This window comes from Chroicocephalus ridibundus, chromosome 2 (assembly GCF_963924245.1).
Source record: "Chroicocephalus ridibundus chromosome 2, bChrRid1.1, whole genome shotgun sequence".
NCBI classification, from domain to species: Eukaryota; Metazoa; Chordata; class Aves; order Charadriiformes; family Laridae; genus Chroicocephalus; species Chroicocephalus ridibundus.
Window position 1 is genome coordinate 25076288 of NC_086285.1, and position 243793 is coordinate 25320080.

Here is a 243793-nt window from a genome sequence, read left to right on the forward strand (position 1 = left end):
GCTCCAGCCTCAGAAATTACAGACCAGAAAGGCTGCTTGTTTCTTAAGAAGTCTTTCAAAACCAAGCCATTTCCAAGGAACATGCTGACTAACGAATGGGACATTCCCAGTAAAAAAAAGCTTTTATATGAAAGATATGCCTGACAGCTTTAACTGTAGCTCTGCCAACGCCATTTTTTGAGGAAAGTTTTTTCTACAGAAATAAGCTGGAATTTTCAGGGCAGGAAAAGAAGCTACAACCTCATGCATCCTCCACTGGTTCCCATTTTGAAAGGCCGCACAATTCCTAGCTCAGCAGCACAGGCAGAGCCGTGTTGCTGAACATAAGCATGGATTCAGCTTTGCCATGCAGTGCACATAGACTTCCACCAGCCTGATTCCAACACTTCTCCAAACTGTCGCTTTCACATGCAAGGAAATAATTTGCATACATATTTATGGTTTCTTGCGGTCACACGTAAGCTCATTGAGCTCCAGACTGAGATAATGTTGTGTATGCACACTAGTGCAGATCTCACTATAGACAAACAAATGCAGCTTTCCAGTGTAGTATATCTCCAGATTCAGTGTCATCTAACATATTTACACAGCTCTTCCATCTCATAGCAGGGGTAAAATGAATTCACATCCACCTGGAGGAGAGCAAAAGCAGAACTGTATATGCTTACAGTATCCTGTGTAAATATATCCCAGTCATCATGAATACATAAGAAGTGGTTTTTAAGTACGAGATCGGTCTGCTTAAAACCTAATGTGTTATTTGAAGAGGCTAATTGAGAACTTTCTTTTGCAGAAAGATACACTCAGGACATCTGGATATTTCTTCATTACAAATAAAAAAAAACGCACCCAAATCTCCCTATAAAACATGCACGGTGCAGTGGCAGAACTGCACCTTTCAACTGCTTTAATAAATACTAGCTCCACGTTTGCTGCTCCTATTTCAGATTGGAAATCTTTTCTGTTCTTTTCCAGGTGGATCAGCTGGCTTAATTAAAGATACTGCTTTGTTCATACCCTTGACAATCACAATTAACACAACACTGTTATTATAAATATTATGCTGCCTGATGGTTTTCATACACCTTTCAGACGTCAGCAAATTTGCAACGAAGTCATGCATAGAGATACGAGAAGACAGCTCTTTAAAGCCAAATGATTCTACAGTAAAAGATACTTACGCTCCTTCACTCTCCACTCAAGGTAATGCACTGTGTACATTCTTAATCTTTCTGCTTCTCGTGCTAGTTAACAATGACCTGCTGTCTCTGTGCATAAAGATTAAAACTTGAATTAAAACATTACTTGGGGGACTTCAATTACCCACTATGGATTTGCTGCCCCTGGACTTGACCCACTCCCCCAGCAAAAAATACTTACAGTGGAAAAAAAAATATCAAGCTGGGACAGGGCTGCCCATTTGGTCCTTAATACCATCTGGGAACATAATGACTCAATTCATTTTGCCCTCAGATTAATGGAGCAAGCTCAAGTATTATAAGAAGCACTTTAATTCCCTCTGATGTTTTCATTATGAATTCCTTTGTGGCAGAACTCATTTGCAATAATGCATATGTAATTTTGGAAACCAAAAGGAAATCCTGTAGCCTTCAGGACATTATTAACCTGCAGAAATGCTGAGGCACACGTAAAACTCAAATATGCTAGCACCAGCAACCTCTTGGAACATTTTAAGAATAAAATTGGTAAGTAAAACTGCATCTTGCTGCTTGGAAGTTAAAATGGCTGGATTAATAACTATTAAAACCCTAATGGTATTAGTGACACTTAAGCTGTCTGTTCAGATCGTTTCTAAGGATTCCAAGATATACACTGGAATAGTCTAAAAAAGTTCCACGAGTTTATTATCTACAGATATTTGGAAGCGAATCACCTGCACCAGCTATAGACTTCCCTTTTCTCTCTTTTATATTCATAGTCCATCATGTGTTTATTTATATAACAGTGTTCATCAGACAGAGATAGGCGAGCTGATATTTTGACAAAACAAAAAATTCAGTCTCATTTGACTTACGCTTCTTTTAACAACTAGAGACACATTACTGTATTTTGAAGCCAGCATTGTCTCATTTGATGCAATGGGTCCAAGGCTATTGTCTGCAGTAGTTTCTGGAGTTATATAAGGTAGTCAATGTCAGATTTCACTTTGAGGTCGTGGCATAACTCTTACATTGACTTCTTTAATTCTCTGTAACAGAATAAAAGATTTTTCTGTATAAAATTCACAGTAAACGTAGCCAGGGTCACCTGCTAACCAGTGGCTGCAACCCCCATCTGCTGTGTCGCAGGTTGGGAAATAGCAGGGACCACAAGAAAGCAGTAGCATCACTAAGGAGTTTATTTCAGTACGCTTATATCAACTATTTTTGTAGTAAAGATCAATGCATATACCATTTGTTGTTTTGAACCCATAAGTTTGTAGAGAGAAAGGTCTCAATTGTCCTTTGGGATCAGACTCAGAATAGGAACGTAAGAATTCCTGCTGTTCAGAGCAAGAATCCATCTAGCTGATGGACATAGCTAGGGAAGTGTAAAATCAAGGAAAGCACATAACTTTCTTTCCTAATGTTCTCATAGGCTCAAACTACTTTCATTCAGGGCATTCCTAAGCCTGACAGTGTGTCTGTTTGGTAAATCACAATGAATCTCTTAGAGAAGTACTTTTCCAGTCATTCTTCATATCCACTCAAGTTTCTTGTGTTTGTTCACAATGTCTTTTGCAAGGATTCACACAGGCTGCTATCTGCTGACTGGAGAATCACCTGCTTTTGCTTGGTTTGAACACAGCTCCTACTAGGTTATTTCCTGGTTTTGCCTTGGACAAATTAATCTTTCTCTGCCCACTTCAGGCCATTCATATTTTTGCAGCCATCTATTTTACACCCCTAAGTCACCTCTTCTAGATTGAGAAGCCCTAGCCTGCTCAAATATTCCTCATATGAGAGACAGGCCACACATTTAGTTGTGTTTGTTGCCTTTCTATGAACCTGCACCGGTTCTAAAGCATCCTTTCTGAGATGAGGGGACTAGGGTGCACACAATATTCAGTATGAAGGCAAACGTGAATGGGCACAGGGGTATGATTCATCTTTGGTGTCCTATCTCCAACTGCACTAGAAGTTTGAACTGAAAATGCAAGAATCCCCTGGGAGACAGATGTGAAAAAAATTGCCCTTCACCTGTTATCCTTTATTCCTGACAAACTTTAGCTCTCAGCCATGAGATTAAAACAGTTTTACAGTTCCTTTTGGAGCACTAGTTATATAAGTGCAAATACTACTCTTACTAATAGTAAATAGCCAATCTCATTGGGAGTGTTTTTAAATTCCTGACCGTAAGAGTGTCCTGTACCAATGAGTTCCACAACTGTTTTTCTTCATGTTACACAAGAAAGTATTTCCAAATCCTGGCCTTAACTTTTACAGATCACTGTCACTGAAGGATTGTTTATCGTATGCAATGTGAATGGATTTGGGGGTTTTGTGGGTAGCAGATAAAAATATATACACAATATTCTCAAAATAAGGAAATAAAAATTAGAATTGGAGCTTTCCTAGAAATTAGTCTAATTTTATCATCAACAACTATTTTTAAGAAAACTCTTACATTAGAATAAAATATTTTAGTTTCTTCCAAGCATTGTAATTTACATTATTTTAATTTCAAGCTTCTCTAATAGACAGTAGAAGTAAATACTTTGATTCAGTGTGTGTGTGTGTGTGTGTGTGTTAAAGACTACCTTTCATTAAAATACATGTTGCAGAAACTCCTAACCTAAAACATTGCGACATAAAATCAGTTACTGAACTGATCACAACATCAAAGTCTTTAAAAATATTAAAAGCATAATTTTAACTGATCAGAAGATAACCTCAAATGTCCATTCTGTGATCCCTGTTTGACACTGTACAAGCCTCACTTGCCCTCCTACTTAAAAACAAAGCGTTTTTCAAAGACGTACTTGCTGGGACTGGCTCCATGAGCCCAAGAAATGTCCAGAATCCTTTTCTCTAAGTTCTTCAATATTCAAGAGAATGGATTTGCAGCAGACATCGGTGAGGGTCCTTGAAAACTAGCAAAGAAAGTTGAAAGAATTTGGTGTCAATATGCTATTGTAAATTATTGGTATAGGAGGCTCAGATTGACTTCTGAACTCTGCAGTTATGATTGGAAACAGTGAATATAGTGGTATTACTGGCTTCTGAATGCCTCGTACTGTTACTTTGGTGCTTTGAACAAACCAGTGCAACATGCCTAAATTCACCTACAATGTAAATCACTGCTAAATGCATGTGTTAGATGCTGTACTGTTTCAAAAAAAACAGTCTGAAATCTTTTTCAGGAGGTCAACATTGGGCATGAAACTACATTAAGACGTAAGCATTAGAACAGTAGGGCAAGAGAAACAAAGACAAAGGAGCAGCACCTCATTAAAATCACTGCATCATTTTTATTTCTGGAATACTGGCTGTTTCAAAGAGTGTTTGATGAAAAATAAACAAGGCTTAACCTCCAGAGTCTTGTGCTATGATTAGTCATTATCTCTACAAAGAAGATGTAATATAGTACTGTCCAAAAAGTTGGTGGTCTAGTTCACACAGAACTTAATTCTTCTCAAAAGCAAGTTTAAGTCTAACATCCACATGAAATGGAAACCTTCCCAAACTTCTTGTGAACAGAAAGCCCTCCCGAACCCCAGCTGCTGAGTCACACGCAGAAAGCACAGGACCTGCAGTGGCAACCATGGCATCCCACTTCAAATGCTGGTAGGTCACCCCCTCTCTCGTTATAGCCAGTGGTGGGAAATAGGTCCTGCAAGGCACAGTTCATGTATTTTGGGTTTGGGTGACTCACGACCTAAGACCTTCACTGGCTGTAACAGGAGTCCAGTACAAGTGACTCAGGAGTAAACATCTGCTCTGCAAACATGGTCACCTCATAACCTGGCCAGATCTAGGCTGCAGGGCAGCACGCCAAGAGCTTCTGGCCTGCCTGAACCCATCACAAGAGCCTAACTTGAAGCTGCTTTGCCCAAAAATCCACCTGTGGACTGGAGCAGCAACGTGATGCTTCTTTAGGCACAGACTGTGACCATACCTGTAAATGAAGCAGTGCCAGAGAGCGCTGCGGGAACCCAGATGTTTGTACTGATAAACAGTTAGAGTCACTGATGGCATGCTTTTAACTCTAACTGACACTTCCCCAAACATTGTTCCCAGGAAAATGTGACAGCTAGTACACTTCCTGAAAGGCTCAGTGCTAGCAGCTAAGGGAACAATTAAATTCTTTTCAGGAAGGGGTAGTAAATAATCGGATCAGTTCCCCTTAATGTCATAAAATGATCCTGGCTCTCTTTAATTTACAGAATAGTCAGTCATAGCAAGCTGGATCTCCAGACGCTGTCCTGGATTTGTTGAGGGCTCACTGAAATCCATGATACTTCCAGAGAAATATTTCAGGCTATTGAAATAGCCTGAACTTATGCTTTCTGATGAAAGTTGGGTTTGTCAGACCTCCTGGCCAGTATCAGATCAGTCACTCTGATTTGGAAAAATTTCTTCTCACTTTTAAATGGGAAAACTGAAATTTATCTTACTTCCGACCCTGAAATTTATCTTAATTCTGACTAAAGGGATCACTCATAACGATGCAGTTCAGCCTCTAGAGTTCACTCAATCCTTGGTCTTATCTGGGACAGCCAGTAGAAGTGTCAGTCAGCAGACAACTGTCCACCAGGAATGGAAATAAATCTAAATCATTCATGATTGCTATTAAAACCATTATTTTCAATCCCAATTCAAACCCTAGCTGAAATGAAGCTGGTACCTAAGACTAGTCTTCATTGCTTTACTTTGCTCCTTTCATCTCAAGCATCAGCTTTAAACTGCTTTAAACTCCCTTTTTCCACACGCTGAAATTTTAGTCTAGCTTTGACCATAACAGTAGCTCATGTCAACGTCTACTTACGATGTTTATTCAGGTTTACTTCTGTATCAACCTGTTCAGTCTTCAGGGATGCTGGAGCTGAGACTAAAGTCACCTTTTTAAAGGTCAATGCACAGCCACTCAGTAAGTTATTTACACAGAATATTCACGACAAACTAATTGCATAAGGGCATGTACTTTTAGTAAATAATCCATTTTACACTGCTTTGAGAAATGCATGATTGACATGACTATGTCTCTTGATATATCAATCTATTGTATAAATACAGGAAGTCGTACTTACTGGTGGTAAAATGGCCATAATATGGATGGGGAAAATATGGTAAATAGAAAACTACTGTCTGAGAGTGAAATTTAATTATTCTCCAGAAGTCTCAATCCTGGCATTGTAGAAACCATGTGATCCTTTCTGGATACAAATAAAAAATTTTAAAAGCGATACGCTTCCCTTCTAATGGTAAAATTATTTTTATTCAACACTTCAGGTTAGCTCTATCTTAGTGTATTAATTTCCTTAATCTTTGGCTTGTCACTGAATATTTATTGGGGAGAAAGGGAAAGGCTTTTATTTTGAAGAAGCACTGTGTAATTATCTGTTACTGGCCTGTTGTCCCACAGAATAATGCTCAGGACAAAAGTGATTTGGGGGATTTAAGTGCATTGTTTTTACACTTCAGTCCCAGGAGGATATTTTAAGTATAAGGAAAAACTTGAAGTGAGGGGAAAACCTCTGGACTTCTATTCACTTTATGCCAGAAAATCTACTCAAGAACTTTCCTCTGTCTACATATACAATAATAAAGTTTGTAATAGGCTGCTAAACTTCAAAGAACTGTTATTAGTGTTGAGGCTTCACATTAAGTAAAAATCAGAAGACAGAATAAAGTAGGAGATGGTAATGTATTGATGTATTTTATGATGGCCAGACATTGGAGGCCTTCAAAGAAGAGGGACAGAACTTGGAGTTATTAGAATGGCAGTAGGAGATGGCATTGATATGCTCTTTGCTGGGAGGTGATAAGTCTTTTAAAGCACTTGATGGCATGCAGAAGGGAGGGTGGGAAAGCAGATGTTATGAAGCAACTGTGAGAGCAGCAGGAGAAAAGAGGGTGCTGGATGAAGACAGAAAGGAGAGTGTCATGCCAGAGGAAAAAGAAGAAGAAAACCACCTTGTCTGGGTAGCACCACCTTCATGTGCGCATTTTACCTGTTCTTTCTTCAAGCACTAGGAAAAGAATTTAACTGCAAATTTTCAATACCACAGAAAATGCACTTAACCTGTGCTGATCATATTCCACTAGATTTAGGCACAGACTACAATCAGAGAAAGCATTCGCCGGTCACTCTCCTCCCCTGTTGCATCTTCCCCTACAGTCCCCTCTGTGCTCACACTGGGAGCAAAGATCAGTCACACCTGCTCACCAGAGAGACCAGGTTTCTGGGACATGGAGGTAAAGCGCTCTCCTTTGCGTGCAAGTCATGCATTTTCAACCCAGGTACACAGTGCATGACAGAAGAAATAACCCATCTGCTGGCAAGACCTACAGCAAAGCTCTGCACCGTGCCCTATATGGAGCATAAGCCATGCCCTTACTCTTCCAGAATTGAAACCAGGTGACCTAATGGGAATTAGACCTGCTGTAAGTAGCCACCTCGAGGCAGCTTTCAGATGCTGATGGGTGCATCATAACGAAGAGCTTGTCTAGCAAGGAACAACAAATAAACAATTGGTATTTGTGACTTCAAAGCACAAGCTGTAAACACCACTCCACTTCCTTGCAGTACATGCTAGAACTTACTGTGTGGTTGCAGTTTTCTTACGTTATTCATAGGTGGAAATAAAGGCATAACTGATTTTAATAAGTGACATTTGTTGCTAGGGTAGGAGGTTTTCACAAGATTAAATAAAATCCCGCAAAAATAAAAAATAAAATAGAAACCTTAGCTACTTGACAGAATCCTTTTCTGACAGGGTTTTCTTTTTTGTTATTGCATCAACCTAGCAGATTCTGCCTGAGCCCTGCTCATCAGCTTTCTATTTCTCCTGTCACTGGGTGAGCATATGTCATGATCCACTGAGCACCTCAGAGTCACTTACCAACCCCCTCTTAAATCAGTTCTGTAACAAGATTTCCACTGGTGATGCAAACCACGGGCTTGCAATTACATGTTATTAGGGCTGCCTAAGAGTCCTGCCCTGGGCCAGAGCAGAGGGTATCCACATTTTGGTCCCTGTAGAAGTATTCACAAACTGTCCGAGCCATAAGGCTGAAAGAAAAAAGAGCTCTCTGTTACTTCTGTAAGAGGAAAGCAGTTCACTCCAGAAGGCATCATTTATACCCGTTGCAGAAATGCCCTAGGGATGACTCTGAAGTTTTACAGAGGGCACTCAGGGACTGACATACGTGTGCCAACCCGGGCTTTCAGCCACCCTGCCCTTCCTTCGCCCACAGTCCCTATGGATGCTAGCAGGACATTGGGCCTGAACCAAAATGCGTGGCCCTCAGCAGCCTGTATCTGGTCAGCAGCATCGTCAAACGAGCTACAGCTCTGGGCTGTCTCCCTTCTGGCCAAGGGGGAAATCCTGAGCTGTGTTTGCAACTGAATAAGGTAAAACCTAGTGAAAGGGGTCAACGTAATGTGAAAGAAACTTCCTCTGGCTGAACAAGGAGCACATGCTCGGTGCCAGGTGAGGGGCTCAGCCCGGTGGCTGCTGAAAGACTGAGGTCAGGGGTGGCATTTAGGCAGCAGTTCTCCAAAAGGAGTGAGGAGTTTGTAGTCTTGCAAGGTGAGCCCTTCTTTCAGTTGAACTCACAGAAACAGGAGCTCCTCTTGCAAACAGGTGCCCATTTTTCCCAAAGGCAAGAAAGATGATAATCATCCATGTCCATCTCAACTTCTTTAAGCACTTAAACAGCTAAGCAGTTTTAGCAGAATATATCATTTCCAACTCCTAAAACTTTATGGAAACCATAGATGAGAAAACTTTCTTCAGGAAGAGACAGGTCAAGCTTCTTCAGGCAGTGGTGAGGCTTCGTGACCCGTGCAAGGGAACGTTCTGGCCAAGATTCCAACAGTTTCTGGCACAAAGTGTGGTCTGGGCATAGCCTAAGAATATAGGCAAGGTAGACAGGAGTAAACTCAGTTTTGAAACGCTAAAGGAGGAAAGTTATGGATCAGGAAAGAGGGGAGAGAAGTTGCTTAAACAGCTGGCATTGACAAGAAACCTTCACCTGACCAGTCCTTTGGCTACCAAGACTAATTCACAGATTTAGGAACACTTATAACTTCATTCTAACAGACACACACGCAGACTCTAGGACAGGCCATTTAAAATAATTGGGAGCAAGGCATGCTTTTCCCTACACCATTTTATATCAGTCCAGTTTAACCAGGTAAAAAAAAAAAAAAAAAAGCCTGACCCAAAAGCCAACCAACAGTCTAATATTCCAGAGGGCTTTCACGGAGGGCTGCGGTAGGAAGAATAGCCTGGGGAACTGGGGAATAAGCATATTACCTAACTCTGCTTCTTTCCTAAAACACGGGCCTGAGTAAGATACTAGCGGAAGTATCAAATAAAATACCGTCTTTATTTTCTAAAAGACCTGTAATTGAACTTAGCCCAATTACTGCTGCTGAAGCTGTAACACACTGGTGTACAAACTATTGAAATGCTTCATGCTCATTAACTTTTCTTTAATTTGGAAGATGCCTAGGGTATCTTTCCACACACAGAGGATAAATACATTGGGAAATATACGGTAAATACATACAAGAAATGACTCGGTTCAATTTCTTTTAAGGGAATAATGTATGTAATATGACTACATAGATTTGATTTTGCTGTGTGGATAGATAAAGTGTAAAGCCATAGATACTCACTGTTCTTATAACACAGCTTTTTCTTTGACGCTACTAAGAAGTCCTGATGTTGCTGACTTCAATACTATACTAATTATTCATATCATCATACCAATAAACATTGAGCAGGCTTGGTCCTTAAATGCACTCCTCAAAGACATGAAACACGTAACACAATCCATTGCACATGATCAAGCAGGTGTTTAGTATGGACTTCAATGGCAGCTTGCATCTCTAGATGCAAGAAGTCTTTGATCTATATATCAAAGCAGAATGGTAATGAGTGCGCTCGCTGCACTGTACCTTGGTACTTCAGGTACATTTCGCTCCCCTGAATGTTGAAGCGATTAACCAGAACTTCAGCAGTACTACTAATTAGTGAATTGCTGTCTCAGAGTCTCAGCATTTAACTTTTTATTTCATATTAGTTCTAGAACATCACCAACTCTGCTCCTGTACGCAGTAAGGTCTATTCATGGTCCATCCTGACACATGTGCTGCTGTTAGACATACTGATCAGACAAGGGGGTCAGAAAATGAGAGAATCTCTTGTTACTCCATATCTAGCATGAACAAGGACCACTAACAAGTCTGTGGATGCTTATGATGGCGACCAAGCTGGTCAGTGGGTCTACTAAGAACCACCTTGTCCTTCCATGGCCCTAGGTTCCACTGCTTAACCACATCTGTATGGCTTATCAGTGCACCATTCCTGCCGGAGAGGTCACAGAAGGCTCTAGAGAGCCAAGAGGATAGGGACAAAACATGAGATATCCCTGTCAATGTTTTTGAAAATAAAATCTGCATGCTTGCTTCACTGTAAGTCTATCTCTCATTCCAGTAGAAAGTTAATTTTACACATTGTGAACAAGTTTACTTACACAGAAGATGATCTGGCAAAGTTAAGCAGTTCTAAATTTCTCAGAGGCCTTGAGAAATTGCCTGAAAAATCAACATTGTTTTTTCAAGGAGACTTGTGGAGGGGTATATATGTATATATATAAAAGCATTATTGATAGTGTTTTCCTGTGGCAGCACTAAGAACTAGTTTGACTTGCAACACCAATCAAATTGGGGTAGCATTCTTGACTTTAAGCTAAGACTGATCTTGTGCCCTTGGTGAGTCCATCCTTCAGCTACCCTGCACCACCCAACTTGACTCTAGACTAATTTACCATTCTGCAATCCCACTCACAGCCAAAATAAAGAGGATTTCTTCGGTAATGATATTCTTAATTTCTTCAATATTTTTCTTCACTTCTTCAATATTAATATACATTCATTACTTTTTAAGTTCAGAACGATTGTCCTGCTGCAAGGTTTTCTTTCTGATACTTTTTCCTGCTTAACAGCATAAATATTTGGAAGTTGCACATTCATTGGAAAGTGTTAGCGTGTCTCTACCAGTGTTTCTTTGTACCTGAAGTTTACTCTTGAGTTGCTTAGCCTTGCTACCTGAAACTCGAGTGACACAATTCCCTGTCATTGAAAAGTCTCAGGGCGTTAACAATTCTAAAGGCAGCAGTATTCGAAATGTGAGCCTCAGGATCTTTAACATGAAAAGAGCGTATGAGACGCTTCCCACATACTGTTCTATGAACCTAACTTGCTCTTTTCAGTTATGCGCTGATGAAGGCTATTTCTATAAGACGAAGGATCTGCTGTGGCAGGTGAAGATTTGTAGTTACAGCAGTGTTCTCTAGATTTCAAAAGATTTCGAAAGAAGAGGTTTTCTGCCTCCTGCATTTGAAGCCTATAGTCAGTGAAACTTGCTGAGATATAAAAATCAGCAAAGAACAATTTGCTAGTGAATAGATAACAAGTGTCAGCTATTTCCAAAGGAGAGAAAATTATTTGCAGAGGGCCTCTACTGTAAATCCTTAGCCCTGAAACAGAGTAAGAATGAAACTATTTTGGGACTGTTTCCTGCCACTTCCAGATGCAGAACCCTGCACACCACATGTATTCTGTATGGAGATCCTCTGCTGGAAGTCAGCAAGAGACAATAACTTCACTAGACAAATAGTTGTCTCTCCATCCGAAGAGTAATGGGAGCATTGCTTCTAGAAATATGTATCCTGCAGGTCCCAGAATGGCTTCTTAAAATTATTCTTACAATTTCATACTTCCAATACTGAAAATAAAGCAGAGTATTTGGAGTATAGTGCTACTAAGCAGGAACTCTAGAAGCTGACTTTGTAAAGCCTGAATCTGTTGAACACAATATTGTAAGCTTCATTTCAGAAAGATATTTGGGGTAATTAATTTTCAGGACAGAAATGTAGTCAGGCAAGACTAATAGTGACAACAAAAAAACCCCACAAAGATGCAAACACAAAGCACTTACGCTATAAAAGTTTTCTTTCAAAATTTTAAAGTGAGGAATCAAAGGTTCTTGGGGATTTTTTTTGAGTAATTAGGAGGTTAAGAGAGGAATTTAACAACCATGGTCAAAGAAGATGAAGTAGTTTAAAAAAAGATTTGTCAGAAAAAACCGATAGCTTCTTGCAAGACACTGTCCAGAAAATTATTTCTTTCTAGAAGGAAATAATCAAAAAGTTAGAAGTAGACAACATCCTTCTGAGGAACAGTTCAGGTACCTGCACAATAAATACAGAAAAGTATCCAAGTATTAAGTTCCTCACAAAAGACAAATTCTTCCTTAAAGTTTCATCATTCTGATTGACTACAGGATTAGGGCAGAAGTAGCATGTTACAAACACATTTCTCGGATAAATCTTGAATCGGTTCAAAACCTCTCGCTGTCTTCATTGAAACTACAATTGCACATTGGAATGGTAGTATTGTATAGAGAACTAACCAAACCCTTATTTACACAGTTTTATTTTTAAGGATATGTCACTGACAATCAGCTCAAGGACCCTCCAAAATTCCTACTTATTTCTTACTATTGCAATAATGAATACATTGTACAGGGTGATCTACAATTCATGTGGGATAATACAATCCCTGCTGTAAAATAAAGAAAATTAGGAAAGTCACTATATATGTTTTATTCTTTAAGGGTATGCTAGCATCCAAAAAAAGAATAGGGTGCGTTTTAGTCAACAGATAGTTAAATCATGAATATGAAGAGATATCATTTCAATAAGGTGGATTTCTGTGTAGTCAACCTCTCATTCCTTTGCTTTCTAGTCAGACTTGTAATGAACTAACTGGTACACTCATAAATTATATATAGGATTAAATGTGCTATATATTATAAAAGAGATGTTTTATTGTTTGAGGTGACTGCTGCAAACAAATCTCAGCTTTGTAAAACTCACTTTGAAATTGATTTACTGATCTCATTTTAAAAGTTGCATGAAAAATATCTGCTTATCATCTGGGTAGTGTAGCTCTAATAATAGCATATTCAAGCACGGCACATCCAATATTCAAGTCCAATAAAATGAAGAGACTGGGGAAAAAAACACAGAGGAAGGCACTACAGGAAATGAGCTTAACACTTTAACTACCCAGTTTACACTCAAAGTCTTGCAATGAAACCACCAACCCATTAAATTACTCGAAGCAGAGGACGGCAAAAGCTTCATGCAACTTGCCCGTAGAAGGGCTCTGAACAAATTAACAGCACACGGACTCCTAATTAGGGCTGGAATGCCAGGTTTAGAAAGTAAGAACATCTTCTCCCGCATCTGGCAGATTGACAGAACAGAAAAGCAATATGAACAATATCTCAGACTGTCATTTCTGATTTAGCACTAGATGTAATTATGATGCTGTGTTAAAAGAATATATCCATGCCCAAAGTCCTTGAACAGTCATATATTGAAAAAAAACTGGTTGGTGAATTTTTAAGTCTGCCTCTTTGCACCACTTTTATGTACCGTATGAATCCATCCTTTTATATTACAAGAATACATAAATTTTATCAATTTATTACACAGAATTCAGAGATATATTGAATATAGAATACAACAGAACAGACCATCCCCTTACTCAGTGTGCCACAGGAAAATTACTTCAATTTTTAAATTCACTGAAAATCATTGTTATTATGTCAGAATTAGTCAAAGAGGACCAAATTTCTCTGAATGACACAAGAGAAGGGATTCTTGAACCACTGAAATTCTGAGTGACAAAATAATCTGCACAGGTCCTCTGATTTGTCCGGTAGTTACCAAGAAGTTAATAATTTTTACCAGACCAGATAATCAAGACTTCATGCAAGTTTATTTATAAGAAAAAAAAATCAGATACAACTGAATAATGATTAAACAAATGGAAGGAACTAATGATTCTGGCTTTAAGGGCACATATTAGAAGCTGCAAGGTAACTTAGTCAACTTTTTGTTTGGGTTTTCTATCCAAGAAGCATGCAGGTGCTACCGGAGGTATACTGCCAGACTGCTGTTTTTCTTCTAATTCCATAAGGAACTACAAACTGTTTTGTTTACTGGAAAGGTCAGGGAGATTAGAAGGGATAATGCCGCATAGCTGAACACTCAGTCATTAAGATGAAAGGTGATGCTAGCATTTTCACCACAGCTAAACAGAAAAAAATGCGTATAATATTTTTGGTAAGACTAAAAATTATATGTTCTAGTGATATTGCAACACAATCACTTTGCAATATGCTCCTCTTAACTAGACAGCTGCGTTGTTGACTGAGGGTACTGTGTTTCACCGCGTGCTGAGTTTCTGTTCTGTCGGCATGCACGAGCAAGGGATTTCTCCTGGAGGCAAAACTACATCTAAGCACCGGGAGAAGTGATTTTGTAAGCTTCCTTCACAGAAAAGCAAGACTAGTACTGGCCAATATTGTTGGCAAATAGTAGGTCATAAAATAAACGTAGCATGACGTCAGTCTGGATGGAAGGAGCTGGAAATTGCCTTCATTCCACATTTGGAAAACAGCTTCAGTTGAAGACTGTTGAGAAAAGGAGATATTTCAGAAATGTTGACTCATTCTGTTTTGACATTTCATTTAATGTCAAGTTTTATTCTTATTTTGAAATGGCATTTTTCATTCCAAAATTGCCTTTTCCTAAAGGGAAGGTTAACAAACATTTCAACTGACATCTCCAAAGATGCATTTGTTTGAGGTTCTTTCCCTAAAAAGACTTCAAATTTACTTAATTATTCTTTTTCCAACTAAAGCAAAAAGTCTATTACGTGACCAGCTTTAATTTAAAGGCTTAGAAAGCCAATGCCTGTGGAGATCTATGAATTGTCACATCAGAAAATTACTACAAGAGCGTGACATTTTGTTATTAAAAAGAAAAAAAAAAAAATCATAAAAGGACTCCTGTCCTTTCACTCATCTTTTCCTTCCCTCCCACCCCAATAACTTTCCTCTTTTATCTCAGATCCATTTCTCAGTTCTGTTTGTAGGCAGCAAGATCTGTCTCCAAGCAGCAGTTTGGTTGATACCTTCCTCCTCTCCCAGTAAATCTATTAACTCCTTCCACTTATGTTTGCTCTATTCCAAGCCCTTCTCTACCTTTACTGTCATTTCAGCCTGGTGGATGTTTGGACTCGATCTCTCCTGGACCCAGACCAATTCCACCGCCTCCTTCTGAGTGACAGTATACCCCAGTTCAGCAAGATGTTAATGGTGAACAATGAAAATAATTAAGCAATCCAAGCATCCATACACGTAACTAATTAGTCTAGGAGAAGCAGGAAGCAGACAGTATGTTCTGAACAAGTTCTATTAATGAAGAATAGTCTGACAGAGGCGATTCTAATTGCACCATGGTATGTCTAATCTAATTATGCTAATTGTTTATTTGCACTCTAAATCATCTTTGTCAGCTCGGATACTGAAATCTGGTGATATCACACAGTGCTAGTGAAATCTAATGAAAACATCTCTCTTCCCCATATGTTTGTTCTATCTGAGCATGGGTGTTGCATTGCTCTGAGTACTAGGCTTGTTGGGAATTCCTTGATGAAGATGTTCTTTGGAGTATTTTCCTTGGGAAAGACCAGTTCATCACAGCAAAGTGTTTGCAGGAACATATTTGAGAGACTCCTTGGGTAGGGAATATCACTAAGATGTTCCTTCTCTGGAAAGTACTACTGACTTCACTTTGAGTACTTCTAAGGCCATGACCAAAGGATTACCATCTGCAAAAAGAATATCCATCCTTACTCTCATCATTTTTCTTATAAATATATTATTAACACCAACTCCTAAAATAAGCCCTTGCCAAGCAGGTTTTTTCTTTTTTCATTGTAGTAAATAGATGTCAGTAAGAGGACAAACACAACACCTACTGTACTTCACTTAAGATTGGTGGAGAGAAGGTGGATGCAGTACTTGAAAGATTCCGAAGGCGAGTGATGCTGATGGACAATTAGGGAAGGTAACACAAGACCCTGAAAAGCTACAATCCATACCAGTGGTTGACTGTAGGATATTGCAAACTCCTAGGCAAAAATTACTCGGAAAATTTGACAGTATTCTGATCCATACAAAATGATCAAAGAAAAAGGGAGGACAGTTTCTTGACAATAAACCAGAGAGTCAGATCAGACAGGGAAGAGGACTAGCTGCCACGTAACACACGGTCATGCCAATCTCAGCCATTACAAGTGGACTGTTACCAATTATATAAAAAGTTCTTAACTTCGTACTGCATTTTTAAAAAATCTTATTTTGAAATCAGTGTTGGCAAGACGTAAAAAAAAATAAGGAAAACAAAGTCCTTCAGCACATCATAAGGGGTGGGAAGATATAATGCATCTCAAAGGTATAATAATCATAGAATGGGTTGGGTTGGAGGAGACCTTAAAGATCATCTAGTTCCAATCCCCGTAACCACTAGACCAGGTTACTCAAGCCCCATCCAGCCTGGCCTGACTATACCGGTGTGCATCGAGACCATATGTATACATATAGGTGTTCAAAATCTTTGCAGCTCAGATTGCACCTTCTTACAGAAGGTATTTTAGACTTGGTAAAAAAAGGCAATGGAAGGAGCACAAGAAAAATCTTCTGGATTTAGATCCTGTATTTATTTATCTGTGTACCTTATTTCCTTATCTCTGCACAGACACCTAAAACTAATAAGTTGAGTAGAGCTGATTGAAAAAATGGGAATTCACATGAGAGGAAAACTCTTTGGCCTCTCCTGGCTCTCTCGCAACAGAGCCAATGCTCATGAGTTCATATGGAACTTGCTGGCACAGAAACAAAATGTATTTTGTAGATTTAGGCCTTGATTCTGCAAACAAGTACAGCTATTTAACTTTCCCCAGAAGAATAAATGTAACTGCAAGTGAGTTTAAACGTAAATGTGCCCACACGTTTGCAGGACTGAAGTTTCACTTTCATCCTTATCAGTGCTAGTCCAAACTTTTCTTCCACTGTTGTTTGATTTGGATTTTCCCCCTCCAACACAGATGGGGCAAATATCAGGAGATCTCAAAGAGGAGCTTTTATTCTAAACATCCAGGACTGCTATAGCTGTTGTGAAAAGATGTTAATTTCTGATAAACATGGTGTCTTATTTGGAAATTATTTACATTAACTGCTTTAACGCTCTTCTCATTCATTAATAGATTTCAATGATAATGCTGCCTCTGTTTAAAGTTGACAGCGGATGAGACCCACGTTTTGGTTACTTACAATTTCACTAACGGCAACCATTCATTTCAGAGTTTCCCAGCCCTTCTATTATTTTTATTTGAGTTTAAAATAGCTCAGCTTTTTCACAGAACAAAAAGACCTCTCCGTGTTAGTAACATTTTCTAGCCCTTGTACTGAGAATCATTAGATCCTTCCTGCTGTGGAGAAGGCACTTGAAAGATAGCGAAGGGAAAACTGTCCTTAGCATCAAGGACAGGCTTTTTTTTTTTCCCTCATGCAAAAATTCATCCAAATTTACATAATCTAGGGATCCACCTCCCCCCAAAAAAATTAAAAATAAAAATCCATGTTTGCACAGTCTTAATAAGATTACGTAGGTAAACTTCAGCAGCTCCTTATTCTACAGGTTCCACCTTATTAACACATCTCTTTCTCTGCCATTCACGTGCATTTCACCAGAGAATCCGTGAGTTTTACTTCACAAAGTCTCCAAGACCTACAGCTAAGGAAATCTAATAAAAACTGTCTATTAAGAAGTTCCAGAGTCAAGGCAAGACTCTCTCATTTGCCCTCAGTGCTCACGATATATACTCCTATACTGTTTTTCCAAAGGATTCCCTGTGGGTAGAAAGACAACTTATTGTTGTATAATGGTCTTTTGTTTCCAGGATAGTTGTCATGTATTGCAGGAGACAGAAGATGTGTGGAAAGAGAAGAAAAAACAGGTTAAGGGAGTAAAAGGTGTCATAGATAACTCCACTCAACCCAAATGCCTACTACAGACGCCAAGTAATTATTTATCATAAAAATGTTTGGTTGACCACTGTCTTCCTTAGATTCCAAGGCTCAGTTTTTAGACACTTGAGATATGGTTTGTGGAAGTGTTGAATACTCATTATTGCAACTGAAATTAATGATAACTAAGTTTTTGAAATACAAATTTTTTTTAATGCTAAATACCCTAGAGAAGAAGGAAAAAAAAAAACCAAACACCAAAAACCAAAACACACATACAACCGCCAGGCCACAAAAACCTCCATCATTTCTGAAGTCCAATAAGTATTGGTTTTATTATTTCAATAACAAGAAGAAAAGATAAGCATGGATTCTGGGAATTTCAAGGGAAGTAATTCAAGTCAGGAAGACTACAGGGAAGTTCAGAAGGTTAAAATTTTACTTTAAATCATTACTTTGCAGATGTCAGAAAATTAATTCCAGGACATTGGTCTCATTTTAACTATTTGTTGTAGGGAGTGGTAGAAATGAGTTTAGGGGAATGAATGACTTTCTGAAAATAGGAGTCAGTAATCTGAAGCCTTTTGAAACCCATGTGTTGCAAATAGACTTGACAGTGAAAAAATTCACCCACCCAATATTCGTTGAGGAGACGGAGCCCAGTGCTTTTGTGGCAAAAACACTGACCTCTACTACTTCACTTCAAGAGAACTCAGTTATCTGAAGCAATAATAAGTTATTTTCTCCCTCTGTGGAATAGTCACCAAAAAGCAATATATCGCACTGCTTCATAAAAAAGGAGCCAATACACCATGCCATCCTAAAAGTATTGCTGTAAACTGAAAGGTTCAGTTGGTCAAGAATATGAGAAATGTAATTTCATTTAAAAAAAAAAAAAAAATCCATTTTTTCCACAGGAAAGGTTTTGATTTTTTTTCTCCCGTTTCAGTCAGGGGGAGAAATGGAAACATATTTCTTTTAGGTTTACCTAAATCTAAATATTTCAGTTGTCAAACTGAACTGAGGTACGATTTGTCTGCTTTAATATACTACCCATTTTTCTAAGGAATAAAGTCCTCAAGTGTTGATCTGGCAGAGTTGTTTTCCTCCTGATGCAATTGAAGGGAAGAAAAAATAATCAGAATCCTTATAAGTAATTTAATAATTAAATACAGGTATTTTTGAGAAAACATACACTTATTTGTGAGAAAAATTGATTTGTTGTAGAGTTGTATCATTTAGTCTACTGGAATTTTAGAATTTGTTTTTATATTAAAGGGAGAAATATTTCTTTGTTGGCACTTTATTTAACCAAGTATTAACAATATCACTTAATAAAAAAAGCTAATTAGGTTATTAGTTTTTGTTTAATGTGACGAATAGCATGCTATGATTTATCTCTTCCTGTAGTTATAGGAAATATTGCTTTCTACTGAAGGCATACTGTCAACACAAAAAAACTCACCATACACCAAAAATAAAGTATTTGACAAGCACAAGACAGATCTGTTTTTGTTGGTATTTTAATTACATATTTTATGAAAAGCCCACCTTTGTCAACTTGGACTTTCCAAGTCCACCTCGTAAATCACTCCCTTAATGGAAATTACTCAGAGACGTACCTGACAGAGCACAAACAGCCTACTTCTAGCTGTTGTAAACCAGTATGGTTCAGAGCTGAGGATCATGCCTAGCAAGAGACCTGAAGAACGTGACAGTGTGCTTCTCTAACGCTTTCTCTCCCTGTCCCCTCTTCATACAACAATATTACTGCAGTCAACTAGCAGCGTAAGTGTGATCTTTTTTCCTTCTTAACAGCAATATTTTGATTCACTGCAGGAGTATAGGTGGAAAAATAAGAAAAGTAGGTAAGAAAATTTTGCTTTAATTTCAATGACTGGCACAGCAGAGCTCTGCAGATGGCTGTGTCCACCTAGAAGGTGAGTTTCCCATTCCAGATAAATATTATCCCCTTTTTTAAATACAATAAAAGAAAAGAAGATAAAAGAAAAGCATGCATTTCTACAAGCACTGACACTAAAAAGCCTGGTGTCCTATGGATTTAAGTCTCGCATAATTTTAGATCTCAGAGCCTACGTATGCTGGAAAACAAGTGAGCTCCAAGTTTTGCACTGAAAACTTGGTCCCTTAGTGCATCCATTGGCCACATCTTAGTTTCGTGTTAGGATGTGACAGCAGCTCATAGCATTGCTTGGGTACACCAGGGATTGTAGATACAGTTACGCTTCACTGCTCTTGGTATCTAGAGCAGTACACATTCCTGCTGCGTGCCCCTCATCAGGTCTCTCATTCAGGATTTCCTGGAATCCTGTAACCTGATTGTTCATACTATAACCCATCCTTCAGGTGAGCCACTTCTAGAGACTTCTTCCTCCCCTCGCTACCCATTTTCACAAAGCTTTGGAAGATTAATTATCTTTCAGGCTTCTACCTTTTTGCAAAATTTGGCTGAAATATTTGGGAGGGGGCAGCTGTTGGTGAGTGGGAAAGCTGGAGAAAAGGGGAAGGTACTGGCTACACTCACGCACGTGAGAAGTGCGCTTTAAAAGAAAAAATCTAAAACAAACAAAAAATTCCAATTAAGTTCCGCACATAATACATTACATCAAAGGTGCAATGTGTACGCCAAAGAGGTAAACATGCTTTACCATATATTATCAGATAACGTGCAGAAACAAACAAATGCATTATTCATGAAAAACTGCAATGATTAATCTGTCTCCAAATTCATATTGCTTTTTCTTGTAGCTGTAAAGAGATTAGTTTGTTTAAATGCATGAAGTGTAGCTTCAGAAAGTTTACTAAATAATTTTTAATACCTCTCTGACATTGGAAGAGTCAAAATTTCCCCTCAGAATGGCTCCATGCTGAAGTCATAAAAGTTTGCTGACCTAAACCAACAGAGAACACTATTTACGTGCTCCTGAAAGACATGGTAAGTGATTAAATTCCTACACTTATTTTCAGGCACAGGCATAGAAAATGTTATTTAAACTACCAGCCATTATGTTTTTGTTTCACCTACAATACTTATTTATATTATAATATATGTTCTTATATAGGATACTGCAGACAAAAGAAACAGTGTCTATGCCCTGGTCCATTTTACATTATCTGAGGCTTTTAGATACTATCAGGGCACTATGACAATAGGCACCTTAGTGTCAAAACGTAGATCTTCTAGTGTCCTTTTAACCTCATTAAATATCTTTCCTCAAGATCACAATCACGTAACGCGCAAAATGCAGCCCTGATGAAGCCCTTACTTGTATACACATTCAAGCCAGCTGTTCTATGCTGCCTCTGCACATCTGTACACGTCGAAACTTCTGAAGAAGTCAAGCAGTTCCAGCATCTTAACTTTTGAGCCCTGTAGATTTTTTCCAGAGATAATCCAAAGTCTCTCATCATTCAACATACTGCTGTGGCTGCAGTTAGTTGTTCATAAACACCACTGGTCAAATCCTTCAAGCAAATATTCCCATCATTTTTAGTTACGCAACCTTCTTTGAAATGCACAATTTTGTTTCATCAGTTTGGAATCAGCTGGTGTTTCTCCATATTGTGAACACATATTGTCTTCAATATATGTTTTTACCTCTGTTAACCGAGGCAAACGCACACAGATACACCTGTCTGAAGAAGAGCCATGAGCAGGTTGAAAGCTTATAGGTAAGAATTAGGAACCTGGACATACAGCAGTCTAGGGGACCTAATGAGATGCACCCCAGAGTCTTGAGGGAATTGGCTGATGTAGTTGCCAACTGACTCTCCACGATATTTGGAAAGTCATGGCAGTCAGGTGAAGTCCTCAGTGACTGGATAAATGGAAACATTGCAATCATTTTTAAAATGGGTAGAAAGGAAGACACTGAGAACTACTGCCCTGTCAGCCTCACCTCTGTGCCTGGGAAGATCAAGGAACAGATCCTCCTAGAAGCTATGCGAAGGTGCATGGAGGACAGGGAGGTGATTGAGACAGACAGCATGGCTTCACGAAGGACAAGTCCTGCCTGACCAACGTAGTGGCCTTCTATGATGGAGTGACTACATCAGTGGACAAGGGAAGAGCTATGGATGTTGTCTATTTGGACTTCTGTAAGGCCTTTGACACGGCTCCCCACAACATCCTTCTCAAAATTGAAGAGATATGGATTTGATGGGTGGACTGTTCAGTGGATGAGGAATTGGTTGGATGGTCCCATCTGGAAGGTAGTGGACAACAGCTCAATGTCTATATGGAGATATGTGAAAAGTCGTGTGCCTCAGGGGTCCATATTGGGACCAGTACTGTTCAACATCTTCATCAAAGATAGAGACAGTGGGATTGAGCACACCCTCAGCAAGTTTGTGGATGAAACCAAGCTGAGTGGTGCAGCTGACACACCAGAGAGACAGGATACCATCCAGAGGGACCTGGACAAGCTTGAAAAGTCGGCCAATGTGAACCTCATGAAGTTCAACAAGGCCAAGTGCAAGGTCCTGCACATGGGTCAGGGCAACCCCCACTATCAATGCAGGCTGGGGGATGAAGGGATTGAGAGCAGCCTTGCTAAGAAGGACTCAGGGGTACTGGTGGATAAAAAGCTGGACATGAGCCAGCAACGTGCACTCTCAGCCCAGAAAGCCAACCACATCCTGGGCTGCATCAAAAGAACCGTGGCCAGCAGGTCGAAGGACACAATTCTGCCCCTCTGCTCCGCTCTTGTGATACCCTGCCTGGAGTACTGTGTCCAGCTCTGGAGCCCCCAACATACAAAAGACATGGACCTGTTGGAGAGGGTCCAGAGGAGGGCCACAAAAATGATCATAGGGATGGTATGAATACAGGCTGAGAGAGTTGGGGTTGTTCATCCTGGAGAAGGGAAGACTCCAGGAAGACCTTACTGCAGCCTTTCAGTACGTAAAGGGTGCTTATAAGAAAGATGGGAACAGACTTTTTATCAGGGCCTGTTGCAATAACACAAGGGGGAATGGTTTTAAACTAAAAGAGGGTAAATTTAGACTAGATAGAAGGAAGAATTTTTTTTTTTTTTTTTTTTAACAAGAAAGGTGGTGAGACACTGAAACAGGTTGCCCAGAGAGGTGGTAGATGCTCCATCAGAGGAAACATTCAAGGTCAGGTTGGACAGGCCTCTGAGCAACCTGATCTAGTTGAAGATGTCCCTGCTCACTGCAGGGGGGTTGGACTAGCTGACTTTTAAAGGTCCCTTCCTACCCAAGATATTCTATGAAACCTTTCAAATATGTATCCACACCCTTAAATCAAAACCAAAGTCTATTTTCTTATCCATAGCAATCTTTTTTTCCATTGGACATTTATTTTAAATTTCATAAAATGCAAGGGCACCGTTTAGCAATGCTGTTATGCTAACTTCCAGCTCAGGGTTTCACAGCTTCTAAATACTATTTCAGACACTGATCTTACAATTTTGTTTTTTTCATTTCTGAACTTAAGGAAAACATACAGTCTAATGACACAAACTGGATTCTAGCAGTCACAAAGATGTACCACATTTCAAATTATAGCACGATGTTTATTGGCCTTGCAGTTCTAGGGATTAATTTGTGCTTTGGTTTTGTTTTCATGTACACTGAAAGTCCACAATTTATATTTGAGCAGAGAGAGATAAATCTCCCAATGAAGTCTTCCTGCTACCACAGCAAGTACTTTTTATTTAGATAACCCCAATTTAAAGTGTTCAATATAAGCAATATTTACTTTTTTTTCCCTTGGTATTGGATACCAAAAATGAAACCTCTGCCTCGGAATAGGTTCTGGCCTTTTTTTTTTTTTTAAAAACAAAGAGTCACTGCATGTGCTATGACAGACACATCTTCTGAAACGTGCATTTCAACTCCCTATTGCCTTCCCTTACAATATCTTAACTCTACAGCTTTCCCCCTCTCAAAAATAACTAAAAAAAAAAAAAAAAAAATCTTCCTTCCCACCTCCAGTCCCCTCATCAGCAATGTAACTAATAGATGCCAAAAAAAAGTCTTTTCCTCTTTCCGAAGATGAATAAGAGACACAACTGATAATGACCTGCTCTCTGAGCCTTCAAAGCTAAACTTGTGCTGGAAGAAAAAAAGCTTCCTTAAGAAAAATATACAAAGTCCAAGCTACCCTTGATACCCTTCGATAAATAAGAGGGATTTAAATCAGACTGTTATCTAAACTGCACTGAATACGGTTTCCTGCATGAAGAACCCCAGTGAGTGTGAAGCTGGTCCTGCTATACTCTGATCTCAGAAACTTGTCACAGTGACCAGTTAACTGAAACCTCTCTGTGTTTAAAGATCAGCTACTGTTTTAGTGAACTTTGCTAAAACGAGATTGCTTGAGTGCTGTCTTCTGGAAATTTCCCAGCAGCGCATATAAGATTACCACCATGAACTGTTTATCAGGCTTAACCTAAGCGACAAGAGCTCTTGGAAAAAAATTGTCATCAAAACATACCTTCATCAGAATCTGCAAGTTAGCTGAAATCTGAATACTTCCCGGCATCATGCTCAGTTGTATAGAAATCTGCCAGAAGCCTAGAAAATTGGGTGGGTTTCCACTGACAGATGGCTTAGCGTCATGTCAGGTGATAGAAGTCTGCAAAGGCTTACAGGTAGCCAAGATTCCCAGCTTCAATCGCTCCAGACAAGGACTCTTTACACTTCTACTTTTCTTTTCAAACTGAAGCAGCATTGGTGTTTGAAATCTCAGCCTCCATGAAGTTGAGGATAAGTTCCTCTTAGGAGGAACTACCTCCTAAGCAGTGTCCTTCACATGACATACCAGTGCCCAAAGCAGGACGTCAACCTTGTATATACACCCACAGTCTTCCCACCACCTGCAAATTCCTGCGGCAGCCTCACCTTTGGAACAGACTGTTTCCTGAGAGCTCCTTCAGGCTTCTGTAGCCCCCAGATTAGGCTTTTTCATCTGCACAATAATGAGTTTAACAGTCAACAGCTGCAAAGCATGATTTCTCACCTGGAAACATTGTTCTCCCCATTTGAGATCCCTGTGGTGCACCTGTTGGCTTTGTGGTGGAATTTTGTCACCTCACTCTGAGTTAAATGAATCTTACTCAAAGGTTTAGCAAATCACTGGAAGTTTACCCCTAGGACTAGGAGCAGAAGTGCCTTTCCAATCATCTGACCATCTGCAAAACAGTCCTTTCATTTGTGTCACTGAGGAACACTGAGCTGCATCCTGTGACATTAAGATGCATTACGAGGAACTACTTTGGTAGAGTTCTCACAGTTATCTGAGAGACTGAGAGATAGTGGAACAAAATTTTCTCTCATTTTTTATCTCTGTTGTTTTATAAGAAGATTCCTTGTGCTACTGCAAAGGAATCCTTGGTATGGACTTACATAAAATAATCATTTGTGTACCCAGAGCTGGTTTTATCCCAAAGTTTAAAGGCAAACAAAATTGGATCAATATACCTGCAACCTTTCTACGAGGCACTCAATGGCAGGAACAAGGACCAAACTTGAAAGAGATGCTAACGAGACAGTGATTAAAAACCTCATCCATGATTCTGGAAAAACTGAGCTAAACTTTCTGATGCTCAAGAAGCTAATTTAACATGAATTAGCTGGCTTAACAAACCATATTATATTAAAATGAGAAAAGAAAAACACCAACAAGGTAGATAAGCTGGGCATTCATCAGCTGTGCGTAGAAAACTACATTATCTCATACCAAAAATATAGCAATTTTACAGTCCTGTCTTGGGGAGGCAACTGCTAAGGCCAGTTGGCTGCTTTCCTTTCCTGCAAAAATGGTTTCCACACTCGTGAGTAGCAAACCTAAGATGTCTTACCCTGCCTGGTTCACCATGCGTTTGTCAGCTGAACTAGTAACTTCCACTAGGTTAATCTCTTCAGCTTTGCTTATTTCAGTTTTTAGCAAAACTGCATGCAACGTTGAAGACCACCACGGTATCCTTACTTACGTGCAACCCATTAACCGTCTTTCTGTTTCCTCGCTGACAAAAAGCCCTTAAGTAGCTCTTCCTACTTCAACAGCTTAATTAAATGTACTCATACAAATCCTCCAAACATTTTTATCATTTTTTAAAGTGCTCTTTTGCAGATCTGGATTGTGTATAGGTTAGGACAACCACTTCTTTCCATCAGGACAGTTTCAGGACTGCGCATGGCTCTGCTTTATTTATCACTTCTCTCTGGCAAAGAAAGCATTTCTCATTTTGGTAACTCCTCCCACCCCTGGAATACTTAGAGCGGGTTTTGCTTTAACTCAAAGCCTCGGTTACCAATCTTTCAAACCAAGGATGTATACAAACATACATTAAAGTATTCAGCAAATTGTCTGGATATCGCTTTGAAGAGCATTTTAGTCTGGTGCAATTCCCCCACCTGAGGACATAATTATTCAGTGGCTGGTAGGTCAGCAAGTCCTCTAATCAGTATATATCATTTCAGAAGATGTACCAGCTGGTGCAATTTTCACAACACATGAAATATAAAAGCGCATAAATGAGATTATAGCAAAAAAAAAAAGAGAGCAGACATTAAGCACTTGGAACAATGCTGTGCCACAAAAAAAAAAACCAAAACACTAACCAAACAAATAAAGCGACTGAAGGGTTATAGGCATTGTTTCCAGGTACTCAGCAGTGAACTAAGGATGAAAAAAAGACTGCCAGAGCAGAGTTCTGGCATTAGGGAATTGTGCTTGCGGTATGGTCAGCTCTGAATGTGAGTAATACATGGGAATGACAACTCTGAAGGGGAAGGAATTATTTTTAAGTGAAATGTCTGTGATGAATAAGTTGTGGGGATATTGAAGGTTCTGCTCTTAACAAAGGCCAGAGCCTGACTGCCACAGCTATGGCAAATAATAAACTAAATTCATGCCACGAGAAAAAAACCTCTAATCTCAAAAAAATCGCATCAGAATTTCCAGAGTCACAATGAGACAGGGAGACAGGAAAACAGAGGTTGTGCGTGTTCCGTTGTTGTGTATCTAACCCACAGGGGGATACAAAGGGCGTGGGGGATGAGCCTTGAACAGAGCACTAGCCCTGCGGCTGCACAGGGTTAGCACACCAGAGACTGCAGAGTGTAAGATCTGTCCTTCCTGCACACCCCCCTGCAAGGAGGACACAAGCACAGCACTGCTTTCCTTCCCTTCCACGTGTAGCAGCCAGCCATTCCTCTGGATGAAAAATGGCAAAAATAGCACAGCGCTTCCTCTCTCCCCAGCGCAGGCCCAGCTGCAGCTAAGCCCTGCCCTCTCCTCTGACCTGCTCATGGCTGCAGCCGCAAACCACCCCGGGGCAGCTTGCCGGGCTGTGGCATCCTTCACCTGGGAGCTCGCTGCATGTTTTGCTGACTTTCCTGCCAGCAGCAGGAGGTGACACACATGTGCAGATGAAGGCACGGCTCCAGGCTCGTCATGCTCATGCACCCCTGGGCAGCCCAGCCCCACCACCTACCCTGTGCCCAGCTCCAGAGGGATGCCAGGAGCTTTGGCAGCACATGCTGCCCAGCCAGGTCATCTTCTCTTCTGCTGGGGCAGGGTGGCAGCTGTCAGACAAAATGTGTTGATTGGGAAATTAATGGTTCACCTGCCAAAGCCAGTAACTCAGCTGTGCTGTCCGGCAGCCACTGCTGCTCTCCTTTGCCAATACTCTCAAGAGGAGCACAAAACAAAAAGCTCTGTGGCCTTGTTAGCACCACAGTGAGAGAAGCCTGTTACAAGACTAAAGAAAATCTTTCACCATCTTTGAAAATACAGATAACCCCTTTAATAATTTGGGTGTTGGGTCAGGAGCTAATGTAGGAAATACAGAGTTATTGTATAGGAGAGTTGCAATCTTAGATGAAGCCTTCAAGTTATTTTTAGCTTTTTTTTGAACACTTCTTTTGTTGTTTCCTCCAATCTCAGTACTGCAGAAAGCCAATTTAAAAAAAAAAAAAAGTTAATATTAGATCACTAGCTAGCCTCTGCTACCAGCATCTCTTGCTACGTATTGTGTTGAACAGAGCCTGAGTAGCAGGTACTGGAGTTTTCGCATGAAAGCAACTTGAGTAACAAGACTGTTCAAAATTAGATTATTCCTCTGTTTAATCATTAACCTTTGCTTTTGTCTGGGGATCAGTAGAATAAACTTTTTAAAAGGAGCTCAGAGAATTAGAGGGGATTTATTCTCAGCTTAAGACAAAATGTTCAGCTCAAACACACTGAAGAAATGTACGGAGACAGCAAAATGAGAGATGTACAGATAAGTCAACAGTATTGAATAAAATGTAAGAAAGGAGAGAAGGAAAATCCCATGGAAGAGATGCAGTGACAGCAGACAGGGTATCTGGAGGCAGCGCATCACAGCGATGGTACCACCAGGAGACACAGAACTAGCACAAAGCAGGTTTATGGGACTTTGGGCTTCAGCCTGCCATTACTAGACAGAGGGAGAGAAACACCTTTTGTACTAAACATGATATATTTCAATCACAAGAAATAGTATTCCTTGCAAGGACAGGGTATGAGCTTCTTCCCCTTAAAAAATAATAATAAAATCTAGTGTCAAAACCAAGTTGCAAAATGAAGAAGGAAAATATTTCCTTTGGGATATTAGCTGCTGCCCGTGTAAGATACAAGCTTAAAAGACAGCATCCTACCCAGTATCAGGTTACAAAATAACCTGAAAGAGCAAGGCTGGATGTGAAAGTCACATAGTTGGAAAAAAAAATTAACAGAGTGGGGTAAATAAAGACTATGGGCAAAATTTCGCATTCTAGGTGACCACAGTAACTCATTTTTCTGGAAAGCCTTGCTTCTCAGAGATGCGAGTACTCGTATGTCCATCAACTTAAATGAGACTCAGTCCCCACAGTCAAACCACCATAAACCTTAAATATTAGACACTAAAGGAAAAAAAATAAGAGTAAATGAAAAAATCTGTGGTATGAAAACTTTGTGAAGTACATTACACGTATGATGCATGAAGTATAATACCACGCAAAACATACTTCCTTTTACTCTTATTCATAGATTTAAATAGACATCGCACATACAGATTTGCTAGTTATTTTATCATGAGTAATCCCATTCTACCCAGTTCCCTGCCAAAACGTAAGAGATTTACATGCAAGCTAATTGCTTACTTGCCCTCTGTTACCTTTGTTTCTCCTGTACAGACTGGATTCCTTCAATGAAAATACATCAAGTACCCAAAAAATTTTATAATGCTTCAGAGGTAACCTTTGTGTTCTAGGTAAAGGTAAACTAATGCTAACTTAAGGCAAGTAGATTTTTTATTGACTTAAAAGTCTTCAATTCTATAGGTAGATTGAAAAAGGCTCACGAGGATTCTGTTACTGAATGTAACTCATATTCAGTAGGAGGAGATATACTGAAGCTTTCTATAAACAGTAGCATTTCAAAGAGCTGATTAACTTCTGGTACTGAAAAAAATACCCTATGGAACCTACCCCAAAAGAATCTGAGTACGGTAGACAGAATCAGCCATCTCAAGGAGCTGAGATGACAAACTTTTCACTCTCAGTTCAGAGCCAACCCTGGTTTTGCAAGAAGATTTTGTACGACATCTGCACAGTTCCCAAAAATATCAGAATTGTCCCTGCATGGACTGAGCAGCAATGAGGGGTGAGAGGCAGTTCAGGGATTAATAACCCAAATTTAGGTGACCAAAAGAGGCTATTTGCCATGTGCCCCAGGTATTTAAGCTCCCATCACTGCTGATGGAGATCTAGTCAATATGGTCAGCGGAGGTGCCTGCCCACATAGCTCATGAGATTAAGAGGTCCCTGGTCTCCAGTGCTTTCATCTTCAGCAACTATAGCAGGAGCAGAGACACCTGGCTCACATGTTGATACCTCCATAAAACATCTCAGTACAGGCCACCCATTTGTGAGCTAAACTCCACCTTAAGTGTCCTTCCTTCAGCTACGATATTTTGTTCCCAAGTTGTGACATTTTGCAGCTGGACAAAGATGAAGCACTGATAAATAGAGTACTTCAACATCTATTTCCCATATCAAATCTCTATGTGTTCCCTAACTAATTAACTTTTCTTCTCCAGAGCTATCAGGCTGGTACTCTCCATGAACAACATGCTGGCTTTCTAAATAAGTCATGATCCTTCTCTACATTGCCTGGAAACGTGAAGTGCTGTTGCATATGACAGAATAGGCACTTCTGTATGCCTCATAGCAAGGTGTCTTTGAAATCATGTAGGCCTTAAAGCAGGATTTCTCCACTTTTAAATGAGAAAACATAGCAGGAGAGCTTAAAAAGCATTTACTACCCAGCCTCATCACCATCTGGTCAGATCTGATTATTATACAATCGAGCAATCTCCTGCTAGCTGCACCACGGGGGAATTTCTTAAAAGGCCTGCCGTTTACCATTTATAACTGTAGCAGGGAATAAGTGGAATATATGACTAGTGTTTTGTGCCAAACCTAGAGGTGCTTGCTTTGGTTTAGAGACACTGATTATTCCACATGAAACCAAGAGCTTTGTGTAGATTAAACAATTTACATAAAGAAAAACAGCAGATTTGCAAAGTATCATTAAGACACCTGAACCAGATAGCACATTTACACCTGCACTATAAATGGATCACAAGAGCTCCCAATGCCAATGTGTGTGAAAAATGGTTTCCTTTAAGAGAACAGATGCTTCACTGTTAATAGGAGTTTCACACATAAAAAATAAAAAGTTGTGGAAGACTGCCTGTTCAGCCCCATATATTCACAATGAATATTAGAAGCTTTTAATTAAGCTCCATCCCATCAACATCAAAATTGGGTTCTTCTAGGAAGCAGAAGTGGCAAAACCACAAAAATAGGACAATGTTTAATCATTAAGGTAAGAGTACTGTCAGTAATTTTTTTAGAAGAAAACAGCTATAGACAGATATTTTCACAAATTTTTAAATAAGAAAAAGAATGTCTGTGAATATTGTGAATGTGGAAAAACAGTCATTGCCTACAGCACAGACCAAAAACAAGAAGCAAAACATAGTGTGCTTCTCACAAACACAGAAAATCTTAGAGAACTGTCATGCCAATATAGAATAATAGAATCATTTGGGCTAGAAAAGACCTTTAAGACCATCGAGTCCAACTGTTAACTGAGCACTGCGAAGTCTACCACTAAACCATGTCCCTAAATGCCACATCTACACATCTTCTAAATACCTCCAGGGATGGGGACTCCTGGGCAGCCTGTTCCAATGCTTGACAACATTTTGGTGAATAAATTTTTCCTAATATCCTGTCTAAAGCTCCCCTGATGCGACTTGAGGCCATTTTCTCTTGTCCTATTGCTTGTTTCTTGGGAGAAGAGACCGATCCCCACCTCGATACAACCTCCTTTCAGGTAGTTGTAGAGAGTGAGGAGGTCTCCCTCAGCCTCCTTTTCTCCACACTAAACAACCCCAGTTCCCTCAGCTGCTCCTCATAAGACTTGTGCTCCAGACCCCTCACCAGCTTCGTTGCCCTTCCTTGGATGTGCTCCAGCACCTCCATGTCATTCCTGTGGTGAAGGGCCCAAAACTGGACACTGTATTTGCGGTGGGGCCTCACCAGTGCCAAGTACATGGGACGATCACTTCCTTAGTCCTGCTGGCCACACTATTTCTGATACAAGCCAGGATGCTATTGGCCTTCTTGGCTCATATTCAGTCAGCAGTCAACTAACAACCCCAGGTCCTTTTCTGCCGGGCAGCTTTCCAGGCCTGATCACCTGGTTGTCCTGTACATGACATGTGATGGCAGTCAAGATGATCTGCTCCATGACCTTCCCTGGCACCAAGGTCAGACTGACAGGCCTGTAGTTCCCCAGATCCTCCTTCCGTGAGGAAGCCCCTTTGGGGCTTAGGTTTCTACCATGGGAGCTGAATTATGGGAGACTAACAGCTGCAGAACAGCTGGACTCTATAGCCCTTGCTAGGCTCCATCTGCAAAGGTAGGAGAAATGATGTGGTAATTAGGAATGGTCATGATGCTATTCACATTTTTCCAGTTTAATATAAATTCATAGGTAGTTTGGTGGCTCGGTTGTTTTTTTTCTGCTCTCATACCAGAGGTCTACAAGCCAGTCTTGAAAAGAGCAAGTACAGTAATTCCTCTTAATATCATTCTCTGATTCTGGTACACTTTCAGGGCTATGTGCCTCTGAAGAAGTAAGCAGTGATAAGCACTGACTCATTTCTCCCTGTTTTTGCAATTTCAAGGTAAAAAATCTCACATGCCAAAATACTTGGAATTCTTAACATTGCATCATTAATTCCACAACCCATCCAAGTCTTGTTTTCTCTTTTTCCTCTGCAGACAGTATCAATGACCTTTCCTGTAAGAACGAAACCAAGACAAGTCTGTAGCATAAGAGCCTAGGAATACCTGTTTCTGTATCCGATCTCCCACAATGCCCAATATCAGAGGCCCAGAATGAGGCACATTATGACACCACTGCATCTCCCCCACAGCTTCTACTGCTCTGTGACTGAGGGAATCACAACAGGTATCTCTGTATTTAACAGCATCTGATAAATTATGTTTTGCATGAATTGGTCTCTTTGCCTCTTAACTTCCCTGAGCTTTTCTCACCCACATATAGGAAAAAAAGGGATTAAAGAAACAGTTCTTTGAAAAAGCCTTTCCTTTTGCTCTTCCATAGCTACTTGCTAATTTCATTTGACGTCTCTCTGGCAATTGTATTATAAGGAAAGAAGGAATAACTTTTCCTTACTCTGTTTTTCATGTAACTCAGTTACAGCACAAAGCCGACAGGTTGTAATGTTGTAATGTTAAGGCTAGGTCTTCACTTTCTGAGTGGAAGGGCAAAATGAGGTGGTAAGCTGCATTTGCAGCCCCAGCTAGAGAATAAAAGGTAATACCTGGATGGGAAAGGACAAGAAAGATTATGCATATCAGGAAAAATGGACTCTGAGTGGACATGAGACGCTGTTCAGCCTGCAACTTTTTGAAAAGAAATACCAGAAAAGGGACCTAAAACTGTTACCCGTATTTGGAAAAAAAAGTACTGAAGGTTGATATCAGAATTCTCAGATTACCAGTAAAAAAATCACAGCAATCGATACAGCTTATCCCACAGCAACTGTGAAAGACAAGCAAACAGCAAAGCTTATCTTGCATCTTAGCACGTGAATTTTCTCAGATAACATTCTCATCTGAAAACAATTTGAAATAGTTTTTATGCCAGCCTCTCAGCCTGCACAGGATTTAGGGTCTGACAAATTATGCAGTAATAGAATATTCTGACCAAAGGATTTATGAACAGGTTAAATGTTTTCAGTGCATAACTTCAGAAAATTATGGAATAGCTGAAGTACAGCCTCATCGTTCACTATTTTCTCTTCATTTAAAACAGATCTTCATAATAAACATCCTGCAAAAATCTCAACCAATGAGACATTTTCTGAGTAACTTTAAACCATGCCAAAAATACCTTCATACCTTTATATGGTTCAAATACTAATTGTTAGTGATAAGCATGTAATTATTATTTTATTTTTTAGAAATTCAAATACTTAGAGCTACTGTTCATTTGCATAAACTGGAAAAATAATAGAAAAATCTTTATAAGAATTTCTCCTCATTGTGACTTTTAATTTTTAGTGTATGAACTCTCAAGGCAGGGCTTTTGCCTCCTTGCACACACCTAAATATTCACACAATACCAGAAACACATACTAATTTGGAAAAAAAAAAGTCAGGTCAGGTTAAATATTAACAAGGTCATCTACTTTTTAATCTTTATTCTCTTCACTGTGGAGCTGACACATCTGTCCTCTTCATAATCCCTGAGATGGACATCCAGACATCCTTCTGAGAAGACAACAAAACCCAGCACTGGTTTGAGGTACGGGAAAATCAGTTCTCAGCATGATTTAATCAGGTCAGAAACCTGGGATCTACTGAAGTTTGAAGTGGAATGGGCTCATATTCACAGGTGAGAAGACACAAAGTTGCCTTGGTACATCAGGGATAAAAATTATTGTATCTTGTCTGTATATTTTGGGTTGAGAATATATCAGCTATGCAGCAGTTCCAGAAACTGTAATTTTCTGTAGCTGCACTGTGGTGCAAAGACCTAGCTGGAGTATACCATGCCTCCATTCCCTTTCATCCCTTTTAAATCAGGCCGTTTCTGCCATCCTGCTATTTTGACCTTACATGAGAAAGCTGCATGCTGAGCATGAAGTGAAAAAATCTTGAACTCTGATATTGAAAAATGTACACATTGGCAAGGCAAGGGAGAGGAGTATGGTGCAGCCAAAAGCAGGAGGAAAGAGGACATTTACTCCCAGCAGAATGGAAGTCTCTCATTCTGACTCCACCCACAGCCGCCGCCTAAAGAAGAGATTCAGGGACGTGCTAAAGGAGGGGGAAGAGAGGAGAGACATCAGGCAGCATGGCCAAGGCCTTCAGATTGGGACTAGCACTATGAAGAGAACAGCCACAGTCAATGGTTGTCAAGTAACGCATTGGCGGGGAAGATGCACCTATTTTCCAGCCAAGGAGGTCTGCTGCACCTGCCCCTCTGACCATTCCCCACTTGGGCGTCATGAATGGGAGAGGCAACCTGAAGACCCAACCCAAAATTCTCAATGCCTTTTCAGTCTCAGTCAAAACCTGCCCCAGTCCTCTGCATGCACCAGCATGGTATCAGGACAGAGACAGCCAGCAGTGGGAGAGCAACAGGTTGGAGAATACCTATATATGCTGGATATGTTCGAAGCCAGAGTGCCAAATGAGACACTCAAGAGTGCTAATAGATGTATGGTGTAGTTGCAAGCCAACTGTTTATTATCTGTGAAAAATCTTGACAATTACAGGAAGATAACTGAAGTTAACTGAGCATTATCTCAGTCCTAATTTTTTTCCCTAAAAGCAATACTGCTATTTGCTGAAGAAACAGTATTGAACTGATCACACTCTGAATATATATATTTTATTTACATAGAATAGAAATTGCTAGCATTTTTTAAACTCTCTGTAATTCCTACATTATCCTTACTCAATGAACTATTCAATATTAGAAAAATCTCCTAGCAGCTGCAAGATGTCAAAAATAATTTATTTTCTTAAGTGAACAGTTAACACTTCTAAAATAAATATTTAGATAAGTCAGAAATATTTATTTTTAAGTTTTTGATCAATTTACTAGACAACAGATACTGTGCTGTCATTGGATTTATTTTGCTTTACTTCTGAGCTACTTTACAGAAATGTCTGTCCCATGGATTTCCTGCTCATAGCAGTTCCTTACTTTAATCACACACAACTGAAAGAGCAGGATTTTTTGCAATCGTCTCAGCTTAACGAATTTTGATGATTTGCAGTTTTTACTGTTAGTCTAACTCAGTCTCTCTCAATGTTCTGATTTTTACAAAATAATGGTGCCAAAATGTGAATCCTATAGATACCCACATATCTCTTTTTTTCTGCATGAATAGTCCTCTTCCTATTATTTTCACAAGTTATGACTTTCATATCCAGATTCAAGTCCAGACTTTCTCAACTCACAGAGTGATCTGGGTCTTTGCCTTTGTGCTCGTCACGTCTGGTTGTACATGTAGATACTGTCAGACTGTCTAGAAAATGTTTTCCTAGCCCATTAAAAAGTTCAAGAGTTTTCCATTGCTGAACACCAAAGCAAATCCGAACACCTTTCAAGACTTGTCGTGAGAGATAAGCAGTACTTTTTCCTTTAAGGGAAAAGCACTTAAGGTGCTTACCCAAAGTGGGATCTGCCTAATTCATACCAAGAATTTTTATCCTAAATTGATCCTACCCAGAGAGTACAGTTTCGTGAATACTTGTTGAACACATCAGAACACTTGTAAAAAGCATGTGTGAGCTTGTTATTTTCGCTCTGCCTGACTTTAACTAGAAATTATGTGGAAGGATTGACATTTGCTGCTGAAATAGCTATTTCATCAAAAGTTTCCTATTGCTCAGACAAATAATACCAGGACTAGATTTACATGAATTTAAAAGAATTTAGGATTTCTGTCATTCGCATCCTAGTATCTAAATCTGTTAAGTATCTCTGGAAATGCAAGAACAGTTCGCAAAATAGCTCCTTAGACAAACATCTATTTAGGTCGAATATACAAATCCATAGTGATGGTCAACTGTCACTTTTCAGCATTTTCAAGAACTGAACACAGATTATATTAACTTTAATGTATCTAATAAACACAAACTAACTCCAAAACTTCCTGTTTTTACAAAATTGAAAACTGATCTCTTTGAGAACTTCTACATCTCAGGCCTCCCTGAGAGTCTAAGACAACAAAGTTCCTTCCCTGTGATTTTCCAGTTATCTATTTCAACAATAACCACCCACAGAAAGACTTTTCCTGTTACACTTTGTTCCTCTATCACTTTTTCAGCAAGTGCTCATATCTAAAATCCATTTCCTAAAGTAAAAGTTGTTACTGATTAATTGAAAGGCATGGGGATTCTGCAGGTTTTCCTACGAATAAGCATGCACAAGTGATTGCATTCATTTCCTAGTTTGTAAGTGATTTGAAAAACTACATTTTGGATCACAGACATTCAATTGCCTTCAACAGACTGCAGAACATCAAGAATGAAATTATTAATTCCCCCAGGGTGAGATTCGCCTCTGTAGCCCAAGGAAACTACAAAAACTGGTAACTGAAGACAGCTTGGTGACTTATAAGAAGCTAAGTGCACAAGTATATATGTTATACTGATATCGTGTAGTAACAGTTCATCAAATGACAAACGTATATCTAACCTACGAGCTTTGTAGAGTTGAGTTTTTCCTGGCCCCATTTGCTGCTCCCAGGCAGAGTGGGCTAGGGAGAATGCTTGCTGAACAGTACCACTGGGGTCGTCTTACAATATGAAGAAATAATCACCTTAATACTGAGAAACACACTATTCTGAAAGAAGCACTCTGGAGTTTTAACTGAGAGTGAGTAGTATACAATGCACCAACTAAGATGGTTAGAGCTATATATTTTCAGTAGTATTCACCCTGTGCAGGGAATGAATATTAAGAGAGGGTTTTTCCCCACCAGAGGTTGTTCCAAAACCAAATTAATGCAGAGCTGCAGAAGATTTCATTTCTTCTTAGGTATTTTAATCAATGGCAGGGAAGGAGGGAAGGAAAGAAAGAAATATATTAAATGGACATGGACATCGTCAGGCCCTCCCTAGACAGACCTCCCTTATATTTTTACTGAAATTTGGCACTGATGAATTTGCTAGAAAGAAATGTTTTCTGATTGTAGACTGAGGTACATTGTTGGAGACCGGAGTATGTGGTATCCCTGTACCACTGTACTGTCCTTTAAAAGGCATCCACACTTCTTTACAGACAGTCATTGCTTAAGATAGCAATGATTTTAAAATATCATTTGTAAAGCCAAACAGATAGCGTGTTATTTTCAAAATGTTGAAGCAGAGATCAAAATGATGAAAGAGCACTGAAGAAAATCATTATTGTATGAAATTACTCAGGGTGTGCTATTGGTTACCTCATCTATTGGAACAGAACAGGGAATAAAAGGACAGCCCCAGCATTACATCCTAGCAAAGAGAAAGAGAGAAGATAGCTGCATTTTTGGTTTCCAAGACAGCTTTAGGAATTACAAAGCATTTCTTACAAGAAATCTATAAGAATGGCCACCAGAATAGCTAGGCTCAGTTCAACACTTGCTGTTTTGCTGATTTCATCTTTGCACAGCCCGTCTGAAATTATCCTAGAAGCCACAGAGGTATTTCAGCACAGATCAAGCACAAGATACAATTCTTCCACTACTAAAACCAAAGCACTTGTCTACCATCAAAGAATAAAACAGCAGCAGAGCAAGATCAATTTTAGCCCATGGCTTATGTTTATATTTCAAACTTAATAATCTTTTTCACTTTGGCCTTGCAAAGGGCAATAGCACAACACTGAGAAATATCACCCACAGACAAACTTCATGCAACCCTGCCTGACCCCCAGCGCCCTTTCACAATCAACAACACTACCCAGGAGAGGGTATAGAAATGGTGTAAATAGACAGTCATAACTTTTCACAAGTTCACAACAACCTATAGATCAAGGATTTCCTGAGCCAGAAGTGATACTTTGTACGAAATAATATTCCTGAGCTGACTTTTCCCATGGGTGTGTTTATTTGCTTTTTAGAGTTCTGAAAGCTTCTGACATTTACTTTTTAGTGTGGCCAACCACCCCCTGGCTGACCTACGCTCGGTGTGAGAAGTTACCATCTCACAGCTGTTCTGAAACTGAGATCTGGTCATTCCCTTCAACAAGGGAAAGAAAAAAGGACTGTGAATCCTCCTAGCTTATTTATCTTCTCAGCTCTACCTGCCATGTCCCCATCAGTCCTAGTTGGGGCAGGTCTAGTCAGTCATTTCCTCATTTGAAAGCTATTTCATACCATTGGTCAGCTTTCTTGCCTCCTCAGTGCCTTTTCTAGTCCTCTGTACACTTCTTGTATTGGGGCAACTACTACTGCACACAGGATTTCCAGTTTGGAATACAGATTTAGCCACTAACATCATCATATTTCCTTTCTTTTTCCTTTAGTTCCTTTTGTAACAATTCCTGACACTTTGTTTGCTTCATCTGCTACCAAACATTAAGCTGAAGTTTTTGCAGATACATTAGATCTCCAAGATCGCTTTCTGAAGGGGTGACAGCTAGTTCAGAGATCATTGCTGTACCTGTAAAATGAAGATCGTTTGCCTCTCGTACACATCACCTTGTGTCTGTCAGCATTGACTTTCTAATGTCACTTAATCATATGCTCATCCAGCCCTGTGAATTCTTTCCCAGCTCTTTGCTGTCAGTTGTCTGTTTTTCATCAGCAAACCTTATTTTATCCATTCTTCATACCCAGCTGTCTCATTACTTCATGACCGTGTTTAATTTATATTTTAGGGCACTTAGTTTTTACAGGCCACCCAGATATGCATTTATATTAATGCCAACTGTAAATCAGCACACTGACACATTGTCATCATCAGGAGGCATTTGCAGCTAAATTATAAACTGACTGATACTGAGACCTCGCAACCTAACCAAAACAATCCTCAGAACTTGATTTTGTAATCTACAATTAATATAAAATCAGAATTGATCATCTTTTGCTCTCTTAGTTAATAAACAAGCTATTAACTATTTCAAAATATCAATCAATCATACACTCCAGGGAAATACCCAGGTCTGTACTGTGAAATGAATACTGTTAGCTTGTTTTGGAAAACAAAAACAAAAACAAACCAAAAGAACAAATCCTCAATATAATAAATTTTGGTTAAAGCATTTTGAAATTCCCAGGTTGGGACAATTCATATGAATTCAAAATAGAAATTCAAAATATTATTTAATTCAGTTGTTACTTTTGCTTATTTTAGGGAGAATTATTTTAAAAGCTGATAGAAAATGGACGTGTGTGTTTGAATCTAAATATTCATATGGAAATATAGATTTGGAAAGAATATTTGCAGTAAGAAATTTTTTTATTATAAGTTTTATAATTTTTACAGTGAAGCATTTACACAGAATTTTGAGTTAGCTCAAGTGTTTTCATACACATCTAGTAAGCTTTGTTTTACTTTTAAGACGCCTGTTTCTCTGATATGAGTAAAACCAAACGTTAATTAGCCTTACAGCTGTATTCATGCATTCATATGTTTTAATTGTTCATTTTACAGGTATCCAACTTAGCCATTTGATCTCACAGGCAATAAAAGTTATCTCTATGAACTTGGAAGATCAGAGTAAAAGATAGGGATAAGACAAATGTAATGCTTATCTTTCAAAGGGAATATGGAGTAGCCTAAAACCACAGACTCATTGGGCGTCAGGTCTCAGAAAGCCACTTGAACCAAATCATTTTTATAGCAACTTAGAAGAAAACAGGAGTTGCAAAGCCAGGGCTTTTTTTTCTAGAATCAAATCACAAATCACCTTCTCCGGAAGGGTAATGAGGGCATAGATTCTGGGGACACAGGCAAGGGGGAGAGAGGACACATTCGATGTCTCAGCTTGAATAATGATGTTGTTATGATTTCACGTGCCGCTGTAAACCAAACTAAGGTATACGTGCAAATACCATAGAGTTTGTGAAAACTGCTTGGAAAAATTGCTCTTGAAGGCTAATTTTCAGTGCTTCCTTACAGAAGTCATAGGAGAGAGGAAATTAAAAAAGGAAAAGGATGGAAATTTGGCAATACCTCCAAGCTGAACAGCCCACACACTGGAGGACAGGCTGAAAATAAAAAATAGTCTTGTACAAATAAGATATATGATCTGCAAGCGATGATGCTGCTTAACAGGGACAGAGTTCAGTATTGCTTACCATTAGGTATAATTACCTAAATAAAAAATGGGTGGTAGTACTTCTGCAGAGGAGGATCTGGTGTCATTGTGGATTGCAAACTGAATATTAATCATCCACGTCATGCTTTCGCAAAAGGCTTATGGAACAAGCCTTGTCACTACCTAGGCCTCAACTGTAATACTGTGTCCAGTTTTGACAACCTCACTCCACACAAACTGTGGTAGAGTTCAGAAGAGACCACTGAGAGCAATCACAGGTCTAAAAAAACATGAGTAAAGATTCAATGGCTAAGGAAAAGAAGGCTGAGGCAGAAATACTAACTTTCCAGTACATAACAGGCAGCTGTGGAGGAGCAGAACCCTCTCTTCTCTGTATGCACCCTGAAGAGGAGAAGCACTGTGGGTGTGAAGCATGACAGAGAAGATTTGGATTACACAAACAAAAATGCTTTCTGTAGATGGAGCACTGAAAGAGATCACTGGGGAGGTTTATGGTTTATCCTCCAAACAAGGTTTCCCAGAACAGGTGAAACGAACTCCTGTCAGGAATGCCTCGGGTGAGCAGATGCACTAAACAAGCCTCTTGGTGACCTTTTCAAGAGTACGATTATGTGACACAGAATCATAGAATGTGTTGGGTTGGAAGGGACCTCTAAAGGTCATTTAGTCCAACCCCCCTGCAATGAGCAGGGACATCTTCAACTAGATCAGGTTGCTCAGAGCCCCGTCCAACCTGACCTTGAATGTCTCCAGGGATGGGGTATCTACCACCTCTCTGGGCAACCTGTTCCAGTGTTTCACCACCCTCATTGTAAAGAACTTCTTCCTAATGTCTAATCTAAACCTACCCTGCTCTAGTTTAAAACCACTGCCCCTCGTCCTATCTTGCTACATGCCCTTGCAAACAGCCCCTCCCCAGCTTTCTTATAGGCCCCCTTCAGGTACTGGTAGGCTGATATAAGGTCTCCACGGAGCCTTCTCTTCTCCAGGCTGAACAACCCCAACTCTCTCAGCCTGTCCTCATAGCAGAGGTGCGCCAGTCCTCTGATCAGCTTCGTGTCCCTCCTCTGGACCCACTCCAACAGGTCCATGTCCTTCTTGTGCTGAGGGCTCCAGAGCTGGACACAGTACTCCAGGTGGGGTCTCACAAGAGCAGAGTAGAGGGGGAGAATCACCTCTCTGGATCTGCTGGCCACGGTTCTTTTGATGCAGCCCAGGATGCAATTGGCCTTCTGGGCTGTGAGTGCACATTGCTGGCTCATGTCCAGCTTTTCATCCACCAGTAGCCCCAAGTCCTTTTCCGCAGGGCTGCTCTCTGTCACGTCACCCCCCAGCCTGTATTGATAACGAGGGTTGTCCTGACCCAAGTGTAGGACCTTGCACTTGGCCTTGTTGAACTTCACGAGGTTTGCACAGGCCCACCTCTCTACCTTGTCCAGGTCCCTCTGGAGGACATCCGGTCCCTCTGGCATGTCGACTGCACCACTCAGCTTGGTGTCATCTGTAAACTTGCTGAGAGTGCTCTCGATCCCACTGTCTGTATCATAGATAAAGATATTAAACAGCACTGGTCCCAGTAAGGATATCATATTACTCACAGAATCAGAATCTCACTTCAGTAGAGTTTGTGGTCATTTAAAACATGCAATATTGCTTAGTCAAGCCACAGCCTTGAGTCACTTATGAGTGATTCCATGATTGAAACATAGATAGGAAGAGTTTAAAAATGCTGTATTCTTGAGTTTGATATCCAACGTCCAAAACCAAGCATGCTTGTTTGCTCACCATATTGAGCTAGATGTTTTTAAACAATGGAAGGAGCTACCTTAAAAGCTATCCTTTTTTTAAGGTTACCTTACGTTATCCTTTGCGGTGTCTGTCCACCTACTCAGTCATTAAAAACAAGAAAACATGCAAACAAACAAACAAACTCAAAACTGCTTTGAAAACTACAGTTCTCACATCAGAAATCACTGGCCATCTGGTGTCTTTAATGAACTGCCAGTAAAAACAAATTTAATCATTAGTTGGACACTTATGTGTATATTTCTTAGCCACTAATAAACCTGATATCTTCTTGATGCCATGTGATTATCAGTTTTGAATATTTTCATTAATCCAGTTCACATACCATTTACTAAGCTTCTCAGTCTTTCTTAATGATGTATTTTTTTCCAGGTTTGATCTTTTTTCCCTCTCTGTTCTCACATCTCTTCTTTAATTGCTGCCGATTCAGCAACTATTTTTAGATCAGAAAGAAGAACAAACAACTACTTTCAAGATAGCTCTGGACTGTTAAAAGAAATATGCCCAAATGCATGTAGCCACCCCTGAAGCTCTTTACAACAGAGAACAAGGAAATATAAATGGCTTTATAGACGTGTTTGGAATTCTTGGACTTCCTGGAAAGTAGGTTAATATACTAACATCAAATCTCTATGCTAATCTGGGGGATTTACAGTGTTGTCATCTATCTGCTTCATGCTGAAAAGTTCTTGTGCTTTGGAAAAAAGTTTATTGTTAAAACATTTATGAGGTGTTCTACCCTTGCTTTTTCTATAAGTTGTTTTTAATCTTCATTTTTAAAAAATATTGGAATTGTGAGTAATCTGTGATTTATGGTGACCTAAGAAGTGCAGAACTGTGACGTACTTTTTACTACTTTTGACAAATAAGCTTGAGAAACTTACTTTTAAAAAAAAAAATTCCCCTAACAAACCTGTTTATAACTTCAAAATAACCAAAATAATCATCTTTCTGGGAATCAGCGTTGTTCACTGGCTTTGTGTCTGGGAATCAGCTTTGTTCAGAGTCAACTGAGTAACATTTTTTGAGAACAAAAAACAACTTGCTGCTTTTGCAGCAAGACCAGGCAGCAGTGCACTTAGATCAGCCAAGAGAGCAGAGGCAAGCTTCTAACAAAGACAGCTTTTCTCCTAAGTGTTTTAGGCACTTGAATTAGCTGAGACATAAATTTACAGCCTCTAAGATTATACTGCATAAAATTCTGTCCCACTTCAGTTCTCCACTTGCTGCTTCTTTTCTCTTACCAGAATCATAGAAGTTACAGGGAGGCATGCCATTTGCTTCAATTGGTGTAACTAACCAGCAGCTTAGTCAGTATATCAACAGATATCAGGAGACAGAAGTGGTTGAGAAAACAAACAAGCATAGTTAAAGAAAAGAATCCAGCCTTTTCTGTACCTCAAAAGGCTAAAAAATTGCTGGGTTTTTAACTCATGAACTGAGAACTGTAGGAAACTTCAGTAAACACAAATTCAGATTTTTCAGAAGCAGACGTAGCAGAACTGACAGTAAAATTGGCTGCAAGTAACCAGCCCAGATAAAACTACAATATACTGCTAAGGAACACAGCGCACTCTCTAAGTCAATAAAGAAATTTCCATTGACTGAAATGATAGTTTCAGGCTTTATCTTCATGCATAACTCTAATGGCAAAAGAAGCAGTATGCGTACAGAAAAGAATAAACCTATTAGTTTGCTTGGCAGGATGTTAAATAAATATCCTCTTTTTAATAAGATATCATGTCATGCAGAGCTGTACTAAATTTCATCCTGTTCTATATTTTTACGGAATTTCGCACTGCATATCTATGGCATTCAGAGCACCGCAGTTAGTGCAGCAGAAGATGCTGTTAGGGAGAAGGTTGCTGTTAAACTAAATACATGAGTAACTAATCTTTAGCTGACCAAGACGACTGCCAACAGGTATTTTTAAAATTGTTTACCTAAACAGAAAGAATATTTCTACATCTACTGTCTCTTGGCTATTGTTCGTGCACCGCAAAGATATATGAACTGTAAGACTCATCTCTGCTAAGTTGCCTTCTACTCTTCAGTAATGCTTATTCTTCTACCTACCTTCCTTGATGTTACATTTGTTTTATAATCTGCTAAAGGAAATATGATAACCACCACACTACGAATCACTGAAATCACACGCTTACTTCTTGTACTTTATAAGAACTCACACTTCTTTATTTACTAGTCAGTAAATCTAAGCACATTACGTGCAGGTGAAGCGAACATTGCCAAACTTTATACAGGAAGACCATCAGGAAAAAGCGTGTGTTTTCATGTTTTGCTATTGCTATTTAATAATTGGGCTTAATCTATGTAAAACCTTTGTTCACAGTACAAATAATAAAATCTGAAAGTATTTAGGTTGTGTGCTGAGGTAACTATCAAGGTGTCCAGAGTTGTCTCATCGCTTCCTTGTCTTCTCTTTGCTATCTTCTATCCATCTGTTTTCTTATACTTGGGCCATGTCAGGTTTAAGCAATCCTGAGTCTGCTTCTCTGATGTTTTAGGCCAGAAATCTGTATCACAGCTGTACCTGGAGCTGAACCTGAGCTAATATGCCCTATTGCACCAGGCTGCTTTATCATACAAGGTCCCTGTGAGCGAGGCCCTCTCTCTTCTGGGCTTGAACAGCACCCAGCACATCAGGGTCCCGGGTCTAGAAGAAGGGCTCCTGGGTGCTATAAATGTGAAAAGAACAGCCAAAACAGAGGCAGTTCATGAAGTGCCATCACCATTTAATTTCCCAGAGGCTTAGCTGGTTCGAGAAACTCCATCTCACAGTGCAGTTTTCATAATTGCCTTTCTCACAAGCCACTTCTTCCACCACTGGCCCCAACCCTGGCTAACTTGTTAATTAACATTTTCTTCTGCTGACAACCAGGACAGGCTTAGCAAATTCCTTGGTGTCTACAGACAGTAATTTGAAAACTACTGATCATTACATTCTTTGCTAGCAGAGAAAAAACCTGTATGCCTGCTGTAGGCACCAAGATATATTTTAAAAGACATAGGTATAAATAGTTGGCTTCATCCAAAAAAGATTTTTCTCTGTATTTTGTTTTCTTTAAAGTATCTACAGGCTAGTTTTTAATTGAATATCAAAATTCTTATTAGATAATTCAAATTCCTAAAGTCGTATTTACAGATTATTGATATATTTATCATGCTGTGGTTTTCTTCACTTTAAGCAATCTTCAGCAAATACTGAATTCTCAGTAGATTATAATGGAAATTAAGTACTCCTAAAATGGACCAAACCTGTAGTTTGGGTAGTACTTTGAGATGCAGAATATTGCCATTCCTACGTGTGGAGTAGGAAGAGAAGTAGTAAAAGTTTGTAAAAGCTGTAATGAGGGATTTCTGAGTCAGCTGTATTTCATTTACAATGTGATTGATCTTCATAATTCAAATGATTATTCCTTAAACCTTTTGAATTTAATTTTGTTACTTCTCTGCCTTTCATGCATCACTTAATTGCTCTTTGGAGAAAAATAATCAATGTAAAAAAATACATTTCATGACTAATAAAAATGTAATTCCATAAAGATTGATTAAACTTTTGGGAAATATTCCAACCTGAAAGTAATAACTTTGGAGAATGAGTCATTCACTTGACTGGAAAATGTCACTGCAGTCAGGGCCTTGCTATTACTACCAGAAGCCTCGAATACCCACAGCTCCAGCTGAAGCCAGTGTGATACACAACCACTCAATACCTCCAAAAATCAGTCCCATAGCCGTCTTCTCCCCTCTCCAGCTCTGCAGTATCACTCAGAAAAGTTTTTCTAATCTTACTGAGAGACACAGTCAAGGGGAACTCAGTCACACCTTGTTGGGAACAGACTTGCAGCTGAAATGAAATGTAGGTAATCTGAGTTTACTCCCTCCTGATTTGAATAATATATTTCACAGTCATTCTTTAGAGGAATTTAACCCACTTTTGGTTTTCAATTAGTGCTGCGATACTGTTAGGAATGTTTATAGGACAGGCAAGCAAGGAGAGGCGGAGGTGTGGCCCTGTATGTTAAGGAGTGTTATGAATGCTTTGAACTAAATGATGGTGATAATGAGACTGAGTGTTTATGGGTAAGAATCAGGGGCAGGGCTAACAAGGCAGATATCGTAGTAGGAGTCTGTTATAGACTGCCCAATCAGGATGAGGAGGCAGATGAAATATTCTATAAACGGCTGGGAGAAGTCTCAAGATTGCGAGCTATTGTCCTCGTGGGGGACTTCAATTTGCCGGACATCTGCTGGGAATACGATACAGCAGGGAGGGAACAGTCTAGAAGGTTCCTGGAATGTGCTGGGGATAACTTCCTGACACAGCTAGTGAGAGAGCCAACTAGGGAAGGTGCCCTGCTGGATCTGTTGTTTGTAAATAGGGAAGGTCTTGTGGGGGATGTGAAGGTTGGAGGCTGTCTTGGGAACAGTGACCATGAAATGATAGAGTTTTTGATTCTGCGAGAAGCAAGGAGAGGGGTCAGCAGAACTGCTACCTTGGACTTCCGGAGGGCGGACTTTGGGCTTTTCAGGAGCCTGGTTGACAAAGTCCCCTGGGAGGCAGTCCTCCAGGGCAAAGGAGCCCAGGAAGCCTGGATGATTTTCAAGAAGGAAGTCTTAAAGGCACAGGAGCAGGCTGTCCCCATGTGCCAGAAGACAAGCCGTCGGGGAAAAAGACCGGCCTGGCTAAACAGGGACCTAGTGTTGCAACTTAGGGAAAAAAAGAGGATCTATGGCCTCTGGAAGGAAGGGCAGGCCACTCAAGAGGACTACAAAGAGGTAGTGAAGCTATGTAGGGAAAAAATCAGGAGGGCCAAAGCCCAGCTAGAGCTAAACCTGGATTCTGTTGTCAAGGACAACAAAAAAAGTTTCTATAAATATATTAGCAATAAGAAGAGGACTAAGGATTATCTCTGTCCTCTAGTAGATGGGGCTGGCAACATAGTGACCAAGGATGAGGAAAAGGCTGAGGTACTTAATGAAGTCTTTGCCTCAGTCTTCAGCAGTAGGACCAGTTGTTCCCTGAGCACCCAGACCCCTGAGCTAGAAGACAGGGATGGGGAGCAGAATGAAGCCCCCGTAATCCAAAGGGAAATGGTGAGGGACCTGCTTCGGCACCTGGAGGTGCACAAATCTATGGGGCCGGATGGGATCCACCCAAGGGTATTGAAAGAGCTGGTGGAAGTGCTCACCAGGCCACTTTGCATCATCTATGAGCAGTCCTGGACAACCGGGGAGGTCCCAGCTGACTGGAGGTTAGCAAATGTGACACCCATCCACAAGAAGGGCCGGAAGGAGGATCCGGGGAACTACAGGCCAGTCAGTCTGACCACGTTGCCTGGGAAGGTCATGGAACAGATCCTCCTCAGTGCCATTACACGGCACATGCAGGAGAACAGGGTGATCAGGCCCAGTCAGCATGGGTTTGTGAAGGGCAGGTCATGCCTATCAAACCTAATATCCTTCTATGATAAGGTGACCCACTTAGTGGATGAGGGAAAAGCTGTGGATGTTATCTACTTGGATTTTTGCAAAGATTTTGACACCGTTTCCCACAGCATTCTCCTGGAGAAACTGGCTGCTCATGGCCTGGACGGGTGTACTCTTCGCTGGGTAAAAAACTGGCTGGATGGCCGTGCCCAGAGAGTGGTGGTAAATGGAGTTAAATCCAGTTGGTGTCCGGTCACAAGTGGTGACCCCAGGGCTCGGTGCTGGGGCTGGTTCTCTTTAATATCTTTATCAATGATCTGGATGAAGGGATCGAATGCACTCTCAGTAAGTTCGCAGATGACACTAAACTGGGCGGGCGTGTTGATCTGCCTGAGGGTAGGTTGGCTCTGCAGAGGGATCTGGACAGGCTGGACCGATGGGCTGAGACCAATGGTATGAGGTTCAACAAGGCCAAGTGCCGGGTCCTGCACTTGGGTCACAACAACCCCATGAAGCGCTACAGGACTGGGGCAGAGTGGCTCAAAAGCAGCCCGGCAGAAAAGGACCTGGGGGTGTTGGTTGACAGCCGGCTGAATGTGAGCCAGCAGTGTGCCCAGGTGGCCAAGAAGGCCAACAGCATCCTAGCCTGTATCAGGAACAGTGTGGTGAGCCGGACTAGGGAAGTGATCATCCCCCTGTACTCGGCACTGGTGAGGCCCCACCTCGAGTACTGCGTTCAGTTTTGGGCCCCTCGCTACAAGAGGGACATTGAGGTGTTGGAGCGTGTCCAGAGAAGGGCTACAAAGCTGGTGAGGGGTCTGGAGGACAAACCTTATGAAGAACGACTGACGGAGCTGGGGTTGTTTAGCCTGGAGAAGAGGAGGCTGAGGGGAGACCTCATCGCCCTCTACAACTACCTGAAAGGAGGTTGTAGAGAGATGGGGGCTGACCTCTTCTCCCTGGTGACAAGTGATAGGACGAGAGGAAATGGGTTCAAGTTACATCAGGGGAGGTTTAGATTGGATATTAGGAAACATTTTTTCACTGAAAGGGTTATTAAACATTGGAATAGGCTGCCCAGGGAGGTGGTGGATTCACCATCCCTGGAGGTGTTTAAAAAAAGGGTAGATGGGGCACTTAGGGACATGGTTTAGAAGTGGCTTTTGTCAGGGTAGGTTAAAGGTTGGACTCGATGATCTTAAAGGTCCCTTCCAACCTCAGCAATTCTATGATTCTATGATTCTATGACCCAGACCTGCCATACAGACCATACGGAGTGTGACTGGCACTACAGAAGAGACCAACTCCTCAGTAGCAAAGGAGAGGTTTTCCAACTCCATATTGTTAAAGCGTATCTCAAAACCTATCTTGCAAGGTTCTCTTTCCTTCTAGCACTTCCTCTTAGTATTTACTCTCATATTGCTGACTGTTCTTCATATCTGTATCTGTTAAATTACTTTTTTCAATCCAAAAGGAAAATCAGGGTACTGGAGATAGGGAGGAGATTATAGCAGGTCTGGGAGGGAAGAGGCTGAGTACTATTTCTGCTGACAAACAGGAGTAAAAAGCAGAAATGCAGGGGTAGGAGCTACCCACAATAGCTCCCAGTGTTTTCTTCCTCGGGACTCCCAGCCCCTCTGCTCCCCCCTCCATGCATCCTTCACAACTAATGCAAGGGCCTTTCAGTGTTCCCAGTGGCCTTGATTTCTCCCCATCCATGATCCAATCTCCCCCTGCCCACCCCCATCCCCTAAGGAGCTCACTGCTTTGGCTTCCAATTTCAGGGCTCAGGAGATGGTCAGGGCTCCGTCCAGTTGCCGGGACTGCCACCAGAGCTTCTGAGCAAAACCTCACTGTGCTTGTCCCAGCTAGTGAAACCTCAGAAATGTTCTTGTTGACCACCATGTACATCCTGGCACAGACCAGTCCCTCCCTTCACCTTCCTTTGCAAGTGTGTGCTATTTCACGCAACAAAAATCTACCTCAGGGCGCTCTGAAGGCAGAAAAATAGCATATACACGTGAAAAGCCAGAAGTAAGGCTCCTTATTCTTGTAAAACTTATGGAAACACCTTTGTAAGTCCCATAGTTTAATTCCACCAAGTCTGAAAAGATACTTGTTTTGCAAGTTTTAAATTTGCCATATTTCAGAAAAATATCTCTTTGTTCTTTTTTATGAGGTAGTGAGAACAGAATTTATTTCTTATCTCTAATTTTCTCTCCTTGCCCCTTGTACAGGTCTTCCTAAAATAGACACTCCCCATCCTTTCAGCATTGTCATTAGAGAGATTTTCAAACACCTAATCACACTATGACCTTTTTCTGATTGCCCTTTAATTTAGCAATATCCTTCCTAAGATAGGATAACAGTCCCCTGTGCAGTAGCTCGTGTGGGAATAATAGTATATATGAATTTATATTTTCTTCTTTATCTTGTTTGCTTTTACCACCAGAGGCACTGTGAGCACCGATCCTCATTAGGCTCCCCACAAAATTATGCAGATACCTTTCTGAGTTCACAAGGACAGTGGTCAGGTACAGCAAGACAGAGTTCAAGGTGTCCGACTACAATTTCAGAAGCGCTCCTCTGCAGCTGTGCTGAAGACGACACAGACCTGTCCACTAAAAGGAAAGGGTCAGTGTGGCTGGTCTGATCAGATCAGGATGGTGTCTGACACCCTACTGCAGGCCACAATGCTGTTGTCCTTTTTCCCTTTAGTGTGTACAATTGAGCATTTGTTGACCTTGCACTCACTTCACTACATGTTTTATAACTCTGAATTTCACTATTTTAAATAACTGCCTGTCAGCTGCATATTTGACTAATGATCTAATCTGTTTCCCTTTCTATATATTCCTCATATACACAACTTAAACAAATGGAGGCCTTTGGGGCACCCAGCTGCTAAACTTGTGTCATGATAGAAGTGGACAAAAGGTGAGAGGCTAAGATAAAAAAAGAATATCAGATCACTCTGAATTATCTAACCATGCACAGTTTTAGTTATTCTGATGGTAAAACTTCGAGGACTATCAAGTTCTTTGCCTTTGAAAGATTATCTTTAACAGGAGAAGGCATGAAATGAGACAAAAAGAGACTGCGGCTGATCAGCATGACCTAATTTAGCTGGGGATTTTCCACTGGGCTTTAATGGAACCTGAATTACCTTAATTATGTTCAGTCTTAATAATTAATTATCCCCAAAAAGCACCCATCCAAACCCATGATATCACAAGCCATATCCAGCCTTGACAATCAGATGTCATTGTTTAAAAGACGCATATTCAAATGTAAGAATGTTATGAGAAGGAGATTTTTAGTGTATCTTTTGTAGGATTAGCCCTGAATAATGTCCTTGACTAAGATCGATACTCTTCCTTTTGGGGTGAGGAGAGGGAATGCCAGAATTCCTTCACTAAAGAAAGGGATGGTACTGAGACTGATGCGAGAGAAAAGCTCCACATAAATGATTTAGCTGGGCCACAACTAAAAGGAGTCCAAGAAAAGGCTCTATAATGACGGGGAAAAAAGCAGCCACCGCCATGAGAGAGAGAGTATACCACCTTCTTATCAGGAAAGGAAAAAAAAAAAGCAGGCAAATAGGTAGCAGGGTTTAAATACATCAGCTGGTGCAAGAGAGCACAAAAACCAACCAGCTGTTTAGGCTATAGAAGTTTATTGCTGTCAAGGGAAAGGTGAATGCTCTCTGCCCTGCCCTTTCTCCCAGAGAGGCATGCAAGGAAAAATTCCTATGAAAAGGTTAGTCAGAGCCACAGTGATGTCTTTCTGCTGTTATATTTAGCTTATTTGAAGTACCTCAGATATAGACACTATTTAGTACAATAAAGTGAGTCATGATTGACCACAATTAAGAGATTGAAACCCTTGCTAAAAGCAGAAGAGGGAAAATCAGCTTCCTGTTTGTGTGATCTGTTAGCCTGCGGGACAAACTCCCGAGTGCAATCATACTTGCCCAGAGGTACATAGAAAACCAGGCCAATTTATGGAAGGGTATGCAGCAGTTACTGACTCCATATTGACCCAGAGAAGTGCAAAGTGGTCTAAAACCTCTCCTCCCACTCCAGACTCAAGCTTAGACTCCAAGCATTTCTCTGTGAAACAGGGTGTGAACAAACACCTCACCCATTCCAAACCTCCGGCAATAGCACAAATAACTAAATATAGATGCTCGGTGCAGCTTTTTTACAAGTTCTTTTCATGTTCTGCAGTTCAGAAGCCATGTCTTGCAGGTGTTTAATGACACTATATTCTGGCTCATTCTCAGGAGTAATTAAGGTCTAGTTCTCCCTCAACTCTGAGCTTCTTGAAGGCAGAGGAATTTTTGACCATAGATGAGTTAAGAAATTGAAGATGGAAAACTATGTCATTAAAGAAGCGTTGGATATGACAAGACAATTTGTATTCTCTTAGGCTCCAACTGTATTTGTCCAGCCAAAGTTGTACTATATGGAGGTGTTATTTAACAATTTGCAGAAAAAAAGAGGTATTAAAACAAACAGAAACAAGAAACAAACTTCTAATTCCTCCCCTTTTCAAAACCCTTACTAATTTTGCAAATAACCCAATTTGATGAGAGTAAAATAGCTCTACTGAAATTAATATACAGCATTTTGTTTTGCCTTGCATGTACAAATTGCTTTCATTTACAGTTTAATTTGTTGGGAAAAGTGTCCTGATAGAGCCTTACTAAAGGAAAATCCACTCTTGCACTCACTCATTGCATTATTATAGACCAATGTGAACACAAAATATCTCAAGAATGCCTTCGGGGGATACAAGCTTCATTAGAAAGATAATCCACCGCAATATGATAAAACATAAGGTAGCTATTCACTCTACCATGGCACAGATGAGGACTTTATTTTAAAACCATAGCAGATTGAAATTTTGCATGATGTTTTCTTTAAACTGCCTTGCTTAATCTAGAAATGCATTAAAATACTCATCTGCCAGCTGTGCTGGTTTCAACTGTAGCAAATTGATGATTAGTATCCTCCTGACATTATTTTTTCACATGGAATAAAAAATTACTGTCATAGGATTACAGAAAAGGAAAAAAATCTAAAGTTCGTTATGTTTTTTCTTTTGCTTTTTATCTTACCCCTGAATTAACTTCGTCATTAACAGGTCTGCTACAATTAAGCATATCTCTAATGCAGAAATGTAAAAACCTATGTTTGCCAAGTTTAAAAAAAAAAAAAAACTACTAACATTTCAATCTCACTAATTTGTAGAAATGCCTTCCACAGCCACCTAAAATGACTGTGTTCAGTGTGAAGGCTTGTGATGTTCTGCGATACATTGATAGTTGAATCCAGCCCACTGACTTCAGAAGGCAACAAGCACTTTTTGACTATGTCTGTTCTTCATTCTCAGCCTCCAAGGTCATTTCAAGAACTTCCTATATCAGCTCAAGAACTAGACTGGCTATACTTTATATTTAAAGATACATTTTATCCTGATATACTGTTGACAAGTGCAAAGTATTCAATCCACTAGGATTCTTTCTTTTCCTTTGATATAGAAGACAAAGGCATCAAAACCATTGAAGTAAGTGCAAGCAAAAATGTTATTTTTCCATATCATTTTTAAGCATATACTGCATACAATTTTTGAACCTAGGTGCAAAATACAAATCCCACGTTTATAGGATACAAAAATCCCTTATCCCAGTTAAGCTACATCTAGATTAGCAAGCAATGCAGACCAACAGAAATGGCTCTGTAAAGTGAAATAGCTGGTGAGGACCTGACATCCTCCTTGCTCATATTGCACATTTTTTTCTACATCAAACTAGCTGTGTTCTGTTCTCGCAGGCTGACTGCCAACTTGCCACCAGTGAACTCGTGGAGTACATCTTCCAGTTAAGTTCCACACGAAGGGAATCCAGTTCATGTGCTCTGAGACTGCTCTACAGTGCAAACCAAAGCACAGTATTGGAGTATAATTGAGAGGTTCACTGAATTCAGTGGATGATCCATAGATACCCTGTAAGTCTTGATCCCTCCCTACAGCCTCCTGGAAGCCTGCTCTATATGTATTTCTGAGACTTGATTCTCAGCCATAATAGGCTACACTGGATCCCATTTTCCTTCTTATCACACCAGGTGGCACTACAAGAAAACAAGTTATCGTGGCACAGCCCATCAGGATTAGGTTTCTACCAAAACAGATTACAGAACTGCTTTTAGCCTGATGGACACTTTTACCTTTCACTTCAGAGTGGGTGTGCTGGCTTCAGATATCTTACGATAAAAATTACTAATCCCAGGTGAAACCTCAAACACATATGGCCTCCTGATATGGCTTCTTTTGTCTTAGAGAAGTTACAGGTTGAAGTCCTTCACTCCCTGCTACCACTCCCCGCAAAAGCTCAGTAGAGTAATAGGGCACATATATGTCCATCACCACTGATTTTCAGCAGCTGCCAGAAGGAATTTGCAATAAGTGGAGTCTCCATGCCTATTTTATCCTTGGCCGTTTTGCTGAGGCATCAGTGGCTCTGACAGTAGTTTTGCAATGTGGCCATTTCTCTGTTTGATCGTAGTGCATTGGCTCTCTTCACATATATCACCAAAAAGCCATCAGGTAGGGATATTTTTTTTGCTCTTTCACCTAGGGGCAGATCTGAGTCAGTCACCTTGAGATAAAGGGCTCTGTATTTTGGTATTATGCTTCCCAAGAGATGTTGTAACTCAGGCTGCTGAAATACCTAAAGATACCATTTCTCTAGACAGTCACTGAACGAACTTCGTTTTAACAGCAGTGTGACACTACTCTGGCTTACCCACACAGACTATCTCTACTTTTAAAGGAAAGAAATGTGATCTTCACCCAGATCACTGCAAATACTTCTCTTGATGCTATCTTTTTCCTTCATATCACAAAAAAAGATCCACCCCAAAGCTTTCTCAAAAGCAGGCATGTGGAGAAAACTGATTTTTATCCTGTGATTTTAAATAAGAAAAAAAGCATGGCTTAGAGTAGGCTGTCATTTTTTCTTCTAGATGTGATCACTCCAGCTCTGGGACTAGGCTAGTTGGTAACTCTCCTTGCTTTACTCCAAAGGAGGAATATCAAACATAACAGATAGATGCTTTTGTGTTTCATCAGGCTGCAAGCCGCAAATAGTCTTAAATCCATTGGCACAGTCCCTACTTTTCTAGCACTAATCTGGGGGCAATGTCACTGTCATCTGGCACAATCACAGATAATCTGCAAAAGGCAGTCTGTTTGTGGCACTAAGGACAGGAGTGGGAATGGAAATGCAGTCTACAGTGCAAATAAAACAGCATCTCTGTCAATATGAATGCTTAGCTTCCAAAATCCTAGGAGTGAAGAAAAGAGCCATTAGCCATTTTTCCCTCTTAAAGAAGCAATAGAACACCAGCCTTGGTCTGGAAAGTGAGATGAAAAAAAGAGAAACTATGAGGCAAGTGAAAGAATAACATCGCAACCAAATGAATACCTGAAATACCTTCTAGATACATGGCTGGGATATGAGGAATCAACAGGAATAACTCAAAGACTTAACTAAGTGGTATAACTGGTATCATAAAATCCTAGTGGAATATAGGAAGTACACAAGGAAACACCTTGGGAGGGATGAGAAGTACCTGAGATGCAGATAGAGGGGTTATTTATCAAGAGCATTTTCTGAACTTCAGAAATAATACATCCAATGAAAGACAGTTTTAATGGTCCTAATCGAGATAAAAAGAAAGAAAACACAGTGTTGTGCCAATGTCTCCACTGCAAAATCCATGAAAGGCTGTTGGATATGGTTGTTTAGAGACAAACCTAAGGACAACCCAAGAGAGGTAGCCTGTTGGTGACTGGGGTCCATTCCTGTATTTTGGAACAATTACACAGTGGTGCACAAAAATGTTTGCTGCATGTGTTGGAGACAATCTTTTTTTTGGAAGGGGGATTATTAGGCCAACAGCTATTTTAAATTTGATTCTGACTAAAATGGAAAATAATTTGGGGTGAACAGACGTTGGAAAGAGAAAAAAATGAGGGTAACAAAATAAGAATGGCACTTTGAGAAAGCAGACATCAATGGAAAGAACTTATTGACAGAGTCTTTTGAATGGATAATTTGTTTTTTTTAAAAAGTGTGAGAGACCTAGTGATTACTGGAAACATGACAACTACACAATAGAAACTATCTGAAAGATAAGAAGTCTAGTACAAGACATTTTGACTGTATTAGTAGCAATTTAATGATCTGAAAATAGAAAAAGGAACTGCACAAAGAATGAGAACAAGGGCACATTCTTAAGGATATAAAAGAATTGCTCAGATATGTAGGTTAAACTCAGCAAGGCTAAGGCTAAAATGAGTTATAATTAACAAGGGACATAACAAGCAACAAGAAAAGATCCTACAAATACACTACATATTAAAGAAGTAAAAGGACGCATTAAGAAGGAGATGAAATAACGAATGACTTAAGGAAGACTGAGGTATCTAATGCCTTCTTTCAATCTTCAAATAAATGTTAACTATGATCCAATACTTAATTAAATTACATTTTTAAAGGAGATAGGCATGTCTTCCTGAATATGGGAAAGGACAGTGAAAAAAGACAGAGATTTTCAAATTAGCTTAGTCCCATGAATTTCAATTAAGTACACTTAACAAAGCGACCACAGTAATCTCTGAATCATAGCACTTACCTTGGAGAGTTGATGAAGGATAGTAGAATTCCCTGAAGATATAAAGAGGGCAATCACAATGTCACACTTCAAAAACGGGAAAATATCTCCACTTGGGAGGGTACAGACCAGCCCCTGGACTGTTCTTCCTTGAAAAATTCTGGGACAATTTACTAAAAGTCCATTTATAAGGCACAAGAGAATAAGATGGTCATAAAAAACAGAAAACATGGATTTATCAGGAATAAATAATGTCAAGTCAACCTCATTTCTTTCTTTGATTACTGGCATATCTGGATAAGGGAAAAGTCACAACTGTGATATATCTGGGCTTTAGTACGTCTTTTCTAATATCTTGAATAAGTTCTAATGTTCTAGTGTACAAACCAGAGAATTAACTTCTAGATGAAAACACCTTCAGGTGGGATGAAAAAACCTGTAGAGAACATGACCCATGAGGGTAGATTAAGGAAAACCAGATCAGTTTTGTCTAAGAAAAAACCAGGAAAATATACCATAACAGTTTCTAGAACATCAAAAATTGTTATTTTATATATATGGGCATATATATGAATATATATATGAGGGCTTATATATGAAAGGTGACACAAAAAAGCTTGAATTGCAACATAGGAGACTGGGGCTTGATATTAGAACAAACATTTTTCATTTTAAGAATAGCTGAAACACCATCATGGACTGCCTGCTTCCTTTGGGCATGTAATACTTCTGTTCAGAGAAAATGTTTTCCTTCGTTTATTTTGAATAAATGATGATAACAATATTTCAAAGATGTCCTGTTGCCTTCAAGCAACATTTGCTTCTTGGGTCAACCAAAAGCCTGCCAAAAATTGAGAATTATGCATCTAGCACAGGATATACAGAGACAACTAATCTTTAAGCCCAAAATTTACGAGAAAGAAGTTCCTTGTTCAGCAGCTACCTCCCTAGAGTTCATTTGGAGCTCCCTGTTTGGTTTAAAAATTACATATACACAACCAGTTATGCTTTTATGATTGCTCAGAACTACCCAGCCAGAGCTGCAAGGCATATAAGTCCCTTTTAAGCCCCTGTGGGATACAGAATAACTCCTTACGTAAGGAATTCCTTAATTCAGACTTCACCACACACCAAAAGCAAAATGAAGAAATTTCATGCAAAAATAGGCAACCAGACATCGTGTGCTATGTACCACAGTCCAATGCTTTTGATACTTATCAGGTATATTCCTGAGGGAGCTCCTGTTACCCTCTTTCAGAAACTGCTCTAATCATCAGGTTTGAGACTGGTTTGGTGCTCATGAAAGGTGAATATCCATTCACTTCTATAGATGTTACTTCCAGAATAAAGCTGGGGCCTGACTTATTTTGTAGAAAGGCTGTATTTTCCTAGGAGGCAGAGGTTTACGGTAAAGGTGTAGTATCTTTCACTGTTACCATTTTGTTTAGGAGACAAAGGGTAAAGGTTGGCATGGAAGCCACTCCTCAGTTCCCAGCAGGCTGATTTTTCCCTGAACTCCATCATGCAGAAGAACCAGTCCCTGGTGTGTACAGTGTCTTATGTGTTTTGTTAGACCTTATAAGCATTTCTCAAACTGATGGCATTCTTAATGACCAAAAGCAAGATCTAGTGAGGGGAACTAACAGCATGTCAATCCGGCAATTTAGCATATTCACTGAGCTATTCTGCATGCACAACGTCTCTGGTTTTCTGTTGCAGAGGGAGAAATATCGGATAAAGGAGAATCCAGAAAGTAGTCAGCCAAACAGAAGAGCATGTGACCTAAAAATATGACCTATTTCAGCGTCAGCAGCTGTTTGCAGTGTACAATATAGCCAAAGGTAAATATTCTCAGTTATTTACTATTTCTGAGACTTACTTTAAAATGTTGGAAATTATTAGAAAACTAAAACTGAATGCATTGATTATCTAACTCCTGAAATAATACTGATAACCTACCATTCAAGCAGCCTTGTTCCCTTTATAAACCTCTGCATTCATGTGGGTCAATCTCCATTGCTCATTCATTTCAAATAGCAGCCTTTTGAACCTTTCTTTCCAGCTTTTGGGGTTTGGGGTGGGGGTTTCTTGATGCTTTTTTGTTATGTTTTCCTTAAAATAGAGCTGTGAAGCAGCATTTGCAATTAATATTTTGACTTCTTTGTTTCTTCTATTTATAAACACTCACCACATTTTCCCACATGCTTTCATTATTCAGAATTTTTCATTGAATTAGTTCTTCAGAAAACTCTTCCCTGTAGTTTTCCACTAGGATCCTGATGTTACTATAAAAAAATTGGAGTTGCTACAACTGGAGACATGAAATACATATCTATTTGTCTGCATATCATCCAGACAGTTATATAGGGTTTCATTTTTGTAGAAACCTTACAAAAATTGCAGATAAACAATAGAAAAATTACATCTGATCACAACACGCTGGATACCTTTTTTTCTGATGACAGGTATTTGCCACTCACTTGAATGGTTTGCAAGAGCTTTATGATCTCTGCATCATTTTCTAAAAGATATCTGAGTTTTTTCCTACACTGTCTAGTCATTTAAAAAGAGGGCAGAAGGAAAGGAATGAAAATGAGGATAGAATATATATCCTTTTAACAGAGTTTTAGTGCCTTTGCAAAATGTTATTACCCAAAAGTGTGTGAAAGGACAAATATATATGTGAAAGCCTGAAGGTAACACAAACAGGAATTATATTCCTGTAACTAGCTGCATTAAAGACTTGGTGATGTTCTTCACTCCTCTGCTCACCTCCTGGTAAGAAACCAAGACTTATTCTCCTTCTGTTTGTTTTTCTTATTGCTTCTCCCTCTTTTCAACTTGGCATCTCCTTCCTTCACGCTCTTTCTCTGGCATAGGGCTCCACGGTCTCCAGCAGCAGTGGAAGATGGCAGAGTGTTGGCCACGACAGCCCACCTATGGACAGCCCTATGTCAGCAAGACCTTGTGCTCCAGGTTTGAGGCAATGTGCGGCAGTCTTCCAAAGGTTAAACAAACTGAACGCACCTGTGGTACAACCAAATGATTATTCTCCTAGTGTTGGCCCATTTTCCTTTACATCCTCCTTTAAAACACAAAGCAAAAGATTAGCCTACGAGCTTCAATTCAGTAGAGTTAAAAGGCTCTGAAGGACTTTCTTTTGCCACACAGTTCCCTTTCTTGAGAACTAACCCAGCTTACTTTAGTGAATATATGTGTTACATCAGCAGCGGAAAAAAGAAAAAAAGCCATCCAACTTACTGGTATTGAAGTACCCAAATATGTCCCTGTTTAGCCACTTATTACCACCTCAGGGAAGTATACGTGACATTTATAGACACAAAAGTTCCACTAATATTTTCTTCACTCCAGGAACTTTCCATTGTATGCACCTCACATTGTCTGTAGATAATAATAGTATTGTCAAAACTAGTGACTTCACTAGCTTGTGACAGGTTATTCCTTTGAAGAGCTTCTATCCAGACTAGCACACAGAATCTTTACCATTTGTCAATGACATAAAACACATGGAATAGCAGATGCCATAGCCTAGATGCCAGAGTAATGCTTGTCTTTCTATTTTTCTGTATTTGTGGTGAATCAGTGAAAACATGAGAAAGAATGAAAAGCATTTTTTCACTTACTTAAAAGATAATTGAGGTAATTCTATGGAAGTAAAGGGAAGAACTTATTTAACAAAATATATCTCACTGTAAAAAAATAATATAAAAGCAATATTGTCAGTGATAAAAGCAATAAAAGCTTAAAAATAACTTAGCTTGAATATGCATTTACATTTTCATTGCTGACATTCTTTCTTTTTATTATTGTCGTGTTCAAAAGTCCAGCTGTACTCTCATATTCAAGAAAATGTGCTTTTACCCAGACAGGCTCAGTCTTTAGCCTAAGAGGTCTTTATTGAAGTTAATTTTACATTCTTTATAACCTCCCTTCTTTCTTTCTGCTCTAAAACTTGTGCTGAAAGTGGTAGAGCTGGAGCACTTAGACTTATACAAGCGGTTGACAAGCAAGTACTCAGAACACGTTTGACATGCAATGTATGCTCATGGACCACTGAAAATGAAACACAGTACCAGGTCTGAGATTTCAGCTTAAGGTGGGATCTTCTCCATGAAATAAGGTAATAGTGATCTATCTTTTTCATGTATCTGACAGTGCCCCTTTTTTACAACACAATTTACAGCTAAAATGGCATGCGGTCAGACGACGTGTTCCTAAATTTATAGAATGCTGTCCTGTATTGAGCACTGCAATGTAACCATCACCACCTATCCACTTTAAACAAAAAAAAAAAATCTGGAAAAGGAAAACAAGCATGAGTTTTGAGGCAGCTCACATTGTTAATAAGCTCTGCTGTATTGTATGTCATGTAATGCTTCTATTATTTGCACAATGACCCCTTTCAGATTTTTAACACTTTAGGGTGTCTACCTCACTGTAGTAATATGTATCACTAGACACTATCTCAAAAAAAAAAGAAAAAAAAAAGTTTTGGCTTAATCGGTCTTACCTTCAACTGGTTGGAATGTAATTTTTTTATAGCCCATGGCACCTTCCTCCTTTTATCTGTTTCAGGATGCCTGACTCTGCTGATGTCCAACTTTATAAAATGTTCTGAATTTACCTAGATCTATACTCCTTTGATTGAGGCCTCCAGTCATAGTATTGGCAAGGTTCACGCTTACCCACATATACGTACTGTTACTGCCTTACTAAATTAGGCGCTTAAAAATTAACTCCCTTCTGGATTTTTTTGTTGTCTGCACTTAGAGCTTAGGGTGCAGTTTTGTAGCTCTACACACGAGCTGCTGATGACTGGGGATGCCACATCAAAACCAGGAATGCAAGCCCAGGTTCAGCACACAATGAAAACTTTCAGCGGGGCAAATTTTGATATTTTTAATCACATTGAGTAGAATCTTAGTCCTCAGATACCACCAGGAATAAGAAATAAGTGAGCATGGGCATGCATAACACAATATGGATTTCAGAGGTTAGAAATAACCATAACTATGCATGCCTGTTAGTAGAATTCCAATAACCCATATGCTTGAAAAATACTGAATGATGGAATTCTTTCTCAGCTTGGAATACAAATTATATTTGGGAGGTCTTAAATATACTCTGTACTCTGTGTCGTACTGACCATATGAACGCTAACATTCACGAATTTTTCATAGCATATAAATATGTTATAAGTTTTATTTATTAGCACAAGTCATGAGAATGATTTTAACCGAAAATGTCACTTAAAAGAGTGAAACTATATTTGAGGCTACTGTGCCCCAACTGTGGCTACCCCAGTAGTACAAGAGGCATTTGCTTCTTTTAGATTGATTTCCAATATCTTGCAAAATCAGGCTTCAAAGTACAAATACAAATGAAGGTGGCAGATGTTGATTATGAAAGGTATGTTTTATTAGACAAGATAGTAGATATCATTTCTGACACAGTGATAATCAAGGAGTCAATAAACGTTTCTTTTTGTGGACAATCGAATTTTTTGGTCCAGAGAACTACTTAAAATATCTGAAAACTGATTATATGTCTCTCTCAAGAACTGAGAATGTAATAACTCTCCAGCAGCACCCATGTTTAAGTACCACAAGTTTGCGGTAGGATACCTGGTCCTGTTAAATGTAAGGTGCAATTTGGAGAGGTGGAACAGCTCAATGCTAAAAAAACAAATCATTTCCTTGTGATTTTGTACGCATACAAAGAATGTAGTTTGCTCCCCACACTGTATCTGAGGACTAGCGACCAGGCTATAATGAACATAGTTACATTTTGAAATAAAATAGGTGGAAAGCTGGGAAAGAAGTGCTTGCAATAAAAGATTGGCACTCTTAGCCATTTGATTCAGATTTTCTGAATGTAAACCCGTGGAAGTGTGTGGGAATATTTCTATTAATTTCAATGGAATTTGCTTCTGTCCTGCCTGAAGCAAATACTGGAAAAACCTAGAAATTTAACTTAAAAAAAGAATCCAAATGTGACCGCTCACATAGTTTAGCAGGAGACAAATGTGCTTTACAGGTAGCATGCAACAACTAAACACAACATATGGCCACTACTGCCTGTAAAAAATTCAACCATATCTTATCAAAACCATGACGTATGTTCTTCTGCTTTACTGAGTAGCTAACTGTCATTATCTCATCACGCTTTGAAGTGGAAAGTCCCCGTTCTGCTGACATGACCAGATTATAAATGGCCGTGTTATGAAGCAGAGTGACAACCACTAAGTCAGTGTACATGTTCAGTTATTTATTGACATGTTCAGTTATTTATTGTTATCTTTCTATCTTTCTTCCTTTTTTTGCAGGCATTCCAGAATAATTAAAATCTTAAAAAAAAAAAAAAAACCAACACTTTCTGGTATTGCAGAGTTAATGGACTCACTGCAGTCATGTCAGTTTTTGCAATATTACAGAAGTCATTATGGCTATTTATTTATAGTAGACTGCAAAGTTGGGGAAATGGCAGACATGTACACAAAGAAATGAGCACTAATTTTCATCAGATGTGACATATAATCCCATTGCAGAATTACCCTCCGGACTATCTCTTAGCATCCTTACCTGTTGTCACTGATCCTCCCCAGTTCTAGACATGGGCTGACTGGGAAGTGGGCAGTGAGAGAATATCCAAGGACTCTTTTCCCTTATTAAATTAGGCAGGATTGGGGCAGAGGACATTGAAATAATTGAATTCTGGTTTGAAATTCTTCTTAGGAGCTGTTGGAACAAGGCACATTGATGCTTACACTTATTTAGACCAGATTCAGACAGTTATTTAGCATGTGTTCCCTTCTAAGCACACAAAGACTCATACTAAAGGAACTTTTCAAACTATTTTGCAAATTACTCTGCTAAGACCAGTACAGTCATATTTTGAATCATGATACTCACATGCTAATTTTACATCCAAGAAAAGACATAATGGATCTATGCTGTATTTAAATCCTGAAGTTACATAGTAGCCTGTGACTTCCAGCATTTCTTTCAAGCCCACACATACATATACACCCATATATATATATAGTCTTAAAGAAGTTTAATAAGAAATAAGACTATATGTCTTACACTGTCCTTCAGATATTGTTGAACAGTCAGGACAGAAGATGGCCTTTCAGTACTTAAAGGGGGCTTATAAGAAAGATGGGGACAAACATTTTAGCAGGCCCTGTTGTGACAGGACGAGGGGTAATGTTTTTAAACTAAAAGAAGGTAGATTTAGATTAGACATTAGGAAGAAATTATTTACAATAAGGGTAGTGAGACACTGGAACAGTTTGCCCAGAGAGGTGGTAGATGCCCCACGCCTGGAAATATTCAAGGTCAGGTTGGACAGAGCCATGAGCACCCTGATCTAGTTGAAGATGTCCCTGCTCACTGCAGGGGAGGTTGGACTAAATGACCTTTAAAGGTCCCTTCCAACCCAAACTATTCTATGATTCAATGATAAGACTTATGGATCTGGTGAGAAAGCCTTTATTATTAACACTTTATTGGAAGAGAGGAGGGCTTTTATAAATCAAAATTATATGTTAAAAGTAATATGACACGACTGCACTGTAACAAAACCATAAAGCAAGCTTAATTCTGGTTGTATTCATGAGCCAGCACCAGGTCCTGTGCTAACCAATGTACAAAATGAAAAAAGTCAGTGCTCCAAAAAGCTAACAAAAACATCAAGAAGTATACTTTTAGTAGACTCTAAGATGGAGAAAATATGACACAGTATGATCATATACCATAAAAGTGAGATATTATATATATGTATGGTAAGATCTATTAAGAAACAGTCTTTGAATAGCTAAAAAGAAAGATTAAAACAAAGCTGTTTGCACTAAAATAGAAAGAGAGGCAGTTTTACAATGTTAATTTCCCAGTGTAACAACACACTTGCAGACTCTTCTTCAAGCTGAATATGTTTTAATGTTGGTAATATTTACCCATCAAATGCTACAGGGAACACTGACAAAAAACACAACTGATAATCGTGTGGAACCTTCCAAGAATTGCCTGGATTTGGTCCAGCTGTCTCCCATTATTTTGCTAGCACTTTTCAAATTTCATGTAATAAACTTAATTTTGAAACAATATTATACAACATTATTTGATTTCCTGCACTTGCCTCTTGGCAACGAAAAAGAAAAATGAACCAGTATTGACAAAGATGGCATGTATAGATAAGTGATTACAAAGCAGCACATCTATCTCATTCCATCATGATAAAGTAATATGTATGGTGGGCACAACTGCAACCAATGAATAAAATATTTAATTTGAACACCATGAAAAATGAGACAAAAGTGAAGAAGGCAGCAATTTTGCATAAATAAATGAGTGTACTTCCATAAATGCTCTTAAGGGATTTTATTATAGAGTGGAAAAAAACTGCTATAGGATTTATTATTAAAAGAATAAAATTTTTTTTATATGCAGAAGGAGAAGGGAAAGCAAACAGAATGCAGAAGCTATTCAGGCCCAGTTCCCACTAGAACACAAGAAATTCAATCAATATCTAGGGTGAGATGTTCAGTACCAGTAAATCAACACAGTTTCCATTGGCATAATAGAAAGGCATTGATTTACTCTACCAGAGGATTTGGCCCCTAGCACTTTGCTGTAAGTAGGAAATTCTGAAAAGTTAAGAAATGTTTAAGACAAAGGTTACTGAGGTTATAGGACAAGGTTATTGAGGTTATAAGACAAATACACACGTCTACAAGCCAGGGATGTCAAGTAAATACAAGGTAATTATCCACTCATGAGAAGATTCTTCACTGCGATAGCAAGTTACTCTAGGCAAGGTAGTTCAAAAACAAAAGATGAGGATTATCTGATTGGAGAGCTCAAGCAGCCACATAAAAGCATGTGTCCAAAATTAGACAAAAGACCTTTAATGCAGCCAGCACAAAGGTGCAAACCAAGTTTCATTTCTCCAAAGTGATCAATGCCCTCCTTTCTCCTTAAGCCGAGAAAGCTCAGACACTAGGAAGTGAAAAGCAGTTTTCCATTTACATCACCACCGAACTTTTAACCTCCCTGTCCTTCCCATTGGCCCGATCTTTCTTCTTTCAGTTCTTCTCACAGCATTCAACATACTTAAGATGAATTATGCAAGTCGGACAGAAGATGCATCTAGCACACATCTATCACAGAAAAAGCACAAAGACTGGGGTTGTGCTGGAAGACACAAAAAGAAACCTCTCAAAATGAGACACAGGATCTGCCCATGCTGATATTTAGGGTCAAGCTTAACGGAAGCCACATAAGCCATCCTCCTACAATACAGCCCACTTAAGGCCATCAACATCGGCATCTTTGATACCCGAAGCAGAGCTTCTGTCCAAATTAACATGTAGACTACTTTTTAGGCTAGTCCCTGACAAAGAGAGAAAGAGAGATTTAGAAGGATTGTGAAGCAGAAGCAGAGCACTGAGAGATCACTGCTTACAGAACAGAGAGAACTTAAGACCATCAAAACAGTGAATTTGAAACACTGCAGACAGTGTCAAACTCATAGAAAAGTAGCAGTAAGATCAGTCTAATCAAGATGAACAGGCAGTGAGAGTTTAATTATGACATAGTGTCCTGGTTTCAGCTGGGGAAGAGTTAATTTTCCTTCTAGTGATTGCTGTGAAAGGAATGTCGATAACATCTATTGTTTTTAGTTGTTGCTAAGTGATATTTACACTATTCAAGGACTTTTTTCAGCTTCACATAGAAGTATAGACAGAACAATAGAATGGCCAGTGAAATATTCCATACCATAGGCATCATGCTCAGTATATAAATGGGGGTTAGCTGGGGGCCAGGAATCTGCAATCACTGCTTGGGAAGGTGCCAATTCGCCAGGTGGTGAGGGTGACCCATGTCACTATTATTATTATTGTCACTATTATTGTTGTTATTTTTCCTTTTCTGTTATTGTTTCTATTAAACTGTCTTTATATCAACCCACAGGGTTTTTTTGCCTTTCTCCTCCTTTTTTTTTCCCCACTTCCCCCCCTACCCTTCTTGGGGGGTGAAAGGGGAGGGTTGAGTGGCTGCGTGGTTCTAGTTGCCATCTGGGGTTAAACCACGACAGATGGTCAGCAGCTGGAGCTGGCTTTAGAATAATTTTCAAGTCCACCTTGACTATCAGAGTTAAAACATTATCACTGTCATGCAAGCAATCAGAATTGTGTGTTCTAAGCTACATAAGCTCACCTGTAGAAAGTGTTTAGAGAATACCACAGTTCTGTTTTGTCTGCTTTCCCGTCACCTCAAGGATCATTGAGCAGCTGGTGGCCATGCAATATGCCTCATGTATAAGTCACATTGCCTTCTCCATGAGAGCGCCAGAGGTAGAGGAAGAATAGGAGCTTTAGTGATAAACAGGCCAAAGTTAATCCTGATGACTAAGAATAAAGAATCGAAAACTGAGATCCTCTTTTTTCCCCCTTCATTTCACCTCCAAAGATAAATTTCATCTTCAATTTTCTCACAAGAGCATCCTCCATGCAAGACGAACTATAAAAATGCAGTTATTTCTGATCACTGCTGTGTGAATTCAAGAATATGTTTCTTCCTTTGCTTTAAAGCATGTGTAGGTGATGTTGCATTGTCAAAATGAGGTCTTATATCAGCCAAGATACAGATTATTTTTCCTCTGACTTCCAGATAAACCATTAATTATACCATACAGCAGATCAAATTGGGCTTAGGTGCTTAGAAGAAGAAATGTGTTAACAGTGTAAAATATGTATGCCAAGTTTCAACAAAGAGGACATTTTGCTAACAAGTTGTAAGCTCCTCAGAGATGCAGGTCAGCATTATTTCTGTCTGATTTAAGGGAAGCATTTGTCTGGGCAGCTGCTGGTCGTAATCTGAAGTTCTTTTTTAATTGGAGCATTTTTGTGTACAGTTTCATACTAGCTTTATATGCTGCTTTTTTTCCATATTCTCTCAGCTGCCTGGCATTCACCATGTTCATCCGAAGTGCCAGTTAGCTTGCCATCTGCACTAGTCACTGCACCATTGAAATGTGTCTTTGCTTTGCTTCAGGAATCAAGCTAAAAATTATAAACAATTAGTAATTCAATGGTCAAGCTGCTTTCAACCCATTTGCAGTTCCATAATCATGTGCTCTGTCCCACATCTCATCAATCAGCTCCTTAGAGTTATTTACAGCAGTTTCAGGGCTGTTCTAAACAATTTTTATAGCCTACAGATACTCAAGATGTTTTGAGCGTGCACCTTTTTCAGTAACTACATATTCCTGTCCTAAAAGATCTAATACCAGACATTAACATTGCCATATCATTGAGAAACACAGGTGAGTATCCTTAGCTAGCCTGTTCATCTGGGTTTTATTGTTGTTTAATGCTCTGACACTGGTGCAAAGCAAAGTTAACATATTAAGAAGCTGGGAGCTGTAACATTGGTAGAAAAAACAGTCATCATAAAAGTACATAGTTGCATTCCACTTCCTTCTGTAAAATACAGACCATTTTTTTCGTTCTGTGTGATTATCATCTGGTTGTTATTTATCATATGGTTGTAAAAGAAGTGAGAAATTTTTTTGCAGTTGAGTTAATGAAACTACATTTCAAAGAAAGCTTAATTTCAGGATTCAAACTTTTCCAAACCTATGATCTGGTTTCAAGTGAGCAGTTTGTAAGAGAGCAAAAGGGAAAGCTAAGCTTGAAACAGCATGCTTGTGCAAGTAGCAGTACTGTTTGCCACCAATGGTAAGGGCAACAAGTACTTCGGATGAAAGAATCTGATTCATTCATGCCTTTAAAGATGCTGTTGCATCTTTAGACATTGCAGTTCCACATCAATCCTTTCTGTACCTTAATAGTGAAACACACAGTAGAAAAGAGCCTTTTCCCATCTACTTGGAGCTGCAAAAGTCAACTTTACCCTCAGTGACTTTTCTCCACGTACTAGGTAAGCATATTTTGACTGATTTCTGGTTTGACCACCATTCTCTGGCAGGCAGAGCAAGCCTGAAGTCCTATTGAGTCAGACAGAGCCTTAAGAGGCCGCTTCTCCCAGGGACATGCAATGATATGAGAATCCTGGGATTCATTTGAAAATCACTCCTTTCCAGCTCACCCAGTGGCAAAGAAAAGCTTGAGACCTCCAAAGACTCTAAACCAGGAGGCAAATCAAGAACAGCTTTAAACCTCATGATTAATTTTAATTTTTAAAATCTAACACCCTTTTTTTTTCTTTTTTTGTTGCTCACTCAATATAATAAGCAATACAGTCCAGGTGGCAACCCCTGCTGCATGTCCCCACAGAGAAACAAGAAAGAGCAGTCACGAGGAGTGACTCCTCCTCCAAGAGTTACCCCTTCACATGACAGGGTAGAGAGTGTGCCAGCCAAGGCCAGAATCAAGCAAAGCAGAGCTTCAGCTCCCTCTTTAGCAGGGTCTCCGAGTCAGAGGAGTCTGCACAGAGGGCAAAGGCACATGCCAGAGGTCTGAAGGAAGCTTATTAATTTCCTCCTAGAGAGAAATGTCATAACCAAGAGCTACATGGTCACTCAATGAGACATTAACTGACTCTTAACCAGCTTTTGTGCTACATAGCATCGGATGCATTACACTCCTTACCTATGTGTGAGCACTCAGCGGAGGTGCTGTATTTTGGCAGCTGGTTCACCTTGGCAATCATTAGAGAGGGGCAAGTTCTTGCCAAGTACTCCTCAAACCACCTAATGTTCCCTTGGCTGCGATTCTCTTTCCACTGACTACACAGTGATACTGAGAAGTTCTGGCTCCTTGTTTAGCTACCTGTTTTGCATGCCTACCTCTAAGCAGTGTGTATGCCCTTACAGTCACTTAGAGTTTGTAGAAAAAATGCTGATCAGGCCTCCATGATTCACTGCAGGAATCCCAAGACCATGTATTTGGCATCCTGTCACTTATATCACACACTTCTGACAGAGATAGCCTATCTTCTCCCTGCTGATAGGGAGACACAAAGTTGAAGTCAATGAATCTTTCGTACAGGAAACCGCAATTCATCACTCACTAACATAATGTGGAACAGCCCCTACCCACTGAACGTGTGATTTTCTCTCAGGTGAAAGGATGCCTATTTCATCATTGTGTCACAATATTTTTTTTTTAGAGGTAGCAATGATATTTTAAAATAAGGAAAGAATTGATTTCTGCCTCTAATAAAAAATTAATAAGGAAGAACACACTCAAAATAACAACAATTATTAACAAACTTTTTCTGTTACTTAGTTCTGTTTATGTAATGCAGTAGGATTCCTTCCAGACCAAGGTCACAAGGGTCATACAGTCACCATACAGATGCATTGCCCCAATCCATCCCACCTCACTAAGACACCTCAAAACACTTCACCCAAGACCTGACACTCTCTGTGGAGGAACCTGTTTTTCCCCATAGGATATACAGGAGATCAATGAGATACGACATAATTTTACGAAATATGTAAGTTAGTTTTTTGACTGGTTAATGGCACAAGGACCATATATCTTTATAGACCTAGATCTGTTTTACTATTTGAAAGTATTTTTACATTTTAAAGAAGCTCCACAGTAATTTCAGAAGCTTTCATATGGAATAACATCTTTGCTTGGCCAGTTGTATATACTGATACATGGTACATAATCCCAAATAACCATGTGAAATATCTTGAGTGTAGGCACTGCAAAAGGATAATAAACCAGCAACTGGATAATTGAGATCAAAATATGGAAATACTTATGGGGAAGACATACAGGGAAATGCCAAATTAAGTTAAGAACAGAGTTTAAAGTGATAGTGCCAAACAGCTAGCTGTTCCCACTAAAATTAGCAGAAATATTTACAAGATTAAGGAACCCAAAAATTGGACCATTTAGTAAGGTGTCAAGAATGAATTTAGAAGTCAAGCAGCTCCGGTTTTCAAAAGCACCACAAATTTCGAAGCATCTGCTGAAAACAGAGCATTTAACTAGAAAACTCAATACATATTTAAGGCACCACGTTTCAGACAATCAATTTAGAAAATCTTTGTCCATTTATTTTCTTGTATAAAGCAAATAAAACTAACCTGTTTCAGCTGCCAAATGCACTGAGGGAAAATGAGACCCTCTTGAAAGTAAAAGTTATCATCGGTAAAATATGGTCATATACTTTATGTGCTCTCAAAACAGACCTAATCATTTTACATAAAACTTAGAGAAAACAAGTAAAGCAGAGTGTGGAGAGCTACAGAATGCAGGCAAACACAACAATTTTTAAATGAGACTTGAAGCTCGGACACAGAGCTACGGCATTTGGGCCTCACTGAATTTTTATTCGAGCACAGTAGTGACTTTTATTACTGCTCTAATACACAGGAATGTGTCCCAGAGAGTGCACTGACAGCTATTATCCTCCTGGGTGTATCAGAGTAAAACAACCAAATGGCTTTGCAGGGGGACTTGTTCAAGTGCAGCCAGTGTGTCACAACAGACAACATATATGCAGTAAACACCATGACCTGTATATACTATCCTGATTCTCTCACATACATAAGGCTAGAAAAACATAGCTCTTATTTTCGTTTTCATCTTACATGTTGTTTTTTTCATCTGAAAAGGCCCTCGTTACAGACCAGTCGTAGCACCAAGTCTGGGGATGTTCATTCCCTCTGATGTGATAAATGGACAATTCATAACAGGGCTGGTTTGAGAACCAGCAATCAATACAGCCACTAAAGTATGGTTTAGATGGCCATTCTGGTTCTTATCGGTGTGCACAGACAACGATAACACAAAAACACTGATATTGGAGTATTATGTGGTTACCTCATCTCTCTTTACTAGGGGACACTGCCCTTCATCAGTGTCACCAACAAATCAATTGGTCACTTAAGAAGATGTCTGTAAGTGCTCATCTTGTCTCTTGCTTGAAATGTATTGCAACCATTTTTCCGTTAAGTTTCACATAAAAAGGATTTGCTGAAGCTGTGCGACTGGGATAAACCAAAGAACCGATTTACTGAAATAGCTTAGAAATGGTTTAATGTTGCAGTGGTGTCAACAAAGCAGATTTTTAAAAATTTCCTCCTGACAACAAAGGAAAGATATCCACTCCAAAGGCACGTATAAAGGGAATCTTTTTTTAAAAAAAGTTTACCCACCTGTCTAAAGGGGAAAACAGTATTCACCTAAAGGGCTTTGAGATCTACAAATGAAGACAGCAGTATTAACTCTATTTTTAAAAGTGAAGTGACAACCAATGCTATAAAATAAAAATATCTTCACTATCTTCAGCTTAGCAAACCTGACAGAAGAGAACGATGAAAATAAATAGAAAAATAATGAAGCAATGCTTACTGCTTCCACAGAGTCTATTTTTCTGTATCCATAGTCCTTTTGACTCCATAAGCAAAATTTCCATTCCTACCACTGCCAATTTATGACCCACCAAAGGTCTCTGAAAGGCCTGGATTATTATCTTTAAAGCTGTAACCCAAGAGTGTCATGGGTAAGACTCACTGCACATCTAGCGGAGAACAGATATTCATGAGAGTGGCTTTCTGCATATCTACCAGCTACACCTCAAAGGTCTAGAGCAAAGGATCACAAAGTCTGAAAGTCCTCAGCAGAAACCACTGAAACATCCAGCTAAGGTGTCAGGCTACCACACTGCTGCTCAACTGATAGCTCCCAACTCACCTGGACAGCGAGGCTCCAACATACTGTCTTTTTTTGCACTTCCAGCACTGGCTTATGGGCTTGAAGAAGTAAGTTAACATCCTCTGCCTTCCACATGCATAAGGGTGCACCATATCCCAGATGCACACTTCCCAGTCTACAGTTAATAACCAGATAATTTCATAGCAGGCTGTCTTTAAATGTATGTCTTCTTACACATCGTTTGACAAAGGCACTTTTCCCTTTAAGGTCAGCTTTTCCCTTCCGTACCATTTTACTTGCTGTAAGTGAAAGCTTGAGCTTGTACCACAATTGAAAGTGTTGTTGTTGAGTAAGAATGTAAATAAGTTCAGAAACACGTCACTAAAAGAAACTTAGTTAAACACCTAATTGTCATATATCTATGCAGGATTGCCCACAGAAACCATATCACCACTGCATAACAATTTTGGTCCAGTACTGGAGACCACGAAGCGCAAGACATAACACAGTAGATCTACTTGAAGACAAGAAAACCAGGCATTGTCACAGGATGAAATGTCACATCTTGCAAAAGCACGACAGGAGTGCTCATATTAAACTCAAGCATAGCCAAAAGGATGAACTATGATATCAAAACCATAAAAATAATGGCTAGCAAAGACGTTTTCAGAAGTCACCAGGTATTTAGCCCTTTATATAAGGCAAATGTGCTCTTTTAATGGTACTGTCATTACGTAAGACTTCCCACATGCACATAAGGGGAGAGAGCCCACAAAACATTTAACTCTGCAATGTAATATGATCACTGTAATGATAATCCATTCATCTTGATCATTTTTCACAGATGTCTTCTGCAACATGGAAAATGTGAACCCAGGTCTGGGGATCTGTCTACCCTGTAAGTATGTTGATACCTAATTCTTCAGTCCTGATCACAAGAGCTCACCAATTACCCAGCCTCAGACAAAACAACTCACACTAAGATTTCACATCTTTGATTGTCAAACCGTCTGTAACCACACTGTCTGCAAAGGTTGTAAAATATTTCAGCACAAGACATGGATTCTACTGTCATGAATGACAAAATGATCTGTACTGGGGCAGGTGAAAAGGCGTGGTTTATACTGTGTGAGCTCCACTAGGTTCAATATAAACTATGAAACTGATATGGTAGGAGGTTGAAAAATATCTTTAACATCTCAGGAGAGGAATGTAAATTCCTTGCTGATGGGCTGTCTTTCACACCCGCCCATATCAACCACTCATTTCTAGAAATATGGTGCCACTTAAGACACTACTATAGGCAATGAGTATTAAGCAATAATCTCTAAGGGGAAAGCTGTCCAAGCTGTAGCTAAAGATCTAGCACTGTTTCTATTTCAACTTGGACAGATTCTTTGATTTCAACAACTTTTCTTTTTCTTTATTACACAGATGTTAGCTGAAATTACCTGTACTCTTAGAGCAATATTTTCCACGACAGATCACAAGGGCTATGCCTTGGCCATGGGCATCAGATTTCATTGGTCAAGGCACCTTTCAGAGCCCACACATACAATGCAAGGACTGTAAAACAACCCAATCTAAATCTATACTGCAAATAGCAAAGTTTGTACTTCTATTTCTCTGGACTTCAGAAGTCGTTTCTCGACTTAGTGGTTATTAAGTCAACCTGAATAGCAGTGGAAGTAGAATTAAATACTCAAGATTCTTATACTCACTATAGTTTATACCATTTTCATACTTGCTCCTAACATAATTTCTCTACAGTTTCCTCACTACCTGGTTGGCAACAACAAAGCAATTGAATTTAAGAAATAATTCAATAAAAACTGAATTTACTTTAGAAAAAAAGAGAAAGGTTTTAATCTTCTTAAACTGATCTTTTATTGTGGATAATTTTCAAGACTGGGACCTGTTATAGATTGAAGGATCATGTGAAGTTTTGTCCTTAGAGTAATCAAGCTCCAGCAAATCTCCTGAAGAAAACAAAGTGTTAATAATAGCAGAGAGTGCAAAGCTATTATATATCAAGGGCCAAAGTCTCTAGCGTAATGAAATAAGCAGAGCATGTCTGCAAATTCAGGCAAGGCAAAGGCAAACATTTCTATTGCACATTTTTTTAAGAGAAGATAAAGAGCACTGAATCAATAAATCACTGAAAAGATTATTATTTTGTACAAGCTGAAGGTCAGTGCAGGTCATTCCCACTAAAGCAGGCAGAGCTTGTTAATTTAATCCAGCAGATTTGGCAGGGAAACCAAACAGGAATTTAATCAGCAGCAGAAGGTGGTGAACATCTCTGAAAATTGAATAACCATTGTGCCAGACAGTAAACATCATTATGGAAGGAAAAAAAGGAAAGTACAAAAGTGTCCCCTTTTCACGCTGTTCATTAACTTCTTCAAACAGGTAATAAATTATTTAAAACAACTGTCTCTGGAAAACAAAAACACCACATATAAGAGCAGCCGGTCAATAGTTTAGCACATTTATGATAACATTAAACTTCTCTTAACTATAGTTCTTCCTTCTACTGTATTGTAATTCTTTCTTTGAAAGCTGCCTCATGAAGTAATATTGCTACTGCTCTAATGAAAAAGATTCATTTGCTCTTTCATCTTTTTCCAGTTCACAAAAAGACAAAAAATTAAATGCTTTCAAATACCTTTTCTCATATTTTGCAAGAATTGCCCAAGATGGGATACTGACATCTGAAGCTCTTCAGCACAGTACATGCTAGTATTTTGTTTACTTGGGGTTTTGATTATTTTTTCATTTTTCACAATACTGTATTTGCAACAATGCCATCAGAATTTTATTTCAGAGATTAAGCTATTTCTACCACAAAACACTTCTCTAAATCAATCTTTCTGTTTCCACCTACATCTAATTAAAGCTTTTACTTCCCCATATATTTATTATATACTCCTATTATAAGAGGATAAATCCTGCCCTTAATAAGCAGAAATTCAGATGAGCTGATGTAGTAAATGAGTTCATGTCTTCCACTGTCATAAGACTTAATCCTTGTGGTTTACAAAGGAAATCCATAAAAACGAAATTTATATTCTAAATTAAAATAAATCCTTTGCTGAAGTCACTCAGATGATCCTGTACCCAGTAAAGTTATGTTAATCTGTAGAGACCTCATATCCACAGTACTTAAATTTCAGACTTCTGCAAATATAAAGAGGAAAAAAAATCTGTATCTGAAAGTTTTTTGAGACAATCAGAATAAGGCAGTCAGAATTCCAAGCTTATATATTGATACATTAATGTCTATGGAGGAGAGTTAATTATTTCTCCATTTCTCCATGATATGACATTTCAGAATTTGCATAATACTCATTATATCCAAATTTCTAGGAATCTTTGATCAAAGTCTTAATCTTCCGTTTTTAGGAAACAGAATATTTTTTGATATTAAAAGCAGAAAGACTGCTTTCCATTCTAATGTGGGATCGGCAGACCTTTAGGACCTCGCTACTTATCTTTAAAAAAAACCCAATATGTCCACAAAATAACTTTTTCTGAATCAAGGAGACACCCAGCCCCACAAACTAAAATATGCAGGTTTTCCACCCCAGTTCAAATGAATGTGAGACGAGTAAAATAAATAAGAGATTTGTATCAAACATTTTACATTTACATTGGTAGGGTAAGAAAATTGTGAATGGATTCTGCTGGCCTGATCTGACACTTCTTCCGTTGCTTAAAAGGAAGCCGGGCAAACCCAGTTTGGAGGTTAAAAATTCCAGCACTTCCTTAACTTAGTGCTTATTTTCATTTGAATAACAGAAATAGTTAGGCTCCTAGTGACAAGAAATAAAACATGCTGAAATCATCTTTGATGATGCTCAAGGTGTAAATCTCCTCTTCCACCTGGAACAATTTAAAGTACTGCAAGCATCTTGCTACTTCACAAATTCTGAAACTAACTTGCAATGGTTATTTTGGGCAAAGAGCATTTCATTCAGTTGGATGGATGTACTTTATTTACCACAGTAATTTCTCCAGTTTAAACATGGTGTTAGAAAACTGTGATTTCCTAAAGAAATGAGACATCAAAAACCTACCAGATTTCATTGGAAACTGGGCACCTGATTCCTGCGGAGAAAATCTTAAGTTTATCATGTGGTGAGTTCACTAAAATGCCTTTTATTACCATTTTTGCTGTAAAAGAAAAATGTATGCCGGCAAAAAATGCTTTACTAGCAAACCCACTGCTTGCTAGAAATTCGTGGTGATTTGATACACCATGCTATTCACAGCTTCCCATTAACAGTGGTAATTGAGTTAGGCCTTTCTATTACAAAATGCAAAAGCAACTGCAAACTTGGCTGCAAGAGTATGTCCTACTAGTACGAACAGTTTAAGATGTACGGCATTGCAAAAACAGTATCTGTCAGGGTAGACAGCACCCACTAGGCATTTACAGTTCTATCTCTGCGTAAACATTTGTCAATACAGTGCTGGACTTCATTCCATTTGCTGAGAAAACCTTCCAGGTAAAAATGGATACTTCAAATTTTCAATAAAGGTTTTGACTTTGAAAGTCTTAAAAGGTGGTGTATAAGATTATTACCTAATCACTCAGAGGTAAAACAGAACAGCAAGACTCAAATTTTGCAGAATTTATAAATGTTTGGTCCTCCAGTTAAATTTTTTTTAGATCTGATGGTGCCCTCTCAACTTTGTCATAATAAACTATTTTAGAAAGTTCAGTTCATTGGCTCAGTTTCACAAAACTCCAAAGCTACATTTTGTTCCTGCAGTAAAATATTGCAAAAATAAAGCTCTTTTAAAACTATTTTAGAGATAAATGATTCATATCTGATGAGCTGTGAAAAACAAGAAAGTTACAAAGGAGAAAAGGGGGATGTAATGAATTTAACAGAAATGCCACATGGTTCTTTTTTAATGATGCTGATATTTTAATCCCAGAACAAGTGTTTGCAAGGTTTCAAATGTTGGCTTAGAAATGAAAACCTGCTAATTATTTTGCTTTTAAAAGAATACCTTTCATCCTTCAATAGATCTTTTTAAAATAAATCATCTGAATATCAATAAATCATGGATTTTTAAAAATACTGTGATCGTACAAACATTTCTGAGATGTGGATCACAGCCAATAAAACAATCTCTTCATTTTATCTTGCGGGTTACAGTTCTTTTACAGCATTCTGCACCTCTATGTATTTTCTCCCAGTATGTTTTCCTGAAGAATTCTAAGGTTTGTCTCATGAAAATTAATTTGAGTACTGAGTCACCTCTGCATCTAACAGCACACAGCATAGCAAAAGGCTAACACTCTCCATGGGGATGAAAAGCTCAATGGAAAAAGGTCATCTTAGTGGGCTTTAAAGTCCTATCCCTTAGGAAACAGGCACAATATCATCAGTGGCTGTGCAAACTCTTACTTGCTTCACCTCTTGGAAAGAATGCCTTCAGAGATACTCTGAATCCATCAGTTCTGTGCCTTTCCTGCTTGTTTTCTGGAGAGATAATGATTTACTGATTTTGGTATATATTACTTCCAGATGAGTGAGAAGAAAAATCTATGGATTTGGTTATATTTCTGTTCTGCAAAACCCAGAAAAATTATAATGGAAAAATTATTTGATTGCCCTTTCTTCTTCTTTGAATAAATGAAAAGGGGCCGCTATCATAGAATCATAGAATTGTCAGGGTTGGAAGGGACCTTAAAGATCATCCAGTTCCAACCCCCCTGCCATGGGCAGGGACATCTCCCACTAGATCAGGCTGCTCAGAGCCCCATCCAGCCTGGCCTTAAAAACTTCCAGGGATGGGGCTTCCACCACCTCTCTGGGCATCCTGTTCCAGTGTCTTACCACCCGCATGGTGAAGAACTTCCTAACGTCCAGTCTGAATCGTCCCATCTCTAATTTTAATCCATTCCCTCTAGTCCTACCATTACCTGACATCCTAAAAAGTCCCTCACCAGCTTTCTTGTAGGCCCCCTTAAGATACTGGTAGACCACTATAAGGTCTCCTCGGAGCCTTCTTTTCTCCAGACTGAACAACCCCAACTCCTTCAGTCTGTCCTCATAGGAGAGGTGCTCCAGCCCTCTGATCATCCTTGTGGCCCTTCTCTGGACACGCTCCAGCGTGTCCATCTCGCTCTTGTAGTAGGGGCTCCAGAATTGGATGCAGTACTCCAGGTGGGGTCTCACGAGAGTGGAGTAGAGGGGGAGAATCACCTCCCTCGACCTGCTGGCCATGCTTCTCCTGATGCAGCCCAGGATACGATTGGCTTTCTGGGCTGCAAGCGCGCACTGATGGCTCATGTTAAGCCTCTCGTCCACCAGCACCCCCAAGTCCTTTTCTTCAGGGCTGCTCTCAAGCCAGTCACTGCCCAGCCTATATCGGTGCTTGGGATTGCCCCAGCCCAGATGGAGGACCTTGCACTTGGCCTTGTTGAACTTCATGAGGTTGACATGGGCCCACCTCTCCAGCCTGTCAAGGTCCCTCTGGATGGCATCCCTTCCCTCCAGCGTGTCAGCCGCCCCACACAGCTTGGTGTCATCGGCAAACCTGCTGAGGGTGCACTCAATGCCACTGTCCATGTGGCTGACGAAGATGTTAAACAAGACTGGTCCCAGTACTGACTCTTGAGGGACTCCACTCGTCACTGGCCTCCACTTGGACATGGACCCATTGACAGCCACTCTTTGGGTGTGGCCATCAAGCCAGTTCTTTATCCACTGAATTGTCCATCCATCAAACCCATATTTTATCAGCTTGGAGACCAGGATGTCATGTAGGACAGTGTCAAAGGCTTTGCTCAGGTCCAGGTAAATGACGTCAGTTGCTCTCCCCTTGTCTATTGATGTTGTGACCTTCTCATAGAAGGCCACCAGGTCTGTCAGGCACGATTTGCCCTTTAGTGAAGCTGTGTTGATTGTACCCAATCACCTCTTCATTATTCTTCTGCCTCAGCAGTGCCTCCAGGAGGATCTGCTCCATAATCTTACCAGGCACGGAGGTGAGACTGACTGGCCTAGAGTTCCCGGGTTCATCCTTCTTTCCTTTTTGAAAATGGGGATTAAGTTTCCCCTTTTCCAGTCAGTGGGGACTTCACCAGACTGCCATGACTTTTGGAATGTAATAGAGAGCGGTTTAGCAACCTCATCTGACCGTTCCCTCAGTACCCATGGGTGTATTCCATCGGGTCCCATGGACTTGTACACTTTCAGGTTCATCACATGGTCACGAACCTGATCTTCACTTATGACGGGCAGCTCTGTCCAACCCCTGCCATTGTCTTCTGTGACTCCAGGAGTGTGGCTGGAGCCCTTGCCAGTGAAGACTGAGGAAAAGAAGTCGTTGAGAACCTCGGCCTTCTCCATATCACTTATCACCAGCTCCCCCGTTTCCTTTCTGAGGGGGCCCAGACCCTCCCTAGTCGTCTTCTTACTGTTAATATACCTATAGAAATTTTTGCTGTTTCCCTTGATCTCCTTGGCTAGATTTAATTCTAACTGAGCTTTAGCTTTTCTCATCAGGTCTCTTGCTGCTTGGACAGCTTCCTTATATGCCCCCCATTCTAGCTGTCCTTTCTTCCACTCCTTGTAAAGACTCTTTTTGCGTGACAGCATGTCCAGGAGCTCCTTGTTCATCCAGGCAGGTCTCTTGGCATTCTTTCCTGCCTTCCTCTTTGTTGGTATACTTTGCTCCTGGACATGGAGAAGGTGATCCTTGAATACTGACCAGTTGTCCCGGGCCCCCCTTCCCTCTAGGGCTTTGTCCCACGGCACTTTGGCCAGTGGGACATATCCTGCTTCAGCTTCCAAAAACAGAACAAGAGCAATCTCAGAACGAGGGTCTTAGACAGGGAAAAATCCAGACAGATTATCTTTATTATTTCAGAGCATTGAAAAGTTTGCCAGGATATTGTACAGTGCAGAGAAATATAGAGATGATGCCCCAGACTTCAGACAAAGGGGAAGAAGGATGTTAAGTTGAATTTTCAGTTATTTTTAAGATTATGCATATTCTGTGGAAGAACCTCGTTAAATACATTAAAAGAATTATTTTATATAGGTAACATGGTAGGTGCGGATTTTGAGAAAAGGTTAGACCTAGGAGAGGACCCTGTAGAACGTGTCCTCCTGCCAATTTAAATCATCAGAGCATAAACAGAGGATGAGTCAAGGAATACTTTTTCTATAAACTTTCTTTAACTTTTCTCCCAGACACTTAACTCTGTTCATGGGAGTGGACTTTTCCTAGAGGTCTACATAAAAAGGCAATAGAAAGTGATCTACATAGCATCTTGCTCCATAGGAAGGAACTTACAAGTTTTCCGTATAGCCAGTAGCTTGTGCCTTTGGAATGGTGCTGTGTGCCCTCTTGCTGTCTTCAAGGTCCTTCAGTCTTACCTTCTTGAATACTGTGTAACAAAATTTAGTATTAAAAAGAAAGCAAGAACTTTCTAAAAGCAAAGTTAAGCTTACATGTGAAAATAAATAACAAGAAAAACTCTGCTTGAAATGTACCTGAGAGAACAGAGCACAACAGATGTCCTGTTAATCTCTGATTATACAACTACATCTACTGAAAACACACAAACACTTGCAAGGTACTTTTTTCAAGTTGTTATAATGTGCAGTACCACTTCCCATTATTTAGTTCCCAAAAGTCTAGAGGCAATCTTCCTCATAAAGTAAGACAACACAACCTATGTGTCATATATGAACTACTGAGTGAGTTAGAATAATGTCTACCTGTCCTGATCTCATAAAGTTCCCTGGTGGTTGATAAAATCAAATCTTCTCTCTGTTTCTGTCTAAAGGAAACTATGAAGTACTGAGATCAGTTGGCCTTTCATGGTAGATTGTTCATCTAATTTAGTCTATAGGCTTAATCATGTGAATAAAAATGCAACTTTAAAAGGTTTTGGAAAAGATGTTAGCTTCTCACAGAATGTAATGTCAAAATAGAGATAAGTGCTCTGTGTGGAAGCCTCATTAAGACATTACACTATCTTGATTTTTCATATATCCTTAGCTGTTCTACAGAACATTGAATTCAATTTAATCCCAAACGTGAAAAGTGTGAATTAATTAAGCGATATATTATATTAACACAGATATTTCCAATACAATTTCTTAGCCTTTTATGGTAGAATGAGCTTTTCCCTGAATTAATGTACATTGTTAATAACAGTATTTAGAAGAAATATATTTAAAGATATAACACTTTATTTGAAGCAGCCAGGTAAAAAGAACACCTATTCTAATAATATCATCTAAGAGCTGTACTAATCATGTGGATTGTGTCCCCCTTTCCACTGTGGAACTTTAAGCAAAATATAGGATTAGTGCAGGAACTCAGAAAAATTATTTTCAAATTATGAAACACCCTTCTTTATCCTGCTTATTTTATGACTGAGAACTTGCTCAGTGTCTGTAAAATGGAGACCTTCCCACACTTGCCTTCCAATACTACCAGCAGGATTCACAAATGGTGTACAGGATTTCTCAAGATTATAAGTGTGTGCCTCTAAATGAGTTTCTGCTTTTAACACCCAAGAGAGAAGTCTGAATTCAGAAGGTATTACCTTACTCCTAAATATGCCAAGTCCAGTAAAGCTGCAGTTTCAATTTCTAATACCATTTAGCTGTGCAGAAACAACTGCTATAATGGCAGTACTCAGTGACAGAAATTTTACACTGCACAACTTCTCAAATTTTGGCCCTTTTTACTAGAAACAAAGTGGTTATAAACTGGACAAAAGGGAAGTGGAATGATAACATATGTTGCAAAAAATATCCACTGTTCATGTTAAATCCAGGTGGGCTATACAGAGTTTGTTGGAAGAGGTATGACATACAGCTTTTACACTTGAACACCTCTGGTTTATTAGCAATATTTGCACTATAATGGAAGGAAAATGGAATGAAAGAACAACTGTGAATACATGAACAAGAAGAAATGGAGCCACCAAAGAAATGGAAAGTATGAAATACGTATGGAAACAAACTGAAGGAGGTCACAAAAGCTCTGGTTATTGCACTCTGTGAGTACAGTTATGAAAATAATGTACTATGAAAGGCATTTGCCTCCCAATCATTCTCCTGAGTTGTGCCTACATGGAAAAACAAACCTCTACTGAATACAGTCTTTGGAGCTCAGTGTGCACCCACTTCTGCCTAATTTGCCATTGGGTCCTATATCCTACAGGGTCCTTTACTCCAATGTCCTTTATATCACTGTGCCACTGAAAAACTTGCCTTCCTTCTCATAACCTTTCTTTGATTTCTGATTGCTTTCCTATGTTATTGCTTTGATTGATTAATAATTTTCAATGACCAGTCACCATTTGCTAGTGCAGACAACCAGCTCATTTAACCAACTGTTAATGTGCTGATTCCCCCTTTCATTTTCTACCCAGTTTACTGCCATATACAATATTTAATGAAGCTCAGCATTCCTTGACAGACAGCTTTTCAATTTCCTTTCAACTTAACAAGCAGCACTTCAAAGCCTTCCTTTGAACCTGGAGAGGTGGCTACACCCAAACCTTTTTGCATACCTTAGGAGAGAGCTATAAAACCCATTTTCACAGCAGAAGGCTTTCTTCTTAGCTTGTGCTGTGAACAACTCTTCCCTACATCTATCATCTCTTATATTAATTTTGCTCCTTACTTTTGTCTGAAGTGTTGTTTATTTCAGGCTTAATTTCTCTACTTATTTAATTTACACCTGTTGTATACGCAATTATGACTATATTCTTGATTCTAGATCCTTTGGTGGCTGTTATTACATTTTATTCAGCTACACTGTGGACAGCTGGAAATGCTTGTACATGGCATATCTGTCTACGAAGATTTATTTGCTTCGTTCTTCTCACGGAAAATAATTTTTATCCCGATAGCAGGAAACTGGGATATAACATGAATATGGCTATGTCTTATAGAGATACTTTGAAATGTTCTGAACAAATCCTGAACATTTTATGGCTAGGTCAACATGGAAGCATATCCAGTGTCTATTTTAAAGAAAAGAGTGATCCAGTTTTCTGTACCCATCTGCACAACGTAGGTGTGTGAGCACTGGAAACAATTCTTGTTTCTGAACAGCAGTTTCATAGAGAGACCTAACAGGGGAGAAAATCTCAGCTGTAGCTCTCTCTAGTGTTTTGTACCAGCTGTCTTCAACAACTCCCACACGTGCTGTACTATAAACCTAAGGGACGTGACAGCCCTCATTTCCTATGGAAGCAACTTAAGGACCTTAAGAGGCACTTGAATTCCATTCCAGCATCTGATTTTGCAGCTTGGGAGCACTGTCTGTCACAACCCACATGTCCCTTCCTGTGGATTTACTTATTGAATACTAATGGGAGCAGGCTTGAAACTGAAAACTGAAGAGAGGTAGGCATCCTGCAGAACTGACATTAGAATCGTCTCCACTTACCTACATGTTTTTAGCAACAGATTAGCACAAGACATATCTATTTCAATCCACTTGAATTATAAGAGGATTTCATGTTAAAAGATAAGATTAAAAAAAACCACTAGTTTTGATCTTGCAAGAGTATACTTCAATCCAATGCCATTTCTTTTAAACTATTTAATGAGAGAATGGAACCTAGTCATTTTCGGAACGTAGCACAAAATTCATGGGTTCAACCTAGCTTTCCCTCTGAAGCTTTTCAAACATATGAGTGCGCCCATGAACCACACTCAAAACAGCATAAGCAAAGACAACAGTATTCCTGTACAGGAATCAAGATACTTGTCATACAGACCAAAAAGGATTATTTGAAATAACATAGGATCTGAAAACAGTGTTTGTGTGTGTGTGTGTGTGTGTTATTCATGTGCTTATACAGGTATCACCTTGCTCAGTATTCTAAGGGTGCTCACTGGTGTCCATTTCTAAAAGGCTCATAGACTGAAAAAGCTTCATTTCCTATGAAAGCCGTGTTGTTATGATACATCCATGATAAGATCACAGTGCACTGTAAATTGTCACTCACCGAGTTCCATAACTTCTTCTCTTTCTGCCACAACTGACCATATTTGTGAATGCTCTTTTTTATTTCAATTTAAATTTTCTCATCCAATCCCAATATAATCATCCTTTCTCTTTTAAGAACCCTATTACTCATTTTCTAGCATAAACTTCATAAATGACAATTGAAGGATATAAAATACTGTAACAATTTTGTGATATTTTTTGTTATGATTTCATTGGGCCTACAGTTTCTCTGCAACTTCCTTCTTACTTACAGTCCATACTTCCTGCAGACTTCTTAGTACAAGACAATGGAAAATTTTCCTGGATAACACCAAATTTGCCTGATGTAGAGAAAAAGTTTTTCATTCTTCTCTGACCAACAAGACCCAAATCTACATATATCTTTGGGACCTGATCACATCCTTCATTCTGGACTGCCACATTCCCTTTATGACCTCTATTTTATTTAATGTCACCTAGTTTTCTGCAACAATAATTAAACTCTCATCCTCTTTTCAGATGTCCTTTGGCAACCTACTTATAATTAGCTACCTTCTCTTCAGGAGTTTTTCTCTTCTGTAACTCTCTTTCCTTAGTATTTCCCCCATTCTTTTCTCCCTGTTCACCATTTGTTGATGCCTGTCTAATCACTTATTCGCATTAGAAGCATATTCATCATTTAGTTTTGGAACCTTGTCCAAGATTCAATCATCTCATCTATCAGTCTCTATCTCTCATATGAAAATTGAAAGCCTTGTTAAAGGCATTAAGTCTATTATATGATATAACGTATCTTTTATTTATCCATGAATTAGATTAAAAGTTTGATTCCTCTTTAACTAGAAGCTTTTAAAAGTCTTTCTGCCAAAGAGTTACAAGGTATATGACGATACTATGAAGTCAAGGGCATTAAGGCTGACATCTTGAATATTTTCACTCTTGATTTCTAAAGGCTACAGACTTTAGCCAGTAGATGGCCACCACAGAATCACAGAATCTTCATGGTTGGAAAGGACCCTTAAGATCATCGAGTCCAACCAAACAACCTACAATCTCTGCCACTAGAGCATGCCCTGAAGCGCCACATCTAGACGTTTCTTAAATACCTCTAGGGATGGTGACTCAACCACCTCCCTGGGCAGGCTGTTCCAGTGCCTGACCACTCTTTCAGTAAAGTAATTCTTCCTAATATCTAATCTAAACCTCCCCTGCCGCAACTTCAGACCATTTCCTCTGGTCCTGTCGTTATTCACCTGGGAGAAGAGGCCAACACCCCCCTCTCTCCAACCTCCTTTCAGGTAGTTGTAGAGGGCAATGAGATCTCCCCTCATTCTCCTCTTCTCCAAACTAAACATGCCCAGCTCCCTCAGCCTCTCCTCATATGACCTGGTCTCCAGACCCCTCACCAGCCTGGTAGCTCTCCTCTGGACACGCTCCAGCACTTCAATGTCCCTCTTGTACAGAGGGGCCCAGAACTGAACACAGCACTCGAGGTGAGGCCTCACCAGTGCCGAGTACAGAGGCACGGTCACTTCCCTGCTCCTGCTGGCCACGCTATTCCTGATACAAGCCAGGATGCTGTTGGCCTTCTTGGCCACCTGGGCACACTGCTGGCTCATGTTAAGCTGGCCGTCCACCAGCACCTCCAGGTCCTTTTCTGCCGGGCAGCTTTCCAGCCACTCTTCCCCAAGCCTGTAGCGTTGCTTGGGGTTGTTGTGACCGAAATGCAGGACCCGGCACTTGGCCTTATTAAACCTCATACAGTTGGCCTTGGCCCATCGATCCAGCCTGTCCAGGTCCCTCTGTAGAGCCTTCCTACCCTCGAGCAGATCAACACTCCCATCTAGTTTGGTGTCATCTGCAAACTTACTGAGGGTGCACTCAATCGCCTCATCCAGATCATTGATAAAGATTAAACAAAACCAGCCCCAAAACTGAGCCCTGAGGGACACCGCTGGTGACCGGCCACCAAGAGGATTTCACCCCATTAATCACAACTCTCTGGCCATGGCCATCCAGCCAGTTTTTAACCCAGCGAAGAGTACACTTGTCTATGCCATGATTCGCCAGCTTCTCCAGGAGAATGCTGCAGGGGATGGTGTCAAAGGCCTTACCAAATTCCAGATAGACAACGTCCACAGCCTTCCCCGCATCCAGAAGGCGGGTCACATGGTCATAGAAAGAGATCAGGTTGGTTAAGCAGGACATCCCCTTCCTAAACCCATGCTGGCTGGCCCTGATCCCTTGGCTGCCCTGCACTTGCCATGAGAGCTCACTGAAGATGATCCTCTCCATGATCTTTCCTGGTACTGAGGTAAGGCTGACAGGCCTGTAATTCCCCAGATCCTCCTTCTGACCCTTCTTGTAGATGGGCGTCACATTAGCCACCCTCCAGTCATCACCACACAATCCTTCTCAACAACCCCTTTTCTGTCTGTGGCAGACAGATTTCTTTATTTTCCCAGTACAACAGGGACCTTCAAACACGCAGAGTTGAACACATATACTAGCTAAGGACTTGGAAGTCAAGCGTAGCAGAGGACAGCCCAGATTTAGTGCAAGAGATAACTACTGTGGTACAACTGGGCTGTGAGTTTTGAAATAGCATGTGAGCAAATCATGTCTCCAGTCAGAAAAGAAAATACCTTTGATCTACGAACATGTCAAAGACAGGCTGTCAGGTGGAGCTATATTGCAGAAGGAAAAATAAAACAAAAAGCAGATTTTTAACTATGGGAGGAAAGAAGGCCACTGCATCAGAATTTTCATACTGTTGTCAGTTGTTCCACTACACTAGCTGTCTGTTAGTGTCCTACCATTATTAAATTAACTCCTCAGAGAGAAGCATGGCACACAGGAGAGTCGAATGTTGTGGGCCTAATTCTGTTATGTTAAGGGCCTATAATATTACTGTGCCCACAGGGTTCCACCTATCTGAATAAGAGAAGACCTCATTGGCCTTAAAAGCAAGGTTTTATTCCAGTTCTGTTCCCAGTACTGTACAAAGATAGCAAAAAGATGTTGCAGTAGATGACTGTGGATGTGCAGAGCTGAAGTATATCCACAAGAGCCATGCTTTGATTTTCAGGTTTTAAATGCATAGTGTTGTAATACCAGTCTATAAGAACAGACTACATATAATGGATCAACCTCTGCATTTTTCTAGAGAAGATGAACTTTTGTTTGTCTAGCAGTCCAATGAGACAAAAAACAGTGAGTAATGGTATGCATGGAAGCTTGAGAGAATGTGATAGAGCACATAGCAGTTACTATAACACAGTGAATTAGGGCTGCTGGAGCAGTACTTGGACTTGAAGTGGGGAAGGAAGCTGAAAAGAGCACGTATTGAGAATGACCTGAAATGGCCTGGGAACTAAAGATCTCAGAAGACAGCAGATGGCACAAGAGAGACTGAAAGTTGCTAACCAACAAATGAGGAGGAAATGTTTTCATAACAGTATTTATTTGAAAGTCTGTTCAAGCAGAATCCAGAAAGCTTTCAGAGTCATTATCGTGGTTTCTCTAGCATTTCTATATCCATTAAGTAAATCTGAACACCTAAATGTTTGGATAGTAGCACTGAAAAAAATAGTAGCTAGCTAGCAAAGAGTGTCTCGGAATCCTTTCTTATCTGGTCCCGTTTAACTCCTTGGGAGACAAGAACTCTAACACCTACAACAATAAAGCATCAGCCATAAATTTAATGTGAAAAAGGAATTAGTTTTGTAGTGAAGCCTCAGGCAGGCTAGCATGATCTTGATGTGAATGAAATCCTGAGAGTAAGTTGCACCAGCCGAGGATCTGAGCTGTATGATCTCCATGGACCACACTCGGGTGAACACCAGATAGTCCTCTAGATGAGCAGTAATACCAAACATACAGAAGTCAACGTGTTTTATGGGTTCAAATCAGAGAGACAACATCCATATTTACTATATTCCTTCTCCAAAATCAAAAATAGAAGAGGAAGAACCCACTAAACCCTCTGCATTTGAAATGGTGAAGCTATGGTGGAGATAACCAGTGGATGGACTCAAAGAGGAAAAAGGAATAGGAATATAGGGATGCTGAAGACAGAACAATCTGCAGCCAGAGGATAAGTTCTGAAAGGAGGAATGTAACACTCATTTTGACTTTAACTACAGAAAAAAAAAGCATTCCTGGATTCCCAGTAGGATGGGACAATGGCAATTACATAATGTGTGTATTTAAAAGCATATTGTGAAATCCAAGGCAAACATTGAAGAGGTTGTTTAATAAATCAAAATGGGGCTGTTCCATACAGCTGCACAATAGCAAATATAAAACTTCTAGCTACAAACAAGAAAAAGGGTTGTGTAACAACACAATAATATTAATGGCCCAGTAACCTTAAAAAGGTAAGGCTTGAAGCTAAATGAGAAGTGATATAAAAATCCTGCATGAATTTACTAAAGATAAATCATGAGAGATCCATTCTTCAATAAGATAACTGTTTTTTAAGATTAAGAACATAAGACCAAAGTTGACTCCAACAAATGTTCATGTGTTCACTCTATGAGAAATCACCAGTCACCATTAATGACCAAAACATGGTGACATTTTCTGATGGTACAATAATGAAAAACATGGTATTGTTGGGTGACTGGAAACTTACACAGAAGAAATTATATATTGGGAAATGAACAGAATTTGTATAGAACAAGGGGCAAGGACCCATTGCCAGGACATAAGTATTTCTGCTATAACCTGGAAGCTCATCAATAGAGAAATACTAACAAGGGAAGAAAAGAACAAGGGTGTCTTAAACGGTTGGTCAGTTTTAGATTGAGAATTTGCCTCCTGGTGCAATGTGTCCATGGAAAGCACAGATATGATCCTAGGTTATATCAAATGGAGTCAGCATTCCTATGGAAATATGGAAAATTACTGCTATTTTACAAGGCATCACTGAGAATTTATCTAGCTGGACATCTTTCTTTTCAAACAATATGAATTCCAATTGGAATGATACTGAGATGATTCAGAGACTAGTGAAACCAGTACTAGTAGAGAACACTATAAGGATTTGGCCTGTTTAGCTTAGCATAATGAAAATGAAGAGTGAATAAGATGGGTCCTTACATCAGAAGGACAAGCACCAGATAAAAGAATAATTAATGTGGACAAAAGGCAACAAATGCATTGGAATATATGGATAAAAAGTGGTTATAAATAAATTTAATTAAGAAATCAAGGCAGGTTCTTGCCTACAAAGGTGCAATAATTAAATTCAGAATTCAAAACATATCTTTTGAGTTGCTGCTGCCCAACTCATGTAATGGGGGATCGTATTGCAGCCATGTTATCTAATGGTCACTATGTCCACAAATAGGAATTTTGCCTCCAAAGGACAAAAAGTTTAGCCCTCAAGATACAGAACGGAAGTACATTTGAAGGAAGTTACATTTGAAACAGAGTAAGACTTACAGATATGGGATTTCAAGAAACTTATGTTTTAAAAATTCTGACAGTTACTTCAGGCTCTTCTAATTTTTAGACCCAGTTAGAACTCACCAGCAAGTCCTCTGCTTTCTTAGAATTTACACCGAAAAGATACTACTGTGCTGTGCCAGGAAAATACTTACAAACTTTGTGGGATTAAGATTCAATTTCTATTCCATTTACAGAGCACTCTGTGGACCTGCTGGCCAAAAAATACCTTTAGCATCCCTTGGGTGTTAACCAAAGCAATTTTTTTAACCTAATGGATTAAGTGCCTGTCATATATTTCAAAAATATTGTGTTCACGTCCTACTGAGGTTGTATTTTCATTAAAAATTCTTTACGTATTTCTTTCTCTCAGTGTCAAAGGGTTGTCAACATACCCATTTATTATTTATTAGACATTTTCAGCCTTCCTCTGTTTTTATCTTTGTTTTTTTAATCAAACCAAACAAATTGTGTCAACACAAGAAAAAAATATTAAACATGAGACAGATGAAATATTCTCTCAGTGATTGGATGCCCGCATATTAAACACAGTAGGCCCTCTGCACTGATTAATATGACACACACTAAAACAAACAAAAACATACAGCAATTAAAGCCAAAGAAAAATATGCAGAGTGAAGAAGAGGGGAAGAAAACAAAGAAAAGGGAAGAAGGCACGTGGATTTAACTCCAGCTGTTTGTCTAAGTCTCTGACTATGAAATCCATTCAACTGATTCAAAGGGACTAAGACTCCTTAGCAATTGCTGTTTATTCAGTATTATAGAATCATAGAATAGCTTGTGTTGGAAGGGACCTTAAAGATCATCTAGTTCCAACCCTCCTGCCATGGGCAGGGAAATTCTTTTTTGTCACATCCCACAACCACCAAAAACTTAGTAACTGCCTGGTCTATGCCATATAGGGACACAATTCATTAACGTCAAAGAGGTGTATTATAATTACACCAGTATCACGCCAGAACTTTGGAAGACAGGGCATGAACAAAAACCTACATGATATTTCTTCCCCTACACCTTCAACATCAGTCAGTTGGTTCAGCTTTTATTTCATAAGGCCCTTGAATTGGCCAAGGCATTAGAAGATTATTTCTGTTAAAATGGAATGAGATGTGTAAAATGGTTAAAGATTGCTACTTTAATCTCTTATGTTGCTTTTTCATTCTAAGTGAGCAAGATGTTTCTTCCCAACTCTCGTTACATTTTTTAACTTTATATGTGTCTCTGTATATACATGCATCTGTACGTGTGTGCATAAATAATCCATGTGTGTGTATATATATAACTTTAGAATACATAAAATAATTTAGATATAAATATATTTATACAATTTTATGATACATGCCTGTGTGAAGTTCAGTGTGTCAGTGGAAACTAACACTGTGTAGTTGGGAGTCTCTGTATACATAGTATCACTTTCAGTTAGGAGAGGATTTGGGTATTTCAATGGCATAAATATTTTGGGGCTTTAATCTGAAGTAAGTGATATATCTAAATATATTGCCTTTTTTCAGTACATGCTAGGCTTCTTGGCAGCTCAAGATAGGTGGAATCCAGGCCTCGGTTACTAACTGAGATAATTCTGGAGGTGTATATTTACATGTGTGGCTGACAGTCTTTTCTCAACCTTTCCCTTCAATTTTTAAACTTTCTCCACATAGGATGAAGCCTAAACTGATATGGACACACTAACCCGACATCCCTGGGTTGTCCTTACTAGCATTGCCAGCAGGATCTGGAAGAGTGGTAAGCATTGTCCCTCTTTTATGAGAAAGATTCTGAAATCTAATTATCTATTATTTGCCTTAATGAGGGGTTAGTATATAACAATTTAATCTGATTCTTACAGAGGGCATTACATCCCTTTCCTTCAAGGGTTAGGAAAAAAATCCCAAGGAACCCTGTCTTTTTTCAGTGTCCAGCAGCAACACTACGAAGCATTCCTTCAAGCACAATTACAATTATATTTATGAGTTGTCTGCCTCTTGCCAAGATTGAATAAATCTGACCTGATTTACGTGTCTAATTAGAGTAATAAGAGGTTTGGGTTTTTTTCAGCTTACAAGCCAGGGGCTCTGGCAAGAACCTTTGTGTCACAATAGATCAAGTAAATTGAGCAGTAATTTGTGCCATTCACAGGTACATTCCAAATTTCTGTAATGAAGGTTCTTCAACTTTCTTAATTGTTCCAACTCTGTAGTAAATTCTGGTTTTGCTTACCAAAATGTCTTTGTCTGTGGAGGACTGGCATGTGTAATGGCTACTTCTAGCCAATTGCTTGGTTGATTGTATTAGAACTCGCTCAACATTGGTGTTTTCACCGATATCATCCTTCCTTAATTTAATTTTAACATTTTTCTTTTTAAAAAATGCCAGCTTCACAAGAAGATATTCACAAAATCTGTCCCTATCTACAAAGTAGTGCTAAATGTTTTGATTCTTTAGGGACCTGGACAAATAATTCAAAGACTGCACAAAGTTTGTGTTCTGTGGTTGCATAGCGACTGAACTAAAGGCTTTTGGTTTCGAGGGGGGAGTTGCAAAATAAAAGTTGAAAGCTACTGTCAAACTGAACTGTCTGATTTAGGCATGGTGACAGGCCAAATCCCCTCTTACTTGAGGATAAGAGACAAGTTCGTTACTGTAGCTTGACTCTACTCCAATCCAATTGATCCTAAGGTCAAGTAGACCAGATGAAAAAGTCTTGAAGGAACCTGCTCTATTCCACATACTTAGTGGTGAGATTTCCATGGCCTGTTGCCTTTCGGACAGTTGTTCACTGGACTGACTTCTGCATGTAATAGCCTGCGCACTAGCTCTTGAAGTTTACCAGGAAAGCACCCGTGTTTCTTAAAAACATGATTTTGTGTGTAGATTATCCCAAGGAAGATGCTTCACATAGATTCCTCTTACTTTCAAAGAGATTATAAATCCCTGAATTCTCAGCTTCACCCAGACTCCCCTATAATACTATTTGAGTATTAAAGGTTAAAGCACAGTAAAATCTACTTTATGAAGATAAGTTCACACAATTAATTATGAACTTGTAAACTGGATTGCAAATAGTAAATACATTTTAAAATGCATACCTAAATTTTAACAGCAAAATGGTTTCTCCTTAGGTGCTCAAGAAATAGTAATCACCCCAAAACTCCAGTTGCAAAAGCTAAGGGTGCAGAATTCATCAAATTACTCCATCTGCTGGGTGATTCCCTCCAATCCTGGATGATTTCTCTTAGACTGTGTATTCCTGTCCCTTTTTAATGCAAATGAAACATTCAAAGCTTGATCAGTGTCCTTTCAAAGCAAATGAAATATTCAGGGTTTGCCTTTGATATTCAAAGCGCTTCCTGGAATCATGACTCCCTCTTTTCTCTCTCCATTTCCAGTTTAAGAAGACCTTTGTATTGCAATTTTAACATATTCTTTCTTCCACAGAAGGCACAAGACAAATGTTTTAACACTTTCTTGACTTTACTGGCCTTCCTATGTTGCACCTCATAAAAAGTATAAATTATAGCACAATTTGGCTAGGCTTATGATTTCTGGTGTGTTGCTGTTGTTCTATGGAGACAATTCATGACACTTTAGAAATATACATGTCCTACTCTGTAGCAGAGTACTCAGACTTTGTGGCTGCCTCCCACCCTTCTTACATCCTCATCCTCTTACTGAATAGTCTTCCCTGGACCCTAAACTCAACCGCTCTAAATAAGATACTGTAGCAACTCTACTACTTCATAAGTCAGTGTCTTCCTCTATCTTGTATTCAGTCATGTTCATCCAGTATTCATTTAGGGCTGCCCCATACACCCCCTTTTCAGGATTTGTCCACAGGTACAAAATTTTCTGTATAGCCTTCTCTCCATCATGCTTTTCATATCCTTTTCTGAATATCAGCACTATCACCCATTTGCATCCCTGTTCCTCGGGTTTTGATGTTAGCTCTCAGAGATAACATTTCATACCCAAACATCTCTTTCAAGGCTCCCATTTAGGGATAATTTTCATCCTGTGGAATCTGCATACGCTTATCTTCATTGTCTCCTCCCTTCAGTAAGTTGCCTTCAGTTCTTGCCTCTGAAGCATCGTCATCATTCTTTCTAGCCCATATATTCAAAGGAAGGAGCAAACCTTCCTCCAAAATCCCCTCCAACTGGGCCGTGTTCTGGTTGCTGGGTTTATTGCCGGGAGCTTGTCTATTAAGTCTTTTGTGTAGGCTAATTCTGATGCCCCTTCATCTTTCATAATAATACATGTACTGGCAGAAACTGAAAGTAGGAAGCCTGCCTCACATCTTCAGCTCCCAAAGCAGTTTCTCAGTCATGACACACAGTCCCACACAGACAACAAACCAATCATACAGGCACAAACTTGTTCTCTTCTTAGGAACAAAACTTACTCCACTTACATTCCAAATACATACCAGGTAAGAAAGCTCTTGATCTTTTTTCTACTCCGTTTTCTGGCTTCTGTACACAATAAACCATGAGTAGACTGACAGAAATGTTAACACTGGCCCACAAATAAATGCATGCCAGGAGATATACTTACGTCGCTTAACAGAAGCTACCCTTCAGCACAGACTCAGAAAACACTTTGTGAACTTTTTTGCATTGGAACCGTCTATTATGGCACATCAATATGTCTGTATTTAACTTCATTGCACTTCTGTTTTATTCATGATGTTGAGCTAGTGTATGAGTAAATAAAGATATACCTTTAAAGAATCAATTGTGAAAACTGGAAAGTACAATTTCCTATATTAAATAATCACAGTCTACATATATCCTAGTTTATATAAAGGCTGTGAGGGGATGTAGCTCTAAGGCCAAGGCTTTTGTGGTCTCCGATGTTTCACTGGAATTTCTGCCCTTTCAGGTCAGTGCATATACTACTGGAAAAGTAAAATGCAATGAGCAAAAATATTTGCAGTTTTGAATCAGTATTAGGCAAGCTAACAACCAGAATTTCCACTCTGGAATTTGTAATTGATCAAGAAAGACAACAACTGCTAAATGCAGACACATAGGCAAGTTCCTGAAAGTTATCTGCTTCACTAACAAAATAACAGAGCATTAAATTAAATGCACTTGGGCTTGAAACTGTCTTAGTGAATGCTGAGGTTTCTTTGACATTAAATGAGTTACACAAACTACTTCAGTGTTTGCTCCTAACCCCCACAGACTTACTAGCCAGCAATGGTGGAATAAGGCATCCTATCAGTGCGGTCTCAGTTCAACTAAGCAAGGTATCAGGCATCTCCTGATCTTTCTGTGCTGCTTTTGCATGCAAGTGTCAAAAAGGCTCCTGTTTCAGGCCATGTTTGCTATGGCTGTCCCAAAGATGGCCTTTGATAAGAGTCACCACATCTTTTTATGGGTTTCATCAGAGGGACCAGGTTCAAACCACCACAAAGACAAGTGATCCAGCACACAGACAAGGCCGAGCCCTGAACTTCACAAACATTTTTATCACTTTATGTCATTATGAGGTTGAGACCAATATTCATATATGGAAGATCTTGGTCAATGTTTGACTACAAAGAGACCTGTGCAACCCAAGCTGTGGATCACATTACTTCAGAAAGGAAAGAAATGCAGAGCACAGATAAGAAACTGCATTAATATCTCTCCCTACGAACCCACCCAGAGCAAATTAAAACTGCCCTCCCACTTTGCAAGCCACAGAGTGAGACAGAATCATATTTATTGCCTTGAAATGAATCCCCTTAGCACACAGCAAGAGCAGCACAACAAAATGTAATTTATGTCTGTTAGAACAAGCTTGAGTTAGCACAGCTCAAGGACTCAGGCAGATAAAAGTTCCTGACAGGACCAATGGGCAAGAGAGTGCCCTTGTTCCGCTAAAGACATTCCTTCATTTCCATGTACCAAAGAAGGGATAGAAGAAACTTATTGTGGGAAAAGGAATGTGGGGAAATTAAGACAGAAAAGACGCAGGGCAGATCTAATGATGGTATTTATATAGGAATTTTGTACATTGCTTTCTACGCTTTAATAAGGATAGCAGCTATTCAGTAGTAGTATTTCTTTTATTTACTATAGCAAGTCTATTACATTTCAGGCACATACCAACAACTTGCTGAATTCTTACCATAAGACTGAAAATTCTGTGTAGTTCCCCAGGCAAAATCCTGCAGAAATAATCTGTCTGCAGGGAAAGCATCTACCAGACTGAAGAGAGCACGCCAAGTTCACATGATAACACCTTTAGCATTCCTTTGTAACTTTTCTTATGAGATGTACTGTATGAAATTCCATTTAAAACAGGCTTAGATATAAAAGGCATATTATGAAGATAATGCCATATAAATTCTTCATTGAAATCAATATTATAATAATCTCTAATAAAAGGTCCTTGGCAGATCAGTTAAAGAAGAAGATACTGAACTAAGATACTGAAGTGTCTTCACAGTGCCTTTATTTTCATTTTGCCTCAGGAAATTTGCATATTTGATTGAAAACACCATCAATGACACAGATTAAAATAATGCCTCTTCTTTGTCTAGGAGATGAGTGTTTTCTCTATTTAGTTTAGGTGGAGCAAAAAGCTTTCACTAATACTTACTGGTTGCCATGCTTGGGTAATTTAAAGGACACATGAAACTTAAATGCTTCATGCTTGCATGTGCACAGATATGCCTACATTTATGTAATACCCACGTTTCTTATGCATACGTAACTATTTCAGACCCAAACTCACCAACACTTTGAAAAACATGTCCTGAAAGGATGCATTCCAAACTTTTCACATCATCAATATATTTTCTTTACTCGGAAGATCAAGGAGATTACATGTGAGTGAGACATTTTCTATTACTGGAAAGGTCAGTATCCCTGACCTTGTGAGGGGATTGTCTTATGAGTATTGGACACTGATATGTCTGTGTGTCACCAGACCATCTTTCCATGAGTACGGGGAAGGATTCAAGTAGTTCAGCCTAAATACAAGAGTTGTATTGTATCAGTGTGAACTCATCAGTTAACATAGACGAAGCCAGATTAAGTAATGATAGTAATTGAAAAGAAGATCATTCGAGATCTTCAGACAGAAAGTAGCTATGGAGGACTGACTAATGAGCTTACAAACTAAATGCTGAGCCCAATTTCACACCTTAACCTAACACAGAGGCATCTCATGTCCACATGGAAGCAGGGTAACACTGAATCTGGGTGAAAAGGAGACTCAGCACTGGGTAGAAGAGGTGTAGAAAAACGTAAATACAGGTTGTCCTAGTTTGTACAAAGTGGAGTAGCCCAGTGGCAGCTCTATCTTGTCTGAGTTGGTGTGCCTGCTTGGACAGCATAAGAATAAAGAGGGAAATAAAGGAAGCAAAGAGTCACCATGGCCTTGGGATGTCATAAATGATGCTCTCTGTACCAATTGCATTTACTCTCCTGGCAAAAAAATATACTTGTTCTTCTCTAGAAAAAACATATTTCTGCAATTAAATAACACGTGAGAGCATCAAAAAAGATTGCTCAGGTATCACTACTCAGATGTCCTGTCTCTAATTCTTGCTGTCATTCATGCATACTGTATGGTCTCCAAACGCTTTCTTATCGCCAGCGCATCAACCTCGCCAATTCCAAAACCATGTAACTAAAATTCTGAAAGTGAATTACCATGTTCTGCAAAACCCTTCTTCAGGTACTGAAGTCCATTGCAGAAATAAAAGCTTTTCAGAACTGCTGCATGACAAAGCACTACAATACTTGTATAGTTTTCCAATTTCCTTTTAGGTAGAACCTTTTAACTATGCCTTTCCCTAGTGCAGTCCTTTAATTTAAAATTGATTTCCTCATTCAAAAGCATGGCCTAATTGCATAAAAGGCTCCTTAGTGCAATGAACAATTAGTAGTATTCAGTGTGTTTCAGTCTCAAAACAGCAGATGTCAACAGTCTTGCAGATTTTAGATATACAAATCAACGACACCATCTGAAAACTAAAAAGAGCTTGGTTTATATTAGTCTAACAACTAACAAGAGCTTTGTTTATATTTTGAGCAATATGCATTTGAAAAGAACATATCACTTCCCACTTAGAAGTCATGTGTTCTTTTTATTTTGTTCTTTACCATCACCTCCCGTGGTGTAAGAAGCAAAAAGTTTTCAACAGGAAGAAAGGTGAAGCCTGCTTTAGGCTCTCAACATGAAGTTTTATACCAAGGGTGTAAGAAGGAACATAAGAAATTGGACAAAAACGCTTAGTAATTTTTTAAAACAGCATTGAATGTTCATAAAATTGGAATGTTTTGAAAAAAACATAGATGCTCCTGTTGGCAAGGAGGGATCCAGCTAAGATAAGCTCTGCATAAAGCTACTTTCTTATCATTAAATGTTTGTAATTGGCAGCTCTAAATTGTTCTTTCTTTATCCCCTCTATATGCTGTTTTCTTGGTTACAACATTATTGGCTGCTAATTTTATTTTTGTCCTGTGATAATGTATAAAAGTTACTGTGAAACTAATGCGAACATACTGTGAGTTTAATGTGCATCTCTTGCTGTTAATAGCTAGGGCTGCAGGGCAGGTCTGCCTGGGTTTACTGTGTGGCTATGTTTTATTATGTAACAAATACAGCTAAAGCTGATAACAGCTTTAGATAAATATCTAATTGAAGATATTTTTCTGTCTGCAGGGGAAAGTAGAAAACATTCACCATATACCTTGAGAGGGAAATAAACAGGATGAACTAAGGAGGATGACCTGAAAAGACATGTGTTTTGTACACAACAGGACAAGCTAAGTCATCATTTCTTTGCATAAAAGGAGTTATAGACAGAAACAAAATTTATTATCCAAAGACTTACTCAAATCAGCCATTACCCAGAGATTCTCTATGTCCCAGTTTGAAGCTTTAAGAGACACTGATAGCATTACCACCCCCTGTCTGGGCTCCAGCTATTTCATAAAAGCTCCATTTAGTTTGCAGATTCTCTGTCCTTTGAAGTTGCCAGTCCTAGGCACAATTTACAGCAGAGTCAAGCTCCTTATCGTGGCTAGATCCAGGCACACATCTAGTTAATCCTCAGCACTGCAGCTTTCACAGAGGGGAAACCCAGGCATGCTGGCCCAATGGACTTTATCAAGTAAGCATAGTAGCAGCCAGTGCTGGTTCATGGCAATACCGATGCCGACACTGTGTATGTGGCAGGAGGGAAAATTTTGTCCTCAGCACAAGTTTTATGTTTTCTAAGGAAAGCCGTATCTGAAATGATAACCAAACTCTTGGCATAAAGTGCGGGATTACTCTAATGTTAATGGGATCTTCTATATTCCATAACATTTTGAAAATCAGGACACCCACATAGGATTTAAAGAACCATGCTTTAGATTAGTAATTTTGACATGTTTCGAACTAAAAGGGCTGTGCCTCGTGACTAAGATTAAGGGCAATATGTAGTTGGGTACCTAGTTCCCAAAGAAATTCACTAAAATTTCAGCACCAGTGTCTTTTTGACATTTCAACTAATATATATAAATTGTATTTGAAGTAGCTCTAAAAATATCACAGATTGCTTTCCTTTTCCTGAAACAATCTATATGAATTTTCCTGGTTTAATTTACTGTTTTTCACTACAAGAAAGTGCTTCCCTCTCCATTCATATGTGAAAAATATATCTGTGTTCATCCACATAAATTTCTTTCAAATTGACTAGACTTCTTTATTCACTATACACACCAAGAGAAGAATTTCAGATCACCAGTGACCTCATCCAAAAACTTTAAATGAAGGAATTACTTCAAGTTCATGTGGAATAATAGCAACGCAACCAAATATTTCTTCAAGTTTTTTAATTGAAGGACTGCTTAATATTTAGGGAAAAAATTCCCCAGATACTACATCCCACTGTTCTTTGGCAGCTGGGAAAGAAGATGGTTGTTTTATTGTTTACAAATAATCATTTTACTGTTATAACTATAAAGGATATTTTTTAGAAATACTGCTTATCATTTGCAGCCTACCTTCCAGCAGGCAGCAGGTCCCTGCACCACTAATTGTAGCACACAAAAGGGAAGAATTTTTTAAAAGACTTTTTGAACTTAAGATAAATTTCAAAATACGATATTTTGTGTATTATCCAAAACACAGTATTTTGTCTTTCTTTTACTGTTAGTTCCCAGCATCCAGTTATATTTTCCAATGCTTACCAAAGCCTTCTATATGTTCTTTGAGTGGATTACATTTTTAGAAGGCAGCAAAGGAACCAGAAGTCAAAATAGGTACAACTGTCTTAATCCAGTAACATGGGAAGATTGTACCCAAACAGTAAACAAGAAGGGACTTATTCTCCTCTAGGCATGACTCCCATTTGCTGCAGGGATGCTGTCAGGAATATGGTGGCATTTCCTTAATTCCACAGAGGAATCTGAGCTCATTTCAGCTCTGAGTTTCCTCATGATAGGGAGAACCAACCACTTTGTCTCTTCCCAGTCTCAACTCGACATGCTCCCAGAACATACTTCCTCCACCCCAAGAAGTTTATACATCCTGTAGTGATGATAGCAGTGCATGGGAAAGGGTGAAACTAATGCCATTGAGAGGGGCGTAGATTTCCTTAGAGCCACATCTGGCCAGAGAACTCTGCAGTTGCAGGAGATCCACATCTAAAAAGTCCCATCTAAGGGAGCCAAGTCAACAGAGCTGCAAGCTTTGCCCTGCCACACAGTACAGGGGGAGCACCACATTGCTGATGAAAGAGGCTACAGCCATCTCACAGGTAAGTCCACCTCCAGGCATTTCTAGCACCTATTCCAATGGGGAAGAAGCTCTACTGACTACAAACCAGCTGGAAGTTTCTCCCATAGCCACCCCAATACTCCCAGGTAACTAGTTAAAGCTTTTATCTGGCACCTTTACTCTGACTGATTAACACACAAAAAAAAAGAGTTAAAAGGATATAGTTCAAAAGGTGCCCCACTCAACATGAACTTAACAAAAATAGCAATTTCCATGTGTTGGTCTCTGAAAATATTTAACTATATGTTTCTGATTTCTTCATCTACTTGACTGCAATTGGTGGCAGTCAACATGGCTTCACTAAGGGAAAATCGTGCCTGACAAATTTGGTGGCCTTCTATGACAGGGTTACAGGGTTGGTGGATAAGGAAAAAGCAACTGATGTTACCTACCTGGACTTGTGCAAAGCATTTGACACTGTTCCGTACAGCATCCTTGCTCTAAATTGGAGAGACATGGATTTGACCTACGGACCACCCAGTGGATAAGGAATTGGCTGGATGGCCGCGCTCAAAGAGCTGCAGCCAACAGCTCGGTGTCCAAGTGGCAACCAGTGACGAGTAGCATTCCTCAGAGGTCTGTATTGGGACCGCTGCTGTTTAACATCTTTGTCAGCAATACGGACAGTGGGATCAAGTGCAACCCTCAGCAAGTTTGACAATGACACCAAGCTGTGTGCTGTGGTCAACACACAGGAGTGAAGGGATGCATGCCATCCAGGGGGACCTTGACAGGCTTGAGAGGTGGGCCTGTGCATGAAGTTCAGCAAGGCCAACTGCAAAGTCCTGAACATGGGTTGGGGCCACCCCAGTACCAATACAGGCTGGGGGATGAAGGGATTGAGAGCAGCCCTGCTGAGAAGGACTTGGAGTGTTGGTGGATGAGAAGCTGGACATGAGCCAACAATGTGTGCTTGCAGCCCAGAAAGCCAACCACATCCTGGGCTGCATCAAAAGAAAGAAGCATGGTCAGCAGGGCAAGGGAGGTGATTCTGCCCCTCTACTCCACTCTCGTGAGACCCCACCTGGAGTACGGTGTCCAGCTCTGGAGCCCCCAACATAAGAAGGTCATGGACCTGTTGGAGCGGGTCCAGCAGAGGGTCACAAATCTGATCAGAGGGCTGGAGTGTCTCTCCTATGAAGACAGGCTGAGAGAGTCCTCATTGTTCAGCCTGGAGAAGAGAAGGCTCCAGGGAGACCTTATAACCCCATCCCTGGAAGTGGGCAAGGCCAGGTTGGATGGGGCTTTGAGCAGCCTGGTCTAGTGGGAGGTGTCCCTGCCCATGGCAGAGGGGTTGGAACCAGACAATCTTTAAGGTCGCTTCCAACCCAAACCATTGTATGATTTCACTTCACCTGCTCAGGGTTCATCAATAGTTTGCAAAGAATTTAATTACAACAATTTAACTAAGTATTTGCAATTGCTATCAAAACTGTACAGACATTCTAAACTGAGCTAATCTAAGAAATCTATAGCTGTAAGTCCTTAGAAGAACATGAAATCTTAACCACAGAAGTTGTACAGCATCTTCATGTAATAAAATTAGAAATTTTATACTTTCAGAAAGAGGCTTGGTTCAAGTAAACATTTTTAGTGTATCTCCTCTCAGTGGCTTCCCCTGGTTGACTCGAATTGTGGTGAGAAAGAAAAAATTCTTAAATAAATGTACTGAAAGCTGGGAAAACAGGAAAAGGATTCTCCAGTTCCCAGTGTGAAATTAAAGGATTGGTCTCAGTAGAATAAGGATTGATTTTCCCATCCTCAATGTCAAGCTAATTTGTTTCTAATTTTAATGGGATTAACCTACCCAAATTATCCATTGGCCAGTAAAGGCTTCTAAGAATACAGCATTTTACAACACTGTAGCATTTGTAGGTTTAACTTCCAGCTTATTACAGGCTTACAAAATAGTGGTTAGTATAAACTATATTAAATAACTTCTGAGGATTTTGCATTTTTGTTTTTGAATTGGGACCTGATGAACATTATGTGATGCCAAGGAAATCTGGGCTGCGTGGCATGAAAGTTTCCTTGCAGAGAAATCTATCACACAGTGGAGTAACTTCCCAGAGGACAGGCTGTCAGTTTTTTATACTGGATGGATCATACATACAGTAGGATACTGGCTAACAGTGTTATTTAAGCTCTTTTCACATGGAGGACCATTTACAGCTTTAAAACAAACAAAAAAAAAAAGCCAACCAAACTTAAATACTTGTACAGGGTTCTCACAATGATTTGTCATTTCCAACCAAATAAAAATCAGGCTAAATCTTGAATACTCAGTTTTTTACTCTTATTGCCCACTATTTTACTTGCTTACTTCCTTGTTTATATTCCAAGGACATTGTAGCTGGTTTTTTACTAATTTTTTCCAAGATAAGTTTTTGATGTCTTATTAGTCAATAGTGATCCATGGATTACAAATTGTGAAATGTATGCATACAGATGAATGAAACTAACTTTCATGAAACATGTAGCCCCTAGTTTCCATAATGTATTTTACTAACATTCAGGAGAAAATGCATTGAAAAATACACAGAGCCATCAAAAGACATTTACAGGATTTGACCTTACCAATGAGCTAAACCCAGAAACTAAATCTGAATGCTTCAGCAATGATGTTTAAAAATATGTGTTTGTGTACTTCAAATTTTATGCTTCTGTGCAAATGAGGAACAATTTAAGAATGGAAAAGGAAACTAAGCCCTAGGGTATAACTACTTGAGGAAGAAGCTATCTTTTTAATTAATATTTTCTATAGAGCACAACTAGAATATTTAGCTACAGTCATAACTAATAAGGATAATGAAGGAAAGTACATTTTTAAGACAAAATCAGTTGCTGGAGGAAAAGAGTGCAATGTCGTATGTGTTACTTAAATGGATAAACATTTGGCAAGCATAGAGGAGGAAGGGCCACAGATGATGTACCTACACGCACAACAGTGAACCAAACATCCTTACAGACTACAACCGACGGACCACAGCAGACAAAGATTTCACCGTGGCCTGAGGAGCTCAAATAATGGCTTAGCCCTTTGCTTCACCAGTGATTCTCAGAGCTAGAATCGGAAGAGCAAGAGAAAGGCTGTTCGAACACGTAGAATGTGCAGTGGGAATGATGGATGAGCAGTGCCTTGGGTATTCCCGTCTTCATAGGAAGAGCCATCTGAACCCTCTGTGATCTATTCTCTGAGCAGCAGGAGACTAGATCAAGGCAAAACCATTCTTTTCCTGTCTTACACACAGCTCGTACAAGAGTCAATAGCGGGCTTTTATTGAGCAATAAGTTACTTCAGTAAGTCAAACTCCTTTTGGAGTATTCACGTTAACATGCAGCCTAACTGGTAACTTTTTTAACAATAATGCTCTTAAAGCTTAGGTGAATTAGATTTTTCTTTTAAACTGTTTACTATTCTAATGTAGGATGGTGTATTTTACGTGTCTTCACTGCCACCTTTTGGTCAAACGTTTTTCTTATTGCTTTTCTTTAATATTTTATTTTATTTATTTTTAAAGCAATACAGAAAGAGCAATGTAACAAAACAAACAAATGAAACCCCAAAAAAACAAAAACCTGAAAGTTTATCCAGAGCAAGAGAATGTGCAAGATGATACAAATGTTACTTTTCAGTATCAACATTTTCAAAGCCTCAAACAAGAAAAGAAAAAAAACCAAACAAACAAGAAAAAGTTCAGATAAGAAAAAAACCCAAACCTATTTTATCCTAAATTTAGTTACAGAAAGGTTCACTGCTCCTGAGGTACTGTGACTGAATGCAAATTTATAAAGCTGTCTCTCGATATGCTGATTTCAGAGCTAGAGTTTACTTGCTTTCTCTCCATAGATCGATGCCTCCCACTAAATACTTGTTTTCGTCTGATAGTTAGCTGCTCTTTCAGCAATATAAGAATTCACATTTGTTCTACGTTAAAGCACAGCAGAATCCTATTTCATGATGAAGACTGATTGGTGTCACTGAAAGGCACACATAAATTTTTAATAAATTATTATTACCACTATATTAATGTAAAGTTTATACAGCAACAGCACTTAAAATGCAACTGGAGAAGACTTCACTGTATACAGACATATAGAAAAGTGTTTATTCATGACCAAAGTATTTACTATTCCAGAGAAAATGAGAAATATTATTACATCTGTTGTTTCCTCGAGTAACCTGTAATGGTCTTCAGCATTGAGGAGCCTCAAAAAGGCATGGAGCTGGCAGTCAGCTCTTTCCCCTTGCTTCCTGTAGTCTCAGTAGAGGGAGACAGGGAAAGGCCAAGAGGACGAATGGCTATCACCATCCACCCTGTTATTTCCACGCAATGAATCGTTCTTAAGAGAGCAGCTCTGACTGGGATTAGTTAAAATAATCTTCAGACTGTTCTAACACATGCTGCATAGTGGCAGAGCATCAGAAACTACTAATCCCTAACAGTCTTTTCTCACAGCCACCACCCAAGTCATCCACTATCCTCAGGAGACATAACACAAAATCTGCTTCCAAGTGAAGCTATTTTGCATTCTAATGAATCAGAAAAAAAGTACACGCAAGAGACCTGAACATTATTTTAATTTGTACCTCCACAAAAAAAGAGTCATTTACAAGTATCCATCACATGCTCAGACCAACTGGGATCAGGACCTAGAACGTGCCTGCTCATTTATTAAGGGCTTAACTCTTCATTCATTAAACAAAATGTTACACAGACAGGAAGCAGCTTCACTACTTTCTGGCTGCCACCAAGTGTTTGAATGAATTGAAATCTGTGAGAACCCAGAACACCCTGGGCAGGGATACTTCTTCTCTATGAGACTGGATAAAACAAAGGAACATGTGGTAGAGAAGGGTGTCAACATGTAGAAAGAGTATATACAAGTAAAAGAGGCATTTGTACTTTGGTGCTACACAGTTAATAGTCTCAGGCTTACAACTTAGCACATCCCAAGCCTAGTAAGTATAGCAATTGCTACTAGCCTTGCTCTGTTCTACTATTTGTCCTCAATGATCTCAAAATATTTTCATAGATAGCAGGATTAATATCTTTTTGTTAAAGGGGGGGAAACAGAGAGACAGAGCAGTGATGAAATTTTTCCAAAGTCACCCACCAAGCTGCCAAAAGCGTTCAAGAAGGAAGTCATCAGAGTCCTACTCTGGGATGCCTTTCTCCAGTCCACCTTGCCTCTCCCAGCAACTATGCAGTGGCTCCTCTGAGAATGCTCCCTCAGGACACTACCCACTGCAGTCAGCATGCTGGCTTAGGGGACAGATACTCTGTTGAGAAAACTGATATTATGAAGCAGTTGGGAAGCACTGTTGTGTTAGGGCTTATACCACTGTACATCTTGTCTGCATAAACAAAGTGAGCATCATGAAAGATATCACTCTGGAGCACCTCTCCTAGGAAGACAGGCTGAGAGAGTTGGGGTTATTCAGTCTGGAGAAGAGAAGGCTCCAGGGAGACCTTATAGCACCCTACCAGTACCTGAAAGTGGCCTACAGGAAAGGTGAGGAGGGACTCCTTATCAGGGATTGTTGCAATAGAATGAGGGGTAACTGTTTTAAACTGGAAAAGGGGGGATTTACATTAGATATTAGGAAGAAATTCTTGACTGTGAGGGTGCTGAGACACTGGAACAGGTTGCCCAGAGAAGCTATGGATGCCCCTTCCCTGGAAGTGTTCAAGGCCAGGCTGGATGGGGCTTTGAGCAACCTGGTCTAGTGGGAGGTGTCCCTGCCCGTGGCAGGGGGGTTGGAACTAGATGATGTTTAAGGTCCCTTCCAACCCAAACCATTCTATGATTCTATGTTTCTGAAATCTCTTTCCAGCATTAATAATCACTTTAATACTCTGTGATTTGTCAAAAGTTCTGATGAGCAGAATATGCTGACCCATACAGTAGCAGCTTTCTTTTCAGTCCCCATGATAACTTGGTGGACTTATGTTTATAGTGGATTTATGAAGTAAACTGTTATTGTAGAAATAATCAATGACTAAAAATTAAAATAAAATAACATCCGTGAAAATATTAGTTTGCTTTCCTGCTTATTTCACCTTGCTGCCTCCTTCACGGTAAGTTTAGGCCTCCATTATGTAGTATTTAATTACAGCGATTTCATTGCTTAATTCTAAGTGTTTATTACTTCAGGAAGGCATTTCAAATAAGCATCTAATACTGTTTCATGTCACCCTGTTAGTTTATAAGGAAACAGATGTTTTCACTTAGTTTTTATTCTTGTTGAACATGACTTAACCCATTTCTGTAATTAAAACAGATTTACTCCTGCTATAAAAAACATAATTGATACAACATTTTAATTCCCCTTTGTTGCTAGGAGTGGTAGTTGTATTCATGCTCAGACTTAGACTCTTGTTACAATTTGATAGCAGCTTAACAAGTTATCAAACACAAACCGAGTTATGGTAACTTTACACGTGCTTGTTCCTAGTGCATAGCAGATGTGAGATATTGCAGCTTAACATAAACCACAAGCTACACAGGGAGCCAAAAAACCCAGCTTTGTATCTCAGGTGCCTCTGTGGAGTGTCAGTGAGGCACTGTGCAAGTTCATCGTGGAAATCACAGCTCCATTCTTCTCTAGCGTTCAGCTTCAGAGGAAAGCAAGCATCAAGTCTGACACCGACCTTCACTTTGGAGCTTTTGGTGTAAGAGCTTCTTACAAAGGACCAGATACAAAGCCTGTTGAAGTCAGTGGAAAATATCTGCCCGTGACCTCAATGATCTTTTGATCAGGCTTTTACCCCTACAAAAACCATGTGCTATTTCGGTGTGAAATGGATTGGTGAAATAGTGACACAATCCTTCTGTTCCATCAGAAGAAGGCCCTCTCAAGAAAAGGAGCATGTTCCATCACAGCCAGCCTCTGGGAAGTGGGGACCACTGACTTTTTAAATCACTTTAACTGAAAGCTTGCTGTTGAAAGCTGAAGGGTCTTAGGGTTATATCGGGATGTGGGCATGTTTTGGCATTGTAGCTAATTTAGTAATAGTACTGGGGGTGGAGATAAAACAACTTGCCAGAGAACCCAAACTAGATAGAGACAACACTAGGTATTTGTTAGTTTTTTTCTCACCCAGAGCTTTTTTTAATTTTTTTTTATCCAGATCTTATTAGAGTTGGACTTTGTGCATTTCTTTTTCAAAATGAAGTCACCCACATCCAAGTTTCAGTTTCTCACAGATAAAACAAAACAGATGAATTAGGACAATAGAAATTACTTCTTCAGTTTATTTTTAGTCTTAAAAAAAGTAATCTTCTACTGGAGTAACGAAGTTTTACTCTTCAGGCCACAGAAAGTGGCCAAGAAGGGGGGGCAGGGCAAGAGGAGGGCGGCAAAGAGCAGAAACTGTTTTCCAGAAGTAGAGTATGTTCTTCCGAAGAGGGAAGGTCGTCACAGGGAAGCAGCTGGCCACATGTGGAAAAGGGCACACATAGGACGAGGAGAGAAAATATGCAGGAAGCAGTTGTTCTTTTCACTGAGTCAAAATACAACTTCATGTGTTTCAGACAGCTAGCTAGCTAGACTCTGGGGAGGAGGAGGAGTGCATGTGTGTGGCTGCATGTGTAAACACACATCTACGCACACATACATTGTTTCCACACTGTTGTGGTAGCAAGGGCCAATAAAATGTTAAGGACTTGTGAATGAAAATAGAGGTGGTCAGCACGACATTAAAGGGAGATGCTATTTCATGGGAGAGTTTTGCCACTTGCTCATGCCATCAAATCTCGAAAGCCTTTCTGGAAGAAAAAAGGGCTTGGTAGTTTATGGATTAACATTCGTCCTGTGGATTACACTGTAAAGTGCTGCTATTCAAGGGTGAAAGTAAAACTAAGAGTATTTTTATACAAAATTTAAAGGACCACAGCAAGTTCTTTCAGCGTGGAATATTCCAGTATCTTGCACATGAATGAAATTGTCCCATTACATATGAATGAAATTGTCCCATAACTTACTGAAGAATTTCCTCAGAGGATACTCTATAGGGCTAAGCTATGTTCTGTTGTGATGCTAAATAATCATAGAATCATAGAATGGTTTGGGTTGAAAAGGACCTTAAACATCATCTAGTTCCAACCCCCCTGCCATGGGCAGGGACACCTCCCACTAGACCAGGTTGCTCAAAGCCCCATCCAGCCTGGCCTTGAACACTTCCAGGGATGGGGCATCCACAGCTTCTCTGGGCAACCTGTTCCAGTGTCTCAGCACCCTCACAGTCAAGAATTTCTTCCTAATATCTAATGTAAATCCCCCCTCTTCCAGTTTAAAACAGTTACCCCTCATTCTATTGCAACAATCCCTGATAAGGAGTCCCTCCTCACCTTTCCTGTAGGCCACTTTCAGGTACTGGTAGGGTGCTATAAGGTCTCCCTGGAGCCTTCTCTTCTCCAGACTGAATAACCCCAACTCTCTCAGCCTGTCTTCATAGGAGAGGTGCTCCAGCCCTCTGATCAGATTTGTGGCCCTCCTCTGGACCTGTTCCAAGAGGTCCTTGTTCTTCCTGCGCTGAGATAAGGAACAGTTCCTGAAATAAGGAACAGCTCCAGCAAAAGTGACATAACACAACACTAGTGTCAAGCAGATGTGATGCTGAATCAAGTCAACAATAGTAGAATTAGGCATCCCTGCCAATCGTTTACAAATTACTGATTTAATTTTATATACAAGCCAACTTCTTTCTCTGCTACAATGTAGTCCCATCTATTGTAAATCACATGCTCTACTCTACAGCAAAAGCTTCAGAGTTTCATTCAATATTTCTGATTCTACAATATAATTACATTTAGAGCAGGAAGAAAGACTTGTATAAGGAAATAGTATTTCTTTTTCTCTTACATAATTTCTATCCTTTTTCTTCATTGTAATTCTTTGCATATATAGTTAGTACTGCTACAGTATTAGACTCATTTATGAAAACCCTTGCAACATCTGAGTGTTCTGTGTAAACTGGTATTTGAAATTAATGTATTACCAAGAGAACGTATTTCATCACCATTTTACTTTGCTCTACTGATCTGTTAAATGTGTTGCACCTCTCTTCCTTTCAAAGGCATTGTAAAAAAGGCTGACCTAATACTTTTTCTAGAATTACAAATAGCTACGTATATTTTACACAAAGTCACTGTGCAAAACCATACAAATGCAGCATTTGGGGTTTTTTTTGTTTAGCTCCAAAGGAGTAATAGCAGTGAAGAGCTCAGTATGAATAAAAGCAAAATTGGAAAAAATTCTATAATTTATTTTTATGACTTTGCCGGGACCTTCATTGAAATGTAATCAGTCCCTTCAACTATTTTTATATCAATGACTTTTAGATAACTTAGAAACACATATTTTGAGTTATTTTTAAACTAGTCAGGATAAGTGAGGAAAATAAAGATTTCCAATTTCTGTCAACATAAAATAGTCTTTGTGAGTCGAAAAAGTTAAGTAACACTCTAGAGTATAAAATACAAAGAGTACTAAATTACAGCTTTTGAAAGTACTTTGTTCTAACTTTCCCTTCTAAGTTGTGTTTTGGGAGTGTATATTAGCACAAGTTGTCAGGATTTCTGTTTTGCTGAAAGCTCTAAATTTACAAGAGGTGGCAGTTGGTAGAACTGGGAACCATTTAGTCAAGAGTCAATCAAAAGGAGTCTCTTCTTACGGACAAAGATAAGAGGATTATAGTTTACCAAACCAGTTTATTAAAGAATATTCATTAAATACCTCTATAGCAGTCATTTAGGGAAGTTCCTCAAAGATGTTTAAGTGTATCAGCCTAGTTAGGTTTCTTAGGTGTGCAAAGCACCACAACATCTGAGAGCTAAATAGATGCCCTGCAGAAAGCTCCAGACAGTTTCTTTAGTAGATAAGAAGAAAGTGCTTGTAAACATAAGGGATCTCATAAGTAAGAGTAAAGGATGAATAACAACACTCAGCCCCTTGTAGATCACCTAATAACATACAGGAGCATAGATCCTGTCTTTGAAGTCTCTATTTTTTTCATGAACTGTTGACTACAGAAGTCTGGGCAATGTTGTCAGCTGATGCAGATTAGGAAGAGAAAAAAAACCCACCATGTTGTACTTTATGCCAAAGCCAAGACTGCTACATATCCATATTGACAACCAGGGAACTATAATAATAAATCATTGTAAGAAAAACTTGTTTCCTTAGCTTTGCTGCTCTTTATGAATGCTCAGAATGAGTTTCTCTACAGTGCTTCATGTTCTGATGTTACTTCTGAAAATAGACAGGAGACGAGACATATGCAATTTTTCTACTATCTGAGCAGTTTAAAGATCTTCTGGCTTGACTCTCATCTCTTTTTGAAGGCATTGCCAAGCTTTCATTTAGTAGTCTGCAATGATTAAATCCATGTCAATGTCTGTCTTTGCTTTCACTGCACTCTCCCTGCATCCATTTTCATTGAGATCTCAAGCAGAATTGGCAGAGGCAGAGTTCTCAGAGGGCCATAAATGGTAAGTCACCTTAGGTCAACTGCTCGAGTAAAACAAGCGTGCCAAAGAGAGTAGCAAAATAGCACAAAACCGGACTCCTGCTCTAGACTTCAAGTAAGGGAAATAAACAGAAAACAAACTACCTGAAAGGAGATATCTGAGTACACTTCCTATGATGTGGATCTAAAGTTCTCATCAAACACTTGTGCCCATCATTCAACTTCCATGTTCAAGTTAGTGCACTCTTGAGTCCAGTCCCTGAAACCATCCATACTCATTAGGGTCACATATTGCTGTGGAGTTTGATTTCAGTCTTTTCACAATCAATGCACCTTGTCAATCACAGCCAATCAATCAGGATTATTTTTCTTATGTTTAAAAGGAATTTCCTGTACTTCACTTTGTGCCCATTGCCTCTTGTCCTGTCACTGAGAAAAGTCTGGCTCTTCTTTACTCCCTCCCATCAGGTATTTATACACATAGATAAGATGTCCCCGTACCTTCACTTATCCAAGCTAAGCAGTCCATCTTGGTCCATTTTGACCCCGGATAGTATTTTTGAGCAGTCAGAATCTTAAACTAGCATTCCAGGATGTAGTTTTGGACTAAAGACCTTTTTCTTTGTAAGTAATAAAACTGTCTGGATTTAAAAATACTCTTGCTCTAAGAACTTATAATTGGTATAAAATATCAATATTAGCGCTGAAATTGTTGGAAAACAATTCCAGATCTGGCAAAATATCCAACTTAACAAGCTCTAATTAGCACAATTATTTCTGTATTGAAGACATATGTGTAATTGTGCTGTCAGTCTTTGCATGAGCAACAATTCCCTCACCCAGTCAACCATAATAAATGTATTAATTTAATAATTCCACATAAAAAAAAATAAATGCCCAAAATCTGATGGCAAACAACTTTGAAGCATTTATTGCTTTATTTAAATTAATTATGGTATTATTTATATTGTTAATGATGATTAAATTATTTAAGTAATTCCAAATGTATTGGCAGGTTCTGGTCCACATCTGTTTAGATTGTATCAAATTTATAATGACTGTCTGATCAACTTAGGGTTTTCTAAAGTACCTCAGTACCCTTAACATAGCATTTTAAGAATTTCTCACATCCGCTCACTTCTCAAAGACATCTCGATAAACAACAAATGACTTACAAGTTCTGACAAAGCTAATTCCTTGCCTTCCTTCAAATCCCTCTTTAAAATTAGGAAGCTGTTGCTATTGCAATGGCAGCCAGCAGTTGGAACTGCTATCATCACACCGGAGAGTTATCACCACAGCTGACATCCCAGCCATCATTGTCTCTTTACGTTCCTAAAACTGTCTTCAGCTCTGCTTCTTCCCTATGAGCTTGGATCACCCCTCTGGTATTGTTTTGAATGTGGAACCAACATGGTAGCCAGCAGAGAAAGTGTCAGTATTTGTGGTTTATGTTTATATAGCATCTAACACTATCAACTGTGGTTTGTAGGCATTATGGTAATAGGCAAAAAACCAATGACATAAATGCAAGGTATAGTGTCAAAAAATTCCTTTCAAATTTTAAGAATTTTAAAAGACGGTATTGGAAACAGAAAGGTTTTCTGAGAAAATCCTGAGGTAGAAGGCATAGGAAAGGACATGGCTGTGGCAGGGATCCTGCAACAGTTTTTTGACAGTTTTGTGGTCTCACCACATGCCTTCATAAGTCCTCAGTGGAAAATATAATGACATTAGAATGCCATTCCTAAACCACAAAATCTATCGAAGAGCCATAGCTATGGACAATAAACCACATTAAATGCTTTTCACAAGGCATCTTAATTTCAAATGACTCTTGTAGAAACATTGTAAAAAAATATCTTTTTTAACAATTAGAGGTAATGAATACCTATATACACCACAGCAGAAAATATACCACCACTATTTGCTATTACATAATCAGACTTAAGCAAAATGGTTTCCTGCATAAAAAAAGCAGAGGCAGAAATGTAAAAGAATTCTTGAACTGGGGCGGCCCTGCATGCCCAATATTCTGTCTTGGCCCACTAACCCTTCCCCTGTGAGTCCATTCCTTCCCCGTATCCTTTACATTTTACAGTCTTAAGTGCTGCAGCTTTTTTGTTAATCTGTATATAAATTACTGTTATTTTTATTATCACTGCTTTGATTGTTATAAGTATTTTAAGGCAGTCAGCTCTATACTCCAGTGACACGTGTGCAGTAAAATCATGAAATCATCAGAACACCACAATCAGAGAAGTACCATAACTGCTTCAAGGCATTACAGTACAATTTTAGATGTCGTATAAGTGGAAGTGATTAACACAAAGAGAAAGGCAAGCATTACTTTAAGAGTATGTGATTATACACAAAGGATATCACTATGCCTGATTCAATCAAATTTTGTTCTTAAATATCAAACAAATTCTTCGCTGTTGCTTCCCAGAAACAACAATTCAGAAAGGAATTCTGTGAAAGGTGTTAGTTCGACAAACTAGGAGTGCAAGTGCTTTCTGTACTTGTCTATAAATTATAAACTTGAAACCCAGAATGAATGAGAAAATAAAATGCTGCTATTCTCCTCTACTTTGAGTTGTTTTTCATCTCATTTAATTGAACTTTAACTGAAGCAGTCAGGTGGTCTTTACTTGTACTTTCAACAGTGTCCAAAAGTATCACTGTTTAAAAATTATTTAGGTGTCATGTGGCTCTATTGATTTCTCCTAATTCAAGAGAAGGAGTACATAATTTTGTTTCTTACACATGTAGGACTGGATTGAACAGCCCTCGCAAACAATCTTGAGCCTCTGGGTTTTTTCACTGTATTTGTTTTCCTCAGCTTCCCATAACTTGGCACTGGTGACTTAAATCCTCCAGAGGAATTCAAGTATTTCAAGTAGTGTGAGAGCCACTTCTTTGAATCAGAATTTATGTGATAAATCCAGGCCAAGTAAGAAATTTGTTTGACTTTAACAATGTTACTCACTAAGAACAGCTGGTCCTTTACTTCATGTTCATTCAGCAGGGGATACAGCAGTTGTCTGCTTATCTAATCTCTTTCTATCATATTCCCTTGGATAAAGGCGCTTATTAAATGACAGTGAACCAAATCTGTTGTCTGAGGTCCCTGTTCTCAGAAGCCTTTAGCTCACAAGGAACAAGCATCCCCTGCCAGGTGCATCTGCAGGTCCCACTCACAATATGAACAGAGGGCACTTATCACTTCCATTCCCAGCTCAGCTCTGTCCTATTTAGGAGCAAACACTGCAGTTTCTTATGTTGCAATTTTCAAAAACAGGTTAGATTTGACTGCATTTGAAAATGAATTTTCAAATTATTTCATAATTTTTCAAGTTCACACATGGTTCTTTGTAGTGTATATTTTTTAATATTCCTTTTCACAGATTGCTGGGTTTTGGAATTTTGAGCAAGAGTCTTCTTCTTGGCATCTTACACATCTTCATGGCCAAAAACATTAATGCCGTTTTCTATCCACTGTCACACCCAAAGGAAAACCACTGCCAATACCAGATCAAGTCCTAGGCTGCATTAGGAAGAACATTGCCAGCTGGTCAAGGCAGGCGATCCTTCCCTTTTTCTCAGCCCATTTGAAAGCCATCTGTAGTGCTGTATTTAGTTTTGGGCTCCCCAGTACAAGGAAGACACAGATGTACTGAAGTTACTCCAGTGCAGGTCACTGCAAAGATGGTTAAGGGACCAGGGCATTTCTCCTACAATGAGAAGCTGAGAGAGCTGGGACTATTCATCCCGGAGATGAGAAGGCCCAGGGAGTCTCTTAACAATACATATAAATACCTGAGGGAGGAGGGGAGTAGAGAAGATGGAGACAGACTCTTCTCAGTGGCGCCCAAAGAAAGCACAAGAAGCAACAGGCACAAACTGAAATACAAGGAACTCCAATTAAACATAAGAAATTCCATTTAAAAGAAAAATAAAAAAAAATAAACAAAAGAAAAATGTTTACTGTAACAGTGATCAAATAGTGGGATAAGTTACCCAGAGAGGTTGTGGAGTCTCAGTCCTTGGAGATATTCAAAACCCAACAGGACAATGCCCTGAGCAACCTGCTCTGTTAACACTGCTTTGGGCCAGGGGAGTGGAGAGGGTGGACTAGATGATCACCAGAGTTCCCCTCCAACCTCAGCAATTCAGTGATTCTGTGAAATCAGCCATCACATTGTATAGCAAAATTTTGAAAATTTCCATGATTCCACAATCCCTCTGGATTTTCACTATGCTCACAGTGAAGAATTTTTTCATAATATCCAATACGAACCTTCAAGCTGCAATTTGTGATCCCTGATTGTTCTTACACTCTCAGGCACTACCAACAAGAGTTGGGCTTCCTCACCTTTGTACCCTCCCTTCAAGCGTTTGAGAGTTGCTACTGCATCCGCTCTTCACCAGACTAAACAAGCCCAGTTTCTCCATGTCTCTCATCAGGGATCATGTACTGTAAAGCCTTCACAACCTTGGTAATCCTCTTCTGAACCCCTTCCAGTGCCATCCTGGAAGCCCAGTCACTGTTTCTATGTTTCAACGCAGCTGAACCCAGCCCATTTGCACTTGTTTAAATTACAAGGAATGCTTTCCACCCTTCCATACCACTTCCCCCTATGCAGTACCATTTCTGAGTCACTCAAGGGCATGCTAGCGTCATCTTGCTGACAGTAATAGTTACACATAGCTTACTCAACAATTCAGAGCAAAATTAAGTGTTAGTATGATTACACGTAGGCTTGTGTGTTACTGGAAGACTGCACCACTTTTCCAACCATTTGGCATGTTGTCCTCAGAGCTCCTGGTCTAAAGAGCAGTTGCAGAAGCAGACGAATTGCCCTGACCACAGGCTTCTGCCTGTACAAACTGTGGTGAAAATGTTCTCAAGATTAAAGCACTGTCTAGGCAATCTTGTCAATGATGCAATATTTTTTTTCCTCTAGAAAATGCAATCTACCATTCCTCATGTCCTTTGCCAACATCACACATAGACTCTGTTCAGAATGAAGAAGAATAAAACAGAGACAGGCTAAGAGAGTCACCAGAGTGTTTTTCATCTCTGGAAATTATCCTGTCACACTTCAGCAACCACAGAAGTCTTACTCTTTCTCACCCAACCCCTGCAATAATTGAAGAACACTGACACTCTTCTAAATGTTTGGAGCTAGCCAAACCTGCACAGCTTTAAATTTTGGCAGTGAGATCATCCCCATTTTGCATATGCCAAGAGAAATTATCTCATTTTGAATCAACTCCTGATTCCTGTGGTGTTTCCTACCTTAAGTCTCACACTCGTTACATAGCACTTTGCATAAATATCAGTTCAAAGCTATCAGCATGCAGCGGTATCATTTAGGTGTGACAGTCTGCAGGAGGAATGACATGCAGTTTGCTTTCCAGTAACCACTCTAATATAAATGGTACCTTGAATGACCTAGAAGTCATGCCTTAGGGTACCAACTAAAGGAAAGTTTTCCCTAGCATTTGAATCTACTTCCACTTTGTCAGCACCCACAGAAAATGAGTTTTCCATTTATATTCACAGACAGACACCTAATAGTACTCAGGATGCAGAGACTAGAGAGGGAATCGCTTGTCCAGACACACTTAGGAGCCTCTGTGCAGAGCAGCTTACTAGGTACTTATTTAATAGCCAGGTTCACTCTGGCTGGCTTTTTGTCTCATCTTCTGAGAATGCGTATGCAGGGGCTTAGCTCTTGTGTGTTTTATGAAAAGGCTAAGGATATCTTAAGGATATTCTATCCTTGAGATAGGATATCCAGATGCTGAAATCTCTCGGCATCTTGAGATACCTTTTGGTCTATAAATGTAGTCCCCATAACACTAACTTAAACCAGGACTTCTGAGGGAGAGCTTTACTATGGAGTTCACTTGGAATAAGATGATGCTTTTAGCCCTTTGGACTACAAATTCTCATTTAACCGGTGTGTTAAGAGCGGCCCGGTGCACCTTGCCGCAGGCAGCCTCCTCCCCTGCGCTCCCACCGCCAGGCGTCACCCTGCTGATGCTGTGTACGGGGAACTCGGAGGAAAGAAAAAACAAACCGATGGTGCAAAAAAGGAGTAGAAAAGAAAAACCAAACGGCACTTTCACAAAGCGAAAGCATACAAAAATTAGCATCCCTTGCAGAAAAGTAACTAGTGGAAAGTACGCAGAAAATAGCCTTCATGCAAAGCACAGACGAACACTTCAATGAAGGAAACTATAAAGAAAAATTAGAAGTTAAGGTTTTGGGTTTTTTAACACAGGAGAAGCAGTTACTCTAGTTCTTATCCCTTCTAAGGCAACCTCCTCTTTTCTGCCAGATGTAGCATTCAGCTGGAGTCTATGTCCACTTAACATCTACTGAAAAGGAGAAAAAAATATATTCCCAAGATATAAAAAAAAAAAAGATGGAACTTGGCATCATTTCTGTGAAGACGTCCTGAGGAAGACACAATGAGCTCTGCATGAAGAGATGGAAACATTTCTGAGACCGACTGGCCATGCTTTCTGCAATGTCAGTAAGCCACTGTATGTCGAAATACCCACTAAAACAGAGCTTTCACGAGATAATGATAGTTCACGCTATTGTGTGACTAAACTTTCAGGAGCCAACTGCCTTTTCAGAATCACCAGCACAGAAAGAAAAAAAAGGTACGAGATCATGGTATTTGCGAAAACAAAATATAATTTTTGAAGCGAGGACTGCTCGGATTAGAAGCTGGATTTAGTGCAACATTTTGTCAGGATGGGAGAGTGAGAGGTTTGGAAGAAGCGGCAGGGAAGGGAGAACGGACTGAAAGGCGAGGAGAAAGTTTCCCGGGTAGGGATCTGAAGGGGTGCACTTAGCGAGCAGCTGGTGGGGCGGGGGCAGCCCCCCGGTCCCCCGCAGTGCCTCAGCACTCTCCGGCAAACCCGCCTGTGCGGGGCCCCGGCCGCGGGAGCGGAGCTGCCGGCCGGAGGCTGGCTGGGGGAGGCGAGGGGCGCCCGGGGAGGCAGCGCACCTCGGCGCCTCTTCCTCCTCCTCCCTCCTGCGGGGCGGGGAGGGCGCAGGTGAATGCGCCCTTTGTCCAGCCCGAGGCCCCAGCGGACCCACGGCCGGGCGTTTCTTGGGGCGGCCGGCCCGGGCACCGCGGCCCCGGGCGGTGCTGGAAGGGACACCTCGAGGCCACGCCGCCACGCCGCTCTCCGGTGCCCGCTGGTGTGGAGGACGGGACCCCGGCTTGCACCCCGGGAAGCGGGGTGGGCGCGGAAGGCGGGGCCCGGAGGGGAGGTGGAGGCTGCGGCCGGGCTCCCCCCCCGCAGCTGCTCCCCTCCTCGGAGCCCGGCAGAGCCGCCCCGCGCCCGGGTACCGCCGCCCCGCGCCGCACCGCCGCCGGCGGGGGCTGCCCCACTGCTGACGGAGACGAGCCGGGACCCGCCGCTCCCACCGCCCCCGCCCCGCGGCCGGGGCTCCGTCCTCCGTCGGGAAGAAGAGGCTGCGCTGACGGCAGGCCGAGGTGGGTGAGCCCCGAGGAGGCGTCCGCGCCCGCATGGCCGCGCTGCCGACCGGTTCCGGCGCGGGGCCCAGCCCGCCCCGTGGCCGCGGACGGGACGGGACGGGACGGGACGGGTCCCTCCGGCGGGAGCGAGCTCGGGCTCCCCGCGGGGCCCGGCCTCCCCCGGGTAGCGGGGCGAAGCGGCCGGGCATGAGGCTGGCAGCGCAGCCGGCCCTGGGTGCCCCGGGCACACTCTGACCGGGGCGAAGCGCCGAGAGACGCTCTCCTGCCCCAGCCCCCGGGGTTTTATTAGGTTTTCCGCAGAGGTCAGCAGAAGTTTTGAAGAGCGGGGAAAGTTATTTACTCGCGTGGCAAGTGCTTACCCCGTGCAGCAGGCACTTTAAAAGCGAGACAGTTATCCCTCACGCTTTCACGCTGTCATTTTCCGATGGTGCCAAAGGAGAGAGATGCAGTCACCATCCCGTGCCTCTTCCATCACCTCATCGCTATTATCACAGCCTGTTTATTTTACCCATTTTTCTTTTTTTCGTGGAGCCAGCACTGAAAACCCTTACTCAGGAAAACCTCTCGTTGACTTTGGGTGATGTTTTCTCGGGGTAATGCCTGCACAGCGTGGGTCCCCGTTGGTTCAGTGTTATAATGAGTCTGTTTTCTCAGTACAAAATGCAGTAGCATACTCGCAGTGTTGGAAACTTGGCCTTCTGCAGCTGGACACCCTCCATCCTCATTCACAGCTGACTCACAGAGAAGAAGGGGTGTGCGCTGAGGATGGACATTACTACAACTGTTTTCTTTCATAACAGTTGTGACTTAGATAGGGCTATAACGGATTAGTTTCTGTCTCTCACAGGACTTCTAAATTTTTTTCTTCAGATGTATTCCAAAAAGACACATGCTGTAGATGACTCCTTTCTGGCAATTCATAAGGCACTGAATAGTGGAATTATAAATGTCTTGTATTTAGGATTTTCCAGGACTATTACTGTGCTTTGTTATTGGGGGTACCCAAGAAATAATTTTATGTTAACTTTGGTGTCAGAAGCCAAGTGGACTATTATGGTTCAGCACCTATGTTTCCTTGCATGCAGCCACATGGCTGTAACCCATATTTCCATGGATGAGCCCATGCATTCATTCACACACACTTTCTTTTTTCTTTCCGTTTTGTCTTCCGCTGCATAAACTATTAACACTGTATTTAACATTGTTTTAAACATTGTTTCTCTAAAGAAACAATAAATGGGCTTTTAGGATCAGCAGCTGGCATTCTAGCTCATGGATTATTTTTTTTGACATCATGATCTCATTTACTACATCCTCATCAATACAAACCTTTAGCTAGCAGCTATTACTGGGCTCTTCATTGCTAAATTTTCTAAATGAAGAGTGATAGCAGCATGAGAATCAGGTGAGTCAAGCTCATCCACACAGAGCTTCCCCATCTAAAATATGCTTTTGGACCCCCAAGATAGTGCGGTAGTCAGAAAAGGAGAGCTATGAAGTGGCTGGGATCACTATGTAAGCTCATGTAGACTGGTTGAAAGCTCAATGGAGATCAGTACAGAAAAAAAATTAATTAAAAAGCAGCAAATATCTGAGCCACAAGCTGTTTTAACAATTTTAAGAAATCAGTCTCATTACCTAAAAGAGTAAAAAGTCAGTCTGTAAGTTTACATCCTGTTTTTTCCACATCAAACTTTAAAAATCAGAGGATAGGCCTCAAAAACAGTGTGACTGCCCTTCTTATTCTCAGTTCTTTTAAAAATAGATGTGGAGCGCACTGTATTTGTGATCATTTTTTTTCCAGGCAAGTGCCTTACACTGAGTTCTGTTTGTAAACTATTCTTTGTCATTGTAAAAGCTAGAAATACAGTTTACTAAAACATACAGAAGTAGAAATTCTCAACTAATCATTGGACTGCAGGATCTGAGGTTTTATGAAGATATCCGATACTCAAAACTTGTGATAAAATCACTGGGACTAGCCCTAGGAATAGGGGGGAAAAATAGAAATGTGCCTTCATCAGCCTATGCTTTCTTGTGTGCAGGATATACAAACCATCCATTAGCTGGTGTAGGAAAGGGTTAACAGCCTGACCTTCACACAGAAGCTCTTGTTGACCCTACTCTGCAACACTTGTCTGAAAGGTTATGCCCAAAGGGAGAGCTTGCTAGCAGGAGGGAAAAATCCAAAGAGAAATACTCAGGAAAAGAATACTTCAGCTTCAGGAGTCTGGTGGCCTGGCAGAGACCAAACTCTCATAGCAGACAACACAAGACCGTAGGACTCACCCACTGAAGAAACCAGACACAGTGAAAAAAGTACAACTGTCAAAATCTGATTTGTCCGTGCAATTTCCAAAAAAGGTTTATGGATATAAAAGAATCAGTAGTTAGCAAAACAGTTTCATATCTAGTAATTCATCTTTTCCGTAGGAAAGTACATGGAGGAGCTACCTAGTCACTGTCTTAAAGGTAGCCACAGAAAGTCATGCTGTGGTACGGCACCCTGAGCTTCCAGTGGTGTGGTGCTAGTGCCTCTCCTCCTGCAGTGTGCGACACTGTGATGCACACGTGGGAAGTCCATGTTGCAGGGTCCTTGCAGTCCTTGTAGTTATTTTACAGCCCTCAAGATACTGTCTTTCCTGCTATCCTAGCATTTTCAGAAACATCTCTGTTTATCCATTCTCTTCCTTTTTTCTTTCTGGTTTCTGATCTCTTGTAGTCCTGAATGGCTTAGAACCATTTCTGCTTGTACTTGTGGGTGTTGAGTACTGTCAGTGTACCTTGGAACAGCATGAGTGAAGCTCCAGCTGGCCTTTCATGACAATTTTGAAGGGAGAACATACCTCTAAAGCCACAGAGTTACTGTCAGGTAGACCAATCCTAAAACCTAAATCCTCAAAAATATTAGGAACAACACATTTGCATGAGTTTCTTGCCTCAGAAAGTCACATGAACTTACCAAAATCCACCTTCATAACATTTTCATGTTATTTCTGTCAGCCGTTTCAAACTTTATTGTTGCGATTTAAAAGCTTTCAGCCTAAATTAATTCATTCATTCCACTGGTGACATGAGCATTTAGCTTTACTATTATTTTTCATCAGTGATTTGGTTCTGTTGATTCATATCCTCTTTTAGTCTCCGCTTTACTTAAAAAACAAGCTGAGCTTTTCTGTTCTCTTCTGAGAGAACACACTTTCCTTTCCCCAGATTGTCGTACCTTTTCCAGCAAATGGGCAGAAAACTTTTTGAGGGAAAATAGGCTTCAAAGTTCCAGTAGGGCATTTCAAAACCTGTTTTACATCCTGTGTTTGTTTTGCAGGGAGTTTCCGCAATGGAGAAGAGGGAAGGTGATAATCATGCCATTGATCAGAATGCAGGTCAGAGCATCATGCCAAGAAGAAATACAGGAAACCTTAGCAACTTGGTAATGTTTCTGTAAAAAAGTAGCTCATAAGTTACACGGAATATCGCAATCTTTCATTCGATTTTGTCCAGAAACACTGTGTTCCCATCACACTGGCATATCATCAATACTTGTAAAGGCTTGTCACAATATTGACATGAAGAGATAAAAAGATAAAGAGCATCTCATTCAGTTTAATCACAGTCCATGCTAAAAAATACACAGTTTGGGCCAGCTAAAAACTAAATGAAGTTAGTTTCTAGTTGCATTTTATCAGATGAGCAAAGCTCGGTAGAAATAATTTGGGATTTCATACAGGAATATAAAATTTAACTTTGGAGGAGTCTTCGTAATTGCCACATCGCATTCAGTACATTTTCCACACCACACAAAAAAGTCCAGAGAAAAAATCCACTCCAACAGCATTTGCCTCTGCAACTGCTGATGCACAGAAGTAGTTCAAGCTACAACTTTCTATTCTAATGTGAACTGTCTCACAGGCTGTGAAATACTAAATTAGGCTTTACAGACTCTTTTTAGGAGAAGCATGGTTTGGATGTGAATCTCAGTTTGTATAATTTATACCAACTTCTGATTCTGCAATGCATAGACTACACTCAACTTTTCTTCACAGACTAGAGAATAAAAGTTACTTAGGCTACACCTTCACTGTTACAAAGATATGTTTTTATCATCAGATAAACATGTAGTAGCCATTCAGCTAAAAAATCCTAATGAAGACCATGCCCTTTAATTTTACTGTGAGGCACTGCAGAAGAGTCAGTCAGATGTGGGGGGAACAGGCTACCTTGTCTCCAATTAGGATTTTACAGCAAGATTGCAGTGTCTAATTTTATTTCTCTGTTAAAAAGAAACACCTATATAACATCGAAGACAAACACAAGACTTGCACCCACTTAACCTTGCATTATTTACAAGTAGTACCTTGCTTGAATTGGCTGCTTATTCAGCTTCAATGTAAGATTTTATTCTTAAGAATAAAGCCACATAATATTGCTGAGACAGAAACATCTCCTGTATCCTAGTAGAAAGCTAACTTACAACTTTCAAACTACTAGTATTTGCCTTCCTCTAAGCAGACAGTGCCATTTCACTTTCTGGAGGTCCAGATATCTGCCACATCAGTCATTCTAAAGCTGAGCCGTTGCAGCATTAGTTCAGTTTTACTTTATATTTCAATTTAATATTAAAGGACTTACATGTTTATTACCTAATGTTGTCAGTTCTCAGTTCTGTACCCCTGGACAGCTGTCTGCTGCATCGAGTGCAATGTCCTGCTCTTGGTACATATATTTTCATTTTGTATGTATACTGATCATGTACCTCTTCCATGAACTATAACTATGGGGCAATCTTTAAATATATTATCTCAGTGTAAAATAGTTTACACTAAAATTTTTTACTAGCTTAGGTCATTCTATAGTCTGTGATAATTCTGCCAAGATCTTCTGTGAGACTAGAATCAAGCCATGCCTACTTGGCAGCAGAAAATTCAGCTTTTTTAAACTGAAGTGACTCAGTTTCACAAGTTTTCATAAAAGTTAAGAGGACACTCTTACATTTGTGCAGGAGAGGAAGAAGACCACAAAAATTGATGCTGGAGTTGACAGATGCGCAGCTGGTCTAATACACTGGATCCCAAACATTTCTACTTACATCCTTATACCCCCAGTGAAATATCATTAAAATAGCAGTGACTGAATGAAATATTTTATTGTCTTGACTCTGGATTCTGTTATTGTGCGTATTATTTGGGCTGCATCATTAAGTCTGTAGCTGAAATCTGACATTTTAAATCTGTAGCTCCTATCATAAGAAGCTGTAATGATGCTTTACATAATGTAAATAGTGTAGTTAACTTCCTGGAATTAAAATCTATTTTGAAATCACCATAGGTAATGAATGACAAATGAGAAATCTATGCTAAAACTGCCTTGCTTACCTCCTGACTATGCTGTTTGAAACATTATGTTTTCAAGCTATCTTGTCTTTAATAGTGTGTATGTTTTGTATATGGTTTCAGTGCAGTACAGTGTAAAAGCCATGATGACAAATACTGTCTTTACTGAAGTTTTTAATCTTCTCTTGAGCTCACTTGGTATTTCCTTTCTGTCCTTTCCAGAATGTGGATATGCAAGTCACCAATCCACCAGAAGCAGCTGCACTTTTTAATTTACATCAAGCACACCATTTTGGTGAGTTTGAACACTCTTCAGAACAACACTGTAAGCAGGATCTGTTCCCCAAGTGGCACTTGCCAATGAAGATAGCATCTGTGATCTCATTATTAACATTTATTTACACTTCTATGAGAGATGTCATATATCCTTTTGTAACCAGAAAGGAAAATGTTTTCTATAAAATTCCAATCCTTGTCATAAACAAAGTTTTACCAGTGGTTTCAATTACCCTTTTAGCACTAGTATATTTACCAGGAATATTAGCTGCTGGTTTTCAGCTGTACTTTGGCACCAAGTATAAAAGGTTCCCCCAGTGGTTGGACAGATGGATGTTATCAAGAAAGCAATTTGGACTTCTCAGTTTCTTCTTCGCTGCAATGCACGCCTGCTATAGCTTATGCTATCCAATGAGAAGATCATACAGATACAAGCTGCTGAACTGGGCATTCCAGCAGGTATGATGGGCACACAAATGCCAGGTCTTCTGTATTCAGAAAATCCTTGTTTTGGTCATTCAAACAAATCTGGATGGTGTGGGGGGGTGCATTTTCATTGTCTTCATTTCATTTTGAAGCAGATCCCCACAGTGCACTGTTAAGGGATAGAGTAAGACCTAGTTGTTAATGTTTGTAATGGAGAGTCAAGAGTCATCACAGTTGTGCCAGTGTGTATTAAATAAGTCATTTTCTTCATCTGGGATTTTTTATCTCTCTGTAAAATGCACACAATTATACCTGCCTCACAGGAATATTTAAGTCTTTGGCACACCGTTAGTTTAGTGTGGATTAATCTTCTCTGCACCAGCGGAATCTATCTATCATCTACAAAAACTGAGCACACACCCTTTTTAGACATATTCTTTGTGAGTGAATTAGCCTGCAATGAACGAGAGCTGAGCTAAATTGTAATCATCTGTATTTGCCAGAAACTAAATTTGTGAACACTGATGGCTCCACAATTAGGTTGATGCACACTAACTTGTTAAAAGAAATTCAGTCATGCTTCTGAGTCATGGGCAACAATTGGCTGGCAAAGCTCCCCGAGATCCTCTGTGACTAGAGAATTCCTCGTATTTGCGGATCACCTTGAGTGCCACGAGTACTGCAGTATAAGGAATATTCCAATATAAGGTATATACTGCAAATGTACATTTTTATTATCCTCAGTCTAATCTAGAGTTTTATTAAAAGCGCAGTATGATGTTATCAGCTTCCTAAGAATTCTGTAAACAGTCAAACTACCTGTGGAAAACTCTGAAATTAGCCTTACCAGTAATCTGACTTGAATGGATTCCAGTTCTCAAGATGAAGAAATGATCGTATTTGGGGCATATTACTCCATGGTGATCACTCGCAGCATCAAAGCGCTGTTGCAAGTATTCATAAGTAGGAGAAGCTTTGACATCAGTTTATTAAAATCACAACCTTTTCATCCATACCACCCACCATATTCAGTGCAGCTGAATGTACCAAGTTGTTGTTTTTAAAAAAAATAGAGCTAAACAACTTATCCTGGCAGGATACCATCATGAATAATACCTGCAGAATTAGCTCCCTGGAATAGTGCCGTTAATATATCTCCTGTTGTCATACTCTCCAGATATGGCATTTAGCCATAGATGGAATTTTTTTGTCAAAGGGTAAGACTTCTGCTGTGAAGGCAGGCTAACAGGCCTCTGAACCAGTCTCTCCTGGGCCAAGATGCTGATGAAGTCTAAATTCTTCTCACTGAAAGCTCACCTTTGCTCTGCAGGTACTAGTGGAGACTTTGTCATCAGAAGTAAATAGCAGTTACATTCAGAGACACTCAAACAAATAAAAATACCATGTTTCTTGGCTAATTTCCTGAATGTTATGGTGAAAATAGCTGTATTTCACACAAACGGCTAAGTGTGCCAGTCTGTCATTTTAAATATGGTGTTCTTTTGGCAGGTCAAACAAAAAAAAGAAAATGCCTGGATTGAACACGATGTTTGGAGAATGGAGATTTATGTGTCTCTAGGAATTCTGGGACTTGCTTTGCTGGCCTTGTTGGCAATAACATCAATCCCATCTGTCAGTCACTCTCTGACCTGGAGAGAGTTCCACTACATTCAGGTACGCATGAATGTCATTATTGCATGCCATTAGTCCTCATTTGTAGTCTGTATGTTGTCAACTAAGACTATTAGGAGTTAGAAACATCAAACACAGAGGAGGTGAAACCAATCTAAAAGTTTGTTCTGTGCTCTTTGTTAATTGCTTTGCAAGAAATGTTTGTTTCATTTGTTAATTTGTCAGCAGAAAAGGCTGTCAGGTTCAGGGTACAAAGTGGGAAGAAAGACAACTCCAAACCACTTTTTTGCTCCTCTGACCTGGTGACCAGCAGCAATTGTCCCTTTAGGACCTATTCTTAGGTCAAGGTCTCTCTGATGCTGAAGGCATTTCAGTCATCTTGTGGGCATCTTATGTTTCAGGAATGCCCTGTGTCCTGCTGAATTGGGAGTTGGTGGTATTGAACCAGCCAATGCTGTTCCATACTACATGGGATTCCATTACACGATGAGAATTGCTTCTTGCTCCCTTGGAACTGTTTTGGCAATTCTTTACTTCCTGAGCAGTACCAGGTGGCTGGAAAGTCCAGGAGAAGGCTTCTGCCCAGTAATACATGCAAAGGTGTTCCATCTGCAACATTATTAGCTTCATAACCCCCTCCAAAAAAGGTGTATTCTGAAAAGGAGGCATCTTAGAACAGATGCATAATCAAATACAGCCAGTCCCGAGTTTGCTACAGATGTGCTTGTTTCGTTCACCTAAGTATCTAGTTTGCTCTGAGTTCTCCTGCATTATACGCAGCAATAATCAGGGGTGGTTCTGCTGACATCAATATGATCACGCTAGGGTTAAGCAACTGTTGAATTAGGTCCCTGAACACCAAAATCTGAAAATGTAATGACCTACTAAGTACCTGGCATTTGAAAATTTGATCTGAATTTGAAAGGTAGATCTGAAATGTATCTCTTCCTACAATTACTGATTTGAGATTCTGCCCACTCTGTGAAGTGCATCTTTTGTAGGAAAAGTTTTCAGCTCTACAGAGAATCTATATGGACATGTCTAGTGCATGATTTCTTTTGGTATTAAATTAGCATCGTGAAGAAACCCAGAAGACTAATACTAATATATTGGATTAGTTTTATAAACATTTATACTTGAAAATCAGATTCTGTAGATTTAGCATTTGGAAAGCCAGTGTTTGACTTCATTGATGACTAATTCCATTTTTCTAATAATATCAAGATTGTTATGCAACAAGAAACTCAAAATTACTAGTAACTCTAGAATAAAATTTCCTTTACTCCTGACTTCTGTGGACATCCTAAGCCAAATTTATCACTGTAAGTGGAATGAAAGACCTCAGTTTCCTGTAGCTGTGCAATTGCATTTGTCATAGTACTAGACTTATTAGAGTTTTTGATTTTAATTGACCTCAAAATTTTTCTTTTCAATCAGTTAAGCCATTTATAAATCTGCTTTTGAACTCATAATAATTTATAACAGAAATAAAGTAATTTAGGATACAGATGACATCTATAAATTGAGATATCAAGAACTGACTCTTTTTCAAGAATAGCCTGTAATCTGTGACCTCTTCTCTATATTACCTAAGTATCATACAGTAGCTGAAAAATGTGCCTCAACTGTTTTCTCTTATGGTGGCATAGAGGGGTCCAGGTAGATTCTTGAATTATAGTTCTTAAATTTTAGTTCAAAGCCAATGGTGTCTTTGCTTTGTCTTAAGTGTGTTGGTTGAGGCCCTTCCTGATTTCCATATTTGCTTAACAGAGTACTCTTTTTGCCAAGTTGGAAAAAATAAATACTTCACTATTTTCTTTCTCTTTTCAGAGCAAGATGGGATATTTAGCTCTGCTGCTATGCACTGTTCACGCACTGGTGTTTGCTTGGAATAAGTGGGTTGATGTTAACCAATTTATCTGGTATACACCACCTTCATTTATGGTAGCAGTTTTTCTTCCTATTGTAGTTCTGCTTTGTAAATGCATACTGCTCCTCCCATGTTTTAGGAAGAGGATAAAAAAGATCAGATGTGGTTGGGAAGCTAACACACAAAACAATCAAACTAGCATGACTTCCAGACTGTAGATCAAATATGGACATTTCCTGTCTATGTAGGTAAATATGCTCAAGGTCATGAAACGTTCACTCGTGAGCTCTGTTTTCATATTTTCCATAGGTGTTTCTTTTTCACTTTTCATTTCAACTTCAGAAGTATGGGATACTTGATGCAATTTGGACCTTTGCTAAAACAGAAGGTGGAAACATTCATTTTACACTTTAATCTGTTCAGTGTTCTGGCATTTGATCATTTCTTTCTTCTGACTCACTGCTTTTAAAATCCAAGGGCTTCATTGCCTCAGTCATAATTCTTTCATAGGCAAAAGAAATCATAAATCATTGCTCCAGATGACCACAGAAAGTAAATAAATGATTACACTACAGAACACAGGAATGCCTTCTGCTTCCCACAGCCACGTTTGTTCCTTCGTTAAATATCAGTATTATAATGTGACAACAACTAGAATATTTATCAACCCAGTCCCCTTTAGCACCTGCATCCTACGTTTCACTCTGCAGAATGGGGACCTTGGCACATGAGCCAGACAGAAACTGTGTATTCCCACCAGGTCTTGAACTTAGACAATTGGGCAAGCGGAATTGCAGGGAACTTTATAAGGTAAATCTCTCCTGAGGCTTGGGCACAGTCTAAAAAAAGTTTTAGACTCAAATCTCCATCTTACACAGGACTAGGTGTGTCTCTGTTTACTTAAAACGATAAAACATTTCCCATTTTTTATTCCATGAACACGTTCTTTTGTTTCTGATGCTGGATATTTTCCATGCTTTTGACCTAAGCCTGCAGGCCTTGACACGTGCTAAACTTTATTCGCACAAATTATTCCAGTGGGATAACTCGCGTCAGGTAAATGTGTTTTTCTGTTTACTCTAGGGCCAGCACAATTGTGTGACTGAAGAAAAACACTAAAAATAGTCATTTAAATCTTGACATTGATTTGGTGAGATTTTCATGTAAAATGGCTTCTGAATGCATTTGCTTTCACAAAAATTTTCACATAAGCTAATTAAACCTCATTTTCCTTATGTTGTTAGTATCTATTTTTAAATATGCTATGCAGTAGTTAATATTTTTACCCAGCATCAGGAACATTTTTGCCAGTCTCCCTGCATGAGTTAACTAGGACATGGACTGATGATGCCACCTATTGCTGGGATCATCTGAATGAGAACTGTAATTGCTAATGGCTCTGGTATTAAACAAACAGAAAAACAATGTATGCATTAAAAAATACGTAATACATGGTGCTAATGATCCTGCAGCTAATGATTCTGTTGTACATTTGTGGTCTTGGTACACTGAGCATAAATAACAGACAAATTAAATAGCTACAGGGATACTACGTTTTGTATTTGCCTGGTTATAACTCCATTCAATTATTGCAACTTAAAAGTTGGCCTTGTTATTTGCACTTAATGTAGTACTGTGAAAATAACTGGGGACATGGTGGCCTGTATAATATAGACTAAAGAGAAATGAGTGGCATTGTGTATCAAATCAGTAATGCATGACAGAGGCAAACACTCTAAAACCCAGGAAGCTAGTCTGCAATGTGAAGAATTTTCTAACAGAACAGGAAAAGCGTTGATAACTGAAAACTGGAAAGACATGAATGAAGACACTCCTTGGAAGATGCCATTCAAAGCTATTCATATGGCATGTATAAAACAAAATCAAGGCAAATTAATACGTATATGCATTTAGAGAGCAAAATAGTGCAAGGGAATGATAATGGGCTTTTCACCATATTATCACCATTACCAACTGAAATCTTTTGCACAAGGGCTCTGTTATGGAACAGCTAGATCAGTGAGCATTGAGTAGGGGAGTATGGTCAATATGGTTATGAAGTCAACAGAAGCTGGAAGTTAAGGTTCTGTGCCTTTGGAGTCTGCATCTTACTGCACAGCAGTGGGATTCAGGACACTAAGTCACTGAAAATGGGACTTTGATGCCAAAATTGGTTTGATCCTTATGGATGTTCTTAAAATATTCCATCTCTGAATCTGTAAGATATTGTCTAATTCGGTGACTAACAGACAGATCCTTACTGCTGAAATCACTATAGGTATCACTGCTAGAAAACAGAGCAAGAACTCCATGAACATGTAAATATATTCTCTCTATTCAACACTTCATAAAGAGTTTTTGAGGCCTTTGTTCTAATACGTCTTCATCCAAGCAGCAGAAAGGAACTGTTGTCTGTACCATTGTATTTAGTGCATAAAATCAGAACAAGGCACATCACAAGCATAGAACTCCTTCAGGAAGTACTAAAGAAAATGTATGTGCATGTACATCTTTATTTATCTTCTATTCAAGGTGCAGCAATGATAAATTTAGAAAAATTTAGATTCATCCCACTTCAAGTGGCTGATAAATCGTGTCCTACTGTAATCATGCCCTATTGTATTACCCTGCTTTATGCAATTGTTACACAAGGCAGTGCAAACTAGCATAACTTCATTAATTTCTGTCTCTTAATATAGGTTGACATCCTAACATAAACTACAGGTGAAAACCAATTTCGAGTTCATCACATACTATCCAAACTGACCTTTTATGCTGATCGTTCAGCTGGGGACATTAAGCACAGTTCAGATTTTTCTCTCTAGCACTGCTCAGGAGCAAACCCAGAAGTGCCTTCTACCAGCTGAAATTTGCATACTATGTACAAAAGCTATTCCTAAAATCACACATGACATCCAAACATTCAAGCAGGTTTTTCCCTACTGATTGTCTCAAGTAGGAGACAGGTTTTCTGTGTCACAGCTAGCCATTTCTGTAGAAACCACTGTTGAATGCTTATAGCCAGAATTTGAGACCTCATATCAAGTCTTTTTTCCCTGCATTTTCAGTCTTTAGTAAACTGCTTCTAACTCACTCACTTCCCAATCTGCAGAACTGGAGCAGTAACACTTTACAAGACATTGCAACAGCATTTTCAAGCTTTTAAGGCACTCAGATATAATAGTAAGGGAGGAGAGTCATGTAAGGGCTATAAAGGGCTACAGAAGAAAATGCTATTGCCAGTATTTTATTTCTCCCTTTGTAATAGCCATAATTTAGTTCAACACTAATTAAAATAATTGCATATGTAACTTTTAATTTATGTATGCTTATGTACCTATTTCAAAATTCAGTGTACTAATATGCCTATATACTACTATAATACCTAAAATCAATGTGTGTGCAAATTTTAGGCACTTATTTGTATAACACTGATTACTTTTATACAACTGTGCATCATTAAATGCTTCAATGTATGCTGTGTCTGCCATTGTGTCATACGCATACAGGATATAAGGGTAAAAAGGCACAGTACACTCTAGAAGAGCTGCTGCCATGAACAACAAAAAACCCACACCCCCCATGCTGGTGCAAAGTCCAGAGTCTACAAAGGAGAGGAGACAGAGATATGAAAAGCAAAACGGACACATTCATAGGGGGATGTAATGAAAGGACATTTTTTCTGACAGATCTTTTAACTGACAGATTACATATGCTAGCATTTAGAGGAGATTTTGTGAGAAGGAAGAAAAAGCTGAGATAGTTGTGGAGTGCTTTGGAGGGATACCTATGATCCCTGAAAACACTGATCAAAGACCAGGAAAAGCTCAAGAATGGTGAGGGCATTGTGGAGAGGAAAGGAATATAGGCATATTTTTGTGTAAGAATCCATCACTCCAGTGTAAGTGGATTTGCAGTCCCTCTACAGAAGCTGCAAAGTACTTCCTTCATTTGTTATATGTCCCCAATGTATTTAAGTCAGAGACACAGAATTGAAACTCTGGAGAGAGACTTGTAAATCGCTGAAGGGACTTGAGGAATTTTATGTCAAATTTACCTGGGGTAGCCAGACCCCAGAATACTATTCCCAAGAAGTGGTACCAACAATCAGTGCCCAAGAAGCTAGAGACAGGGCTGTGCTGGCTATGGTTTCATGTAAATTCCTGTTGACAGCAACATTTACCGTAAGCAGTCCCTCCCTTTGGCCACTCTTCACTGTTCTCTCAGTTCTGCAAGTGTTCAAAGCTGTGAAGTTAATCAGACCAGGCAATTGGATACAGTTGAAAAGTAGGGAAAAGCAGCAGGGAAAAGAATGATTCAGACAGATCCATACACTGGTCTGATTCACCTGACAGCCATGCACATGTGCCAGCAGGAAGGCAGGAAAGAGAAATGGCACAAAGGGGCAGCTTAACTTAAACCAGCTTAAACTGCAAAAATTCAAAACTTAAGTTATTTCATCCTATTGCAGTAACAAGAACGTTTCATTGCTTCACTTATATGTCACGTTCTCAGTTTTCCATGAATCAGTAGGCAAAAATGTGTTCTAGAAATTGTCACCAAAACCATACAAAACTGACTGACCTCTCCATGACTGTGGACTGCGTGGCTTCATTTGTAGAGATGATGATCTCATGTCTTCCCTTCTTTTCTGCTACATCCATAGTTTCTAGTACTGTCCCTTGATAATATGAAATGTTATGTTAACATAATTAAATGTTATGTTAATTTTTGAAATTCAGACTATTTTCTGTTAGCTGATTTGCTTAAAACGGCATTAACAGAATCATTTAAAAGAACAAAACAAAACAAAAAGATTTTTGAAAACATGCTGAATCCACCCCTGGAGAATGTAGTATGTTGTAGTCACTGTAAGCGTCTGGCAATGGCTGATCATTGCCACTGATTTTTTTCAGTAGTGCCAGGTTTTCTTGATCAAAATAATTTATTTTCTGAGACCTTGGACTCCTTAAAAAATCTCATTGAATTCAGTTGCATCAGAGTTAAACTTTTGCATCATTGTTTGAACTTTTCCATAGATTGAATGTAACATTTGAATGGGTGTGGTGAGCCTAATTTATTAAGCATGCATAACAAGATTTTAGAGGTTTTCATACGAAAATATATAAAAGCAGTCAGTGAAACAGACTCTATAATCTTATAAAAAAGACGACCACAGCTACTTCCAATAAAGATGATGCAACGGAAGATACAGTTGTTTTGTCTTTTTTGTTTCTTTCCTTTTATGTATATTTCACCTTTGTAGCACAAAAGTATGTTACTGACATAAATATGCTATGTCCTTGACTTGGTTAAAGACATGTAGTCCCTGTGGGACTGGTAGAATACTACCACATCTACTGATGAAAGTATTTGGTCCTTAAATTTCACCTTTTGGGGTCATTATTAAAAAAGAAGTGAAGCAAGTGTGGAGTTTTTTGAACTGGACAGTCAGTCTTGTAGTTTGCAGTCATGTGCAGTGTTTATATACATGTTTACACTGTTTTTGGATGTACTCTACAGAAAAAGAATTTTCCACGTGAATTTCTCCATTACTTGAAATGTTGAGAAGTATCTTACTGCTGGACTTGAGGAATAGCCACATAACCCATCTCCAATTTTCCTTGCCTGTCCACCTATACCTGTGCATATATAAGAATAACTTAACAATGCATTTAATTCATTCAAAAATATGCTAAGTATTCTAACAGGAAATCCTTAAAAAGACAAAAAAAAACCAAGAAGCCGGCATGGGAAAAAAATGAGCCACTAGCAGGGCACCTCAAGCACCTCTGCAACAGTTTAGCAGTCTAACAACTGTTTGATGGCACCCATAATTAAAATAACGATGGCTTTCTCTTGTGCTTTCTAATTTGCAATAGACTTAGTGCATTCACAAGGATATGATCAACCTAAATTACTCATTCCCAGATAATTAGTGTTAGACAAAAGGGTATTCTGGGGCAGAGGAAAGCTGGGACTATGAAGCAAAGAGGCATTAACATGGAATGGGAAGGAACAGGACAGTTGGAGACCTGAGATAAAGAGGAAACATTGCAAGCACTCAGATTTTCTTGTGAGATGAAAGAGTAAAGGAGCCCAATGGATGTTAAAGGGGAAAAATAAGTAGGTGGAGGATAATGAATGACATTAACACATCATCAAGATAGCGGGGAACAGAAATCCTTAGTTGGGGAGATGGTAAAATGGAGGACAACTGAACGACAGATGAGAGACAGTGTGAAAAAAATGAAGTGAATCCTTGAAACCAAGGGAATGGGAGGGCTGGTTATCGACATGGAGCCGAGGAATGGAATGAACAAATACAAAGATCCCAGGTGTGTGCAGAGTTTGGCCTGCAGAATCTATTATGTTGCAACAACCTCTGCATCCCTGAAATACCATTTGAGGCATTTTGGGGGAAATCTGTTGAAATTCCACTGGTATGCATGAACATCAGCAAGATTATAAGTGGTTCTATGACTTGGAGGAATTATCCTCTGAGATGTAGCCCTACAATTTTATTATGGATTAAGAACATACTGTTTCTGAAGCTGGGAAGACATGAGTCATAGATATTGCTCCACTTTTCATAATAATCTAAATATAAACTGAGCTATCTTCAAATAGATTGTGCTTATAGTGGAGCCGACATGGCTGCTTTACTTCCTGGTAAAGTGTACAGTATGTTGTGCTAAATGAAGAAAAACGTTTATGTAAGACACAATGAAGCTAAGACACTCTTAAACATTACTTATGCAAAATAAGGAACCAACTGAAACCGGAGAATTAGATCATGCATTAGACTATATTCAGAAAAGTATTTCCTAATAACTTCAGTTTTATCTGTGTTCTGATATCACTACTCTACTAAAAATATTTAATCCTCACCATTTAGTTCTTGCAGAGGCAAAATTCCCAGTGAAATCAATGGGACTTCTACTTAGCTATTCAGTCAGGTTTGTCCCCTGCAGTCACATAAATACTTTAGGTCTGTCTTCTCCTTGACACAATTACCAATAAATTGTTCACCTTCTCCAGTGTTTGACATGGACTCTATTCTGCCGTGTACCCTGCATCAAGACAGACTTTTCAAGGGAACAGCACTAAAATTTATTACCATTTCTCCATTACCAGAGCCTGTCCTGGAGCACTCCCTATCACAACACAGCAGCTGAGCCATGAAATCTCCTCCTCACCAACTGCCCAGCTTCATTCAGCCCTGGTTTTACATCCTATGCTTGCTTAGATATTTCTAAGTTCCTCCCTGAAACTCTTCCATATAATCGGGTTCTTATACCTTTCCGACACCAAGGTGCTAAAAGAATAAGTGAAAATTGGTAGTAGGGAATGCCAGTGGTGAGGAAGAGGGAAACGAAGCACATAGGGTAAGTGGGAATGGGACACACTTAGCTACTAGAATGAGGTGAGTGTTGGTGAATGAAGCAGGGGGAAACTGAGAGCCTACAAAAAGTTTGGGAGATGAAAGGTGGGGGGTAACGTACTAACTGGCCCTTTTAATGCCCTTTTCCCTCTGTTTTCTCATTGTTATTCCTCCCTGATCCACCTTGATCCTTTCCTTTCTCCTGCCTTTGGTCCTTTCACTAAACATCCCACAGTTAGTCCTGCACATTCTCACAATCCCCTTAAAATAGCCCATAATAATTTTCATACAATTCTCTTCCCCTTGCATACCATAACAAGTCCTGCATCCCTTTAGAAAAAGGGATCTTTAGTTCGTATTACATTTCAGGGGAAAGAGTTTCTTCCATTGATCACCTTGAAGGGTTTCACCCCAGGGACAATGATCTGGTCATTCCCCTTGGATTGCCTTGGCAGTAGGCAGTTTGGCTTCATTTACATTGATCAGTGTGGTGGGTTCCTTTGCCTCTCATTGCTCCTCTGACCCCCGTTGGGTCTTTGTGTTCACCATGATTAGCCTTTGATCATTTAACCTAACAGTACAGAGAAGAGCATCTGAGATGGGCAGGGTGTGGATCAACTGCTTTACAGGAAGGGGCTAAAAATGTGGAAGATGTTCAAATGAGAGGGGAGAAGGTGGAAGGGGACAAAATCAAGTTTTACAAAATATTGAAGATAGTGGATAAGATAAACACAGAACTGTTTTTCACCAAGTCCACGTTACCAGGACTAGAGAGGACTAGAGGATTCAATGAAACTAGTAGGACATCAGTTTACAACTGGTTAAGAAAGTGCATCTTTATGCAGTGGTGCTGCCAGGGGAGGCTGTGGAGGCAAACAGCATCAGCAGGTTCAAAAGGGGGTTAGACAAACTCAGGAACAACAGCCCCTAACGCAACACTAAATGCACTCTATGATATCACTAAGGCAAATAGGATTTGGGAGGAGGATACAAAATACAGCGGCCAGGCTAGCATACTCTCCTTAAATAGCATTTTGGTTTACTGCTTTTGAATGTCTACTAATGGGTTAGATAGATAGGCTATTGGTCTAACCAAGAAGGGTGTTTCTTATGTTCCTATACTTTGAAAGGAAATCTCTCAGACTCTAAGTTTTATAACTGGAAAACAAGTGTTTTGGGAATGACAACTTAAATCCTGAAGAAAAAGCTACTGCTTTGATCTCGAAAAGAACTGCTTGATTCTCAGGCTCCATACAACTCACTGGCCTCAGTTCATTTCTGTGGAAATAACTACATAAATCTTCACAGGACTGGGAACAGAGTTAGTATTTCACTGTTTTATAAAGATACATATTTTCCTCTCACAGTGCTAAGTTGCTGTTGAATTATCATGGTTTCATTTTCATTTGTCAGAGAATATTTTGCACAGCTGGCATGGTCCGATTCAGTGAAACAAAATGTTCAGAATAAACTAACTGAAGACCTAACCTAAGACAATGTATACGTAATGAGAAGGTTACAAATGTTTTACAGGTCAAATGATAGATTTCTACATTTTCACAACCATGATGCTGCATGCTACGTGGTGTGATCTTGATTCATTTTCATTTTGCTTCTGCTCTCAAGAAAAACCTGTGGTCTGCAGCCTTATGAAGGGAATTTGAACTCAAAGAGCTAAAATCCTGTTAGTAAAACGAACGTGCTAGTCTTAGGCTGCCAAATGGCAGTCAAGCCACAATCTAGTCTATGCTTCCCTCAGCTACTCTAGTATTCAGGCAAGTATTATTGTCTTTTAAATTAATTTTTCAGTTTTGCAATTTCCATGCTTCACTAGGAAGGACGTACATCTGTTCTTGGTTAACAAGTCAACTGACTGAAAGTTTTTCTCTAGATTTAATTGTTTGCTTCATAAAAATAATCTATTTTTCCCCTGCCTTTGGGTCCAACAATTATTGCAGGCACAAGATCACATTTTTAGAACCTACTGTCTCACTTGGTAGATGCCTTCTAAGATGAGCAGCCACAAATCAAGAAGAAAAAATCTGACCTTCTATAACTCACACCACAAAGCAAATGTTGTTTCAGAGTTATAGGGAGAAGTGGAAAGGTCATACATGACCTTGTGCTCCATACAAAGCCAAGAACAAAGGTCCTGAAACCCCTTAACTGGGCTTCAACAATAGCTATGGAAAACCATAGTCAGAGAAAGCTAGGAGAGGTTTCCTTCCTTCAGCTTCTTTCTAGTGAATAAAATTAACCTGCTAGCTCATAAAAGCAGAAACAATCCTCACTGTTTTTCTACTTAGATTGCCTTAGAAATAGAATTGTAAGACTGGATCTCTTGTACTTTTGGTTGCTTTGTGTTTGGGAGTTTTTGTTGATTTTTGTTTTTTGGGGTGTTCTTTTTTTTGTGGGAGTCCTCTGTTTTAGACAAATCATTCTTAATTTGTAATTCCTCTTGGAAAGAAGGAGATACACTATCTTGTTTTGCATGACTTGCTGGGATTTCTCAACTGTGGCTTATTAAACGTGCTCTATAAAGGCTTTCATTCTGTTTCCTTCATTCTGTCTCTTTTTTCCTTTCCTTTTTCTTTTTTCTTTCCTACTTTTTTATTCTCTCCTCCTCAAAAGAATATCTAAATGTTTTTATTTATCTATTTCAGTTTGTCTTTCCTTGCTTTTGACTAACGAAATTCATATCCTACAGGGTCTGAAAAAAGTATCTGGACAGTTAGTAAAAAGGGAACATCACAAATTGATGAAATCCAAAGAGTGAAGGAAGGAAAGAGATTTTAGTTGGGGTATCTACTATTCATTTTTGTTCTTTGTTTAGTTAGTGGTTAGTTCTTTGGGGTGGGTTTGTTTTTTAAAGAGTATATTTATTAAAAAATGACAACTTTTCAAGTAAACAACAACATGAAATTAATTAAAAAATCGGAAAGACGTAAAAAACAAAACTACAATTTGTTTGTACCAAAAAAAAAAGTAAAAATAGCTTTCAATTTTCTAAATCTCTCAGATACATTTTGTCCTTATAAAGAATGTGTAAGAGGTATAAGCTTTATTTTTAGAGTAATTGCAGGCTGCCATGTGAAAAAGTTGGTTGGCCTGAATGTTCCTGGCATTTTTGCTGCTAAGTGCATTTTTTCTGCTAAGTTATGAAATTAGCTGTGTTGGGGGTAGTATGCCAAACGATTGTATTTGGATTTGTTGCCCTGATAGGAAGCAAATTTTTGTGTGTTTGTTTTCACTCTCTTTCCACGGGGAAATCCCCGGGGCTTTGCTTTCCCCTTGCCAAGAGGAAGAACCAGAATATCTGTTTCCATTTGCCAATTGGAAACTCCTTTGTTATGTTCCATCCCTTAAAGGAAGAAATAATAATGCTGTCCTGGACTTTGCTAAAGAAAGAAAAACACCTGCTAAGAAAAATAATCTCCTTTTTTTAACAGATTGTTTAAGAAAGGCCTTTAACAAGATATCTGAGAATTATGTTGCCCATAGATCTTTGTATATAATTTGAGAGAACTGTAACTATCCAATTTCATCATCTCACTAAAGAGACATGGTCCAATTTTGCAGAGAGTTTAAGTATATAAAAGGAATGTATATACCCTTGCTCCCATGCTAAACTCCATGCAAAACGGGAACATCTTTATGCTCCTCGTGCTTGAATGCATCAGTTACACAGCAATGAAAGGGAGGCTGTAGGTGTTTTAGTCACAATTTCAAATGAGGATATTCAAACTGCAAAACCTCCAAAAGGTGCAAGGAAAACACAGGATTGAGTGAAACCCTCCAAACTGCCTTGATTTTAATTTGTAAATGTACAAATTAGTGGTGTCTGTTCAACAGGTTGGTCAATGACCACGACTCAAAAGGTTTCTCATCTACCCCTAAGCAAAAAGGACAACACTAGGTAGGTTTGCACTTAGTGAGAGGAGAAACAACTGGGGAAGAAATTAACAAAGCTGGTGAGAAATGACACTGATTGACATCTGTGGGAACCCAGGTGGGTTAGGCATGAAGGACCAGGGTCGGTGCTGGCACACTCAACACAGTGCAGACTTGAAGACAGAACCTGTAAAGCTTTCACATGGAAAACATAACTAGTGAGCAATCACAGGTCAAACAGCTGCACAAGAAACAATTCAAGGATCATTAACCATACTATCTGCGTAAGAAAAAAGCCCCCTCTGTTACAAAATCACCAGAGGTCTTCTAATGCATCATCTCCTAAAGGCCTGAGTCTTCTGTTCAAGACTTTATGTTGAAGTTACAATATAAAAAAAAATCCCATAGGAAAACAATCACAAACATTCAGATTTACAGCCTTCTTGTTAAGGCTATAATTCAAATAAGTTAAGAATCATAGGATTGTGACTACTCTCATTATATATGATGTACTATCATTTTGAGGTGCAAAGTTAGACTCATGACTAAATACGCCTATTTTAATGTAAATACTTTTATGGGTACAAGAGTCACATAAAGTAGCATATAAAGAGAATCAGCCACAAATAATGCAGAAAAAAATATTCTGCTTTTTTCTTTTGATACATTTGTTGGTTGCACTAAAATTTTGCAACTCGTACTACTGTAGTTGTACTGGCTATGGGAAAACAAACCTGGAATGACAACTTTTGAAGCAATAGCAAAGAAAAGGAGAATATTAGAACAAGAAACTGAAGGGCTAAAACGCTCGTTCTCACCATGGAAAGGTCATTTCTGAGTAATCTGTCAATGGACTCACCTTTCCATTGACTTCCACGGAGTATCAACCCAGTCCTCACCATCTGGGAGCCAAAAATGCAGTGTGGAAAATCAGGCAATAAATCTGTGCACCTGTTTACCAAATTAAAAAATACTTTAAAAATACATGTTTTAAATGTCAGGAAAATGACTTATTTAATAACTGTGAGGAAAATGGCTTCTGCACTACAAGGGAAGAGTTTCTCAGCCCTCTTCAAATTCTACAGCATTGTTCACCATTATATATTGAAACAAATGTTTGAACTGATTATATGGTTCATTCTGCTTAAGTTCTCAGTTAATACACTACAGAAACAAGTCAGCATGCACACACAAAGGATGAAAACAGGTATGTTCAGTGTTTCACTGCGATCATATGGCTACTTTTCAATCATCTGTGCATGTGTTAGATTTTTGCTGCAGCATGAGAGACATACATCATTATATGTGTTGGTCAGCTTTAAATGTGTTAAACATAAAGGGTTGAGGGTTACACATTGTTATATATATAGCGTAGCTTAGTAAAAGATGGAATTTAGTTGGTAAATCAGAAAATGTTAAAATCAGAAGCTACACTTTCAGGAAAATGTTCATTTGTCTTCAACTGGAAATGTCCTTGGCCAAGCCAATGTAGAATTCATATTCTTGGGGTTTAGCTTTGCAGTTATGCGGTTGAACCCTGTATGTCCTCTCATTTTGTGTAACACTGAAATCAGAGCACAACTCCCACCTGCGCAGAGCACAGCTCAGCAAACATGGGGAGCCACCTCCCGGCTACCCATGCCCAGGGAAGCCACCCTGGGCCTCAGTGACATCCAACACCCCCTCGGTATTGATTTTTTTATGCTGAGGGTGGTGAGACACTGGAACAGGTTGCCCAGAGAGGTGGTAGATGCCCCATCCCTGGAAACATTCAAGGTCAGGTTGGACGGGGCTCTAAGCAGCCTGATCTAGTTGAAGATGTCCCTGCTCTTTGCAGGGAGGTTGGAGTAGATAGCCTGTAAATGTCCCTTCCAACCCAAATTATGCTATGACTCTGATTCCTCACCCGTGGCCCTTCAGCCAGCACCGGTTGAGGGCCAGCAGCACCCTTCTCCCAGGAAAACACCAGAAAAAGCGGACAGAGAAGGGTTCCCACTGAAGAACAAACCTGGGCAGGCGCAGCCGAGGTCGGGCAGGGCCCAGGAGGAGAGATGCGCTTTGCTCTCAGGGCCGTGAGCTCCCCTGGAGACCGGGGAGGTGCCGGGGCCGTGCCGGCGGGACACGGGGGCTAGGGGCATCGCGCCGGCCCGAGGGGTTTGTGGCCGGAGCACGGGCCGGGGCCGAGGCTCGTCGGGGCCGGCCGCGCCCCTCTCCTCACAGGCCGCCAACCCGCCGTGCTGTCAGCCCGACGGCCCCCTCAGCCCCGGCGGGAGCGGCCCGCCGCCCGCCCGGCCGCGGCGGTGGCTGTGGCTGTGGCTGTGGCAGAGCGGCCGCAGGGGGCGGGCTGCAGCGGCGGCGCCGCCTTCCCGCCCTCTCGTCCGCTCGCCGCTGCGGGGTCGGAATCTGAGGAGGAGAAGCGGCGGCGCTGGTCCTCCTGGCGGGCGGGAGGAGGTGAGCGGCGCCGGGACCGGGGCGGGAGGGGGCCCTCATCCCCGCCGGCCGCCTCCTCAGGCCTGCCGTGCCCGCCGTCGCTCCGCGGGCGGTTTCTCCGCCGCTCCTTGCCGTGGCGGCGGGCTTCGGGCAGGCTCTGGCGGTCCTGGCGATGTCGGGAGCCCCTCACGGAGCGGGTCGGGCACTTGGGCTGGCTGCGGCCCGGCCGCCGGCAGCCGTGAGGGGAGCCCCGGTGCCTGGCGGCGGCGTGGGGCCGAGGCGCCTTCGCCCCGCGGCGGCCGGGGCCTGGAGGCGCTGCCCAGGCTCTGGCCGGGGAGGGACGGAGGCGGCTGCGGCGGGCACCGGCCAGGCGGTGGGGTCGTCGCTCTTGTCACGGGAGACGGTGGTTGTCGTTGCAGCTGGAGATGCCGGCCAGGACCTGGGCCCCGCCGAGCTCCTCCGGGGTAGATAGCCCGCACGCTAGCCCGCCGAAGGGCCACCGGCCTGCAGCCGGCGTCCGGCCAGCCCCTCGCCTCAACCCGCAGCCCGTAAGTTCCCGCCTGAGCGGGTGGTCACAAATCCAGTGGCGGCCCGGCTTTCTGTTTGCTCGTTTTTCGCCTCCAGTGGTTATTTTTCCAAGAGCAGTTTTTCACGTCTGTGTCACCTTCTGGCTGACAGGGCTCTGTAGTGTTTTCTTAGCTTATCTAAGGGCAAATGTCAAATTTATATCGCTCCTACTATATTTTTTTTATCTCTGAAGCCAGATATTTTGTAAAAGAAGGTTGGTTTTGTTGCAGTCTGTTCCTGAACAACCCACCTTAGCTGCTGCTTATCATCTGCTTCCCATCTATTTACAAATGGATTGCTCAATAACTTGATGTAAAATTTGTCCAAAGGCTGAAGTTAGGCTAACAAGTCTTTGCTTTCCTCAGACTTCCTCCTCCTCACCCCTTCTAGAGGTATGTGCTAGTCTGCTTCTCTTGTCCTCCCTGAGTTCTCAAGGTGTCACTTCAATCAGCGTTTTAAGCGTCGAGGGTGGATTTCATAAGTGGACTTGAAAATCTTTATCTTATCTTTATGCTTTACTCTTAACTTACCTTTTTCCTCTTTAACCTCACCTTCTGTCTCCCTGTAAAAGGATTTTCATTAAATGTCTATTCGCAATTAACCTTTCTGCTGAGGGCTGAAATAAAGAAGACATTTATTACTTTGTCCTGTTTTGTGTCACCTATAATTTTTTTCCTTTTTCTCTTAAGTTATAAACCTTGCCTTCTGTCTTTTATTGTATTTATGGAACCTTTACTTGTTACCCTTATGTCCTTCACTAGTTATATACTCATTTCTGAACTGTTGCTATTCTGATTTTATCCCTACATGGTAGCACTGTCACTTTGTGCTGTTCCTTAGCCATGCACAAACACACCCTTTTTTTTTTCCTCTTTTTGTGTTATTTTTCAGGTCATTAAAGCTTTCCTGTTGCAGTTAAAACAGTCTTATACACTCTCTTTCCTCTGAATTGCTATTGTGTATTTAATATAGTCCCTTTCAGCAACTGCTAGCTCGCTGATCTCTGCCATCTCTTAGATTATTTGCCCAAGAGTCATGTCTGCTATTCCCTGAGGGTTTTTTTGTGAAGTCTGTTAGTTTTATTCTGTTCCTCACACTCTACTTTCCTAGAACAGGCACTGAGAAACTTTGGTCAGTGGGCCAAATTCAGCTCACCAGAGCAATTCATGTCCAAATTCCTTGATGCTCTTTGGACAAAAACTGAAAGTAGGCTGCAGTATGGTTAAATGGTACTGGTAGCCCATTTCCTCATGGCGGTTCCCTTTCTATCCCGAAGTTTTGCAGCATCTTCACATCACATGGCATGAACTGAAACGGGCCTCTGTAATCACATGGTGAAAGCATACATGTTCTGTCATATCCAGCTGATGTGTATCTCTTATCTGATCAAAATAGAGCTATGGTCATTATGTTCCTGATTGTGAACCCATCATGGTACCAGAAATGCTGGTATTTTGGTCATGTGTTAAGAAATGTTTCAGGTCATGTGGTAAGAAAGAAACCAATGTTTTTTCAGCGCATGCATCAAAATCTACGTGGTCTGCCTCTGCCAGTAAGATTCACTGTTAGAATCTTTTCTTAGAATACTGATTTTGTGGTCACTTTCACATATTGCTTTAGAGTCTCAGTGCAGCTTCATTGAGTTCTTTACTTCTAGTCAAAGCGGAAATGAAAAGTGCCCATTCTTCTAGTAGCTTCCTCCAATTTCTGAAACACAAAGCCGCTTTTAATTGTGGCAGGTTGTTCACCACACATACTGTATTCCAAGCTGGTGGATGGGTAAAGTCCCCCACTGGTGATTAGCTACCATCATATCAGCTCTTGGATGGTGGCACAGGAAGAGATTCATTCAGCCCCTCCTTTCTAGGTGGTCTGTTGTTGATTGCTCCCAAGACAGCAACCTCATGTTTTCTCTTTCCTCCTTAGCCTGCCTTTCCTCATTGCTTCCTTCACTTTCAGAATTCATTCCTGTTCTACAGTGCAGAACCACTTACCTTGTAACGGTGGTTTCATGTGAAGACTTCCCTCGTGGGGGTTGTTTTGTTGTTTTCTTATATCTTTTTGTCTTTGTTACAGCTTTGCTGTAGTTCTGCAATCTCTTCTCTCCAAAGCTGGACCTAGTTAATCCTTATACATCCTAGCATTCTGACCTAGCAGTGTCGTTAGTGATCTCATGAATAGGCCCGGACAAATTTCCCTTGTTGTCTTCGCCATTGGATACATGTGTGCCACCCGTTTCCCTGGCTGACAAGTGAGTATGTCGGATGAATGTCTGTGTCATGGTAGTAGCCATGACATTTGCAGCTTTGAGATTTTTGCATCCCTTCCTTCCTGGCCAATATAGGATACCACGATAATAACCTGCATAAGCTTTTAGTGGAATTCAGCTTCCATGAACTCACTGTCCTTTTGCCAGCCACAGGCCAGCTGTGTCTACCTTTTAATATTTTCCATAATTACCCAGTTTTCCTTACATGTTTCTTCTCATTATTCCATTGACCATTAGTTTCAGGAGCACAAGGTTATCTTGTGGTCCAATATTCCAGGGCAGTGGAATATAGGGAATAGAAAAAGATGGAAAAAATATCATTTACTTCTGTAACTGTATTATTGAAGTGCTTGAAGGATTTTCTGTTTCTTGTTGTATTAGCGACACATTGCAAGACAAAATTGATTAGCAAGTAGTTTATTAAGGAGAAAATACAACACAACACTGTAAAATAAAACCACGTATTTTACTCTCAGAGATGTTTGTGGATTCTGATGTCTTGTGAAATTGTATGATGCTGCATTTTTCCTTCTGTTGCTTTCTTCTTTTTTTTTTTTTTTTCCAGAAGAAATCATTGTAGATTTGGTGTCTTGAAAGTATGGAATCAATCTCTATGATGGGAAGTCCTAAGAACCTCAACGAAACTTTTCTACCAAATGTTGCCAATGGCATAAAGGATGCCAGTAAGGTCACAATAGGCATCATAGGAAGTGGAGACTTTGCTAAATCATTGACAATTAGGCTTATCAGATGCGGGTACCACGTGGTCGTAGGAAGCAGAAACCCTAAACTTGCTGCCGAGTTCTTTCCCCATGTGGTTGATGTCACTCACCATGAAGATGCAGTAGCAAAAACAAACATCATTTTTGTAGCCATACACAGAGAACATTATGCCTCTTTGTGGGACCTTAAGCATTTACTTGCTGGTAAAATTCTGATTGATGTCAGCAATAATACAAGAGTAGACCAATATCCGGACTCCAATGCAGAGTATTTGGCATCACTTTTCCCAGACTCCCTGATTGTCAAAGGATTCAATGTCATTTCAGCATGGTCACTGCAGTTAGGACCAAAAGATGCCAGCAGACAGGTAAATGTTATATATTTGTATTAATTTAACTTGTTTGTAAGATGAAAATGACAGGAACTGAATGTAAGCAGCCAGAACTCATGGGATTCATCCTGCCTGATTACCTAAAATGTCGCGCTTTTAGTTTTAAGTTTTGATAGCCAATGAAACTTTCAGATTCTAGTTCATCCAGTGTAAGACGTATAGAGTAAGTGGTCCAAATTGTCCCCTGGGATGCCTGTTTAAAGATTGCAGAGGAAATGTGGACAGTAGCTTAGACTAGACAGCTGACCTTTAGATGATTACAGACAGAGGAGAGGAGTTGGGTCTTAATGTCTCCTGTAGGAAATATGTTAATATTTATCCTTATGCTCGATACAAGAATAGAGGCAGTCTTTCCAAGTATGTTTTAGTTTCAGTATTGGTTTACATGGGGCGAACTATTGAAAAGATGCACGGAAATCCAAGGTCCTGATCCCAGGGCTCCGTAACAGCAAAGTGAATGAAAGAAATCATCTAGCTTTTAGAATGCCCCAAGATCATAAATATGAGGAAACAGAAGGAGGCACATATGTTTCTAAGAGATCATGCATTTGATACAGGACTGCTTGGGAACATCATGTTCAAATTCCTTCCCAGGATGTTCCCCAAATCCATCCTGTATATAGAAAAGGCAGCTTTATGTTTTTAATGCTACGTTGGAAGTGATACAAAAGATTTAAGCCTGTGCAAGAGCCCAGTTCTTCACAACTTTATGGACTCTCAGAAATGCATGAGAAATGACTGGTGTAACATGAACTACTGGAGACTAAACTGAGTTTTCTGTCACTTAAGGTAGATTTTAAATGGAATGCAATTGATATAGAATAGCATAATTTTAAAAATAACCTCACCATGCTATTTTTATCCCCTTCCAGAATAGCTCTGCACTATAAGTAATTAACTTCTGTCAAAACTGATCATGTTTGTTCTAATGCGGGTGATCAGTAAACAGCGTTGGGCAAACTATAGCCCACTGTAAATTTTAAAGTAACTTTAAAGTACTCTGTAGCCATGCATTTCTTCCACTATGTAATAAATTGGTCTTTAGAAGGAGTTTTTATTTGGCTGCTAGTTTTTGGTTTTTTTCTGTTAAACATTGTGGAAATCTGGATTGTGAAATTAAGATAAAATTGTTATACATGGAGAGATTACACAGTTCTCTGCTTTGCATTTTGTTTATGGCACAGCTGTTTTAGGGTCATCATTCAAGATTCCTGTATTTTTGAGAGACTCATGATTTTCTGAAATGCTTTTAGCCATTGTTTCAAATTCAGTCCAGTCCTATAGACATTTTGGTGTGGGGAGTTTCAGTGTGCAGATTACCAGGGCATCCCACGGTCAGCTCATTATTAACTCCAAGAAAAAGCCAATTTTGTTTTGTTACTCTCTTGCTAATCAGTGTGCATATTTTCACTTTGTCAGGATTTCTATATGGTTTCATTCTCATCTTGAGGATATAAGCTGGGATAACAGCATACAGTTTTAGCAGTAGTGCTGTGGTTTTGTTCTGGAGGCCCTGAAGGGTTTTTGTGATTGTGGTTTTGGTTTTTTTTTACCTTTGAGTCTCTTTCTCTGACTACAGACAATTCACTTGACTTTCCCAACAGGTCTATATATGCAGTAACAATGTTCAGGCTCGCCATCAAGTTATTGAGCTTGCCCGTCAGCTCAGTTTTATTCCTATTGATTTGGGGGCATTGTCATCTTCAAGGGAGATTGAAAATTTACCTCTGCGACTGTTCACACTGTGGAAGGGGCCTGTAGTGATTGCCATTAGCCTTGCAACGTTTTTCTTCATCTATTCTTTCGTCAGAGATGTAATCCATCCATACGTGAGAAATCAGCAGAGTGACTTTTACAAGATCCCCATTGAGATCGTGAACAAGACTCTACCAATTGTTGCTATCACTTTACTTTCTCTAGTGTATTTATCAGGACTTATTGCAGCAGCTTATCAGCTTTACTATGGTACTAAGTATAGGCGATTTCCACCTTGGCTGGACAACTGGCTCCAGTGTCGAAAGCAGCTTGGCCTGCTCAGTTTTTTCTTTGCAACAGTGCATGTGGCATACAGCCTCTGCTTACCTATGAGGAGATCAGAGAGATACTTGTTCCTCAATATGGCATATCAACAGGTAAGCCAATCTCTTGTTCAGTAAGTCAAAAATGCCTTTGCTGTATGCATATGGCTCATGAATACAATATATATGTTTTCTTTTTTCAGCGTAAATGTTATGGGTTATCTTATGTATAGCTAGTGCCAAGTAAGAAGGGAGACTAAGAGAAACATCTGTGCATTGTGCTCACCTCATGGGTCAAGCTGCAGTCAAGTTTGTGTGATAGGACACATCCTTGATTCCCCCTACTTAAATCCCTGATAGTAATATAGACAAGGAGAATGTAGGATAGACAGGATAAGAGCAACAGCAGGAAACTTCTGAGTTTCTGAGGTATGTTCCTCTCTATGTATACTTAACATATGGGGGAAGTATGTATATCATCAGTGCATTTACAAGTGTGGAAAAAAGTATAAGGGCAGATTTTCTATTAATGCTTACAGATACATCTATGTTTACAAAATGAAAATGCTGTTACTTTGTAACATTTTGGACCAGTGGTAAAAATATTTTATTAATTAAAAATTCTGTGAACATCATCTATTACAGGCAATAGAAATTGACTTACAGTTCCCAGGAGCAATTGGTCTTGCATAACTCTGAAACAATCTCCGACAAATCCGTCATCCTTTAGAAGCGGGTCTGATGCTCCTGTCTGTCAGTGAGGTAGCTTATTGTCACCTTTAAAGTGGCAGAAAAGCAGCATTGCCATTCAGCACATAAAATCTTCAGGAAAAAGAGATGTGATGGAACAGAAAGAAAAGCAAACTAAGGAAATCAAATCAACTGTAACAAATTAACAGGTCCACAAATTCTAAAAGGGCTAGCATAAAAAAATGAATTTAAGAGAAAGGCAGGAAGAGCAAAACTATAAAAGGCAGCAAGAAGCTGTAATTGTTCATAATTAGTATTAGTAAAGGACCCACTGATAATTTTACTAAGAAATTATCTTGGGTTTAATAATATTGTAAAACTCTCACTTGCTAATATTCCTAGTGAATGTCTTTCAAGACATGCCATATCACAGTTATTCACCTGAAAGTGGAAAAATAATTGAATATCCAAGCCTCTTCATTGTTAAGGGTGTGAGTTTTTTCTGGTACAGCTCTCCAACGAGAACAATCTTGTATGTATCTGATGTCAACAGTGAAAGAGGCAAAATAACTTGGACTCGGCATAGGGAGCTGAAGCAAAACGAGGAAATTATGCTATATTATTTCTAAATGTAAAAAACTAAAAACAAATTGCAGGTTTACCCAATTTCTGTTATAGAATTGAAGTCTCCAAGGTCTGAAAAACACAGATACTTTTCTCCGGTATATAGGAATGTGCAGGTTTATCCATTATTATAACATAATTGTTACAAATACAGTGTTACATTTTCTTTTAACAACTCGTCTAAGTTTCCATGTTTAACACACTTTTAATCTAACAACAGCCAATACCAGCAATAAGGAAATAGTTGTTTTTCTCCAAGACATGAGGAAACCTCTGAAATATTTGACCCCATTTTATAGTTGTCCTGTGACTGTAGGCTTTTACTCACCAAAATAACTTCTGCTGATATTTTAAATATTCTGTAGAATAAAGTTCTTCCTTTCTGCTCTTTCATCAGGTTCATGCAAATGTTGAAAATTCTTGGAATGAGGAAGAAGTGTGGCGAATTGAAATGTATGTCTCCTTTGGAATAATGAGTCTTGGATTGCTTTCTTTGCTGGCAGTAACTTCCATCCCTTCAGTAAACAGTGCCTTAAACTGGAGGGAGTTCAGTTTCATTCAGGTGTGTTACTTTTTAAATAAGAGGGTTTGCTGTTAACAAGAATTCCTTGATGATGATCATGATGGTGATGATCATGATCACAAACAAAAGCACTTTGCAACGTGATGAGAGCTTTTTTTTTCCTCTCATTGGTAAGTTAATTAAAACAACATATCCTTACTCAGCAGATATATTACCATGAAGGCACATTAAGCATTTCATGAGTGTTAGCAGAGGAATTTGCATTTTATACTTCTTGGTCTTAAATAATCAACATAGCCAAGACCAAATGAACACTAATCTATTCCTTTTCCGTTGTTAGAATTTCTTGCTAAATTCCAAGTAGATAGTTTTGGACAAACTTGCTAAAGGTATTGATACTGATGAGATACTGCTATATGTAGATGCACACAACTGTTAAAATTGAAGACTTAATTTGTCCTTGCAGGACTTTTATTGCACAGCCTTCTGACAGCCGTGGTGTCATTGACTCTATTTTGTTTCCCCTCCAACTGTGTGGGAATTAATACAGCTCTCAGCTGCATTATTCTCTTTAGCTGAAAATACCCACTAGTAAAATATGAAATTTTGTTTATTAAATGCAGAAGCTTTTCCAGGTCGTGGCATGCCTTCTGCTGCCCTCCTTCCTCAGATAAGGATCTACAATAGGCAGACCTAACCAGCATAAAATACTGAGAAATACAGACTTTAATAAGGAGCTTAATGTTTGCTTCTAAACAAAATTGCCATTAGTTTTAGGTAGCAGTCAGTGATAAGAAATTTTATTAGGATTCTGTCTTTTGATAGATTTCCTAAGTGTGCGCATGCAGTTTTGGCTTTTGTTATGTTTTGTTTTGTTCTCTGACTTTGGATTCAGTGCTCTAGTCTTAACTCAATCTTTTCTGATTAACCTTTCTTCAACATAGCCACTGTAATAATATTGTCTAATTCTTAGTCCTGTCACCGTTTACAAATTCCTACCTTCAGAAAACAGGCAATGACTTTACTGTTCAGGGCTTAAGTTGTGCTTCATAATTTACAGACATTTTAAAGGGCGTGATGGGGAACACTTCTTTGGCTATAGTTGTCAGAGGTCTTCAGTCTGTAAAGTAAGGTCTTCCCTTCCCTAGGGTTCCCCTTGGCCTACAAAAAGTTTGCTGAAAAATTTTTCAAATTAGAGTTCCCTTGACAGAACTGTTTATTCTCGCTCACGGTTTTGAGACTTCAGAGGGAATAAATACCCATTTTGTATTGTTACAACATCCCTGCCACCCAGAGTTCTCTGCGTAGAGACAATAGTACTGCTGTTGGGTGATGTAAAATGTTAGTGCAAAGGGCAAAAAGATGTGAGTGAGTGATGAGTGAGGTGATGCCTTTATCCAGTAATGAATGAACTCCAGGCACAAACCAGCATTTGTGTCTTATTTTTCCTTATTCACATTTCAAAATTTCAAGCTGCTGTGGCTGAGTCAAAACCCATACAATAATCACTTAGTGATGTGTCTACAAGGGCATTTTTTATTGTGTCATATTTACCACAGTTATTTCCATTGTAAATAAAGTCAAAATACTTCCAAATTTAAATGATTAGGAACTTTAATGAATAATCTGTCAGTATTTTGAGGAATTTGATTGGGAACAAGTTGTTTGCTCAGGAGGTATGTTGATACTGCATTTCATGTTGAAGAGAACTGGTATTGGTAATTAATTTTGATCATTTGCAATTTCTAATCACAACAAATATTAAACTACTAAAAATTTCCTTAAAGTTAATAATCATTAAAGGTACTTTACTTTGTTATTAATTACTTTTCAAGATGTAAGTTGTTCTTCATTTAGTTACTTGTCCTTCAAAAAAGTCCTTTTACTTTATTCAATCAGAAAACAGACTTCCAGTGATCTCTCATGAAAGTAAAAGGAGTCTGCATTGCTGCACAAGTTTCATTGTACCCAGTATGCAAGTAGAACAGCTAGAACATCATAATACTTACTGTCTTTTATATTTTTCTTCTACTGAAGTGCAATATGATGAAATGAAGTTGAACTTAATTTTCGCAATCTTCTCTAAGCCAGGGGGACAAACTATCAGCCCATCATATCAGTGCTGCTTTTTTTTTTTTTTTTTTTTTTGCTGGGAAAAGCAGTATGTCTGTAGCTTTAGTCCTGAATCTCAGAAGATTTGCCACAATAATTGCTGAACTTGTTTTGCGTCTCACAGATGAAGAATCAGTCAGCCAGTACACTCAGACGGTTTCTCACCTCAGCACTTCCCACTGAGAACAACATACTATTGCTTGCTCATCTTAGTAAATACAGTTTCATCAAAATAAGGGTCTGGTCTCTTCTAAAGTGTTTTACCACTAAAACATACTCTAGTCTTGAGTCCTACTAGGAAAATCTGAGTTTAGGATTGACAAATTATTAGCATATACAGTATAGACTATTTTCTACCCTGTTCCAGTAGTTTGAGCCCTGAGCAGAATCTCCCCTACCTACGGTGGTTCAAACAGATCTCCTACTGTCTTCCTAATACTGTAAAGAAACCCTAGTTGTGAATGTTTTTGTCCAGAAATCATTGCTGTCTTTGATACCCTCGCTTATTTTGGAGATGCCTCCATCTTACGTAGTTTCACAACACAGGTGTCAGCAGCCCCAAAAATTCCAGCCTGCTTGATCAAGGGAAAAGGACTTTGAGAGGAGAAGCAGTGCAGGCTCTGCTCATTCCCTCAGAGTGAATATGAACAAAGTGAGATATGAGAAGGTTGAACAGTGATGCTAAAGGAAGTTACTGTGTCAGCCCTACCAGGAGCTGAGACCAGCAGAAAACTTGGAGTTGCTGCAGTGCAGAGCTGACCACTGTACAAAACAAATATCTGATTACTTCATCATGATTAAGAGAGAAACACTCATAACATCCAGATGGAGGAGCCACAGAACCAGACAGTGATGAAGTGGTTGCTCAGAAGATCCTAGATGATGAAAATTTAGCATGAAACTTTGCAGGCATCTTAACATGACCCAGAGTTTGAGCTTATTGAAGGAAGAAGCTGGGGCTGATAAACCAATGCATCGGTTTTCTTAAATGCCACTTCAGTCTTCTGGTTTTTCCCTTCTAAACATATTTGGATAAGGAACAAAGGTAGACATGGGCAAGAAATCAAAAAGAATTTGTATTTTGTCAGAGCGGGCAGAATAACTAGCCTAAACCAACACACTGCAAAACAGAAAAAGACATTTATTAAAACCAGCCCTTGAGCGTTCACATAAAATACATGGAAATGGAGAATGTTGTCTGCAAGCAGTGCTGCACTGGGTCCTTCAGTCTTCTGAAGGAAGTTAAACTGTAAATATATAATATAAGCATAAATGACTACCACTTTTTGTTTTTATTTTTCCAATCTAAGAGTTCAAGTCCAAAGCACATCACTCAGAGTGGCAATTGACAGAGCAGACTGGCTTTGAAAGCTAAGCTTTTATGTTTCTTAGCAAAAATCAGTGCAAATCTTCCATTTGCATAGTAGGAAGACGATCTTTTTGTAGACATTCTTTTTGTCTGCTGGCACAATCCTAAAGTTTTTTGGTGACAGTATTACTAAAACTTTTCTTTCACACACACTTTGAGGAAGGGCTAGCTTGCCTTGGTTCTCCCACAAGAATAGGATACTTTTCCCCCAAAGTAAAGAAGAATGAGGCCTGATTATTGAGCAAGTTTATGGGTAAGATTCCAGTCAGAATTGCTACAGACTGTTTATAAGTTTAGCAACATCCTGTTTCTGGCAGAATCTGAAGTATACCTTGCATAAACATAGGCTTTGGAAAATACCTTTTGTATATTGCTTGGAACTACTCAACCATTGTGATGGTAGAAATTCCTGAGGCAGATTTGTCCCACAGCAGATTTGTATCTCTATATATGTACATCTTCCTGGTAGCACTTTAGGGATTTTTCTCCTGCATCTTTTCCACTCCTCTAAAACTTCTTCCCCCCTCAGCCCCCAGACAATGGTAGTTTGTCCAGTTTATCAGTGGCCTTGGCTGGGAATCTCCCACATTGGCTAAAAAACTGACTTTGGTGAGGAAGGAAAAGAAACAAAACAGGGAAGACTTACAGAAAAGCTAAAAGATTGGAGAGTCCATAGGAAATGTGCTAATGTCTTACTCAGCTTCCAGGAAACACAGTATTATGGAAGATACGGAAACAAAGCAACCAAAGATGTTCTTCCCCTTTTCCCAGGAGCCATCCTAGAGCCTAGGCAGAGGGTTCCCAAGACTTACAATTGTTACTGCTACTCACTCACCAATGTGAATTTACCAGTGAAGGAAAAGTATCCCTTCTTGCTGCTTTCAGAAGGCCTCTGCTCTTAAAGAAGTTAGCATCCTGTGCCTCTCCTGGCCTCCCTGTGGTAACGTCAGTGTAAGTGATCTTACAGCTCTCATAGACATATTCATCCCTTTCTTTTTGGGTCTTAAGAAGCCAGGAAAGGATGACAGAAATGCAACATGTATAATCCATCTGAAGCACAACTACATTTCAGGAAATCTATTGTCTTTAATCCCTGTATTGCATCCCCCATATTGTCCAGTCATAAACTTGTGCAGAAGAAAATGACTTTGCATACCTGAATGATAGCAGCTCTCTCAACTGTCCATTATTAAACAGATTTCTTTCTAGCAATTAATAACTCCCACAGCACAATCATTTATTTCTCAATAATTGAAACATCTTTCATGTTAACATCCACAGGGGTGGTCAACTTTGGAATACGGCTTTCTGACACTACCACTGGCCAAGATTTGTAGTATGTAAATCAGTAAATCAGTGCTACCAACTGATTTTATTTTTACTGTTCAGCTGCCCAGCAGTGCCTTTTTCTGCACTAGCTGATGTCTTTTTGTCCAACCCTGCTTCAGTCAGTTCTGAGTTTCCTCATTTTACTACTGTACAGCCATTGCTGTAGTCTTTGAACATTTGCAGATACAGAAAAATCAAGTCTTTATAATGAACACAGAAATTTGTACTGACACAGCCTCCTGCAGTGGGGCTTTACGTAAGTAGCAAAGGCAGCCAGTCTTGCTTGTACTTCTGGAAAAGTCATTGTCAGTAGCTGCAAGCTAGGATAAATGCTCTTAATTGAACTTTCTAGTACTGATCTGCCCTGACTAAACAAACCAAAGACTGTCGAATGCTAAGTTGTGTGGAGGACCTCCTCTTTCTAGCTAAACGGTGTTATTACTGTCAAAAGTACATCACAGAAATATGGCAATTAAGGGCCTGGTAGAAGAAAATACTATCAGTGGCTGACAGAAGCTCTTATATGAGTGTCTTTGTTGCCAGATTTTCAGATGAGTGGTTGAAATGGTCCAGTACTTACTAGCACACACCCTACCAACACTTCAAAGAAGCGTATGGCAACTTTCCATAGGAAAAAAATACCAACTTAATAGAGGTGCATCATATGTTTTTCTGATCCTTGTGCTGTTAGTTCTAAATGTACTGATGTACTACTTAGCTTCTATTTTGACCATTAGATATAAAGACATACATAGTTGCCTCAAAACTGTAGTTTGCAGATGGAATTTAAATAAGCATTAAAAACTTTTTTTGAAAAATCTGGGAACAGTCTATATAACATTTCCTTCTTGTTTCTTTTTCAAAAATTGTTATAGTTCTCAGCAGTAAGCCTGATGAAGAAATGAGGGATATGATTCACTTGTCCCCTTTTCTCTGCTGGCAGTGATAGAACAGCAATGAATTCAGGACAGTCATACAGGCAGAAATCTGCAATAACATATTCAAACATCGGATTTTATAGTATTGTTTTGCTACCCAAATTTCTTACCAGAACTTCCGTTCAGATAAGCATATGCCATTTTCATATCCACAAGTGGTTGTCTGATGGTTCTGTTTCTTATGAAATATTTTGAAAGCAAATTATTCTTTTTTAAAAAAAGGTGCAGCACATCTAAAATGTACCAACTTGGCTCTGAAACCATTGGCAAAAAAAATACATAAATATTGGCAAGTTAAAAAACATGGTACCAACTCTAGAAATTAACAAAAGTATTTTCCCACATATACCATTATATCTGTGAATCCTTGCAAATGGTATTGTCTCAGACATTCTCCTTTCCCTAGAAGTTGATTAATCTTGGAAAAAGTTCTTTCACTAACTATTATAGACCCTTAGGCTGCATTTTTCTTTGCCTCCCTGTTTACTGGAATTAAATGAAAACTTGGTAGCCAATTACCTTTCTTAATATCCATTCTCTGTTTTATGATTTTCTACAGATGTTTCACAACCAAGTTAGTAATTACATCAGTTTGGGCCAAAAAGAGTTTTCCTTCATTTGATCACCACCAAAATTCAAAGTATAGTAGTCTGTGTTTTCACCATGGGTTGTGAAAGTCGAGGTTAATACATTTAACTCAAGTCTGCAGAGCAATACAAATACAGGGTTATTAAAAGGGCAGATTCACAGAATTTGTTAGCCCTACCTTCTGTGGCATAGATTACATGATAAGAAGTCCTCTGCAGGGTGCTGTGGGAACATTCCACTTCATGTTTCATCCAGCACTACCTGCGTATCGTAAACTGCAGTGTTGCCTTGTGCCATTATGCCCAAGTCCTACAGTCCAAATATTCCCATTAACCAGTAGGCAACAGCCGATGGAGAAAGCTAAGGAATGGATTTTGCTAAATTCAGACTAGTGGATGTAGGTCATTGTGAGGAAGAAGCAAACCGCACCTCTCAGAGTGATACAAATCCAGAGTGTTAGCCCCAGATCTCTTCCAGCAGAATTGCATTGTTCCATAATCATGAATCTTGGAAGTGATCTACCCTCATAGTTAAGAAACAGGGAACTTAATTTCCAATCACAACTGATGCTGCTCCAGTTACTTCACTGGGATTATTCCCTATTCGCACACATATCCTGAAGTTGACTTCCATTACTTAGAATTTGGGCAAACATCATCTTCATTTCAGCTTTGACTAAGGCCTATAGATGCTGGCAGAGATATGTTGTAAATCAGTGTTCAGTTCAGTCTGTAGTTTTCAGAACATGTGAATTTAAAATGACATATTGCTAATTTAAAATAGTGTATAAGTAAGAGATTTTAATATGATGTCTAATAGAAATGTTAAACTAACGGGTTAGAGCTGTCGGATGAAGGACCAGGTACTATTATCTCTTCTTTTTTCCCTGTTTTCTCTTTTTTCAAAGTCTACACTTGGATACGTTGCTCTGCTCATAAGTACTTTCCATGTACTGATTTACGGATGGAAAAGAGCTTTTGAAGAAGAGTATTACAGATTTTATACACCACCAAATTTTGTTCTTGCCCTTGTTCTGCCTTCTATTGTAATTCTAGGTAAGATCATTTTACTTTTGCCATGTGTAAGTAGGAAACTGAGGAGAATTCGAAGAGGATGGGAGAAAAGCCATGTTATAGAAGAAGCAAGTGGGTCTGTTCCACATCTCTCCCCAGAACGGATAACTGTCATGTGATAATAGACTAATATTAATTTGTCAGCACTGCTGTAGATGTTTGGGTGATTTTTTTTCATCATAAACTTGTATTTTTAGGAGTTTACTGAAGTCACCGTGGACTTGCTTGGCATATAGCACAAGCTCTCAACCAAACTATGAGAAATTTATAACTAGAAGACTACTACTTCAGATAACCACAGAAATATTTTTGTTTTGAATTACAGAGGGCAGATGATTATGAAATCAGAATTTTTTAATGCTCCTTTGCACAGTTATATCACAACAGTATTTTATTATAATCATGCTTTCCAGATATTTCTTTGACTAAGACCATTATGTGTCAGAGTGCTGTTTATTAATACCACATTTTCTGGGCAGTTTTTCTTTTATTAAAAACACACTTGGGGGTTAGTGAGTTCAGAGTATAGACTAATAGGGTTAGTAATTTAGGAAATAATCAGGTTTTGAAACAACTTAAATTAATATGTAATGATATATTGCACATGTACAGTATATTTGTCTGTGGTTTTACACCATTCTGTGATTTGAATATGCAAAACCAGTTTCAGTTATGGTGTAACTGTACATCTTGTAAGCAAATGGTATTGTACTAACAATACCATTAACTACCATTCGTTTTTTTCAAAGTGTCACATAGGATTTTATGACCTTTGGCATATCTTTATTTCCATACATCATGTAATGAAAGTGTTATACATGTATAGAAAAAATTGCACGTATGTGTGCAACCAACTAGTTTTTTTATTTTAGAATGATTTTGAAATATCAAAAATATTTTAAAACAAAAAAAAAGGCTGAGAAATCTGCAACAATAAAAATCCATTTTCACTGTGAAACTTCCAATATGTTGATACAGCAGGGAAGCATCACAATACTCATGTTCTGTATGTTTCTACACTGGAGTTTCAGTTATTAATATGAATTTCCCAGAGTCTGTCTTATATTCTTAGTATTTTTTTGTGCAAATCCAATCTTCTATTTTTATATAAAAGTCTTACTTTTACAACAAGTGTCTCTGGGATATGCCTGAATTTTTGAGAAACAAAATTATTATTCTTATACTTAAAAATGAATTTATCTCTAAAAGTTGACATTTGCATCTCCTGTGGGATTCAAAAGAATGTACACAATTATTTATTACTACTGCTTTGTCAGGTTCTACTCTTCTCTAAAAAACCCAGCCAAACTCAACTCGTACCTTCAGGCTACTCCTAATTAGCAAACCCTTTATTTCAGTGAATCAGAATGTGTATTTGGTCCTAATTTTCTTTACTTGTATGAAATTATATTTTTCTTATCTATATTTGCACTGTTTAGGATCTCTGACTTTCTTAGCTGAACCTTCACTTATTATTTATTACTTTGCAAGAATTTGTCATCACTATGATACATCAGAAATACACAGTACTTACGCTTGAATTTATCCTTAAACATCGCTAATCCTGTAAATCTCGTTATCTCTATTTGTATTGAAACCAACAGCTCCACAGAACAAGAAGAATCTAGAATAAAAGTCTGCCCCCAGTTACACCAACCTAAACCTAAAGAGTTGTTCTTAATTTCAAGTTCAAGAAATCTACAACAGTTTTATTTTCATTGTAGTATCCGTATTCCCAAACTCACACATCAAGCCTTTGTATATTCTGGGTTTGTTGCAAATAAAGAGACAGTTGAACTTATTTTCATTTTAAGCATGTTCAAATCTAGAAATGAAAAAGAAAACATTTGCATGACTTTTTCCAGAATTAAAGCATTTCTTATATGTCTTTAAACATGTTTTGTATTGAATGAGATGTCAGTGAATTCTTTTTGAAAATGGAGGTTTGTGAAAGAATTTTTTTTGAAAAAAAAAAATTCAACTGCCTTTCATGCATGTCAACAGATTTTTGAGTTTTTTTCAGTTCACAAATTTTCAATTGCAATTAGTTGTAAAACTCAGTTTTATCCTCCTTTTTAAGCTACAGGGGGAGAAGCAATTGAAAAGAGAAAATTCATTTTATTTCACCATTTTTTGAAAGGTAAACAATAATAACAGCTATAATTGGTCAGACTAAAGTCTTTGACGTTTGTCTCCACTAGCTGACAAGTGGCAGATGCTTCCACAAAGAGGGCATTTGTCCGGTGATTCTTCTCCTCACATAACCTCTCAGCCTCTTGAAAATCAATAATTTAGGACTTATTTGAGACAGGTGCTGCCTCTGGACTGTCGTATTTAATAGCTACTTTCTCCAGAAATTTATCTAACTTTTTAGAAATGTGAAACTTTCCCAGTTCTTTACAGGAAAAGAAAAGACAAGACGGAAGGGAAAAAAAGTTTCATAGATCTATCAAATTAATAAAAAAAGTTTGCATTCTTTCTTTTTTCCAAAAACAAGTCAGTTTCAAGGTACTAATTTATTGTCCCTCCTCCAGTATGTAGCTATTTCAGTGATACTTGTGGTGATACACAACCACAATACTATTTTATCAAACATTCCAGGCATTAAGTGAAAAACCTGTCGTTGTTGAAAACAGACGGGAGCCTAAACTAGTACGAATGAGATTTTCACATAAAAATGAAGAACAAGCGACGATTACAACTTCTAACTTACTTTGCCTGTCTGTAAAAAAAAAGCAGAAAGCTGTATATTTTTTGAAAGGATTTTATGTAACTATTCAGTTACATATAATATGTAACTGAATTTCCTGGTCTGTTTCCTATTCCATTATTGCAGAGGGAAAGCACAGAGAGCTTAGGCATTTGTGCTTCAATCCTTTAAATAAAATTAATTTAAAAAATCTTAGAATACACAAAGTCTTGGATAATTTTAATGGGATAAATACCATGCTACATTCTACCCCAGTCCTGTGCACAAAACCTGATTAAAATCAGTAGAATGGGATGGTATAACTGAGAGCAGAATTTCACACCTCAGAACAAATTTAGGGCAGAAACCATTTCTGTTGACAATCTGATTATATTCCAAAATTAAATATGCTGCTATTATTTCATAGTAATTCTAGACTTCTGTAGAATAGGTAATTAACACTCATGTTCCCTACAATTATCTAATTTGTTTGATGCAGTAGTGATAATGTTGCAGAACTGAGATACTGTACTAACGGAAAATTACTGTCAAAGTCCATATATATTGTATTCTAATGCAATCGCTGACAGTATATACAGAAATGTATAGGCCCTCTTTCCTATGCAAAGAAGTTATTTTATCATTAAATTCCTTCAAGAATGTTTAAACTGTTAAATTTCAAACTGCCAAAGGTGTCTAGAGAGAATAAAGATGTGTTGTTCCTTTTATCAAACTGTGTGTGTAGAAAATTAAAAATGTGTTTTGATTTTATAAGTTACTTGAAAGGTTGAAATATTAAAGTATTAATAAATAGGTAATATTTTTAGAGCAAATATATGATGACATTTGGTGAAATATTTGTGCTACAAAATGACATGGTTTCCCATTAGGCCATGTATTTACTTCTAACTGGAATAACAAGTTGACTTGTGATTTAATATTTTGTAGTGTTCTTTAAGGACCAATTCACTCTAACAACACACTGTTAAGTCCGGAAGTAAAATGCCACTCATGCATTTGCTACACGTTATGTATCATATATCATGCACATGTTTAGTTCTATAGAAGAACTCACATTAGGACTTCTGATCAGAAGACGACCTGAGGGCTAAAAGTTTAGTTTCAATTGCCTAAATATAGACAACTAAATTAACTTAGATGTCTTAGTTACTTAGTAGAATATATAAGTATATTGAGGAATAGCCTGCTGTAAAAATATTTTTGTGTAGCTTTATATAAATTGCTTACTGCCTAATGAAATAAACTTAATTTCTCTTCATTACTGTTCAGTGAAAAAAAATAGTGCTTAACATGTAATACAGAGCTGTACACATCATATTAGAAAATGGAGACCTCTATGTATTTAGCAACAGGTTATTTGTTTTCTATGCATATTAAGGTATTCTTTCTTAACATTGTCTAAAATACAGTTCTATTACAGGTTCCATATGCGTCTTTAATTTTATCTTGGAATTCTATTGACTGTAACAACTATGTACAAGTTAATTAAGTACCCATGTTCTTGAATTATTTAGAGATTAATTATTTTGTAATTATTTTACAAGTTCTTTGCATGTTTAGCTTGTGGTAATGATTACTGTGAATTGGTGCCACGTTGAAGTTTTTGTTCCAACATTGTGCATTATATGATGTGCCAACATGAGAAAGTACATTTGTATTTTTATTTGGCATTAATTGCCTATAAAATAGTGTGTCTGTGTGTGTGTGTGTCTGGATGTTATGAGGTACACATGCTGCCCAACTAGCACTAATAAGGCAAGGAGTTCCTAAGAGGCTATAAATTCCACAGGTATGAATATAGTTAGGAAACAGCTTTCCTCTGAATGTGAAGGTTTCCTTTGAAAGTTAGATATATCAGGTACATAAAAATTAGATAGATTGACTTTTTCAGTATAATATTTTCATATATGCGGTGGTAACGGATGCATATGCATAGTTCCTTTCAGACAGTGCATCTTGTAATACACAAGTTTTTTATGTCTTGGCTGTTCATCCTGTAGTATTTTCTATCAATGTAATGAGTAATGTTGCAGTACTGATATTGTATCATTATAGGATACTGCTTGAATTAATTAGATTACAGCCTTTAAAATAAGTGACACATTGAAATGACTTGAACAATGATCTCTATCATTATATATTGTTTCTCATGCCTTGCTGGCAGTGTCTTGCAGTGAGCAGCGTATGTCTCCCATGTGCAATATTCTCTTTGTAGCTGTGTTTGTCGGTTTGTTCGTGCTGTCTCTCTGAACAGGGCTATTATAAACTATTAGTAATGCTTTTATCTATTTTTCCATAGACAGTGTTTTACACAAAAATCAATAAAAAATCAATGTCAGATATTTGGTTTTTTCTTCTGTTCTTATGCATAATAAATTTTAGCTTGTTTTTCTTTAGAAAACATGTGTGCTCTCATCAACATTTTCTCTGAGAGGTAGAACTTGAATGCAAGTTCATAAAAAAAAATTCTAAAGAGCAATTCGTTTGTTTTGCAATGGCTGGATAACAGATGTTTCACACAGACACACTGGAAAGCGATATCCCATATCCTCCTGTAAGGTATTCTCCATTTTTTCAGAACACAGAGTGAACACTACAGTACTATCAGCATATATTCAGTCCAGTTTTCATTCAACAAACAAAAAGTTTGGCAAAAGTGAGACTACTAGGCACAAGTAAGTTTGCCAGGTGGAGACACTCTTCCTGTTTGGTTGTGTGTGAGAAAGCATTACTGTTTAAATGAGAAAAACAGGTCAACCACTTTGCAATCCTTCATTTGGAAATATATAACTTTTTTCCAAATAGGCTTATGCCAACATAAGAGGAAAAAGGAAAAGGATACGACAGATGAAATCCTGCTTAAATAGAGGTCAGCAGCATAAACCGTTCTGAGTTCAGAGAAGTCAAGTTGCACGAGTTAGTGAAGCTGGCAGGATTCGCATTGCTTTCACATTAAGTTACATAGCTTGCCTGCATTCCCAAATGGAATTTAGGTATTTTTTAAATTCAAAATATTTCGTATGTATTTGTGCCATGCCTGATGTAACAGTAACGGTTTGGTCCTTCAAGTCTGTCTTCTGTTAGCTTTTTTTAAAATCTCACCCTGTTTCTCTGTATCACAGTGCTTGTTTTACTGAGTGTTGATAGTACGCTAGCAGCTGAGACCCTGAACTTACACCTTTGTCCAGCCGTACCTTGTACTGTGCAAAAGTGTAAGTTCTGGCTGCCGTGACTTACTTAATTTCCTTACAATAATAAAGTTCAGTGTGAAAGTCCCCCTCAAATCCATACCAGCAATGACCTGAACACTGTATTTTAATAGTATAGGCAGGTAGATCCCAATCTTGGAAGCTCTGTTGACTTTACAGATTTAAGGTTGTGTCTACCACCAGCTACTTCGCAGCTCTTTTCTTTTTTCTGTGGATATCAAACACAGGAGGTCTGGCAGGACAGTTCTGCACTTTCCTGTTCTTATGCCCCCGCTTCTTTTTCCCCTTCCTACTGACCAAAAAAAGAAATGAGAATGAAAAGGAAGACAAGGAGTGAACAGACTGATTCTTAGAAAGATTCTGATTTCTGTACTATAAAGAGCTCAGTGTCATATTTGATAAACAGTGCAGGTGGCTTTAGAAAACATCTACTTGGTTCAGTACAGCCAAGGACAGGACATCACTTGGCTGGGGCTGAAGACCCCCATTGCAGCACGTGAAAGGTGCATCCTGTACAGAGTAATAGTCCTTCAAGAGCTGGCAACCTAATTTCTAAGACGGCAAATACAGAGTGGTAGAGGAAATAATTCACTCAGCAAAGTCAACAGGAGATTAATGGCAGACCTAGATATGGATCCTTGATCTTCTAACGCACAGCTGTGTCCTACATGTTCGACTACACAGTCCTCTCATTTTATGAAATTTAACTTTACCTCAAGAACAGAGCTTGCTGACATGTCTCTTCACACCAAAAGAGTTTGTCCTCAGTCAAAACAGAAATCCTCTCTACATCAAATCTACTTTTTAAACATATTTCTTAGCATGTGTAAGACTTAACATTTAATATGTGTGAATTAATACTCTCAGAAGTAAGGTACTAAAGCCTTGATGTCTCAAACGTTATTTGTTACCAACAGAAGAAGTAGATGTGATAAAAACACAATATAAGCCTGTTTGGGGCAGAAAACTGTTAAGTAAATATTTTCACAGTTGATTGCAGGTTTTTGGGGATGGACATTTGCCATTTGCCAAGGGCAGCAGAATCCCTGTAGTCAAACTCGCACAGTGTAGCTTTCATCCCAATTTTTAAAAGCTTAATTTATGAAGAAGGTGCAGAGAGAGCAAATGGGGCTTTGCAATATGATCTTTGGAACAGTCAGCCAACAAATGGCATGTGACCTAAGCTTATAATTTACAGACTAAGTTGCCCAATTTAGGTATGTTCTCTATACATTTGTCATTCAAAGCACAAGCAACAGAACTTAAAACCGCTTAAGCCACAATAAAATTAAATTTTAGTGCTTTTTTTTTTCATAAGCTTAAAAACTTTGAATATGTACAACTTCAGTTGAAGTATCTGTGCACCAAGCAAAAAAATATATAATCCAGTTTGTTGAGCACTAACCGCTCGCAGACCTATAAGCATTGTCATTATAGTTTATCTCAAATGCTTAATAAAAAATCTTGTTCCATCCAGATACAAGACAGCCACTCAGAATATTTCCCAGAAACAAGCATTTAGGTAGAACATGGAAGGGTTAGTAAAAAGGTTAGAGGAACGGAGAGATGTGTGTATGTGGATGGATGAAAAGCATCAAACACCAGCAAACGATGCAACTGGCAGCCGCATCGTTGCATTAGGTGAATGCACTGTAATGTCCTACAGGTCCTGCCCTTGTATGACCTGCGTTCCTATGAACGCAACTTGGGATGTTAGGCATGTCAAAGCGGTCATTGCATTTTCCAGATGAGAGTCCTATTCTATGCTAGGCCCTATTTTTGCTATAATTTTGAAGTTGTATACAAGATGAACTTGTACAAAATACAGAGTGTGGATGGGTACATGCGGCATTGTGTGTTTTCCCTTTGATGGAAGGAGAACTGTACAGCATATGTGAGTACTGAACATGTTATGCATCTTACTTATTTCTGAAGAAGGCAGGTATGAAATGGGAGATGTGTGGTGTGCAAGCTGGGAAGAATGAAGACAAGAACTGTGTTGGTTATAGTTGGAGCCATAAAGATTTCTTTCTTGTTTCTCTTATCAATCACTTCTTTTCCTATAAAAGCTGTCTGGACATTCAAACAGCTATCTTAGCATCTAATAAATTTATTCATGTATTCAAATGTTTCTTTGGCACCACAGAAGTTAAAAAATAATTGTTAACGAAAGCTGTTATCAACAAGTGCCTGCAGTCAAAGACTTGGGATATGTGCATATCCAAAGTTCCATATGCGCAACTTGTCCGTAGCGTATCCAGCTCCGAGGAAGGGCAGCTGAAGCTGAAGTCACCACACCACGAGGTGTCACCTTTTTTTGCTGCAGCCACTTCTGGACAGCCAGCTCTCCTCCTCCAGGTGTAAACCCAGCAAAGGAAGGGCCTGGTGTTCTGGGCAGCTTGGCGTTGGCGGGCTCAGTCACGTTCCCATCCTGGAGGCAGCATTTCAGGATCAGACCGTACACCCCTGGGGTGAACATGTGCCCCCACAGGAGCAGCTGTGCTCGCAGCTGAGAGATGCCAGAGCAAAGATAGGGATGAAAACCGAGCAAGTAGAAAATATCAAAATCCCTTTATGCTTCTGCCCTTATTACTTTCCAGGCATGAGTTACCCATTTGGTATGGGTGTATGCAGAGAAAAGATTCCTATCCCCCTCTTCCCCACAGCCAGGCTACCCCAGGCAGGGCTGTCCCATCCGTGCTGGCATTTGTCACGGCGGTCTCTCGTGGTGCATTTTTCCATGGTCCGAAGACACAGATCGACCAGCCTCTCTGCTCCAGCTCCCCAGAAAGTGGGGGAAGCCTGCACAGGGCTGGGGAAATGGTTTTCTCCCTCAAGATGCGTTTTATAAGAGGGCATGAAATGGCAGGGCGGAGGAGGGTTTAAAACATGGCTGTCCCCGCAGCGGGGTAGAAATGTAGCACCGGCAGGAGGGGCAGGACTGGGGCTTGCAGGCCGGGGTGGGGGGCCCGGGGCCCGGCTGCCGACACACCGCCGGTCCCCACAGGCAGCTGCCCGCCGCCCCGGGGGGTGCCGCCGGGCGGGCGGGGGGACGCAGGAGAGGCCCGGGCCCCAGCGGCGGGAGGCGGCACCGCCCCGCTCCCATGGCAACGTCGCGGGGCCGCGCTGCTGCCGCGGGCGGTGGCGGCACCATGTCCTCCCTGGCCGAGCCCCCGGCCTCACGGGCGCCCTCTCGCTCTCCGGCCCGCACCCCGGCGCTGTCGCCGGCCTCCGGCCCCTCTCGCTGCGGGGGGGAGCGGCGCAGGAACGCCTCGGATGCCGGCGCGGACCTCGGCGCCGTCCAGGTGAGCTCCCCCGCCGGCCGGGAGGCGCTGCCCGGCTCTGGCCTGGCCGGGCCGGGCCTTGTCCTGGCTTGGCCTTGCTTGGCTTGGCTTTGCCTGGCCTGGCCGGGCCGCTGCCTCGGGCTGAGAACAAGCCCCAGTTTGTGCTCCACACACAGCCTGGATTTACCTGTCCGTGGGTAGACTGATGTTGGTTCAACAGGATGCTTTTATGTTTTAAGGTTTAAGCACTTTTAAAGCACAGTCTAAAAAAAAAAAATAATAATAAAATTAAAAGTGTGACTTTTCCAGGATACACAGTTAAGATCAGTGGATTTGAATCACGTCATCAAACTACTTGAAGATTCAGACTCAGTAAGTAAGGCTGATACCTCATTATTTCAGTTGTGCAACTAGTAATGTGGCTTAGAAAAATGTTTTATACAATTACTTTAGTACCTGCCCTAAACAGAACCATAGAATAGTTTGGGTTGGAAGGGACCTTTAAAGGCCATCTAGTCCAACCCCCCTGCAATGGGCAGGGACATCTTCAAGTAGATCAGGTTTCTCATGACCCTGTCCAACCTGACTTTGTACATTTCCAGCAATGGGGCATCTACCGCCTCTCTGGGCAACCTGTTCCAAGGTTTCACCACCTTCATTGTAAATAATTTCTTCCTTCTATCTAGTCTAAACCTATTCTCTTTTAGTTTAAAACCACTACTCTTTGTCCTATTGCAACAGGCCTTGCTGAAAAGTCCCTCCCCATCTTTCTTATAAGCCCCCTTTAAGTACTGAAAGGCCACAATAAGGTCTCCCTGGAGCCTTCTGTTCTCCAGGCTGAGCAACCCCAACTCTCTCAGCCTGTTCTCACAGCAGAGGTGCTCCAGCCCTCGGATCGTTTTTGTGGCCCTCCTCTGGACCCGCTCCAACAGGTTCATGTCCTTCCTTTGCTGAGGATTCCAGATCTGGACCCAGTACTCCAGGTGGGGTTTCACAAGAGCAGAGTAGAGGGGCAGAATCACCTCCCTCAACCTGCTGGCCACAATTCTTTCGATGCAGCCCAGGATGTAGTTGGCTTTCTGGGCTGTGAGTGCACATTGTTGGCTCATATTCAGCTTTTCATCCACCAACACCCTCAAATCCTTCTCCCCAGGGCTGTTCTCAATCCCTTCATCCCCCAGTCTGTGTTTGGGATTGCCCTGACTCAGGTGCAGGACCTTGCACTTGGCCTTCTTGAACCTCATGAGTTCAGGCCCACAGGCCAACTTCTCGAGCTTGTCCAGGTGGTACTGGTTGCTGGGGCTACAGAACACAAAGCTGAAGTATTTGTACTGGTATTTGAATACTTCTTCTGAAGATGGTCATTGTAATAGAGAATGGAATCAATGATGTTTTATATTAAAAATATATATATATAACCCAGTGCATCCTCACACAGGCTCTTTTTAAAAAAAAACAACAAAACAAAACAAAAAAAAACAACCCCAAAGCATGAGGATTTGAAAACTAGATGTGCAAAATTTCTAGCTTATCTGGCTTATCAGAAACAAATCTGGCTTTATCTAAAACAAAAACTTGATTAAACATACCACGCTTGAAGTTAGTGTCCCTGCAGAGAAGTAGCTTGCGTCCTTTTTTCCCCCTTTTTGGTACAGGGCTAATAGAATAAGCTTAACGTCTGAAGAAAAATGTGTTGGATGATATTGTTTACAGCTTCTCTAGAGAGTATAAGATATATGATAAAATGCCCTTAGGATTCTGGGCTTGTAGATTCCTGAAACAACTTTCTGGCCTGCCTCAAGTTGCTGCGCTCTTGCCCAGCATGGAGGTGCTCAGAAGAGCTGGAATGAATGCTGCTTATCACTGACACACCCTGACATATCCTCACTTCACTTGTTTTCAACTTTGAATTTGCAGACCATTTCCTAGTGGTGGCAGAGCTCCACCCTAAGCCACTTAGACCTACATTTTTACCCATTTATGTCATGTGTGACATAGGTTTGGTTTTCTTAGTTGTCTTTCACAGAATCCCAAGGAATTTAAGCGAAAAAGCCCACGCATTTGAACAGAAGATAGTTTTTAAAAGCCTTTTCTGTTATAAGTGCAAACTCCATACTTAGAAATGAGGCTTGATCAAGGAGCTAATCCTGCTGCAAAGCACTTTCAGAATTTCATTGTGTCTTGTGATTTTTTAACCCGCTTTCCACTTTCATTTAAACTTGAAAGGGGATAAACATAAGCATTTATGTTCTAAGGCAAACTGCAATTAAAACCTGCTTTTCATTCTTTCACTTAAGAAAGATTTGGAACGAGAGCAGCTGAAAACTCTCAAGAAGGTAGTCAAGCGTTTTGAAAATGGGCTTGTATCCTTTTTGCCAGTGTAGAATTCTAAAGTTATGGTATTTTATGTATGATAATAGTCTGACTTTTCAGCAAAGCATTTTATGATGTGCTGTGCTTCCACATGGAGAGCAGCGATGGTCCACGAATATTCTCATCATTCACCTTTTTGTGGGCACATAATCAAGGTTGGTAGGTTAGCAAGATTCTTGGATGCTGGATTCGTTTGCTACAAAATTCAGTAGAGGCATCTCACCTGTACAGTGGTTGAAAGTGTTCAAAATGTAATTAGTGCTCTTTCAACTCAGAGTAGACAAGCATAGTAATTGTCACTACTTAAGAAGCAGCAGATAAAATAGCAATGACTTCCAGTGAGGAGACATTATAGAGAAAAATAAAGTCAGACTGATTTTCAACACTTTTTTTCATATTTACAGTACAAATTGAAAGGCTTCCAATAATTGGAAGTACTAGGGAGGGTGTGGGCATATGGAAATACAGTTCAGCTAATTGCCACAGTGATTTAAGCTACCACATTACTTCACAATTGAGTTGTTGCTAAGTACTTACAGGCAGTTTCTATGAGTCAGTGGATTGGTAGTAACTTCTCAGTCTCAGTAATCTGTTCAGTTTTAATCTTGTGCCTCTGCCCTAAATGAGATAATCTCAATATGTGTTTGGGTCCAGATTTTCAAATTTTAATTAGTCATTTGGGACTAGAGTGGAAAACAATTCAAACACCTCAAGGCTGTCTCAGAATTTAGATAGGTAAGTCTGACACTGTGATGTAAAAATTTTTGATCCTATATTTTTAGATATTCAGTGCTGAACTTCCATCGAATTCAGCTGATAAGAAAGCTGAATCAGATTTGCAAGGGTTGTACTTCTGTAAAAGTAAGGCTGCTTTGAAAAGCCTAAGTATTGACTCATATGCTTCATTTTAGACATCTAACTTTGAAAGCATTGGCCTTGTTTTTTCTTGGTTGTGTCTTTGAAATATGATGAATACAGTTTTCAACTTCTTATTCTGATTCGTAGCAGTACAATATGATTTCCTTAACTTTAAATTAAAAGCCCCTTAAGGATTTAGAACAAATAATTGAAATTCTTAACCTGTGTGCAGAAAAAATGAATGAACAAGAAGCTTTCACTGAGCCTTTATGTGAACTTATTAAATTATGCGGGTAAGTACTTCATCCCTTCTTTTAGAGATTTAAACAATGCTTATTAACATGTTCATACATTTTCTAAGGCAACTGACATATCCATACAGCATCTGTCTGCAAGGCATCTATATCTGCAAGGCATCTATTATATCACCCTTCCTTTTCATGAGCTGTTTTCCTTGAGTTCAATTTCCGTTGGCATGAAAGAGGAACTCATTTTAGCAGTTCAGTGTCTGTGGAGCTACATATTACGTCATTCAAAACTGGATTGTAATTGTCTCCAGCTTGCTTGGAAGCAAGATTCCCCAAGGTGTCTTAGTGCCTGAGTAAGCTGTTTGGGGACTGCTGGCCTCAAAAGATTCAGCAGCTAGCTCTTCCTGAGGTATGTTTTGCTGTTTCAAACAAGCTCTCTAAGTAAGTTTAAAAACCTGAGGTGACACAAAGACATTTTAATACCTGAAGGTAAGCTTTATGAAATGACAAGCAGAAGAGAAAGATCCACAATTGGAGGATTTAGGGGTTGTAATTACTTTTAAAGCATATTTCATGAACTTTTGGGCATCTTCGTTGTCATACTGTAAATTATTTGTAGAATAGAATTTAGGTGTTATCCATACTTGTCAGTAGTTTTCTCCTCCTCGATAATTTAAGTTACTTATGGAATGCTTGTAACTACAGTTACTCCTGTATTTAATTATAATTGGAGAGAATAAGGAAGAGAAAAATTATGTCAGACAGAAAATGAGTCACATAGTAAACCAGATATTCAAATAGGTTTTTACATAGCTTCCTCTCATCTGTTAGGTTTAATAAACTCATAGAACTCAGCTGAATCTTTTAGTTCCCAGAGCACCATCAGTTGTACTGCTTTCCTTTGCTGCCACGCAGTGGAGAATGAGAAAGTATGTAATGAAGTTCCATTTTCTTCAGTGTCTGGCAGAAGCGTGACAAAACTGAGAATGAGTGTATAAAGTCGATAAAAAGTAGTTGTGAGTAAGACTTTTCGTCTCTTACAGCAGTTCAGCAATAATTGTGGTGTCTGCAATGAATATATTTTGGAAGATTGCACCTTTGGGTTTTGCCTTGGAAATTCCCCCACAATTCATTACTACTTCATGCGACAAAGAGAATCCTATAACTAGAGGGAAGGGCTGTTATTTAAAATTTCCTTTCAGATACTAGAACTCCTGCAGTAAAATTTTCCACTCTTTCATAACTGCTTCTGTTTACCTGTCTTGTTCTCACTTTTTTTTCAAGGTCTGTTTCTTTTTTTTTTCCCCCCATTTATTCCATTATTTGCTCTCGCCTTTCTTTTTCTCTGGCAATGTTTGCAGAGGTAAACCTACCGGAAAGCTGCTTTTACACCACGAGCTGCAGAGACCTTAGCCTAATACTGTAATGTTTACTGTTAGAGAATTTTTAGCACTTACATGTTTATGTCATATCTAAGTACTTTGCAGATGATATTGAATATTTCTTAATATCCTGTTTTTAAAAATAAATATGTCGTTGGGCTATTTGGAGTCAGTTTATTGGATTTATTTTTATCCATTTCAAGAGGTCTTGCCCAGGACTATGATCCTTTTTTTCCATCTCTGCACATGTCTATGCATAGTCTAGCTCTGCAATAGCCTGATAGTGCCTAGGTTCCAGGATTTAATCTTCCACATTTAAATGACATTTGTTTATTCAGTATTTCTTATTGCACTACATATGAATTATGAAAATCTTATCCATGAACATGTATCACTAATTGCCAAAATGTAATTGCCAGATTACAGAACAGGAACTTTCAGTGTAGAATCAGCATTGTAAAGACTGTATTTGTCCTGGGAAAAGTGTCTTTATTTGCAAAACATGTTAAGGAAGAAGAGAAAAGCTATGGAGCTTTTCTGGTGAGTGGATTAAAGTGTTCTTCTGCAGGGTTTTAGGCATAGTTGTAATATTTTTAAATTTCATTTTGCAGGTTACCATTTCAAAAAAAGAAATCATCTGATGAAGTAAGCTATTCTGTGGCAGTTTCAAAATCCATTGCACAACTGGGTGAGTGTAAACTGATATGCCACAATAAAATCATTATTATGCCATAATAAAATCAACTGTATTAGTAACGTGATTTTAATTGCTTGTTACCTCCTCAGCAAATGTAAGTAATTTCTTTCAATTATTCATTCAGTCCTCTGTGCTTTTTAGTATTAGAAACCATTCTTATTTTGCTGTGCAGCTAACCTGCAGATTAGCTAGCAGAATTACCTATTTGCCAGTGTCAGAAGCTATGTGAGATAACTTTATTAGTACAGCTGAAGAACTAAACCTGTCTATAGACTGTTTCATTTCATTTTGCTCTGAGAAACTGGGGAGTTACGATAAACACTGAAGCCTGGGATGAAGGGAACCTTTATCCTTCCTGCTTTTTTTGAAACCAAGTGGAAGAAACAAGTGAGAAACAGTAACTCCTGACTGCTAGCTCAAACCTTCAAAACCCAAAACCCCAAGACCTAACACCTAAAAAGGCAAAATACATGCCAATTTAGTGCCGTGCCTTACTAGGAGTAGTAGTTCCTGACTTCAGCCTCCTGCTGCATCTGAGCCGTGAGCTTGTATCTTTCAGAAATCTGTTTTCAGAGAACTGTTGAGGAAACAGTGTCAAAGTCATGTCTTAATGACACTGGACCTTTTAGTACCAAAATATCTTCTTATGACCTTGCATGTCACATTTTTGATTTTCAAAGAAAATATTGCAAGCACTGTAGGTCAAAAAGGATTCAGAATAGAGCAGGAGTGATATATCAGCTCACTTTATGGTAAGATTTAAATGGTAAAGAGATAGCACAATCAGCCTGTCACATATGAAAAAAAGATTATCTTTGAAATGGGTGAGAAAAAAATATTTTTAGAAGTCTTTTTTTTCACAGGTCCAAATAGATAGCAGAATGGCCTCCTGGTTTCGGATAGTTCCAGATTCTCTTTAGAGTAGCATGTCCAAAAAGACACTAAAATCTAAAAGATTGTTTATATTATCTATGTTAGGCACTGGTAGCTCTCAATGGAATATTCTTTGTCTTGTGGGAAAAGGATCTCTTTCTGTGCTCCCTTTATGTCATATCATGTCTGCTAGAAGAAGAGTTTCTGACATGGTAATGATGACAACAGCCTAGTGTAGTAGCTTGCTTCTGAATTCCACAACTTCTGGAATAACATCCAGTCTCTTATAAGGCTCTGTAGCCATAAACAGAGGTGGTCACTTTTTGATTAACTTTATGCTACTCCACCAAGACCACTTTGTCCTCTTCAGTGTGGTAGTCCTGTCCCTTGAATGTTTTATAATGAAACTTTGCATGAAATGACAGATTTGTAGGGGGTATGACTAAAGGAAACACTAAATACTGTGAATAGATGTTTTAAGATTGCTTTCTAAAAAAATTATAAACTTTTTAAATTGCTTTTTTTTTTTGGTTTCTGACAGGTTATTTGATGAGGGTGCCAAGCTCTCAAGTTAGAATACAAATCTGTAAGTGTATTGTTAGCTTTTATAATACGGAGCTACCGAGAAAGCTACTTTCAGGTAAAGCACAGTATTTTCAAGTGTCAGAGTTTATGCTTAGTTAAAACTCATTTCACTATGTACATTATCTGCATTTATTGATCCTGCATTTCATGTCATTTAATATATATATTTTTAAGCTATTTAAGATAAACTTTACTTTCATCAGGTAGCATATATAAATATAAATTTATTTTCTTGGTGCTTTCCCTTCCCCCATAATTCAGTAATGAAATACAATTTGCATTTGCATAGACAAAAGTAAAAACAGGGACACATGAGAAAGTCAAGCTTATAAATCAAAGGTTGGATTTGTGTATTTTGAGTAATACAGTAATAAAAAGCATTACTTCTGTAGTGAATAGACTACAGAAGAGAACTAGGTTCTCTGCACCAACAATTTACTGCGTGACCTGAAGAAGGTTTTTCACATCTCTATAACCCTGCTTGTTCTTTCATTCTGTAAATTCTAGGAAGCAATTAATTTGTTTATATTGCATTTTAGTCTTCTTGAGGATAAGTCTTCTGAATATGTTTTAGGCGCTATTAATACTCAGATATAAGAAAAACAGCTCTTTGTTTATTAATTTTTTTTTCAATTGGTCTTATGACTAAGGAAATATGATACTCAGTTCTCAATCCGTTCTTGAGAAAGGATGAATGTTTTATGAAGTAACCAAAATTCTGCATATTTACTGCATTATAACTAAAGCTATTGTATGTGCAGGTTACCAGCCAACAAGTGCAAACTATAAAATTCAGATGGCTGAATTAGGAGGATTAGCAGAAACTCTTGTTTTGTCACTAGCATTAGTTGAAAATCAACTTACTGAGAAGTTGTGGGTACTTAAAGCTCTCCAGCATCTCTCCAGCTCTGGTTAGTATAAACAGTTCTTTTAACAGTCTCATTACCTCTGTTCTTAGATCATTTGTTCTCTGAACATGCCTGAAACAATTACTGACCTACAGGGAATTAATTATTCAGATTTTCATAATTTCAGGAGTAAATTGCAGACTTATGATGAAGGCCCAAGCAGCTAGCAGACTCTGTTTGTATCTAAATGGTGTTGATCCCTCAGGACAGCTGGTGTTCCGCTCCTCAGAAATCCTATGGAACCTGTTAGAAAACACCTCAAAGGAAGAAGTTATTAATCAGCTCAGTAGCTTGGAATGTGTACAGTAAGTACAGGGAAGCATTTTATGAGTTAGTATTGTAATTTTGGAGACATCAAAAGCATTGCTATTGTGTAGCATTTTGTTTGAAATGAATCGAGAGAAAATACAAAAGGGGAATGGGGGTTTCTCATTAAGTCTTCATTAAGTTTTCAGTATTAACACATCAGATTCTCCAAAATGGAAGCACTACTGGATCAGACCTCGTAGCCAAGCAGCCCATGATTTAGCCCCCTCCGGCATCTGTTTCTGTTATCAAGTTAGATGATAGCACTGTGGCCAGGAAATGATATATAACACAAGAGTTGTCTGCCAGGTAGCTTACAAACTGAGAGGCCAAGGTCCAGCTAAAAGCACAACCAGTCAACTCCAAAACTGTTTCATTGCATTACAGGGCAATAGGGAGGTCAAGGTGCTGTGCTGCGTAGTGCAGGGAGTGTAGCCCTATCTATGGCTTTGGATGATGAAAAAGTTAATTGCACCATTTTCAAGCTCGTGCTCGGTAGGCCAGTATTACTGCATCGTTGAAATGCTTATGTTATAAAATTAGTAGGAAATTCTATGCTATGATATACAAGGCTTAGTTTTAGATCCTCTGCTGGAGTAAATAACAGGTTCTCCCTTAGCGCGTTACAGTGGTTTAACTATTTGGGATCAGACCATTTCTTCTCAATAATCATTCAACAACATCCAGTTACATGCTTGAGTAAATATTATGTCTTAATAATAATTTTTAATTAATTATAACACATACAGTGGCAGGTGCAATTTGTAATACCTGCACCTTGTGTATATGCTTAATATGGATGTTCAGTGGTACACATAAGAATCCATTTTGTAATAAAGTTTCAAGTTATTTCTTTTGCAGTTAAACACTAAGGCTTTGAAAAATATGATGCTGAATGAAGATTCATATACCTAGAGCTGTCTAAAATTAGAATATGGAAAGAAAGATAAAATGCGTTTCATTTTCTTTTAAGTGCTCTGAAAGATGTTTTTGTAGACCTTCTCATGCATGGTTTCCGGCATTATGATCGTCAGCTACGGAATGACCTCTTGGTGATTGCCACATTACTAGCTGAAAACCCTGCAGCACCTATGATTGTAAGTATCTATAGTTATATTCCAGAGACTAATAAATTCTCCTTTGCTATTGTATATTCAGTATTTTTCCCCATTAAGGTTCTAGTATTTGTTCTACTCTGTCTCCAGTGCCTTCCACTTTCTTAGATTTGCTGAGCAAGAAACCATTTTTCTTTCTGCAGTTCCCCTTATCTGAAAGAGACTTCAAACCTGTAGGTGATTAGCCTGGAGTGCTAGCATCAACCTTATTTAATACTTAGGAAATTACACTAACACCATTAACGTGCTAAAGTTAACATTAAATCCTGTATTCTTGTAGAATTCTCAGATGTGCCATTCTCTTACAATGAGTTTTGCACTAAATCTCATTTGTTGTTTGAAGATGTAGGAATACAGGCTGTATTCAGATGGCACAAATTCAATTGAAGTATCTGTGCCTCATAACCAGGAACAAGAAGGGTCCTCCAAAAATCATCTCAGAAGCTCTAAATAAGATACAGAAAAAATAATTATTTAGATCCAGTTAATAGAGGCACATCAGTTCTTTCTAAGACTAGGTCACATAAATGTAGTCCAGAATGCACTACAATGACTTGCCTAAAAAGTAGATGACTCATTCTTCTGTAACATTCCAGAATTTTTATGAGGAAACTGCAGAGAAATTAATAGATGTTAATATTCTTTTACTCTTTTGTTTTACAGTTGAGATTTAGAACTGTAAATGAAGTTGTGACATACATACTGAATAATTAAGCAATCAAATTCCTATAGATCTATTGGCTGTTCAGGAATGGATTACTTTCAGGAAATTAATTTCTCAACTTGAGTAGAAGTTTCACAATTGGCTGTATTACTAAATAGTTTTTATAGTGTGTAATGAAGATTACAGATTTTTCGTTCAAGCTTTCCATTTTATCACTAACCATTATGAAATGTGTGTTATACTATTGCAGCAACATGTGTGATATCTAAAATATTCAAATTATTTATCTGGCAGTGGAAAAGGGCAGTTTTTCCTACAAGATAAATAACTAGGCCACATTATTTTAATTCCCTATACCAGAAGGAAGAAAAATTGTTTCAATGCAAGGAAAAAATAAAAATGTTTTCATTGAGTTTCTGTATTCTCAGACTCCCTAGAGATTTTACTTTACTCGTGGAGATAAGCTACAAGGTATAAATATCAAGTAGACAAAAATGTTAACATTACCATTGAATCCTGCCTTGTAGATAATACCAAAGAAATTTTCATCAGAATGTTCTCTTTTTTTCGTAATATACTATCCAAGCAACTTCAGAAAAGCCTTGTATTAACGTAATTCAGAAATCAGCACAGGAATCTGGGCCTTTGAAAAGGAAAATTATTTTCTTATCACAAGTAAACTGGCAAATATATGTAAAGTAAAGCTTATAATGATATCAATTATGATTATCTCTGTGTTAGAACAAAACTGTCTGATAATTCCTTACTAGTTTCCATCAGAATTTAGTACTGCACTAATCAGCAAGGAGAAATCATTAATAAGTCTTAATATTGTTTTTTTTATTTAACCAATTTGCAATGGCTTTGTACAGAGAATATAGATACCATAGAGACAAAAGTTAATAGGCCATATAGTTGTGTACTTCAATATTTTATTTAAAATTACTTTTGCAATATTTTTCTGATTGTTGAAGTCATTTGGGTGCGTGCTAACTTCCAGAGCTAGACCAAACAAATCTGAGCCCAGCTTTTTGAGGATGCATCTAAAAAGTCGCTGCAAAACTAATAGAACCGCTTGATTTCTGTGAGGATGTCTGTGTAGTCTTTTGTGAACGCTGCTCCTGTTGGGAGCTGGTGGAAAGCTCTGTGGTGGCTTTACCAGAGTACTGAGGCCAAGCTAATGTATTTGTTGCTCAAGAAGAGCAATGTCCTGGTAACCATGGCTTCTAATCACTTCAGAAACAAAGCTGTTTTGCCTCTAGTACGCTGCATAGACACCCCCTGGCCTTAGTCCTATCCGTAGTTATATTAGGCATAATTGTCCTTCTGTTTTCTCTCCAAGAGCTGTGAATGACAAGATTATATTTTCAGAATTTTTAACATGTAATATTTGTAAATGCCTGTTGCTCATACATGCAGTTTTCATGTGCTTACTTGGAAATGCACAAGTATGAAGTTGAATATTCAGTGTATTAGTACACACAACTGAAGGCACAAAATTGTACGTACTGATGACCCTGATGTATAAACTTACACATGCATAAATGCATTTTAAAAAACACAACTCTAACAGTACTGAGCATACGGTTTTCTTGTGAGGTAGATTATAGTACTGAATACACGTGTTTGGGACTTCCCCATATGGGTTCAGACTTGTACTGAACGAGACATGGGTTTAACTGATCGTACCCTTAGGACTGTAGTTAGTATTGTACAATGTCCAAATGGTTGATCTCTTCTTTGATATAATTCTGTTTATTCTGCCATAGGATACATTAAAGTCTGTGTTCTGAAGAAAAAAGCAAACCTAAAATTAAATCATAAGTCTTAATTTCACTGCAATTTAATTTAATTAATGTATGTTTTTTGAATGCCTATTAGGAAAGTGGATTTACAAAGCTGTTAATAGTACTTGCAACATTTACTGAAGGTAAGAGATTTCATACTGCATAATAATACTATTTTTACTTTTAGTTATGATTTTTTTGTAACTTATCTGCAATTTCCTTCATAGTTAAAATTCCCAATCCCTTGGTAAAAGGTCTTAAACTTACCTACTCTTATGAGGACTTCGAGATGAAGAAGTTACTATTTAATGTAATAGGAGTCTTATCTAAAGACCCATGTGCTGTACCGGTAAGTTGTAACAGAACACAACATACAGTAAGTGCCGGGGGGGGGCGGGGGGGGGAGGTGAAAAGAATCGCAGGAATATTGTTTAGCTGTCCATCTGGCATAGTCCAGTAGAATGAAATCAGCTGTCTTCAAATCAAGCACTTACTTATACATAGCTTCAGACCAAGTCCCGCTGTTTGAAAGCAGCATACAGTTTCTTGTTTAGAAAAGTTACAAACCCAGATCATGCTATAAAAACTAGCTGACAAGTGAACGCAAAGCATTATTGAAATACATGTGAAGAACATAATAAAGTTTAACAACCCACAGTCTGTGGGAATGCTACAGAATATAAACAGAATTTGTCTGTACTTGTAGCATTCATGACACACTTTCTCAATAAAAAATAATTTTCTTAGTGTAGGACAGATAAAGTTGACTCATTGCTTTAGATTTTTCTTATTTGCATGTGAAACCTGTAAGCTGTCTCTCTCTCTCTTTGTCTTGACTCTGCAGCTTCTCAGTGAAAATGATGTGATGCCAGCTTTGCTTTATTATGTAAAACCAAATCAAAAGCCCGGATTTCATGACTGGTCGGCTGCCCAATATGAAGAATTACAGCTTCATGCAATTGCTATTTTAGCTTCAGTGGCTCCCTTTTTAGTAGATAAATATTTGTCCTGCCAGGCGAATACGCTTCTCCTTGTGTTTCTAGAATGGTGTGTAGGCCAAGGTCAGTAGACGCTCATGGCTTTCATAAACAGTAACCTCAAAACACAACTCAGCTTTCTTTGGCGGAAAGAAAAATGTAAAAATCGTGAAGTCAGAATTACTCTTTTTCAATAGGTCACTTAGGAAACTGTTCTTTCTAAAAAAAGACCATCTTTTTTTTTTTTTCTACTGAAGGGATAAGTGGATGCCCCATTCCCTGTGTACCGCTGTATTGATATTCCTTCAGTTGTGGGCAGCCACACATCTCTACTGCCTGTGTTTTAAGCTTTTCAGAAACACCTATTGTGGCAACAAGTCCAACCAGTAATTCCTGCCATGAGGCAGGATGCCTAAACTCAAGCTTAGAGCTGCACACAGTAAGACAGCTTCTGGACTAAAGCTGTCTTTGGCCATCAGCTAAGAGTATGGGCTAAGCGAAAAAATGACTAACTGCACCCAGTTTCATGGACTGGTTTTCTGGCGATGGGTAGTTTTTTGTCATAAAACTGATAAGTTTTCCTAGGAAGAACTTTTCATTTGGGTCTAATGGAGATCAAAAGGTTGATATTACATGTCATTCTAGAGGAGATATTTTGAGTTTTTGAGACTGCTTTTAATGTAGTAAGGTTAAAAAAATTGTAATAATTTTAAACGTTCACCAAAAACATGCCTTTCTTATGAATGTAAAAAGTATAGCCTTACACAGAAAGGCTTATTACTCGATGGTTTTAAACAAGAAGCCTTTCCAACACTAAGGGATTTGGTTTGTTTGGTTTTAGGCTGCTTACACTGCTAAGCCTTTTTTTTCCTTTTCCTAAGCACATTATTATGCTGAACATACACTGTCTGCCAAAAAAAATATTCATTGTGATTGCTCCACAGATCCTTTCTTTGGTCAAGGTAACAGTTTCCATGGGACAGGTGGTCGTGGCAACAAACTTGCACAAATGCGCTACAGCCTGAGGGTGCTGAGATCTGTTGTGTCCCTTTATGATGATGCTGTGAACCTTAATTTGTGTGACCAGGGAGCAATTAGCCAGCTACTAGGTAAAGCACAGTTTATATTGCTGTACTTAAATTAGTGCATTTCTGTTGACACTAAGAACATTCATGCTTTTTTGTGTGCTGTGGTTTTAATGCGTTACTCTGACTGTTGAAAAACCAAAAAACTAAAACAATTAATCCAAGATGTAATTAATTTGATTTTGAATTTTGTTACACTTTAACACACAGAATTGAAGGAATTAAGCAAAACAGACAGCTGTAAAAGCCTAGGTGTATGATTTCAGAGTGAAAACTGCCCCTCCTCTCGTTCATTGTACTGCATTTGTTACATCATGTTTTCATTGTGATAGCCCCTAGGAATTGCAGCCATGAGTCTTGTTCTACCTAAGTCTGTTATGATGTTGCATTCCACAACTCCTCTTTCTTTAAAGTAGAAGAAAATTAATAAGACTTTACTTTTATATGAATAACATTATGAAGAATAAAAGCAGAATAAAACTGCTTAACCATTGGTCCTGCAATTTAGAGCATTTTCGTGTTCAGTAACACGTACCTACTGTTACATTCTGTCACACACTGGTTTAAGTTCTATTTGGATATGGTTTAGTGGGACTTGGCAGTGTTCGGTCTATGGTTGTACTCTATAGTCTTAAAGGTCTTTTCCAACTTAAATGATTCTATGATTCTATGAATAATTAAAAGTTTCCAGTACTCTGAAAGAATTATACTGGGAGGAATAAATAGGTAAGATTCTTTGGAATTCAAAGAGTATGTTCTAGTAGAAAGCCTAGAAATAAAAGATCTTACATCCTCAGTTGAAAATTGAACTGAATGGGATCTTTCACATAGTGGTTTCAAGGCTGATTTTCTCAGCAGTGGTGGCATTTTAGGTCTCTCCCACATTCCCACTGTCAGTACAGATGTTTCTGAGGCTGTACAGTAGAGCAAATCAGTAAGTTCTTTGCCTTTTTCTAAGAGTTGCTTCATTCAGATCGGTTCCCTGAATCCATTGTACTGGCACAATACAAGGGGCAGCACAGAGACAGGAACAAGGGCCTGGAGTAAGGAAAAAGTCAGTGCAAGCTGCTATCGTTAACTGTCACCGAGAGTAAAGTCCATGATACTACAGCATCAGAGTGCTGTGTTAGAAAACACAGGAGATAAAAACAGATAGCATAAGTAGATTCCTTTTAAAATCTCTTGGTGTAAATTTGATTTTTTTTTTAAAAACAGCAGCTGTAATAGAGTTCTGACATGTGTATAGGACATTCATGTGTATAAAATATATTCATTTATAGACATCCTAAAGTATGCAGCAAACAAATCTAAAGAGAAAGAAGATGCCATTCTATTGGAAATCGAAGCTGATATATTATTTCTTTTGTCTGCACTCTGTGAAAATGATCTCCACAGAAAGGTATGTATCTTTCTGTCTTGTCATGTGCAGAAAATGTCAAAACGTGGTATATTTTCATTTATAGGATACTGCTTTTTTATTATTCAAAAGCAAATGTCAATTGTAGTTCATTGCTAACATGTCAGGGCTGATAAGTGCTTTCTGTGACAGTGACAGTTAAAATGCAAAATCACTCAGAAATCCACTAGCAAGTGTCTCACCTATTTAATTGCTAATTTACATAATTTTTAAATGACTATTTGAAAGTGTGTTAACGAATGGAATTAGCAGATTGGAAAAACTGAAGATCTCTTTTTCTTACATATATCGTAAGGAATATATGCTGCTCTAACAAGTGGGCCAAATTAATTACATTATAAATATTTAAATTTTTCAATTTCCTCTGTATTTTCTTTTATATAGCTATTTAGTAAATATTATTTACGGAACATATTGCTTTAATTAATGTTTCAACAGGAACTCTTCAGCTATGAAGGAGTGGATATACTTATCCCATTCATTCAGATAGATCCAAAGAAGTTATACAGCGGATTAGGCCATAACCGTCTCCTCTTCACTGCACTCGACTGCTTGTGGTTAGTAAAGAAGTATTTTAGTGGCAGTAACTCCTAAAAATGGCAGATCTTGTATTTTAGGTCTGCAGTACGATAGCTTTTCTCTGCACATATAAGGCCTTTTTTCTATTTAAAATGTTTTAAAATCCTTCATACAATTTGACTAATTAAAAATGATACAAAATAAACAGAATATTTTGCACATATTCCCTTCTAAATAAGGGCTCAGTAGGACAGCCTAAGCACCTACATAGCAGTCTAAAACTTTTGAGAGAGGTGTATGGTTAGAGTCTTTAAATAATTTCACAGAAGTAAACAGAAGGCAAGGATAGACCAATATTGGCTAAAAACTGTGTAAGTAGCAGAAGTAGTATTTGCAAACTGTCTATGTATTGGACTAGAAATTTTTAAAAGATTGCTATCAGTGAACACCAATACATAGGAGGATAAACAAAAGTTAATTTGCTTTAAGGCAGAGGTTGATAAATATATAGAAATTCAACTGATGCGTTTGTCTGGGAGAAAAGACTGGGTTCAGTGATGCAGGAAATCCCTTCAGTTTCTGTGCTAATGACCGTAAGTGAGGAAATGAGAGAAGGAAGCAATAGCTCTATGAATGTTGGTTTTATGATCATTTTAAGCTGGGAGAAGCAAACACTGTTGCCAAAAGAAACAGTCTTGCTTGTCTCACCCCCTTGATTCTGCTGGCAGAAATATTCACACAGCCCTGCAATAAGCCAGATCAGGGACATGATCTAGCTAAATTTTAGCCTCTCTTACTGCATTAGTTTTAGTTGAAATCCCTATTCTAATCCAATTCATTGTGAACCTGCCAAATTTCTTGGGCTGCTGCAAGGGAGGTGTGCCACCTGCAAGAGAAGAAAGAGCAGTCAAGTAGGGTATATTTAGCTATACAGTGTAAATGAAAAGGGATGTGAAACATGATTTTTCTACTCCCTGAAGGTATGAAGCATGTCGCATACAAAATATATTTATGCAATTCAGTAAAATAAATGAGATGTTTGTGAAATGTTCTAAAGCATAAAACTGTTTCTGCACAGTGAAATTATTTCTGTTTAAGGTCCTGTGTCATTGGATGCTACATTGCAGAAGATTATTTTCTTGAAAAACAGGGCATTTTTCTCCTTCTGGATTTGTTGGCAGTAGGTATTCTTATTATTGTTGTTACAGAATGAAAGAGCAGTAAAACAACATGGAAAACTGCATATTTTTTAATAGTATCTCCTAGGACTATTATAATACTTACAAAAAGACCAGTGTATGTAATTCCCTGAGATAGGAAGATAATCAAACACCATGATATCCACTCAGAAATGATTGGACAGATTTTCCATGTACCTTTTTTTTAATAATAAGTATTTGAGAGAGGGAGTTTTAAATTTACCAAAAATACACTCTTTTTTAAAAGAAAACCTAAACTATGCTCTTATTTCAGACGGCATCTCTGTTTAGAAAAGCACTTCAGTTCTTCATATTGAAGTTAGTAAGAGCAGAGTTAGTATACACTTCTAGGCTTTAAAAGTTTTGATGTTTAAAGTTACTTCGTACACATATTTTGTATGTATAGCTACTTCTATGAGTCTTGGACATAGAGCTGGCACAGGCATTTCACCTCTCACAACATAAACACACACCTTCCTTGTTTCATTCCCTCCTCATTCTTGCCGGCCTCTGATGCCCTGGTAGTCCGAGGCTACAGACCTTCCCCTACCCTCAGCTGCTGTCAAAAGATCCGGCCACAAAATAGAACAGGTGCTGTGTGGTACCGCTCAGGCACTGCCTTCGGAGTCTTTTCTTACAAAAATAAATCTTGTTAGTAGTACATTCTCAAACATGTAGCCTGGAGGCACGTATTCAAAACCAGTTCTATACACACAGGTATGCGCATCTTACATGATCCTACACTCATTCCACTCATATCCCTTGATTTATAGAACTTCTCATGGCAGGATTCCAGAAACTTGAAAGATTTACAAGTTTATACACCAGTTTTGTTCAAATAGTTGTGATGAAAAGCTTGCAGTTACTTGATTACATATTACATGATTTCTCAATTTTTTTTAAGGTAGACATCATTGTCTTTCTAACAGTTTAAAACATTTTTTTGTTTTCCCTTCACCAAGTTAAAGAAAAAGAACCTGAGCAATATAATTCTTGGAATCTTGGTTGAATTTTGTGACAACCCTAAAACCCTTTCACACATCAGTACCTGGCGAGGGGAGAAAGATCATACAGCAGCTAACCTCCTAATACAGTTATGGAGACAGGAGGAGTTGGATCTAGGAGTCAAACGTGATCAATATGGAAGGCTTGTTGGTAAGTCTTATGTTGATTGTAAAACTGTGAGCAGTTCCACTGAATAAGGTAAAACAAAGACAGTATTTGCTTTTGCAGTCTGAAGCCTGATGAAAATATATTACAATACTTACAGCTTTATGCTGTAATTCTTACCAAACCCAAAATACCTTTTATCTATTTCATTAGAGTCCGGCCACGAGATGGCATTTTCTACATTAGCTGAGAATGAACCGGGTAATGAACAGAGCCGTGACTAGGACAGCCCGAACAACTTTCCTAATGCTGGACAGTTAAACTACTTAATTTTTTCCACAAACGGCATTGTGTGTTGTTATATGTTGTAAAAAGAAGTAAGAAGAGTCCTATGGTCTTGTAGATCTTTAGTCATCTTGATTAATATTTCCTGGCCCAAATTATGTTCAAACTCCTGGCCAAACTATCAAAATGATTTCCATAGCATACACAAAGACAGAACTGCCTTCTTTTGGAGAAGGCATCACAGAGAAGAATATGTCCGTAGCTGTATGTTAAAGATCCTCATGCTTCCTTACATAGATGGCATTTCCTCTAAGTTTGATAGCTTTGGGAACACCTCTTCATTCTTCACTCTTGTTTTGTATTTTGAAATTATTAGACATGAAGAGACCTATTGCTAGCAGCTTCCAGAAACAGCAAGAGGTCATCCCCATTCCTGCCAACTGTCCCAGCTTTGCCATCATGGAAGTTTCAGAAAACATACGGGCAAAACTTTATTCATTATTATGCAAGCTAGGTAAGCCAAGTGAATTGCCTTGTCAGTGTCATATTTGTCATCGAACTGAACTTGTTCACTGTCAATCAACAAAGTCACCATGAAAAAAAAATATCAAAGGAATCTTTCGAGATACATCAACACTCTGTTATTAATAGATGCTTGCTCATCCTGTTCTTAAAAGTCCCTGTTGCTGGGGATTTCAGGACTTCCTCAGTAGTTTGCTGCCCCTACCATTAGGGAGAGTTTTTCCTAAAAGTAAACCTAAAGTTTGGTAGAAATTTTCTGTAATTTGTTTTACCCCACATAATATATCTTTCACATATTTTAACATTTTTACATTTAATTTTATTTCCCTACATTAAGAAATGCTGCTTTCTACAGATGTTACTCACAGATCTCATTTTCTAGCGTAATGTCTAGTTGTTCTCCTTGTTTCTTTCTTGAGTCTTTCCAATTGGTTCACATTCTTCCTGATCTGTACTATCCCAAAACTGAATACAGTACTCCAGCAGAAGCCTCGCAGCCAAATAGAACTACATTCCTCATCTTGTAAATAAACATTCTGACATTAATATAACAATTGCTATATTCACAGTGGCATGATACTGTTTGCTCCTTTGACTTAGGATCTTATACAGTCATCTACCATCCTGGATTTGTACAGATGACTATTCCTACATTTAGAATTTTTTATTTGTCCTTACTGAATTCTGTGGATTTAGATAATTTTTCAGATTGGCAAGATTAATTTGCATTCTAATCTTTTCCTTCAAAATGCTGCAGTGTCTCTTAATTCTATGTTGTTTGCATACAATATGCGTACAGATTAGACCCTTGTCTAAATAAAGTCAAGATACATGATAAACTCTTTCACATCTTTGAGATTTCTTATCTGGCTGTAGGCAGAAGCTAAGTCGAATGACATAATTTGTTTTTACTAATTCATGTTGGATGTTAGTGTTTTCACTGTTGCCACTTAACTGCATAAACATTATTTGTTTAATTATTTGTTTCAGCCTTTTTTCAGGAACTGAATTGAACTGATATTCTCTGGCTTCTCCTTTTCCCCTTTTAAAAATAGGCATTATGTTTGTTTTTTCAAGTCCATCCTCCACAGGTTCAAAGATGGTCAGTAACTGTTCTGAGTTGGCTTCAACCAGTTCCCTGGGTAACCTAGAGAACCACCTGGTTTGAAAACATCCTATAGTTTCTCTAATAAACTATAGCCAGTTCTTCCTCTGTTGTAACCCAGGTTCTTACTAATTTTTATTAGTGTTAATTATGTTAAATGTTGGACCACAGCTAAATTCTTTATTAAAGCAAAAAGGCATAAGATTTTGTTCCAGCTTTCTCCTATATTCACATACCTCTTATGTTAGTTATATACATAGTAACATCTCCTGCAAGTACTGAAATGGCAGGAAAGTAAATAATAAAAAAATGGAAAGATTTTTATAGTCTTTTCTCAGCATCTTCCTCTGACTGTAGTCATGCTCCATAACAGCCTATAACATGATGATCTAGAAAACTAGTGTTAATTGGTCTTTATTTATGGTATTTCTGAACTTCAAAACATGATGCAATTATACTTTGGTAGATAGATGCTACATTCCCAGTTACCACACAGATGGTATGATGAAGTCCGGAATGAGATTTGATAGACTATATGGGGTTTGAGGCATAGTCTCAACGACCATACTTCTTTACCTTATTCTTTTACATGTATTATAAACATATTTTTTAAAAGGTGGAGTTGTTATGCTCAAGGCTCAAATCTGTGAGATGGAGGAGACCCTCATTACACAGTTTTGAAACAAAGTACTAGAGACCTCGTAATACAATTCTCCTGTTGGCTACTTCGCAGCTAAAGCAAACTCTATTTGTGCTGAATTGCTTCTTTAGTAACTATGACCTGTGGGCTCAACTGTTTGTCTGCTTTGACAGAAGATGAAACCCTTACCACAAAAGCATAGCAAATGCAGTACTATCCTGGCTTTCCAGGTGATTGGAAGTTCACTGGAGACACTCATAAGTAAAGAGTTAGTATAGAGTGACTTTATTACAGAGAAAGTAGGTTTTTTATCACAAAAAGCCTGCTCAGGATTAGAAGAGTGACTGACTGGTGTACGTGTGATGAAGATTTTGCATGTGATTATATGACAAATAAGATGGAATCTTTTTTAGAACACTATATTTTAAGATAAATTCATCATGTTGTTAATACTGACATGATTAATATTCCTTTAGGTTTTGAAAACTTACCTGGCCTATCTGCTAAGGATTTTGTCACACTTGCTATCATACGGCGTTATATTGACTTTAAAGTGAGTATTGAGGAAGAAAATATTACTGCTGTATCTGCGTTTGTAAAAATAGCAACTATATCTTAGGATACAACAAACAAATAAACCTTCAAAAGCTGTCACCTGTGTCATAAGTCACCTATAGTTTCACAGAGTGTAAGCCAGTATTTACCATCAAAATAAACAGTCCCACTTCCATGATTCCAGCATTCCCCAGACTCTTCCTTTGTACTGCTACAAATGTTTGTGACTGCATAGAAAATAAGACTAGAAACCAACGCTGGTTAAAAATAACTCAGAAAAAAATAGTTTTCACTGTTTGACAGCTCAAGAAACAGGAATGCACCAAGATAGGAGTAAGAAACTGGGGGCGGTCTAAAGAGTAGGACTACCTCTTTGAGCAGTAAGGTCAGTTGAGGGTGAGGGGACGCAATTTGCTATTAAAAATGACATTAAACATGCTTCTGATAAAAGGTTTTTCTGTGCTTTCCCATCTTCGTACCCACATGCAGTATCCATCCATGCTGTCAAAAGTTAAGTGTGATGTGCCTGTAGGAAACAAGAACAGGATAACAAGCTTTGTGGGAGCCATCCTACTCAAAAGATACTTCGGTTTATGGCAATTTTCTGCTTAGGAACAAAGTCTGTGAGAGCTTGAAGTGTTCAGGAACTAGCAAGACTGGATCTTTAGTTGATAATTCCAGCTTCTGTTTATGTCTTGTGTTGCAGTTTGCCCTGATAATGTGCACAATTTGAGATTTTACAGAAGAAGCCAGTAGGACACAACACTTCGCCCTTGTGATTTGGTATCTTGTAGCTATCTGTATTTCTTCTGAGTTTCTATAATCATCAGCATTCCTGTTACTGCTCTGTGGAGCCAAGCTTGGGCTTAGAAAGGCTTAGGGAGGATTACCATGAATGAATTTGGCACAGCATTACTGAAGTCTAACCTTGCATTAAAATTCTGGGAAGTGAAACAACAATAAAAAGAGAGATTGTTGCTCTATTATATTTTGAAAAATTGGAACTGAAAAAAGAGATAAATATCAAATAGTGTGGTGTGTGTTTCACATACAGGTTGGAGAAGTTTGGAATGAACTGTGTGCAGAACTAAAGGAAGAATTCAGGCCTGTTGGGTTGGATGAAGAAGCCTTGAAAGTTATTTCAGAGGTATCAGAAGATACTGGAAGAATGGTTGCTGCTCTGCAGACTGAAGTGCTTGAAAGTCAACACCACCAAGAAATCCAAGAGGAGCAAAAAGCATATAAAAAGGTAAGGCAAGGAGTATTTAAATACTTATTATATAATGTTGAGAATTCTGTATGTGTAGCCTGCTTGAAGATATTTTAATCTGTCTCAGCAGTAAAATTTTAACATTAAATTAAATTAGGTTAACCTCGGTTCTCCCAATTTGTATAATTTTGCCAATATTTAGAAAGCAACGTGAAAAAATGAAGCAGTATCATCAGTGATGCATCAGCAATGGTGTAATGAGAAATGATCATTATCTTACTAAAAGAGTTGCACCTGTGTTCATCTGTAGCAGATAACAATTTAAAGTACCTATTAAAACTACATCTTCATCTTAAAATGAAATATAAGCCTCCGTTATAAGCTCCCTTGGCTGAATATTCACAAAACTTCATTACTTCATAAACTAGTGCTTTGTGCTTCCCAGCATGCTGAGAGTGAGCAGGTATGGACATTTTCCAGCTTTGGTTATAAGGCAAACATTTGGCATTTTTGCTTATCTATTGTCTCATCCTCTCCTGTTTCTGAGAAGATCTATTGGTCCAGTTGTCTAAAATCTCATGCTAGTGTTTTTGAGTGACTGTCATGCATTATGACGCCTGCACTTTTGTCACTAGAACTGGTTCCACCTCCGTTATTCAGCATTTGAGAGTGAGAATATACAGAAAGTATTCCTGAAAGAGTTGGGGGAAAATTGGTTTGCAACAGAGAAGGTAACCCTTTTTTTCTGTAAAGGCAGCGCATAAGTGAAGTCTTTAAGGGACAAGTACATTACTACAACATTATCATGCAACCTCAATTGAGGGCAATAAGCGAAGGTAACTGAAGGGGCATAGGTGAACATACTATCCAAACAGCAAAAGCAAAGAGTTCAGAAAAGCTCAGGAGAATAGGACCATGTGGCATCTTGTAAATCTCATTTATATTACAGATCCAAGCTATCCATAAGCAGAAAGAAATGGTAAATAAATCTTGGGAAAACTTCTTGACTCGGACATCAAACTATGAGGCACTAAAGGTAAGAAATCTGAGTCACACAGCAAAATTTACACTCACAGTGTAGTTATAATAATTGGGAAATTCCGAACACATTTCTTAATGAATTACGAGGATATCCAAAGTAGAAGTTATAGGAAATTTTATATTCACGCAGACATAGAAAAATGAACCATAAGATGTATTGGCAAAGCTACGCAAGCTTTGATTCTTCTGCTCTTCTATGACTTTATGATTCTATGATTTGCTCTTCTGATTACAGTCACAAATTGGGGATCAAGATTGTTTATGCACTTGCAATTGGAGGGAGGGTGTGTGTCTGTATGTGTGTGTATGTCTGTACTACCACTTGTTCTCGTGGGAGACTTCGATTTACCAGATGCCTGCTGGAAATACAATACAGCAGAGGGGAAACAGTCTAGGAGGTTCCTGGAGCATATGGAGCCGTTCCTGACACAGCTGGTGAGTGAGCAAACTAGGGAAGGTGCCCCACTAGACCTGTTGTTTGCAAACAGAGAAGGACTCATGGGTGATGTGAAGGTTGGAGGCCGTCTTGGCCATAGTGATCATGAAATGATAGAGTTTTCAATTCTTGGAGAAGTAAGGAGGGGAGTTAGTAGAACTGCCACCTTGGACTTCGGAGGGCAGACTATGACCTGTTTAGGGGGGACTGCTTGACAGAGTCTCTTGGGAGGCAGTCTTGCAGGGCAAAGGAGTCCAGGAAGGCTGAACATTCTTCAAGAAGGAAATCTTTAAATTTCCTCAGTGACTGAAGTTTAACTAGCGGTCAGTTTTGAGTGATATTCCTGAGTTAATTATAGGGTTGGTACTGTTTAACATTTTCATTAATGACTTGGATATTGGATCAGCATGCAGCCTCATCACATTCATGCATGACGCTGAGCTGGAGGAAACAATCCATATGTTGGGAGGTAGGGTCACTATTCAGAAGGACCTTGACAAGCTGGAGGGATGGTCTGACCAAAAGTTCATGCAGTTCAGAAAAAGAAAATGTGAAGTCATGCATCTGGGATGTATTAAGGTTGTGTCGTGGTTTAACGCCAGCCAACAACTAAGCACCATGCAGCTGCTTGCTCACTCTCCCCTGTTGGGATGGGGGAGAGAATCGGAAGAGTAGAAGAGAGAAGACTCGTGAGTTGAGATGAAAACAGTTTAATAAGTAAAGCAAAGGTCATGCACGTGAGCAAAGCAAAACAAGGAATTTGTTCACTGCTTCCCATTGGCAGGCAGGTGTTCAGCCATCTCCAGGAAAGCAAGGCTCCATCAACATGTAATGGTTAATTGATAAGACAAAACACCATTGCTCTGAATGTGCCCCCCTTCCTTCTTCTTTCCGCAGCTTTATATGCAGACCATGACATCATATGGTATAGAATATCCCTTTCATCAGTTGGGGTCAGCTGTCCCGGCTGTGTCCCCTCCCAACTTCTTGTGCACCCCCAGCCTACTCACTGGTGGGGTGGTGAGAAGCAGAAAAGTCTGTGTAAGCACTGCTCAGCAGTTAACTAAACTTCTCTGCACTGTCAACACCGTTTTCAGCACAAATACAAAACATAGGCCCATACTAGCTACTAGAAAGAAAGTTAACTCTATCCCAGCCAAAACCAGCACAGGTTGTTATGCATCAGTACAGCCTGGGGACTGACTGGCTGTGTAGGTGTGTACTGTGTATGGAGTGACAAGCGGAACATGAGGCAACAGTGTGCTCTTGTGGTGATGAAGGCTAACAGCATATATGGCTACATTAGAAAGAATATATCCCGCAGGTCATAGCGAGTGGTTATTCCCTCTCGCCCCTGTGAAGCCCCGTTCATTTATGCTGTTTTCAGGTCCCCAGTACAAGAGAGAGTCACAAACCAGAGGGAGGGTACTTACAATTAAAGGCCAATAGAATTATCACATTAATTTTGTCATTTTGTTTGTATATTTTCTAACAAGTGCAAATGATACAATTCATTCTGAGTAAAATAATTTTGCCTTTTTTCTAACTATCTTTAGAAAGCAAAAAGGCTTCAGGAAAAATCAATAGAGGCTTCCAGATGTAAATCGAAGACTCAAAACGGAGCAGTCCATTCTACTGATATTAAAGGCCTTGGTACAACAGTAAGTAAATAAATAATTACAACAGTAAGTAATGACACTGTTATATTTTCATTAATATATAAGTGGTTTGGGGGTTATTCTGACTGTATATGTGCTGCTGCTGCCGCCTCTTCCTTTAATGATGTTTATGTTGACAAGCTCCAAGTATGTAAGAAAGAATCTGTATCTCATGCAAAGCACCACTTCCCCTTCTGACATATTCTCAGACAACTTCATAGTTGGTCAGAATGAGATTCGGATCTGCAAATTACTCATAAAACATGTGGGCAAGATGGCCCCTATGCTACTTGACATGTACCTCTTGTGGGACAGCCTTTCATTAAAACCTTGCTGAGGTCAAGACCTCCTTCATTTATTGTTGGTTAAATCTGTGTGATCCCTAATACATTGGAAGAGGTGTCCTTTGTCAGTAAACGTGTTCCTGGCTGTCTGCAGATAAGTCAGTCATTGCATCTGCAGAAAAGATTTTTTTTTTTTAATTTCTATCAGTTCATTGAAGTGTGAGAAAATAAAAGCCATTGTTAAGATCTTATTCAGGTGTAACAGCATATTTAGACGTTGAGTTTTGACAAGTCGGTGTAAGACACAGGAGGTTCTCCATTACAGTCAGTAACTGCTTTTGAGCTAACTGGGTGATTTCTGTGGGTGCTATGGAGGATTTCAGGGGGAGGGATAGCTTCTTGGTTGCTTGTAAGTTACTCTTCCATGTAAGGAGAAACAAGGAAGAAAAAACATGACGTGCTGTTTTCAAACTTACACAAAGGCAAGAGGTTGTATTATCATTGGCTCTCTGTCATGAATAAGTAATGACAACTAAGGTGGCTATATCCTGAAAAAGAAAAGAAGCGGTTCATGTTAGATGTGATGAAGAAAGGAGAAGCTTAATAGGAAGCAAAGGGATGGTCTCAGAGTGCTGGACTAGGATTTTTATAAAATTATCTTTGCCCTCAACTTCTGAAGGATATGGAGGGACACATCTGTGAATGCAAGACAAAGTGGGCTGGAAAAATTACTTAGTTACGTGCATATATCAGTGAGACTGTTAATCAGCAATATTTTGTAGAAAGTATCTGAAAAAATTAAATATAAGCATGAGCATTCTGGAAATTGTTAGTAGAGAGAAATACATTGTTAGGTTTTATTGTGAAGACTTGGACCTCAAGCCAAGATTACTCATTTCTTTGGAGGGAGAGAATTTAACAAGAAAATATCTTCGTGGCTCTATAATCAACATTTCAACAACTGTAGACAAAACCAAGGAAAAGCTTAGTCCATTTTGCAGAATAAGTGTATTTAGAAAACAAACACACATCGGCAACATCAGATACAATTCCTTGGGTACACTGCTTGTAAGAATTACAAATGACAGATATGGCTGGCAGTTTTTTTCATGGAACAATCTTCTTCCCTCCTCTCTGCCAAAGGCTCTTAGTAGTGAGAGATGAACATAAAACTAAGATGGTTGCTGCAAACCAGTCAAGGTCAAGTAATCAAACATATGAGCCACATGCACTCAAACAGTTGCATTATTTGTTTTAGTAGGTCATGGTTAGAAGATAGAGGTGTCATTCAGGGATTTTTCTTCAAAGACCTGAACATATTCAGTATAAAGAGTAGTAATGAGACTGGAAAGTGTATGTGTCACTCAGTCTTGGAGTTTTTCTGGAGCAGTAGTTAGAGGCAATTGCATTCTGAGAGAAACAGGGTCTGTCCCCTTTTCTTTCTTTGAAGTATCACTGTATACTGAAATTCTGAGGACAAAAACTGTGGCTGATATTATATACAAATCCAAATAACATTGCACTGCAAACTTCTATTGTAATAAAGGCTTCATTTTCTTTTCCTCTAGTCATAAAATCAGACACAAAGGCAGAAAAGCGGAGTACATAAAGGTACCTGCTGAAAAACCACTCTGTCTTTTCCTTTGTACTGATGGGAACAATTTGTGAATTTAGTATAAAGGATGGTCTGAGTGGACCTCGGAAACCTCTGCATGCATCTCCACCAGCTGAATAATATTTTTGAAAGACAGTTCATGATTTAACTCTCATCTCATTTTAAATGCTAACAAGAATGTCAAGCAATGCATTTATTTTGTTTTTCAGATTGGATCTGGTCGCTTAGTAACTGTTGAAAGTACACCTCAATTAATTGGAGGGCCACTGGCTGTTACAGACCTTGCTCATAGAAAGCCCTCTGTTTATGAAGGAGCCTTGAAAAACATCAAAAGAGTTAAAACGTTAGACTCGGTCAACAAAGATTCGGTACCTGTAGAATAGATAGTGTTCTGAACAGTGCTTTTAATATTTTAGTGAAGGGTATGTATATTTTAGATACAAGATAACATCTGTTTGTAATGCTTTGATGAATTGCATAGAACATCTTGAGAGTAAAATTCTATTTTGTCTTAACTACTATAAACATGGGGGTGATTTATTAATAAAGTACCCTGTACAGTATGGTACAAAGGTATGTGGAGTCTAATAATTTTGTGTGCTGGTGTTAGGTTACCCTGATTCACTATCAGTAGGTCCACTACTTAGATTTCCATCCCTTGTTAACACATTCCACACATTGCAGTTTAAGTATCTCTTTCTTTGAGCAGAGCAATGAACCTTCACATAAACACATTCAGTTCTTTGTTTTCCTGGATACCGTACCCATATGGATATTGTCCAAGTCCATTTTGTTTCTTGAATTGCTGCCTTTAGCATCAGGACTTCTGACTTCTCTCAGTTTTCATCTAAAGACTCACTAAGAAGCTTGTCTGTGCCAACAGTTTCTCCAAGCCTGTTGGAGAGACACGCTGAAATGTCCTGCTCCTCACAGGTTTCTCACAGATCTTTAACTGATCTTACTATTCTAATTATTTCTTGGGTTATTGCCCATATTGTTTCCAGTAAGAACTCGTCCTCTTCCACCCTAGCACCTCTAGAATACCTACACAAACTTGTGAGACTCAAACCGTTTTGTAGATGACTCAGTGTCAAAGCTATTGCCTCCTTTCCTAACTTGTGCAAAGCCAGAATCTTCTATATTACAATAGAGCAAGATTCCTGGAGGCTTTTACTTCATTTTAAAACCAGTTGCTCTCCAGTGCTATGGCATAAATTGCCGTGACGTTGCCAGGGGTTCTGTGACATACAGGCTCTGGCACACAGTCTGTCATTTTTACCCATAAGCAGCATTTTGAGAAAAGTACAAGCTTTCACTTTGTTAAATGCCAACTTGAAAATTGGAAATAAATTTGAGCTAAAGAGGTAGAACTTAGTTTCCAACTCCCTTCCTGAAAGAGAGATGGGCTGGGGGTGTCTGTAAGCGTTTCTTAAAAATCTGTTTGTCCCTGTAACAGGACATAGCAGAGCTGGCATTAAAAATGAAGGCAGATACTTTTGTTTAAAAAATGTCTATTTGAATTCTATAAAAAGGAGAACCCAAAGAAAATAATGAAATAAAACAAAATAACCATATGAAATTATACTTACTTTAGGGGTATCTCCACATGTTTAGTTTCCAGAAACATTTTCTTATGGGCAGGTCTGTTAAACATTACATTGTAGAGTTACGACAGTCATCTAGTACTTAAAGCTAGAGAAATTAAATCGACCTGTGCTAATTTAATTTTTAAACTGGCCCTTTGCTAACTGGTAAATTCTAGGTATAATCTCATTTCATTATGACATTTTTTTCCGAAAATTATCTGCATGCAGTTTAAGTAAGTTTTCTTAAACAAGCCTGTATGCATATTTTTTTGCTTGCCAGCAAGAAAGGTAAGCTAAGGTATATAGAGATTATCTAACTAAAGTCCTCTGTGTCAAGTGAAGTCTTGCTCAGTTGTTTATGTTCCTCAGACAACTCTTCAGCAGCTACGCCGCTGTATTACTGCTTTGGAGAATGTGAAAATATATCCACACACTGGGGTCACAAAAAGTATGCTCCATTGTCTATTCACAATTACATCCAAACAATAAATATTTGACTAGGAAAACAAAGACTGTGACATTTAGATTTTTTTTTTATGTGCTTCCATATACATGATGTGTGGGTGACTCATTACTACTGGCAGCAAGGCACTGGCCCATTTTTTCCAAAAAACCCATACAGGACTCACATAAGTCCTTCCAATTTCTGAGCAAAAGCTACAGCAGGGCAGTGTATCCAAGGTATGGATAGAAAAGATCTTTCAACTGGAAATCACTTTATATTTATGCTTATGTAAAAACTTTAAATCAGGCTCAAAGTGAACCCCACAGCATTCCTCCCCACACTGCATTGTGCTTCTGCTACAGACCCCCTGACATTGCAGGCAAGTAGCTGCACATGCTCTTGTTAATTGTGATAAAGGCTGGAGAAGGAAAGGGACTGAATTTCGCAAAATGCTTACATTTATACTTCATAAATGAATACTAATACAAGGTTTCAAAGCAGCATAGACAGCATTCGAGAGTGAGTGCCGAGTACTGGTGGAGGAAAAGATCATCCCCTTCACTGTTAATCCCTCTTGTAGAGACCCGAGGAGTAGCCAGCTGGCTTCCCATGGCTCTGTCACAGACAAACAGGTATGTCCACCTGGGATTTGTTTTGCTGCTGCTGCCGTGTTCCTGTTGTTCACAATCACCTGCCCCTTTGGCAGACACCGCAGGGTCACCGTAGCAATAGATTGTTCAAACATTCTGGAGCCAATTAGTGGTAGATGTCAAGCACCTTTGTCTCCTATAGAATTAAAACAGACTTACAGTCTGAGGAAAGATGGAGCTTTTAAAACTACATAGGATACCTTGCTCTGGTATTCAATTAAAAGATCACTAATATAGGGAACCTTTAAAATGCTATAATAGTTTTTTGCTTCTGTAGGTGATGAATATAATTATTTGTAGGTGTGAACAAGGGGAATTTATTTATCTATCATCTGGTTTATGATAGTTAGGACATTTTCTTTATTGCAAATGCAATACAATACACAGCTTTATAAACTGAATATTGCTCATCGCGATGTATCAGTTCCTGAAACTGCTGGGTTTGGGTGTGTCGTGACTCCCTCTATTTGCTCAAAAGAAAAGGTGTATTTAAAATATTTTTTGTTTCAGGAACCTACAGTAATATTCATGGGGAGGAGAAATTTCTCACTACTTCTGTACCCTCTCCAGAATACTGTAGGAGAAATATTTTACAAGATTCAGTTCAATATTGTATTTGCCTAAATGAGCATTTACAAATCTATGAGAATTGTTGGATATTTTATGAACTATATGTGAGCTAGGCATTATTTGGGATGGATTTCTTGTTATTTATGAAGGTTTCTATGCTGCTACTGTCTGTTTCCTACAATAATTAAACCCAGTTGGGATCCCATAAAAGGCTAGAACACAGCAGGGACTGAACAAGCTGCATAGCCCAAGGAGTAAAGCAGAGCACAGTCAGCGTCTCTGAGTGTTCCCATTTGTTCTCAGGCTTTCTGTGCTCAGGAGAAATGAATTTATGAGACGGTTAATTTCCCTGAATTAGCTTACCCATGCTGGATGGTTTCTTGTAATGGGAGCAGTAGCCAAGCCAGTCTCTCACTCTTTCAAACCGCTTGATGCACGGCGTCTCTTCTCAACTGTGATGCTGCCTGCTATGACAGGGATGAACTGTATCACCTTATTTACCTGTATGAATGTGTAAACAAAGAGCAGTCTTGTGTAAAGTACTGTTCTTAATGTAACGTAGTAGTGGTTTTGCAAATAACATCTCAATAGACAAGGAAATGACTACTATTCAGACCTTCCTGCATAGAAAAATACTTTAATTAATCCACAGCCTAGACTACGCAGTGATAAAATACAAAGTTGAGACTGCACAGGACATTACAATGGGTGTAATCCCTCCCTTTAGCTTGATGTTACACTTTTTTGCAATTCTTAAAGTAAAGTTGATTGTATGTGCAGGACACTGTATAAAATATGTTTGTTGACATTTTCTCCATTGCCTAACGTATAAAAATATATTAGGTTTCCCTCAAAATTAACTTTTAGAAAAGAGAATTATTGGAAAAGATGAGCGTCTACAAAAATATGACACTGGTTCAGACTTACAAGCTTACCTGAGAGAACAAAGGTGTTGGCTTAAAACACAAAGGCATTCACACATGCAGTGGGAAAAAGGCAACATTGGTAGATTGCAAGACAGGAAAGCAAAAGTGACAATGTGGGAGCTCAGGTACGTATCAGTTTAGCAGTGATTAAGTACTTTATACAGAGAAGAAAATAGGTTGAACCATGCCAATGGATTTGTCTAAGCATCTACAGTATATGCTGTGCTTTTGTGCTCCTTCATTTTGATGTTGTCTTGCTGAGGTATCTTCATTTTCTCCCCTTTTGGCCTAAAATGGGTTGGTGAAAGCAGACCCTGCAAGATTATGAAAGAAAGGTAGTTATTTTCCAAGCAATATGGTTAGGAATGCTAGGATTAAATTATCTCCATGTTCAGTCTGGAAACTTAAAACTTCTGACCGGGTACGTCAGAAAAAAGTCTATTGCCGAGGAGGAAGGAAACACACAGATCTAGGATGGGTTAATAAGATATAAAGACAATCACCTAAATGATCTCAGTTCAGACTCATCCCAGACCACAACAACCAGAATTTGTCACTGTTTGATGATTCAGTGACCATGAGATTGCATTATGTGTCAATAGTTTTAATGGGAAGAACAGGGTTCAAGTGGTCAGGGGTTTGAGCTCCCCTTCTCACAGAGGGTTGATTCCCCAAAGCTGAGGCTGAAGTCCAAGTACCAGGAAACGTTTAGTGTTGTAATGTCATTTATATGCACACGGTGATAAACGGAGAATGCAGCATCCATTTCCACACACTCCCACATGCACACCCGACATTTTTTACACTTTGTTAAATATAGAAATGTAGTACTCTACTTTTGGCTCATGTATTGTGAAAGTAGCTACCATCAAACGATACAAATACTTCGGACAAGTAGAGACAGAAAACTGGAAATGAGTATATTGAGTTGTCTACACAATCAAGGCTGAGGATGGAACAGTGGTTTGGTTTAATGTTAGTACATAACAGAGTAACACCATATCCTATAGTTACCTTCGAAAGTTCTATGTGAGTATGTGGAAGAATATTTGGGAGACATTAATTGTCTTCTGCCCATTCCATGGGATCTTGAGAGCACACAGTCTACGTACATATCCCAGAAGTTCTGGGCTAAATCATTGAAGAGTTCGTTGTGTTTGGGCTTAGGGGATTCCTTCAGGAACATCATGAAGTCCCAGAGATCAATGACTGTATCTGCTACCTTGAGTTTCTTCATTTCCACCAGCCCATGGGACGACACCTCCCAGCACTGATGGTCAATTTGACCCAGGCTTGCGGGAGTTTCTTTTTGATAGTCTAGATTGGCATAAGCCAAATTCAGTATCAATACACAGCCCAGCTGAAGATACCACCTTCGTTTCCATACAAATTCCATACTCCAAGAAGATACCTGAAAGAAAGTGTATGAAATTGGTGATTCTGACGTTATGTAGTTCATTCTCGCAGAACTTTCAAGGACACCTCGAGAGAGGATTTATACAGATATACAGAAAATATTTCTTTTCAAACCGTGGCATAACTACCAGTCAATGAACCCTAACGCTGGAGCTAGGTGTGCACCTAGAAATTGTTAATGCCCTTTCGAACATGAAAACCTGAAGAAGAAAGTTCGATGTGATCGAAGCCTAGTCAGAACTGTTCCTTGAGCTCAAGACTTCTTCCCTGAAACTCCTCTGTTTAGATCATCAGTAAAATCAGATTAATGGCAGATGCTGAAAGAATCCTAGTGGTACTCTATTTCAAATGATTGCAAACAAGTAACAGAGTTAGAAATGGCCAGTCTTTCATGGAGCAGTCCAGCTCAGGAAGGTGGGAATGAAGGAACATTAAACCAGACCGTTACGCGGTACTGGGTGAGCACAGGCAGGTTATGAACTCATTCGGTAGCTCTTGCAAAACCAGAAAAAGGCATATTCCTTTCTCGCTTATGTTAGAAAATTCAGCAAACTTTTGGCACAATTATTTCTAGCATATATGCAAAACAGAAACTATCTGGAGAACGGGAGATGGAGAGAGTAATAATACAGGAGGCATAATAAGAACTTCAAATGCTACAGAATTAGTAGTCATTATGATACATGGATTCCTTCTGTGAAAGCTGCAATTTTCCTATGATGCATATTACATATGCTCAAAGCAGGTTTAGACAGAACATCACTGTAACACCTGATAAATATTTTCCTATAAAGTGCAGTGGAAGAGGAGAGTAAACACAAAAGGAAACCCAAACCCAAAAAAGTGAACATGGAAAGAAGCCTGAGAAAAAGATGACAGTCAAGACTCTCAAATAGTGCCCCTTATTCTGGTGTCCTAAATTAGTTCTACATCAAATAGTTGGCACCAGGCTCATTCCCACCGCTTCCAGTCCCCATGCCGGCTCAGAAGGTAAAATACAAATACAAAATGATGCGAGGCTTTGTGCAGATTCAAGGCAAAGTTTTGGGCAACCAGGCAAATTTTACTGGGAACTTGGCCAGAATTGCAAGTGTGCTCGCCCCCTCGGAATATCTTTGGACACTGGCAATATGAAAAGTTAGCCTACGATGTCTTCAAAGTGTTAACACACTCATGTCCTCTCTGCAACTCCTAGTGATGCAATTAAAGAGAGGATGATCTACAGATAATACAACATACACGTGAACTGCCTGTAAGAAGACAGAGTTGTAGTGCTACCATGGAGTTCACAGTCATACCAAGCTGGGTCAGGAAACAGGAGCTGTCGCCTTAGGGTTCTGGGACGATTTTTAGTCTGAATGTGCCATTACACTGCTGCAGCCATCTGAGGTCCCGAAACTCAGGTATTCCTTTACCTCACTTTCAGGACTCAAGGGGATAAGACAGACCCCAGCCTATCTCCTTCAGAAAACTACACTTGCCAGCTGCATTTCAGCAGGCAGCAGGATTATCTGCCTCAGCATCCTGAGAGTTTATGAGTATGTATTAAAGTTTCTCTTCCTTGGGTTGTTAGAAAACTGGCTCCAGCAAACAAGCAGGGATGGAAATGCTTCTCTTCTCACTTCCACTTCGCTAGGCACCAGCATTTAGAGGGAGGACAGGCTAGCAATTTAGCTACAAAGTAGGAAAACAGCAGCCAGCAAGCCACCAACCTTTTGAATTGTTCTGATTTAATGTTTTAATCCAGCTAAAAACTAAAATGCCAAGCATTTGACCACCTCAAACAGGAGCAGAGACCACAACAAGCCTCACAGAGACTTTGAACTACTAACTCCTACTATTCAGTACAAGACAGGTGAGTTTCACAAAGGCAATAAGTAAAGAGCCACAATAGAAGTTATACTTACAGTGTTTCTGTGATGCGATGGGAAACAGTAGCCTCGAATCAAGAGTAGTCAGACACTTGGAGAAAAAGAAATTCCTGAGAGGGCTGCAAGCGCCCGGCAGCTGCTGGATGCTCCAAGGATGCCGGGATTACACTGCACGGGGACGACTCTGCCACTGGCAAAGCAGCAGCAGCAGCAGCAACAGCAGCAGCATGAGCTCAGGTCAGCGGGAAAGGCGGGAGGGGGCTGTGGCTGTGGATGTGGCTGTGGCTGTGGCTGTGGCTGTGACTGTGGCTGTGGCAGCCCCACCTCCTTCTGCAGCGGGCAGGGAGCGCCAGCCCAGCCTGGGCTGGGGGGTCACCTGCAGAGACTGGGTATGGGGCGGGTGGGTGTTTGGGGAGGGAAGGGGAGAGGCAGAGGGCTGTCAGAGGGAGGAAAAGACAATGGATAGCAAATCTTCTTCCAAATCAGTAATGTGAACACTCTCCCCATTTTATAAGCCCAGGTTTCCATCCGCAATCCTGCCTGCCCACTAAAACACGCACCCATCAAAGACATTATCCCACACTAATGGAAAACAGACGTACAGCCCAGAATATATAGGCACCATGTGCATCCATTATTCCAGTTCCCTTTGTGTAGAAACCCCCTAACTTGAAATCAGTTTTACACTGTTTTTTAAAATCTCCCATGACTTGGTTGCCAGAGAGGATTTCAATGCCCTTTTATTTGTACTCGACAACATCGCCTCCAGAAGCTGGCGCCAGCGCTGGCCGCTGCACTGGTGTCCACGTCCCACATTGTCCAGCCAGCAGCAGCCCAGCTGCGCCAGTGGTTCAAGACTCTTCTGTCTTGTTTCTGGCCAGTTATTTTCTCTGCTAAGGAACTAGGCTCATGCACACGTTTAGAAGAGCTTCCTTTCCTTCAAGGCAGAGAAGCTTGTGAAGAAGCTTACTTAGATTTCTCATTATTTCTTCCATGCTTGTTCTTGCGATACACCAGTTAAGATATCTTATCAGCCTAAGACCAAAAATAGAGACAGATTTTTTTTTCCAGTTGCTGTGGATGGCTTTTCCATGGGTCTATACATTGTAGGTTAACCCAGCCGGATCCAGTACACTGTATAAAATAACTTCTATCCTGAGAGTAAAATAAGGTTAAAAATACAGTTTAAATTAAGGGTTGTCAGGGAGCCCAAAGCATTAAAATCTGTAAAAGGCCTTGACTTCCCATAATGGAAGATGCTTTATTAGTGCCAAGTGTGTTCCCAAGGGCAAATTCCTGTCCATAAATTAGCAATTCTGTTTCTCCCTCAGTCCTGGCATTCTTCCTTGGATAGCTCAGGCAACTCCACACTCAACAAGCTGGATTTCTGGAGCCTGTTCTAGGCATCTATTGTGCCTAATTCAGGACAGGTTGCCCAAAATCGAATTCTACAAGGATGAGGATTATTACAGCTATCTTGTCTGGTATAATTAAAGCTTAGATTTCTTTACACAGATTTTTGCTGACAAATTTCTGAACATGTATATTCAAATCACCTCTTAGATTACCAGGGAAAATGGATTGGGTCACCATCTGAGATGCAGACATTTTTTAGGGAACTCTTCATGCATTGCATACATGCTGTCTAAACTCTCCAAGGGGGCTGTTGCTGTCAAGGAAGATCATCAGTCTTTCTCCTTCAAAGGCACTAGAGTTTATTCAAAGTTTGTCAAAGTAAAACTGTCAGCAGCCAACATCATTAAACTCAAAGCATTTTACCAAATACACTGAAATTCTGTGATTCTTTCTAACCTGTTGCTGTTCAATGTCAGATTATAACTTTGAATGTAGCTGCCTCTATGTCACAAATTCCTACAGCCGGGGATATGCAACAAAATCAGTAATGGAAAATGGCAATGCTATCGACCACGCCTCAGAAATGCTCCAGGATTCCTGTGCCCGCTTCTGCAATAAAGGGCGGGATCATGAACCACTGAAGTCCCCCACTTCACCGGTGTCTCAGTGCAGCTCATCACTGTGCAGAAGAACCGTTCATAACCGAAGAACTACTGCAGAAGGGACGTCCCAGCCCTCTTCCCATTGCATATAACGGAGGGAAGTCTTTTTAATCCCTCCTCACCTGCTGAGGGCTGGAAATGGCTTGAGAGAAGGCTGGGAGTTTGTCTGGCCCAAGGCTACATGCTCTGTAGTGGGTTTCTTGAGTTCCTTCACTTCATCTTTTGGTCCAGAGATACGCTTACAAAGAATAACTTGCAAACCTGGGGGGGTTTACCAGTGGGATTTCCTCATCTATTACCTTAAAGAGACCAGAGTCTGTCCTGCATGGTGTGAGGATGAACGCAAAGTGTTTTGAAGACCTATGGCACGAGGAGTGGTAAACAGGGTTACTCTACAGAACCGAATTTGAAAACCAAAGGAAAACACTTGGATGAAAAGCTCAAGTAGAAGACAAGTTTCTTCTTCATATACAATCATTCTAGCACAATGTGGGGACAAATACTTTGTCTGCAAGTAGCGTTCAGGCAACTTAAAAGCGAGTGCTCCGAATGTCATCAGTCTGGTGTCACAGAACTTACGTCTTTGTAAAAGCTGTTCGAAGGTTCACAGCAAATGTCAGGGGTCTGAGGCACCGGCAAGACTAGGGCTCCCTCACAGCTTCACTCCTCTTTAAAGACATGAAAATTCAAAAGGCGACTGTTCAAAGTACAAGGGAAATGCTGCATCTGGCACACAGCAGACAATCACTTCACTCTGCACCACCGGGTCCGTGCAGAAATCAAACCCCGCGGAACCTCTGTACAAACCCAACAGGTCTCTTCAAGGCTGTGGACACAGTACCACATCACTAACTCTCCTGCATGAGATGTTCCCGGAAGGAACGAGGTCCGCTCTATACAAGGAGAGGGCTGAGGTAACTAAATTGCAGCTGCTCCTTTCTTAAATTCAGGTCTCACCCAACAGCTCAGGACTGTAATTTAAACTTTATTTTTCTGCGCGGTACATTACCACGTACGAAAAACAACGTACCCAGAATCGTGATGGCTGAATCCCATAAAACTGGTAACAGTCCCAGCTTCAGAGAACCTCCTCTCTCCAGAGGAAGGCACAGCTGACAAGAATGTAGGACAAATATGTAATAAAATTGGGTCTGTTAGGGTTTCACAACATGCTTTTGTGGAACACAACATGACAGGAACAGCCTGTTCTTTCAAGTGGAAACGTAGTAATTTCTGTCATGAAAACAATGTATACAGTACTTGAAGGCAAATACAAACCTGCTCTGAAATGACAACTTTCAGAATAACTAGCCGTCTTCTGGGAGCCTTTCCAGCTAAGCAATATAAACACTCTTTCAAAATCTTGTTTCAAATAAATAAGCCGTGTTTGAACCTACACAGCTACATAGGAAAAAAAAACATCTGGAAGACTGGAATATAGTTGTCTCATCTCTGAACTCTTTGTATCATCGAAAGGAGTTAAAGCTGTATTAGATGTAATTACTCCTTGGAATTGTAAAGCAGCATTCATGACCAAGGAGACGAAAGCATTAGCAAGGCTGCACGAGGAACCTACCTTTAAGAAAGCTCCTTCATATCATTAATCAAAATAGCTTTTGGTAAGTTTTCAAGTTAGGAAAAGCTTTTCCTCTTTTTGTTTGCTTTACGCACTATCAAGTTGATTAGCATGATTAATCTCAACAGTGAAACAGCCAACATTTCAAAGGCATTAAAAGGCACGTAAAGAAGTGGGTAGTCGCACGGCTGCTCGGCCACTGCATCAATTGCTTCTCGTCATTTCGTTCCCACCGAAAACACGTAGGTGCAGTAGAACCGGATACTGGTGCGAACACAGGGATTTTATTCTCCTCCAACGGCCTCTGGAGGCAGCCCTCAATCCCTTTCCTTCAACATGCAGGTTTATTTTTATCGCGCTTCTCATGCTTTTCCTAATCTAGTTAATAAATTCACCATTTTTAATCTTAAAATGAGGCATTCCCAGAACACAGCTATAGAAATCAAAATGCTATGGAACAGATTCTTCTTGGGAAAATCCTTTCAAATAAAAAATTATCTTTTTTAAAGTGACACCTCATCAACAATGTTCTCTTAAGTACCTATTTATGTGAAAATTCTTTGATAATATCTAAAAATTAACCTCCCCAAGTGAAAATCGTTCTGAAGGTTGATTTTCATATTTCATTTTCCTTTATGGCATTATGCATCTTTGTCAGTCAGGCACTGAGGGATCATCACCTATGGCAGAATCCACCTGGAACAAGGATGAACCCATGAAGTTAAATTGACAGAGATCAAAATTATTAGTAACTAATAATCCTGCAGGATGTTACATGAAGTTTGTAGGATGGAAGCACCATGAAGAAAGACACCCATCATGTTTATTAGGTAAGTATTGTTACTACAGTTTCTATTTCAGAACAGCTAAGATCAAGGAAAGTCAATTTGTGACCGACTTCGTAAAATCTAATGTACCTGAAAACTACATAAAAGCTTGGGTTGTAGGTGAAAGCCCTTGAAACCAGAGACCCTCTCCACCTGCTTGAGAAAACAGATTTTTTTTCAGCTGGTGACTAAATATAAATGGGATTTAGAGAAAAAATTGCGTTGTGCTCTCCATTCTGCAGGGGCTCAGGAAGAATTCCAAAGACGCAGCATACGCCACATACAAACCCACAGACTCCAGCACAGCCATTTTACACAGTTTTATGAGATGGGATTAAAGACAGAAGTGGCTATTTCTGTGATTCTGAGTGTTTTTATTTGATAACCAAACTTAGGCAAAATAAAATTTTTCCCTCAAAATTCTTCCAACATTGGTAGTTTTTCTACAGCATGAGTTTTGAACTGTTGTACTTCAGCTTATTCTTTTTATTAGTGCAGTTGAGGGGCCTCCATCTAGTGGCACTTTATTGTACTGAAGAGTGTATCCTTGGCATTGGTTATATCTCTTCTTTAATTTTTTTTTTAAATAAAACTGTAAAAGTAATACATCAAATTTTTAGAACATCTGGACCTTGGACGTATTGGTGTAGTTATTTCTTTCAACTGTGAAGACCTTTATGCCAGCTTCCCAGCATTACAATGAGCCATTGTGGGCATGTTCAGAAAGGCAAGGAAAGAAAATTGACTTGCATTTTTTAATTATTTCAACTCTACTTTAAAATAAAGCTATGTTGTTAAAATATTTCAGCTTAATTTTTAAATATTTCCTCCGAAGTTAGTTATTCTCTAGACTGAGGAAAACAGCACATAAAGTACAAATTTAAACAAACTGCTGCTGGAAGCTTTAAAACTGTTGTGGAAAGAAGTTTTACAGCTTCTTTTCGTTAGAGTTGATGACCGTGCACTACTTAGTGATTTATATCATGAGAGAAAAGGAACAGAGTGGTAAAACCATGATTTGATGTAGCAGTACCCTTGTGATTTTCAAGCTATCATATAGCAGTATGTGACGTACACAACGAGAACAGAAAGAGCAGGAACTGAAGCATTATTTAGCATGAAACTCAGAATATGCATTGACTATGTATAAATCAGTTTGGAGAGTTTTAAAACGCTATCGGCCTTTTGTATGACTGAATTACAGATATCTCTGTGACTACACATCTGCATGCTCCTACGTAAACAGGACTCACTGAAGATAAAGAATTGAGTCACCCTCTGCATCACTGATTAGCAGCAGCCGAAGTAAAGAAATAACAGAGTGATGTTCTACGACCGGGCTTGACAGTGAAGTGCTCACAGCTCTGTTACTCAAGTTCAAGTACAGTACACCCACCACTGATTAAACAGCCAACGCAAATCAGCAGGAAAAGATGACAGAATCAGTGCTGCCCAGGCAAAACAGAGTGTCTCTTCAAGTGACCAGATTCTGTTTTGAAGTATTTAGAAAATAAACCATCTAAACATCCTCAAACTTCAGAATTTTAAATGATTCCATTTCAGTATTTTTTAGCATCATGTGTGTGTGATCATGTACTTACTGGTACAAAAGGTTCCAGAAAATACACAACGGCAATTTCAAATGAAATGTTACTTAATTCCCTGCTGGCATGAGCTTGGTGGCAGGAGCTTGCTCGGTGCTGAAACAGATCTAGGGTTACGTCAATGGATGTAACACCTTCAACTCACAATGTACAGAGGAGATCTGGTTCTCTTTATTTCTCTTTTGTAAGGTTGAGTTGTGGATTGATTCCATGAGTTGAATTAACATTAGTTAGTAGCTCTGCTGGCATCTCTGTACCAGTCTACACATTAAGCTGTTGTTGGATTTGAACCTCCTGCTGCGTGCTAAGGAAGTTCAGCACACTGAGTATAAACAAGGCTCTGCCAAGTCGACAGGCTACAGACCCTGCTGCTCTCAACAGTCGTAATGATTCAACAGTACTAAATTCAAACAACAAAGCATGAAAACATGGGGCAATTTGGTATGTACTTGTACTGGTATTTAAGGAGAGCTCAGGGCCTATGACTCGATCCTTGAAGAACTCTGCTGATAACCTTCTTGCCATCTGCAGCTTCCCCATGCTTTCTTCATCTCACTTAAAAGTTCTTTTGCTTATCTCCTTTTTTCTACTATTTTCTGTATAATGCTGACATCATATGCTTTACTGAAGTCATGGTAGCACAATCTAACTTTTGCATATGTAAGGACTTCTGAACCTTGCTTATTAGTCAGATGAGACTGGCAAGTCCTTCCCGTATTATGAAACATAAATCTGGACAAAATGTTCTGCTATTTTTACTATTAATTGGCAGGGTGACACAGAACAGAGAGGTCCTCCTGAATGATGGGGCCTAGTTCCCTGCCGCTACAGAAAGCTGTTGTACAATCACCTCATAAATTTATCAAGCACCACATTAAGAATAGGTGTATCTTTTCTCCCACTAATTCCACGGAAAAGCTGTTTCAGCATTTGATTGCTGTAATGACTAGAAACATTATTCTGATTTCCTGATATATTTATTAATGAATAGGACATACCTATTTGTTTTTGTGTCAACATTGCCCTGCAAATTAAATGGTTTTCATCCTTCGTGTTTACTTTCCTGATGTATTTATAGACAGCACTCCTATCTCCTCTCTGTTTTTGTTTTATTTAAGTAAACAAGCTGAGCCGTCCTAAAATCTGTTTGTACGAAAGGCTCTCAAGCTCTCTGGTGATGTGCCCAACCTCCCTCTACCCCTCCTTCAGTTCAACCTCAGCTCAGTCATAGAACAATTGATTGGATGTTTTCACAGTACCCCAAATGAGATTTCACCAGGGCCTTACACAATGACATTAATACCTCCCTACTTTAAATGAAATACATCTCCGGAGATACTCTCTGTACTTATGATGATTCCTAAGTATATATCATTAATAGATTTCAACAGTACGCTCTTACTGATTTTAGGAGGGCTACTACAAAAAATACCAAGTAAGACCATCCTAAAACCAGCCCTTTAAGCCTGACATTTTCCTTTTCAACCTTACTTGTGGCTATGTCACTTCACAATTCTTCTCACAACCCTCATATTCTCATTCCTTCCCAGGTGATACCATATCAAATGTTTTATCAATAGGGTATTAATAGGAGAAATTTGAGTTTTTCCAAAGCTTTGCATGAGATTGAGACCAGGCTTTGGGGTCTGTGGTTGGCCAGGTTAATTTTTCTTCTTTTCAAAGAGAAGCAGTTACAGTCCAGGTTGGCACTGAGGAAAGGCAAACTTTGAATTTGGGGGATTTAACTTAGGTCATAACAGTATGGTACAAGCGTGTACAGTTGGTAGAAATTCTAAGTATTTTTAGCTGAAGCAGAATACGTAGTTGATGGGTAAAAATAACACAGTCAGTAATAGTCAACAGAGTGAAAAGCTTTTGAATGTATTTCTCCATACACGCAGGTGGAAAGAAAAGGTTCACAAAGTGGACTAGGGCCTTCTAAAAATACTACTAAAAGCTCCCATGGAATATGACACTTCAAGACAAAAAAAACCCCCGATTTCATACTGTAGTACTTTGTAAAATTGTATTCCATTGAAGTATGTTATTATTTTAGTCATTCATGAAGATCATCAAAAGCCATCAGGAATAATCATTCGTAATGACAGCCACGCTTCATCTGTACCTTCATCTGAATAACCCAGTTGCAAAATAAAGAGTTTGCTTTTTTTAAGTCAGAGAAAGAAGTGTGGGTCATCTGAAAAGCACAGGATTAGGAATTTGGATTTTTTTATCCATTCTTCCCTGATTTCTTTTCGAAAAAAAAAATCCCTAGTTTATGTCTAAAATTTTAGCAAATTGAAAGTTCCTTTGCCCTAATTAACTGACTGTGTAGAACTATGTAGAGATAAGTTTGTTAAATGTGTTGGCTTAACTTTTATAGTGTACAAAATAAAGAAAAATTACAGCAAATATAAAGACCAAAAAATAATATACAGAGGAATCTAATTATGTAACTACTATTTTGCATATATTTTGGAAATCCAGTTTCCAAATCTGGTGTCATAGTTCATGAAGCAACTAAGAAACAAAACTAACAAACAGCTAACAAAAACAAATTTACATTCTGAAGTGGCACTGGACAACACTCACATGTTGTGATACATTCAGGATACCACTTAAATATTCTGTTGGGCCATTTAGCATATAGACAGCACAAGCATAGAATCATAGAATAGAATCATAGAATGTGTTGGGTTGGAAGGGACCTTTAAAGGTCATCTAGTCCAACCCCCCTGCAGTAAGCAGGGACATCTTCAACTAGATCAGATTGCTCAGAGCCTCATCAAGCCTGGCCTGGAATATCTCCAGGCATGGGGCCTCCACCACCTCTCTGGGCAACCTATTCCAGTGTCTCACCACCCTCATTGTAAAGAACTTCCTAATGTCTAATCTAACCCTGCCCTGCTCTAGTTTAAAACCACTGCCCCTCGTCCTATCGCTACATGCCCTTGCAAACAGCCCCTCCCCAGCTTTCCTGTAGGCCCCCTTCAGGTACTGGAAGGCTGCTATAAGGTCTCCCCGGAGCCTTCTCTTCTCCAGGCTGAACAACTCCAACTCTCTCAGCCTGTCCTCATAGCAGAGGTGCTCCAGTTCTCAGATCAGCTTCGTGTCCCTCCTCTGGACCCACTCCAACAGGTCCATGTCCTTCTTGTGCTGAGGGCTCCAGAGCTGGACACAGTACTCCAGGTGGGGTCTCACAAGAGCAGAGTACAGGGGGAGAATCACCTCTCTGGATCTGCTGGCCACGGTTCTTTTGATGCAGCCCAGGATGCAACTGGCCTTCTGGGCTGTGAGTGCACATTGCTGGCTCATGTCTAGCTTTTCATCCACCAGTATCCCCAAGTCCTTTTCCGCAGGGCTGCTCTTTATCACATCATCCCCCACCCTGTATTGATAACGAGGGTTGTCCCGACCCAAGTGTAGGACCTTGCACTTGGCCTTGTTGAACTTCATGAGGTTTGCACAGTCCCGCCCCTGCAGCTTGCCTAGGTCCCTCTGGATGACATCCCGTCCCTCTGGCACGTCGACTGCACCCTCAGCTTGGTGTCACCTGTGAACTTGCTGAGGGTGCACTGGATCCCACTGTCTAAATCATTGATGAAGATATTGAACAGCACCGGTCCCAGTACAGATCCCTGAGGGACACCACTTGTGACCCCTCTCCATCTGGACATCGAGCCATTGACCGCTTCCCTCTGTATGCGACCATCCAGACAACAATCCTGTTTTCTAAATTATTTTTTTTATAATGTAACAGAAAAAATTCCTTGTTGAATTAATTTTTAGTATTAAATTACTGTAAATGGTAATGAGTCTCCTCAGCTAGCTAACAACCGTCACTGAAAACATATGACTTTGTGGAAAGGCTGTAAGAAGGAATAGAAGAATATTTTTCATATGGATTTGTGCTTTAAAAAAAAAACCTGCAAATATGCTCATATTGTCTGAAAAATACTTGTCTACATAATAAAGACTTGGAAAAGAACTTGGGGGCATTTTTTCACCAATTTTACCCTTCTGACCTTACTGATGTCATGATTTACGAAGTAATTTCTAATTTTGGACCATTTAAGAAACTCAAAGTGTTTTAAGACTTATAAACGCCATGTACTTTCAACACGGACATCCATATCCTGAGAACTAGCCTCGTTGAACGGTCAGGTCCCAGTTTCTTGAAGGAGAGCATGTTAGTGATACGACCAGTGGGCTTTAAAGGGTCCAACCACATGGGCAAAGCCAACAGCAGATGCTGTATCTGATCGGCATACGGCTTCCAGGGAGAACACACTGCTGGAGGTTGTGGATCTCGCTGAAACCTCGCAGCTCCAGCAGCCAGGGCCTTGCTCTCCCCTCAGGCGGCCATGACTGCACCTCGGTCTAAAACGCCCTAACGCCTCTCGGCTTGAGATCCTGTGGCTGTACGGGGGGGACTGGAGGGATGAGCCGACACCTTGCCGCAAACTAGGCCTGTCCCTTGCCGTGCCAGCGGCTCCGGGGGTGAACAGCCCCATGGGAACAGCCGCAGCGGGGCGAGTGCAAGCAGCCGCGGCAGCCGTGCGCGGCCGAGGCGGGAAGGGGCGCGCCTGCGCGGGAGACGGCCCTACCGTAGCCGTCATGGCGGCCGCTGGCTTGACGGTAACGGGGGGTGGTTATCCGCTTCTCTCCGCCTTCCCCTGGCCCGTAGCCGCACCCCTGGGGTCTGAGCGCTGACCTCGCCCGCCCTCTTGTCCTCTCCGTACAGCCTCCTGCGCCTCAGGGGCCGCTGCTCCCGCTCCGGCCCGCCCCTCCCGGACGCGGGAGGCGGTGGCTCCCAGCATGGTGCGGTGCGGCGGGGCCGTGCTGCGGAAGGTCAGTGCGGGCGGCCCGGGGAGCGGTGGGGACGGGCCCTGGGTGGGATGGGGCGGCGCGGGGAGGGCTGGCGGGCAGCGGCGGCTCCACTCCCGGCCCCGCGGCCTCGCCGTGCACCGGCTCTGCCCCTGGGGCTCTGCAGGCCGGGCCGTGAGGGATGGCTGCCGGGAGGGGAACGTCAGGTATTTCTCTTGCTGAAAAACATCTCGGAGGGTTACGTGTCTGTTTTCTGAAGGGTCGTTGTTGAAAGTTCTGTCTAAGCAGCTTTAGCCACATTGATTCTAATGGCTACAACATGAAATATAAGCAGAACATAATACCGTTGTCCCTAAATGAGGGTTCTTCACCCGGTGTGCGAGAGCCAGTCAGCACACCCAGTCACGATATGTGCTTTTATTTCCATTCTGCAGGATCTGGTGCCAGGCAATTAACAACAGCCAGCACACCACAGCTTTCAGTGACAATATTTACAAGGATAATACACGACCATCCAATATTTATAACGATAAAATACAGCTGATTGGTTAATAATGATTCATTTTAAGCTCATGTTTAAAAGATTTAGGGAGGTTACTTGATTTGCGTGCTCATTATTCACAAAGGCGTGTGTATTTTAGCATTATAATTATCCAGGGTTAGTTTGGGATACACTCTTGGCTTGACTTTGGTCCAGAAGTTATATTTTTTACTACCTTATGGCTAAGTTAGCAACTGCAAAAGAACACAAAGCACATTGTTTTATTTCATGTCCCGTTCAAGGTTAGGTACATTCCTTGATGTCTCAACCATGTCCTAGCTGAAACTTCTTGATAAACTTTTAACTTCGTTGTTTTGACATCAATACTGATATGAAACTTGTTGGTTTTTCTAGTATGGCAACTTTATGGACAATTTACGCATTTATGTGAGAGGAGGAACTGGTGGAATGGGTTATCCTCGTCTAGGTGGGGAAGGAGGGAAAGGTGGCGACGTCTGGTTCATCGCCCGAGAAAGAACTACCCTAAAGAGCATAAGGGAAAGATATCCCCAGAAGCGATTTATAGCTGGAACAGGAGCGAACAGCAGGTAAGAGTCTGTTTAATTAAAATTGTTATATACATCTTTTCCAGAAAGCAGAATGTCAACTTAAATTACTAAATCTGGTTTAATTTCTCCCAGTGTTAAAGCACTAAAAGGTGAAAAAGGAAAAGATTGTGAAGTTCACGTGCCTCCGGGAATTTCAGTTCTTTGTGATGATGGCAAGCAGATTGGTAAGAACTTCTGCTTTGTTTTAATGTATCTAGTAGATACTGTCATGTTTATTGATAGCATCTAACCGACTTTTAACACTGGGATGTTTTAAGGTTACATATCTCCCAAAATATGTGTTTGTTTTCCTTTGTTTTGACAAAGAGCGGAAAAAAAACACGCTGTAGAAATTGTTGGAAAAGCAAGGACCCTTTCCAGAAATTAGCAGTAGTCAGTTTGTATAACTGTAAGCAGCAGAAAGAAAATTGTCCTTCCAAACAAGTGTTAAAGGCTGAAAGCCATACCGATCCTCCACAGAATCATTAACGACCTTACATAAATTATGTATCCATAAACTCCCTGTAACTTTACTGAATTATGACATTGCTTAAAAGATAAAGATCCGTGCCGACTGACAACATTTCAAGTTATCTAAAATACTTATCTGGTTTTTACTCTTTTTTTAAACAGTGGTACTTGGTAGTAACTGGGGAGATCTCTTTCAATACGGTGCTCTTGGAATAACTCTCAATGGCTCCTTTGCAGTTTCTCAGAGGTTTTTTTCTGATGCTGTTCAGAGTTCAAACTACGTTCACAAATGACTCTGATTAGGATGTTTAACAAAATTGGATGTATGGCAAGAACTGTTTATGATATAGGCACATCAGTGTCTAAAGGTATCCCTGAATTATATATTCAAATTTTGCTTTTTTTTTTTTAATCATTCTTACCTTAGGGGAGATGTTATGTTTCTTAATGAAAAAATAGGGAACATCTGAAGAGTTTGCTGTAGCTACATCTTTATCAATGCAGATTTCTCATTGCATTCTTAAATTCAAGAATTGGAGGCTTCAGAACTACCGTCTTGGCTATACTTTGCCTGCCTGTACTTAGCACTTTTCTTGAAGTGAGTAACTATATGCCAGAGGGGAATACTGGGGTATGATTGCTTTCATTTGTTTCCAAAGAGGGAAAAATACCATGACCCTTGCACAGCTCTTGCAAGGAAGCATACAGAAAATTGTCTGTTCATTGAAGATAGATTTAAGTGGAAAATCACAACTGAACTACTGCAGGGGATTGTCCTTTTTCACTAGTGAATTTATTTTCAGGAGAGCTTAATGCAGCAGGAGAGAGATTCCTAGCCGCTCGCGGAGGTCTTGGAGGCTCTTTGGCCACAAACTTCTTGCCTTGCAAAGGTCAGAGGCGAATTGTTCATCTTGATTTGAAACTTATAGCAGATGTTGGCTTAGTTGGGTAAGTACTGTAGTTTGAGAACTGATGTTAGAAAACAAAGTAGTAAATTTCAAATGGGATATCCAAAAAACTTGAAAGTTTGGTTGATGAGTGTTATTGTACATTTGCATTGCCACTTAAATTACTTGCAGTTTGCAAAAATCAGATAGAGTTTAAACCTATCAAAACTAATCTTAAAATTTTCAATGTGTCAGTTATGATTTTGTGGGTGAAGGGCTTCTTGGATCAGAGTAATATGTAATTATTAATATAATTGAATTTAGCAATTGCAGTGATTATCAAAATACTACTAGCAAATATTTATGAAGTAAGTAGGAGGTGCGAAACAGAGCCATGAACACTGTCCGTATTGCATCTTCGACTTTATGGTACTGGCACAAGTGAATCCTTTCAGTAGTAGTTTTAAGGAGAGTTTCAAAGGGTACGTAGCCTACTGTCCCAAATAAACAGCTTGGAAGGTTGGAAGGAAGTAACTCCAAACTAGAAGAGTAGGACTTGCATTTCAATGTTGGTGCTTTATAACAATGCAGATAAATATATTTTTATTTGGATAAAGATTTCAACAAACTACAATTGTAAATGTATCCTTCTACTTGGCATCTGTTTTTCCCCCCCCTCCCCGCCTCGTGGTCCTTATTAATAAAAACCACAAGAAATGTAAACTGACAATGAGTTTGAGGTGGAAATAGTCTAATTGGTATATGCTGTTAAAGAATGGAAACTTGAAGACAGCAGGTTTTCTACCTACATTTTTTTTTTGCTTATTAGAAATAATTCTGTTAATATCAGATTTATCTGACGTTATATAATTTTCAAGTGGTCTTTAGTAGTTACATGATAGAGAATGTTTTTCTTGTTTTAGAGTGTGTGAAAATATAGGCGTTTTATGACTCTGGTGCTGCATTAATTTTGCATTTTGGCTTGTATTTTGGCTGACAGTTTCCCTTTAAAATGGATTAAAAGAATCATAAATTTATTAGAGGAGCATGTTATTTTCTTGTTGAGAGTATGAATCAGCCTCTGATGGTTTGTGGTTGTACTTTGATCTCTTTGTTATTTTTACTTCAGTAGATTTGCAAGTGGTTTGCTATTAGATCAGGTAAAAAACATACAGACTTGAGAAAGGCCCATCAGGTTTGCGTACAGGTTGTGATGTGTAGTGTAGGTTGCAATTTAAACTTCAAACAGCATATTGTATCTCAGTGGAAACACAATACTCACTTGAGGAGATGAGCAGAGTAACCTTCTGGAATGTCTTTATGGCACCTCTCAATGTCAGAGCGCATTAGAACTACCCTCAATAGTTTTTCTGTTACAACAAGAGTCATTATGTCTCTTTCTTTTTTAAGAAAGTCCTGTATACAACCTCTTTATAAAGCCCCTTAATGTAATATTAGTCTTGTTTTTCATTAGTGCATGTTCTTATGAGTTGTCCCTGTTAACAGGTCATGATTCTGCATGTATTCAAACAGAGAGTATATGGTTTTCTGTGTGACACATGCCTCTCTATCTTGTGACCAATGTTCAGTCGTCTGTGGACACAGTTTTCTTTCATCACTGTTGCACTGAAACGTTGTGCTGAGTAACTGTCTCTGAATTTGACTGGGACACAGTCTTGTGTGGTCTCCTGTGTGGAGCAGGTGCTGTGAATAAGGACTATAGTGTGTCCTCTGATGTCAGCGTCAGCTTCAAGTTTGACATGAATCATGGCTATAGTGTCTTCTACAGGTTGGATTCATCTTTAAAATAAGCATGTGTTATAATTTCAGTTTCAACTTAGGTTTCCATTTCAATGAGTAGGTGTATTCTGTGAAGAAGCTTTTGTGAAAGCTGCTGTATCCCTTGAGGAACGTTTTTGTTGTAGTATGCACGTATAGCTAGAGGGAAAAGGTTACAACAGTCAGGTCTGCACAGACCAGCTCCTAGGGCTTCACTGGTATACTTTTTGGTTTATTTGGTAACAAAGCAGGTTAGTCCTAATTTCAGGATCCCTCAAAAAACTTTGTTGCCTTAAAAACATATACAGACTCTGCATGTGTGTGGTCAGTATACGCAAAGTCTCTCTCTGACTTTTCCCTCCTCCTCTCCGTATAGATGCACTTACAGAGTTTATATATGCTTTGCTACGTAGCATAGGTATCGTTGGTACTTCAATTGTAGAATGTTTCATTGACCATGATTTGTATACCAAAAGACTGTAAATACAACTGAGAAGATGCATTTGCATGATAGATGTTAAGAATGTAAACATAATTTATAGAATTAGCTATAGGATGTGAAGACTGAATGCAAGTACACCTGGATGCCAATGCTGCATTTCCATCCGAGTGACTTTGAAAGATTTCCCTTAAGTCTATTACGCATGTATTTACATGCCTCTCCGGCCTGCATCCTTGGGAAGCACTGTTGGATTTTAAAAAATTATTCAGATTTGATTAGAAAAAAAAATCAAAATTATCTGGGTTTTGTTGTTAGTTTTTTTTAATTAAATTAATCTGCAAAAATTAGTTGATAACACTGAGTTTGACTAAGGTAATATAGTGTATGTGGTAATAAAGTATACAGGAATCGCACATGTGTTTGTTCAATATATAAATCCTGACTTTCCTTCTAGGTTTCCAAATGCGGGAAAATCATCCTTGTTAAGCAAGATTTCTCATGCCAAACCTGAGATTGCAAATTATGCATGTAAGTTGATACTCTTATTTTTAGAGCAGTAATATTTTCATGAGAGCAAGAAGTCTTTTCTCTGACTTGGTTTAGAGGCTTGTAATAAAGAATAGGGGATAACCATGTTGTCACCTAAATGCGTTACATACATTACACAGATTAGTAGTTGTAAGAAATACTTCAAAGAAAGAACTTGCTGTTTCAGTGTCCAGTTTCTTTAAGCATCTCAGTTTTTCATGTGTACACCCTCTTAGTGCTTCAATGTGTCAGTGCAGGGTCTGTTTAACATTTATTTTAGTCTCATCCCATTTTATTCCATCTGAGACTCTCCATGGTTTGTAATATCCTCAGTGTACCACCTAAGCACCATCAAGTTTCTTCGCATAAACATCTTGTATGCTTTGGAAATAGCTACCACCTGTTCTTGCAACAGAGTAAGATTTTGGTTTTGAATCTGTCTACTGAAAAATGCCATTTTTATTACTCTTCTGTCAGTAAATTAGGATTAGCCATCTGATCATTCTTTAATTAAAAAACAAGAGTACAAGTATTGATAATTCCTACGAATAATGACCTTCTTGCACCACTCTTGATTCTCTACAGCCTTTTTATATTTTTTTTCTCAAATTTAAGAGTCCTATCTCACTTTGCCTTTCCTTGTTTTTTTTTTATTTGGAAGTTATTCCATAGTCTGGATAATGCTTTTTGTGTCTGAGGCACCTCTAGCCCCCCTATTCCCTTTTTGGGATGATGGGAATGGAACTGCAGACAGTGCCAAGATTTGGTGAACCAATGGTTTTTTGAGTGGTCTAATTTTGTTAGCTCTTGTTTTGCTTTTTCTATATTCCTTTCCCAGTAATTCTTAACATACCATTTTCCGTATTTTTTTTCTGCTACTGAACATATGTTTCATTTAAATATGAAGTGAGAAAGTCCAGCAACATTTAAATGTTTTGTAACAGTAACATTTTTTTAAATGTTAAAAAATTTTGGGTTTTCCTCTCCTTTTTTCCCTTGTCATAGTTACAACGGTACAGCCTGAACTAGGAAAGATCATGTATGCAGATTATAAGCAGGTTGGTATGAAAATCCATTCTGGTTGCTCGTTAAAGTTGTATATAATGGTTAGTTATGTTGCTTAACATAATTTCATAAAGAAAAAGGAAACTTGTGGGTTTTTTCACGTGTATATATAATGTACATACAAAATGCAATTACATGGACTTAATGAAATTTGTGGAGAAAGTACTATTTTTTTAAAGTCACTAAAGACTTTCTAAAGATTTCAAGTCACTTTAATAAATGGCTTCTTATTTTCCCTTGTCTCCTTTCTGTGGTTCTAATCCTGCTTTATAATCTTAGAATTGTGATGTGGAATGTGTGTGTGGAATTGAGGTTACTGTGTCCTAGTATACTCTTGTTAAGTTCAGGACTATAAAAAAAAAAATCATTGTTTCAGAGACTAACCTGTTATTTTTATTTAGAAGAGGCAACTTTTCTGTAAGTTCACTATGCGGAGAGCTCTGGAATGAATGGCTTGTTTTCAGAATGGATTTTAAATAGGGGCAGGTTTGTCCAATAGCTGCAGATCTGCAGTAGTAAATGACAGGGAATTTAGTGACCATAACCCAGTTACCATAACACTGTTCTGGCTCTCTAGGTTGGTTGCCCTGACTTCCTTTTGTGGTTTGGTTTTTTTTTTTTTTGGGGGGGGGGGTGTTTTGTTTTGGCTTTTTATTAAAAAACTAAAATAGTGTGAAGTAATATCAATTGCCTGAAGAGCCAGGTTAGTGCCCTTCCTGAAAGGTGAGATACCTGGCTCCAGTTCCTTTTGTAGTAGGCTGTAGCTCTGGAGGACTGGTAGAGCTACTGCCCTACCACCTTATTTTTTGTGAACCCAACTCCACCTGGCTTCCTCAGTTAAAGTTGTCAGATATTGTGTGGCACCTGGAATCCTTTCTACAGTATCCACGAAGGGAAAAGAGCAACGCTAAATGAGACTTAGTAATAGATTTTGGACCCCAAGTTCATGTAAGGTTGCAGCAAACATTTTGGTTTCTCACGCTTGAATCTTCTTTGATGTGCTTTTGTTTTGTTTTTTAAGTATATGATACATGCAGTACTGGACTCATCACTTCCAAGATAAAAGGCGAATGCTCAAAGGGTTTCAGATGCGTTAACCAGGAAAGCATACCTCTCAGACAGTGAGGTATGCTTTTCACCTCAGTGAAAAGACAGAAACTTTCTCTCTTCACTTTCAGAAGCAATAATCTTAGTGGGATTCAGTAGCTGATGCTTGAAAGCTTCATTTAACAAGCTTTAACAAAACTGTATGTTAAAGGAAGTATGTCTGGTTTGTCAGGTTCCCTTAGAGATGCACACATCTAAGGGAAAATTTTTGTATATTCATTTTATCTGCTAGTTTAGGGTAACTTATCCTAGAAAAGTGTGCTGCAAATAACAGGATTATTTATATCCTTTTAAAAAACTACCTACCTGCCATGAATCAAGACATCTTGCTCTTACTGGTGTATCTTTCTCCAGCAGGAGAACTAACTTGCACTCCTGGCTTTCTTTTCTGCAGTCTGTTTCACGTCATAGCCAGTGACCCTTATTGGGGGCTGTTTCTGCAGTTCATGGTTTTTAGACTACAGTGTAGCGTGCTATATAGGAACTATATGGTAAAAATATCTCTTCTTCTAAAATCAAGGGAATGAGTGATTGTGATCACAGAGAACATCTGTGAGTAAGAGGAAGTACTTCAGCTCTCAGTATTGCAACTGCTGAAAACAAAACAATGTAAGCAATTAAGAGCAATAATTGAGGTGACGGTTCTGTATCATTCAAGGGAGAGTGGCTTATTATATCTTTTTTTTTTTCCCCTACAGAACACTGACGTTTTTAAGGAAATGTGTGGCAATTTGCTTATTTTATCTTAGTATGTTATAAAGAGGAAAATACATGCAAGTTACCTGGTGCTGTCTGTCATTACTGCTTGCAAAAGAAAAGACACGGAAGTAGAGCATCTGAGTATGAGTCCGGCTTCAGGTCTTAGTACCAGATCATGGAAACTAGCAGAATCATTTACTTTTCCTACCAGTATATCTGAACCAAGTGTTCTTTTGAGAGAATATGAGTTTCTTTATGAGCTTCGTAAAAGATATTCTTTGAAAGAGAACTAAAGCTGGGGACAAAAAAAGTGGTGATGATGGTACTGCAGCACCCAAACCCATCACACCAGGAAGCGGATGTTTCTGTTCTAACTCTCTAGTTATTCTCTCCTGTTTCAGTTATTCTCTCCCTGTTTCTAGCTGCGAGTCTGTGGTTCACCCAGTTGCATCTCACGTCTCTGTAGATGGAAAATTCTGGAGCAAGGCTTCGAGTATTTAGGGAATGCGTCATGGTCAAAAGTTAGTGTGACCCATGAGTGGGAGTGTAACTCACTCGTAGCAGAAAGCCCCCTTCTGCAGTAAGTAGCACACTGGAAATTTTATTGTGTGCTGGTTTGGGCATTGTTTAATTGAATCCATTTGCTGTCTTAATGGGTATTAGATAGATTTGAAGACCGTGCATTTGTTCTTCTTTGCTTCACTGTCTTAGATTTCTGTGAGTTACTGAGTAGGTATCTGGAGTTTTTAGTATTCTTCTCTTTTTTTGGTCTGTCTCAGCTCTCCTTTACAACTGTGTACAACCCCTCCTACAACAATCAGCAGAGAAAATGACAAGATCCCTGTCCATTGTAGCAGTCTTTGCTGGCCTCTTGTTGGAAGCTGATGTACTAATCAAAATCTCATTTCAGTTGAAGAGAAGGCAAATTCTTGGAACTTCACACGCTCAGGGGAACAACGTTAAGTGGGTTTGCATTTGGAATAAAGATTCTCTGTAGCCACAAGGAACAGACTTTCTTTTCAGACAGTGACAGTTTGAATTCTATACAACTGTGGTAGCCTAATCTTCTTGCCTTTTGGAGTCTGTTTTATTCTCAGGTAATAGGTAAATTTTGCAAGATCACTGCTGAGGTATTATTACCCTCTGTTTTCTACTTTGCAGACAGCTATAAATAAATAGACAGGGGAACATGAGGAGCACAGTGTCTGTGTAATAGTAGCATTTTGTTTAGATCTGCTTCTGATGATAGACTCTAAATGTATTGAAACGGCCAGTGCGTACTGCTGGAGAACTGATCCCCCACACAATTCCCAGGAATACACATAAAGTAAAAGGAATCTCTCAAAATAGCTATTCCGGACATTCCTATCTCTGGGTTCTTTTATTTATATAAAATGATAATATGTGCTGATAGTTTAAAGTCACCATTTTTGCTTGTTGGAAATGTTTTGTTCGAAACTTTGTTTTCCTAGATTTCAGTAGCTGATCTCCCAGGACTGATTGAAGGTGCACATGCAAACAAAGGGATGGGCCACAAATTTCTCAAACATGTAGAAAGAACCAAACAGCTTCTCTTAGTTGTAAGTTAAATAAAATTTACAGCTTATTGAAATAAAAGGCAGTGCAGTAAATAAAATGCGTCTTAAATACAGTGTAGTTGGAATTTAGGAAATTATTTTTGATTTGCATGTTTTGTGATAAATATAGCTGTAATACCATTTTCAGAATGGAATTCTCAAACAACTGATGATAAATTAAATCCCTAAGTAGAATTTATTATTAAAATTTGCCAATTAATTTAGAGCAGTGAAGTGTTCCCATCGTAATTAAAGCATGGGGTGATTTTTTTTACCTTTTTCATGTAAGATCCCCTTAAAAAAGAGGATTAAAAATCAGATCTTTGAGAAACACTGTATCAGAACCAACCAGTTTGTGCTTTCAGTGTCTATGGTGTTACATCAGTGTATAGTTGCCCTCTGTTATTTGCCCAGGAATGAGGGTACATCTCTTGACATTTTACTGCAAAGTAGTTGATGGAGAGTACCTTGATACTGTAAGATAATTTAATACCACAAAGCTTGTTTTCATGTAACTTTTTCAGGTTGATATTTCTGGGTTTCAGCTGTCTGTTAAGACTAGGTTCAGAACAGCCTTTGAAACTATCTTGCTTCTAACAAAGGTAAGTTCTCATCTTTCCTAATTGACATTTGTAGTTATGTGTTGAGCCAAGAAAGAGGCTCAGTTTTGATGAAGAACTTTCAAATGTTAGTGTGTCTTCTGGATTTATAGTATGAGGCCAGTTAACAAGCTTAGGGTTCTTCAAAATATGAAATCTTTATTTTCAACTATCCAGGTGAAACTGCTCTATTTTATGTTGGGCACAACTGTTCATTCATTAATCTGTGTAGCATATGAGAGATTTCTTACAGTCCAGCAAAGGTGAAAAGACTCGTGATTTTCAGTTCCCCAGTCTGGTAGCATTTTAGGAAGTAGAAATACATGGGTATAATTAAATCCCTGCCTTGATGCCCTTACTGCATAACCTAATGGAGATGAGACATCAGGCCCCAGCTTTGCAGACATTCAGTGTTTCCATCTCTGATTAAAATAATACCTTTTACATAATTTCAAGTTTAACTGCTGTTCTCTCTCTAGCTGTACAACTTAAGATGATGAATCTTCTGAAATTCAGCTATTTCTGTTTCTTTTTAGCCAATTCATTGTTGTGATTTCATTTCTGATACTAACAGTAGTCCATTAAAATGCTTAAGAATCAGAAAACTCTCCAAAGAATTTGCTTATATGTTTACAGATCTGAACTTTTTCTGAAATTGATTTTGTGTTTGTGGATATCAGAAAAAACCCACCCCAAAACTGCCATTGTTTTTATAGGAGGCTGTTTCAGAATCGACCAGCCTGTTTACCTGAAACATCTGTGTTTGAGTAAAAAAATCACTGAACGTTATTTTCTTCTGTCGGACTGCTTTAATACATCAACCTTGAGCTCCTGAGTAAACCTCTCAGCTGCCTAAGCACAAAAGACTGTTTAGGCAATTAAACAAATGAGAGAGGAGATGTAAAATTGAAGTAGCGCTTGTTAAACTACGAATAATTACTAAGGCAAATTTACTTGTCTTTTAAGGAACTGGAGCTATACAAAGAGGAACTTCTAACAAAGCCTGCCCTTCTTGCCATTAATAAAATGGATTTGCCTTGTGCACAGGATAACTTGAATGAACTTATGAAACAACTACAGAATCCTCAAGGTAAAATGAGCTTTCACCAATAACCTTCAACAAAAGTAGTAATAAGATTTCGTCAGGGCTAACTCTGCATTGGCAAGGAGTTGTTTGAAACTGAAGTCAGCTGTTAAATTTATTATGTTTTAAAAGCACTTCCTGCCTTTAGATCTCTGTTTATATGCATGTGTAGTGCTGGCTTCACTGTTGGAGAAGTATTTTGACAAAATAGAGATATCCTGGACGATCTTTTCCAACTGTGATGTGGGAGAGTAAATTTCCAGTCTAGGTATCTCAGATAACAGTAATCTTGATTGAAGGTCCTCTTACAGACACAGATATATACAATTTATCATGTGACGTTCGCCAAAACACATGAAAATTCTGGACAGGCCTATGTAGGGGTTTGCTTCAGTTTTGCTATTACATCGGAGTGAATTTCTTCCTATTTCCTGGAGTGCATACGAACCAGGACGGCTTAAAACCATCTCCTGTGTTCTACAACTTGGGGTTTCTTTGTAGTCATCTTAAAGGAAGGGTATAGAATTTTCTCATGAGGGTATAAATATGGTATAATTGTTATGTTAGTGCTCCTCTTCTGACACTTTAGCTATTTTTTTCAAGATTGATTAAACAAATAATACTTCTATATTAATTGCAGTTATGTTTATTACTGTAATGTATTAAAATTTATTTTCTAAATTTAATGAGATTTTATGGTCTTTGTTGTGATACGCTATTTGGGAGTTGTACTAACTCTTCCAATATGATTTTTCAGACTTCTTACACTTACTACAGGAAGAAATGATTCCTGCAAATACACTTGAATTCAAAGATGTAATTCCTATATCTACATATACCGGAGAAGGAATTGAGGAACTAAAAGCACATATAAGAAAATGCATAGATGAGGAAGCAGAGCAGGAGAATGAAGAATATCGGAAAAAGAAGCTACTACTGTTGCAAACTTCAGTAGAAGAACAAATGAATAGAAGCTAGCATTCTTGGCTGGATCCAGTATTTTTAGCACATACATGAATCCATTGCGATGCAGACCTCCCATTTAATTTTTGTTCTGTCTACCATGACTGCCCAGTTCCCTGCTTCCCCCCGCTCCATTGTCTCAATTTGTTTTGGCACTTAGAACACAGTGGGGAAAAGAACAGGTTTTTCTGATTTACATTAGCTACCGACTCAACAGAGTAAAGACTAAAAGCGCATGCAACTCAGAGCACTGCTTAACAACTAATGATCCCTGGAGTATTTTTTGCCAAATTAGATGAATGGAGGGAATATAATCCGCAGAGGTAGCAAAGGAGCAAGTTCAACCACTCTACATCTTTTGCCATGGACATCAGAAGTATCCAGGGAAATTTCTGATGGGCGGTTTTCCAAGGTCTAGTGCTGCTGAGGTGAGCCAGGCACTGGATTGTGGGGTTTTTGTTATTTTTAAAGATCTAAAGGAAAACACAAATAAATGGCTGCAAGGAAGTGACTTGTAGGAGCACGAAAATGCAAGGCTGATGCATACTGGCTTTTTCTCACACCTGCTGGTGCCTACTGTAGGCCTCTTGATCATATAAATCCTGACTCCAAATTCACAGACTTAATTTGGGAGTCCCTCCTTTTGTGGAGTTGTGGGTATATGTTACTCTTTAGTGAAGAAAATGATGACTGCTTTTCAACAGAGCTATACATTTTTGGGAATAGTTGATGTTCCAGTTTTTTGTATTACAAGCAGGTGTACTTATATTTTAATTTGAAAAAAATAAATAGAAGTCCTTTATTCTACAGGGTATTTTCTACTTTAAAGCTATTAAATTGATTGCAAAGCAAAATGAGACTGAATACATCAAAGGGTTCTGAACTTGATCTCTTTTGGTTTGTAAGTATACTTATCAAACCCTGCTTCTCTACATTTTGTTAAAAGCAGTGACTGGGGAAAAAAGGTAGGATTTCTTGTAATACAATTATTTAATCATAGGTTGGAAGGTACCTTAAAGATCAATCTAATTCCAGCCACCCTGCAGGGACACCGTCCACTAGACCACGTTCCTCAAAGCCCCATCGAACCTGGCCTTGAACACCTCCAGGGATGGGGCGTCCACAACTTTCCTGGGCAACCTGTTCCAGTGCCTCACCACCCTCATGGTAAAGCATTTCTTCCTAATATCTAATCTAAATCTACACTTTTTCAGTTTAAAACCATTACCTCTTGTCCTGTCACTACACTCCTGATAAGGAGTCCCTCCCCACCTTTCCTGTAGGCCCCCTTTAGGTACTGGAAGGCTGCTGTAAGGTCTCCCCAGAGCCTTCTCTTCTCCAGGCTGTACAACCCCGACTCTCTCAGCCTGTCCTTATAGCATAGGTGCTCCAGCCCTCTGATCATTTTTGTGGCCCTCCTCTGAACCCTGTCCAACAGGTCCATGTCCTTCCTTTGCTGAGGATTCCAGAGCTGGACCCAGTACTCCAGGTGGGGGTCTCACAAGAGTGGACCAGAGGGGCAGAATCGCCTCCCTTGACCTGCTGGACACTCTTCTTTTGATGCAGCCCAGGTTGCGGTTGGCTGTCTGGGCTGTGAGCACGCATTGCCGGCTCGTGTTGAGCTTCTCATTGACCAACACCACCAAGTCGTTCTCCTCAGGGCTGCTCTTAATCCATTCTCCGCCCAGCCTGTATTTGTGCTTGGGACTGCCCTGACCCATGTGCAGGACCTTGCACTTGGCTTTGTTGAACTTCATGAGGTTGGCACAGGCCCACCTCTCCAGCCTGTCCAGGTTCCTCTGGATGCATTGGTTCTGATTTTCCTCTAGTTTGTGTTTGGGGCTAACGTATTTTCACCAGAGCTAAGTATGGGTAGACAAGTTTTTGACGCTCTATTTATTTCACATTCATGGTTGAAAATAGCAATTTTTTTTTGGTCAGACTTCTTGAACGCTGGTCTTAACCTCAGATGGAAATAAGGGGCGAAAGAAGTTTGAAAGAAGAACCAGCTTGGCTTTATTTCTGCTGTGTGTGAAGCGTTACGTGGGCTTCAGGGGTGAAGGGATAATGAGGAACACTGAACTAGGCTTAGGCGCTGTGGCTGGTGGGATTAGCGACTAAAGACAGTTTAATAAGCGAAGGAAAGAAGAATTTTTTTGAAAAAAAAAGATGTAAGAGCAATCACTGCCCACCCGCTACCCCCGGGGCGACGCTCAGCCGCTCAGCGGCTGCTTTGGGACGCAGCTGCTGGTTCCTTTTATTTTCCCGGCGAGTTTAAGGAATGTATTTTAAGTGACGGCCGCCCCCCGCCGCGGGGCTCCCTACCGCCAGGCGGGACGCACCGCCGGCCGGGCCCCGCGGGGGGCGCTGGGAGTTGTAGTGCGCGGGGGAGGCTCGGGGCTGGCACTGCGGCGGCGCCGGACTACAACCCCAGAACCCTCCGGGCGCCCGCCGCCGGCCGCGGCCTCCCGAGTGGAGCGGCTCCGGCAGGCGGAGATCGGGCAGTGCGGTGGCTATGGTGCCTTTCCTCTGCGCCCCCGCGCCCTGACGGGAGGTGAGAGGCGGGAGCTGGCGTGTTGCGGGGGGGACGCGGCTCCGGCCCTGTCCCCGCGGCGCCCGGCCGTGAGGGGGCTGCCGCTGAGGGGGCTCCGCCGCCTCAGGCAGGTTGGGCCGGGAGGGGGGGTGGTTTCTGCGGCCCTTTCCGGTTTGCCCCCGCTCCCCGCCAGCCTGGCCTCGCTGCGCGGCCGGTTTGGTGCGCGTTGGGTTGGGGTGAGCCGGTACCGGCGGCGCTCGGCCTGTGCCGGGGGCTGCCGGCCCCCCCGGGGGGAGCCTGTGCCTCGGCCCCGGCCGGGCGCCCTCTGCCTCTCGCACATCGGTTGGTAAAATCATCGCCCCTGCCGCGTTCTTTTTGCCTCTCAGCTCCTAATGTATTAGCTAGGAGTGTTAATTCTCATCCTTTACTCCTGGATTTAATTTTTAATAGGAGTTTTGTAGAACTTGGAACTGTGAGATTGATTTCTAAAAGAAAAAAGCTGGCTGGTGGCACCGATTCTGTGTCTTACAGTTATCTTGAAACAGGGCGGGTGTTGGTCTCCTCTTTCTGGTGGCCAGTTCTCCAAAACTCGTAATATTTTTTTTAAACTGCTAACACTGTTCTGGATAGCTTCAGAATGCATTTGTTTATAAATTGTTTCCTGTGACCTGCCTCCTGCAGGGCTTTACAGAGCAGCGGTGGCTCAAGGCCATGCGAGGCAACAGAGTTGGCGTTACTCATCACTGAATTATGTCTCTAGTAAACGCCTTTCTTTTTTTTTAACTTGTTTTATTTTTTTTTGCCTTGTAGGTAGTTAATGATTTACCAGTTTTTAACTAGCTTCAGCCAGCATCTCTTGTTACAGCAACATGGATCTTTAGATTAGGAGCCTAGTAAAATCTGTCCCTGAAGTGGTATTCAGACTGGTAACTTTTGTGAATCAGATATAAGAGCCTCAAGTATTGCAGCTGTAAAATGCTTGGGATATAAGAAAATTGAGTCTAGAATCAAAGGCAAGGGAGGGTATCAACTATGTTGGCCAAAGCATGCTTTCTTCCTTGGGACAACCAGTTCAGAAGTGATTGAGGTCTCTAGTTGTTCAACACCACCAGTGACAGAGTAAAATCAGATGGACTAAATAGCTAGAGGAAAAGAAACTCCATGTCTGCAGAAATGAAGATCTTTTCGAGTTGTTTGTATCGGTTCCGAGTTGTTCTGTATCTGTTTATTACAACAGCTGGTGGCCACATGTTTTCGTCATTTAATGGGAGTGACTCTTGGCCTGGGCACAGCTCCCTTTCGGACAGGTTTGTTTGCCAGTACTAGTTTTCTGCTTAATTATGGTTGCTACTGAGGACTAGCTGGTGTGACACACTGGGGTGTGACCCTGCAGAGGGAGATCTGTCCGTTTAGCAGCAACCTAACCTAAAGTAAACATACAGAAAGCTTGATAATTGTTCAGAACTGTTGGTGAATAAAACCAGCTACTCTGAGCTGTGCAGTCATACTTTTTTTTTTTTCTCCAAACGCAAAAAAAAAAAAAAAGCTGCTACTTCTCTTCCAAATGCAGTTGAATGTATTGACACTGACCTCTGCAGCCCTGCATAGTTTGCCCAAATTGCTACATTCACTTGTAACAATTTTGGTTGATAAACCTGGCAGTGGAAATCCAGTGGGATGCTTGATTTGGTTGCGTCTGCATTTCCATGTCTTGTATGCATTTGTATAGCATTTGTATAGTCTTGTATAGCATTTGTATTGGAGAACTTAACTTAAACTTGGAAATTCACTTTCTCATTTAGTGAAAAATTTCAGTTGCATGAGTGTGTGCTGCAAGGTCTCTCTTTTGCCTAGATGGTTTGATAGAAGAATTCATTTGATGTTAGACCCCATGAGACTGCATTTATATATATAAATGTTATAATATTTCAGATTTTGATACAGGTCACTTAAAGTCTGTGTCCTTGTACATGTTAGTACAGCAAACTCACCTTTGGGTTGTAGCTCTTAACAATCACATAATGATATGCTTGTAGGTCTGACACTGTCCAGTAGAAAAGTGATTTTCCTGTTATGACCTGCAGAGCTGCTCTTGGAACTCAGTGGTGTGGATCCCAGAGATGGATGTAAAGAGAATCCACAAGAAGATCCTTTCTCTTTCTCTGGAAAAGCTGGACAGCCATTGAAAAGGCGTCACCAGTACTTCCTGCCGTTCTCCCTTTTCCTTCAAACCTTTGTGTAGAAGCCAGGAAGAAATAGAGAACCACAAGTATATAAACAGTTCAGAGTCTGTGTTTTGTTCTCTGACATAAAAAAATCATTGTGCCTTTTCCTCCCTGTTGATAAAGCGCAGCCTGGAATGTAACATCTGAAATAATGATTTTATATGACTTGGTATGGATTTTTTTTGCTAGACACATAAAATTCAGGATGTGAACATCTCCGCTTCTTGGAACACCCATAAGAAAGGGAGGGTTTTTGCACCCTTCTTATCTGTTGCATAAAGACAGAGATGGGTAGATAGAAAGAGAACATGCTCTGGGGAAGAATTCTGGGGGAAGAAAAAGAAGTAGTTTGAGCTTTGTTTTTTAAATAAGAGAAAATTGTAGAAAAGTGATGGAGTTGGTCTGATGTTAATGTATCTGAAATTCCTTATTTCTGAATTACAGTGCAAACAATGTTGCATGAAACAAATGTGATGTTGACTCTTTCCTTGTTCTGTTTCCTAGATCCAGTAACACCTTTCTTCCTACTTCTGAAGGTTGCTAAGGTTTCTCTTGATTTGGACACAGCACTGGTAAGTACACATCTTAATTAAGACAACATCTATTTTGTTACTGTCTTAATCGGGGATCTGTAACTAAAGCTGCAATTATAGCTATAAAGCTAGCAGAATTTACAAGATGGGACAAGTTTCCCCTGATGGGAGCATCATGGATATCTTACCTACAAATTCACTTTTCCTCGATAACCTGTGATGGGAAAATGAGCTATTTTCGGTGTCTTTCCCTTCCTACCTCAAGAGAAGCGCTACGGACTTTTTTTTTCTTTTTTTGAAAAAAAAAAAAAAAAAAGGCAAACACCCACCCCCCAAAACCAAACACAATCACCAATAAAAAAGAAAAAAAACCCAGACCAAACAACCCCAAAAAAACAACAACAAAAAAACCCAACCAAAAACCCACCCTTGGTGCATCTATCTGGAATGGCTGGCACAAACAAGGTATGCAGGGTGGCCTAAACACACCTGGCAGCTATAGGGTGAACTAGAGACTAAAGTCTTCTGTCCATGTAACTGGTACAGCAGAGGTAATAGAAAAATACAAATCTTCCCATGATGTCCTAAGTCCTGGCTGCATAGTCCTTGCCGTAACTATGCTTTGATATAGCGTAGTTTTTTCCTTCCATCCTCCTCTATTAGAAAAGATGGGTGCATCTCACATCACTTCTTGCCCACCCTGTGTTAACTCTGCCCAGATTTTCATCATCTACTACTCCAAATGACTGTGCAGAAACAGTGGATTTCTGAAAACGGCCAGTCTTGTGCTTGTTCCAGCTGCTTCTGGCAGAGCTCTGTCTCAGAGTATGCCTTGCCTGCATGGAAGTTTTATCCAGGCAAAGGCAAACTCTTTATGGAAGAGCAATAGTATTGAGCCTGAGGAGAACAAAATTTGATGCTGTATTAGATCTAAGCTTATTTGTTATTTTGTCTTGGGTCCTCCTACCCAGGGAGTATCCTATTAATGACTTGTTATCTGAAGAGGTTACTGCCATGAGAACAGTAGCTTGCCCACGCTCAGTTATTCTTAGCAAAAATATAATGCCGTCTTTTGGATGAATAAGGTGCGTTTTTAGCATAAATGGGGTTGTCATTATTTCTTTTCAGCAGTACTTCTTTAAAAGAGTATGATCGGCAGTTAAGCGTTACCCACATACCATTGCAATGCTTCAGGGTCAGATGGCATAAAAAGTAAATAAACGCCTAATGCCTTCTTAGGAAACAAATTTGGCTTTATTTAGTTGTCTATAAATCAATAAACTGCTGGCTAGCTGTATAGCTTGATAATGCTTGTAGTCTGCTTCCACTATACATGGAAATTCCTTATCTGAAAAGTTCCCTGGGTATTTGATGTTTGCAGGTATAGAAGGACAGTAAGGGATCAGATCCTGTTTCCTCTTTGGTTGCAACCATGTCTGTAACCTTTCTGAGATACAGAAATTTAGTTATTTGTATATATATTATGTAGAACTTCTAGTACCTAAAGAATTGTTTTGTGACTTTAGAGAAATAAGCACAATGCAGTATAATGATTTGGAAGAAAATTCACTAGGAATTAATGGCTTAATGTCTCTCTGAGAATTCTCAAAGTATCTGCTGATTTTTTAGGTACTATAATTTTTAGTGTCCTGCTTCAAGTACACTCTGGGATGGATGCTCAGTGCCTGTTATGCATTAGGCCTCTTTAAAGTATCTGAAGCACCCAGAAACAGGATTACTCAAATTAATGAGTCTCTTTTGTTTTGGAAATTTTATTTTTTTTTAAAAGACACGTCATTGAGATTGTTTCCTCGGATCTCTGCAGGCAAGAGGCTATGTTAGGTACGCAGGCAGTGATTGAATTGAAAAGGAAGCAGTATTCTTTAAAGCTTCCTCTGAAGAAGAAAATGGGAAAGCTGAAAAGCCATCTGCTTTCTGGAATTGTTCATGTGCCTGGACAGCTGGTTTTGAAAGGCAGAAGTAGTGTGGAAGAACTGTTAATTGCTTTCAAAAAATCATAGTAAATTACTCAAAAGTGCTTGCCTTCTCTACTAGCCTATACAACGTGTGGATAACTGCCTGCGTGTGCATTCCTTGTCCAGTCTTATGATGCTGGTTTTAAGCAGTTCAAGTTTACTCACGCGGCAGTGTGATAGGACTGACCGCGCACTCTGGTATTACACCTGGGCTAAAGAGAGGGAGCGGCCAGTTGAGGAGCAAAGGAGCTTCTTAAATCCCACCCACTCACTGACTCACCTTCTCCACTCAGACTCTGTAAAAGTACATGCAGTGACACAAGGTGAAAGGCTGTGTAGAATCACACGTTGAAGTGCTCCTTTTTTGATCTTGAACGCCGCAAATTTAGCAGTCTGTCAGCTGAGCAATCATAACAGTCTGTGTAAAAATCTGAGGTTTCACTAAAGTGTGAACTCGGTAGCGTTACCTCCACGTAAGTGTGTAAAGCAAAGAAGGTGCCAGAAGGTTACTGCCTACCAGCTACCACACAAGTCAACTATAGTCAGTCCTACGTCCATAAACTTTCACCCACTGATTTTTATTTTTTTATTTTTTCTTTTTAATTACAGGAAACAACTTCTGTGGGCAAAAATGGGCTGCCGGGATGTTCACGCAGCAACAGTACTGGCCTTCCTCAGTGGAACAGCCTCAGTAGCTGGACTCCTTGCAGCCGTTCTGCTTCCAAACTGGAGGCAAATGAGACTGTACACGTTCAACAAGAATGAGAGGAATGTGACTGTTTACACTGGACTCTGGATTAAGTGCGCTCGCTTTGATGGGAGCAGAGACTGTGTGATCTATGACCCACAGTGGTACACTGCTGTCGATCAACTGGATTTGCGTGTTCTTCAGTTCGCCCTTCCACTGAGTATGTTAACTGCCGTCTCCGCTCTGTTTCTCTGCTTGATTGGCATGTGTAACACAGCCTTTGTTTCCACCGTGCCAAACATCAAATTGGCCAAATGCCTTGTAAACAGTGCGGGCTGCCATCTCGTGGCTGGCCTCTTGTTCCTGCTTGCGTGTGCCATTTGTCTCACTCCATCAATCTGGGTCATTTTTTATAACAATTACCTGAACAGAAAATACGAGCCTGTCTTTAGCTTTGACATTTCTGTGTTTATTGCCATTGCCAGTGCTGGCGGTCTGTTTTTCACTTCCGTTCTGCTGTTTCTGTGGTACTGCGCATGTAAAAGCCTACCTTCTCCTTTCTGGCAGCCCCTCTATTCCCATGCCCCCAGCATGCACAGCTATGCCTCTCAGCCCTATTCTGCGCGCTCTCGCCTCTCTGCCATAGAGATCGACATTCCTGTTGTGACACATGCATCTTAAGAAGACACAGTCTTGGAAGCCAAGTTCTTGTGCTCATTCAGACCATGAAAATCACAGCTTGATTCTCTCTGCTGCCTTGCATTGAGCATAATCATTTGTAAGGTCAAGTTTCGCAAGGTGCAAAGCAATGGAGAGCTGAGTTCAGCAAGTCCGTTGCTGTTCTCATGTGTTACTTCCTGACCAACTCTTTTTTTTTTTTTTTTTTTTTTAACTTTGAAGTCGCTACAGACAAATTGCTGCTAATGCTGGGACAGTACACTAACAATAGTATCTGTTCATCCTTCTGCTAACTGAGATTAAAGCAGGTTTGAACATCTTTGCTACTTTGATAAGCTACGATTAGATTCTGATCCAGTTGTAAAAGCTCCATAGGTGGACCCTTCCACCCATGCATTATCCAAATGCTGGCAGTGGAACTGGGTGCAGGGGGTTCCCTGAATTTCTTGTTCACTTACACATGTGTATTTTAAGATGTGATGTCTGAAAAGGGTAAAGGGTATTTGACAGACTAATTCAGTTCTGTAGCACTGTTCTGCGTTTTCCACTGCACACAAAAAGCTACCCAATCATGAACTTCTGCAATAGAATTAGGGTCAAATTACCCTATATTTTCAAAGTAGCTATCAGAAGAAACTGATTTAACTAATAGTGTTCTTCTGTACTGTAATAGCATTTTCTGACTTACTGGAGGCTAGAAAGTTTTTTGTGAATTTTATTTCTAGTCTGTTTTTTAATAAGTTAGTAAAATCATTAGATCTATTTTGTGATTAAAACAAAAACCACTTGTATTTAAAAATTCTGTTTAGAAACTTGAATGGTTTATTTGAAGGCCATCTTAAAGATGGGTTTTCAAGTAGGCTTTAAAGGTTTATTCAGTTCTGGAGAGAAATGTCACTCACTGCAAAATGGATTAAGAAAAGCATGAAGAATTCTGAAGGCTATGAAAGACTCTTTTAGAACACCGTACACAAGCTATAACAACATCTCTCTAGGAAGGAGGTTATAACCCTGGGGAGAGATTTTTAAATCTAGATTGTTTTGGTTTGGCTTTTTTTTTTTAATGTATATATAAGTAACAATGAGCTTGTGTGTTTTTCAGAGTTGATCTTTATGGTTGTTGGACTTTCCATGCTGTAGCTGATTTAATTACTGATTAAGACTTAACCTTTTCAGCCTTGTTCTGCAACACCTTTCAAGTTGAGCTATTTTAAAATCCAGTTATTTCCTATGCTGCCACCTCACAACTAGAGAAAGTTTCCTATTCCTGTTTTCTGTAAGATGAGGTTTTGAATAACTTGTGAGCATCACTTTGTAGCTCTACGAGGATGAGGAGGGATTATACATTCCCAACCTGGAATGTCTTTAGATAATTTTTTTTTCTTTCTGAAATGCAGAGCAGCTCAGCCCTAAAGATCAAAGTGTTTTAATGTGAGCTTTAAAATTACTTGGAAATTTGATAACAGTGAGTTGAAGAGTGTTGTAATTAAGTCAAGTATTTGATTTACTCAGATTTTGGCAAATTGAGATCTTGTGTTTAAGATGTCATTCCAGTAAGGAAAGTTATTTTGATTGGTGGCATTCTGGAGCTTAGTGGATATTTGTATTCCATTAATCCCAGAACAAATTTCCTTTGCTAAAAAATCAAAGAGAGTTCTTTAATTCCAGTTCTGCAAACTCATCCGAGGTCCTGAAAATCAGTTTGTTTCCTTTTCCGTGCATTAGAAATAGGAACAAATGCTGTGCTGGGCACATAGAATGTGTTGGGTTGGAAGGCACCTTTAAAGGTCATCTAGTCCAACCCCCCTGCAGAAAGCAGGGACGATCTTGTTCTGTTACACTCTGTGCAATAACAGTATATTAAGAGGAATCATTTGGGGGTTTCTGGTAGGCCGTGGGCTTTGGTGGACTCGGACTTTAACTTCCTTTGGAGGAGGCTGAGCTCTGTCATAAATGCCCAGCAGAGTCAGTAAAGCGACAGGCCTTTCAGGCAGGCTGCTTGATTAAATTGCAGTCTAAGGAATTAACACTGCAGATGATAAAGAATACTTAAGGAGACAGGCCTTTAAAGTTACATTAATTTAATACCCTCTTAGGTTTACAAGGTATGATGTTAAATGAAGTATCTTGTTTTTTTTCTTTTTCCTTTTAATCAGATCGTGACTTGTGTGGGATTAGAATATGTATAATTACATGCTAGCCCACTTACTTTTCTTCAAAACTGAACTTTGCTTTACAGTTACTCTGGTTGTCCAACCTTTGATACTGTTGCTGTTTCAGCTGCCCGTATCCTTAGATGCTTTGTCAGGTCAAAGCAAAGGCTTGTGATTTCACGTCAGGTTGCTTCCCTGTCACTCCAGTGTCTTTTCTTCCTTGTGCCTTGCTTAAGTTATGAGTTGGCCAGTAAATGTTAGTTTTCAGTCAGCATCTGGTATGCTTTTTGAGCCTGAATTTACAAAGCATTTTGATCATTTTGGTGGGATGATGAATACATCTCTCAGTGGCTTTAAAAGGAGCTGAATCTTCAACATCTCCAGAGCAAGAAAAGCAGCCTGGCAAACTGGTGTTTTCTATGGAGAGTAAATGCAGCCAGTGTTTTGTCTATATGCTTTAAATAGCAGATGTCTCTGACAGCTCTTTTGTGTTCTGACTTTGATTTTTATGCACTAAACTTTCAATCAGTATTTGCTGCTGCCTAAGCTGTTATCTTGTTGCTTTGCAGTTTGTGTCTTTTCAAAAATCTGAGATGGATCTGAGTTATGAAAAGTGGGGATCCAAAAGTTAGTGGATTCCAGCGAAGGTTTCAGTTAAGGTCATCTTTATCAGTAGGACTGTTGCATCATGTTGTATCACCGAAGCACGGCTGGGTTTCTTTCAACAGTGCTGTTAATGTGAGTTTCTGCTGGATCCCAAGTGAAATTAACTGGAAGTGCTGTGCCGTATTTCTCCTTCTTTACGGAAGGGGTGGCCAACCTGTGATACTTGAGCCGAGTGCCACTCCAGCATTTCTCTTGCTAAGGTTACCGTCCTGCCCAGCGGCGGGGCCAGGGAGTGACAGGCCTCCCAGGATTTGGGGGAAGAACGCTTGTATCCTGCCGGTATCTGTGCCAGGGAAGAGCTGCTGTGGAGCAGTTAAACCCCCTGCCTCTGACCAGCCGTTCCTTCCTGGCAACTTCGCCGTGTGCAGGGCAGGCACTCTGGGCCTCGAACACAGGAGGATTTTAATTTGCGGCTCATGCAGTCAACGGTTGGGTGCTCTGGGATTACAGGAATTTGTAGGGGTTTTTTCCTAGTAATTCCTGTCCAACTTCTTGTTGTGTTTAATTACAGTGTTGGTTCTTTTTATGTGAAAAAGAAGATATGTATTTTTAATAAAACATTCTCCTATAGGTGCAGTTTATTTTGATCAATTTTTGTGGAAAACAGTAACTGCTAGAATACGAAAGACACTTTGTTTTGGTGTTGATCGCCAGACTTGCCAGACTGTTTCAGATGCCTTAACAGGGTTAAAATATGTTGCATGTATTTTAATTCATTAATTTTACAGGACTGCTGCTTTAAACAAAACAAAAAAAACTTCCAAAAAACCCAGACCAACCCCCTTCTGAAAGCTTGACTATTATTTATAATTTCCCTTTATTTTTATTGTAAACTAATCCTAAGAAGTACTAGGATTCCTTTTTCCTTAGTGAGGAGGAGAATGATTTCCCTTAATCTGGAGGATTCCCTCTCTCTGCCTGCGGCCAGGACACGGGCTGGGGGCCAGGGTCTGGTTCAGCCCCAGGGCAGGGCCAAAGCCTCAGTGTGCCATGGAAAAGGGCGCAGTCCTCCCCCCACATCCAAAGCCCTGGCTCTTCCCTTTGTTCGTTCTGCTGCTCAGTCAGCCGGTGCTCACCCAGTGCAATTTGCTAACCCAGCCAAAAACTTACGTCTTGGGTTAGTTTTCTCCTAGACTGGTAAGATTTACATTGTGTTGAAAGGCGGTGGTGGCATTAGTCATCCTCCTGCCCTCTCTCCTCTGCTGTGCTGGCTGTGCTGTCAGCTGGGGAATCGTAGAATCCTTACGGTTGGAAAAGACCTTTACTATCGAGTCCAACTGTTAACACTGCCAAGTTATCACTAAACCATGGCCCTCAGCACCACATCTACACTTCTTCTAAATGCCTTCAGGGATGGTGACTCAACCACTTCCCTGGGCAGCCTGTTCCAGCGCTTGACAACCCTTTTGGTGAAGAAATTTTTCCTAATATCCAATCTAAACCTCCCCTGGTGCGACTTGAGGCCGTTTCCTCTTGTCTTATTGCTTGTTACTTGGGAGAAGAGACCGACCCCCACCTCACTACAACCTCCTTTCAGGTAGGTGTAGAGAGCGATAAGGTCTCCCCTCAGCCTCCTTTTCTCCAGGCTAAACCACCCCAGCTCCCTCAGCTGCTCCTCATAACACTTGTGCTCCAGACCCCTCACCAGCTTCACTGCCCTTCTCTGGACCCGCTCCAGCACCTCAGCGTCTTTCTTGTAGCGAGGGGCCCAAAACTGGACACAGTATTAGAGGTGGGGCCTCACCAGTGCCAAGTACAGGGGGACAATCGCTTCCCTAGTCCTGCTGGCCACACTATTTCTGATACAGGCCAGAATATGCTACTGCCTGACATGTGAAAATGGTTTGGGCATCCCAGGGACTCGTGTCAGTCTGGAACGACGGTAACATTTAGTGATGCTTCCTTTCTGTTGCATGCTGCTCCTGGCACCTACAGCTCGGCAGCACGATGGTGATTCGGCACCGAGCCTTTCCCCATCTTTATAGGGCAAAATACAAACCCTTTGAGCGTTAGAAATGCCAATGCCATAGTGCAAGTTCAAAAAACAATCTGCGTTATTTATGCCTAATATAATGAGACTCACTGGTAATTCCTCTAGATTTCTAGAACTCTAAACTGGCAATCTAGTAAATTGGGGTTTTCTATTTGTTTGGGGAAGTAAAGTTTATATGAGAACAATTCTCGTGGAGGGTGCACAGTATAGAGCAGGTGTTGCCAGCAGTACAATTCACTCGAGGGGATGGAAAAACGATTTGATATTCTTTGCTTCTGCGGGTTCATGTCCTCCTTTGCTGTCACTTTCAGACAGGCCTCCTGTCCCTGAGAGTTGGTATAAACCTAGGCACTGGTTGGGTGTTGACATAAATAATGTGATGCAGAAAACTCAATTTCTCCCAAAACGTGGGAATGCCTCATTTTTTTCATATTAAAATTCCTAAAAGAAAACATCCCATGCATTTGCGCTCATTGAAAACAAATCTCTTGGCAGATTTTCCCCTGTTTTATTTCACAGGAACTGAATTAATGTACGTGAGTCAGCAGGTATGTATCGTTACTTATCCCTTCTTGTATCTGCTGAGCAGGCAGGTAACGCACCTTAGGCACAGCATAAGCTTTTTTGTACGTTTTTTGTTCCACTGCTGCATCAACATTCATCAAACTGGACACACAGAGGCCTCATCGAAGGGTAAGAGAGTGGTTTCTGTTTTCAAAACTGCTTTTTATTTGTGTTCCAAATGGTCAATTTGGTTATTCAGGTAATAGGCTGCTTGGGATGGGGCCCTTGTCTTTTGGGTGCAGCAGCTTCAAGATGTAAAGGCTGGGCGCAGGGCAGGAGAAATTGTGGTGAGCTGGGGGGTGAGAGTGGTCAAAGCTGTTCTGAGGAGAGAGACTAGAAAGCTGGACTGCAAGGGCAAGGTGGTTGTCTTAGTTTCTGTTCTAACGAAGAGCAAAATATGTAATTAAAGCTCTAAGTATTTGAATAAGCTTCTTGGCACCACAGACTCCTGGAATATGATAAGCAAGCTTTGAAAACACAGCGTATGAGTGCTGCCCAAGCAGCGTATGTCCTTGGGAACCACAGATGTTGGCCTAAGCGCTGAGCATCCCTTCCCAGCTCCATGCCATGCCAGAAGCTGCTGCATAGCCACCACTGCCAAGGGTGACATTTTAGCACCAGAGCCTGGCGCTCTCCGTCTCTCTGGAATCTCACTACTTGGTATGGCAGCACTTCCACCAGTGAGAGGGTCTGTAACCATGGCTATTGCAGTAGTTTTCTTCCCAAAGCCAACATATATTAATAAACAAATACGTAAGATCATTTACAAAGTCATACTTATGGAGTTTACATAAATACTAGCCATTCGGTCAAACAGAAATCATTTCCTAAAACAGGTCCTGGATGTATCTTAACTTACTGCAGACACTTTTTGACCTCGTATTCTAAAGGCTTTCACATGTGATTTCTTGATGGCCTTAAGCAGATGTAAATATAGTCTGCTACCAGAAGATGATGAAATCCCATCTTCTTGCTCCTTTTGCTATTTATTTTCTCCTCCGCTGATTTAGTTTCCAGCCTCCCAGGCGCTGACCCGGGCTGCCTCCCGGTGACGAGCTCTACTGCAACATAAAGGAAGAATATGTGAGTGGAAGAAGATGATGATGATGACAACCTTTGATTCTTCATGAAACCTTACTTTGAGATCTTTGTTTTCTTATCTCATGAGCATTTTACATATAGAAGACTCTGTGAATTCTGATTGTTATTTTTTTCAAGGCAGATTGTGTTTATTAATTGTAGAGGTGGTTGAAAAATGCTGTGTTTTGAGAGACACGTTGAACATTTATTAGCAAGGCAAAAAAACCACATTTCAGAAGTTTGTTCCCTGTTCTTTCATTTCCTCACTCACTCAGAAAAAGGAAGTATGACAAAGAAAAAAAAATGCAACAAAGGAAAAAAAGAGTTGATTTCTTTTTTTATTGAATTTGAAGATTACACTGCTTTAAACTATATATGTCTTAAGAAATCTCAACCAATGATGATATTAGTAAGGAAAAGTGCTATTTTTTGAGCAGGTGAATGGTGCTAAATATTAACATTTGCATTAGCTTTATAGGTTAGATCAGAACGGTTTAGTGTCATCTCTGAAGACTTAGCATGATCAATGACTATTATTGCGCTGTTTTGACTCTTTAATAAAGCTAGCAACGATAAAATGCTCGGGCTCTTTCTACTGCTGTGCTAAAGTGTCCTATAGACAGATTGAATTTCCTGGCAAAAGTATCACCTCAGGAAGCGGCTGACAAGGAATTATGTTCTCACAAAATAGGCTCGGTGGGAGGGCATTCTTTTTACAGTACAGTACAGTACAGATAAATCAGATTGCACAAATTTGGCTGCCTCCTGTGGCTGCCGATTCTGCTTGATTCAATTCTACATCTCCCAGAGGAGGCCTTGAAAAAATTATTCACCTTTCTGTTCTTTCTGAGGCTGGTGGGACAGGCACCTTCAGATCTGACCTGCCATCTGCAACTCGCACCAAATGCTGTTGACCTCCACAACTGCAGAGGGGAGGAGATTTATCTCCCTTGCAAGGGAGGGTCAGCCTAACGACTGGGAAAGAGGTGGCTCCGGTAGCTTGGTGGCACCACAGCACGGGCAGCCATGATGCAGGAGGTTTCTGGCGTTGCGGGTCAGCAAATACTGAGGTGCCGGTGGGGCTTTCGGCAGTTCTTTTGCCAGCTGCCACCGGGTTACAGAATTCATCGTTCATTATGGTACATCAGTTCCAGTCAGTTTGCACGAATGCTTTCGAAAGCCATGTGGCTGTACCTTAATTAGCCGAGGAGTTATGAGAACCTTGAGAACCACTAATCTCAGCGGCTGATGCCTATATGCCTCACTCGAGAAGCCACCTGAGAGCTGTAATTCTCTCTGGCTCTCAGCACTAATCTGCTCACAGCTCCTGGAGGAGATCTTGAACTCTGGGCAGAAAAGAATTTGCTGGGACGAGGTTTCACTACTCACAGTAAGATTCAAACACATCCCAGAGACTTTTTGGCTTAAAACACAGGAGAAGAACTCAAACAGCTCTTATTAGATAGATAACATGAAACCAACATAATTTAATGCAATATACCTCTGAGCTGCTTGTGGCTGCAGACTGAAGTACAAAACCCCCGCAGCTTTTGAGTTCGACGCTCAGGTTGGCTAAGTAAATTACCATTTCGTGAGAAGAAAGGCTGTCTTTGAGAGTTTCTGTCCTCTGAAAATTGTCCTTTTCCTCTAAGACCCCTTCTATGTATCATAGCTGTATTTGTTTCATGGGCAGCTCCATTCCCAAAAGAATTCCAGCCTTTTCTCCCTGTTTTCCTAACCTGGGCAAGTCAGTTCTCTGGGTCCAGCTTTCCACAGCAGCCCTCCAGGAGGCATCTTTTACCAGTTAATGTCTCAGGTGTCACCTTCTTATTTTTGCAGGGCACCAGAGCTGTCACGCGGGTCCGTAGAAGCTTCTATATGATCTATCGTAGATAACACAGTCTATGACTGAATTTGCTCGGATACTATTTAAATGAGCACTAAAATTGATCATGCTTCCTGAATTGGTTCTGGAAATTATTTTTTCTCACAGCTATTTTTACAATGTTTTGCATTTCACTTTGTTATTGATAATCATCTACTGTAGCAATTTAACACCTTTCCTTTGCTTTATTTCTGTGCCCAGCTGTCACACCTTTTTCCTAACAGGAACAAATACAAGTTCGTAATGGCTGAAAGCTATTAATTTGTTTTCTTGAGCTCTTAAACTTTCCTACATGGCTTGACATGATTACTATATTCCCAGAAAATACTGTCTGTGCCCAACCACTGTGCATTTTATGTCTCTTGCTGGATAAGTAGCATAACTGTGACTGAACGTAAGAAGGGAGAACGTAGCAGACGGCAGGACTTCCTTTTCCATCAGCACAGGCACAGAGGAAAACACCAGAAATTTGGACATCGGGTTTGAACTGAAAATCCCCATTTGGTACATGATCCAGCAGTAAACAAATCTGTCACCCGCTGTTTAGAAAGAAATGGTCTGTAAATCAAAACAAGGATTTGATCAGAGTTGTTTTGAAAATGCCTGGTGTGTTTAAAGGCGGACGTTTGTAAACTCTGAATTCTCGACACCACAGATCCATAGCTCGAGCAAGGAGATTTGGGCAGGATGCTGTGGCCACTGGTACACTTGTAGTGCTGCTACTTTCTGAAACAGCAGTTCTCTGCTTTGGATAATACAAGTGAGTCTATACTGCGAAACTTAGTACATGGTAATCAACACTAACTTCCCTGTATCTTAAATTCTTCAGAGGAGAAAGATATAAATAATTGCTACCGTCAAGATTCCAGGTTAAGTAATTCTGGGATACGTGCTGGAATGGTACATTCCTGTTTTTAAATATATGGGAATTTTATATTGCATGTGAAAAAAGAATAGAACGGATTCCTTTTCTGTGACGGTGTAGAACTGGTGTTGCACAAATCCCATGGAAAATAACTAGATGCAGATACAATTTCTCCTTAATTAGCCTGAATTGAAGCAATGGAGGGGGGAAGACAGATCAACGCTACAGCAAGATGTTTTGGTATTAGGATTCTTGAATTACTTCAGTTGAGTCAAGAAGCAAATTATATCAGCACTTGATATTGAAAATAATCAGAACAGATATGTGAGATATCAGTACTACAGTCTTTTCAAAGCTTCACAGTATTCTGAACCACATCTGAGTCTGCAGCAGGGGGAAGAAAAGCTGAAGTGCTGACAAGCCAGGAAATACCTAGTATCAAGAAAAAGATCCAGTGTCCAACTGAAAGAGTATGTTAACTCACACGATATAGATTGTGAAACGCCAAGAGAAAATCTGGTCCCCTCACAGTTTAGAAAAAGGACTAAATAAGAGCAGCTGTGCGGGCAAATACTTCTCCCATACTTTGGCATTAAATTGTTAGCTGATCTTTATCAGTTTTAACAAAAGAAATCTTTCAGAAGTTAGATAAGGCCTGGGAAATAGCAGCCAAGGGATATTTTCTGTCAGTTTGTTAAGCCAGTATCTTAAATCAAGTGGAGCTATTCATTGCTGGAATGCAACAGGACCCTTCTTTTTGGCGGCTGTTCCATTTTGTGACTCTCCTGTTTACCCTACCCCAACTCACTGTAGCTCTACAATGTCCCTCTTGCCCCAGCTATGACTGAGGAGATTTAATAAGGCAAGTACAAAACATGCAATTAAGTCTCATTACATGAGTTAATTCTGGGGAAAAAAAAAGCGGAATCTTGGAAACAGAGTTCTCTAGAGAGCAACAGCAATTTTAAATGGCAGAAAGCAAAACAGCGTGATCCGCGTGGCATTATAGCTGTGTTGCCAGGGAAAGCCTGTGCCCGGTTAAACCACAAGACAGAAGGCAACCCACAGGAAATCACAGGATGCCTATCTTATTTCACAGCTGGATGGATGCTGCTCAGCACGGTTTTCAATTACAGAGGTGCTGGGGCAAGAGCTGTGGAATTTAAAGTTTTGCGTGAGACATACAGATGAAAGTCGCGTCGTCCTTTAGTTATCATTGTGGTGTAGCGGGGTCTTAGGGATGTCCCTGCGTGCACACTCAGTGCACTAAACTCATTAACTCCCTGGGTGGTCCAAGAACTCCTCAGCCAGTCCCTGCACAGAAGAGACACTCAACTGAGCAAAGACACCTTGTCTTTGACAGCCCCAGCTCCTCACCACCTCCACAACAAAGGATTTGACTAACCTTTGTGGGAGATCTTCAGGTGGGGATTTCAGACAGTCCTAAGGATTCCTCTCAGGCAGCTCCTTCTGTGCCAAGACAAATTCCTACATCTAACTGTGTCATTTAACATCCTGGGTGAAGAACCTGGCCCTTCTAGAGACTCCTGGTGGTTCCTGCTGCAGAACTGACCAGATTGCACATGGATAAGATGCTTGTAAACGGTCTGTAGAAACTGTTCCTGTAGATGCAGAAATGGGCACACAGGACAGTAATTTTGTACATAGTAAATACAATAAGATGTTTTATTTTAAAATAATCTATAGCAATGGATGATGTACGTGCTGAAGTAGTCGCACAGGATCAGAGGCCAGGTGGGATGGGGGAACTGAGCAGAGAAGTGTTTAAGGGAGTCTGGTCTGATCCAGCGACTCAGGTCACTATCCAGGCTGCAACCAGCCGGCCTGTTTGGAGAGCTGAACAATACCCTATGCCAAGGTCCCGATCATTATTTTTCTT

At 39.6% G+C, this 243793-nt stretch overlaps 6 protein-coding genes across 10 annotated transcripts; 5 read left to right on the forward strand and 1 right to left on the reverse strand.

Annotated features, from left to right (window-relative positions):
• Positions 1–117954: 117954 nt before the first annotated feature.
• STEAP1 (STEAP family member 1) lies at positions 117955–133063 on the forward strand. Of its 2 annotated transcripts, none has more exons than XM_063324795.1 (5): positions 117955–118335; positions 121664–121768; positions 123891–124403; positions 125880–126044; positions 127833–133063. In XM_063324795.1, exons 2-5 carry the CDS (start codon positions 121676–121678, stop codon positions 128088–128090), a joined length of 1029 nt encoding a protein of 342 aa, XP_063180865.1. In that variant the 5' UTR covers positions 117955–118335; positions 121664–121675; the 3' UTR covers positions 128091–133063. The 2 variants fall into 2 exon arrangements, with proteins under 2 accessions (XP_063180865.1, XP_063180866.1); XM_063324796.1 differs by lacking the exon at positions 127833–133063 and adding an exon at positions 126404–126525.
• An 8402-nt stretch (positions 133064–141465) lies between these two features.
• On the forward strand, positions 141466–163916 carry STEAP2 (STEAP2 metalloreductase). 3 transcript variants are annotated; one of them, XM_063324799.1, is made up of 7 exons: positions 141466–141598; positions 141997–142125; positions 144979–145503; positions 147132–147659; positions 149257–149421; positions 156626–156773; positions 158396–163915. In XM_063324799.1, exons 3-7 carry the CDS (start codon positions 145012–145014, stop codon positions 158422–158424), a joined length of 1362 nt encoding a protein of 453 aa, XP_063180869.1. In that variant the 5' UTR covers positions 141466–141598; positions 141997–142125; positions 144979–145011; the 3' UTR covers positions 158425–163915. The 3 variants fall into 3 exon arrangements, with proteins under 3 accessions (XP_063180869.1, XP_063180867.1, XP_063180868.1); XM_063324797.1 differs by having other exon boundaries at positions 156626–163916; XM_063324798.1 differs by having other exon boundaries at positions 144982–145503; positions 156626–163916.
• Positions 163917–165862: 1946 nt separating this feature from the next.
• Positions 165863–193834, forward strand: CFAP69 (cilia and flagella associated protein 69). The gene is made up of 23 exons (XM_063324800.1): positions 165863–166015; positions 166304–166366; positions 168292–168357; positions 169409–169518; positions 171467–171543; positions 172967–173065; positions 173772–173921; positions 174046–174223; positions 175198–175321; positions 177885–177933; positions 178018–178139; positions 178635–178851; positions 179712–179876; positions 181133–181251; positions 181708–181826; positions 182887–182968; positions 183950–184142; positions 184759–184896; positions 187126–187202; positions 188259–188453; positions 189364–189450; positions 191448–191552; positions 193658–193834. Exons 1-23 carry the CDS (start codon positions 165863–165865, stop codon positions 193829–193831), a joined length of 2862 nt encoding a protein of 953 aa, XP_063180870.1. The 3' UTR covers positions 193832–193834.
• Positions 193835–195057: 1223 nt separating this feature from the next.
• FAM237B (family with sequence similarity 237 member B) lies at positions 195058–201186 on the reverse strand. Its single transcript, XM_063324801.1, has 5 exons — positions 200949–201186; positions 198640–199036; positions 197635–197939; positions 197063–197200; positions 195058–195091 (listed from the first exon to the last, which is right to left on the reverse strand). Exons 2-3 carry the CDS (start codon positions 199019–199021, stop codon positions 197914–197916), a joined length of 408 nt encoding a protein of 135 aa, XP_063180871.1. The 5' UTR covers positions 199022–199036; positions 200949–201186; the 3' UTR covers positions 195058–195091; positions 197063–197200; positions 197635–197913.
• Positions 201187–211501: 10315 nt separating this feature from the next.
• On the forward strand, positions 211502–224861 carry GTPBP10 (GTP binding protein 10). Its single transcript, XM_063324802.1, has 10 exons — positions 211502–211788; positions 212660–212853; positions 212947–213038; positions 214128–214272; positions 216887–216960; positions 217966–218018; positions 221304–221411; positions 221933–222010; positions 222974–223097; positions 223849–224861. Exons 1-10 carry the CDS (start codon positions 211756–211758, stop codon positions 224067–224069), a joined length of 1122 nt encoding a protein of 373 aa, XP_063180872.1. The 5' UTR covers positions 211502–211755; the 3' UTR covers positions 224070–224861.
• Positions 224862–226482: 1621 nt separating this feature from the next.
• On the forward strand, positions 226483–239720 carry CLDN12 (claudin 12). Of its 2 annotated transcripts, XR_010069824.1 has the most exons (4): positions 226483–226608; positions 229317–229384; positions 231931–238192; positions 239074–239717. XR_010069824.1 is itself a non-coding variant. In XM_063324803.1 (3 exons), the coding sequence occupies exon 3, from the start codon at positions 231953–231955 to the stop codon at positions 232688–232690; it is 738 nt and encodes a 245-aa protein (XP_063180873.1). In that variant the 5' UTR covers positions 226483–226608; positions 229317–229384; positions 231931–231952; the 3' UTR covers positions 232691–239720. The 2 variants fall into 2 exon arrangements, 1 of the variants encoding a protein (XP_063180873.1); XM_063324803.1 differs by having other exon boundaries at positions 231931–239720.
• The last annotated feature ends 4073 nt before the right edge of the window (positions 239721–243793 follow it).

Bases quoted from the DNA above. Each gene is read 5' to 3' on its own strand.
- STEAP1 (XM_063324795.1), top strand. From the start codon at position 121,676: ATGGAGAAGAGGGAAGGTGATAATCATGCCATTGATCAGAATGCAGGT. The intron at 124,404-125,879 runs GTATGATGGGCA...TTCTTTTGGCAG, and splicing joins TGAACTGGGCATTCCAGCAG to GTCAAACAAAAAAAAGAAAA. The intron at 126,045-127,832 runs GTACGCATGAAT...TTCTCTTTTCAG, and splicing joins GAGAGTTCCACTACATTCAG to AGCAAGATGGGATATTTAGC.
- STEAP2 (XM_063324797.1), top strand. From the start codon at position 145,012: ATGGAATCAATCTCTATGATGGGAAGTCCTAAGAACCTCAACGAAACT. The intron at 145,504-147,131 runs GTAAATGTTATA...CTTTCCCAACAG, and splicing joins CAAAAGATGCCAGCAGACAG to GTCTATATATGCAGTAACAA. The intron at 147,660-149,256 runs GTAAGCCAATCT...CTCTTTCATCAG, and splicing joins TCAATATGGCATATCAACAG to GTTCATGCAAATGTTGAAAA.
- CFAP69 (XM_063324800.1), top strand. From the start codon at position 165,863: ATGTCCTCCCTGGCCGAGCCCCCGGCCTCACGGGCGCCCTCTCGCTCT. The intron at 184,143-184,758 runs GTAAGTCTTATG...TGAAATTATTAG, and splicing joins TCAATATGGAAGGCTTGTTG to ACATGAAGAGACCTATTGCT. The intron at 188,454-189,363 runs GTAAGGCAAGGA...TTTATATTACAG, and splicing joins AGCAAAAAGCATATAAAAAG to ATCCAAGCTATCCATAAGCA.
- FAM237B (XM_063324801.1), bottom strand. From the start codon at position 199,021: ATGGAATTTGTATGGAAACGAAGGTGGTATCTTCAGCTGGGCTGTGTA. The intron at 197,940-198,639 runs GTAACTATAGGA...ATAATCTTGCAG, and splicing joins CTCACATAGAACTTTCGAAG to GGTCTGCTTTCACCAACCCA.
- GTPBP10 (XM_063324802.1), top strand. From the start codon at position 211,756: ATGGTGCGGTGCGGCGGGGCCGTGCTGCGGAAG. The intron at 221,412-221,932 runs GTAAGTTAAATA...TAACTTTTTCAG, and splicing joins CCAAACAGCTTCTCTTAGTT to GTTGATATTTCTGGGTTTCA. The intron at 223,098-223,848 runs GTAAAATGAGCT...ATGATTTTTCAG, and splicing joins ACAACTACAGAATCCTCAAG to ACTTCTTACACTTACTACAG.
- CLDN12 (XM_063324803.1), top strand. From the start codon at position 231,953: ATGGGCTGCCGGGATGTTCACGCAGCAACAGTACTGGCCTTCCTCAGT.